Source organism: Staurois parvus, unplaced genomic scaffold (genome assembly GCF_062004578.1).
Source record: "Staurois parvus isolate SC_StPar_1 unplaced genomic scaffold, SC_StPar_1.0 ptg000321l, whole genome shotgun sequence".
Taxonomy (NCBI): Eukaryota; Metazoa; Chordata; class Amphibia; order Anura; family Ranidae; genus Staurois; species Staurois parvus.
Genome location: NW_028318117.1, coordinates 10,323,451 through 10,577,472, shown reverse-complemented (window position 1 = coordinate 10,577,472; position 254,022 = coordinate 10,323,451). Strand labels below are relative to the sequence as shown.

The 254,022-nt window shown below is 42.4% G+C and overlaps 3 protein-coding genes and 1 pseudogene across 3 annotated transcripts; 2 read left to right on the top strand and 2 right to left on the bottom strand.

The window, feature by feature from the left end:
* Positions 1 to 6,187: 6,187 nt before the first annotated feature.
* CIDEB (cell death inducing DFFA like effector b) lies at positions 6,188 to 27,469 on the bottom strand. The gene is made up of 5 exons (XM_089683796.1): positions 27,353 to 27,469; positions 27,065 to 27,209; positions 16,076 to 16,225; positions 14,276 to 14,463; positions 6,188 to 12,469 (listed from the first exon to the last, which is right to left on the bottom strand). The coding sequence occupies exons 1-5, from the start codon at positions 27,391 to 27,393 to the stop codon at positions 12,334 to 12,336; spliced, it is 660 nt and encodes a 219-aa protein (XP_089539922.1). The 5' UTR covers positions 27,394 to 27,469; the 3' UTR covers positions 6,188 to 12,333.
* A 27,003-nt stretch (positions 27,470 to 54,472) lies between these two features.
* On the top strand, positions 54,473 to 177,794 carry SLC13A5 (solute carrier family 13 member 5). The gene is made up of 13 exons (XM_089683795.1): positions 54,473 to 54,646; positions 68,398 to 68,773; positions 116,720 to 116,848; positions 144,207 to 144,343; positions 151,354 to 151,565; positions 156,108 to 156,276; positions 158,468 to 158,590; positions 163,258 to 163,473; positions 165,171 to 165,295; positions 168,381 to 168,496; positions 170,737 to 170,898; positions 172,117 to 172,254; positions 173,853 to 177,794. The coding sequence occupies exons 2-13, from the start codon at positions 68,669 to 68,671 to the stop codon at positions 173,979 to 173,981; spliced, it is 1,761 nt and encodes a 586-aa protein (XP_089539921.1). The 5' UTR covers positions 54,473 to 54,646; positions 68,398 to 68,668; the 3' UTR covers positions 173,982 to 177,794.
* Positions 94,597 to 95,196, bottom strand: LOC149457431 (phosphatidylethanolamine-binding protein 4 pseudogene; annotated as a pseudogene).
* Positions 177,795 to 227,869: 50,075 nt separating the features above from the next.
* MED31 (mediator complex subunit 31) lies at positions 227,870 to 253,173 on the top strand. Its single transcript, XM_089683794.1, has 4 exons — positions 227,870 to 228,027; positions 232,074 to 232,148; positions 233,244 to 233,340; positions 249,841 to 253,173. Exons 1-4 carry the CDS (start codon positions 228,003 to 228,005, stop codon positions 250,031 to 250,033), a joined length of 390 nt encoding a protein of 129 aa, XP_089539920.1. The 5' UTR covers positions 227,870 to 228,002; the 3' UTR covers positions 250,034 to 253,173.
* The last annotated feature ends 849 nt before the right edge of the window (positions 253,174 to 254,022 follow it).

Sequence of the window (254,022 nt, the reverse complement as noted above, 5' to 3'; positions counted from 1 at the left end):
GTAATAACTATTAAACCTTTTGTTCAAAATTAGTAACACAATCTCTAAAGAATGAAACATTTTCACTGGCACTTATGGATACATTACAGAGACCTCAATTTAAGGATTCAACTGATTCCTTTTGTGTACAAAATAATAATAATAATTCATACTAAATAATTTTGTTTCACCTACAGCTTCACACTTCAAGATAGGGAACCCACTTGTCATCTTTCACATGACTGTCATATGCCTTTAAGTGTTGTCTATATTTTGTCTCTGCTCCTCCCTTTCCTCTGGTTTATTGTTGTATAGATAGCCCACCCTTTTTCCCAGAAATGCATTTCAGCTTCTAGCCTCATGTCATGAAGCAGGTCACATTATGACCTTTTGACCTATCAGATGTTCATTGTAAGATTATCTCAGTTTATGGAATAAACTTCACAAGATCTACAAGATATCATCTCGATTGAGTCACTGACTGTGGTATCCAACTGAGATTGGAGTTATCGCTATCTCATCACAACTGTAAGTTACAGAGATCACACTTTCAATGCTTAAATTGGAGAGACAGAACACCACTACACTGCTCTATGCAGGAGGCTCTTCTTTTTATTATTATTAGAGCAATATACCACACTGCAGGCCTTTTAAATAAATAAAATGAGGAGGAAAGTGCTAAATGCAAAGTGCAGTAGCACAAGCAATCAGAATTATTTTACAGAAGGTAGACCATCCCAAGATTCTGATTGGTTGTTATGTGTACTGTACTTTGTACTCATGTTTCTTTAAGTGGCTGTAAAGGCTCAAGGCTTTTTTTTTTACCTTTGTGTATTCTATGCTTGAAGGTAAAAAACTGTGTGCAGCAGCCCCCCTTAATACTTATCTGAGCCCCATATCGATCCAGCAATGTGCATGAGAGAAGCGGCTGTCCTGGGTCTCTTCCTGCTTGTTGGCTGAGACAGCAGCAGGAGCTATTGGCTCCCACTACTGTCAATCACAGTCAGTGAGCCAATGAGGAGCAAGCAGGTGGCGGGGCCAGGCCATGTCTGTGTGTGTGTGAATGGACACACAGAGCAGTGGCTTGGGAGCAAGCCTGCTTGGGTGCCCCCTAGCAAGCTGCTTGTTATGGGGGGACTTGGCAGGAGGGAGGGGCCAGGAGCACCAGCAGGGGACCCGAGAAGTGGAGGATCAGGGCTGTTCTGTGCAAAACCATTGCAAAGAGCAGGTAAGTATGATATGTTTGTTATTTGAAAAAAAAAAAATCTGCCTTTACAATCACTTTAAGCAGGTATGAAAGTATATATAAACCCAAACACAAAATTCTAATATATTGCAACTTACTTTGACAGCTGTATCAATTTTATTTTTGTAGGCTTTTTTCCCCCTTTATTTTTACCCGGTGACCAGTAACACACTTCCTGTCTTAGGGAAGACCTCACCCACTCTGGATGTAGGAGCAATGGAGACACCTTTGGACAGCAGCATTGTTAATCTGTGGAGAGGGTAGTGTTAAATGCACCATCAAATTTATATCTACCTGACTAACAAATTCAAGCTGAACTTCAGCTAACATATTTGACTCAGTTACAGCAACATTTTTCCTTTTGGGATAAAGGTTTTACATAAACTAATAAAAGACGATTATTGTAAGCTCCCCTGTCAACGTTTATTGGTTTGTCTCAGACATATAACTGCCACTTTTGCTGGCCAGCTTGGTTTATAAGGCTAGGTTCACATGTATGCATTTTTAGTGCATTTGCAGATCTGCAGAAACGCAATACATTCTATTTAACCTTATGACTTATGGGTCCTGTTCACATTTAAGAGGTTTTCTGCAATGCGTTTTTGGAAAGGTGCAGGGGCTTTTTTTTTTTACAAGCAGCACAGTGCATTATTGGCACCATAGACTTCAATGGAATTGCATCAAAAACACACATACATTCCCTTGTTTACGTATTTTTGCCACATTTTCCTTCATGACAACACACACCTCCTCTTAGCATTATCAGCACTTAGCTGGCCATCAGACAAAACAAAAACACAAAATGCATTGAAAATACATTAAAATGATATTAAAGGTTTTAGTTTAAAAAAAAATAACAAAGATGTCATACTTACCTGCTCTGTGCAGGGGTTTGGCACAAATAAGCCCCTATCCTCTTCTTCTTAGGTCCCCCGCGGGTGCTCCTCCCCCTTGACCATTTCCCCCAATAGCAAGCCGCTTGCTATGAGGGCACTGGTGTGTGCTTGCTCCCAAGCCCGGTTCTATACATCCATAATAAGCATAGAGCTGCAGCTCAGCCCCGCTCCCCGCTCTCTCCCCATTGGCTCACTGGCTGTGATAGACAGCATAGACAGCAGTGGGAGCCAATGGCACTGAATATTCATGTTCACTACCAGCCCTAACAGGGTAATTGGTTTTTATGGTGCAGGTGGCTGCCCATCTGTATATTTATAATACAAGCACAATAAAAGTAAAAATCCACTCCAGCACTTATAATAATACAAAAATCTACAAAATATACCATAAATTAATAAATAATACAGTGCACAAATGAGTATATAAAGTCCCCAATACAATGTGAAGAGAAAGTGCTGTGTGCTGAAAAACACATTGGAACATTGGAAAGAATGCTGATTGAGTGTTTGACTATAAACATCAGATCTGCGTATGCGTGTTGGTAATAGTTAGCGACAGCTGAGGTCAAAACTCAAGGAAAAAAAAGGGAAGAGGATCCTCTTATGAGTGATAGAGAAGGAGGAGCCAAAGAACTAAAAAAAAGGCACCAAAGGAGGTGACGTAAACACAGAAGGAAAAAAGAGGGGGGATTTTGTGGCGGGGGAATTCAGACGCAGAACCATCTCAAGACAGATCGAGTGGGGAGATGGCAGAATTACCAGTTACAGGTGGACCAGTCATGTTGTATATCAAGAGAGTGGTTGGTAGTCAAGCCAGGGCTGCCAAAGCCACAGAAACCAGACATGTTTGTCTTCCAATGCTTCTGTTAGCTTTTCATTAATGAAAATTCTGGATTTCACTTCTTCAAAGTGGAGTATTGGAGAGTTTCAGGCACATGCTATGGTTTGCCTAGTTGCCATAAAGAACATCTCGATCAGTATCCCAGAGTTGCAGGTGATCTCTTGCAATGGTCTATCAAGGAGAGTTTCACTCTGGCTTCTCCGTGTGTTGACATGTGTGACTGGGTGGATCAAATTGCATTGCTCCAAAAATTAATGGAACACTCTTTAATCAGAGTATAGCATCAAGTCAATTAAACTCCTGGGATATTGATCTGGTCAGTAAAGTAGCAGAGGGGATTGTTAATCAGTTCCAGTTGCTTTGGTGTTAATGAAATTATCAACAGGTGCGCTAGTCGGACAACAATGAGATGACTCCCCAAAACAGGAATGGTTTTACAGGTGGAGGCCTCTGACATTTTATTCCCTACTCTTCTTTTCTGACTGTTTTTCTCTAGTTTTGCATTTGGCTAGAGTCAGTGTCACTACTGGTAGCATGAGGCCATACCTGGACCCTACAGAGGTTGCACAGGCAGTCTAACTCCTCCAGGGTTGCACATCAATACGTGCCATTGCCAGAAGGTTTGCTGTGTCTCCCAGCACAGTCTCAAGAGCATGGAGGAGATTCCAGAAGACAGCCAGTTACTCTATGAGAGCTGGACAGGGCCGTAGAAGGTCCTTAACCCATCGGCAGGACCGGTATCTGCTCCTTTGTGCAAGGAGGAACAGGATCAGAGCTGCCAGAGCCTTACAAAATGACCTCCAGCAGGCCACTGGTGTGAATGTCTATGACCAAACAAATAGAAACAGGCTTCATGAGGGTGGCCTGAGGGCCCAACATCCTCTAATGGGCCCTGTGCTAACTGCCCGGCACCATAGAGCCCGATCGGCATTTGCCATTGAACACCACAATTGGCAGGTTTGCCACTGGCCCCTGTGCTTTTCACAGATGAGTGCAGGTTCATCCTGAGCACATGTGACAGACTTGAAAGGGTCTGGAGAAGCCGTGGAGAATGTTATGCTGCCTGTAACAACGTTCAGCATGGTCGTTTTGGTGGTGGGTCAGTGATGGTTTAGGGAGGCATATCCATGGAGGGACACACAGACCTCTACAGGCTAGACAATAGCAACCTGACTGCCATTAGGTATCGGGATGAAATCCTTAGACCCATTGTCATACCCTACGCTGGTGCAATAGGTCCTGGGTTCCTCCTGATGCACGACAATGCCCGGCCTTATGTGGCGAGAGGATGCAGGCAGTTCCTGGAGGATGAAGGAATTGATATAATTGAATGGCCCCCCACGCTCGTCTGACTTAAATCCAATAGAACACCTCTGGGATATCATGTTTCGGTCCACCGATGTCACTAGGTTGCACCTCAGACTGTCCTGGAGCTCAGTGATGCCCTGGTCCAGATCTGGGAGGAAATACCCCAGGACACCATCCATCATCTCATTAGGACCATGCCCCGACGTTGTCAGGCATGCATACAAGCACGTGGGGACCATACAAACTACTGAGTACCATTTTGAGTTGCTGCATTGAAATTTCAGCAATATGCACTAGCCTGCTGCATAATATTCTCTTTGATTTTCGGGGTGTCTTTGAATTCAGTCCTCTGTAGGTTGATAATTTTCATTTCCATCAAACAATGGAGCATCCTTATGTTCCTAACACATTACCCAGTCTATATCAGTATAGATATCCAGCATGATATTTTTCCCCATTGAGATCTGATGTGTTTTCAAAGTGTTCCTTTATTTATTTGAGCAGTGTATATACCCTAGTCCACAAGTGAAGACCGTTGGGCAGGACCACCAATAAGAAATATTGTTCATGTGTTAGCAGATGGCAAAACTTCCACTGTCATTCTTTGAGGGCTCTGCATAGGTTATACTTTTTTTCTAATTTTTTTTGCAAATCAAACATTCTTCTTAATAGTAGCAGCTACTAATACATGGTTATCATTTATCACCTTTACCTATTCTTACTTTAATAATGTTGCTTTCTGCTGCTTTCACATCCCATATCCATAAGACATATTGATTACCTGATGATGTAAAATAACACTTAGCTTTCTGATAATACTTTTCATTCTCTATTTGTTATAATGTTGTAAAAGTCAAGAGGAGTGACACTGTGAGGCTGCCCATGAAGGGTCGAAGTTTGATCAGATCAAAGAATTAAATACATTTTTAAAAATAGTTGAACATGCACCTGTCCTATAGCAGCGCTCTTCTGTGTACACTGACAGCAAGGACGTTGACTCATGTATGGGCTGCCTAAGGACTGTAATAGCACTCTAGTGGAAACTGTGAGCCGAGGTTCTCACTATGGATTGCATGTGGATCGCACAGGAACTGCACCACATTCCTGTGCACTGCCCATGCGATCCTGTGCAGTGCGATTTGAGCCCATTCATTTTGAGTGGCTCAAATCGCACAGTATTTACACCAAAAAGTGTTGTTTATACACATGCGATCTGGTTCAGTCAAACGCATTGCGTTTGAGACCTGCTTTTGGGGTCACATTACTTTCAATTGACACCGACGACAGATCGCAGTGGGATTGTGATGCGGTAAATGCGCAGTGATTGCTGCATTTCCCACACTACATACTGTATGTGTGAACCAGGGCTTATTGTGCTTTTTACTGAAAGTTATTGCATTTGTTACTGCAAGAGCTATTGCTGCAAGTGGTGGTATGCCTGGTTACTGCAAATGTTGTATCTGTACTGCAAGAGTTCTGCACCTTTTGTCATCAGTGATCATACTAATGCTAATTACTGTGCTCTGCAAGCATCCTTGTTACTCTTTAACTTGCATACCAATAAAATACACCAAATGTTAACTCTTCATGCACTCTGTGTGTTGCTTCCTTACGTTGGGTACTCTGTCTCTGGCCCCATCCACAGGTTACTTTCTATGTCCATGGTAGAGGGACTATCCCTCACTTTTTGTGCCAGTGACTACTGTCACTCCAACAAGAAATGAATACAAAAAACAAATCACAAACCCATCTAGCGCACTACAGGTCCCAGCTTTCAAGTTCCAATGTCCAATAGACTGTGGGGATGGGGGGGAGCGAATTTCAGAATTAAAATTGCCAAAGGATCCTGCAGCTACCAATAGACCAGGGAAGATCCGAAATTAGCTTGAAGAAATGAATGTACAACAGCGAGGGATCTCCAACAGCAATACATGTCATTTTATTGAGCAATTAAAAAATAGTAGAAATGAATACAAAAAACAAATCACAAACCAATCTAGCGCACTACAGGTCCCAGCTTTCAAGTTCCAATGTCCAATAGACTGTGGGGATGGGGGGGGGGGCGAATTTCAGAATTAAAATTGCTAAAGGATCCTGCAGCTACCAATAGACCAGGGAAGATCCGAAATTAGCTTGAAGAAATGAATGTACAGCAGCGAGGGATCTCCAACAGCAATACATGTCATTTTATTGAGCAATTAAAAAATAGTACACTCAGGTACTTAACAAACAGCTCTGGTGCAGATCTCAACATAAAAGTAATTCTAAGTGTGTGTAGTAAAGGACCACTAAGAATACCTCAGTCGGCATATTGAGGGAGTGAGTTTGACAGCTGCGCAAGTACTATGTGACATAAAAAATTGCAGCATCCACCATTTTATTCACTAGGGTGTCTGCTTTAAAAAAAATTATAATGTTTGGGGGTTCACACTAATTTCCTAGCAAAAATAATGATTATTTTTCACGTGAAAAAAAAGTGTCAGAAAAGGCTTGGTCTTCAGGTGGTTAGAAGAGTGAGAGATGTGTGGCATAAACTTCTAATGCTGGGCATAAAATGCTTCCACCCCTCAAATTGACCCCTTTTTGGAAAGTAGACACCCCAAACTATTTGCTGAGAGGAATGTTGAGTCAATAGAAGAATGTCTTTTTTTTGGAAAATGACAAAGAAAAACATTTTATTTACACAAAATTGTCATTTAAATGATTTTTTGCTCACACAAGCCCTGGGTATATGTGGAATTACTCCCCAAAATACATTCTGCTTCCTCTCTCGAGTATGGGGGTACCACATGTGAGAGACTTTTTGGCAGTCTAGCCAAGTACGGGACCCCAAAATCCAATAAGCACCTTCAGGCTTCTAAAGGGCTTTATTTTCTCATTAAACTTCCTGACTACCTATCACAGTTTTGGAGGCCCTGAAATGCCAGGATAGCACCAACCCCCCAAATGACCCCTTTTTGGAAAGTAGACACCCCTGTCAGTGTTACATGGTCTGTTTCAAGTGTCTAACTGCTACTTTTGCTAGACAGCCTGGTCTCTTGAATAATAACAAACTTACTGGGGGGAAATGAAAAAGCCCAAATATACAAAACAAATAGAAGAAAACAAATACAGCCACCTCATCTTAGAATTGGTACATTTCTGCTTTTGGGTTTAGTACCACTTTAATAACTCTACTAAAATCTTTTGAAAAAAAAAGCACCCTAGATTATCCCTCGCTTTCTATGTCTTTCACAACCTATTCTCTGACAACAGTGAGGGAAATCCTATTCAGTGGGGATACCAGATCATACACTCGTGCACTAGTAGTGGGTACAGTATGCTGTAATATTTCTGAAGACTCAAATGTGGCCTCTGCCCCATCTTACCACTTTTTTTTTCTATATTTTTCAGTAAAATACTGGGGTTAAAATAGTGTAGTGCCTGCCGAACGTGACAGTGGGTAAAATTTCTGCCACGGTCACAAAGAAAAGTATCACAGCCATGGCATGTGTACACCCCTAGCCACTGCTGACCAGCTAAATGGGGAGCAGTTGAGGGGCAGTAAAAACGTTGCTCAACTGCATTGCTTTACCTCCCCCAACCACTAGTATAAACAAACCCTTCAGTGGGATTTATCACCTCCAGCCTATGTCCTCTATCTGCCCCCCCCCCCCCACTCATGATAAATATGTAGGCTTTTGCTGCATGTAGATCTTCTACTCACTCCATTTGAACTGATATGTTAAGCAATTCGGTTATCTGTTGCTTTGAGCTGGATTATACTTCTCCAGTACAACGCAGTACAGGTTTGGGGAACCATTTAGGCTGAACTAGTTTGCAGGACAGAGTCCTCACAACTGATTGTTGTGGTATAAGCAGGGCTGCTGTTAGAAACCACGGGGCCCCATACAGTCAACCTGACAGGGCCCCCTAAACCACAGGGCCCAGTGCAGCCAACCTGACAAGCCCTCCCCCCATTCCCACAAAAAAACACAGTTTACCATGCTTCAATCATGAATGAAAACAGTGATTGATTGGTAACAATCACTCATTGTGTTCATTCAGGAAAGGAAGGGGCTGGTAAATGTGACATTTTTATCAGACCGTTCCCCGCTCTCCATCCTGAAGAATCCTATTGTATAGCGAAACAAAAAGAAAGCGATCCAACCTTGCGCATTACCTCAGTAAAATGTGATTTTATTGAATTTTAAAATATACTCACAGAGAAGTATAACAAGCAGAGGTAATGCGCAAGGTTGGTGCGCTTTCTTTTTGTATCACTTTACAGTATTGGTCGGGCTTCCCCAGCCTTGTTTAGAGCCACGCAACCTTTGATGCTTTGGTGGTGAATTTCTCCAAGTTCCATGTCCATCTCTCCACCCTTGTTCTGGGTCATAGAGTGCAGGAGGTGTTGTTTTTTGGATCCTATTGTATGCAGCTGATGAGAATGAGAGGAGGGAAGGCGTAAACATTACAGTTGTGGGGGCAGCAGGGGGAAATGTATGGTGTACAGGGAGGGTGATGGGTGCAAAAGGGTGGGCCAGTTACTGTAACTGTTTCCCGTATGACCCTCTCTGCAGTAGCTGAGAGCTGGCTTCTTCCCTCTCCCTCTCACTGGCTTTCAGCTGCTGCAGAGAGAGCCGTACAGGGGATCGGTTCCAGTAATTGACCCCCGCCATGCCGATCACTCTCCCTGCACTTATCCAATTCACCCAGCTGCCTGGGCCCTTCTGCTGGCCTGGGCCCCATACAGGAGGACTGGTGGTACTCCCTTATCCACGGCCCTGGGTATAAGCAGTACCTAGTCTTATCTTGCTGGTCATTACAGCCCTTACAGGAATTTTCAACCTTTGGGGACGGGAAAACCATTAATGAAAATGTAACACCATATGTTTCATTATAAAAGAAATACTCTTTTACATTCCACATTACGAATAAAATGTTAATTACTACCAGCAATAACAGGTAAAAATAACAACATGAAACAAAAGTAAAATGAAAACTATTTGACAAGATAAATGATCACAACATTACAGTCAGATATTCATCTACAGTTGGTGCAGCATAGAGTTGAAAGGTCAGACAATTCCAGTTACTACTGCATCTCACCTTCCAAAATACACGTTACTTGTATAAATTAACATACATTAAAATGATACAATTAAAATATTAATGTGTAGAGCGAAAAGAAACATTTGTATATCACTGTATAACATATAGGCTCCATGCACACTGGGCGTATTAATAACAATGGTAGTGTAAGCTGTGTAAAGTCATGTTAAAAATGTTTTTTTTTAGCGTTTAGCTGCATTTTATCGCTTTTCTGTTTTTGGCATTTTTTTTACACACACAAAAAAATTTGCTAAACAAAAGTCCAAAAACGCGTTTGCCGCATTTATCCATCTTTTTCCACATTTTGCAGCATTAGAGCATTTTACAGCTAAAAAAACTCCTCCAGAAACCCACTAGTTCTGGGGGTTTTTCCCAGCCAAAAAATGCCCCTGCGAAAAGATGCTGATTAAAGCCTATGTGTGCATGGACACTTAGGATAACATACTGGGGAGTTTACTGGCTGTAGAAAAAAACCACCAAAAGCCAAAAACAGCAGCTGTAAAAACGTTCAGTGTGCATGAGGACTTACTCTTAAAATGCTTACATATATTATTTATTAAAATACAAGCTCATGGATCATACATGTGGGGGCCATCCACAGCTAGAAGAAAAGACAAGATATTCAAAATATCAAATCAGGTAGTTAAAGCGGACCTCGCATTGAAATGCAAGGTCTGCCTTTGGGGGTTGATTTACCAAATGCAAATTGCCTGTTCACTGTGCAAGGGAATTTGCTCCAAAGCTTAGTGAACGAAGCTTCCATCATCTAATCATGTACAAGCAAAAATTATGTTTTTTTTTTCCTTGCATGTGATTGGGTTGTATTTGCAAAATGACATTTCCCTGTATTTACTAAGCTCTTGGGAAAACTCCTTTGCATTGTACAACTTCCCTTACAAAGGGACCAGCCTATTTGCTTTTAGTAAATAAACCCCTATAAGCGGACCTCGCATTTAAAATTCTTTATTTAAAGCAGAACTCCAATTTAATATTTTTTTTGATTGGCTGCTCTTTTTTTCTAGGGCTGAATATTAAGCTCATACTCACCTGACCCGACAATCCTACATAAAAATGACGCTCCCCCATGGTCTAGTCGTGGACTGTTCCTGTTTGAGGCGCACGCATTGAGCATGCTGATGTCAGGAACAGTCCATTCACAGGACCTCTGGACTGTGGGAGAGGGCAAGAGCCGAAAGGACCGATTTTGTGTGGGAAGGATCGGCGGATCAGGTGACTATTTCTTCGGTGTCCTCTCCCCTAGAACAAAACAAGCATTTGACCCATGCAGTGCTGGCAAAAAACATTTTCCCCGAATTTCTGCTTTAAGATTTTTAGCAGAGTACAAAATACCATAAAGAAGAAACCAAAAAAAAAACAAATACATTTTTGGGGAAAAAACAGAGAGAAAACTTTCCACCCATAGAACAAGTATTCCAGGCAATACGAAGGTCTGACCTGTAAAGGGATTCTTTTTCACCTTTAGCCTGGTTCACATATATGCAAATTGGATGCGTTTTGAACTGCATCCAATTCGCATGACATGTGAACCTGCAGCCTCTTCAATGGAGCCGGTTCACACATGTGCGTGCTGGCCGAAGTGCACTTTCATAGAGAGTCCGGTACGATTTTGAGCCTTATTCAGCTGCAATTGCTGATGTCATACACTTTGACAATTTGCACCTGAACCACTGAACAAAGTCGTACCGGAGGGGGCTGAATTCGTGTTGTCAAAACTGGCCCACACATATGTGAACATAGGCTTATAGAATCCACAGTTTAGAGTTTCATTAAAAAAATTTAAAATAAAGTGAAAAAAGGGGACTAGATGAGGGAAGGGAGGGGAAACACGGTCAGACACTCAGTCACAGTGTCAACATCAAACGACCATCGAGGGCAAAAGGCCCTCAGAGGAGGGATTTGCATTCTCCAAGTCATATGTTGAAACTCCAGGAGTCAGGGGGCATGACTCAATTGAGTTAGGAGGGACCTCGTATTTTACTGCAAAGCCTGCTCTAACTAGGTTTCATATTTTGAATACCTTGTCCTTTAACTAAACGTGTCTTCTGGTTTCGGGTACCTGCTGTTAACAAGTGCAAAATGTACCTGTAAGGAAAAAAGGTTAAAGTTGTAGTTACCTCACCAATGTCATTTGCCCGTTGTGGCTAAGCAAGGATTGAATGATACTGGGGGATACAAAGCAGCCAAAACTACATGAGAAGTTGCTCTTGCATTGGAAAGTCTTATAAGATTTGTCCTGCTCTGCATTCCCCAGGAATGTCCCAGAAGGGTGGTGACTCTACACCCAGGGATTTGGAAGAGGGGGTTAAGGTAAGCAACAATGTACTTCTTTTTTTAGATTTTTACAGGTACCTTCTGCACCTACTAACAGTTGGTGATTTTGAAAAGAAGATGCCTGGACAGTATAAGTGGACCTTGCATTGTATAGCAATGTTTAATTTAAGCTGGTAAATTGTATAAAAGATATTAAGGCAGATACAACTTTAAACTAGGTTGAGGTCAGAATCAGGAATCAAATACAATTCTATCAACCCTGTAAAATTTCCTGAATCAATACGGATGGTTCCTATTTTTTCCAGTGTCTGAGCATGCTTGCTAACATATATAAACATACATATTTATACTCATTGATTTTGATGGATGGTACAACACTCATCCTATATTAGTGGCAAATCTGAGACACGTTTGAGAAAATTCCCAATAATAAAGCTGCTGATGGTCCATTTGTTGCTATTAATATTTATCTGTTCTTTTTAAATAAAAATGTTCATTGCATGTATGTATGTACAGCATATGTATGTGCTTGCCTTTGTACAAAGTAATATATTCTTGACAAGTATCTTCATTAAATACATCATTCATTCTTCTTTTCTTCCTTTATTTGCACAACTCTTACACTCTATGCAATGAGAGTGCATGCATTACGGACAGGAAAAGTGCATGTTGGGTTTTCAACCATCATATTCACAGATTCGGTTGGTCTGCCAATGATCTGAACCATCCAGCAGGCGTCTTAAAAATCCAGCAGTTGCAAGCAGCAAGCGCCCCACTCCTTGAAGAGCTTTTGATAGGACTTTTAAAAACTCTCTATAGAAGTAAACACATGTATCAGCTCTGTTATAAATACAGTATATTGTTACACTTATCAAACTCTATCATTAAATTACGTCCCCTAGAAAAAAACAGCTTTTGGATTGGGATTTCTCCATGTAACAACATAGGCCGTCTCTACCTAGCATTACCCTCTAGTAAGCAGCAGTAGGAACCACATTCCTTGATGCTTACATTACTTAGTGATCAGAAGTCTACATACTAAATTATACAGTAATTTCAAGTCATAAACATTTTTTAAAGGGTAAACCCATGATTCTGGTGCAACACAGCATTTTCAATTTTCTAAAGAGTATGTGTGTTTGTATCTAAGCATGTTGGATAGCAACTTTAGATTGTAAACTTCTGATGGTAGGGAATAATGTGAATGTATAGTATGAAAAGTGCTGCACATATTGTTGGTGCTATATTAATTTCTATAATAAATGACATAGTTGGCTAGGCTGAATAATGACACTTGTCCATCCAGTTCAATCTGAGTGTGTGTGTGTGTTTATGTCACTACCATTTTCTATAATATTTAAGATTTGCTAATCCTAAAAAATCTGATGACGTTGTGCATGGTAACCAATCAGCTTCTAACTTCAGCTTGTTCAATAACGTTTTGTAAATAAAACCTGAAAGCTAATTGGTTTCTATGCAGAGCTGCACCAGATTTTATACTCTCCAGTTTTAGTAAATAACCCCCATTGTGTTTGCCAAGAAACACATCTAAAAGTTTTTTTAATTTATGTAAACTCCCCACTGACACCACTAAATGTGGTCAAATGACTGCCATTTGAACATTTTGCAGTATTAGACCCAAAACTGAAAATTTGATATATTGCAGCATACTACTCCTTAGATGTTCTGACTGCAATAGTTTTCTGTTTTAGGCCTTTTACCCTCTATTTCACCTGGTGATCTGGCCAGTAACACACTTCCTGTATTAGAGTGCCTACACTCTGGATGAAGGTGCACATGGGGCACAGTAGACAGCAGCAATGTTAATCTGGGGGGGAGGGAAGTGTTAGACCTACTAGTATATATATATATATATATATATATATATATATATATATATATATATATATATATATAAATATATACACTAAAAAACTGAAGCCAAACTCCAGCTCACACTGCTGACACACAAGCAGTTACAGCTTTTTTCTTTTGGGATAAAGGTTTTACATAAATAAATAAAAGCTTGTTCTGAAAAACAAAAGACCTACTGGCCAGAGCACCAGATGAAAATAAAGAAAAGAAAGCCTAAAAAAGACAACTAATGCAGCCACCACATCTAAGAATTGGTAAGCTGCAATAGTATAAATGTTTACTTTTGAGTTTAATACTGCTTTAACTTATGTATAGTCTAAGTCATAGCTGAACAATTGGGTAACAGGCTTATTCATAATTTTCAGTCTATTAAAAATACAATGTAACATGATATCTGAATGGCAGAGAGAATCCTGTCATTAATCTGACTCTCCTTCATTCAGAGTTGATGTTTCATTGGGTGTAAACAATTTACGGGCTTTTCTCAGTGGATGGGAGGGGAGGAGGGGACAGGCCCCCTATAGTCCATCTTGAATGCAGCTCAGCCTGAAGACCCATAAGTACTATGGTTGCCAGAAGTTTAGCACCAGGAAGAAGACCCTTCAGCACCCTAAAGAAAAGATTTCTACATGAAGTAGTAGCCTGCACGATGTGGGACATCCTTCGTTACAGGTAAATTATTTGACTGCAGCTATTGGGGAAAAATAAATTTTGACTAAGCATCAAGGTACCCAGATCTCTCACCTGAGCACTTTCTTGGGTCCCAGACACTGGAAGTCACAGCTCATAGAGTACAATCCATAGAAGGTGGCCTTAACATTAAGACTACCAAACAGATCACGTGGGTTTAGCTTGTAGATATCAAATGTTATTCGTGCAATATCCCGGCTATTCTTTGGTTTCACCTGCTGCAGGGAATATGATAAGACACCCTGCAGAGAAAAAAAACGCAAGCTGAACATTACATCATATATGCAAACAAAGCAAAACTACGGAGAATATATACTACATAATATGTCTTTTAGGCTATGCTCACATAGGCATTGAAACTAAAAAGCTTCTGAAAAACCAGTTCTTTACACAAGGGTAAATGAGGCCTTAGGGTTCATTCACACCAGCAACCCATGCTGAACACAAATATATAGAAAGTGCAGTGCTAAAAGAAATATGCATGGTATATATATATATATATATATATATATATATATATATATATATATATGCTCAAAATTTTTTTTTTTTTAATATCAGTGTACAACAACAAAGTGTTAAAAACAATGAATAGATGAATAGTGACCGTTCGTGATAGGTGAACTATTCAGAAGTTGATAGTGACTTTTCCAATCCTGTGGTCTGGTGACAAATAGTAAAAATGCGCACTCACCAGATGCATATTTTCAATACGCCTGTGATGAATAAACCAGAGGTCCCCCTCATGGGATGGGATGGGATGGACAAGCTGAGCTGTTTAGCGGACTCTCCTTCCTCTGGGTGTAGAGCGGCCAGACTGTTACCTCCCTCTGGGAAATGGACAGGATGCTGGGCAGCCTACATCAGGGCATGTGTCAGCCTTCTTGCAGAGCCAGCAAGAAATAGCCCATAGTGTAGTAGTTTTAAAACTGGTATTTATTAATCCACGTGGTAAAATAACTTAGATATAAATAAAAGCAAGTAAAAACAATTACTGACCAAATGTGCAAATATGCAAATAGATGTCACGGCGTGCAGGCCCCTTTTAATGCTGAACACAAGACTGAAGTTGTGAATTAGGACGAAACAGTGCTGATGTGCAGATGCCGGTACATCAAATTTTTTTTTTCTTTGAACTTTATTGAAATGTCAAAATTCAATCTTTTGCTGTCAGTGTGTGGAAAGTGGTGGATTGCATCACACCAAGTGTTGCACTGCAAAATAGTACTGCATGGAATGCTGTGGCATAAACTGGCTTCAAGAAGAACAAGGCTTTATGCATTTTCTTGTCTTACATTGGGACTGCACTGAGCAGCTGGTGTGAATGAGCCCTTAGAATTAAAAATAAATGCTAGCTTATACTACTTCAGTTTAGTAGGTATAGCATTTAGTGCAGGAACCGTAACGCCCTACAATGGATCAGCTGTATCTAACTATAAAGTACTAGATATGTAGATTTCATTTTCATTGACTCTACAATTCTTGAACAGGTGGAAGCATAAAGCAGCTGTGAGACTGCTGTTAAACCAAATATTTTATAGTAATACTGGTGATCACATTATTTAACATTATAACTTCTACTTCCTACATTCTTTAGCATTTCGGAGACTATTGGGTTCTCCATTTATGTTCCCTCAATGTGTTATTTATTCTTTGATTTGTCACACGAGGAAGAGTCAGGTCCAACTCAGGTCCAACTACACAACTATAAAAACCTTGACCTGACTGGTTCTTTTTTGCTTAACTACTCTAACATTCTGCATTGCATTCTAGTGGTATTTCATCATTCATTGTTTTACAACCTGCAAAAGATACAAATTAGTATAAAGAGCACAGATTTAAATATACTGGCACCTTTTTTGGATTCCATTTTTGCCCCTGTTCCAAGACCATGATCACTGAACCATCTTCAAGTGTTTCAAAAAACTCATTGGCATCCAACATCGTCCCATCTTCCTCCAGAACTAAACTCACAATTCCTGTCAAGAAGAGAGCATCCATTGCCTGTACAGAAACAGAAACAGAACAAAGGGTTTTGAGGAAGCCTAAAGATACTCCAGAAATTGCTAGGGGTTCCTTGAGGTGTGGATGATTGACCTCCCATTTGATTGCCCTGCATAGTCCCATGGCCAACACCACTTGGCAGAGCCAGCTGCAGGACACCAATAATCATTTTAACTGTCTATAAGGTGGAATTCAGACCACCAATATAAGGGGCATTTTTCTCACTGATCCCAATGAATTGGGTTTAACAGGGTTTACTTGAGACCTAAAAACTATTTCAAAGGTTCCCCTGGGGTAACATTTTGAGAAGGGCTGCTTTATAGAAATAAAGCACAAGTTGCATAAATACCTAATACGTTTGACAAGTATGTTATAAACCATATCAGCCCATGGGCAGGCTGAGCAGAAGCTGCCGCAACAATCCTTCACAAGGATTACCAGATAGGTGGCCCTGTAGAAGAATATAGCTCCTTCGATATAACAGTTCAAAACAATATATTTTTTGTAACAAATACTGATCCTTATGCTGGCCGCACACATTGCAATTATTTTTGGTTTAATGTTAACTTCTTACATAACAGCACATGTGCTTGGATTTCTTTTTTTTTTCTAGAGACAACTGAATAAAACACACAGTACGTATTCTTTATCATGTACACATGACTAGGGTAACCCATATGTCTCCAAGTCCTTCTACATCTCAACATAGCTACCCATCCCAACTTATACTAAGCAAGAAATGACCAAAGACCTGATTTGGAGAAAATTGGCCAACCCACTGGTCAAACCAACTTTTCTGCAGATACCAACTTGTTACCACTTCCCAGATAATACCCCATTAACTGGGATTCAACAGAGGGCACCATACCTTACATGTGTCACTGCCATGAACTACTCCGAAATGTTAACGCCTCCAAAGACCCCTTTCACCACAGCTCGCAGGTGTGACACCTTACACCTGAGAGCCCTACCGCCAATGCAGAGCCCGCTGAACCCCATCCTGAATGGCAAAAAAACACAAATCCGTGTCCTCCGCATTCAAGCACCACAAAACGCCCAACCTTCTTATTAAGCTTGATCCGTGCCTTCTTCAGCCGATCAACAGACTGGGCAAAACATCACGACATACAACCAACAATCTTGGACCAAATTACCACCATGTCTGGGAAGGTAGTGCGCAGTTGGAGAAAATCATACTTAAATGTTCCAGATGAGAAGCCGCATGGAGCAAATCTTCAGGTTGTTACCACCCGCATGCAAAACCACTATGTCCAGGGCCCTGTCTAGCCAAGCGAAACAATGCAGTTCCGGCAGGACCCTGCACCAAAGGAAGCCCGAAACACCTATCCACCTAACCAAGGCCTCCAACCTAGAAAAACCAAACTGCCGCCCATTAGGCCAGACATCTGCCCTCTTAGCCCCCCAAAAAACAAAGGAGTGTCCCAAAATCCAAACAAGGCAAGCAGCACCATCTGAAAAAACAAAACAAGACAACAAGAAACAAATAGAAGAAAACAGGACACCTGGCAACACAGAGGACGGACAAAAACACGGAAACTGGAAAGAAAGAAAAGCATGTAAGACCAAGAGAGGACGCACATAAAGCCTAAAGTGGTCAGATTCTCACTGGCCAATATGCCTCAAAACCGAGTCCTCCAAACCCCACCTGGCAGCCTCGGTGGCCACCCTAATGTGGAAGGAGTGCGAAGAGTAGCTACCAACATCATGACCTGCAGCCAACAAGCAGCACAGAAAAATAGAGACAACCTGAAAGATGGACAAGGACAAACCATCCTGGTGCATAAGGAAAGAACCCTTGCACAAAAAACAGAAATATTCCTCAACAGCAGAAACAGGTCAAAGAGGAGAACCCCACACTTTGTAGAGGCGCAGATACGTACCCCTGCCCAGCTGATCAGTCTTGGAACTTCGAATGAAGATGACCACCAATGAAAGGGAACAGTCAACATCCTGCAACAATAGACCACCCTGCCCAACTTTGGAAGGACTGACCAACTCACTGATACGGAGAGCCTCATAGAACGCCAACACAAACTCCGTCCAAAGCAACAGGGCCTCATAACGAGAGAAGCAGGCCGTATGAACACGACACAACAACTCCTGCAATATACCGAAGGTAACAGGACGGCAACTATCCAACCTGTGGCAACCCCTCCGATAACCCCGCAGAGCCTGCCGGACCATGAAATCCTTAGTGAAGTCCTGCCCACCTGACAATTTGAACAAGAAAGCAAACCCCCACCAATTTCCGATTGATGGCCGACATTGACACACCCCGCTCAAAGTTCAAACAGATAAAGTACAAGAGAAGGGGGCAAAGAAACACAAGCTCTAAACCTACACCAACACACGACAGAAGGTCCCTCCATTCGTGCCACACCCTAGAATATGCAGACCAAGTAGACCCACTCAAAGAATTCCGAAGCAAACATTCAGTGACTCCAACACAATTTGCTGCAGCAGCCAAGGACGGGGAACTCCACATTGCTCCGCAGCCGGCACCAACTTCCGGAACCTGTCCAGCTGAAACCGAGACAAAGAATCAGCTAATGCTTTAGTAGTCCCAGGCAAATGAACAGCATACAAGACACATTCAACTTCAAATACCGCAAGACTAAGTGACGCAACAAACGTACAACAGGTGAAGAAGAAGCAGAAAGTGGGTTGATAACATGCACCACCCCCATATTATCACAGTGAAGACGGGCCTTATTATCTCTGATAAAATTCCCCCAGATTTTCACCGCAACCAATACCGAAAACAGTTAAAAAAGAACCAAGTTCCACAAGAAGCCAGCATCCCGCCACTCCCTAGGCCATCATTCTGCACTCCATCGGCCACCAAAAAAAGCCCCATAGCCCATAGAACCCACAGCATCCATAAAGAGCTCCAAATCAAAGTTACTGACAGGGCCCTGAAGCCAAAGGAAATGGCCACTGAAGGTGTCCAAAAACTGGTGCTACACCCGCAAATCTGCTCTATGTTCACCACTCAACGTGATGAAATGATGCAGAGAAGAGACCCCCGCAGTGGCAGCTGACTACCGACGGCTAAAAATCCAGCCTATAGGCAAAATGTGGCACACAAAGTTGAGCTTACCCAAGAGGGACTGTACTGCTGCAGTTGGATCTTGCGCTTACCGGCCACCAAGCAAATATCCGCCTTGAGGGCGAGCAGCTTGTTGTCAGGCAGGCGGCACTCCATGGTGAGTGAGTCAATCACAATTCCCAAAAACTAATCACCGCCGTCAGCCCTTCCATCTTATCCGCAGCCAATAGTATGTCAAAGCAGTCCACAACAAGCTGAATCATCGCCAGTAAGACACCACAAGTTGGACAAAGAGGGGGCTCCTGTGATGGCGCTGAGCTCCGGGAGACGAAGAGGGGCTGAAACGCTCCAGAGGCCGAGACCTCTGAGCGATCTGAAGAGGCGGCTCCCCCGAGGCCTCATTCTCTCCACTGAGTAAGGAGAGCACCTGCTTTTGCAGCCAGTCCGTGCCCCAAGAGGTGGCTGCCGACCGCAGCTGGCCCAAAAAGGAATCCATATCGCCCATGACAGAGGGAGGCAGGAAGATTCCTACTCATCCGCTGCTCCCAAGGATGTGCCACTCTTGGACTCCCCCTCGTAAACCCTCCCCCCCCAGCAGCTCCACCTACTCACAGCAACAACCAATCCGGTAAGTGACCACCTTTTTCTGACCAACTGTATTATTAACTCTGTCCTGCCTTGTATCCCCTGTCCCCCTTGTCATGTAGCCCTTCGCCTATTTTTTTTTTTTTTTGCTTTGGGCTTATCTATATATACATTCTATGTACATTCTAATCACAAACTGATACATTTCACACACCCTGCATGATAAAATTGAGCCAAAGAACAAGAAAATATCACCTTATAGAGATCAAGGTTTCATCTTATCTGAATGGAAATTCTCCCTAGGTTTCTCTCAGTACAAGTAAAAACCTTCTCAGCTTCTGAGTAATATTATCCCTACGCTAGAAACAACTACCAGCCACAGGTGGGAGTAAAGTAATTTAAAGCCATGTTTCTCAAATAATGGGACACGGCCCAAAAGTGGGACGCGACCAGGAGTGAACTGGGCCATGGGGCAAGTGCCCCCTAAGCCTCTCTAATTCCCCAATAAAATGTCCAGTGCCCTGACAACATAGCTTAATAAAAACTGCTGGCCGCACTAATAAATATGTTAAGACAGTCAGGACCGCAACATTGGCTGGCCTTAATATTTGTAGTATTGCGGCCAGCAGGTCCCATTAAGGTGGTATGCATGGTGCACTTGCAAAGTGGTCCCAATGCCCTCGCGCTCATTCCTCCTTCCTCCGCGGCAGCGCTAGGAGGAAGTGACATATAACTACACTCCCTTCCAGCCAGCCAGTCGCGCAGGAGAGAAGAAAAGTACCCCTGGACCCAGAGAATGACTCTGCTTGGTACTTTTCCTGGATTGTGGCTGGGTGATGGAGAGCACATTTTTAAAGGAAAGAAAACAGGAAAATGATGGTGATGGGGGGGCGGCTGAAAGTGTGCATGAAAGGGGAGGACTGAAGGAAACCATGAAAGGAGAGGGCATGAAAAGGGGGTCAAGATGGGTATTGAAGAGGGATGTGAAAGGGGCATAGGGAAAGAACATAAAAGTGGAAAGGAAGGGGAACATGAAAGGGTGGGCTAAAGCAGGGAATGGAAGGGGGGGGCGGGGTTGAAGGAGCCCATGAAATGGGGAGACCGAAAACCCTCACACAAATATTGAAATATTGCACAAACTATATTGTTTATTTAAAAAGTCACTGAAGACATTAATACTCTTAACTTAGTGTGCCTTTGAGAGAGTGAGAGGTAGAGGGGACATTGCTTAAAGTGGAGTTCCACCTGGAAGAAAAAATAAATAAAAGTCAGCAGCTACAAAAACTGTAGCTGCTGACTTTTAAAATACACCCACTTACCTGTCCCTCGGTCCAGCAGTGTCCTCACCATGGCAGGTTTCACCGGCTGTCTTCTCTCTCTGGCGCCGGCATCTTCAGTGTGGGAACCTGGCTGTGACACCTTACGGCTTCACAGCCGGGTGCCCACTGCGCATGTGCAAGAAGCGCTGCACTTTGTGAATGGCCCTGTAGTCTTCTGGGAACCCGTCACATGTCCCAGAAGAATACGGGGAGGGAGGGGGAGGACAACTTACACTTCTGATCGCCTAGGCAATCACAGTGGAAGTGGGAGTGAGCACCTGTTTAAAAAGTGCATATACAGGTGTACCTCGGTTTACAAATGCCTCGGTTAACGTAATTTTTGATTTACGAATGAAAATCCATTGAAAATAATGCCTCGGTTTACAAATTTTTTACAGATTTATTTTGCTATACGAAGTGCATGTTGGTTTTTAAATGCAATTGCTGACTTTTTTTCTCTTCACTATAGGTCACAGAATAAGCTGTCACTTTCCCCGGAGCTAAAGGATACTTTGTTTCTTTTATCTCTGGAAACAAACTAATAGGAAACTTTCTTTCTTTTAGCTGGAAAGTGACAGCTTATTCTCTGAGCTATAGTGAAGAAAAAAAAAAAGCCTGTAATTACATTTAAAAACTGGCACTGACCTATAGTGACAGCGACTTTTTAAAAACTTTTTTCTGACCTCCGGAATGGATTAATTGGTTTTCAATGCATTCCAATGGGAAACCGCATTTCGTTTGATGAATTTTTCACAATACGAAACGTCCCTGAGAACGCGTTAAATTCGTAAATCGAGGTACACCTGTACATTGTAGAATACTACACAAGTTGTTTTGTGGAATAAATAATAATGTTTCAGAAATTAATTTAATTTGGGTTGCAACGTAGCCTCCCTAGCGGTCTGATTATGTCCATATTTCTGTGCTCAAAGTGGTACATTTTTTTGCATGCAAATATGTATTTTTTTTATTGTAGGCCTATAATTTTTAGGAATAACTCACTGAAATCTGTCCGAACAAGAGTCTAGTAAACATCCCTGGTATGTTAAAATTTGAAACACGAAATCATAAATTATAATATAATATATAATCATAAAAAATATTAATATAATAATAATAATACATTTAATTGAATAATATAATCAAACCAAAAACACTGAAATTTGAAATAGAACGCCAAGTTCGCACATCACTGAGCAAAGTCGCAAAATCGTTTTCAGTGTCTGATGACGAATTTCCCCACGAATCATTATCACTCAATTCTGCAAGTAGTTCTAATTTACTATCGCTGTTCTCTAGCTGGTCTAAAACTGCTTTTGACCTAAAGGGACGCTTTTTGGATGTCATGGACGTTTTTCAGTTTCCAGGCAATAAGAACAGTAAAAATGCAGGCATAACACAGGACAAAGCAGTAGGGACAAAATGTATGTGAAATGGTTTGATACAGTAATGTTTTACTATGTGATTTTAGTGAATTTAGTGAATGTCACTTTTACAATTTTCAAATTTCCCGCCAGTTCCGTCCCTGTACGTCCTGACGTCGCAGGGAACGGAACCCAGAAGACAGATGCCGGCATCGGCCGGAGGAGATAGCCGGGGACACTGCAGGAGGGACATCGCGGGAGCACAGGACAAGGTAAGTGAAGAAGAGATCCCGGAGCAACGCTGCAAGGAATTCCCGAGTGTAGCTCGGGGTTACCGCTTGTGGTGCTGAAACTTTACCCCAAGCTACACTCGGGAATACCACCAAGGAGGTTAATGGCCAAGGACAAATGTGGGTCCTGTCTCGGTTCCACAGGTTGAGAACCACTGATTTAAAGAGTATCCAAACCAGTGGTTGTCAACCTTTGAGCTAAGGGACCCTCAAATGTCCTAAGGGTCCGCACACAATGTTCAGTATATGTAATGCTTGGGAGGACTGTCAGAAACTGCAGACCTAACAGAAGAATTAAAGTGTGGACATGCTGCAGAAGGCAATGCAAAACTGAGAGCATGTTACATGAGGCTATTAGCGATCAATGCTATTACCCTAATCAATGTTCCCACTACAGACTGCTGAGGTCCAAGGGCCAAACATCATATACCAGAGGGCCAGGTAGGAAGTAGGATGGGCACTAGGGATCTAAATGTAATGCCCCATAGAGCTACTGTTTTGCTAAATCTAGTTTTTAGCCTCACTGTAACCAGAGAGAGCAATATTTGCTTAGTTAGGTCTGCTCTTGGCTCTATAGATATGGGCTCAATTACTTTCCCCTGTCTCCCAGAGAATCCTGGGACATAGTGGGTGGGAGAATCCTGCCCCCCCCCCCCCCAGCCTGCATGTTAAAGTGGTTGTAAAGGCTCAAGGTTTTTTTCTTCATGCATTCTATGCATGAAGGTAAGAAAACCTTTTCTGTGCAGCATCCCCCCCAGCCCCCCTAATACTCACCTAAGCCCCCTCTCGATCCAGCAATGTGCACTGGAGTCTCGGCTATCATGGGACTCCTTCTCCTCATTAGCTGAGACAGGAGCTGCTGTCAATCAGAGTCAGTGAGGAAAAGAGAAGAGAGAGGGGGCAGGGCCGAGTTGCGGCTCCATGTGCGAATGGACACACAGAGTAGTGGCTGGGGAGTGTGCATGTTCGGGTGCCCCCATAGCAAGCTGCTTGCTGTTGGGACACCCCACTGGAGGGAGGGGCCAAGAGCATTGGCTGGGGATCTTTGTGCAAAACCACTGCACACAGCAGGTAAGCATGATATGTTAGTGTTTTTTTTTTTAATTTAAGCCTTTAGAATCACATTAATATCTCCTTCAGTCAATCCCTGGTCAATATGGCAGGTGACCAGTAGGGGGCTGACGGAGGTATAAATAAGCCAGAGTCAAAAGCAGAGGGAGCTCTTGTTCCTGGGGGGTAAGACCCAGTCTGAGGGCTGTGGCATCCTTGGGGAATCCGCGTGGAACTACCAGCATTTTGTGGGGTCCTAGCTACAGTCTGGCTGGGGGACCCCATCCTGTTCTCCTGGAGAATTCTCCAAAAGCCTCTTAAAAAGTCCAGGACACAGTCTGCTAGAGTACTGAAGTTGACTGAGAATTAAAAAATTATATGTGATTATAACAAATATCAAAAAAATTAATGAAAAAATTGGAATGTCAATTCTATGTGAATAAAATTAAAATTAATAAAAAAAAAAAAAAAATTAATAAAACATTAATAAAAAATATGGGAATGTCAATTATTTTCTTTGAATTTGAGATGGTGTTGTTATTCAATTTAGTTTATGTGATAAGTCTGTGTTGGCAGCTTAAACCTCTCCCTCTTGTCTCATCTCCTCTCTCCTCAGCTCAGCCTTCTCAATTGTGCTTTCTTCACTGGCTGCTTTGTTTATTCCTCCATATACGGAACATGCAGAGAAGGGAAAAGAAACATAGTGTCTTATCCGGAATATAAGTGATTTATTGCTCTTTGATCTCCCACTCACATTGTGTAAATGTAAATAACGCTTTGCATACAATGTATCCAGATCATGCTTCAGACAGCCTAGCTGATGTGTTTGTTCTCAGTAAATATACTCGCCGTTCCTCTGTGGATGCGTGATAACGTCACCGCCCCTCCCCTACGCGTTACGCTACAGGGACTCCTAGCTTCCTCTGGGGGATGTGGATGTGGAATCCACATCCCCCAGAGGAAGCTACGAGTCCCTGTAGCGTAACGCGTAGGGGAGGGGCGGTGACGTTATCACGCATCCACAGAGGAACGGCGAGTATATTTACTGAGAACAAACACATCAGCTAGGCTGTCTGAAGCATGATCTGGATACATTGTATGCAAAGCGTTATTTACATTTACACAATGTGAGTGGGAGATCAAAGAGCAATTAATCACTTATATCCCGGATAAGACACTATGTTTCTTTTCCCTTCTCTGCATGTTCCGTATATGGAGGAATAAACAAAGCAGCCAGTGAAGAAAGCACAATTGAGAAGGCTGAGCTGAGGAGAGAGGAGATGAGACAAGAGGGAGAGGTTTAAGCTGCCAACACAGACTTATCACATAAACTAAATTGAATAACAACACCATCTCAAATTCAAAGAAAATAATTGACATTCCCATATTTTTTATTAATGTTTTATTAATTTTTTTTTTTTTTTTATTAATTTTAATTTTATTCACATAGAATTGACATTCCAATTTTTTCATTAATTTTTTTGATATTTGTTATAATCACATATAATTTTTTAATTCACATTTATAAATTAATTTATGTTAATTGTATATTTAAGCACCATAGAAGTAAGTAATGATTGGATTATAGGTGGTATATTAAGAAATTCACACAATCAAAAAAGGCCAATCACAAAAGGTTGATAACATTGGAGCGCGGTACAGTATAAGAATTTATAGTTTATATTTATACACCTAGAGAGGGTGTAATTAGTGCCTAGCGATCTAATATTTAATAAATATTCACTTAAGCACACAATTAACACTAATAATAGAGTAAGTTAACTCCTGGTGGCTCACAAAAAACTATTTTATTGAAGTTGACTGAGCCTGCACATGGCTGCCTGGATATCAGGAAACAGTGAGTAGCAGCCTTTTGGATCTAAAGACTTTCCTTAGTATTCCTGGGAGAACATTAGCTACTACTCTATACATTCAGGGCTGCATTCCTGTTTTGAGATTCCTGTGTGTTGCTGTTAATCTATACTCTTCAACGGGGGTGCCTTCACCCCAAACTCTTAGTGGAGAGTTAGTGTCCTCATTTCCAAGTTTGCAGTTACTGGAGCATCCTTAGGCTCAACCTCACTCCACTGTGCAGCCTGCACAGCCTGTTTATAGACTCAAGTGTGTGGCAAATGTTGTTTGCCTGGCTGTTGTGTGCCTATCAGGGAATAGAACCTGGGAACCTGGGATCAAACTGCCAGACCAAACCCATCTGTGCACTACATAAACCCTTTTTAAAAGTGAAATTTGCTGTTCCCCATGTTCCTCTAATCTCAGACAGAAAGTTTCATCTTTTCATCTGTTCTTTATATTTCATGGGTTTTTTTAATCATACCCAGAGGTCCTACCACCAATGTCTATCCAAAGGCACCTCCTTTCATAAGGTGACAACTCAATTCACCTGCAGTGTTGTCACCTTTTCCTGTACATTCCCAAAGTTGGACTGCATGCAGCCATACCATTGGGGAGACTCACCGCTCTATTTATACTGTGACCATTGTCACTGGGAAAGAAAGAAGGGGAAACACAACATTTTCAGCTGGCTATAGACTAAGTCAAATTTCATTTTAAATGTTTTGTTTTAAGAGCGTTCGATTTTCTAATCATTAATAGGGTCTAATAGATGTTCCTTTTCAATCATAGTGACGAGAAATTTTAAAGGAATAGGATGGAAATTTTCTCAAATGAACATATTTCTAACATTGTCTGTGGTTTTCTTTCAGAAAATTGCATTCATTCGAAAATCAAATGTTAAAATCAAACAAAATGTTGAAGTACTTTTGAACAACATTCAAGTCAGCAAATGTACAGAGAATTTTCGTACAAATTTTCCTACAAACATTTGTTTACAAATCTTGTCCTCAGAGTAAAATATGAGGAGAAATCTTCAATTAGGGACATCTAAGAGGGAATTTCTCTCATTTTGGGAGATTTCCTCTAATCTCCTGTTATGTCTCTGGAACAGCAAATGTAGGGAAATATCTTTAATGATACCCAGAGAGCAAAAAAATCAAACATTACTGTATAAAAGTAGCACATTTCTGTTAGGAACTTCTATAAACACTGAGAATACGACTAAAGTCTTACACCCTGTTAGTGGCAGGATCAAATGAAAACAAAATCACTTATAAATCTTACTTTATCCTTTATCTCACTTATACCTTTGCTACAAGCTCTCGGAGTGTTCCAGCAGTAACCCCTTTACGCAAGCTGCGGTCATGGCTACAAACACGAAAGGGTCTCTGAGGTGGAGCAGACGCTGTTTTCACTCTTCTTGAAATCTCTGACCCCACAGAGGAGACAGACCTGTAAAAGAACCGACACACAAAGATAATGGTGATTGTTCACAAAGCACTACAGAATTTGTTAACAGTCAATGTCATATTTCCTTAAACAACACCATAAACATTAATACCACATAAAATCAGTAAAAGCTGAAAATCTCTTACTTGATTAAAGCTGTCGGACCAATATTTGAAATAAAATCCATGTCTTTCTCCTGACAACAGGCTGGTTGTTGGTTCTTCACAGTCCTGGTTTTTAGTTGGTTATATTGGACTATGAAACCTTCCAACAGACAAACATAGGGTAAAGTTCATCTGAATGGAACAGAGGATCAGACTAGGCATTGCGACACTTGGAACAGGAGCCTGGAGACGGAGTGATGTCACTCATATTCGTATATATAGATTACCATCATGATGAAGAAAAGAGAACAGAGATCATGCAGGCATACAGTCTTACAGAAGATAATCATAATAGTTCTGTGGACTTTGCTTGTTAGAGTCACAGGAATTTATAGCAGAAAGCAATTATTAAGAGATTGCCTTTTGTTACATTTTAATACCATGTGACGTGACCTGCATTTTTCTGAACCAGATCAACACAGGCCACTTCAAGGGCACACAGAAAATATTGGTTGCATTTTGTACAACTGCTGATACACTGCATTTTAACTCAACAAACTGCAACACATGTCTACACAGTATTGTGATGTAAATTATTGTTGCTAGAGAGTTACATTTAGCTTGGCTCATGGTAGTGAAATGAGCATGTCTGATTGGGTCAGGCTGGAGGGCTCTACAGGTCAGGTCTCTGTCACCTCCCCCTAGTTCTGGAGTCTTCCAGAAGATTCTAGAAGCTAGTGGGCAGAGGGGTGGAGAATAAGATCTGCATATTCATGGGAGTCTGACCAATCCTAGGTAGGAGGCCTGGCAGTGTGGCAGACAGGACCATAAATAAAATATGACAGAGCCTAGCCAGCAGAGGAGTCTGATGATCGGATGGAAGATGGAGTGTTGATGACTATGAGGCCTGGGAGGGGACCTGGAGAAGAGGGGCTCTGCCTTCAGGCTAAAGCTAAGGAGGAGTCGAAGAAAGGAGGAAAGTTTGACAGAGAGAACTGCACCACAAGTCCTATTCAGAGGGTACCCTGTTCAGTATGGAAACTAGCACAGCTACAAGGCCCGAACAAGCAGTCCTATGCAAAACCATAGGATACAGGGGACTGAGTGAGTACCTCTTCACCCCTAGGGCCTACAAGGGAGAGGGCTGCCAGATGCAATACCCAGCAAGTTCTTCCAGGGACAGTCCTAAGGACTTCTGGAATCCCTTGCTCTGGAATAGTCTTCAAGGCAGCCATGTGGGTGGGTAGCTTCCAGCTGGGGCCTGAAGAGTTTCATCCAAGAAGACCAAGCGCTCCTTAACCACTTGCCTACCAGGCACTTATACCCCCTTATTTACCAGGCCAATTTTCAGCTTTCAGCGCTGCCGCACTTTGATTGACAATTGCGCGGTCATGCAACATTGTGCCCATATGAAATTTTGATCATTTTTTTCTTACAAATAGAGCTTTCTTTTGGTGGTATTTAATCGCCACTGGGCGCTTTACTTTTTGCGCTATAAATAAAAAAATTGCAAAAAATTTGAAAAAAAAAAAGTTTCTTTGTTTCTATTATAAAATTTTTCAAACAGGTAATTTTTCTCCTTCACTGATGTGCGTTGATGAGGCAGCACTGATGGGCACTGATAGGCGGCACTGATGGGCACTGATAGGCAGCACTAAAGGGCACTGATAGGCAGTACTAATGAGGTGGCACGGATAGGCGGCACTAATATGCAGCACTGATAGGCGGCACTGATAGGTGACACTGATGATGGGTACTGATAGACGGCACTGACTGGCATCACTGCTGGGCACTGACTGGAGGCACTGACTGGCACAACCGCTGGGCACTGACTGGCAGCACTGCTGGGCTGCACTGGTGGGCAGCACTGGTGGGTGGGCACTGGTGGGCACAGGTGGGTGGGCACAGGTGGGTGGCACTGCTGGGCACAGGTAGGTGGCACTTCTGGGCACAGGTGTGTGACACTGCAGAGTGGCACAGGTGGGTGCACTGCTGGGCACAGGTGGGTGATCTGCTGGGCACAGGTGGGCGGAGCTAGTGGGCGCACTGCTGGGCACAGGTGGGCGGAACTTGCGGGTGGCACTGCTGGGCACCGATCATCAGGGCACTGACATCCTCGCTCTGACAACTGCCGGTTCTCGGCAGTACTTTCCTCACGATCTGACAGCGTGAGAAAAGTGCAGCCGAGAACCGGCACTTGCATTTCCCTGTGATCAGCGTGTCATTGGACACCGCTGATCACGTGGTAAAAGGCCGCTGTGATTGGCCTTTTACCACATCACGTGATCAGCTGTGTCCGTCATTCGGCTATCTGCGGTCGGCAACTAGTTAAAAGAGACTTTGTAACTGATCCGTTAAGAGACTGGTGCCTCTCCAGAAGCAGTAGTCCAGGATCCATCTTTAATTTTTTTGTACAGACATCAAGAAGTTTTCCTCAATGTTTGTGTTCTACTAGTCAAGTTGGGTATCCTATATACCCTTAGACCCTATCCAAGTTGTTTACCATAAATAAAACAACAATCCCTTGCACTGGTTACTGACTCTGAATGGAAGTTGGAAAATGCGTGTTGCCTGGCTGCACAGCTATAGGGAGACCCAACAACAATGTACATGAAAACGCATGTTAGGTGCACATCAACGTGAAGGATTTATGGGCTCGGGTGTTAGGCACCCTGAGGGAAGGCACGGCACACACAGAAGTTGAAATTGCAAAAAATGTATGATCAAAATGCTCCAACATACAGTAACAGTGTAACTCGCAGAAGGTTATGCAGTTCTTGTAGAAAGCGGTGCATAGAGGCCGGTGTTGCAGCAAGATCTGTCCCCCGTGAAGATCTGCCCCCCTTCACACAACTGCGCATGTGCCAGTTTGAGGCATAAGCAGACGATCGGCGATCTCGCTGTGTTACCCTGTTAACCCCTTTTATGCTGGATTGCAATTACACGAACCACTGAATCACATCCCTCGGATCACTGCTGCTGATGATCCTACTAGAACATGTCGCCAAGCTGCGGGGGGTTGTGACATGGCAAGTACAGTCACATGTGGGGGGATCAGTGACATGGGGGGGCCATAACATGTTTTGGTGGTGCAGTTACACGTGGGGGCCAGTCACATGGGGGTGGGGATTTGCGTCAAGGGAGGAAGATGTTCACGGGGGACTGAGCTTGCTGCTACGGGGGGGGGGTTTGCGTCAAGGGGGGGCCAGATCTGCACTTGAGGTTGCTGCTTGGGGGGGGTTGCTTGCGTCAATGGGGGACAGATCTTCACGGGGTACTTAACCTGGGGTGGGGGGGTAATGACAAGGGGGGCAGATCTTCACAGGGTACTGATCTTGGGGGGGGGTAATGACAAGGGGGGCAGATCTTCACGGGGGACAGATCTTGCTGCAACACCGGCAACACATGGCGCAGAGGTGGTGGCTGGAAGGCAGATACAGCAGAACTAGTAGCAGAAAGATTCTCTTTTAGAATCTCCCAGGACAGTCCCTATACTGTCCATCCTTCACTGGAACCTCTCCCTATGCTAGGCACACTCTCCCTGTTGAGCGGGTTCCTGTCCCTAGCCACACACAGAATGCACTGCCCTCACTAAAGATGGCAGCAAGGGTCACCCGGGTGGCAGTGCCCAATCGGACAGCAGTTCATCCAATAACATGTATGGAGGCCTAAAAGGAATGGGCATTCCTCCTGTCCTTCACTCTCCCTGCAGGGTGGTAGCAACAGTGCCACCTGTGTAGGGAGGTGGACCTACACCTGTTTACAAATGTGCATGTGTTTTCCATGTTTTGCGCTTAGTTTTATTTGCATTTTGGTGTGAATGGAAATGATGCCACACTGGTGAAACACTCTGAGGTGTCCTATCCGTCACTTCCGGAGTTTGGGTGTCGTCACACCTGGTTACGAATTACTGACTATTGTAACGCACGCCGGCTCTAGGGATTGCAGTGACAGAGTGGTTCCTAGTACAACAGGCTGTGTATATTGGTGCTGGTCTTCTAGGTACTTTAATATGTGAGTATTTTGAGTTTTACATTTTGGTGGATCCTTTTAATCTGGTGGCACAAGTATATGAGTGTGAGAAGAGGAGAGGAAGAAGCACAAGTGCATGAACAAATTATTGGTGTTGGGGCAGCCAATTTTGGACTTATAGTTGGACGTCATGCAACACTGTACATATATGAAATGTATGTCATTTTTTCACCACAAATGGAGCTTTCTTTCGGTGGTATTTAATCCCCTCTGCATTTCTTTAAATTTTTTGCTCTATAAACAAAAAAATACCGACAATTTTGAAAAAAAACAATATTTTTGACTTTTTGCTATAAAACATATCCAATAAAAAAATTTAAAAAACCAAATTTCTTCATAAATTTAGGCCAAAATGTATTCTGCTACATGTCTTTGCTAAATAAAATCCCAATAAGTGTAAATTAATTGGTTTATGTGAAAGTTATAGCATCTACAAATGGCGGTATAGATACTGGAATTTTTTTTTTAAATTATTATACTATTAATGTCGGCGATCAGCGACTGCAGTGCCGATTGTGGGACTGCAGCGGGCATTCTGACACTGGGTGGGAACTGACTAACTGCCACTGACTTCCCCAGTGACCCTAAAACAGTGATCAGTGCTAATAAAAAGCACTGACACTGTACTAATGACACTGGGCAGGAAGGGGTTAACATCTGGGGCGATCAAAGGGTTAACTGTGTGCTGCGTGTGTTTTACTGTGTGCTGTGCAGAAAGATACAAAAAAGCATGTCCATGCTGACAGGACAGAGACGTGTTGTTTACACAAAGATTTCTCCAGTCAGCTTTCCCCCACGATCGTCGATTGCCCAGTGATTGACAAGACTAGCCACCAAAAGCTGAGCAGGTAGGGTGGCACGCGCACGCGTGACCCTACCCAGGAATGCAAATCTCGTATATATATATACTTGATTTTGCGCAGCCCTGCCGCACTGTAGCAGTACTGGTTAAAGGGGCAGCTACACTTTTCTATATTTTTGTATTTTTCACTTTCATTTGTATGGGAATAGCTTAGAGTCAGGTGCCCTAAAGAGTTTCTTTGTTGGTATCTACACCGTCTGTGTGTGTTCCACCACGTCCTCTCTGAGACTTCCGCAAGTTCCAGAATAGTCCTTTTTCTCCTTACAGAGCTCTGGTAATGTATACCTCCCAACTTTTTGAGATGGACCTGAGGGACACCTATTAGCAAATGCATGTATGCATTGGACACACACCCCTGCCACGCCCCCTTAACCACTTGTCTACCGGGCACTTATACCCCCTTTCTGACCAGGCCAATTTTCAGCTTTCAGTGCTGTTGCACTTTGAATGACAATTGCACGGTCATGCAATACTGTACCCATATGAAATTTTTTGAAACAAAATTTCACACAAATAGAGCTTTCTTTTGGTGGTATTTAATCACTGTTGGGTGTTTTATTTTTTGTGCTGTAAACAAAAAAAGAGCAAAAAATCTGAAAAAAAAAGTTTTCTTTGTTTCTATTATAACATTTTGCAAACAGGTAATTTTTCAACTTCACTGATGTGCGTTGATGAGGCTGCACTGATAGGCAGCACTTATGGGCACTGCTAGGTGGCACTGATGAGGTGGCCGGGATAGGCAGCACTGATGGGCACTGATAGGTGGCACTGATGCTGCTGCACTGATATGCAACAATGATGGGCACTGATAGGCGACACTGCTGGGCACTGGTGGGTGGCACTGACTGCCGGCACTGACTGCCAGCACTGCTGGGCACTGACTGGCGGCACTGCTGGGCAGCACTGATGGGTGGCACTGGTGGGTGGCACTGCTGGGCACAGGTGGGTGGCACTACTAGGCACTGATGGTCACAGGTGGTTGGCACTGCTGGATACAGGTGGTGGCACTGCTGGGCACTGATGTGCAGAGGTGGGTGGCACTGCTGGGCACTTGTGGGTGGCACTGCTGGGCACAGGTGGGCGACACTGCTGGGCACAGGTGGGCGGCACTGGTGGGTCACACTGCTGGGCACTGATCATCAGGGCACTGATCATCAGTGCCCTGATGATCGGTGCCGATCCGTCCTCTGACAAGTACTCTGACAGTACTTTCCTCACACTGTCACGGCAACTGCATTTACCAGTGATCTGCTGTGTCATTGGACACAGCTAATCACGTGGTAAAAGGCTGCTGTGATTGGCCTTTTACCACATCTTGTGATCAGCTGTGTTCGTAGGATGCGCACCCCCCAGGGGTGCGCGGGAGCGAGCGTTCTTGGAGGACGTCATATGACGCCATCCCAGGACAGGACAACCGCATTGTAGCTGTCACTCGGCTATAGCGCAGTTGGCAATTGGTCAAAGAAGAATTAGACACAAAAAAAAGATTGGTTAAACCCACAAGTGCTTTTATGTTACCACTACTATTCCTCTATACTGGCTTTTGAAGTTTACAAATGCAACAATTTAGAAATTGAATTTGGTGCCCCATCATTAGTGTCAGTGTGGGTGGAATAGTGCCCCATCATTAGTGTCAGTGGGAGGAATAGTGCCCCATCATTGGTGTCAGTGGGAGAAATAGTGCCCCATCATTAGTGTTAGTGGGAGGAATAATTCCCCATCATTAGTGTCAGTGGGAGGAATAATTCCCCATCATTGGTGTCAGTGGGAGGAATAATTCCCCATCATTGGTGTCAGTGGGAGGGATAATTCCCCGTCATTGGTGTCAGTGGGAGGAAAAGTGCCCCATCATTAGTGTCAATGGTAGGAATAGTGACCCATCATTGGTGTCAGTGGGAGGAATAGTTCCCCCTTTATTGGTGTCAGTGGGAGGAATAGTGCCCCATCATTGATATCAGTGGGAGGAATAGTGCCTCATCATTGATGTGAGTGGGAGGAATAGTGCCTCATCATTGGTGTCAGTGGGAGGAAAAGTGCCCCCTCATTGATGTCAGTGGGAGGAAAAGTGCCCCCACCTGTGCAATGATGGGGCACTATTCCTCCTACACTAACACTAATGATGGGACACTATTTCCTCCCACTGACACCAATGATGAGGCACTATTCCTCCCACTCACATCAATGATGAGGCACTATTCCTCCCACTGACACCAATGATGCTTACATTGCTGTGCTCCAGCCCAGGCTCCCTCCCTCTCCCATTCACAGCCAGCATACCTGGCTACAGCAGCACCATCTGCTCTGCCCAAATAACGCCTGCAGGGCACAGACAGTTACTGATCAGCTGTCTTCCTTCTCCGGTCGCTCTCCTCCTCTTCACTGGCTCCGGCTGGTCCCTCACTCAATCTACTTCGAACTTCACGCTGCCGCTCAGCTCCTCCTCTCCAAGCTCCACCTCCTCGCTGGTGATTGGCCACCTGTGTGCCTTTCCTGAGCTACAGATCTGGCAGCCAGTCAAAGGAGAATTAGGCACAAAAAAAAGATTGGTTAAACCCACAAGTGCTTTTATTTTACCACTACTATTCCTTTATTCTGGCTTTTGAAGTTTACAAATGCAACAATTTAGAAATCGGATGAAAGGTTTATCACCGCGAAACACTTTTTGAAAGATAAATAGTGGATTTTATATACAACTATATAGATCAGACCAAGATGAGGGACAAATAAGGAGGAAAGAGGGACAGAGGGACTTTGTTCCAAATCAGGGACCGGTATGGTAATGTTTGGATATGTAGTCCCAGACAGTGCTGTATTTTGGTTTTGTGCTGCCCTAGGCAAGACTAAAATCAGGCACCCCCCGCATCTAAATTTGCCCACCTCTTCCTATTTAAGATCCACCCCTTCATCTGTAAACTCCACCCCTTCCTCTTTAGGCTCCACCTCTTTCTATTAGCGCGCCTCCCACTGACAACGATAGGGCGCTATTCCTCCCACTGACAACAACGATGGGGCACTGTTCCTCTCACTGATACCAACATTGGGGCACTATTCCTCTCACTGATACCAACATTGGGGCACTATTCCTCCCACTGACAACAACGGTGGGGCATTATTCCTCTTACTGACACCAACGTTGGGGCACTATTCCTTCCACTGACAACAACAATGGGGCACTATTTCTCCCACACTGACACCAATGATGGGGCACTATTCCTCCCACACTGACACCAATGATGGGGCACTATTCCTCCCACTGATACCAATGATGGGGCACTATTCATCCCACTGATACCAATGATGGGGCACTATTCCTTCTACTGATACCAATGATGGGGCACTATTCCTGCTGTGATATACCGGCCTCCTGGATCCATACCACGCTTCCTGGATGACTTCTCCTCCTGGCTACCCTTCTTCCTCTCCTCTGAGCTACCCACCATCATTCTTGGGGATTTCAACATCCCTGTCAACCTCGACAACCCGGACACAGCCCGTCTCCTCCACCTAACCTCCTCCTTTGCACTTGCACAGTGCATACAATCCACCACCCACTCCGACGGAAATATCCTGGACCTTGTCTTCTCCAACCGCTGCGCTCCCCACAACCTCACTAACACCCCCTTCCCTCTCTCTGACCACAACCTGATCACCTTCTCTATCTCCTCGTCCTCCAACGCCTACCCCTCCAAATGTCACACTACTACCAGCCGTAACCTCCGCAACCTTAACCCTGCCTCCCTCCACTCTGCAGCTGATCAACTCCACGACCGCATCCTCCCCCTGTCCTGCTCCGACTTGGCTTTGACCGCCTACAACAATGCGCTCTCAACAGCCCTTGACTCACTATCGCCTTTAACCACACGCAACATCAGACCCCGACTGCTCCAGCCCTGGCAGACTGATCACACCAAAACCCTCAAACGACACAGTCGTGCCCTGGAGCGACTGTGGCGCAAAACCAAATCCCAACAAGCCTTCACCCGCTACAAATCTGCCGACTCTTCTCTGCCTTCAACTCTCTACTCTCTCCACCCCCACCTCCACCCAGCACCTCACTCACTGCCCTTGAGATTGCCAATCACTTCAAAAACAAAATTGACACAATTCGCAAGGACATTGCCGCAACTCACACGCCCTCTCAACCCGTCCCCTCTCACACAGCTACCCCCTTATCCCCCCTCCCCCTCGACATAACCCGCAGGGACTTCGTCGCTGCTCAAACTCTCTCCAACCCCCTTCACCCTCACTCAGCTACCCCCTCATCACCCCTCTCCCACGGCCCCACCACTGCTCTGACCTCCTCTTCCACCCCACCCTACATTCCTCATACTGAAGCTCCCCCAACACTCCACATCTTTGACCTTACTACCATCGAGGAAGTCTCCAAGATCCTCTCTGATGCCCACCTCACCACCTGCCCCCTCGACCCTATCCCCTCACAACTCCTACGACCTTCCTCCTCCTCCATCCTACGCTCCCTCACCCACATCTTCAATCTCTCCCTCTCCTCAGGCACTTTCCCCTCCCCTCTGAAACATGCACACATCACCCCCATACTTAAAAAGCCCTCCCTGGACCCCAATGACCCGAACAACCTCAGACCCATCTCCCTGCTCCCATTTACATCTAAACTCCTCGAGCGCCTAGTCTACACCCGCCTATGCTCTCACCTCAACGACAACAACCTCCTCGATCCCCTACAGTCCGGCTTCCGTCCCCTACACTCCACCGAAACTGCCTTACTCAAACTCTCCAACGACCTGCTAACCGCCAAAGCTAATGGCCACTATTCAGTGCTCCTACTCCTTGACCTCTCTGCGGCCTTCGACACAGTCGACCACCCCCTTCTCCTCAAAAAACTACACTCCCTCGGCCTCAGAGATTCTGTTCTCTCCTGGCTCTCATCCTACCTGTCACAACGCTCCTTCAGCGTTACCTATAATGCTACCACCTCCCCCTCACTCCCCCTCTCTGTTGGGGTCCCTCAAGGCTCTGTCCTCGGGCCCCTTCTCTTCTCCATCTATACCTCCTCCCTTGGCCAACTCATACACTCTCACGGCTTCAACTACCACCTCTATGCCGACGACACACAAATCTATCTCTCAACCCCCCACCTCACCCCCTTGGTCTCAGCCTGAATCACACACCTACTGAGCGACATATCAGACTGGATGTCGCTCCACTTCCTTAAATTGAACCTCTCCAAAACCGAGTTTCTTGTCTTCCCCCCAGCCCGGACACCACCCCCCATTGATTTCTCCATCACATCCAACAACGCTACCATCAAACCCGCCCTGCAGGCCAGAGTACTGGGTGTCATTCTGGACTCCAACCTATCCTTCCAGCCCCAAGTCCAATCTTTAACAAACTCGTGCAGACTCCACCTCCGCAACATCGTCAAAATCCGCACGTTCCTAACCCCAGAAACCACTAAACAGCTCATCCACTCCCTCATCATATCACGACTCGACTACTGCAACTCCCTCCTCACTGGCCTGCCTCGCCGCTGGCTATCCCCTCTTCAGTCCATCCTGAACACGGCTGCCAGACTCATTCACCTTTCCAACCGCACTGTCTCCGCCACCCCCCTCTGCCAATCCCTCCACTGGCTTCCGATTGCGCAACGGATCAAATTCAAAATCCTAACGCTGACGTACAAAGCTGTCCACCATACTGCCCCGAACTACATCACTGACCTAATATCCAAGTACCGCCCAGCACGCACACTCCGCTCCTCACAAGACCTCCTTCTCTCTAGTTCCCTGGTCTCCTCCTCCCATGCCCGCCTCCAGGACTTCTCCAGGGTGTCACCCATCCTCTGGAACTCCCTGCCCCAACCCATCAGATTATCACCTACTCTCCTCTCCTTTAGGCGCACCCTGAAAACCCATCTCTTCAGGGAAGCCTACCCCACCCCCTGCTAACTTGCCGACCTCCTCCACTCTTCCTACCACTCCATCCCCCACAGCTATCTCCTCCTGTGCCACCACCCCCTCCCTCCTAGATTGTGAGCTCGAAAGAGCAGGGCCCTTGATCCCCTCATGTTTTGCATTGTATTGGTATTGTTCTGTCACATGTTCTGTCTCCCTTTTGTAATGTACAGCGCTGAGCGAACTATTGGCGCTTTATAAATACTGTATAATAATAATAATAATAATAATTCCTCCCACTGATACCAATGATGGGACACTATTCCTCCCACTGACACCAATGATGGGGCACTATTCTTCCCACTCATTGGTGTCATTGCCCCTTCATTGGTGGCAATACAAAGCAGCTTGCTTACACTGTAAAACACACACATAGCACACTGTAAAACAGCACACAGATAACCCTTTGATCGCCCCAACTATTAACCCCTTCCTGCCCAATGTCATTATTACAGTGTCCTTGCTTTTTTTTTTTTAGTAGTGATCACTGTATTAGTATCACTGGGGATGCCAGTGGCAGTTAGTCAGTTCCCCCTAGTGTCAGAATGCCTGCCGCAGTCCCGCTATAAATCGCTGATCACCGCCATTACTAGTAGAAAAAAAAATTCCAGTATATACACCGCCATTTGTAGACGCTATAACTTTCACGTAAACCAATTAATTTACACGTATTGGGATTTTTTTTTAGCAAACACATGTAGCAGAATACATTTTGGCCTAAATTTATTAATAAATTGTATTTTTTGATTTCTTTATTGGATATGTTTTATAGCAAAAAGTCAAAAATATTTTTTTTTGTTTATAGAGCAAAAAATTAAAAGAATTGCAGATGTAATCAAATACCACCAAAAGAAAGCACCGTTTGTGGGGAAAAAAAGGACATACATTTAATTTGAGTGCAGCATTGTGTGACCGCATATACTGTACTTTTCTACACACAGCGTACAGGCATACACACATAGACCGCACAACACAACTCAGACCCCTTAGAACAGATCCCCCAGCAAAGACCGACTCCCCCCCAGCACAAACAGATATCCCTCATTACAAAACCTTCAGTACACAAATAACCCCCCAGCATAGAACTTCTCAGTACTGACTGACTCTCCAGCACAGACGGACCCCCTCCATTACAAATCCCCCTGTGCAAAATCCCCCCCCCCGGCACAGACACCCCAGCACAGACAGATCCACCTTTACAAACCTTTCAGTACAAAAATACCCTCCCAGCACAACCCCCCCCCCCCCAATCCCCATTACAAATCCCTCAATATAAAAACACTTCCCCAGCACAGACATTTCACTACAGACTAACCCCCCAAAATTCCTACCCACCCATAGACCCCTCAGTATAGACACCCCCTCCCCAGAGTACACACCTCTCAGTACACACCCCATCCCCCTGGTACAGACACTGAGACTGGAACTGAATAAAAGGTAGCCCTGCTCAGGCTGCAGTGCCCCCTGTGACCACAAGGTGGTGAAAGAAACTTGTATATACACTGCTCAAAAAAATGAAAGGGACACTTTGAAAACACATCAGATCTCAATGGGGAAACATATCTTGCAGGATATCTATACTGATATGGACTGGGTAATGTGTTAGGAATGAAAGGATGCCCCATCGTTTGATGGAAATGAAAATTATCAACCTACAGAAGACTGAATTCAAAGACACCCCGAAAATCAAAATGAAAAGATGCAGCAGGCTAGTCCAATTTGCTGAAATTTCATTGCAGCAACTCAAAATGGTACTCAGTAGTTTGTATGGCCCCCACATGTTTGTATGCAAGCCTGACAATGTTGGGGCATGCTCCTAATGAGATGACGGATGGTGTCCTGTGGTATTTCCTCCCAGATCTGGACCAGGGAATCACTGAGCTCCTGGACAGTCTGAGGTGCAACCTGATGGCGGCGGATGGACCGAAACATGATATCCAAGAGTTGGTCTTTTGGATTTAGGTCAGGCAAGCGTGGGGTCATTCAATGGTATCAATTCCTTCATCCTCCAGGAACTGCCTGCATATTCTCACCACATGCAGCCGGGCATTGTCGTGCACCAGGAGAAACCCAGGAACCACTGCACCAGCGTAGGGTCTGACAATGGGTCCAAGGATTTCATCCCGATACTTAATAGCAGTCAGGGTGCCATTGTCTAGCCTGTAGATGTCTGTGTGTCCCTCCATGAATATGTCTCCCCAGACCATCACTCACCCACCACCAAAATGGTCATGCTAAACAATGTTACAGGCAACATAATGTTCTTCATGACTTCTCCAGACCCTTTCACATCTGTCACATGTGCTCAGGGTGAATCTGCTCTCATCAGTAAAAAGCACAGGGCACCAGTGGCAGACCTGCCAATTTTGGTGTTCAATGGCAAATGCCAATCGAGCTCTATGGTGCTGGGCAGTAAGCACAGAGCCCACTAGAGAACGTCAGGCCCTCAGGCAATCCTCATGAAGTCTGTTTTTGATTGTTTGGCCAGAAACATTCACACCAGTGGCCTTCTGGAGGTGATTTTGTAGGGCTCTGGTAGTGCTCATCCTGCTCCTCCTTGCACAAAGGAGCAGATACAGTACCAGTCCTGCTGATGGGTTAAGGACCTTCTACAGCCCTGTCCAGTTCTCCCAGAGTAACTGCCTGTCTCCTGGAATCTCCTCCATGGTCTTGAGACTGTGCTGGGCGACACAGCAAACCTTCTTGCAATGGCACGTATTGATGTGTCATCCTGGAAGAGTTGGACTGCCTGTGCAACCTCTGTAGGGTCCAGGTATTGCCTTATGCTACCAGTAGTGACACTGACCCTAGCCAAATGCAAAACTAGTGAAAAAAAGAAAAGATAGGGAAGTAGGGAAAAAAATGTCTGTGGCCTCCACCTTTAAAACTATTCCTGTTTTGGGGGTCATCTCATTGTTGCCCATCTAGTGCACCTGTTGTTAATTTCATTAACACCAAAGCAGCTGAAACTGATTAACAACTCCCTCTGCTACTTAACTGACCAGATCATTATCTCAGGAGTTTCATTGACTTGTTGCTATACTCTGATTAAAAAGTGTTCCTTTAATTTTTTTGAGCAGTATAGTATTCTGTGTAAGTACTGTATGGTGTAAGTATGGTTGGATCTAGGTCTTCTATCATTTTACCTGTGTATGGAATAGAAAGGTCTTGATTTATTAAAATCACTAAGGAAGGCAGTTCCATGTGATATAATGACAAGTTTAGCACTAGTTTATTTCTAAACAAAACTCACAGAACATATGGTTAGTGTAGGTATAGGTTTTCAAACTTAAATGTGTAAATCTAATGAAGATATTATTCTTGGGCCAAACATATACTGGATATATAGGCTAGGAGCGGAGCCACTTGCCATCCCTGCCAGAGCAGAATAAGGAAAGCATTTAAAACAAAAGAAACAAATGTGTACAGGCTCTCTAACATATATACAATTTGCATCACAGTTAAAATTCCAACATTTTAATTTATATTCTTCTAAAATACTGATTCTTAGATTCATAAAAATACGTAACATTCTGCCCATGCATGGCCTGTTAGTAATCATAAACCAATATATTTTACAATACATAAAATACTTCTGTCACAGCCAGTCATTGTGCTACCCTCCCTCATACCTGTAGTGCTCACCCCCGAAGGAACCCCTGGTATATTGCCAAGTATTGTAGAAGCAGCCAGGCACACAGCAAGAGTCACTCCAATTGGCTCAATGAACAGTCTAGGGTTATTTTTTGGGGTAACTTGGATACGGACAGAAAATTATATTGAATACTCCAAAACTATGTACATACAAGAGGACACTCTTCACTAGAGTTGAAAAAATATAACAAAATCCAGTATGAAAAATTAAAAGAAAAGTTTTCCCACAATTACACTGAAAAAGGCTGATTGAATGACTCTCTCAGAAGAGAAACTACTTAGCCCAGGCTTAGCCAACAGTATTTCACAAACCAGAGAGAGCTGGTTGGTATTTACCTCTCAGGAAAGGAACTACAGATCCCAGCAATCCCAACAGTGCAAAGTCTCATTGCTAGAGCCAAAACAGTTAAGCCAGGGATGAGACTCTATGAGAGCAGTCGCCACTTAGATCAACTACTGACTTCTTTAATAAGGAACAGTTCTCTGCTAACAGACGCACAATCCACAGATCAGTTCAATACTCACAAATGTCCTTTAGGTAATTGGATGTCTCTTTCCAGTATCACACAGATTATTGGTCAGTTGGTCTCTGCCCACACCCCCTTGGTATCAAATAAAGGGACTGACAGGACTTGTTAAGATGAAGCTCTCGTTTAACATCAACCAAGGAACATCTTAACGGACTTAAGAGCCAAGGCAACGTTTTTGCTTGGACATTGGACTCTGCTAAAACCAGAACTTTGCAATTATTCTGCCTTCTTAACTCCTTTCTTTTATTTCTCTGTTGCATTATCGTTCTATTTATATCTTTGTAACATCTCTGTCGGGCACCACGTTCATCACACAAGGGTATAAACTTCTGTCAAGGTGGTACCGGGCCCCAGTGCTGCTGAATAAATTTGACCCTCAAGTCTCCAAAATGTGCTGGAGATGCCTCAGAGAACTACATATTTTCTGGCAATGTCCTCTGCTATCTCAGTTTTGGACAGGAGTCAAGAATTTGGTCTCTCAGCTGACCTCTGTGGATCTGGGCATGAACCCCTTGGTTCTGGGAACCCTGATCTAAGGGGGGCTCTGATGTAGGGGGGAACACTGATGTAAGTGGATCTCTGCTCACCAAAGGACCCTTTACATCAGAGTCTGCAGAGCACCCCTTACATCTGAGTCCCCCTTACATAAAAATTCAGATTCAAAGACGGGGGGGGGGGGGAGTATTCAGGTCACAGACAGTTGATGGATGGTGAGCTCACCCAGGATGGATCTTCAACCAATCTGCATCTTTTATCTACCATGTAGATTCCTGCTACTGGGCTTCAAACTTCCCACCCACTCATCCCCTTTCTGAGGCACAGCACTGCCGGGATTGGAGTGTGGGTGGGCAGACACAGGAGGAGAGGAACAGGAGGAGGAGCAGATCCAGCTCTCTCCTCTCCTGTCTGTGCAGGAGTAGGAAGGGGGAACTGTACTGTGTCTGAGCAGTGTGAAAGGTGGTTGGAAACCTGGGCACATGATTCAAAACCTGGACTGTCCGGGTGAATCCTGAACAGGTGACAACCCTAGGCTTAAGTCAAGTTTTAATAGAACAAACATCTTACAGAATTGCTAGTACTCAGATACAGTGTTACAGGTGCTCAGTCTCTTTCAAAGGTGGAAACTCAATCCATCCTCAGAAAGTTCACTGGAACTAAGGACAAAGTCCTTACCAGCATGGGTACTCACAGCACTTTTGGGTTTCTTTTATGGTGCACTTTTAGGTCTCTCTTTTAGTGCACTTAGTTGTCCTCAGGCTTCACCCCCTCTCTCATCACTACTCCCTGGAAGGGGCAGCCACATTGCCTATCCACTGCTCACATTATGGTAGCTGCCATCTTTGCTTCCCATGCAGGACTCCCCCGCTTTTATGAACTACATGATATTTATATACCCTGTCCATGCCAAAATGGCTACCTATATCTTGCGAGAGCTCAGTGTCCAGTTGCAACACAGACTCCTTCAAGATAGTGTCTGGAACCCACAGCAGAGCTCGCATTAGCCCTAGACCAGTCTCAACTTAGAAAAGTTACACAGATACATTATGCACATATGGGGCAGCTAGTGGCAAGCATTGCTGCAGAATTCTCCTAAAGAATTACAGTGGGGTCCTACCACCTTGCTACAATAATGCTGCCCTAGGCACATCTAGATGGCATCTTTTATACGCCTTCTGCCTAAGTTGTCTGTAGAGACCCTGCCTTAAGCTGGAGTGTCTCTTGTCTCAATTTAGTGTTGCAGCTAGGCTGTAGTCAGCCTGAGCTCTAATTGTTATTGTTCTGTGCTCACTGGAATTCCATACATTTAGGATATTGTTTGTGTCTGTGTGCTACAGGGCGTATTTCTAGTAGACAGAACAAGAAGAAAGAATATTACAGAGTTATGAATATGTATGTCTCTCTGCCAAAATCACTGGGAAGTTTAGGACCAGTGATGCGTGGTGTGGAGGGATACAAATATTTGGTGTGACCTTGTGTAGCACCCTCCTACATAGGTGCTAGGATAAGATAATTATAGTTCTGGCTCACTGTGTTCAGTGGAGCTGCATTTTTGTTGTTTGTTATATTTATTTTGTCTCACTGCAATCAGTATGGCTGCAATTTCTGGGTTGGACAAATTTAGTTCTAGCTTACTGTAATCAGTACAGCTTCATGTGTTCATCAAGCGGAAGCTGACCAAGAGGACTTTACTATTTGGGGATCTAGTATGGTATCACTAGCAAAGGAGTCTTGAAGATATCGGAAGTAGGCAGCCAATTATCCAAGGACAATAGTGAGTATAGATGTGTGTGACAGATCTCCAAGACTATGTGCTGCTGCTATACCTCTTGCAATAGAGTCAGTCTATTTCAGTTCTACCTAAAGGGAATGTTATTATATCTGTATGGTCCTTCCGCGCTCTAGGTCCCCTATTAGTTTATACTAAAAAGCTGCTAGCACCTTACCATATACCTGATGGAAAATGACATGGCAGCACCAATAAATCAATTAATGTTATTATAGTGTTCCTGAAAAGCTCAGTCCAATATTTGCTGCAAGAAGGGTTCATTCTCACATTTCTAAGAGGAAGAATAGTGTCCTCAAGTTTGTTGCTAGAAGTTACTGGAGTATCCTACAGTTACCCACTACCTATCCAAGTTCAAGATTTCATTATAGCATCAAAAAGCATACCCCTAGACTGGTTAATGAGCCTGAAGAGTGAACGGAACAGTGTGTTTGGGTGCAGTGCAACTAGTGGAAAAAGAACCCAGGACTAGGGGCGGACGGACAACTCATGGGGCCCCCAGGCAATAGGGGATCATGGGGCCCCTGTGTCCTTGTCCAAACTCAAAAAGCCTATGAAAAAGGTACCAGGGGTATCTCATGGGGCCCCCTACTGACCCCAGGCCCTCGGGCAGTGTCCGAGTTTCCAAATGGTCAGTCCGCCCCTGCCCAGGACATTTGCACAGCAACTCCTACGGGGGTAGCACTACAGTTGTAAGAAGGTCCATGTCTGCTGGGCTGCTGCCAGGAGAGGAGGTAGAGATGGAAGTCTGTACCTCCCAGGCTTGCTGCCTGGGGAGGGCAGCTCCCAAAAGAGTTTGTTTTACCTTCCTGGAGTATCTGGGAAAGTAATGTCCTTCTATATATTGTCATTGGTACAAGCTGCTGCTGGTGGAGATAGCAGGGGGTCATGTCTACTTGCTCTAGAGGGTATTTGTGCTGCCTGAAGCTGCTCATCCGTCTGACAATACAGATTGCTGGTCTTAGCCTAAAAGACTATAGTCTGTTGTGACAATTGCTAGAGAAGTCCTTCATGAAAAGTTTACTGCAGATTAAACTTTAACTTCCTGTCCTCCAAACTGTCCCTTTTTCTGGTTTAAGAAATTGGAGGTATAAAACTGTAATGCGAGAAATAATATGACATGGCTCTGGACATGGTTTTGCCTGGACTAAAATACCCTTTTTTCTCATCTGACAAAAAGCTTTCTATGTTTCTTAATGTCTAAAAATAGAACCTGTGTGTGTTTGGTCAATTTAACAGCATCTTTGCTAGAAAATTAGCATTTTCCATGGAAGTTCAATGTAAAAGAGATGAAAGGTATTTTTGTAACTTTGATGTAAACCATCATTTACTCAATGACAAATTTACTTCCATATCCTTAATTTTTTTTTATAGTTTACTTTGTTTGGTTATCAAGATCACTTTATATATATCCAACAATTCACACATTCAAGAACAGGAAATCATCATGGTCATTCCTATTCCGTAGTGTTTTTGCTTGGTCCTTTTCACTTGGAAGAGTGTGAAGTATTTAAAGTGGTTGTAAACCTTGGACAAAGAATATCCTTCTATAGTGTGTACTTGTCTCAATCCAGAACACTGAGTGTCATTTCTGTCTTCTGCTTTGTTCCTCTGCTATCTGCATGAGTCACTTCTGACAAATTTTTCTGACACCAAGATAAAAAGGGTGATGGGGAGGGACCTCCGGTAGATTGACAGCCTCAGCTCTGTTCCTGTGAGCTGTGTGGAAGGGGTGTGTCCCTTCCCTCCAATCAGCTTTCAGAGCTCTCCTTACTGATGTAACTTTAGGTCCCCTCCCCCCGCTTTTCAGAGCTGAGAGATCCTGTGTAAATTCTGCACTTTGAATGGATGTAGGGGACAGGCTGCAGCAGATAAACAGGTACAACTTATGTAGGAGGATTTGTTCCATCTCTGTGTATCACCTGAGGCCAGTCACTTCACTGGGTATATGTAAACGTTTACAACCACAAGATAACTTGCCAGTATAGCAATATGAAAGTTGCCATTGCTGATTTGTTCTTGAAATTGCAAGCTACAGGACAGTCATTATCTTGTTTCACTAGTTACTTGCTTACCAGCCCTGAAGCAATATGCAGAAAGTGGTCCTGGGTTTTGGTCTCAGCAGTGTTAAATGAAGGAAGGATGATAGTCCCAAAACCTTTACCCTTAAGATACCTTTGTTTGAAATTGTCAATCCCGGCTGGTTGACTACAGCATGTGCCGTGCTGCATACAGTAGGAGATCTCAACTCACTTACAGTTATCAGCATAAAGCTGTACAAGCTATGATCCTAATACAGGCGTATCACTTTGGCCATCACCTCTAGTGGTCAAAATCTGGCCATGGGTATGGAAATGGCCAGAGAAGGCTTCCTAAACACCCCAGGTGAAGATAGCGGTGAACTTGAGGAAACAAACATTTTCTAAATACAAAAAACGTGTATTCTTAAGCTGGCCATACATTATATAATATTCTTGTTCAATTTCCTTTAGATTTACCTTCAAGTATGTAGTGCAAGGGCCTGCCTGATTGCATGCACATTGAAAGTAGGTTTGAAAAGGAAAGGAAAATTGTACAATAATAATTGTATAATGTATGACCAGCCTTACTTAAAGCGGAGTTCCACCCAAAAGTGGAAGCTCTGCTTATCTGACTCCCCAAGCCCCTGCCCCCACAGCTGCCACATTTGGCACCTTCTGGGGGGTAGGGGGTAACCCTAACCCCCTTTGTGCTGACTACCCACCTGCCCTTTAAGAGTTCTAAAAGGCAGGAGGCAGAGGCGGGCATTCGGGTCATGTGACCACTGTGATTGGCTGTCACAATGGTCACATGATCGAATCGCTCCCAATCGCAAGTATGCATCGGGGCTCCTAGAAGCTTACCCTAAATGTCCATGGACACTACTTTAGACTATTAGCATTTTTTAACTTCAGCGTTTAGGAGCAGAAAAAAAAACATTTTTTGTAGAGTTTTTTGGAGCATTTTTCCAGCAGAAAAAAACATTAAATGTACCTAAATACTGCTAAACACAACTAAAAAAAAATCCTAACAGTTTTTTTATAGCTTTTGTTTCCTCTACATGTACTGTAAAAACGCTTAAGCTTCTGAACACTACTGAAACACTACTAAAAACACTATTACCCGCATTTTTATCCAGCATTTTTTGAGCCTAAAAAAAAATGCTAGTGTGCATGGAGCCTAATACTGGGAGACTCCATAACAAACAGCACAATTGCAGCAGTTTCTGACACTCCTGACATAACATTTTAGTAAGCAAGCAATTCATTATTCAAACAAGTCTTGTGTATGGAGTGCCTTGGAGCTGTCTGTGTGGATCAGGAATGGTCACCAGGCACCCTCTTTAATGTGTTATTGTGTATAAAGCCTTTCATCATTGGCCTTTAGAACACTGTTGGCACAGCAGTTTGTTGGAATATTAGTCTGTGGAACCATGCCATTACAAACTTGTGAGCTTGTAGAATACCTCTGTTGATGATTGACTTTCCTATATACTGTACTAATAAATATATAGTAATGTGTGGAATTCAACCACTGCCCGTGTATACATTGATAAAAGTAATAATTTACAAACTTGTGTATTACTTGTCACCTGTGTAACTTGAGTTTTGCTTTTTCTGGTTTACTTGTCTAGCATTACTATTATATAGTTTATACTTTACTAGTATTGGGATAAAAATTACCTTTTAAGGTTTACTAGGTGATACATTACTGTCTATAATAATTCAGAATAGCAATATTATTATGTGATCAGTGAAAAAAATATGCACTGTCACTGTACTAATGACACTGGCTGGGAAGGGGTTAAACATCTAGGGTGATCAAGGGGTTAACTATGTGCCTAGCTATATATAATGTTTACTGTGTATGCTGTTTTCACTAGATAATGTGCTGGATTCTATTCCCTGCTTGCATGGAAACATAATCCAGCACATTGTCACTGACAGGACACAGCTCTGCCTTGTTTACGTAGGCAGAGATGTGTTCTGTCAGTCTCCTAGATGATTGGTGTTCCACTGGCAGGCAACCGCTGATTGGCTAACCGGCACGCCAGGTGGTCCTCTCTCAGGGGGCCGGTGAAGTACCAAGCTTTCAGCCTTCCAAGGTCCTCTGCCTGCAGATAAGCCCCTCTCCATCTGAGCCCCCTCACAGGCTCCTGCCTCCAGTCTCACATACTCTCTCTCTTCCACCCAAACTCCCACCACCACTCTCCTCCTGCTGAGCAGGCCCAGTTACTCTTAAAGGTTGTCCTGGCCCCTTGCCAAGCCTCCTGTTGGGGATTGGCCAGGATCTTCTAAGAGTACAAACCATTTACTCCTCAGATCCACCCACTGCTTCTAAACCTTTAGAGCAAGGGGAAATTCCAGAGGGCTGGTCTGCAGAGCCTCTCAGCTCTGACCCAATTTTGACACCTGCTAGCTATTACTCCTAGGCTGCTATTCAGACCTAGGTAACAATTGGAGTCTAGTTTCCGCTAGCCAAGTAGGAGGGTGCTACATTCACCCCTGCTTAAAACAGCCATGTCGACATTGGCTGGGGGACAATAAGAAAAAAATGGCTCCTAAGCCCGAAGGGGCATTCTATACAAAAAAAGGGTAGGGGGGAAAAGGGTACGAACTGGGAAGAGGGAATAATATTTACTGTAACGGAACCGACCCCAGACTGCGCTTGGGTACTTCCATTAGACTACCGCTTCCCTGTGCGAACACCGACAACAGACACCACAGCAGACCATACAAGACTAGATGACACCAATATTGAAATAATCCAGAAAGTATTTTAACACAGATACAAGATATATACACTCAAGGGAACAATCCCCCCTCCCTGCATAATGACACAGGGCGGTTCAATCTACATTTAGTAACAAGAGATGCACCAACAGACAGTCCCATCAGGAGGGAGGGCTGCTGGAGACACCCCCCCACCAAGCAAATACACATAAACACATACATCCCATAATAGTTTGCTCCAAAGCAAGACACACAATAGAACAATGGGATGCAACCACATGGCATTAGACTATTTATTTATTTATTACAGGTACTTATATAGTCACAACCCCCTGATGAAGATGCGTGACCTGCAGAGTAACGCGTAGGGGAGGGGCTACGACGCCACTATACACCCGTGGTTGGCGAGTATACTATGTGTGCGATGCACACAGTTGTCTGCAGTTGATTTTATACAAAGCGGTTTCTTATCTTATCTAATGTGAGTGCATTTGGGCACGCAATAAAGCATTTTAGTCCTTAAAAGGATAAGGCACTATGTCTGTACTTTTTTCTTACTGAGGAACATCTAAGGAGGAGATAAAGAGCAGCAGAAGGAGTGAAAGATCCTTGCGGGGATTGTGGCAAGGAGGATAAAAGCATTGGGAAGCAATTAAGGGATACCCACCACATACCCACCCATACCCAAAAAGCGAAGTAAGCCTGTTACAGGCTAAAAAGGAGGTGCGCGTATAACCTAATCACAATAAGAAGTCACTAGGAATTGCAATTACTTATTTTTGATCACTTTTTGGGATTTATCACTGTTATACCAATAGAGACTTTTTTTTATATTTTATTCACTTTCACAATTGTTTTTTTGGATCACATTATATTTTGGGACTATCACTATTAAGTTGGTACCAGAGACTTTATGATTTTTGTTATTATTACTTTTTAATTTTATTGATTTGTTTGTCATTTGCTCTAAATTATATATTCTGATAGTTGCAGAATTACTATATGAGTAATAATTGATAATAATTAGTGCGACATTTATTGAAAAATATATGTTTAGGTACTTATATAGCGCTGTCAATTTACACAGCGCTTTACATATATATTGTACATTCACATCAGTCCCTAACCCTCAAGGGGTGTACAATCTAAGGTCCCTAACTTCCATTCATACATACACATACTAGGGCCAATTTAGACAGGATCCAATTAGCTACCAGCATGTCTTTTTGGAGTGTGGGAAGAAACTGTGGTACCCAGAGGAAACCCACGCAGGCACAGGGAGAACATGCAAACTCCAGGCAAGTGGTGCCGTGGTTGGGATTTGAACCGACGACCCTAGTGCTGCCAGGTGGAAGTGCTAACCATTTAGCCACTCTACAACCCCCACCCCACCTATATATGTCTACACAATATTAGGACAGATCACCCTGTACCCTTAACAGGCACAGGGTGACTTACACATAATAGGGATATGGGGAGCTGAGACAGGGATCTCCCACCTCTCCAAAGTGAGCTGGGTTCCATGGTCCCCCCACCCAAAGTGACTCCCGTCACATTTACAAATAGCTATTTGTATAAAAATAAAATCTGTACACTCTGCATATTTACATATGGCACACAAAAAACTATAGGTATAGCCTGACTATAGCTAACTGCTGCAAATAGCAGAAAATAACAAAGTACCAAAGGAGCATATGTACAAATATACTTTACAATGTTATGGAGCACCTCCCCCTTGAGGGAAATCCTCCATGCATAAGGAAATCTTCCTTTTGGTCCTTGAAGCAGAGAGAGAGTCATCTGGAGAACCTACACAACAGTGGACATAAGACACAAAGAAAGACAAAATGCAGCCCTAACACTAACAACTAAATGGTAAGAAACTTCAGCATAACTTGGGTAGGAGCCCCTCCCAAAAACGGTATAAGGGCTAAGTGGTCTCCTGGGATACTTCCAGACCAGCCTATCTGGGGCAACAAAAGATAAAGTCCGGCTTAGTCTGTAGAGAACACAAGTAAGGCCCAACTAGCTTGGGAATCCTCTTCAATAACAATGTTTAGGGCTGGGCAGTTTAATGGTGGAGCCATCAGTCCTGTGGGTAGAGATGGAAAAAGTCACTTTAGGCCTTCCTGTCCTCACGACTACCACTCTGTTTTTGTAGATGGCCAGGCCTTTGCTCCCCTCCTCTTTAATTTCCAAGAATCGGCCCCAAGCAGCTGTGAGGTTGGGGCCCCTTAAAGGCTTAGGGACATGTAGTCCCAGACAGGATTGTCTTCCTATTCTTGCCTGGAGTCATCAATAGTGTCCATAATGCTCTGGGGAACATAGGGGTAGTCCCATCCCCACTCCAGAGCTACTCGCTTCAGTATAAATCTCTGGAATCTAGAGAACCGAGACTCCCTATTCCTGGATAGGGGTTAGGGGCCCTGTGAACAAACATTTAAAATCCCCAGTTCTTGGCTCTGGTCCTAGGCCAGGGAGTAATCAATTTGGGCCTTGGCTGAGGGAACATCTGAATGGGCTCAGTCCCTTGTGAAGGTCCAGCAGGTTCTGTGGTGTATGAGTTCCCTGACAGCCCTATCAAGAACTCATAGTCTTCAGTAGTATTCCCCCAATCCCACTGTTCCTCAGTATCTTCGGGAATCTTCGGAATCTTCCTCCACCTCTAGCGGCCCAAACTGTGCCAAAATTCTGGGGGATCCCCAGTCCAACTTCCCACCACTGACACTCTCTGCTGGCTCATCTGAGGTATGGCTGTCCTCACTAAATGGCTTGTTCTGGACGGATGGTGCAGGCCTGGAGGATCTCCGGAACATCAGCTGGCATGTGCTGGGCAGTGCTGGTGGGCACCGGCCCATCAGCGGCATCTCCAGGTGGCAGGTAGGTCACTGCAGGCCAGCCTCTGCTGATGAGGTCTGTTGAGTCGTGGTCCCAAGACTCTACCCCTTTATGAAATTTCAAACCGAGACATCCTCCATCCTTACATTTTTCCTGCTTCTGTGTGTAGGTTTTTTCCTGCAGTGTGTAGGTTGGCCTTATATGTGCATGGCACAAGATCACTGGGCAGCAGCCTGGTCAATGGCACCTCTCATCTGATCCGTGCTCTGATCAGGGTGGTTGGTCTCCTGCACTCAGGACATAACAGATACAGTTTCTCCATCCCCTCCGCGAGTCCCAGAGCAAAGCAGCTGCTATGCTCCAGACGTACCCTGGTGTCCACCAGGGTAACCTCCAGTATGAAGTTTCACAGACCCATAGGAAGTGCAGCCACCATCTTCCTCCTCTCACGCTCTCTCACAGCATGCTGGCTGTACTGGGCGAATATAAGGGCGTGCATCTGGGCATGCATCTGAGCAAGGCAATTCCCTTCCTCGTGAGTTCTTGGCACCAGCCAGATTGCCGAGTAGGAACTTTGCCACACTGGTGATAACCCCTGCCACTCCTGCCACTGAGCAGCTCTAAACAATCAACCCCGACACCATTGATTACAGAAGAGTCAACTAAATTTACCTGCCAACCTACACTACTCTAAGAGGGTGCTGCATAGATAAAACATGGGGAAATGTGCGTGTATTGCAGCCCATACATGCAATTTAGGTCTATTGGCAGATCAGACAAATGCTTAATTTGCAGCCCACATTCTTCTCATTAGCTTTTTAGCATTCTTCCACACAACCTCTCATCCGTAGACAGAAATCAGTACTTGAGCAGTTGCTTTGCAATTTTATTGAGGGGATTAAAACTTGGATGGGGTAAGGGGTGTATAGGATGTCCAAGGGAACCAAAATATGAGGACAACTTCCTGAACTATTCATAGTTTATTTTCTCTGACAGAGTCTCTGTTGGAATGCTAGCCAGCAGCTCCAATTGTACTATCCCAACCTTAGATTAAATCCTCTTCACGCAGCAATCTGGAGACTGTCTTCCTGAGCAGGGGATCTGGCTCCTGTTCCTTTAAATGAGTAACAGTCACTAGTAGGCGGCTAATCTGGTTTCCCACCAGAGTGCTCCTTCCCATATCCACCCAGGGGGGTGCAGCTGTACTCACTCAGATCCTTTCCTATACCACTTGCGGGATGGCTGCTACTGCCAGGCCTTTCAGCTGGGCTGCTCCTTCCCTGCCATACAGGTGGTCCTCTCTCTGAGGTCCAGTTAGTCTGGACATTTTACTCTTTTCCAGCTCTAGGCTCGCAGGCAGGCCCCATCCCACTAGGCCTCCTGGCAGCCTTCCTTCCTCTAGCTTCACATCTTTCTGCTTCTCACTCCTCTCCCACCACCACACTCCTGCTACTCAACAAACTCTTACACTTTTAGGGGAAGTTTCAGCCCCTTGCCAATCCTCCTGTTGAGGATTGGCTGAGGCCCCTCGAGAGTGTAGCCAGCCACTCCTCAGATCCACCCACTGTCTCCAATGCCCTCGTCCGAAAGGCTCAGAGCAAGGTGAAACTCCAGAAGGGCTGGCCTGCAGAGTATCTCAGTCCTGACCAGAATTTGACCCCTCTGACTATCTCAGATGAGCTGCTATCCAGCTCCTCACTAACCATTAGGGTCTAGCTCCCCTTAGCTAATCTAGGAGGGTGTGACACATGGAAAATATAGTAGTCAGCAAGAGATTACTTCTGACTGATTACTATGCATTACTGAAGAATGTTTAAAAACTCTCCTATGGTCTTTTCATCTTCCTGTAAGTCCTAGCTGTCTGATTTCTTCATCGTAGCAGTAGGGTGCCTATTATTTGTACAATTACTATTGCTATAGTACAATGGTAACTGTCGTGATGGATTTGTACATGGAGTTCTTATTTGCTTTTGGTAATCAGATTAAATTTTTATGCACCAAAGAAATGAAAACAGTAAGGAGAACATGTGGAATTAGGACAGTCCTTCTCTCCCTAGGACGTGCAACAATTCTACTCACCAACTTGGATGCCAAGACACGTAGGGATGTTCTGCTCTACAAAAGCCTTGCTGTGTTCATAAAAGTTAACTCTATCAGAGGTCCAAGACAGTTAACAACCAGTACAGATATTGTGAATCACACACATTCCACCCCTTTAGATTTCCTTCAGACCATTGAAAGCAGCTCATAATAAGAGCTTTCATGTAGAAGGGAATGAAGTGGAACTTAACAAAGCAACCAGATCTCTGGAGCCTTTCTCGGAAATGTGTCGGGGGAAGGCATTAAAAATCTGTCCAAGTACACAAGAAGGACAAAAAAGGAAGGAAGTGAGAGGCACCTAGTGCAACCCTAATATATCAGAGGCATCACCAAGCTCTTCACTCGTTCACTAACGGTGAGTTTATGCAATTCTTAGGTCACTGGTTCTAAACATTAATGTACAGCAATTGCATGTCAAGTACCCAAGCTGTATGTCAGTTTATTGAGGCTACCTGCAAAATTGACTGGGCTTTTACCATAATTATACCAAGCAAGTATTCCAAGAAAAGGGTAGCAACCCACAGCAACCAATTGGACCTCATCGAACCCCAATTAGATCAGATCTAATTAGATTAGATCTGTGGATTGGTTGCTGTTGGTTATTGCACTTTGTACAATGCTCTTTGAGCTACTGAAAAAAAGCTATACATTTCTGTTTATTACAAGTGTGATGAGTTTGTGTGTGTGTGTGTATGTAAATATATATATTTATTTATTTATTTTTTATTTATTTATTTTCCCCCCTCTTAAGTATTTTAAGCAATAGAAATATGTCTTTGAAATCTTGTTGTGGGCTGCAAAAACGTAAACCATATTTTTTTATTTACTATAGCGGGCAAAAGTACCTCCTGAGCTAAAGTCTAAATTCCTGTAGCTCTGGATTTAAGCCTTTTACTTTTACAGAGGTACTCTTAACATTGTTGAATTAATGGTCTCTATAGCTGCCCAAGCACTTCAGAGGGTGAGATTTGCAAACGCATTGGAACTGCACTCAGGTAACAAAACTTGTGCGTGATGCAGAGTGCTTGGTATACTCAGATGATCTTTGCAACTATATTGAAGTGCAGAGCTGGGTGGGCAGGAGATTAGGCAGACACTACTGGTGCCATTTATCTCAGTGGAGAACAATAGCAGTTGGGTTTTTTAACTTGTCTTTAATATTCCCTAACAGATGTCTTCTGCATGAAATTGTTGTTTTCAGCTACAGTTGTGTCCAAAATTATTCAACCCCCACTGAAATTGAGTGTTTTGGCCAGTTTGACATTGCTTTTGATCATTCAGTCATCTTGCTTACATTTACATTAAAGAGGCACTTGTAGGTCAGACAAATATAACATAACAGTTATAATGAAATAACCACAAATGTCTTTTCTGTGCTCACAGCATTATCAGTTTTATTCAACCCCCAAGTGACATTCAATCTTAGTACTTAGTACAGCATCCTTTTACAGTTATAACAGCTTTTAAACGTGAAGCATAGCTTGACACAAGTGTCTTGCAGCGATCTACGGGTATCTTCGCCCATTCTTCATGGGCAAAGGCCTCCAGTTCAGTCACATTCTTAGGCTTGCGCACTGCAACTGCTTTCTTTAAGTCCCACCAGAGGTTCTCAATCGGATTTAAGTCTGGTGACTGCGATGGCCACTCCAAAATGTTCCAGCCTTTCCTCTGCAACCATGCTCTAGTGGACTTGGAGGTATGCTTGGGATCATTGTCCTGTTGAAAGGTCCAACGTCTCCCAAGCCTCAGGTGTGTGACGGACTGCATCACGTTTCCATCCAATATCTCCTGGTACTGAAGAGAATTCATGGTACCTTGCACACGCTGAAGCTTCCCTGTACCTGCAGAAGCAAAACAGCCCCAAAGCATGATTGACCCTCCACCATGCTTCACAGTAGGCAAGGTGTTCTTTTCATCATAGGCCTTGTTCTTCCTCCTCCAAACATAGCGTTGATCCATGGGCCCAAACAGTTCTAATTTTGTTTCATCAGTCCACAGAACACTATCCCACAACTTTTGTGGTTTGTCCACATGGCTTTTGGCATACTGCAGTCGACTCTTCTTATTCTTTGGAGACAGCAAGGGGGTACGCCTGGGAGTTCTGGCACGGAGGCCTTCATTACGCAGTGTGCGTCTTATTGTCTGGGCTGAAACTTCTGTACCCACATCTGACAAATCTTTTCTCAGTTCCTCAGCAGTCACACGGGGACTTCTCTCCACTCTACGCTTCAGGTAGCGCACAGCAGTCGAAGTCAGCATCTTCTTTCTGCCACGACCAGGTAGCGTTTCAACAGTGCCCTTTGCCTTGAATTTGCGAATGATGCTTCCTAAGGTGTCTCTTGGTATGTTTAACATCTTTGCAATCTTCTTATAGCCATTGCCCTTCCTGTGAAGAGAAATCACCTCTTCTCTTGTCTTCCTGGACCATTCTCTTGCCTTCACCATGTTTGTAACCACACCAGTAAATGTCTAGAAGGAGCTGAGTATCACAGTCATTTTAAAGCTGCCTAATTGGTGCTTATTATGCTTGATTGCTGCTCGGTGACATCCACAGGTGTTTTCAATACCTGATGGAAAGCACCTGTATGAACCTCTGTTCTTCAGAGTGGTAGTCTTTAAGGGGTTGAATAATTGTGGCAATGAAGAAACCACATAAGAACCATTTACTACTGTATTACATAAACAATTGATGTCATTTTAGTTGCATTTGGGTAGTTACAACGTCCTTGTAGGATTTGATTCTGAATACAATTCCAAATGTACACTATAGTCCCTAAACCCCTTTACAGCATTGGGGGTTGAATAATTTTGGACACAACTGTATATCTGCAATTTTCATCTTGCTGGATGATGTTTCACATATTGTGTTATCTAGGGTTGTAAAATCTATATAGAAAAAAACTGTACAATGATACAGCAAGCAAGAGGTACTCTTTTTACTCGTGATTTTAATGCTGACACTTTGGGGGTTATTTACTAACACTAGAGTGCAAAATCTAGTGCAGCTCTGCATAGAAACCAATCAACTTCCAGGTTTTATTGCCAAAACTTATGTAGCACTACCCTCAAAAGGGCTGCTGGATTTGATTGGGTCCCTCTAAGCTTTGCGCAGCCAGGCAACACGCATTTTCCACCTTCAGACTCAGTAAACAATCCATGGACTTGTTTTTTTTTGTTTTATTAAGGGATTAAACTTTAATAGAGTAAAGTGGTTATGGGTTGCTCAGTTTGATTAAAGAAATAGCAGAATGAGGAGTTGAGGGCTCCATCTGGCCAAATGAGGCAGTCTATGGAAAGGATGGATGAAAATTCTTAGACAAGTTTGAGGAGATGTAGATGCAGTAGGTTGAGGCCAGGTTACTGAAAGTCCCAAATATGAAAAAGCAGAAGGCTCAACTGGGCTGGACCAGAAAACTGGAAAAGACACAGACTAGAGCTAATCAGCAGATGTAGAGACAGACTGGATTGCATTGGCTGGTGTAGTGTAGAGACAGCTGAACTTGAGGACAAGTTGGCCTGGATGTGCATCCAAAGGCTTTTAGGGACAGGCAAAGATAGGAGTAATCCAGAGGGCTTGACTTTTGAGGACTAAGAGTGAGAACAGGTTTTGCAAGCTTTTACATAAGGACAGGAGTCCTTATGGAGAGAGGGCCACCAAAGCCCAAAGAAAATATTTTTGCAATCCCTGGGTGCCCGGCCGTCTTAGTGTCATGTGCTTCTGAAAGTACTTTAAGCCTAAGGTAGAGGGGAATAAACAGATTTCATGGGGTAGAATGGGCAGAACACAAGACTGAGCTTTTAAAACAGAGCTCAAAGGGTTAGAGGAAACAGTCCCCATTACTTGTGCTGGAAGTAAGATATTGTTAAACTTAGAGAAAGTTTCCAAACAGGGCTCAAAGCTGCGATATAGTGGGTAGTGCGGCCTCTAGGAGGAAAAGATTCGGACTGTGACAATTGGCTTGTAAAGGATTCAATAAACTTGTCAATGTCTTCTGCCACAACAGAGTCATATAAAAGCAAATTGTTAAGTGAAGCAGAGTAAAATTTTGCAAAGATGTTATGATCAAGATCCAAATAGGACAGTAATAAAGGCAAGCAACTGGTATTGGCCACAAAAGAGTTACAAATAGGCAACTGGTCATTGATTTTAATGTAGTTCTGGAGGCAGGTCTGGAACCAGTGTAAGCCGTGTACCGGGGTGGGCTCCCCAGGATACAGTGTAGTCACGAACGAGGAAAGCAACCCCAACACCAGCTTTTGTCACAACAGAAGTTTACTTAGATGTGGCAAATAAACAAAACCACAAATGCTGGAATATACAATAAATTTACATACACCCAGCCCAAGGGCTGAGACCCTTGTGCTGCACAGCACTGCGCCTTCTGATGGATGAAGGTAGAAAGTGTAGTAATTTACCTACTGGCAGGCACAACTAAGCTGCAACACCTTGCCTGTTATTACCCTAAAAAAACAAGAATCGGTGTATGGGTGTATGGTATGGGCTAGCCTGCGGTGCAGCACAACAGCTTACAATCTTACACAAATCTACAGTATTCCCCCTCCCATAACTGGTCCTGTAGCACGTGCCTGAGTATTCCTTCTGAGAAAAACGCCAGTCTGGCTTGAGTTTGTAGGATTTTATCAGCTCTCCAATGTGAAATGTCACTTTAAGTTGTGGAATCCTTCCAATGATCAGTAACAACACTTGTGGCCTGACACAAACAGAGACCCTAACTATAGGCCTGTCTCAGTCCTATAGGCGCCAACACTGAAATGAGGTGCATGCATGATCTTGCAGACCCGGGTCTGCTTTTCACCCGCTGGTGACTCTGAACAGAACAAATGTCTCTCCACTAAGCATGTGATATCACAGTATATATATTGCTTAGTTCCTCAGCTTCCCATCAGCTTCCTGGCAGCAATCTTTCTTTCTTTGAACAGGGTTAGTGTCTTAAACACCATCAGCTTCACTCAACTGAATTTCCGATCACGGAGGGCTGTCCTCACATCTGGATAGCATTGGGTTCTCAGATCACACATCTCTCTCTCAAGCATGGCTGCTCTCCTCTCCTTTTCCTGTTCACTCTCCAAGTGTAAAACCCCACCCCTTCATGAATATAGAAATCTGTATGCAGTCTGAGGCTGTGCTAGAAAAAACAGTGACATCTTGTGGCTAAACTGCAGAATGTCAGTCAGAACGTTTTTAATTTACTTCAATCAGTGTTCAAACAATGAAAGCTGTTTCCCCATCTCACACCAGGACCTAATCTCCCCTGTAGCCCAACTTATGTGCAGGGTATGAAGTTTGTGCCAAGGATAACCCAAGATAAGGGGATAAGCAGAAAATGTTACCAAGTAGAAGCTGATTGTCTCCTTGTGAAATTCCCCAGTAGTCAGAGTAATAGGTACAGTGCACAAGGTGACCAGGCCCATAGTCAAGGGAGAGTTTAGAACAGCTAATTCTGAAAAGTGCTTGTGCACATTAGTCAAGGGAATCTGTAGACGGTGTGCTAGGTCACTATCAATGGAATTGCTAGCAGCACCAGAATCTATGAAAGTTAAAAGGTGATGAGAAAATGTGGCAGAACTAAGTTGCACAGGAACAAATAGTTTGTCAAGGGGGAAACTGGCACCATATAGTCTAGAAAAGGGCACCATACAGTCTAGAGAAGTAGACCCCAAGCTCACTAGACTCTTGGCATTTCCAGGCTTATTGGTGCAGCTGGCGACAAAATGGCCATGGTCGCCACAGTGTAAGCAGAATTCCTGGGATCTCCTTCTAGCCTTTTCTCCAGAAGATAGATGAGTAGTGCCAATGTGCATGGGCTCCTCATCCTGCAGAGGTAGAGAGGAACTCAGGAAGGTCTGATGAAGAAGTGGATAGCATACTACAAGGCAAAGAAACAAACCTCTCTGTGCGCCTTTGCTGTAAACACCTGTCTATATGGATGGTGGCTTGCATGATTTCCTTCAACGACTTTGGTTCAGGGTAGTGTACTATGGAGTCTTTATTGGAGCCTGATAATCCTAACCTGAACTGGCTTGTTAGAACTGGATCATTCCACCCTTAGGTTAGGTGCCCAGAAATCAGACCAGTGTTGTTTAGCAGTGTGTTTATCCTAACGTAGGTTAATCTCTGCTGAGTGGACACTCATCATAGAGTAAATCCAGGGCCTTGAAAAATGCTTCGACTGACCCTTGGCTTGGTCATCTGTGAGGAGACTAAAAGCCCAAGGGCTCGTTCACACTTGACTTTATTTCTAACTCTTGCCAAACGCCCCTATAGCGTTTGACAGGCGCTAGACAGGCGTTTTGGAAGCGTTTTTAACGCCCCTCATGCGCTCTCCAAGCGCCCTGTGCACATTTTTGAGGTGTTTGATAGGCGTTTGCCAAGCGTTAGAAACACACCACAAACGCCTATAATGAAGTTTAATGGTATTAACGCTCTGCAAATGCCTCGCAAAGGCCAAGCAAACTTCTGCTAGGTGTTTGAGGAGCATCACCATAGACTTGAATGGGAGGCTTCAACTCCTCCTGACTCGACATGAGGCATCAGTTTTGCCGCGACGCAACGCATCGCTAACACTTCAGTGTGAACAGCACTAAAACGCTTTACAAACGCCTGTCTGACGCCTGCTGACAAAGCTAGTGTGAACGTAGCCCAAGACTGGAGGTCCCCCTGCAACCATGTAATAGGTTAATCCACTATGCTTCAGAACCAGAAGGGTATGGTCTAAGCTTAACCGCTTCCCGACCGGCCACCCGCAATGTACTGCAGCACAGCTGCAGCTACAGGCAAAGTGACGTACCCGTACGTCGCTCTGGCTGTACTAACACAGGGGGCGTGCAGCGCTCCCCCTCGTGACTGCTGTGTCGAGCGGACACAGAGGAATGAAGATCCCGTTGAAGGGGACCTGATGATCGCATGATCACTATTTAAGCAAAGCTGTTATGAATCAATCTCATTCATAACATCTCTGCTTCTCTTCCTAGTGAGCTATGATTAGCCCACAGCTGTTCCATGATACATGGGGCCAATCACAGCACCCCATACCATGTGACCAGCTACAGCCAATCACAGATCACTATCTTGAGCTGTCAAAACTTAACTTAATGAGTTCGGTTCTGACAGCAAGCTTTGCATTGCAGGAGAAATTATCTTTATTTCTCTTGCAATGCAAAGTGCAAAAAAAATAAAAATTCCCTGATCACCTCCCTCCCCCCACACCGATCTTTTTGTGTGAAAAAACATAAATTTAATTTTGGTACAGCATTGCACGATCACGCAATTACCAGTTGAAATAGCTCAGTGCCGAACAGCAAAAAATGGCCTGGTCAGGATGGGGGGTAAATCCTCTGGAGGGCAAGTGGTTAAAGTGTAGCATACAACTATTTTTAAAGTTGGAAAATGAAAAAGAAGAAAAAACAGAAAACCTCAATATGCACAATCCTATAACTACAATTGACCCAGAGGATCATAATTAAATACATTCAGTGATTAAATGTACAGATCATACACAGAGTGAGGAGGGTGTGGAGGGGTTAATGTACAGGTCACATACAGTGGGAAGATAGAGATAAGAAATTAATGTGCAGGATAATGGAGGTGAAGAAGTTAACCACTTCCCACCTGGCCTATAGTAAAATGACAGCCGGGCGAGCCTCTTGTCCCTCCGGGAGGGCATCATATGACGTCCTTCCCAGATAGCGCTTTGCGTGTGCCTGCAGGGCCACACTGTGGTGAGATCTGTCACCGGCTGTGTACCTCAGACACAGGCGATGACAGATCTGTGTAACGGCCCTGTTGCAAGTTCCATGTGACCTGCTGTGACCAATAACAGCAAGCCACATGACAGTTGTATACAATGGATGGCTTCCTTTCATGCCATCCTTTGTATACAAGTGTATCTAGCTGTGAATGGTCACAGTAATCACATGCACAGGCTGGGACAATCACAGCTCATCTGTGTCATGTGATTAGCCATGGCCAATCACAGCTAACCACAAAAAAAACCTAAATGTATCGATTTTATTCAGTTAAATTCTTGCTTATAGCAAAGAAATTAATGATATAAGCAATCAAATTGTGAAAAAAAACCACTAAGCACTTCCCCAAAGTAGTACAATGTTACTATGGTAACATTATAGTACTTTGGTCATAGTTTAATATGAAAAAAAATCTTAAAAAAAGAACAAAATGTAATAAAAAAGAAAAAAATTAAAATAATTGAAAAATAATTATCATTTTTTTTTGTTTTGTACTGTCACCAGTCAGTGTCCCTGATCACTGCCACACCAGTTGTATGATGATGCTGTACTGCACTGCTGACAGTATGTAAAAAAAATAGTGAAAATAATTTATTTAATTTCTTCATTTTTCAAAAATTATGACAAAAAAATTACAACTTCAAAAAATTCACCATGCCTCTTATGAAATGCGCCAGACTGTCTACTTTGCAAAAACGGGTCATTTGGGGGATATCTGTACTGTTCTGACATTCTTGGACCTCAAGAAATTAGATTGGCTGTAAGTACTTCAGGATTGATCGATTTTCAGGTATATCCCATACTTTCCTACAGATTAAATAATAAATACTGATTTGGGTTATTTTCACCAAAGAAATGTAGCAGAATGCATCTTGGCCTAAATTTATGAAGAACAATTTTTTATTTGCAAACTTTTATGACAGAAACAAAAAAAAACATGTTTTCAGTCTTTTTTGTTATTTTAGCAAAAAATAAAAACCTCAGTGGTGATTAAATACCACCAAAAGAAAGCTCTAGTTGTGTGAACAAAATGATAACATTTTAGTTTGGGTATAGTGTTGCATGACCGCGCAATTGTCATTCAAAGTGCGAGAGCGCTGAAACCGGAAAGTTGGCCTGGGCAGGAAGGGGGTAAAAGCGTCCATTATTGAAGTTGTTAATATACAGATCACTTAGAGAAAGAATGGAGATGAGATTTACAGGAGAGGAGGGGCGTGAAATTTAAAAAGCACTCCAACAGTGAGTTAAAACCCCTAACTGCAAATCTTCTGTTAATACATTCATTCACCCCCTTTCATTGATAAATTCTCACTTTCTCTTTTTCCTTAAATGTAAGAGTAAGGGACAGGTTCTCAGATGTAAACACTATGATAACCAATCACACCAATCACATGGTACAGAGCCACTCAGATCAGTTCTGTGCATTGTGTCTGTGATCTAAGCTTTCATGGGCACACATAAAGAAATGTCCACCACTCTGTTATTCTGTACAGCAATAGTAAGTAGTTAAAGAGTATTTAAAGCCAAATTCTCCTTTTTTTCTGTTTAAGATAGAGTAAGCAAGGTTTTATTGCAGTCTCTGTCCCCACCGGTGTGCTTAATGCTCTCTATTTGTGCTGGTGACCATTGGCACTGGGAATGAAAATGGGATAATCTAGAATTTTAAGTTGTCACTGGAACAGGAATAGAGGAGTGATCTTCCAAGGAGGACATTTGTTACAGTGAGGGAAGATTTCATATGTTAAAGAGAGCTCTTAATACTTTGTATCTCAAAACAGCAAGAGAAGAGAATTTTCCCCAATGGGATGGGGTTTCATCATTCCATACACCAAAGTCTAAAAATTTAAATTGTCAATGGAACAGGAATAGAGGGAAAATTTAAATATATGAGAAAGATTCCAGGAAAGCTTTAGGCCACAGCAAATACATTTTGACTATAAAATAAACGGTAACCTTTATTACCAAACAGAACAATTGTTGACCATAAATAGAACAACATGTTTAGTCTTGAGAACTCAATCAGCAATATCTTAAACTACCCAAATTACAGCTTACCAACCATTGTCTACCCACAAATTGTGCGACATTACCCCACCTGCGTGGGAGCAGGTCATAAGAAACAAAAGAGACACTAAAAATGATCTAGAGGATTTTACTTTTGAGGTAGCTGCTAATGCCACCCAGTGACAGGATAAATATATACAGGTTAAAGGTTACACTCATTGGCCAGCTAATTTCCCACTAAAAGATTTATAACCGATCCAGCACTCAGACTGTAGGCAAGTGCTGGTTCCCCATCCATCCAGAAGGTGGCACTGTGCTATTATTACAGATGGTGTGGAGTCTGTTAGAGGAATTGTTCCCTTGTGGACTCCATCAGGGTCTCAGAGAAACCAGCTGACTAATTGGACGGTGCAAATTTGGAGACCTCAGGTGGCCTTCTTGACTGGTAACCTTATATATATATATATATAGGGTCTTTTGCATCCTAGAATTCTATTTGCTTTCCCCACTGCCTGGCCACATTGATTGTAAAATGAGCAAACAGTGTGGCTAGGCAGTGGGGAAAACAAATAGAATTCTAGGATGAATAACTAGAGGGGTCACCAGCAGGAGGAAGGAGGTCCTGATTCCCCTATAAAGATCTTAAGTTAGACCTCATTTAGAATACTGTGTCCGGTTCTGGAGACCTCACTTACAAAAAGGTATTGATAAGATAGAATGAGTCCAGAGACGGGTAACAAAAATGGTGAAAGGTCTGGGGGATAAAACATATCAAGAGCGACTTCAGGAACTTAATATGTAAAGTCTGGAGAAAAAAAGGGAAAGGGGGGACATGATTGAAACCTTTAAATACATCAAGGGAGTGAATGAGGTTCAGGAAGGCAGTATTTTCAACAGGAAACCAAAATCAAGAACACAGGAACACGACTTTAAAGTAACTGGAGGAAACTTCAAAACTTATCTCAGAAAGTATTATTTTACTGAAAGAGTAGTTGATGCTTGGAATAAACTTCCAGCAGAGGTAGTGAGCCAGTCAACAGTAAATAGCTTCAAGCATGCTTTGGACTAGCATAAATCTATTCTCAGACAAAATGAAAGTAAAAAAAAAATGGATGGACTCTTTGGACCATTTGGTCTTTTTCTGCTGTCACTTCTCAATGTTTCTATTTGCCTGGAGTGAGTGAGCCATACAGCACAACCCAGTGCACTGACAACCACCACCTCTCCAGCAGAAGCCATCCTACAGGTCCCAAGTCTAGTAATACTGTGAAATTACAATTGTATTGCCATATAATCAGTGCCTACAAGAACTGTCACCATTTATTACTGTTGGCCTATATATGCAAAATACCAGATAATTACAGCAATCAAGAACTGTGTGTGCTCTATGGGCAGCAGATGCTTGGCTGGATTTTGGAAACATTAGCCTGTATCCACATAGGAAATACAAAACCTTGCGATGTACTCTTGACTGAATTGAGGGGTCAGTACTATAATGAACCAGGGGGATGGCTAAATGGGGTTGGAACCTGCTATCCACACACGTCAGAATAAACAGGACCAGTCTGCACTGGGCTTTGGGGTTAGAACAGGCAAGTGGTCCACCCCTTGGGTAGCCCTGCTAAGATCTGTCCTCAGTGCATGCTCAGACCCTTTACAGTTGTCATTTATGTCACCAGCATTCCCACCTCTGGCTGTGGTGTCTGCCAGCCAGCAGCCAAATGGGGCCAGGGGTGAATCATTTGCTGGTGGCCTCTGACTTCATAGCAAACAGAGAGTCTTATACAGCTAGCTGTCACATTCATGACAGCTTTCCAGCCTAGAATGCCCCACTCTGAGTCTCTCTATATGCCAACTCAGAGTTGGTCTTAATTACCACCAGTTTTCTTGTCTATGAACTGAAGTTAATCCTTTTAGAATATGTTGCAGCTTTAGTGACAGATTCCAAAAGTGGCAGTAATAGGAATTACCTGAGTTTGGTGAACGTGTCAGAAAGCTCTGTAAAAACTGTTGCATTGTTTTAAAAGGACCATACCACCAAAAAGTGTTGTAACATCTTTATTGATTTCCCCCATTCCTCGAGTGATGGTTCACACTTAAGTTGGCCATACACTAAATCAGTAGGTTTTCATTTGAAATTGTTTGTTTTAAGAACATTTCTTCGATTTTCTAATCGTTAGTAGAACCAAATCAATGTTTTTCAACCGCAGTGACGAGAAAATTCGAAGGAGCAGGATCATAAATTGTTCTCAAATTAACAAATTTCTAACAGTGTATGTGGTTTTGGTTTTGTAAAGTCTGTTTGCTTCAAAATTGAATGTTAAAACAAATAAAATGTTGAAATATTTTTGTAATACTACATTCTTGCCGTCTAATATACGAAGAATGTTTGTATGAATGTTCGTACGATTCATACAAATGTCCAAAAATCTAATGTGTACAGTTTTAGGCCATAGATTTCACCTCTTTAGCAGTGTTCCTATATAGATTTCTGCTGGATTGAGGTCTGACTTACTTCCTATTTTTAACTTTCATGGGTACTTGTTATCGGTTTTTTAACATCTGTAAATGTTGCAACACTTTCTCATGTAATTATTCTCATGAAAGTGTTTAGTTGTGTGTTTATTTTTAGTGTAAAGGAATATTTTGCCTTTAATCCTGCACAGCACATCGGACGGGAAGCTGGGCACTAGTGGAAGGACCCAGAGACATTGTATAACAATTGTCACCAAGGTATGGAAAAACCTTAGATAGAGAAATTGGCATAGGGTGCAGCTTATGAGAGGAAATTAGGTAGATTTCACACTTCAAAAATAGACACCAAGTAAACCATTTTGTAAAATCATTTTGTTCTTGTGGATTATTTTTCTGTGACGCTCTCTCAGTATGATGTGCAATAAAAGTTTGAACTTATTGGCAGTAGTAATGATGAGAATACCAGACTGCAAATCATATTAAAGGAGAAGTACAGCTCTTTTGGCAGTACTTCTTCTGTGGATCACAGGATTGCAGTGCGTTCTGCACTCCTGTGACCGGTTTCAGCTGACAGAGTGCTGAATCCTGCTGTTGGCTGATGTCACTCAGCCAGTCCAGGCTTGGGAAAGATCCTGACTTTAAAGTTGGGATCCGCCCCAGAATCTGGAGCTGCACCTGGCTCAGTCCCTCAGTGATCCGCTGAGAGCCTGAGCCAGCAGCTCCCTCTCCCTTCACAGACCAGTACCCCAGTGAACGCACTGGGAGGGGCAGAGCAGACAACGCTGACTCTGCTCAGAGCTCCGGGGAAAACTCAGCGATCAGTGGGGGACAGATGCAGCTTCAGACTGATGCTGCATCCTCCTAGGTAGGTATAGTTGAGGGGAAAAAAACAATCCCACACTTCTCTTTTCAGTCGTTTGAATCCTGAGATGTGTCTGTCCTGGATTACATGGTCTTCTTGTTCATTTACTTGCAACCTTGAATCTGAATGCATAGCTGAAGTTTGAGTGTGACTTTTTTTTGCATAGTTACAGTGTTCATTGGTCCAGCTTGTGATGGTGACAGCTCAGTCAGTATGCTATGAACATGCTCTCAGCACACAACCTCAGGTTGCTGTAAATGCAATATTCTTACCACTGCACACACAGTACGTGTTACGTGGTCAGCAAGAAGTAAAAAAAAGTACCTATTACCTTAAAAAAAAAAGAAAAAAATAAGGCCAGCAATGTCTTTGATTTACTAAAGGCAAATAGACTATGCACTTTGCAAGTGTAGTCACACTCTGCATGAGTATTTGCTCCAGAACTTCGATAACGAGGTGAAGTTTATTTTGAAATAAATACCTAATCACATGCAAAGGAAAATTTAAAAAAAACAGCATTTTGCTTGAATATGATTGAATGATAGTAGTCAGCAGAGATTCCCCTCATTTACTAAGCTCTGGAGCAAATGCCCTTGCAAAGTGCTAATTTTATTTGTCTGTAAAATTAACCTCAATGGATGCCTCCATCTTACTTTTATGGCAGGTGCGATTTGATTGATTTACTCATCTTAGGTTTTTACCAACTTGCTAAAAGTGTATTTCCAAAATTCCCCAGTAGACAGCAGTAAAGTACACTCCTAAATGAATATAATGCCATGCTCTGTACTGCTGTGTTAATGTGTTTGGACAGCTCCCAGCATAACTTTAACTGTGAGTAACTTCTCTGACTCAAGCTAAGAGTAGGAAAGAGGTTAGCCTTAAAAATCAGACCAAAGAATCAGCAAGATAGTCAGCTCAGTAGTAGGCTGCTTTGAAATGGAAATGCACACAGCTAATGACATTCTTGGGATGTAACCTTCTTGTTCATCTCTTGTCAGGATACAGGCTGGCTGACAGCTCTACAGGATGACTTTCTCCTCCCATGTGATTGTCTACTAAGGGTGGACTGTGACCTTGCCTCAAAATGCAGCTTGAAATTTCAAAACACACCTTGATTACCTCCCACTATCTACCTCAGCACTATATCAATGAGAGGAAGCCTGGCAGGATCACACTTATCCATTGAGTGCTGTGAGGACAGAGCTTGCCTGGATCTCAGCCTTGCAGGAATCTGTTGAAGTCACTCCAGCTGTATAGAGAGCCTTCCATATGATGGCACCATGTGTGAGACAACTTCTGAACTGCAAGAGGTTTTTCATTCTGGTTTTCACTCCCTTGTTGCTGCTACCTTTACCGCTCATCATCCGTACAAAGGTAATGTAAGCTGAATATATATAATGGTTATTTATTCATTGTTGACTTGCTGGCTCTTTGCATGTATTCTGTATTGTAATCTTGATTTACATATCAACACTTATGTAATATTTTAGCAAGGGGAAAAAAACTTTCTCTATTCAGAAAGTCCCGTGATGCTTCGAATTCCTTCTTACAGAGCCAGCTTCAGAATGAACCTGCTGGTCTACAAGTTCATGAATAGTTACTGATTATGCATTGACAGGCCAGTATTTTCAGTGTAGCTGACTGTGTATGGGGTTTTAACCAATTGTAGATTGTGTAAGCTGCAGTTAACACAAATGGTTACAAACTGCCATTGTTATGTTGAGAAGTTGACTGAATTAACCAACAATCTGACCTGTGTGGTGGCAGCAGCTGGCACTTCCAGGCAATTGGAAAAGTTGAGAAACCTTATCTGGTTACTATTTTTCCCTTCTGTGATGTGCAGCAATGGAAACGTCTGCCTTCCATTGTATAATCACATTCACTCACCCAGTCAAGCCTATGAGTCAAGACCCATTTGACCAACAGACATGTTTGGTGGTCAGATCTTGCCTTCACAGGCAGATCTTTTGGCATCAAACTTATCAGCCTTGCTCTTTTTGAACCCTACCTTTCTGATCTCGTCTAATTGTTCATATACACATTACACTAAAGCGTTTTATTGATTAATAATTTCAGATGACCTATGTCTTTTACAGCACTGAGCTCTGAAACAAGGGTTCCAGATACCATAGACTAGTTTTTCAACTTGCGATATAGGGGGCCTTAAACCCTAGCCCAGGAGAATGTCACCAGCACACTGAGTATCACCAATATGGGGCCACAAGTTTTAATGAACAATCAAATAGTTACAGCAAGGCAACGTTTCGGAGTCTCGCCGGACCCGTTCATCAGGCATGTGATGCAGGTCCTGTGAGACTCCGAAACATTGCCTTGCTGTAACTCTGTGATCGTTCATTAAAACTTTTGGACCCATATTGGTGATCCTCGGTGTGCTAGTGACTCTGGTTCCAGCCGACGGTCGTTGCACCACCCACTTATACACACATTTGTAATGCAGGAACATGTGCGTTTGGATTGTATACTTGCACTCTTAACCCCTAGCCCTCGACATCACCAAGGAGCTGCTTATACCATTCAGAATATGTAATGTTACAGGAGATGATTAGACTGTAGACATACTACAGGTGTTGTGGAAACTGGAAATTCATTGCTGGAGACAAATACTGGGGATATGTTACTCAAGACTCGTATTACTGCCCCTTTGCTAACTAATGCTCCTATTCCCACTACTGGGATCTCAAAGGATTACACATCAAGTACCGAAGGGCCACATGTGACCTCCAAGATGTAGTAAAGAAAATTGCATAATGTATGGCCTGTCTGGTTGGGGATATTACTTCTGCTGTACTGCTGTATTCTGCTGACAGGGAGCCTTCCTTGCCAGCAGAATACAATGATCAGTTTTGCTGACTATAGCTGGTGGCACTAATCATTTGGGAAAATAGACTGACAATCAGCTAGCCCATACATGGATCCAACCACTGAATTGTGATCCATGTATGGCCCTCATTAAACCACTACTCAGCACAATCAGCTAAATTATCCACTTGAAGCACACAAATGTAAAGTCTTAACTGCAAGAATTGAGTAATTTTGTTTATCCAGGTTTGTTAAATGTGTCGAGAAAGGATGGTGATATTATAATTCCCAATTGCAGTTTTCTGTCACCTCTCCAAATCATCTGCTTTCAGTGCAGGTTTTTCAGCAATGATAATTTGGTTCCTTGTTTATAGGTGTGGTTTTTCATATATAGGTGTGAACATCTTTAGCAAATTATCTTTTTTGGCACAATAGTATTATCACCTCCAGTATTATGGTGATTACTTATCAAAATACAGTATTTATAGCCATGGTATTATAAATTTCACCTGGGGTTCAGATTAAAGCGACCCTGTCGCCATAGACTAAAATGTGTGACAGAAGAAGCTGTATACATATTTGCCCTGATGAACTGTCCAAAATTCGAGCCCTGGCCTATCAGTGCCCTCCCACCAGACATCCTTCAATCTGAAAATCTAAGGAGCTAGGCAGAAAATTGATGGCCATACATCAGCTGCATCCAATCGCATGAAGCCATTGTTCAGATTGTCTGATAGCCGTGGATGCCAGTTATCATAATACATTAGCCAAAGATTTGTCCATGTGTACTATATAGCATGGATGGGGGAATCGAAAGATCTTGCAGTGTATGGCCTGCATTCTTAAAGCGCATTGGGCTCCACTGCAATTAATTAGGGTGTTTTAGATAGTAGGTCCCCGTCCAAGACATTGTAAGCCAGAATTTGTGTGCCAACTCCCTTATGCCAACAACAAAAACCCTTATCTGAATCTAAAAGTAAAAGCACTGTCAACTGTTGGGCTATCATTGGACTATGGAGGAACAACATCACTATGATCAAGCCCTGCCTGTGCTCCCATCCTACTGTATGCTCCCTGTACACCTTTCTTCTCTAGTTCCCAATGTCTGAACACATGGTAAATTAGCAGCACTGTGCAATGAAATACAATCTTACTGACTCACCAGACATAAACTACTGTTCTTATGCAGTCATTGTTCGGCTGATCATTTCCATCCGTCTCGATCAATTTTGAAATTGAAGTTTAAAGTAGTTAGCACTAGTGCCTGGCAGCACTGGAGTGATTGGTTCAAATCCCAACCACGGCAGCACCTGCTTGGAGTTTGCATGTTCTCCTTGTGCCTGCGTGAGTTTCCTCTGGGTACTCCAGTTTCCCCCCAGACTCCAAAGACATGCTGGTAGGTTAATTGGCTCCTGTCTAAATTGGCCCTAGTATGTGTATGTATGAATGTGAGTTAGGGACCTTGGATTGTACACCCTTTGAGGGTTAGGGACTGATGTAAATGTACAATATATATGTAAAGCGCTGTGTACATTGATGGTGCTATAAAAGTACCTGAAATAAATAAAAATAAATACAGATAATTTCTTTCTTTATAGTGGCAGCACAGGCCACATGGAAAAGTGCATCAATTTGTCTTAGAGCATTACCATTACTAACGTAAAGGATACTAAACAAACAAAGTGAATGTCAGAACAAACACAAATCTGAACAAAGATAGCATAAACCAAGTGTGACTAAACCATATCAAAGGGGAGTGCAGAAAACACATGTTGCTCACTTGCATTCCGAGTTTAATGTGAGCTTGTTGGTATCAGTCTCCTGAAGTCACACTACAAATTAATAGAGTCCTCTCTAGCTGCATCCTAGTAATAGCATTACTGAGAGGTTTATTCAGTTACTTGCTACATATTCTGACATTTGAGAGACTTCTGCACCATCAAATTACACTGATCAGCACTGCTGGCTATAGTGGCAAAAATTTGGCAGGGTGGTTGTATAGAAGTTGACTGGTAGATTGACTTCTGTACAAGCACACTGCCCATACATACATGAAAATTTAGCTGGTCCCTGCTGAACCAGACAAATCTCAATCCATGTATGGATGGCCTAACTCCCAATTTAAACTGGTGACTTATATACAGAAGCTCATTGTTATCCTATTGGACACGCAAAAGCAATTCCTTATTATATGAATCCAATGGATAGAATACTGTATACTCACCCTTTGCTACCTAAGATGAGGGGTTTAGCTTAGGGGCTCTGGGCTTGGGTGTCCTCAACATCCCCATTCTCCCCTCCCTTCTTTTTCTTTCTTCCTTTTCACAACTCTGCTGCGGAGATGTTTTCATCTCTTCTCTTGCTTTTACCTCAATATGAAACACTTTATCTATCTAGATTTAGTAATCACTTGAACAATGCTTTGTCTGCTGCCGCACAACTTTTCAGCTGGTCAAGGATCATCTTTATGTCCCCGGCTTCCTGTTGTATCTATATACAAACGTGCAGCCTTGTTTCTGAATGGTCCTGTCTTCTTGGCAGCTATGTCCTTACTGATAAATATTGTATTGTCTGCATTTATCTGTTACTTCTCGTTATGACTTGCGATATTTCAGTGAAAATTACAGGGCCACCCACAGCTCTGATTTCCAACAATTCAACAGGAATCAGCTGAAGTTCAAGCCGTCATATTTAAGTGGAAAAAAAAACCCTAACCATAACTATTCTTGAAAATGTTTCCTGCCCAATTTTCCTACCTAAACTATGTAAAAAAGATCAGTGTACTTACCTATTTTCAATCTACTCCAGTCAGGTCTTCTGCAGCTCTGTGTACATTAGCACATGACAACGGCTGTGAATTTTGGGAGCTGTGATCTGGGCTTCAATGGCCCAGCATTGTAGGTGCTCTCTCATTTTCTTTGCAGTTGCTCACTGACATCATAGGGGATCCAGAGCTGGGGGACCAGAGTAGATTAAAAATAAGTAAGTACACACATTTTTTTTTCTACAGTTTAGGCAGGATAGGTAGGAGGAGGGGTAGGGAACATTGTTAGGAATAGTTAGAGTTTGGCTTTTTTTCCACTTTAGGTCTCATTTCATGTGTGAAGGGGATTATGGGAGCATTCAAACTTGATCTGAGTGCCTTTGTCATTTTTATGGGCTTTTTCCAGATGTTTTTGCTTGAGCGTATCTTATTTGAATTAATTTTGCCAATGAAAAGCTAGTAACTAGGAGAAAAAAAACCACACAATTATGCAAATTTTTGCTCTTTTTTTGGGTGTTCTGATTGAAGTCTGTTGGGGACAAAAAAACACTTGAAACTTGTAGCTTAAAAGAAAAATGTAGGTAGTTCAGCTAGTTGTGTTTAATATGCATTTAAAGTGGAACTTTAGTCAGAACAACTTGATAAAAAATAATGTTCTTTAGCGAGGAATATACTTTCCACATTAATAATTATGCTGCCAAAATTAGTGTGTGCTGTAAATTATCTCCAGCATTGTTCTTGTTGCTTCTTTTGCTGAATCCTGAGCAGCAGTAAATCTTTAAGCTGTCAGCAAATCAGTCTCCACAAATTTGGCACAGTGCCTAAAATTAGAGAGCAACAGAGCATGTGCAGAGCAGGGTGATACAGTGTATTACTGGATTTTAAACAGTATAGACACTTATTGTTACTGTTTTACATAGCTATACCTACAAAATGAGCCAACCTGAAGTGATCTAGCAGGACTTAATTTCCTGACTAAAGTTCCACTTTAAGTGTTTATCTCATATCTGACTTGAATTCCGTTTAAAATTGCTCAAGATAATTAAGTTGCCCAAATGTTTAACTGATCTTGTACATGAATCTAGTTACACGCAAGCCAATTTTAAGGAATTCAGAAAATTGGGTTTAATATTGCTTTAAGTCTTTGATTAGTAGATAAAATGACTTTTTTAGTCATGCTGCTAAGTTTGTTTTTCATTAGCTTTATTCAAGTGTTACTAAACCCACAACAGTGAAATCAATCTGTATATGCAGTAAAGCATGCTTGTTATACTCACTGTGGAATGTAGGGGGTTAATCCTTGGCATTGTGTAAAAAAGGATGTTTGATCCCATCTTCTTTGATCCTCTCCTTCTTCCACAGTCCCCATTTCATCTCCTAATAGATTAGAGCATTGGTGGCAAGCTGCGCATGCTCAGTTTAGTGTACATTGCTAGAGAGTTTTTTCTTTTTTCCTGGGAGGATCCATGTGATCAAAACAGGGCCAATCAGCACTGTCCAGATAGGACAGGGGTTCTGAAGCCTCATAGGACAGTCTGAGCAGAATGAAAACTCCTCCAACAAGCTTTAACCAGTGCTCTGCTGGACACTGATAGAAGTCTCAAGACTGCTATATACTGCTAATGAGAAAAGGTATTTAGCAGTTTATATTTACTAACATAATTGCATTTCCATGTTGTGTGTACTGTAGGAGACCAGATATAGTGAATGCAGGGAACTTTTAGTGCTGGAACCCTTTGAATAGTTCTTTATTCCTTTGTTTATTTTTCAAATTCTGAAGGAAGTAAGTCAACAAAAATATTATGGTTGTGAAAGATGTCATCCTTACCCAACAGAAACATATTGCCTGAATACTCCTAGGTCTCTTCATGCGTGGTGGAATCCACTTTGTTCAGCAGGGGATCTGTCCGCTGATCCCCTGCTGAGCAGAGCAGAGCGGGTGGATGTCAGGTCTGTGTTCACTCAATTTATGCAGAGTGCACACGGACATAGCCCGCTCTGTTCTATGGACAGACGGGTGTAAATGGACTGGCTGTCCATTTACACCCAACTGCCCTCCAATCCCCCCGATCCACCTCGACCGAGGTGAATGGATCCCCTTCCATTTTTTTTAGTGCATTGAAGTGGAGGTAGGTGTAAATGGACACAAGCCTTTTACATCAACCAGTCCATAGGAATACATGAACCATCCGATCAGGTCTACCTAGAAAACTGACAGCTGGACGTGATCGGATCGCCCGTGTGATAAGGGGCCTTACAGTTGTAACCAATTCCAATCATAAAATAATCATGTAATCTATTTTTATAAGAGTTCACCCCAAATCATAAGACAGTGAAATAATAGTCATAGTACTGTATGCTTCAATGATCATGAGATTGTTATGTCGAAATAGATATATACGTAAGTAGCAAGAAGAACTCAGATTTAGTGCTTTTCATGAGCTTCAATCCAGCCAGTGAAGTACATTTCAGGGTTTTTTGCCCACTTTTATTCAAAAGTAAAGTATTCAGGGGGTTTCAGTATCAAATAGAAATTTTCCAGGCTCCTGGCTATCCAGACAGCATAGTCCTTGAGCCTTTCTCCGCACAGATGCATCACATTATCTCATTCAGGCTTGTGTCAAACCACGTGCCCAACTTGGGGTTGCACAGGCTCCTGTTTAATTGCACAGGGGGAGATTTACTAAAACTGGTGCACACACAATCTGGCGCAGTTGTGCAAAGTAACCAATCAGTTTCCAGTTTTTATTGTCAAAGTTTAATTGAACAAGCTATACTGAGAAGCTGATTATTTACTATGCACAGCTGCACCAGATTCTGAGTGCACCAGTTTTTAGAAATCTCCTCTCTTAGGTGATACCTTGGTTCAAGCAGATTGCCTTTCTGTGAGGCCAGACAAGGCACTCTTCCAGCATCTGTTCATACACACTGCTCCTGCAACAACTTGTCTCCAGGGGAAAGAGCCCTGAAATGTATACAGCCTCTATACTAAAAGATACTAAAAGGGTTGTGCATGCTGCACAATCAGGATGCTGGTTTCCAGTAAAATGTGGACACGGGGTTAGAGGCTTCATTCCTCCCAGTCCCTACAAAGCCTCTGAACTCCAGAACCCAACCCAGCAGTACCAGTCCTGGAGAAAATGGCAAAACCCATTTTCTCCATTCAGAACAGACATCCTGGAGCCCAACAACCTGCATAAGTGAGAACCCTGATTAACATCTAACCCTTCTGACACCATGACATGGCACATCACTTTCACATGTGTTAATTAATCAATATAATGAGCTTCATTGATTGACCGTGTGCATGGTTGATAATAATAAATATATCAGGCTGAACAAAAATTTTGGCTTTATCTACTGTTACCAGACCCAGTGTTAGAACAAGGTAATTTACCATTCAAGGTAAAGATGCCAAACTGCATCGCCTCCTCATTTCTATATTTTTAGCATAAAAGTCAGAATGGTAATTCAAATGCATTAGTGTCCCTGCTTTATAGACCCCCTTTCCCCCATCTGTTTTTCTAAGATTATTAAACATTTTCCTGAAGTACCATTAAAAAAACATAATTTAGATTCTTGAACTCTGCAAATGGACATGCCCATATTATCTGCTCGTGTTCTATCAAGCTACAAAGTGTTTAGTCTAGGTTCAAGAGGTAAGACATGCATGACTATGACAGCACTGAGTGCTACACAATGACAGCTAATACGAATTTTAGCATGCTTGCAGATTGGTATAGATAGGACAATCCAAAATGTGTATAGAAGTAAAACACATCATTTAATGACATGATGAAAGTGCAGTACGGTTCTGAAACTTCAGACAAATGGAAGCAGATCTGTTATTGGTTGCCATGTACTCCTGAACACCTCTGCTCTTTTCTAAATGGACATATAACTCTTCTGTGAAATGTTCCAAATGCTGAGTGGACGTATGTTATTTTATGAATAGTTTGTCTTTAACAGGCTAGTTAACCTTTATCATGAGAGTATGACTTACAGTTGACTAAGTGAAGATTGGGTTTTGTCCTGTGCCACTAAAGCAATAACAGACATTTATGGAACAAGAGTGAAATCCAGGCTTTTCTCAGTGTACGAGAATTTGACCAGAGAAGGGCGCTGGAGTCAAATAATTGACAAGGCTGGTTAAAAGAATTACAACTGCGTCTGCAAAATCAATTTGTATCTGATGTGTGTTCAGAAAATAGGATTAGGTTGAGGAGTGGCGTGTGGCAAATATGGCCCCAGATTTCAACATGTAAACCTTGTTGAAAATGTCTTGCAGATGTTATAAACACAGCTCAGTATTGGTGCACTCAGAGTCATGCCCTTCATGCCATCATTGGCATATAAAAACTCACAGACATTCAGAGACCTTCTATTTGTTTTGTAATAGGAAGCTTAATTTTTTGTCCTAATTACCCCTCTAGTCTTGGGGATCATTACATCTCTGTGGAAGATTGACAGCTCTTAGCAATGATTTTTCCTATCACCAGAGACAGATTAAGGCAGAATAGGGCACTAGGAAAGATGGAAGCCTTGTACTGACCTGGTTTGCCCCTATAAACACCAATTACCTACATGTACATTCCCCTTTGTAAAATAGCAAGTAGGTGTGTAGTTTTAACCTATCTCCCTGATTTATTGCATGGAATGAAGATTGTAACTAGGCCACTTGGACATCCTCCAGACCCTGGGCTCCTTTCTAAGTTTCCATGTGGATGATCCATCTATGCTTATACATCTCTAAGATGTATCAGGAGATAATGCTTTAGGGGAAGTGATATAAAAACTTCCAGTGCTCCCTAGAAATAACACTGAGCCCTGAAAACTGTTGATGTGAGTAGACATTTCAGTAAGTCCCTACCTACTTATGGAGATCGTTTGTCAGTCCAACTTGTTCGTATGTCCAACAAAGATCAGTACTTGCAGACAATAGCTGCAAGCACTGAGTTCTGGTGGGGAGATTGCTGCCGGAACATTACATGTGTTGGAGCGGCGATTTGTTAGTTTTTTTGCGTACAGGCCGCTGGGTGTGTGTACTCGGCTTTAAATGACTGGACATGTTCACATCTTTAAAGTTCACAACTTGAACATTCATATGTAGGGGACTAACTGTATGTGCACTATTCGGAGAAAGGAACTAAAAAAAAGTGAACATTGTTGCAACTTTCAAAGGTAATGGAAATCAAAGAAAATAAAAGTAACTATTTGCAAACAAAGTTTTGTTATTGGACATCGGCCCTGCAGTTGCCAATTCAAGGAACTTGCATTGAGACCAAGATCAAAGGGAGAGAGATGCTGGAACCCAAGTTAGGTTCTGGGCAATGAAGGCCAATGAAGGAGGTTTGCAATAACCTGAGGCTAGTGTGAGACTAGTGAGTGAATCTCATACAACAGACCTATGGGACCTATGGGAGGAAGCAAGCATGAAATAGGGAATTCATCCATGAATACTTCTTGAGAAAGCAAAAAGGTGGTTGGCCTGAAGAAAGCACTAATACTAAAGTATGTTTTGGCTCTGGTTGATAATGTTTCTATGTCCTGGGTTTCTACTATTCCACTTTTAAGTGCATTATAAAGGTTTTTCTCATTTGAGTTTGCTTTACTATACAGAAGAGTGATGCCTGTATATTTGTTATGTGGATGATGTGATCAAAGGTATGACCTTGAATGCACAAACATTGGGTTATATTTATAATATCTGAGATTTTTTGCATTTTCTACAAGACATGCATGTTGAAAATCAGTGCCATATTTACCAAAAGCACACCTAAGTACATTACCTCCTATTTTCCAAACTTACATCAGATACATATTGATATCGCTGATGCAGTTTGCCCCACTACTTCTTTATACTCAACCATTTCTAGGCACATACTTGGTTCCTGCTCCAGTTTACAATGATTTAAGGCAAAGGGCACCAGATGCTTTTTTGTATTTTTTACAGTTTATTGAACATGTTAAAGTAGAGTTTCACCCTATTTTGCAACCATGACCACATTTGTTGCTGATCCCTGTGCCATTAGTTTTTGGATGTTGTAACTTTTTTGTTTAGTTTTAGTGCCTTTAAATGTAAGAAATCGCTCCACTTTCGTCCTACTTTGCTGCAGCTAGTTACATTATTTCCTTTCTCCCGTTGGCTCCTGGGATTCCAGTGTCATCAATTCCAGGAGTCAACAGGCATACTCCGCTTCTAGCATTGCGTTATTGCAAAACCAGAAATTACACAATGCTAGGCTGAGGTAGGCGCATGATTGATTGACAGGTTGCCATAACAACAGAGCGGGAATTTCCTCTGATACTGCCGTTGGAAACCTGCAATACACATAGTGTGCTGTGATTAATTTTCACTGCACATGCACAAGATCGGGAGGTGCATGCTGGGTAACCAGCTGCACCTAATCCGGGAACAAACTCCTAGCAGGCTTCAGATGCCCACACTCTGAATAGCCGCTTGCATGATCCAGGGAGTTCTGTAAGTAATGCTAGATTTTATATAAAAAAAAAAGATTACAAATATACAGTATATTGATTCAGAGTATAGTTGCAGCAACAATTGCAGGGGTGATTTTTTTTTTTGAATTTGCAAGATGACTGGAGCTTTGCTTTAACATTGGAGAGACAGTTTAATTAGGATATCAAAAAGAGGAGTACCCAGACAGTAGACAGTTCAAGTTATTTAAAGGATTTCTGTCTTCTCTAACATACTCACAAGCATGGAGGATGAGAATCTTAGAACAGCAGTTCTTATAAATTCTCTCGGTTAGGCTTCCTGGGATAGTAGTCCAATTGAGCTTTGTGAGCTGCCAATCTAAATATCAATGGATCCCAGTTCACTGTCTCCTAGACTTTTTTCAGGATTCCAGGCTTTCAAATATTTATCAAGAAGAACTCATGGTTTTAAATTAGCGATTGCTCTATCACAACCCACCAGACTCACAGTGACTGGTAGATAATATTGCTGCACAAAGCTTAGGGATGCTGGTCACCTTCACTGTACTGTTCTGGGTCCCTTTGCCATATGTGCTTGTATCACTTAGAAGACCATACCTAATAGACTTGGCAATTTAAATGAGACCTGCAAACAAATAAAATCCAATGCTATATATTTTTAAAGAAAAGAGTTATTTTAATGCATAAACCACAGCACAAAGTTCATAACCCCCACTGAACAATACATACTGTGCAAAACTAATCAATGGAAAATGATGTCATTCAGTTTTATGGACGCCAACAAAACAATTAAAGATCACAAATATTATTCTGGCAAAACCCACAAAAATTGTGGTAATAAACATTTTGGAAGTTGAGCAGTTAACTGTTTAGGTGTGATCCACTGACTTTTGTTTTTCTATTCAGTGACCAGTTGCAGAGGATTTTTTTTACTGCATCAGGCTACTAGCAATGGCCTATATTGTGTGATCTGACTGCAGATGAAAAATATCTGTAGATGAATCAGACCTGTCTTTCTAGTGTTTACATTTAATCAGAAAAAATACAAAGAAACAAAGTTTCTAAAACATTTTTTGATGGTAAAATTATTTTGACTTTTGTAAATTAACCACTTGCCCTCCTGAGGATTTCCCCCTTCCTGACCAGGCCATTTTTTGAGTTACGGCGTTGTGTTACTAGAACTGACAATTGCATGGTCATGCAACACTGCACCCAAAAGAAATTTACATATTTTGTTCCCACAAATCAAGTTTTCTTTCAGCGGTATTTAATCCCCTGTGCATTTTTTTTTTGCACTATAAAAACAAAGACCAACAATTTTGAGAAAAAAAACATTTTTGACTTTTTGCTATTACACATGTCCAGTAAAAAAATTTGATAAATCAAATTTCGTCATAAAGTTAGGCCAAAATGTATTCTACTAAATGTCTTTGCTAAAAAAAATCCCAATAAGTGTACATTAATTAGTTTACATGAAAGTAATAGTTTTTACAAATGGCATTCTGACACTGGGGGGAACTGACTTGGTGTCACTGACATCCCCGGTGACACTAATACAGTGATCAGTGCTAAAAAAAAGCAATGACACTGAACTAATGGCACTGGGCAGGAAGGGGTTAACATGAGGGGCGATCAAAGGGTTAACTGTGTGCTGTTTCACTATGTGCTGTGTCTGTGTGCTTCACTGTAAGGACACTGCTTTGCATGGCTGTGCTGCGCACAGCCATCCAAAGCAGTGTGCACGAGCTGACAGGGAGGCAGGGGCGGACTGACCATTCGAGCACTCGGGCACTGCCCGAGGGCCCGGGGTCAGTAGGGGGCCCCATGAAATGCCCCTGGTACCTTTTTATAGGCTTTTTTGGGTGTGCTTTGAGTGTGGGCAAGGACACAGGGGCCCCATGATCCCCTATTGCCCGGGGGCCCCATGAGTTGTCAGTCTGACCCTGCAGGGAGGAGAACTGTTTTGTTTACAAACAGTTCTCTTCCCCGTCGGAGATGCTCGGCAATCACCGGACGCCAGAGAGTAATCACCGGCCTGGACCCAGTGATTGACAGCCGTGGCCACGAATGGCGGTGCGGGTAGGGTGCGTGCACCCCCAACCCGGAAATGCAAAATCACGTATATATATACACGTGATTTTGCGCACTCGTGCTGCCCTGTAGCAGTATTTCTGCTATACAGCAGTCGGGAAGCGGTTAATATAAAAATAAACAAACAATAAAAAAAACGAGTGGTTTCCTTAAAGGATTAGTTCGCCTTATTATAAAATAATAAATGCACATGTTTTTGTAGGTATGCATTATTTTTTTACTTGGAGCCTATAAAGCATTGCACTACTGACTGTGGGTGCTATGCAGGACTCCTGCAGACTTATCAGTGTATCTGTCTGCTTGTATCTCGTACAAGCAAGCAGATACACACTGACAGGAAGACTCAATGAACTACCAGAGCGCTAAACGGCGACATGGTGCTTCATTGCGAACTACAAACTGACAGCCACAAAGGAAGTCGGTACATGTAGTTTCCCATTCACAGAACTCTGTGAAGGAATGCCACAGGATGTAACCTGGCATTGCAGTGCAGTGGGCACATGATACATCTTCCAACCATGTTCCCAAAGGTAAACGTATGTTCAATGTCTGGGTCTCTACACCCAACTTGTAGCCTGGGGCCACTGCAAAGAGTAGACTGTTCTTCTTACCCAAGTGCTTACTTTAAGCAAAGTCAAACTCTGTTTTAAAAAAATGTGTTCTTAAAATCTACGTTTAACTAAAAATAAAAACATAAAAATCATCAAATGGGACATACAGTTAGTATGATGTGCCTCTTGTGTTGATTCTTCTTTCAGTGGAGATCTTCCTCTGTCCTGCGGTTAGGGACGAATGTGTGGAAGTGAACTGTCTATGTCTTGGGACACACATACAGTATATCTGCAACTGAAGGTTGAACGATGTTGGGTGGGAATCAACCTGGAACAGGGCTAGCACTAGACCATGATGTAGTGAGTTATGGTGAGCAATACATTTTTTCATCTGATAAATAATTGGAGTTAGGCTTTACTTATTAGAGTACATAAACTGATATTTTCCAATACAGGTAAAAGCTATGCGGCCAAATCGCTTCTTTAATTTCTTGGGGATCTGAAAGCTGAGATGTGCCTGCTGGGTCAGTACCTCTCTGATAACCACTGGAGACATTACAAAGTCAAACAACTGGCACTTGTTTGTCTTGATGTTTTTAAAATAATTGAATTAGTGGAGAATATATCAGCCAGAATGAGATCCCAGGTAATGGCTGTAATTGGCAGACAGAAAAGTTGGGAAGATCTGGCTATTGTGGTTCCTATATATATATATATATATATATATATATATATATATATATATATATTCACAATAAATTAAATGATGCAACTGGCCATAATCTTCATACACAGAAATGTTAGTTTTGGGTGGAATGACCTATCAGAAAATTTTGTGGTTTGGTAAATCCTGTAAGAAGTGATATTTGATCACAGTTGTGTAAAGAAGATGTTGCTTAACTTCGTGTGATAGTTATTAAGAAAAGAATGACTCATCATTAAAATCACAAGATAATTATTAAGTAAACTACACAAAATGGGAAAAGTGAAAGAGTTCATCTATTAAGTTGGGGACTCTATGGCATCTCTTTTCTTCAGCAAATAAAACTGCAGTATAACATATGGCCATCTAACATTTTGCTGAGCATTTAGTCATTCCTTTTTACACTAAGCAGACCCAAGAGTCATAAGCACTAAGCAGACCCCGAGATCATATTTGGAGATCATTCCTTTTCCCAGCATACAGTGCCTTGAAAAGTATTCATACCCCTTGAAATTTTCCACATTTTGTCATGTTACAACCAAAAATGTAAATGTATTTTATTGGGATTTTATGTGATAGACCAACACAAAGTGGCACATAATTGTGAAGTGGAAGGAAAATGATAACACCACTGCATTGCTGACTGAAGGAAATTTTTCCAACAAGCTTGTTTGAAAGAAGTTGATCATTAGATCAGCTTAAGTGGAATGGGAATGGCCGTAGATGGATCAAAATTTGGCTGGTCCCTGCTTAACTGGTGAATTTCGATCCATCTATATCCTATCTATATCATTATTATGGCATGATGTTCCCCTATATGGATTTTCTCTTTTTTTGGGGAAAACAGCCTTCCAGAGTAAATGGTAACTTTGTAAATTGAGTGTAATTGTATGCTGATCTGATTTCCAAATTTCTCCTGTGTTTTATTGCAATTCTGTAAATAACACACGTTTTTGTCCCTGGGTAGCTATGCTCCTTTATTCCATTGTATCTATGGAGGAAGCCTTGGTTATCATCCAGGTTGGGCTTCAAACATGTCTGCCTTTGTTCATCTCAATTACATAGGGATATGGAGCTTAGTAGCTTACAGAATGAAGAGAACATTAGTTTATGATTCCATGCCAACTCACAGGAACTGACAAGAACACTGCATGTCCGGTAACTTGCTGAAAAAGTTCTCAGCTTTAACGAAAAACAGTTTATGGTAAATTTCATGGAACACCCTCTAATGTACATTACATGTACAGTGTTTTTTTTTTTGTTTAGTCAGAGGCTAGCTAGAAGCCTGGGTATGAGTCAACCTGGGAGTGAGTCAGTGAGGTTACTTCAGGTTAGGCTGGAGGGCTCTGCAAGTCAGTTCTCTGATACCTCCCCAGCCTAACCTGAAACTTGGATACATTTCTAGAAGCAGTGGGTGGGGGTGAGGAGGGGCTGATCTGTATATTTAGGGGAATCTGGCCAATCTCCAGCCAGGAAGTCTGGCATGGTGGCTAGGTCAGCCCTTAAATATGAGAGAGCCTGGTCAACAGGGGAGTCGAGAGGAAGATGGAGTTAGTAAATGCTGCTGGTGTGGAGCCTGAGATGGGGCCCCAGAGCAGGAGGGTCTGCTGGAAGCTGCAAAGAAGGACCTCCACTCTTCTACAGTCTACTGGGGAAAGACAGCCTGTCAATAGAGAAGAAGCCAGCCCAGCCATGAAATCAGCTTCAACCTTTAAAGCTAAAAGAACAGGACAGTATGAGTACATCTAGATCCCCTGTGCCAAAGAAGGGAGAGGGTTATCATGTGCAATACCCAACTAGTTCTCCCTGGAACTATATTCTCTGGGTGTCTCGGAAGCCCTCTCCCAGGGATACTCTCAAGACAGTCAGGTGGATGAGTAGATTTTCATCTGGGGTCTGAGGAGGTTAATTTAGGGGACCAAGTGCTCCCCTCCATGTGCTGATTTGTCAGAAGGGAAGTGCCACTTCTGAAGGAGTAAGGAGCCTAGAATCCACTTTGTGCTGTTGCTGGATTCTTGCAATTTATCCTAAGAAGTTTGTCCTCCAAGTTCCATTGGGCATCCCAAATACCCCTAGACCCCATCCAAGTTGTTAACCCCTAATAAAACAACAAAAAAAAACAAGCTCACGGACTGTTTACTGGCTTTCGATGAAAGTGTGGAAAATGCACGTTGCCTGGCTGTGCTGAGCTTAGAAGGACCCAAAAACTCAGCGACTTTCAAGAGGGTAGCGCTACATGCAGTATATTGCATTTTTGTTCTTGTGTTTAGTTATCCTTACATGTAGCTGCACAGAGTGCAGATGTGCTGACCAAGAACATACTGAAAGAAAGAGCAAAGTGCACTGATCAGTGTTCTGCTGCTCCTTTGTGATCCAATCAGCAAGCTGGAGGTGTGTTCTTAAAGAGGTAGTAATCCACACTTAAAAAAAATCTTTTCTCCTGCAAAGTAATGTCATAATGTGCTAGTATGCATTGCAATGAAGTTCTCCAGCGGTGCGCTGCCACCACTGCAGAGGCTTCCATCTTCACCCAGTCATTCTTCAGGATTCACAAGCTCCGTGCCGTGATGACGTCACTCCCGTGCATGCACACGGGAGTCCCGGGCCACAGCTCAGTACGGTGAAGGAACGGCACAACCATACAATTCCTTCAGAGCGCATGTGCCAGCTGTCAAAAGGAGCCAATATCTCCTAAATGTGCACCGATATTCATTTACCTACATGTAAGCTTTATTATATGAAACATAAATAAACAGAGCAAAAATAGATCTCTAAATCCAATCAAAAAAAAATATTATATAAAGTGCAAAATAAATATATCATAAACCATGAATTAATAGTGAATATCCCCAGTAGTATTAATATTAAACACCAAAAGTCCGTGCATAATAAAAATCAGAAGTTCCAAAAATTCTTCAAATACAAGGAAAACTTCCACCTTCCACCCGTGCAAACCAGCATCAAATGCACTCACCAGAACTTAGTGAGTGAGAAGCCTTTAGGGATTTTAACCACTTCCCGACCGGCCGTTGTATATAAACGGCCGGACGGTGGCACTGCAGGGTCGGGTGGCCGTCTATAAACGGCCTCCCCGCACCCTGCTTGTGCGCGCACCCTGGGAGCGCGCAGCACCGCGATCCGGTGCCCGCTGTGTCCTCCGGACACAGTGAAACACCGATCGTCGGACGAGACCTCTGTACGAGGTCCCGATCATGTGATCACTGATTGGCCAATCAGTGATCACATGCAAAGTAGTAAGCAAGATGTCACTTGTGACATCATTGCTTACTATGTGTGAAATCTGTGAATGATCACAGAGGTCACATGGTACAAGGCTATTCACAAAAGCCTTGTACCATGTGACAAGCTGTGACCAATCACAGCTCACTCTGTATTTCTCAATGAGTGCAAGAATGCACACAGAGAGAAAGAGAAATGATTGCTTTTACATCCTATATGGGTGTAAAAGCAATCAGTGTAAAAAAAAAAAAAAAAAATCTTTATCACCCCTCACAAGTAGTACAGTGTCACCATGGTGACACTGTACTGCTAGGGTGACAGTATGTAAAAAAAAAAAAAAAAATAATAATATAAAAAAATAAAATAAAAATGTAAAAAAAAATGTTTAAAAATTATAATTTTTGCTTATAAACTAATTTGGATTTTTTTTTTTTTACTAAAAAGATAACGTAATAAATTTTGGCAAAGATTTATGATGAAATATTATTTATTTGCAAAATTTTATAAAAAAAACACTTTTTAAAAAATGTTTTGGACATTTCATTTACATAGCAAAAAAAATACAAATCCCAGTGATGAATAAATACCACCAAAATAAAGCTTTATCTATCTAAAAAAAATGGTAAAAAATTCATTTGGGTACAGTGTTGCATGACCGCGCAATTGTCATTCAAAGTGTGATAGCGCTAAAAGCTGAAAATTGCCCTGGTCAGGAAGGGGGTAAAAGTGTCCGGTCTGGAAGTGGTTAAAGGGATCCTAAACCCTCTTTAGCATCCACTCCATAGAATTCTTTACCGTCCTAATAGGCTCCACCGTTCAACCAGGAGAAAAAATCTCAAATAGTGTAATATTGCCAAACAATAATAAAATTTGAAAGCAAAGATTAAGGCCACTCACATGTCAGCAACTTTTAAAAGGCACATTTATTGAGTACAATAGCCTCCAGATGGAACACGAGCATTTTACAGCCTCCTCTTTCAGGAATCTCACATCAGCCACAGGATAAAGCAGAGAATCCACAAAACAAACCAACACAGCTCCCAAAGATGGCCGCTGGAACGCACCACTCAGCGTGCGCTCCACTCACTGGAAGTGACGTCAGACGTACGGAGTATGGACCGGAAATGCGTCAACGCGTTTTGCCCCTCCCATCGGGCGTTCTCAAGACATCCATTTCCTGTCATCACTCCCTTAAATACCCGGAAGGAACCCGCCCCTCAGTTGCTATTGGTCAAACCACCTCCCAAGAAATACTAAACACCGCTCCTCCTATTGCTTGACGTGAAGTTTTGTAGGTAAGTACTTCTGTTGTAAAGGACTCTCACGTCAAGCAATAGGAGGAGCGGTGTTTAGTACTTCTTGGGAGGTGGTTTGACCAATCGCAACTGAGGGGCGGGTTCCTTCCGGGTATTTAAGGTAGAAATGGACGTCTTGAGAACGCCCGATGGGAGGGGCGAAACGCGTTGACGCATTTCCGGTCCATACTCCATATATCTGACGTCACTACAGGTGAGTGGTGCGCACGCTGAGCGGTGCGTTCCAGGGGCCATCTTTGGGAGCTGTGTTGGTTTGTTTTGTGGATTCTTTGCTTTATCCTGTGGCTGATGTGAGATTCCTGAAAGAGGAGGCTGTAAAATGCTCTTGTTCCATCTGGAGGCTATTGTACTCAATAAATGTGCCTTTTAAAAGTTGCTGACATGTGAGTGGTCTTAATCTTTGCTTTCAAATTTTATTGTTGTTTGGCAATATTACACTATTTGAGATTTTTTCTCCTGGTTGAATGGTGGAGCCTATTAGGACGGTGAAGAATTCTATGGAGTGGATGCTAAAGAGGGTTTAGGATCCCTTTAAAATCCCTAAAGGCTTCTCACTCACTAAGTTCTGGTGAGTACATTTGATGTTGGTTTGCACAGGTGGAAGATGGAAGTTTTCCGTGTATAAATATATCATAAACCATTAATTCATGGTTTATGATATATTTATTTTGCACTTTATATAATAATTTTTTTTGATTGGATTTAGAGATCTATTTTTGCGTGTTTATTTATGTTTCTTATTGTTTGTGTTTCTTCACATTTGCACAGCAGCAGTTTAGATTTTGTAGTTTTTTGGCGCAAGAATAATTTTTATATAAATTTTTTTTTTTGAAGCTTTTTTATATGATTACCTGTAGGTAAAAGTATGCAAAAGGAGTTTACTAAAACTTTAAATAAGCTGTGCTGCAGGTGCAGGTGTGATGGTGGTTGAGGACCTGGCTGTGCTGTCTGACAAGAGTGCTGCAATTGTAAGGCTGGCTGTAAAGAATAAGAACATTTTTGACAGGTAAAACTGTATGTCTGTAAGTATCTATTCCAACAGGGCATCAGCTCTTGTTTGAAGTTGCCTTTTAAAATAACTTTTACAATAGGATAGTAAATAAACATGGACTGAATGGGAGTTTTTATGTTGGATATACACCTGACTTGTATTATTATCTCTTTTATATGTAAAGGTCTATAAAGAGACCAAGCCCTGCAAAATTCCAGAGTTCTGTTCACTGGAAGTATTTCAAGCCACTAGTAAATAAACATGAGATTTCTGTGTAAAGCCAACCTCAATATCTTAGAATAAGGTCCCTGAAGGCGAAGCACATAGGCTCTCAATGTGACGCCCCCCACTGAATCTCAGCATACTCCACATCTTCTATTCAAATAAAGTGCAACTCACAAACTTTCACTGCCAAAAGCCACTGTGTCCTGAAATGGCCAAGAACCATCATTCCTGGCACAGTTAATCCACTATGCAAAGAGCTTCATTCTCTGCAAGGAAGAGGAGGAAATCAGGAGGGATGCATAACTGAAAGTTATGTACTTTCTGTGTTCTAGGAATAACCTACAATTATTTATATGAGTGCATTCAAAGTTAACTCTGGAAGGCAAAAATGTGAAATCTAGGACACATACAAAATTAACTGTCAATTCAAAATGTAAATTAGTTGGCTTAACTAAAATACATTTTAACTGTTTTAGATTTTTTTTTGTCTAATTTTGTTTTTTAGGACTGAACTCCAGAGGGATATAAACACACCAATTAATACAGTTATGTGTGTATTAGTTAGGAAATGAGTGGAGGGGGTTAACCTACAGTTGAGCTTTAATCCTTTTATTGAGCTGATCCAGCTTGGATCAAAGTAAATGAACATAAAATATGCAGCGCTAAAAATTGAATAATAAAATTGATAAAAAATTTACATAATATACGTGTGCAAATAAGCAACAAAACGTAGTGCTGAAACCAATGATGAAAAGCGATAACAGATATCCTGAAGAAAAAAGGTGCAAATAGTGACAATGGTGCCAGTCAGTCTATCCGGTGGTATTACAAAATAATATAAACAATCCGTGACATCTGTGGCTTAGATAGTGAATATTGATTGCACTGACCACATAGCGCAATTTATTGCGCATTGGAGTAAATAGGACCTACTCCTGGTCATCTGGATCTGGAGCGCTGCAACGTAAACGGTCACCAGGTCACCAGCATTCAGGTACTAGGTGTCCGAAGGTAGAAAGCTCATCACCAGGTATTCCGTCATCAGCCAACAGGAGAATGTTACCCACTCTCATGTGTCAGGAATCACCTTAGGGGGGGCTCGCAGAACAAACAAGCCCAAAAAAGAGGTATCCGATAGTGTAGTATTTTTTATTAAAGGATGTAGTATAAAAACAGGTAAACAACTTACATGAAATATCAAGATGGCCGCTGGTTGTTCATAAGGACCGTGCGGGCTAATGTCACTGTGTGGGGGCACCTCCCTTATTAACTTTACATATTTCATACCTCTCCAATGAACTCTTCTTACAGCCATTGAGAAACAGCCATATCACCATGGAGCTACATGAGCACTCGAAGGATGACTCTTCTGCCAAACAGTCAAAAGGAAAGAAGACTCAGGGTCATGGGACCATGAATTCAAGAAAAGGAATTTGGGCTTTAGGTTTATTTGTTTTTTTTTTTTCAATTGTAATGGGGGGAATGTTACCCTAAAGATGAGCTTTAATGATTTTTTGTTAAGCTGGATTGCAAGTATGATCTTTATTGCAAGAATACATTGGTCCAGTGTAAGTATACATATCTCATACCGCTGGGGAAGCTGACAATTACCGTAGTAATCAGTGCTATTACAGTGACAGCCGTGATTTTCCAGTTGCTTCCCTTCTACACTAACACATGGGGTCCCATTCACTTGGCACTGCTGCCATTTTTAGAACACCTTACTGTTTTTTAATGAATAGTGTTTTTCAAGTGTTTTTATTTTTCTCATTGTAAATGGGTAGAAGTGGGTGAGAGGGATTTTTGCCTAGAGATTTTTTTTTTCTGATGGAACATTGAAGAATCTTGATTGGAGATCAAGTAAGGTCAATATCAGCATATGTGTGTTGATATCACAGGGTTACCCCACTGTCCCCTGGATGGGATGGACATTTGATATGATACTTACAGTGAATGCCAACATCTGTGAGATTTGGGCATAACCATATTGCAAATTATTTCACCAACAGCAGAAGTAGGAGCAGAGTCAGAATCTGGCTCCTACAGATGGGCATTATTAGAGAGTGATTAATCTCCAACTACCAAACACTTCCAAATGTCAGGTCTAAAACACTATATTGAGCTTAACCAACATTCCCATTTTTGTTGGGCCAAGTATTGCATGCAACATTCAAGTTGGCCTTGATTTGCTGTACATTGCTCCTCAGAGTCCATACAGATTCTTTCTCTGGTAATGTGCAGAAAAAGATCCCACTCCTATGTGTAAGAGCCTTCGAATTTAGCTTCTATAACATAGACGTCTTCCAAATTGTTGGATCAGTTACCATATGGTTGGCACATGCAGAAAGCAATCCTGTCTCTGTCTAGCTCTCCTTCTTGGGTTTCCAGTGAAAAACCACCTGCAAAGTTATACACACTTTATTTACTAGAGAAAGAGAGTAAACTGGAAGAGAACCAGTATAGTATTAATTTTGCCAGCATGGCACCAGATCAAGTGCTGACAAAGAATAAATTCTCTTTGATCATTGACTTTAGCCCATTAAAAGGTTGTGCAACAGCTGAATGTAGAATCAAATAAGGATTAACCGTTTTATGTCAAATATACAATATAATGACACATATTCAGGGAAGGACAATGGGTTTATCATTCGTATACACTATATTGCCAAAAGTATTGGGACACCTGCCTTTATACGCACATGAACGTTCTTTAATGGCATCCCAGTTTTAGTCCGTAGTGTCAAATATTGAGTTGGCCCACCCTTTGCAGCAATAACAGCTTCAACTCTTCTGGGAAGGCTGTCCACAAGGTTTAGGAGTGTGTCTATGGGAATGTTTGACTACTCTTCTAGAAGCGCATTTGTGAGGTCAGGCACTGATGTCGGACGAGAAGGCCTGGCTCGCATCCTGCGCTATAATTCATCCCAAATGTGTTCTGTTGGGTTGAACTAAGGACTCTGTGCAGGTCAGTCAAGTTCCTCCACCCCAAACTTGCTCATCCATGTCTTTATGGCCCTTTGCTTTGTGCACTGGTGTGCAGTCACATTGGAACAGGAAGGGGCCATCCCCAAACTGTTCCCACAAAGTTGGGAGCATTAAATTGCCCAAAATATCTTGGTATGCTGACGTCTTAAGAGTTTTCTTTACTGGAACTAAGAGGCCAAGCCCAACCCCTGAAAAACAACCCCACACCATAATCTCCCCTCCACCAAACTTTACACTTGGCACAATGCAGTCAGGCAAGTACTGTTTTCCTGGCAACTGCCAAACCCAGACATGTCCATCAGATTGCCAAACAGAGAAGCGTGATTCAGAGAACACGTCTTCACTGCTCTAGAGTCCAGTGGTGGCGTGCTTTACACTACTGCATCCAATGCTTTGAATTGCAGTTGGTGATGTAAGGCTTGGATGCAGGTGCTCAGCCATAGAAACCCATTCCATGAAGTTCTCGGATGGACTTATTGCACAGGTGGCAACCTGCTTGAATTCACTGAGCTCCTGTGGGCGATCCATTCTTTCAGAAATGTTTGTAGAAGCAGTCTGCATGCCTAAGTGCTTGATTTTATACACCGAGGCCATGGAGGTGATTGGAACAGCTGAATCCAATGATTTAAAGGGGTGTCCCAATACTTTTGGCAATATGGTATATATATATATATATATATATATATATATATATGATGTTGAAAATATGTCCACACATCTTGGTTTTCCTTTGTGATTGGTATCCTTGTGCTTCTTATACATGGAACCTGATAAATGACAAAAACTTTCTTGACAGATTGATTGGAAATGTAAAGAAAATTTGTCTGGGCAGAAATATGGGAGCTGACTTGTTTTTAAAGCTTCAAGATATAGGACTGTCATCCTTGCTTTACTACTTTGTGACCTGGGCCAAATATGCAGATTAGGTGTTTTAACAATTCATTGGCTTCACGTATTTCTAAGCAGAGAAGCAAGAATCAAGGTGGCCACCCTGGAGATTTTACTGTGTCAGTTCAGCAGTGGCAGTTCAGTATTTCTATCTTGACAGTTTATATTTCTTTATTCTACAGTTACTGGTTATTGTAGATTAATAAAATGTTTCTATATAAATGTAAGCACAGATTGTGTAACTTCTGTCCAGACATGCCCAGTCATGATAGCCACGTTGATGGATGACATCATAGGCCAGCACCGACGTGCGGCTGCAAGGCAGGAGTCCATCGGTGGGTGCACTTATAAGGAGGGACTACCCAGGCTAGCCTCCAGGGAGTTCCAGTGAGGCGCTATTGGTCCCAACATGGTAAGCGATGAAGATATTAGACAGCCAATTGTTTTATTCTACTGTGTTTGATATAGAAGTTGAGGAGTAGAGGTCTATATTGTTTACTTTGGTGATTTGTATTTGCCATAGGCTTGCATATATACCATTTTTGAAGCCAGTGTCTATGGTGTTTCTCGATGTAGTGGGGACTGGATGGATGGACAGCTGTTTGGCTCTGTCCTTGTGCAGGATGCGTTTAGTCATGGGAAACTCATCTTAATTATAAGAGGTATGTTGTCAGTAATGTTTATTCCCCTAATAACAGTTGTTTTAGTCTATATGACCTTATATACAGTAACTTCCACCAATTCTCGATATATCTTCCTTTTTTTAAGGGATTGTATCTTGTTCAAAGGCAGCATAGATCCATATAACAACTAATATTCCCAGTAGGATATTCCCAACTATAAATAAGTGGACCTGACCATTGACTGTAATCCTTCAGGTACAATTGATGGTGTTATTACATTGGATAGTCTAACTTATTATGTCTATTTGGCATGCTCATACGTATATATTTGTTATAGAGCAAGTTTCACTGCGGTTGACCAGTCGTCGATCACTATATGTGTTCCAGTGCCCGCCCAAGGGGACTACCCATGTTGCGAACGCATGCTGAATGAAGGTGGAGTTATAATTGTAGAGATGTTTATTGTTCAATTTAACTGCTGTATGTGGAAAAATATGTTCTAATATACATTATACTGGTTGTTTATATAAAATGCTCTTTTTGTTTTCTAATATAGTAACCGCTGCTGTAGCCTCATGCGTCCTAAGGAAACTAAAGAGAAATGCGTTGACTCATGAGGACCCACCACCACATTGTTTGATGTAGATACTTTAATATCGACATTCTTACATATGTATGCTATTTTTGTGGTAGAGTGAGTCAGCAGTAGGAAGCCTTTGTACTGATATTGAGCAATTTTTGTAGACAATTTTTAATGTTGTTCTGGTGTTGTGAATACAATTTGTACTTTTACACAATATAATGTGTGGGTTCCCCTTTAATGCCAGTAAAGTCCTATATTGTGTGCGCTTCTGTGATATACATATAGATTGTCTTCTTAGAACTAGCAATAGTCATGACTAAAATTCATGATAGAATAAAACAGAATCTTAATCTAAAAAAGTCATAACACTCAAAAGCAGAGGCTTTGTTATATGCAGCCCCACATCTCTCTATACCTATTGGTGGAGACAAGCAATACGATTTCCTGAAGTAACTATGTTGCTAAACTGAAACTCTGAACAAAGCTGCACCTGCACAGAAGCTAGAAAATATTTACCTCTCCTGCAGCCCAAGTTGCTGAACCCTGATTTGTTGATGAGAAATTGTCCTCTGAAGTGTATTGAAACACCAACATGCCTTGGAGTGTCAATGTCCTGCATTCCCTGCAGCACTCATTGGTCCGCCTGCTGAACCCCAAGCCACTACTGTATCCTGCTGAGATGTGTGGGTTGGCAGGAGGAACAACTGAGCACAGCGGAGGATACAGGAGCTCGACACTAGAGAAACTGTCCATTTCTTGTTTTCTGAAGAGACCTTGGAAGATTTTTAAAGGCAAGTTCAATAGTATGAGCTACAGGAGAAATAAGCATTTACTTGCTTCTTTGCAAGTACAACTTTTATTCAGGGTTTGAGTAAAGTGACAGAATTGCTTTAACTTAGTACCCAATATACATTCAATAACACACCTCACAGTAATGGTCAGAGGAATTTATGGAATCCTATAAACGTGGATTCAAGGCCATGAACTGAGTCGTAGCCACAGGATCACCCAGCCTGGATCGATGAGCAAATGCAGCTACGTCCCAAGCGGCCAGAATTTTTTCACTGGGTAGGAGAAATGGAGAGACCTGAGGATGTTGCTTGTAGATTAGGAACTGGTATCTATGGAGTCCAGTATGACGCAGTGGTTTTGGACGATAATACTTTGATTGCACAATTCCAGTAACAACACCTTTTTGAAGATCTTCACCTGGGATATCTGTGACCAACCAGTGTCTCCAGAATCTGTGTATTGGCTTAGATCTTCTGGGTGCATCAGGATTCACCATAATTAAGGTGTACAGGTTTTCTGGCCTGGCATCAGGAAATTTAATAAGTGGTGCTCCCCAGACTTTGCTTAAGCTTTGGGAATACTCGTAGCAGGTGGGTATGTACACGCAGGATACATCTCCCATGTTTGGGTAGATTACATGGAGATTACCAGAACAAAAGTAAGCATCAACTCCAAAGAGACGAACAAAGTCACATGAAATAGGACGAGGTAACACAAAGGATGTCAATGATAAGAAAAACAAGATTGCAAACCACTTCTTTGCCATTTTAGCAAGAGCTCTGTGCAGCTTAACGATGTAAAGCAGTCTAAGTCGCTCCGATATTAGGTGTAAACTGGAACACATCTGGAACAGGAATAAAACTTTTTGGTGATGGATAAGTATCACCCCAACCCCTCGGATTGCAAAGTACAAAAAAACATGTTTGACCTGTTTCAAACCTTAGAGCAGGCATGCCAAACTAGTGTTTTATGGGTTCCATGTGTCCCTTTTGCTTCTTCCTTGTGGCCCTTATTGATTTAGGAATAAACATACAGAATGTGCCCCTAACTGTTCTCTCAGTTGATAAGTTACCCTTCTGTACATAATTTTGCTGCTAAATACATTAGGAAATGCTTAAAGGTCCCTCTTTTTCTAGAATAATATGTTGTAAGTTGCAATTTTTACTGTAATATTGAGGTACAAAGTGCAATAATATTTTTATGGAATTAGGTAGGTGCAGACCTCAGTAGAACTCATGCAGGGCTCAAAGCACACATGATGGGGGAGATTTACTAAACCTGGAGCACATAGAATCTGGTGCCGTTGTCCACAGCAACTGATTAGCTTCTAACTTCAGCTTGCTCAATTCAGCTTTGGAAATGAAACCTAGAAGCTGATTGGTTACTATGCACAACTGCACCAGATTCTGTGTGCTCCAGTTTTAGTAAATCCCCCTATGTGGCCACCTTGAAGATTTAGAAGTTTATTTACTAAAGGCAACTAGACTGTGCACTTTGCAAGGTGCAGTTGCACTCTGCAAGTGCAGTTGCTCCAGAGCTTAGTAAATGAGGTAAAGCTTCACTTTATAAAGAATACCCAATTACATGCAAAGACAATAAAATAAACAGCATTTTTGTTTACACCTGATTGGATGATGGAAGTCAGTAGAGCTTCTGCTCATTTACTATGCTCTGGTGGGCCCCACCTACATTTGTGTTATAGGTCAGATCACCAGGTGAAAACAGAGGGTAAAAAAGAAAACTATCTAGTTAAACCAAGGATTGGTAAGCTGCAATATGTTAAAGTGTAATTAAAGGCAAAACGTTTTTTAATTTGGGTACAGTAAAAGAAAGTGTATATCTCCTCTTAGTTTTTTTGCCATTTGTGTCCCATAGGGGTGATTTCCCTTCACTTCCTGTCTGAAAACAGGAAGTGAGAAAAAGTCCCTCCAAAGCGAGTAAATCCTAGCATGTGACCAAGGTCACCAGAAATAGTGTGCCCATTGGAAGATTTCCCCTCTTACTGTTTTAGTGTTAACCCAAAATTTGGAATTTTTGTTTACTTTCACTTTCGATGATGAGAGTAAACAGGACAAATAGAGAGGGTGAATCTCTCTAACAGGAACTTAGACAGCAATAAAGACTGACAGGGGTTCTAATCTCTCTCCACTCTATCCAAGACTACAAAAAGCTTTGCCTTTAGTTACACTTTAAATTTTTGGTTTTGGATTTAACTCCCCTTTAATAGGTACACACGAAAATTCTGTCATAGTTACAGTTATATAGTTATATTTCTGTAGTTGCAGCATGTTTACTGTAAGAGTTAAAACATGGGGAAATATGCATGTATTTCGCAGAGATGTACAAAATCAGTCTTTTTTGCCTTAACATTCACTACCTCTTAGAAACTTGATTAGTTTATATTGATTGTATGCTTGGTTTTATATATATATATATATATATATATATATATATATATATATATATATATAATTATTATTTTCTTTTAATTAATTATTCTTTTCCTTTTTTTTTGTTTACTTTATTATATATAAATATATATATGTATGCACAGACATCATTCATTTTCTTGGCATTTCCATCATATGTCTTTCTGTGTACAAAATGGCTTTATTTGCTACTTCTGTCATCATACATGTCTTTTGTCAAGTTTAAAAGAGAAATATTGTCTTAGAATAAAACATAGGTTCCTTTGTATGTGGCATGAGATTTTTGCCATTTCTGGAATTCTGTATGGGAAGATGGCTTCTGAAGGGCAAAGGTCATTCTTTGATAGCAGACACAGCAAATTATATGATGGATACATACAGTCTCTGAGGAACTGTCAGTGTATATTACAATTACGTTATGTGATGAATAGCATTTGTAATGTTACGCAGTTGTTGAACAGCCATTTTGTAGTTGTTAAAATGTATTTAACTTCATTCTTCAAGCCAGAAGTTACCCAGTCTTCTCATTATATACAAAATGCCTGTTTTGTAAATTCATCATTAAAACTTAGAGGTCTAGTCAGAAAACATTGGTATGGCTTTGCTGCTTAAAAAACCCACAGCTCTGCACATTTATTACACTGGCTTCAAGAGGTAGATAAACAATAAATATGACTAGAGGGCAGTTAAAAAGAACAGGAACAGAACCAGGCCACATGACCTGTCAGAATTCCATGACAGTCTGGGGTTTATTTACTAAAGCTGGAGAGTCCAAAATCAGACTCCCTTCTGCATAGAAACCAATCAGCTTCCAGGTTTCATTGCCAAAGCTTCATTGAACAAGCTGAGGTTAGAAGCTGATTGGTTTCTATGCAGAAGGGAGTCTGATTTTGGACTCTCCAGCTTTAGTAAATAAACCCCTCTGTGTCCAGGGTTGATCATTCACAAGGTAATCGCACCATGAATGATTACATGTGAGCGTCCACAAATAACTGCAGGAGCTGCCAGTTTCCCATTGCTTTCAATGGGACTTTTTCCTGCTGCTAATCACTGGAAACCCTTGTTGGGTTTCCTGTATCTAATCATTAGTGGTCCAGTTGTAAGTGTGAATGGAGCCTAAAAGATTAAAAAATAAATAAAACCTACAAAATTCCACTTCAGTCTAGAGATTTCCCCAGTAGTAATTTGTTCTGCTATTAGGTGTCCTTAGTCTAATGGCCAGCATCATTCAACCCATTTCTTCTGAGCCCAAGTAATCCTGGATCAGTGGTTTCCTATGTTTTCTGTTCTGACCATATTTCTGCATTGAAGTGGTTACCGCAAGCTTTGCTGAAGTGCATAGAAGTGAATGAAATGTCATTTTGTAACATTTCATTATATAGGCAGGTGCAGTTAACCTTCTCACCTGTGTGTGGCTATGTGTTATTATTAAATGGGAAGGGGAGTCTCATAAGGGAATTGGGACCTTAGGCCCCATTTACATCATAGCGTAAGGGGAACGAGTGTTCCTACTATATGATTTTGATGTTGCGCTTTTCATGCAATTCTGCATATTGCATAGGGCAACCTATTCATTTGAATGGGCTGCCCTATGACACGTTTGTCGACCAAAAATAAGCTCTTGTTCCTTTTCACGCAACAAGCTTCACACGATTTGTGAAGGCATGGTTTGCCGCAATTGCTGCATGATCCTGTCGTCCGACAATCACAGCAGAACTGCATTGCATTTGGGGTGCCATTGAAAGATAATGTCACCCAAACACACGCAGTGCGTTGAGCTGCGATTGCCATGCAATTTGGAATCTTGGGCAGAATTTCAGTGATTCTAACCACGATCCCAAATTGCAAGATGTGAATGGGGCCTTATAGATTCCATACAGTGCCTCAAGAGAAGAAGAAGACTGATTGCACACTGAACTCTTGAAAGACTTTGGCAGCCATTGTGGGCATGGGAATCTTTTAAATAAGGGAATGCCCATTTTTGAGGTAGAGAGCAAAGTGTAGGGAAAGGTTCCTGTGGAGTAGGGCTTAGGGCAGGCTCCTTGGTCATTGCTTACACTCCAGATATTTAGTACAGAGATGTGGAGCCGGTGGGAAGTACTACTTCAGCCTAAATACCTTTTCTTATAGAACAATATCCCTGCTAGCCAAGGCTGCCCTCTGGTACCGCAGTTGATGAATACAGTACTGTACATTTCTGCACCGCTCTTCATATAGTGTGCGTATCTTTATATCTGTGCCATAGACTGCTTGGTTCTGTTGTACAATAACGTTGGGCCCTGAAGTGTAGATAGTTTATTTAGTGTAGCTAGAGGTTTGCTAGAAGCCTGGGTGTGAGCCAGAGGGCTACTTCAGGGCAGGCTGGATGGCTCTACAGGTCAGCCCTCTGGTACCTCCCCCCTGCTCTAGAAGCTTCTAGAAGTCAGTAGGTAGAGGTGAGGAGGAGCTGATCTGCATATTTATGGGAGTCTGACCATTCCCAGACAGGCCTGGTAGTGTGGCAGACTGGCTCATAAATATGAGAGAACCTGGCCAGCAAGAGATGTCAGGTGGAAAATGGATGGTTGAGGTGCTGCTGTGTAGCCTGGGAGGGGCTCTGGAGAAAGGGGGAGTTTGCCTCCAGGCTGGAGGTTGGAGGAAGGGAGAAAGCTGAAAAAGGGAGCTCCACTGCCCTGCAGTCCACAAGGGAAGGACAGCCTGCAGAGTATGGGAAAGAACTGGCCCAGCCGAAGGCCTGAAAGCAGTTCTATCTACAGCTGCAGGATAAGGACAGTGTGAGTATCTTTACACCCCCAGGGCCTATAAGGGAGAAGTCTGCTAGATGCAAGTTCTTGGCAAGTCTTTAGGGAACAGTTTATAGCTTACCTGATCCATTGTCTTGGAATCAGATACTGTAGCCAGGTGGGCTGGTATTTTGTTCACAAGGGAGGCCCAGAGCTCCTATAAGTTGCCAATTTGCTGAAAATGCACTCGGGACATCAAATTCCTGGGAGGTGTTTACTTTGCTAAAGACTGTTGTGGTTCTGGCTGGAACACAGTGGAATATCTGTCAATTTTACAGTATGCTAGAAAAGGAAATTATGCTCATTTGTGTTATTCCTTAATCAACTTGGGCATCTCATAACCCCTTTTCCCTATCCAAGCTGAAATCCCTAATACAAAAAATCAAGCACATGGACTGTTTTTTTGTGTGTGTTGCCTGGTTGTGTAGGAAGTGAACCCAAAACCAGCATATCTCAAGGGGGTAGTGCTACAGTAACAAGGACTCATATAAAGGATACTATTGTGCTTTATACGAAGTGTGTGACTGGTTACTCCAAACTTGACGTACCTAACTTAGGCCCTGCCTAGAAGTAAACTTGAACAAAGGTAAACAGTGCCTTTTACTGTAAAAACACAAAGCACTGCCCTCACTTCTGCTACACAATGAATACCAGCCCACACCTGTTTTAGTGTGCCAACTGGTGTGAACGAGCCCTTAAAGGGTTAGTTCACCTTTACAAAAAACCTCCCTATGTAGGTAAGGGGTTTTTGTAGATAAAAAAAACTGTGCAGCTCTGACTGAAGTTGAATAATGCCCTTGTTATAAGTGTAAGCCAGAGCAGCCTGACTTGAAAACTCCCAGGATGTTGCTAAGTGAGGCCTAGTCATTACTGCTCACCTCCACCATCACAGGAGTGAGCTCTTTTTTTGATTCAAACCCTCTCACTTGGGCTTTCTCTCCCATGATGCAGTAGCTCTGAGCTAGCGTTTGAGAGCTCACTCCTGTGATGGAGAAGGTGAGCAGTATTAGCTAGGCCTCACTTAGCAACATCCTAGCAATGTCCTGTGAGTGTTCTAGTCAGGCTTTGGGAGGTACGTAAATTGCCTACACCTATACCTAGGGCATTATTCAATTTTGTTCTATCTACATACACCCATTATTTGCATAGGCAGCTTTTGGTAAAGGTGAACTAACTTTTTAAAAGTATACTGATGCAGCACGGATTTACTTCCATTTTCAGTCCATGTACTTTGTGTAGGTATAATATGGTCTGGGCTTGTCAGTCTACTGGGGTAGGATGGAGGCATTACCTGACAGTTGGCACAGGGGGCAGGAAGTATACTCCACTCTCAGAAAACTCTGATGTATCACACCCGCATTTGACTGCCCCTCTCTGCAGTCATAAATTCGAGTGGCAGCCTTTTAATTTAAATTTAAAGCAAAACCTGCGTTTCACCCATCTATAGTAAAGCAACAAGTTTGCTTTAACCTTCCCACCATCTCAGCAGCATAGCCTTACCTCTTCTTTGCTCGCCCACAACTGTTACAGAACATGTGACTCACTCCATGTGACAGCACTGGACCAATCAGTCCATAGACCATGGTAAATGACAACTCCAGGCACTTTTAGCCTATGCAGTACTTTATTTTTGTTGAAAAGGATGGGTGTGGGAGCCAAAAGATCAGTTTCTGTTGCTGGGAAAGGTGAACTTGTTTTTCCTACTTGGGCAAAGTGCTGGTTTAATCAAAAAGTGCAAAAGTGCTTATAAATAAATAAAAATAATAATAATTGTTAATGTGCCATGGATAATTAAATAAATAAAATAAAGCATGTGAAAAATTGATACAATCATATCATAATAGCAGATCCCTATATGTGCAATCCTTATGACAATGTGCACATCTTCCATTTGTAAACCTCAAGAAAAATCAATAATATAATATAAAAATGCAATAATATGAAAGATAATTCAAAAATAAATAAAATAAAATAAAAAGTCTATTGTGAGAAAACTGTCCCAATGTGCAATTGAATCTCCAGCCTGAACAGATATACTCTCCTTCGGTGTGAAGATAAGATCTTTGCAGTGATGTTGTAAACCTGTGTGACTGCAGGACTGTGAGGGATACTCCCTCCTTTGATCCACTCCTTAATCCTCTGCCTTTGTATTCCTAGTATGTCTCATGCAAAAAAAGAGATAAAAGATATGGTGTCCTATCCCAGGGGTAAAACAGCTTTAATGTGCTTCCATGTTGCACTCACATTTAATATAATACAATTGCGCTTTGTATATACAAGATCCCACAGCTTGCAGCTAAAACAGAGCAGAGGGTGTGTGTCCACACACCTTCAGTACTCGCCGTATCGTAGATAGAATGCGCGGTGGCGTCACTGCCCCTCCCCAACGCGCTGCGCTACAGGGCCTCATTTACATTTGTAATGCAGTCTGAAAAGCTATCCATGTTGCCTTGACAATGGTTGTGGGGCACCCGCATACAGCTAAATGGGTTGTGTTTGCATAGCAGTACTGCTCAGCAAAAACGACAGCAGGGACCATTTTTACCATGCTGTGACGCAGCATATGTACATCCCCCTCTGCTGCTCTTGCAGCTTAACCATTTGCCCTCCTGAGGATTTACCCCCCTTCTTGACCAGGCCATTGTTTGCGTTACGGCGCTGCGTTATTTTAACTGACAATTGCGCGGTCATGTAACACTGCACTCAAATGAAAATTACATCCTTTTTTTCCCACGAATTAAGCTTTCTTTTGGTGGTATTTGATCGCCTGTGTGTTTTTTATTTTTTGTGCTATAAAAAAAGCAATATTTTGACTTTTTGCTATTAAACATGTCCAGTAAAAAAATTTAAAAATTAAACTTTCGTCATAAATTTAGGCCAAAATGTATTCTGCTACATGTCTTTGCTAAAAAAAATTCCAATACATGTAAAATAATTGGTTTACATGAAAGTTATAGAGTTTACAAATGGTGGTATAGATAATGGAATTTATTTTTTTTACTAATAATGGCGGCGATCAGCGACTTATAGCGGGACTGCGGCGGGCATTCGGACCCTGGGGGGAACTGACTTGGTGTCACTGACATCCCCAGTGACACCAATACGGTGATCAGTGCTAAAAAAAGCACTGGCACTGTACTAATGGCACTGGGCAGGAAGGGGTTAACATGAAGGGCAATCAAAGGGTTAACTGTGTGCTGGGTGTGTTGGTGCTTCACTGTAAGCACAGAGCAGTGTGACCGAGCCGACAGGGAAGAGGACTGTTAGTAAACAAAGCAGCCCTCTTCCCTGTTGGAGATCCTCGGTAATCTCCAGGCACTGGTGGGTAATCACCACCCGGGACCCGGTGATTGACAGCCGTGGCCGTGAATGGCGGCGCAGGTAGGGAGGGCGCCCCCTACCTGGAAATGCAAAATCGCGTGTATATCTATATCTATATATATGATTCTGCTGCCCTGTAGCAGTATATCTGCTATAGGGTGGCAGGGATGTGGTTAAGGAGGAACAGTTAAGGGGCTTCATGGGTGTGGCAAATTTAACATGGCTTGCCAAATTTAACATTTAGTGCTGCCTGTTAAACTCACCCATTAAGGTCAATAGGGCCACGCTACAATTGCAAGCCAAACGCTTGGCTCATGATTGTGGCACAATGGGGTTGATTTACTAAAGACAAAAAGACTGTGCACTGTGTAAAGTGCAGTTGCTTCAGAGCTTAGTAAATGAGCAGAAGGTCTGCTGACTTCCATCAGTCAATCGTGTGAAAGCAAAAATGCTGAATTTTTTATTTTTCTTGCATGAAATTGAGTATTCTGTGCAAAGTGAAGCTTTATTTCGTTTACTAAATCTTGGACCAACTGCACTTGCAGAGTGCAACTGCACATACCAAAGGTCACAGTCTATTTGCCTTTAGTAAATCAAACCCAATGTTTCTATTCAAAATCTCAGTTCAGCTGTACTGTAGGCACGACAGCGAGAAGCCACTGCTGTGCTACCTAGGTTGGAAGGTGCAGTGTGGTATGGAAGGCAGTGAACACAGAGTCCTGATTGCCAGAAACAATGTATTGTACAAGAGTTCAACTTGTACAGACAGGCTCAGTGGGAAAGATCACCGCCCAGTGACACCTACAACTGTTCACGGTGAGAAAGTGACCTATAGACCCAAGGATGCTGACAGCGTCAGTCACAAATGGGGGAATGTAGCCTGGCCGGTCCAACCCTAAAGGGGAAGCTTCCTGTTGAGGTAGACATAGTCCCTATGCTCTCCCTACTCATCTGGAACCTTTCCCTAACACTCAGCACTATCTCTGGCAGACGGGGACCTATCCCTACTCTTGTCACTTGCAGAAAGTGTGCAAAACCCAGGGGTCAGAGTCTTAATTTGCCTGACCCAAGATGGCCACCGGGGTCACATGGGGCACAAGCATCCAACTGGATCCCTGGCCCAAATACCCGAGGGAACCATAGGGGTTGATTTACTAAAGGCAAATAGACTGCGCACTTTGCAAAGTGCAATTTCTCCAGAGCCTAATAAATGAAGTAAGGCTTTGCTTTGCAAAGAATACACCCATGTGTAAGAGGCTTTACAGTGTATCTATACCAAAACCTTAATTTTTTTGTTTTGCACAGAATGGGGAAGGATTATAACCTCTATGAGGTTTTACTGCTGTCCAGATCTCTATTCAGGAGGTTTGTTCTCATTCTGTGTTTGGAGGCAACTTTTTATCAGCCAAGGGAGTGAGGGAAAATCTTCAACAGATTTAGGTCTCATGTACACATGAATTCCCTTAGACGTTTAGCTCTCCTAGCAGCAGAAAAACACTAAATGCAGAAAAATGTGTGTAAACGCGGTACCGTGTTTACCCATGTTTAGATGGGTTTAGCACTTTGGCGTTTATTCATTTGATTGACCAGAGTAATTTCCATTGACATGAATAAATGGTCAAGTGCTAAACGCGGCTAGCATTTAATCGCATTTACACGTTTTTGCAGCGTTTAGCATTTTTGGCCAAAACGTTTCTCTTCTGAACAAGATTCTTCTGTGTGCAGGAGAGGAATGTTTAACTGTCCCTAAACTCTGCTGTTCCTAAACTCTGGTAAAAGCCTATGTGTATATGGACACATAGGGGTTGATTTACTAAAGGCAAATAGACTGTGCACTTTGCAAAGTGCAGCTGCACTCTGCAAGTGCAGTTGCTCCAGAGCTTAGTAAATGAGGCAAAGCTTCACTTTGCAAAGAGTACCCTTTTCCTTTAGTAAATCAACCCCATAGGCTTTATTGAGTTGAGTTCAGGGGCTTTGGCAAAAAAACACCAAAAGCTCCTAAACTCATATTTAGGAGCAGCAATGTACATGAGACCAGATAGACAACAATAAAAAGCTGGCAGAGTTTCAGGCATTACCTGACTCCTGTCTGTGTTGGTGTTAGAAAGCTTTCCCCTCCTTTCCTGCACTGGGGACAACCTTATACCAGACAAGAAGGTAAGCATTCTCATCAGTGGAGCTTCAAATGGCAGTAAAACCTGCCGGAAGTTCTAATCCTTCCCTACATTATACAAAACAAGAGGCTTTGGCTGTGGATACAATTTAATCACTGCAATGTCATAGACATTAGCACTGCACTAGATAGTGAAAGCAGCATTTTTATGCTGTGGATTTTACCATAAGAGATTATACAGTGCATCGAGAAAGTATTCACAGCGCTTAACTTTTGCCACATTTTGTTATGTTACAGCCAGGGGCGGACTGACCATTTGGAAACTCGGGCACTGCCCGGGGTCAGTAGGGGGCCCCATGAGATGCCCCTGGTACCTTTTTCATAGGCTTTTTTGAGCTTGGGCAAGGACACAGGGGCCCCATGATCCCCTATTGCCCGGGGGCCCCATGAGTTGTCAGTCCCTGGTTACGGCCTTATTCCAAAATGGATTAAGTTATTTTTTAACTCAATATTCCACAATAAATATCCCATAATGACAACGTGAAAGAAGTTTGTTTTGAAATCTTTGCAATTTATTAAAAATAAAAAAAGGAAAAAAAAAACACATGTACATAAGTATTCAGAGCTTTTGCTCAATACTTTGTTGAAGCACCTTTATCACCAATTACAGCCTCAAGTCATTTTAAGTATGATGCTACAAGCTTGGCACACCGATTTTTGGGCAGTTTCCCCCATTCTTCTTTGCAGTACCTCTCAAGCTCCATCAGGTTGGATGGGGAGCGTCGGTGCACAGCCATTTTCAGATCTCTCCAGAGATGTTCAATCGGGTTCAAGTCTGGGCTCTGGCTGGGCCACTCCAGGAGATTCACAGAGATTCACAGAGTTGGTCCGCAGCCACTCCTTTGCTTTGTGGGCTGTGTGCTTAGGGTCATTGTCCTGTTGAAAGATGAGCCTTCGCCCCAGTCTAAGGTCCAGAGCGCTCTGGAACAGGTTTTCATCAAGAATGTCTCTGTAGATTGCTGCATTCATTTTTCCTTTGATCCTGACTATTCTTCCAGTTCCTGCCGCTGAAAAACATTCCCACAGCATGATGCTGCCACCACCAAGCTTCACTGTAGGGATGATATTGGCCAGGTGGTGAGCGGTGCCTGGTTTCCTCCAGACATAACGCTTGGCATTCTGGCCAAAGAGTTCAATCTTTGTTTCATCAGACCAGAGAGTTTTGTTTCTCATGGTCTGAGAGTCCCTCAGGTGCCTTTTGGCAAAATTAAAATGGACTGCCATTTGCCTTTGACCTGATTGGTGGAGTGCTGCAGAGATAGTCGTTCTTCTGGATGGTTCTCCTCTCTTCACAAAGAAACACTGGAGCTCTTTCAAAGTGACCATCGGGTGCTTGGTTACCTCCCTGGCTAAGGCCCTTCTCCCTCGATCTCTCATTTTGTCTGGACGTCCTGCTCTAGGAAGATTCCTGGTGGTTCCAAACTTTTTCCATTTATGGATGATGGAGGCCACTGTGCTCATTGGGACCTTCAATGCTGCAGAAATTTTTCTGTACCCTTCCCCAGATCTGTGCCTTGATACAATCCTGTCTCGGAGGTCTACGGACAATTCCTTGGACTTCATGGCTTGGTTTGTGCTCTGACATTTACTGTTAACTGTGGGACCTTATATAGACAGGTTTATGTCTTTCCTAATCATGTCCAATCAACTGAATTTCCCACAGGTGGACTCCAATCAAGTTGTGGAAACATCTCAAGGATGATCGGTGGGAACAGGATGCACCATAGTTCAATTTTGAATGTCATGGCAAAGGCTGTGAATACTTGTGTACATGTGTTTTTTTTTATTTTTAATAAATTGCAAAGATTTCAAAACAAACTTCTTTCACATTGTCATTATTGGGTATTGTTTGTAGAATGTTGAGGAAAAAAATTAATTTAATCCATTTTGGAATAAGGCTGTAACATAACAAAATGTGGCAAAAGTTAAGCGTTGTGAATACTTTCTGGATGAACTGTACAGTTAGCAACAAATAACAATTCCACTAACATCAGCTAACGCAGCTTCTTTTTCACTAAGAAAGAGGTGTTAAGAAATATTCCCTGGAATGGTTGCTAGTGAGACGTTATATTTGTACTAACATTTAATATGTGTGTCTGAAAACAGAAAATGTCAGTTTGTCTGTAATGTGTTATTTATATAACCTTTAACAAGCCGGTACATATAATCCAGTATAGGGTTTGGAATTAATACAAAGTAGTCTATCCTAAGTGAGACCTGGGCAACATATGATGTTTAACCTCCCTGGAGGTATTCCGGAGTGTAGCTCGGGGTAAAGTTTCAGCACCACAAGCGGTAGCGCTGAGCAAACTGTTGGCGCTATATAAATACTGTATAATAATAATAATAACCCCGAGCTACACTCGGGAATACCCTGCAGCGTTGCTCCGGGATCTCTTCTTCACTTACCTTGTCCTGTGCTCCTGTGATGTCCCCCCTGCAGTGTCCCCGGCAATGTCCTCCGGCCAATGCCGGCATCTGTCTTCCGGGTTCCATTCCCTGTTACGTCAGGACGTACGGGGACGGAACTGGCTGGGAATTTAAAAATGTCAAAAAGTGACATTCACTAAATACACTAAAATTACACAGTATAACATTACTGTATCAAACCATTTCACATACATTTTGTTCCGAGTGCTTTGTCCTGCCTGCATTTTTACTGTTCTTTCTGCCTTGAAACTGAGAAATGTCCATAGCGTCCAAAAAGCGTCCCTTTAGGTCAAAAGCGGTTTTAGACCAGCTAGAGAAGAGCAATAGTAAATAAGAACTACTTGCAGAACTTAGTGATAACGATTCATGGGGAAATTCGTCATCAGACACTGAAAACGATTTTGAAACTTTGCTCAGTGATGTGCGAACTTGGCGCTATATTTCAAATTTCAGTGTTTTTGGTTTGATTATATTATTGAATTACATTTATTATTATATTATTATTTTTTATGATTATTTATTAAATTATAATTTATGATTTCATGTTTCAAATTTTATCATATCCGGGATGTTTACTAGACTCTTGTTTGGACAGATTTCAGAGTTATTACTAAAAATTACAGGCCTACAATAAAAAAACTACATATTTCCATGCAAAAAAATGTACCGCTTTGAGCACAGAAATACTGACATAATCAGACCGCTAGGGAGGTTACAGTCATCTCCCAACAGCTTACATGTAGCTTTTTTGCAATAAGTTTATAATAATCTGTAACGTTTATAATTGGACTCAGAGAGCAATGATGATGCACAAAGTGCAGTAACCCATAGAAATGTTTTGTGATTGGTTGGGCACCATCTTCTTTCCCCTTATTTGATGTTCAGTCTGTCACAGGACGACTTTATAAGGAGAGTTAACTAATGTGGAGCAGATGAAATGTTTGTTCTCTTTAGTCCCCTTGCACATAGGGGCGTTTACTTGCTGTGTGTCCCTCCTGGCGTTTAAGGGTGCCTGGGATGGACAGGTGCAACATCCAGCCCAGCTAACTGCAACTTGCCAAATTCTTTGTACAGAGTGGTACTCACATTAAGGGCCCTGTGTATTCAGTAATGAATGTCTGATTGGGCGGTGCCACCTCACCCTGAATGCGGGGGTACCTCTTCTCATGTACACGCTCATCAATGTCCAGGACCAGGTGGGGCAGCGTTCATGTGAAAGTCAACATTAAGGCAAACCCTGACTTAGGAATGAACCGTACACTGTGTGCAGCAATGTGATGTAGTTCCTCTGTAAAACATTCTGTCCCATGTTACAATACACCCTTGCTGATTAATGCTGCACTTAGGAGGGACACTGCTGAGCCTATGCCCTCTCCACCAGCCCAGCATGACTCTGCCACCTCACTCCCAGTAACAGAATAGGGTCCCACCATGTATTAGCGCGGAACCCATGCGTGCACACAAGTAACTCTTTCTTTTTCCTGTACTTTGCAGCTGGATACATGGGGTCTCAATACCATGGGTTTGGTCCCAGATACTTTTGGGGAACCGACCACTAGAGAGGGAGGCAGCAATGGCAACTATGGCAACACTGTAAATAGCACCTCCAGCTGGCTAGCAGACATCTCTGTGTATTATTTAATGCCTCTGTGCATCCTCCCAAAAGAATTGCCAGGTCCCTGCAAGAAACCAGCCTCTTTCCAGCCCACTCCTCCAGTAGGCTCCTTCACCTGGTTTTCAATCTTGGCTCAGCTTCTTCCTCGACCAAGCAGAAAAGCTACCAAGGACAAATTCTGACCTTCTTCCAGCTCTTAGCACACAGCACATGCTAGGACCCACACTACAGGCTACACACTTGTTAGGCTACAGGCCTGACAAATCATACAACTCAACAGCCCCTTCCCAAACTGAAGCCCCGGGGAAGGAGACTCTCATAAGGTCCACCTTAAATATTTGTTCTCTCCCCCAGTGCGTACCTCTGGCAATAAACTTACCTAGCGGTTGGCCAGAGGAGACACAACTATTTCTATCTCAACATTACTGTGACCTCTCACTCCAAAGGTACAGTAACACCTACTGGCAGAAGTGAGAAGCAAAAGCAACACTGAGCTGAGGGAGGAACCAAATGAAAACAAACTAGAAATCAACAGAGGCTGTCTACCACCCAGAAAGACTATATTTGGATAGTCAACTCTGCTTATGGCAGGGTGGCTACACTTCCTTAGATCCTCCAACAGTTATGTTATACAAAAGCTTGACTAGATTCAAACTGAGTGGGCTGTTATAGATAATACTTCTATTACATCTATTACATTTTTTTTTTTTACAGGAAACATAGTTGAAGGATGATATTGTCATAAAAGAGCTTTATACAATATAAACAAAGTAGAATTAAATTAAGGCATATCCAAACCCAATAAAAAAAAACTGATACCATTGCACTTTACCAGTCCTTAGATGTGGTGACTGCATACTTTCTTTTCTTTATTTTAACCTGGTACAGATAGCAGGGAGAAATGCTACCTGATTACAGTCCAGAGGCAGAGAATAGAGCACGTTATCAGCTCACAAGATCTCTGGCTGGATGAACAGCTATTCTTTTTTTACACTTGTTGAACAGAAGTAATGAAACACTTTCAATGGTCTATTTAACAGACCAAAAGGGAGCCAATAACAGGAAAGTATTGCTAGAGTTTACATATACTTTAAGTATTAATTGACTTATGTGAGATGATGCAAAACCTGTTTGTTTTCTGTGTCATTTGGCAGTGTTGTTCTGTTCCAGCCAGCAATACCACAATAGCAATAATTTATGTGCAGCCATCTGATTAAGGCATATGCTGTAGGCATGGGTGCAGCTAACATTTCATCATATAAGAAACTCTGAGGTTGATCAGCAACGTAGAAGAGGCTGTTCATAGCAAAGTAAATATGAAATGTTTGCTTTGAATACACAATCATGTGCAAGTGAAATTGAAAACAGGATTTTTGCTTGCACTTTATCCAATAAGCTAATTAAACAATTACTTGGCAAAGAAAACTTACTCTTTAAAGGTCTGTTCTTTAAATAAACCCCTTTTACATTATAGAAGAGCTTCATCATTTTGCTTATTTTTTTTGCTCTAAAAAAAGGAGAAATAAAACTAAAATAAATAAATACATAAGTAGCATTGCATTTTTATTGTTTAAAAAGGGTCGACAAATGGCACCAATTCAGGATTAGGAAGCAGATGGGATGGAACATTGTCTAGGAGAGCTGAAATAGTCAGTACACCATGCTTCTACAAAGAACCAGCAAACACAAATGCTCCTACGCTTGGGGATGGACTCGATGCAAGCTACAACCACATTAAGAATGTCCTGGAACATGCACACCTTGCTGCCTTCAATAGACCGGGGAAATCCAAATATATTAAATGAGGAAAGAACAAACAGAGGGCGCACAGGCCTAGTGCATTACCATAAAAAATGTTTAATAAGAAATAAAGTAGGTGTTGTACTCACAAACGACAATAAGGTCAAGGCACACCATAAAAGAACCCTGAGGAAGAGGCAAGTCCTCGAAACACATCAGCCTATTAGATGTCTACACTCCCTAATGCGGACTGTTACTCAGCGTGGTGTTGACTAAGCTGTTCTTTTATGATGTGCCTTGACCTTATTGTCATTTGTGAGTACAACACCTACTTTATTTCTTATTAAACATTTTTTTATGGTAATGCACTAGGCCTGTGCGCCCTCTGTTTGTTCTTTCCTCATTCACCATGCTTCTACGCATGAGTAAAAGTGACAGTGAATCTGAGATTAATTACACTGATGCTAATTTCTTTATTCTGGTCTGACTAGTTTTTTACTATTCATGTTGGCATCCAATGATTGGCTGTCTTATTATACAGCTTACTATGGGAAACCATATTTTAGGAAATTAGTGTCAGCACATTCTCTGTAAATGCATGCCCAAAGATGTATTCACCTGGAAATCTACAATCAAAAGATTGGCATCATTTTATTACTAACAATGGTAGAGGTGAATAGTATGAAATAAGGTTTTTTATCTGCTTTGGGAAGGGACATTTATCTATCAAAGCCTATAGGGCTCCATGCACACTACCAATTTTTAAAGCTCCTAGAAGCTGTTAGCATTTTTTATTTCAAGCTAAATAGTGTTAATCTATTGTTGAGCTTCAGCGTCTAGGAGCAGACAAAAAATAATTTTTTTGTAGACTTTTTTGAAGCGCTTTTCCAGCAGAAAAAAAATGCAAAACACTTCTAAACACTCCTAAACACTGCTAAATGCTATTAAAACGCTCTTAACAGGTTTTTTGTAGCTTTTTTTTTTCCTCTACATGTACTGCAAAAATGCTAATAAAACACTAATGCTCCTAAATGCTTCTGAATGCTACTAAAATTCTACTAAAAAAACGAGCCTATCAGGTGTGAAGTGTCAGACAGATTGGGAAGAATACTACCCTGAACCAATGACATCACTTCAGACTAGAACTCCTCAACACTACTATAACTCGGCCCCCATAGCCAGCTATTTAGACAGCAAGTTACCATATGCAAGCTTGCACACCCTCCCCTGCTGTCACAAACATGACAATGCCAGGCCTACTGATACGTCAAGACCTGTGAAATAGCTTTGTGGGAAGAGACAGGGTGCATGTGGAGTAACTGCACGGCAATCTAGGCTGTGCTGAGTTGAGACTTTCTGCAGCAACAGATATGTGATATGTAAAAGCTTATACTGTCTACTACCAGGTTTACTTTAAGGATGAGGGTCCCAAATCTGCCTATCAGGAGAAAGCCAGGGACCAGATGACCCTTCTTTTCACTAAGCAATTATAATTGTTTGCCCTATTATAGGTTATTATATATAGGATAGGGTCACCTTGGCCAACCAAAATCCATCCACTTCTGACTGTGACCACGCTGATACTGGGTTTTAGTGGCCACTGCAGTCATTAATTAAATAAAAATCCTAATGACAACCATGTAAGCAATAAATATACACAATAAATAATTGGAATTCAGAACAACTTGCAGTGCATCAGATTCTAACGTTGGATTTGGGAATGAGAAAGATTTCCACAAAGATGGTGTTTCATATCTTAATAGGAGATCAGAATGAACATCGTCTTCAAATTTCATCTGATTTTTTGAAGAATGTAAAGGTGTTTGATAGGGTTATTACCGATGTATTTCAAGTATTAAATTGCCACAGCTCATAGAAACACCATCAACAAGCAAAATATATGAACAAAGGGTCAATAACAATAATATTGAAGTGTATCTATAGGCAAAACCTTTTCTTCGTTTTTGATAAAGTGGGGAAGGATTAGACCCTTTGTCAAATTTTCATTGCTGCCTGTGTTCTTATTGAGAAGATAATTTCCTCTATTTGTACTGGTGACCACTGTGAAGGGAAACCAAAATTTCAGAGCTGTCCCCAGAATAAGAAGTAATGGGAAATCTTTCACTAGAGATGCCTGTTCCAAGGGCAACTGTCCAAGAGGGGAATTTCCCTCACTTTGGGACATTTTCTTTCATCTTCATGTGATTCTCAAAGAGAACACATATAGCTTCCTTCTTTTAGGGTCCGTTCATACTGGAACATGGTGAACCAAACTGCACTGGAACATCTTGCCCTTGTGAGGTGTGTGCAGGTGCAAATTAATTGTTAATGGCACGCCAAACACATCTTGCAAATGCAGTGCGTTTGCAGCCACCAAACCACATGGTATCGCAGCAGCATGCGGTTTGGTGCCACGTGATCTGAAAAAGTAGTGCTTGCACTACTTTTTCCATGTTCCAGTACATTTGGCAGCCTATTGAAATTAATGGGATATCAAAATCAGAATGCACAGGACTGCAAGAGACAGCATGGGAACGCATGTATTTAAGTGCGAACCGGCCCCTAGTTATATACAGGATATATTTGTATATAATTGTAAACATGATTTTGAAACCAAAGAAATCTTAGGTCAGTTTTATTAGTCACAGCATTGGTTTATTGCACAACAATGCTGCCCTACCCCTAATACCTGTATGTAATCTGAGCGGTTTATTTAATCTGTTTTGTTCGAAGTATGTTTGTTTATATGTATAAAAACACATCTGTTGTTGCCAAAGAATTAGGTATTAATTTAAAATGATATTGTAATAAAAAATTGCTACCAAGTATAAAGTGCAGACACTTTTCATTACTTTTTATGCCTTCAGTAGCCTGAATTCCCACTGCCATACCCAGTCCCCAAGCTATTGTGATAGGAAAAAGCTTCAACACTTTCTGGTAGTGATGGAGGTAGGCTGTTCCCTCATGCCTCTTCAAACATTCCTTGTATCCCATTACTATGACAAGGTGCCTCACTAGAATGTAGGAAGATGCATAAGGCAGGATAGGGCAGTCAAGCTTCTTTCTGCCGTACCATGAAATGCCAGAGCTCAATCAGAAAGGAGTGATAGGACTGCAGAATGCCACAGGAACGTTATACATGTTAGCAACTTTTACATACAAATTATTCTGGCCTTGGTCTGACAAAATAATCTCTTTCAAAGGAAAGCAATATTTGCCTACTTAAGACCATCATTGTAGTACATAAAGTGGGCCTCCCTACCTTTAAAAAGCAGGCTTCCCTGTAATGTTCTCTTAGTACACAATACTCATCACCCTGTTGCTGAATGAATTAAATCCCAACTATTCAAATATCATATTCATATTCAAATATCATACATTAAGCATCATTATATAATTATAGTCATGCTGCAATACTAGATCTCACCTGCTGGAGGCATTGCACTTCAACTCTGAATGTACAGCTGTCACAGCACAAAGGACACTGGGAACTGTAGTCTGTTAGGAACACTGTGCAGTGCAAGGGCATGGGCTGCAAATTATTAGGAACTACAACACCTAAATACCCCTTCATACAGAGGAAGAGAGGACAGAGTTTTCTCTATAACCTCTGTGACACTGTACATTGATTGGCAGCACATATTTGGTCATGGGAGTAATATTTTTTCCTTTTACAATTAGCTTGTCATATAGACAGGTTAAGAGCCCTAATCCACTATTTTTAAAAGCATAATAGTTAAAAGGGCATTTTTCTATCCACCTACCATGTATATGTGATTTTTAAAGGATAAAGGAAACCATATTGATGGAGGACTGAAACCCCTTCCTACAAAACAAACACATCAAATTACTGTATTAGCAATGATTCCACATGATTGGCTTGAATAATGTTCAACTCCCCGAGAGAGTATCAGAACATGCTATGCTATTAATAAACACATCAGTGGCAAGACCCCTTTGGAGTTGTAAAGCATTGCATCCTGACAAGTATACCTAAAGCATCCTGGTGATGGGCTGTTTCAAGTGTTTACTACCTTACACAGTATATATACTAAAACGGCGGGATTTAATAAGCACAGCAGCAGAGCACTATTCGTCTCTTTTTTTTAATTTTTTTTTATTTACACATTTGTTTTCATTTACATTATGGTTCCCGGGCTTGGAGAGGGGAAGCTTTCTTATACCCAAACCACTATGCACATGTTAACCATGCTTTTCATACAGAAAGAATATTCAGATGCAAAATTGTTCTAAATGTTATGTAATTGTGTTTTTCCTTTCAGAGGTAAAATTTAAATTTTCCAACCGGTGAATGTGCAGTATTCATTACACTCACACTAAATTAAAAAAATAATTTAAAAAGCAGTTTTCAAGTAGTTTTAGCAGTGACATGTTTTCATCAAGTGGTACTATGTTTATAGACAGACAGAAATTTACCATTGGTTCACTAAGATTGTCCCTGTTCTCCAGGATGCAGAATTGTCTTGCCATTGGCCAATTTTTACACAGCCATATATCCTAAGAGCTGACACTCTTAATTCCTTTAGGAATTGCATCTCTGAATCTCTGTATTTAGAATTGTTCTGGCTAACTAAATCTTACTGCTGACCAATTCCTATCAAACTGTCAGATACAATAGTGTGAAAATTGGCCAGCTGCACTCAGTCCTCCTTTCTATAGTGAGGATGCTGGGTAATTCAATTACCTCCATTAGTGGCTCTTCCGAGTCTACAGGAAATGGTTCAAAGTCTATGTAGTACATTATGGGTTGTTAAAAATTAGGTTGGGTGAGTTTGGGCAAAAATTGGCTTTTTGGCTGAATTCAAATGTCAGGGATTTTCCCATAGTTAATAGTCATGGCATTATGTAGTGCCCATTCTCCACTATGGAGTATGTCAGCACTGCAATGGAAAAGGGTTTTCTAAGCTGAGCTGCAGTGAAAGGTCCCAAAAGAAAAGGCACATATTGACAGCTTTTACTATTGACTATCAGTTATGAGTTAGCTCACTAGGTGTACACAGGTTCACTTTAAACTATATCTGAACACGAGTTCAAAGATTAATGTGCATGTGGAGTTAGAAGTGGTGCTACAAGCTATGATTGCCTACTTGGCAGATGAGAAACATGATGTCACTATTTATTTTGTTTCATAACAGAAATACGTAAATTGATGTTGTATGGGAAGTTCTAAAAAGTAACTGGATCCAGATTTTGAATTTTCCTTATTGTTTTTAAAATTTTGATTTGCTGTATCCCATAAACTGCAAGCATTAGAAAGGCGACATGAGCTACAGATTCACAAAATGAGTAATTTAGTTTATATTACATATTTTGTAAATAATTGCTTTTCATTGAGTCACTAAGACAAGGTGAAAGTACAATGGGTGCGATTTTAACACGGAGGAACCTCTGAATTAACTTCCTAGCTTAAGGAAACCTCTGCCAATAATTATTAGATCCACAGCCATTGGAACATTAGTGTGGTGCTCAGTGGAAGGAATAATCCTTATATCGGTGTTCAGAGGGAAGAATGCCCCCTTATAGAGAGTTATAAAGATCACTGGTGTCAATGGTAATGGCAGAAGTTACTTATTTTCAAGAAAGCCCTAACAAACCCTGGAGGATCTCTAGGGTTCCTTGAAACCCTGGTTGAGAAAGGCGGGACGAGTCAAAAATGTTTGCCATATTCACCCACTTGTGGCAAAAATAGATAAAACCAAGTAAGTAAAGAACTATGCACATGTTCTGTACTATGTGACATCTTTTTTATGCTCTGTTTGTCTGTCTTTTCATTTCAGGAAGCCAGCTGTGCCTATGCCATTATCCTCATGGCTGTGTTCTGGTGTACGGAGGTTATCCCCCTTGCAATCACTGCTTTGCTACCAGTTTTGCTCTTCCCAATGTTTGGAATTCTGGAATCAAAACAGGTAACATTAGATGTGTTCCTCTTGTTTCTCCAAGAATGCTACTGATTAGGTGATTAGGAGCTGCATTTCCACTCCTCTGTCATTTTTTGAATTATTTGTTTACATTGTTATCACTATAGCATTGCAATAGTGCTCATATCTATGACGTGTAATAAAAAATATGTGCAAACAAAGGGCAGTGATGTGGATTAACTGATGTGGATAATTTTCCGGTGGAAACTTTAGGAGGAATAAATTATTATTATTATTATTATACAGGATTTATATAGTGCCAACAGTTTGCTCAGCGCTTTACAATATAAAGGGAGACAATACAGCAACAATACAGTTCAATACAAGAGGGATAGGAGGGCCCTGCTCCTTGGAGCTTACAATCTAGGAGGCACGGGTTAGTGGTACAAAAGGTAATAACTGTGGGGATGGACTGGTAGGAAGGGTAGAAGATTCCATTATTAGCTGAGGGTAGGATAGGCTTCCCTGAAGAGATAGGTTTTCAGAGATCGCTTAAAAGTGAGCAGAGTAGGCGATAGTCTGATAAATTGGGGTAGAGAGTTCCAGAGGATGGGAGAAGCTCTGGAGAAGTCCTGGAGATGAGCATGGGAGGAGGAGACAAGGGAGCTAGAGAACAGGAGGTCTTGTGAGGAGAGGAGAGTACGGTTTGTGTGATATTTTGGAGACAAGATTGCTGATGTAATTTGGGACAGAGTTATAAATGGTTTTATATGTTATTTTTAATGTTTTGAATTTTATCTGTTGGGCAATGGGAAGCCAGTGGAGGGATTGGCAGAGAGGGGTGGCTGATACAGAACGGTTAGTAAGGTGGATAAGTCTGGCAGCAGCATTCATGATAGACTGAAGAGAGGATAGCCTGCGATGAGGTAGGCCAATGAGGAGGGAGTTACAATAGTCAAGGCGAGATATAACAAGGGAGTGAATAAGTTGCTTAGTGGTTTCCAAGGTTAAGAATGACTGTATCTTGGAGATGTTGCTGAGGTGAAGTCTACAAGATTTGGACAGCGATTGGATTTGGGGCTGAAAGGACAGATGGGAGTCTAGGGTTACACCTAGCACCCTGGCATGGGTGGAGGGACTGATGATTGTGTTATTGATTTTGATGGAGAAGTCAGGGGAGGGGGCACGGGCTGGAGGGAATACTAAGAGCTCAGTTTTGGAAGTGGAGTGACATCCATGCCGATATGTCACTTAGTAGGTTAGTAATGCGAGAGGAGACTGAAGGGGTAAGGTGAGGGGTAGAAAGATAGATTTGTGTGTCATCAGCATAGAGATGGTACTTAAAGCCGTGGGAGTTTATCAAGTGACCAAGGGAGGAGGTGTAGATGGAGAAGAGTAGGGGCCTAAGGACGGAACCTTGAGGGACCCCTACAGAAAGAGGGAGTGAAGAAGAGGAGCCAGAGTTATAAGTAACGCTGAAGGAGCGCTGCAATAGGTAGGAGGAGAACCAGGAGAGAGCAGAGTCTTGGAGGCCAAGAGAGTGGAGTTTTTTTTTGAGGAGGGTATGGTCAACCGTATCAAAAGCCACAGAGAGGTCGAATAGTAAGAGTACGGAGTAGTGGCCATTGGTTTTAGCAGTTAGTAGATCATTAGTGAGTTTTAGTAGGGCAGTTTCAGTGGAGTGTAGTGAGCGAAAGCCAGACTGTAAAGGGTCAAGAAGGTTGTTGTCAGTGAGGTAGCAGCTAAGCGTTCTAAGAGTTTAGAGGTAAATGGGAGCAGGGAGATGGGTATTAGGTTTTTCAGGTTGGTGGGATCCAGGGAGGGCTTTTTAAGTATGGGAGTGATGTGTGCATGCTTTAGAGGGGAGGGGAAGGCACCGTTAGAGAGGGAGAGATTGAAGATGTGAGTGAGGGAGCATAGGACGGAAGAAGAGGGTGACTGTAGTAGTTGTGAGGGGACAGGATCCAGGGGGCAGGTAGTGAGACAGGCTTCTGGGAAAACCTTTGGTGACCTCTTCGGTAGTAGCAAGGTCAAAAGAGGAAAGTGTTGAAGGAGGTTTAGTATAAGCTATGCTAAGTGAGATGGATGTCTGTGCAGTGGCGATGCCCCTACGAATTGCATCAATCTTGCTTTTGAAATGACTTTCAATCTTGTGAGCAGTGAGTGAGGTGCTGGGTGGAGGTGAAGGTGCAGAAAGTAGAGAGTTAAAAGTAGAGAAGAGACGCCGAGGACTGGATGATAAGCTATTGATGAGAGTGACAAAGTAGGCTTGTTTGGCAGCATGGAGGGAGGAATTGTATGTTAAGAAAGCAGATTTATATAGGGTGAATACTTGTTGAGATTTGGTTTTACGCCACAATCGCTCCAGCGCATGACTATGTCTGTTAGGAATGGACTGGCCAGCAATGGTGGGACTCACCTGCCTTTTGATCTGCAGTACCAGGGCTGGCCAGCGGGTGCTCCCAGCAATCAGAGACTCAACCTTTCAGCCAGCTAACACCTGGAACTGATGATGCTGGGGTATTTAAGGGATGGCCAGACCCACAGACTCTGCCTTGGTGTTGTGTTTGTCCTGGGCCCTGTATCTGTCCTGCATCCTGTTTCTGTCCCTCTGCCTGACCCTCTGTACTACGCTGCTTGTTACCTGTTTTGATCTCTGGCTTGTGACCCTGACCATCCCTCTGCCTGACCCTCTGTACTACGCTGCTTGCTACCTGCTGAACCTGGCCTGTGACCCCGACCATTCTCTGCTTGCTCCCCCTGTACCTACCTGCCCAATTGATATTGACCCGGCCTGCCTGGCGACGCTTGCTTGTATGTACTGTTATCTGTGGGTGGTTTGGTTTGGTTTGTTTGCACTGTATTATGTTTAGTATTGCACTGCGTTTATGTTTGTATGGTTAGTGTTAATAAATTGTATTGTTTATCACATATCTGAAGTCTGCGTTTCCCTGCATCAGTCACACACCTCTGGTCATACCTGGGAGCCCTGACATTACACCAAGGCCAATCCTGACCAGAAGTGGCTGCACAGGGAAGCCATCTTGGCTTGTTGATGGGAAGGATGGATCTTGATGAGGTTGAATATTTATATCTGCTAGTGTTTGATGACAGGGAGTATGCTTATCAAACTCTGAAGGAGTATACCCGGGATGAACTGCTAGAATGTATACGGCTCGCTCATGTTCTAGTAGATCAGGGCACAGAGTTCTCTGAGGTGCAGCCTTTGATTGAGGTTTGTGCTGAGTTGGTTTCATCTGGTTCCCCCGAATGCAGGGATGAATTTTTGCCACCATTTAGTGCAGACCAGGTAGAGTCCCTGGTGTGGTTATTAGAGGATGATGTGGGTTACTTTCTGGAGCGTTATTCCACATGTTCACCACAGACACTAAGAGATTGTATAAACGCAGTACAGTCATTGACCAGACAGGCTTTGTGTAAGCTCAGCTTTGTTCAACCCATACTGCAGACATGGACAGATTTGTTGCACCCAGCCTCAGTCAGCTTACAAAGACCCAGTCCTGCTTCTAATCTATTTCCTCAAAACTCTATTCCTGCATTCCCAACAGCTCCTCCTGCCCTGCTATCTACCGCATGTCAGTACCCTGTTCCCACTCGCTGCACCTATCCTGCCTTTAACCCTGTAAAAAAGCCCTCTGTAGCAACCGCTCCCTCTCCTGTTCCATCCTCCAGTTCTTCTCTGTCTCCAGCTGCTCCATTTGTTTGCAGACCTGCGTTTACTTGCAGTGCTCCAGTAGTTAAAACCAGAAAAAAGCGAAAATTCTTTCCAACCAATACCATCCTGCCAGTATCCAAACCGGTGAGCCTGCCTTCCGTGGTTCAGCCTGATGCCTCTACTCAGCCTGATGCCTCTACTCAGCCTGATGCCTCTACTCAGCCTGATGCCTCTACTCAGCCTGATGCCTCTCTTCAGCCTGATGCCGGTACGCAGCCTGATGCCTCTCTTCAGCCTGATGCCTGTATGCAGCCTGATGCCTCTCTTCAGCCTGATGCCTCTACTCGGCCTGAAGCCTCTACTCGGCCTGATGCCTCTACTCGGCCTGATGCCTCTACTCGGCCTGATGCCTCTACTCGGCCTGAAGCCTCTACTCGGCCTGATGCCTCTACTCGGCCTGATGCCTCTACTCGGCCTGAAGCCTCTACTCGGCCTGATGCCTCTACTCGGCCTGAAGCCTCTACTCGGCCTGATGCCTCTACTCGGCCTGAAGCCTCTACTCGGCCTGAAGCCTCTACTCGGCCTGAAGCCTCTACTCGGCCTGAAGCCTCTACTCGGCCGGACGCCGGCATTCAGCCTGATGCCTCTACCCAGCATGATGAACTGATCCAGCCTGACGATCCTATTAGGCCAGTTGACTCGATGCCCGCTGTTGATCCAGATGATCCGGTACCTGATCTGGTGCCCGCTGTCGAGCCAAATGACCTGATGCCTGGTGACCCAGTGCCCGCTGTCATACCGGGTGACCCGATGCCCGCTGTCGAGCCAGACAATCCGGTACCTGATGACCCGGTGCTCACTGTCGTGCCTGTTGACTCGGAGCCCACTGCCTTGCCAGATGACGCGGTGCCCGCTGTCGAGCCAAATGACCTGATGCCTGGTGACCCAGTGCCCGCTGTCCAGCCAGACGATCCAATGTCTGACCCAGTGCCAGCGGTCATCCCAGTTGACTCGGAGCCCACGGTTGTGCCTGGTGACTCGGTGCCCGCCGCCCCGCCTGGGGGCCTGAGACCTGTCGTTCCGCCTGGGGGTCCGGCGCCCGCCACTCCGCCTGAGGGTCCGAGACCTGTCTCTCCGCCTGGGGGTCCGGCGCCCGCCGCTCCGCTTGAGGGCCCGAGACCTGTCGCTCCGCCTGGGGGTCCGGCGCCCGCCGCTCCGCCTGAGGGCCCGAGACCTGTCGCTCCTCCTGGGGGTCCGGCGCCCGCCGCTCCGCCTGAGGGCCCGAGACCTGTCGCTCCTCCTGGGGGTCCGGCGCCCGCCGCTCCGCCTGAGGGCCCGAGACCTGTCGCTCCGCCTGGGGGTCCGGCGCCCGCCGCTCCGCCTGAGGGCCCGAGACCTGTCGCTCCATCTCGGGGTCCGGCGCCCGCCGCTCCGCCTGAGGGCCCGAGACCTGTCGCTCCGCCTGGGGGTCCGGCGCACGCAGCTCCGCCTGGGGGCACGATGCCTGTCGCCCCGCCTGGGGGCACGATGCCTGCTGCTCCGCCTGGGGGCCCGCTGCCTGCTGCTTCGCCTGGTAATCCGATGTGCCTCTGCCCGGAGTCCTGCCCGATGTGCCTCTGCCCGGAGTCCTGCCCGATGTGCCTCTGCCCGGAGTCCTGCCCGATGTGCCTCTGCCCGGAGTCCTGCCCGATGTGCCTCTGCCCGATGTGCCTCTGCCCGGAGTCCTGCCCGATGTACCTCTGCCCGGAGTCCTGCCCGATGTGCCTCTGCCCGATGTGCCTCTGCCCGATGTGCCTCTGCCCGATGTGCCTCTGCCCGGTGTGCCTCTGCCCGGTGTGCCTCTGCCCGATGTGCCTCTGCCCGGAGTCCAGCCCGGTGTGCCGCTGCCCGGAGTCCTGCCCGGTGTGCCAGTCTTTGATATCCCGCCAGTTACCAGACCCGGGCGGTGGAACATTTTGCCCAGCTAGGACTGTTTGGAGCGTCCTGAGGCCGCTCCTTGGGGGGGGGGGTACTGTTAGGAATGGACTGGCCAGCAATGGTGGGACTCACCTGCCTTTTGATCTGCAGTACCAGGGCTGGCCAGCGGGTGCTCCCAGCAATCAGAGACTCAACCTTTCAGCCAGCTAACACCTGGAACTGATGATGCTGGGGTATTTAAGGGATGGCCAGACCCACAGACTCTGCCTTGGTGTTGTGTTTGTCCTGGGCCCTGTATCTGTCCTGCATCCTGTTTCTGTCCCTCTGCCTGACCCTCTGTACTACGCTGCTTGTTACCTGTTTTGATCTCTGGCTTGTGACCCTGACCATCCCTCTGCCTGACCCTCTGTACTACGCTGCTTGCTACCTGCTGAACCTGGCCTGTGACCCCGACCATTCTCTGCTTGCTCCCCCTGTACCTACCTGCCCAATTGATATTGACCCGGCCTGCCTGACGACGCTTGCTTGTATGTACTGTTATCTGTGGGTGGTTTGGTTTGTTTGCACTGTATTATGTTTAGTATTGCACTGCGTTTATGTTTGTATGGTTAGTGTTAATAAATTGTATTGTTTATCACATATCTGAAGTCTGCGTTTCCCTGCATCAGTCACACACCTCTGGTCATACCTGGGAGCCCTGACAATGTCGTTTATTATTTCTGGTGTCGTCAGTCTGCCAAGGTTGTAACTAGAGATGAGCGAATCGAAGTATCCGAAGTGGAATTCGAGTCGAATATCGGAAAAATTTCGATTCGTGCCGAATCCGAAAAACAGCCTAATTCGGACGCGCGAATCGAAATTTTTCCGAAAATGGCGGCTGACATGTGCGGCGACGGAGCGGGGATGTCGGGGAAGGCGCGCAGACAAGGCGCGCAGACAAGGCCCCATAATGCATTCCTCAACGACATGTGATCGCATCAGCCAATCAGCAGCCAGCCAGCCAGCACTGTGTAATGGTCGAGGTATATATAGCGGCCATTTTGGAAATCTTCATTTGCCTGCAGTCATTGAACAGAGGCAGACCGCTCTGTACTAGGGACAGGGACAGAGTTAGGGCCACAGAAACGAGAATTGGGGACAGAGAGAAGTTACTTAGGGACAGAGAACCATTACTCAGGGACACAGTCTTGTTAATGAGGGCCACAGAATCGTTATTTAGGGACAAAGAAACGCTAGTTAGGGCCACAGAATTCATACTCAGGGACAGACAGAATTTTCACTCAGTGCCAGAGAATTGTTACTTAGGGCCACAGAAACGTTATTAGGGCCACAGAATTTTTACTCAGGGACAGACAGAATTGTTACTGAGTGCCAGAGAATTGTTACTCAGGGACAGACAGAATTGTTACTGAGTGCCAGAGAATTCTTACTCAGGGCCACAGAATTCATTCTCAGGGACAGACAGAATTGTTACTCAGGGACAGACAGAATTGTTACTGAGTGCCAGAGAATTGTTACTCAGGGACAGACAGAATTGTTACTGAGTGCCAGAGAATTGTTACTCAGGGACAGACAGAATTGTTACTGAGTGCCAGAGAATTGTTACTCAGGGACAGACAGAATTGTTACTGAGTGCCAGAGAATTGTTACTCGCACAGACACAAAATTGTTATTGCACAGACACAGAATTGTTACTCGCACAGACAGAATTGTTACTCAGGGCCACAGAATTCATACTCAGGGACAGACAGAATTGTTACTGAGTGCCAGAGAATTGTTACTCAGGGACAGACAGAATTGTTACTGAGTGCCAGAGAATTGTTACTCAGGGACAGACAGAATTGTTACTGAGTGCCAGAGAATTGTTACTCAGGGACAGACAGAATTGTTACTGAGTGCCAGAGAATTCTTACTCAGGGCCACAGAATTCATTCTCAGGGACAGACAGAATTGTTACTCAGGGACAGACAGAATTGTTACTGAGTGCCAGAGAATTGTTACTCAGGGACAGACAGAATTGTTACTGAGTGCCAGAGAATTGTTACTCAGGGACAGACAGAATTGTTACTGAGTGCCAGAGAATTGTTACTCAGGGACAGACAGAATTGTTACTGAGTGCCAGAGAATTGTTACTCGCACAGACACAAAATTGTTATTGCACAGACACAGAATTGTTACTCGCACAGACAGAATTGTTACTCAGGGCCACAGAATTCATACTCAGGGACAGACAGAATTGTTACTGAGTGCCAGAGAATTGTTACTCAGGGACAGACAGAATTGTTACTGAGTGCCAGAGAATTGTTACTCAGGGACAGACAGAATTGTTACTGAGTGCCAGAGAATTGTTACTCAGGGACAGACAGAATTGTTACTGAGTGCCAGAGAATTGTTACTCGCACAGACACAAAATTGTTACTTGCACAGACACAGAATTGTTACTCGCACAGACACAGAATTGTTACTCAGGGCCACAGAATTCATACTCAGGGACAGACAGAATTGTTACTGAGTGCCAGAGAATTGTTACTCAGGGACAGACAGAATTGTTACTGAGTGCCAGAGAATTGTTACTCAGGGACAGACAGAATTGTTACTGAGTGCCAGAGAATTGTTACTCGCACAGACACAAAATTGTTACTTGCACAGACACAGAATTGTTACTCGCACAGACACAGAATTATTACTCAGGGCCACAGAATTCATACTCAGGGACAGACAGAATTGTTACTGAGTGCCAGAGAATTGTTACTCAGGGACAGACAGAATTGTTACTGAGTGCCAGAGAATTGTTACTCAGGGACAGACAGAATTGTTACTGAGTGCCAGAGAATTGTTACTCGCACAGACACAAAATTGTTACTTGCACAGACACAGAATTGTTACTCGCACAGACACAGAATTGTTACTGAGTGCCAGAGAATTGTTACTCAGGGACAGACAGAATTGTTACTGAGTGCCAGAGAATTGTTACTCAGGGACAGACAGAATTGTTACTGAGTGCCAGAGAATTGTTACTCAGGGACAGACAGAATTGTTACTGAGTGCCAGAGAATTGTTACTCGCACAGACACAAAATTGTTACTTGCACAGACACAGAATTGTTACTCGCACAGACACAGAATTGTTACTCAGGGCCACAGAATTCATACTCAGGGACAGACAGAATTGTTACTGAGTGCCAGAGAATTGTTACTCAGGGACAGACAGAATTGTTACTGAGTGCCAGAGAATTGTTACTCAGGGACAGACAGAATTGTTACTGAGTGCCAGAGAATTGTTACTCGCACAGACACAAAATTGTTACTTGCACAGACACAGAATTGTTACTCGCACAGACACAGAATTGTTACTCAGGGCCACAGAATTCATACTCAGGGACAGACAGAATTGTTACTGAGTGCCAGAGAATTGTTACTTAGGGACAGACAGAATTGTTACTGAGTGCCAGAGAATTGTTACTCAGGGACAGACAGAATTGTTACTGAGTGCCAGAGAATTGTTACTCGCACAGACACAAAATTGTTACTTGCACAGACACAGAATTGTTACTCGCACAGACACAGAATTGTTACTCAGGGCCACAGAATTCATACTCAGGGACAGACAGAATTGTTACTGAGTGCCAGAGAATTGTTACTCAGGGACAGACAGAATTGTTACTGAGTGCCAGAGAATTGTTACTCAGGGACAGACAGAATTGTTACTGAGTGCCAGAGAATTGTTACTCGCACAGACACAAAATTGTTACTTGCACAGACACAGAATTGTTACTCGCACAGACACAGAATTGTTACTCGCACAGACACAGAATTGTTACTCAGGGCCACAGAATTCATACTCAGGGACAGACAGAATTGTTACTGAGTGCCAGAGAATTGTTACTCAGGGACACCTAATCGTTGAATTAAATAGTATGTCAGACAACATGCAGAGGAGTGGCAGAGGAGGCAATGTTTTAGGAGCGAGCAGACGTGGCAGCAGAGGAAGGGGTCGAGGCAGCAGTATTCGCAGCCAGAGGCCAGTGCTCCCGGTGTCATCCAGCGGTCGTGTCTCCACCGACAACCCTGCCGTCATTGATTGGTTGGCTCGGTCGTCTTCCTCTTCCCAGGTCACCTCTGACACCTACAGCCAACGGTCGGTGGGTACGTCAGACACAACCGTTAGTTGGCATGGCCCGGGAGCAAGCCCACTGAAATCACGTGTCCTCTACCTGCCCCTGTCCTTTGCTGTTCCCTCACCAAGCGAAGTATCGCATGCTGTGGGCTCAGCCCCACTGTACAGTGAGGAAGAGCTAACAGAGGGCGGTCAGGAACGGGGGGAGACATCGGCCTTTTCAGCAGCCAAGCGAACAAGTACTGGCGAGGAGAGTGGCTCGGTAGCCGGTCTAGAGACAGGTCTGTCTCCTGACCCAGACGCAGCCGAGGGGGCTAGTAGTGAGGCGGAGACCCTACTTGATGATGAGGAGGTTGATCGCACTTGGCAGCCTCGTCGTCATCAGGCAATTTCTTCCGCATCATCAGGAGAAGAGGGTGGCAGCTTGGCAGCGAGCAAAACAGTCGGTGGGTTGCCCAGGAGACAGCAGCAGGGTCGCATCAGTGTCAGTGGAGCCAAACGTCCACGGAGTAGAGCACCAGCTCCACTGCAGCCTACCACCACGGCCAGTAGTGGTGCCGGTGCGCACGGAGGAAGTAGCAGTCAGCCAGTGAAGAGTAGCGGGGGCAAAGTTTCCTACTCGGTGGTGTGGCAATTTTTCCTCAAGCCGCCCGAGGAAGTAAACGTAGCCGTATGTCGACTATGTGGCCAGAAATGCAAGCGTGGCCAGGGGGCCCATGTTGGGACTACAGCGTTGCGTCAGCATATGCAGCGTCACCATTCGGTGGCCTGGGAAAACCGTGATAAACATACGGCGGTTCTGCCTGCCCCAGCCCCCGCTCCATCACCCGCTCCGTTACTTGCTCCGTCACCCGACGTCGTCAATCGCCCTCTATCAGCCAGTCAAGGCTCCAACACCTCTGCTGAGGGGAGTTGTCGCTCGTTGGCATCTTCCGCTCGTTCAGATGCTCCTTCTCCTGCTACTCCTCTTCTCGGATTCCGTCAACAGTCTTTCTTGGAATCCGTATCCAAGAGACAACAGTTTGCGAGCACGCACCCGACGGTGCAAAAGCTGAACGTCCTCCTGTCCAAGTTGCTGGTGCTGCAGTCCCTCCCTTTCCAACTGGTGGACTCAGCACCTTTCCGAGAAATGATGGCTTGTGCCGCGCCGCGGTGGAGAGTGCCAAGCCGTCATTTCTTTGCCCAAAAGGCAGTGCCAGCCCTGCATTCACATGTAGAAGAGATGGTGGGCCAGTCTTTGAGCATGTCGGTCTCTGCCAAAGTGCACGGCAGCGCCGACGTGTGGAGCTGTAACTACGGTCAGGGACAGTACATGTCATTTACGGCCCACTGGGTGAACGTGGTGCCGGCACAGCCGCACCAGCAACTTGGACAGGTCACGACGCTTTTGCCTCCACGTTTGCACGTCCTTGGTCCAGCAAGCATGTCCGCCTCTACCACCTCTTTTTCCGCCGTGTCCTCAGCCGCCACCCCCGTGCCAAGTCCCATTACCCGACCGGCATATCACATGTGCAGGGCGCAACGGTGTCACGCTGTGCTGCACCTGGTATGCCTTGGCGAACGTAGTCACACAGGGGAGGAACTGCTGAGTGTAATGAACAGAGAAATCGACAGATGGCTGTCTCCGCGCAAACTAAAAATCGGAACCATGTTGACTGACAACGGAAAGAACATGGTGTCTGCTCTGCGTCAAGGAAGGTTGTGCCATGCGCCATGCATGGCTCACGTGTTCAATCTGGTTGTCAAGCGGTTCCTAAAATCCACCATCCCACTGCAAGACATCCTTAAAATGTCACGTAAACTGTGCATGCATTTCAGCCATTCCTACACCGCAAAGAACACCCTCATTGAGCTGCAGCGGCAGAACGGAATTCCACAGCATCGCCTGATCTGCGACGTTGCAACAAGGTGGAATTCAACCCTACACATGTTAGACCGCCTTTACGAGCAGCGAAAGGCCATCACCGATTTCCTGATGTTACAAGCGGATAAAGGTACTCCCCTGTGTAACTTAGATGTCAGCCATTGGCAGCTCATGCGTGACACCTGCCGCTTGCTCAGGCCCTTTGAGGAGGCCACGCTATTCGTGAGTCGGCAGGACTATGGGATGAACGACGTCATTCCTCTGTTGCACGTCCTGGAACAAATGCTGTTAACAATGGCTGGTCAGGGTGCGGTAGACGTGGCGCACAGATCTCAACGCCACATGACCCCTGTGGGGGCAGGACAGGAAGAAGAGGAGGAGGTAGAGGAGGACATTTGTGCTCAGGAATTATTGAGTGAAATGGGTGGTTTTTCCACTCAGCGGACAGGAGTGGAGGAGCAGGAGCATCTGGTAGAGGAGGAGGAGGAGGAGACAGAGGACCCAGACGCACCGTGGCAGTATGCTGTGGAGATGGAGGCAGGGAGTCCCTCGCATTCCTTGGCACAAATGGCCCATAGCATGCTCGGTTGCTTGCGTAGCGACAGCCGAATAATAACCATCAGACAGAGGGATGACTTTTGGCTGTCCACCTTGTTGGACCCTCGCTACCGGTCCAAAATGGTGGCCTTTTTCACACCTGCTGAGAGGGAGGCCAAAATTACGTACTATAAAAACCACCTATGTAGTCAGTTGGTCTCTGCCTTTGTGCGCCAACGTCCATCCTCAGACACTGTGGGCCCTGTGCGCTCGCGTTCCGCTGGCATGGCAGCAGGGGAGGGGTGGGGTGGTAGGAGCAGTGGCAGCTCCACCAGCAGCGGCTGCCTCAGTCTGCAGTCGATGATGAGTAGCTTTCTTCACCAGCGCAGTGAGGAAACTACTAACCAGCCGCAGCAGCAGCAGCAGCATCAGGTGGACCTGGAGCAGGAGCTCAAACAACAGGCTTGGGCCTACTTGGACAGCACCCTGCCAACCGAGGTAGACAATCCCCTTGACTACTGGGCAACGAAACTTGACCTTTGGCCCCAACTAGCTGAATTTGCCCTTGAAAGGCTGTCATGCCCGGCCAGTAGCGTGGCATCGGAGCGCGTGTTTAGTGCGGCAGGAGGTATTGTAACTCCGCGGAGGACACGACTGTCCACCCAAAGTGTGGAGAGACTCACGTTTGTGAAAATGAATCAGGCGTGGATTAGTCTGGATTTCAAACCACCAGTTCCTGACACAACTGACTAAATCCGCCATGAATCATGCCTCAAACATGTGCCACTTTCAGGTCTCCTCACACTGCTGGTGTGTTTAATTTTTTGACATAGGGTGCTGGCAGATTACGGGCCTCCTATAGCTGCTGCCAGGCCCCTAATCTGCCATAGGCCCCTATATACCGCCTCCTCATGCTGCTGCTAGGTCCAGAGTCTCTCATGGGTCCCTGTACGGCCTCCCATTGCTGCTGTCTCCATCGCCACACTCTGCTGCCATGTGCCACTTTCAGGTCTCTTCACACTGCTGGTGTGTTTAATTTTTTGACATAGGGTGCAGGCAGATTACGGGCCTCACATAGCTGCTGCCAGGCCCCTAATCTGCCATGGGCCCCTATATACCGCCTCCTCATGCTGCTGCCAAGTCCAGAGTCTCTCATGGGTCCCTGTACGGCCTCCCATTGCTGCTGTCTCCATCGCCACACTCTGCTGCCATGTGCCACTTTCAGGTCTCTTCACACTGCTGGTGTGTTAAATTTTTTGACATAGGGTGCAGGCAGATTACGGGCCTCACATAGCTGCTGCCAGGCCCCTAATCTGCCATGGGCCCCTATAAACCGCCTCCTCATGCTGCTGCCAAGTCTAGAGTCTCTCATGGGTCCCTGTACAGCCTCCCATTGCTGCTGTCTCCATCGCCACACTCTGCTGCCATGTGCCACTTTCAGGTCTCTTCACACTGCTGGTGTGTTTAATTTTTTGACATAGGGTGCAGGCAGATTACGGGCCTCACATAGCTGCTGCCAGGCCCCTAATCTGCCATGGGCCCCTATATACCGCCTCCTCATGCTGCTGCCAAGTCTAGAGTCTCTCATGGGTCCCTGTACGGCCTCCCATTGCTGCTGTCTCCATCGCCACACTCTGCTGCCATGTGCCACTTTCAGGTCTCTTCACACTGCTGGTGTGTTTAATTTTTTGACATAGGGTGCAGGCAGATTACGGGCCTCACATAGCTGCTGCCAGGCCCCTAATCTGCCATGGGCCCCTATATACCGCCTCCTCATGCTGCTGCCAAGTCCAGAGTCTCTCATGGGTCCCTGTACGGCCTCCCATTGCTGCTGTCTCCATCGCCACACTCTGCTGCCATGTGCCACTTTCAGGTCTCTTCACACTGCTGGTGTGTTTAATTTTTTGACATAGGGTGCAGGCAGATTACGGGCCTCACATAGCTGCTGCCAGGCCCCTAATCTGCCATGGGCCCCTATATACCGCCTCCTCATGCTGCTGCCAAGTCCAGAGTCTCTCATGGGTCCCTGTACGGCCTCCCATTGTTGCTGTCTCCATCGCCACACTCTGCTGCCATGTGCCACTTTCAGGTCTCTTCACACTGCTGGTGTGTTTAATTTTTTGACATAGGGTGCAGGCAGATTACGGGCCTCACATAGCTGCTGCCAGGCCCCTAATCTGCCATGGGCCCCTATATACCGCCTCCTCATGCTGCTGCCAAGTCCAGAGTCTCTCATGGGTCCCTGTACGGCCTCCCATTGCTGCTGTCTCCATCGCCACACTCTGCTGCCATGTGCCACTTTCAGGTCTCTTCACACTGCTGGTGTGTTAAATTTTTTGACATAGGGTGCAGGCAGATTACGGGCCTCACATAGCTGCTGCCAGGCCCCTAATCTGCCATGGGCCCCTATAAACCGCCTCCTCATGCTGCTGCCAAGTCTAGAGTCTCTCATGGGTCCCTGTACGGCCTCCCATTGCTGCTGTCTCCATCGCCACACTCTGCTGCCATGTGCCACTTTCAGGTCTCTTCACACTGCTGGTGTGTTTAATTTTTTGACATAGGGTGCTGCAAGATAACGGGCCTCACATAGCTGCTGCCAGGCCCCTAATCTGCCATGGGCCCCTATATACCGCCTCCTCATGCTGCTGCCAAGTCCAGAGTCTCTCATGGGTCCCTGTACGGCCTCCCATTGCTGCTGTCTCCATCGCCACACTCTGCTGCCATGTGCCACTTTCAGGTCTCTTCACACTGCTGGTGTGTTAAATTTTTTGACATAGGGTGCAGGCAGATTACGGGCCTCACATAGCTGCTGCCAGGCCCCTAATCTGCCATGGGCCCCTATAAACCGCCTCCTCATGCTGCTGCCAAGTCTAGAGTCTGTCATGGGTCCCTGTACGGCCTCCCATTGCTGCTGTCTCCATCGCCACACTCTGCCATGTGCCACTTTCAGGTCTCTTCACACTGCTGGTGTGTTTAATTTTTTGACATAGGGTGCAGGCAGATTACGGGCCTCACATAGCTGCTGCCAGGCCCCTAATCTGCCATGGGCCCCTATATACCGCCTCCTCATGCTGCTGCCAAGTCCAGAGTCTCTCATGGGTCCCTGTACGGCCTCCCATTGTTGCTGTCTCCATCGCCACACTCTGCTGCCATGTGCCACTTTCAGGTCTCTTCACACTGCTGGTGTGTTTAATTTTTTGACATAGGGTGCAGGCAGATTACGGGCCTCACATAGCTGCTGCCAGGCCCCTAATCTGCCATGGGCCCCTATATACCGCCTCCTCATGCTGCTGCCAAGTCCAGAGTCTCTCATGGGTCCCTGTACGGCCTCCCATTGCTGCTGTCTCCATCGCCACACTCTGCTGCCATGTGCCACTTTCAGGTCTCTTCACACTGCTGGTGTGTTAAATTTTTTGACATAGGGTGCAGGCAGATTACGGGCCTCACATAGCTGCTGCCAGGCCCCTAATCTGCCATGGGCCCCTATAAACCGCCTCCTCATGCTGCTGCCAAGTCTAGAGTCTCTCATGGGTCCCTGTACGGCCTCCCATTGCTGCTGTCTCCATCGCCACACTCTGCTGCCATGTGCCACTTTCAGGTCTCTTCACACTGCTGGTGTGTTTAATTTTTTGACATAGGGTGCTGCAAGATAACGGGCCTCACATAGCTGCTGCCAGGCCCCTAATCTGCCATGGGCCCCTATATACCGCCTCCTCATGCTGCTGCCAAGTCCAGAGTCTCTCATGGGTCCCTGTACGGCCTCCCATTGCTGCTGTCTCCATCGCCACACTCTGCTGCCATGTGCCACTTTCAGGTCTCTTCACACTGCTGGTGTGTTAAATTTTTTGACATAGGGTGCAGGCAGATTACGGGCCTCACATAGCTGCTGCCAGGCCCCTAATCTGCCATGGGCCCCTATAAACCGCCTCCTCATGCTGCTGCCAAGTCTAGAGTCTGTCATGGGTCCCTGTACGGCCTCCCATTGCTGCTGTCTCCATCGCCACACTCTGCCATGTGCCACTTTCAGGTCTCTTCACACTGCTGGTGTGTTTAATTTTTTGACATAGGGTGCAGGCAGATTACGGGCCTCACATAGCTGCTGCCAGGCCCCTAATCTGCCATGGGCCCCTATATACCGCCTCCTCATGCTGCTGCCAAGTCCAGAGTCTCTCATGGGTCCCTTTACGGCCTCCCATTGTTGCTGTCTCCATCGCCACACTCTGCTGCCATGTGCCACTTTCAGGTCTCTTCACACTGCTGGTGTGTTTAATTTTTTGACATAGGGTGCAGGCAGATTACGGGCCTCACATAGCTGCTGCCAGGCCCCTAATCTGCCATGGGCCCCTATATACCGCCTCCTCATGCTGCTGCCAAGTCCAGAGTCTCTCATGGGTCCCTGTACGGCCTCCCATTGCTGCTGTCTCCATCGCCACACTCTGCTGCCATGTGCCACTTTCAGGTCTCTTCACACTGCTGGTGTGTTAAATTTTTTGACATAGGGTGCAGGCAGATTACGGGCCTCACATAGCTGCTGCCAGGCCCCTAATCTGCCATGGGCCCCTATAAACCGCCTCCTCATGCTGCTGCCAAGTCTAGAGTCTGTCATGGGTCCCTGTACGGCCTCCCATTGCTGCTGTCTCCATCGCCACACTCTGCCATGTGCCACTTTCAGGTCTCTTCACACTGCTGGTGTGTTTAATTTTTTGACATAGGGTGCAGGCAGATTACGGGCCTCACATAGCTGCTGCCAGGCCCCTAATCTGCCATGGGCCCCTATATACCGCCTCCTCATGCTGCTGCCAAGTCCAGAGTCTCTCATGGGTCCCTGTACGGCCTCCCATTGCTGCTGTCTCCATCGCCACACTCTGCTGCCATGTGCCACTTTCAGGTCTCTTCACACTGCTGGTGTGTTTAATTTTTTGACATAGGGTGCAGGCAGATTACGGGCCTCACATAGCTGCTGCCAGGCCCCTAATCTGCCATGGGCCCCTATATACCGCCTCCTCATGCTGCTGCCAAGTCTAGAGTCTCTCATGGGTCCCTGTACGGCCTCCCATTGCTGCTGTCTCCATCGCCACACTCTGCTGCCATGTGCCACTTTCAGGTCTCTTCACACTGCTGGTGTGTTTAATTTTTTGACATAGGGTGCAGGCAGATTACGGGCCTCACATAGCTGCTGCCAGGCCCCTAATCTGCCATGGGCCCCTATATACCGCCTCCTCATGCTGCTGCCAAGTCTAGAGTCTCTCATGGGTCCCTGTACGGCCTCCCATTGCTGCTGTCTCCATCGCCACACTCTGCTGCCATGTGCCACTTTCAGGTCTCTTCACACTGCTGGTGTGTTTAATTTTTTGACATAGGGTGCAGGCAGATTACGGGCCTCACATAGCTGCTGCCAGGCCCCTAATCTGCCATGGGCCCCTATATACCGCCTCCTCATGCTGCTGCCAAGTCCAGAGTCTCTCATGGGTCCCTGTACGGCCTCCCATTGCTGCTGTCTCCATCGCCACACTCTGCTGCCATGTGCCACTTTCAGGTCTCTTCACACTGCTGGTGTGTTTAATTTTTTGACATAGGGTGCAGGCAGATTACGGGCCTCACATAGCTGCTGCCAGGCCCCTAATCTGCCATGGGCCCCTATATACCGCCTCCTCATGCTGCTGCCAAGTCCAGAGTCTCTCATGGGTCCCTGTACGGCCTCCCATTGTTGCTGTCTCCATCGCCACACTCTGCTGCCATGTGCCACTTTCAGGTCTCTTCACACTGCTGGTGTGTTTAATTTTTTGACATAGGGTGCAGGCAGATTACGGGCCTCACATAGCTGCTGCCAGGCCCCTAATCTGCCATGGGCCCCTATATACCGCCTCCTCATGCTGCTGCCAAGTCCAGAGTCTCTCATGGGTCCCTGTACGGCCTCCCATTGCTGCTGTCTCCATCGCCACACTCTGCTGCCATGTGCCACTTTCAGGTCTCTTCACACTGCTGGTGTGTTAAATTTTTTGACATAGGGTGCAGGCAGATTACGGGCCTCACATAGCTGCTGCCAGGCCCCTAATCTGCCATGGGCCCCTATAAACCGCCTCCTCATGCTGCTGCCAAGTCTAGAGTCTGTCATGGGTCCCTGTACGGCCTCCCATTGCTGCTGTCTCCATCGCCACACTCTGCCATGTGCCACTTTCAGGTCTCTTCACACTGCTGGTGTGTTTAATTTTTTGACATAGGGTGCAGGCAGATTACGGGCCTCACATAGCTGCTGCCAGGCCCCTAATCTGCCATGGGCCCCTATATACCGCCTCCTCATGCTGCTGCCAAGTCCAGAGTCTCTCATGGGTCCCTGTACGGCCTCCCATTGTTGCTGTCTCCATCGCCACACTCTGCTGCCATGTGCCACTTTCAGGTCTCTTCACACTGCTGGTGTGTTTAATTTTTTGACATAGGGTGCAGGCAGATTACGGGCCTCACATAGCTGCTGCCAGGCCCCTAATCTGCCATGGGCCCCTATATACCGCCTCCTCATGCTGCTGCCAAGTCCAGAGTCTCTCATGGGTCCCTGTACGGCCTCCCATTGCTGCTGTCTCCATCGCCACACTCTGCTGCCATGTGCCACTTTCAGGTCTCTTCACACTGCTGGTGTGTTTAATTTTTTGACATAGGGTGCTGCAAGATAACGGGCCTCACATAGCTGCTGCCAGGCCCCTAATCTGCCATGGGCCCCTATATACCGCCTCCTCATGCTGCTGCCAAGTCCAGAGTCTCTCATGGGTCCCTGTACGGCCTCCCATTGCTGCTGTCTCCATCGCCACACTCTGCTGCCATGTGCCACTTTCAGGTCTCTTCACACTGCTGGTGTGTTAAATTTTTTGACATAGGGTGCAGGCAGATTACGGGCCTCACATAGCTGCTGCCAGGCCCCTAATCTGCCATGGGCCCCTATAAACCGCCTCCTCATGCTGCTGCCAAGTCTAGAGTCTGTCATGGGTCCCTGTACGGCCTCCCATTGCTGCTGTCTCCATCGCCACACTCTGCCATGTGCCACTTTCAGGTCTCTTCACACTGCTGGTGTGTTTAATTTTTTGACATAGGGTGCAGGCAGATTACGGGCCTCACATAGCTGCTGCCAGGCCCCTAATCTGCCATGGGCCCCTATATACCGCCTCCTCATGCTGCTGCCAAGTCCAGAGTCTCTCATGGGTCCCTGTACGGCCTCCCATTGCTGCTGTCTCCATCGCCACACTCTGCTGCCATGTGCCACTTTCAGGTCTCTTCACACTGCTGGTGTGTTTAATTTTTTGACATAGGGTGCAGGCAGATTACGGGCCTCACATAGCTGCTGCCAGGCCCCTAATCTGCCATGGGCCCCTATATACCGCCTCCTCATGCTGCTGCCAAGTCCAGAGTCTCTCATGGGTCCCTGTACGGCCTCCCATTGCTGCTGTCTCCATCGCCACACTCTGCTGCCATGTGCCACTTTCAGGTCTCTTCACACTGCTGGTGTGTTTAATTTTTTGACATAGGGTGCAGGCAGATTACGGGCCTCACATAGCTGCTGCCAGGCCCCTAATCTGCCATGGGCCCCTATATACCACCTCCTCATGCTGCTGCCAAGTCCAGAGTCTCTCATGGGTCCCTGTACGGCCTCCCATTGCTGCTGTCTCCATCGCCACACTCTGCTGCCATGTGCCACTTTCAGGTCTCTTCACACTGCTGGTGTGTTTAATTTTTTGACATAGGGTGCAGGCAGATTACGGGCCTCACATAGCTGCTGCCAGGCCCCTAATCTGCCATGGGCCCCTATATACTGCCTCCTCATGCTGCTGCCAAGTCCAGAGTCTCTCATGGGTCCCTGTACGGCCTCCCATTGCTGCTGTCTCCATCGCCACACTCTGCTGCCATGTGCCACTTTCAGGTCTCTTCACACTGCTGGTGTGTTAAATTTTTTGACATAGGGTGCTGGCAGATTACGGGCCTCCCATTGCTGCTGCCAGACATGTAATCTGCCATGGGCCCCCGTACCGACTCCTCATGCTGTGACGTTGCAACAAGGTGTAATTCAACCCTACATATGTTAGACCGCCTTTACGAACAGCTAAAGGCCATCACAGATTTCCTGATGTTAAAAGCGGATAAAGGTACTCCCTGTGTAACTTAGATGTCAGCCATTGTCAGCTCATGTGTGACACCTGCGCTTGCTCAGGCCCTTTGAGGAGGCCACGCTATTCGTGAGTCGGCAGGACTATGGGATGAATGAGGTCAAATCGGCCATGGGCCCCCGTACCGCCTGTTCACGCTGATGCTGGTCCCACAGTGTGACCTGGGTCCCTGTACGGCCTCCCATTGCTTCCACTCTGCCATGTACCTCTTTGAAATCTCCTCACACTCCTGCGGTTGTCCATTTTGTCATAGGTTGCTGGCAGATTAGCGGCCTTCCATAGGTGCCGCCAGGCCCCATATCGACCATGGGCCCCCGTACCTCCTGGTCACGCTGCTGCTGAGCCCACAGTGTGACCTGGGTCCCTGTACGGCCTCCCATTGCTTCCACTCTGCCATGTGCCACTTTGAAATCTCCTCACACTCCTGCGGTTGTCCATTTTGTCATAGGTTGCTGGCAGATTACAGGCCTTCCATAGGTGCCACCAAGCCCCATATCGGCCATGGGCCCCCGTACCGCCTGGTCACGCTGCTGCTGGGCCCACAGTGTGACCTGGGTCCCTGTACCGCCTCCCATTGCTCCCACTCTGCCATGTGCCACTTTCAGGTCTCCTCACGCTCCTGCTGGTTTCCATTTTGTCATAGGTTGCTGTATGGCCTCCCATTGCTGCTGCCTCCACCGCCACACTGTGGCTCCAAACACTGGTTTTGGCCCCGTGACTGGCCAAAGGAGTGAAGTGTGCAGTGATTCTAAGATCGACGGCACTCATCTGCATGTCATACTGACAGACAGTATTATTTCTCTTCCCCAGCAGACTCCAAGGGCATTTAAATTAAAGGTACAGTGTTCTGCACTAATATTAAGTCTCTCTGAAGCCTAGAAACACCCTTTTTTAAGTTAAATTCACAGCGAATTTATTCGACTCGAATCGAATATTGTCCACGAATTCGCCGAATCAGTCGAATCGAATTTTTCATTTCTTCGCTCATCTCTAGTTGTAACGGTCGGGACCTAATGCTTCGTGTTGTTAGAGGAGCAAGTGAGTCTAGTGTGGATGAAAGCAAACTGTTGTAGACAGCAGTGGCCAGGTCAGGGCAGGACAGGGGAGAGATTCTGTCATAGAGTTGGTCAGTTGCAGAGTGGAAAGGAGCAGGGTTCAAGTTGTGAAGGTTTCTGCAGGTAATTTTTTGCTGCTTGGAGGGATAAGTGTTTGAAGATAGGGCACTGTGAAGGTGATGAGATTGCGATCAGAGAGAGGAAAGGGGGTGTTTGTGAGGTTGTAGGGAGTGCAAAAGATGGGAGAAAACAAGGTCTAATGTATTCCCACCAGAGTGAGTGGAGGACTGTATACATTGTGCTAATGCAAAAGATGAGGTTAGGTTGAAGAGTTGGGATGTAGCCGAGTTATTGACATTAATAGGGATGTTAAAATCTCCAAGAATGATAGTGGGTAGTTCTCTCTCTGTAGTATGATAGGGTGGCAGTATGCATTATTAGTGTTTATCTTTTAATAGAATAGTTATTTGTGAGCCACCAGGAGTTAACTTGCTCTATTATTAGTGTTAATTGTGTGCTTAAGTGAATATTTATTAAATATTGGATCGCCAGGCACTAATTACACCCTCTCTAGGTGTATGAAATTAAACTATGAATTCTTATACTGTACCGCGCTCCAATATTATCAACCTTTTGTGATTAACCTTTTTTGGTTGTGTGAATTTCTTAATATACCACCTATAATCCAATCATTACTTACTTCTATGGTGCTTAAATATACAATTAACATAAATTAATTTATAAATATGAATTAAAAAATTATATGTGATTATAACAAATATTAATAAAAAATTTATGAAAAATTGGAATGTCAATTCTATGTGAATAAAATAATAAAAAATTAATAAAACATTAAAAAAAAAAAAAAAAAGGGAATGTCAATTATTTTCTTTGAATTTGAGATGGTGTTGTTATTCAATTTAGTTAATGTGATAAGTCTGTGTTGGCAGCTTGAACCTCTCCCTCGTCTCCTCTCCTCTCTCCTCAGCTCAGCTTTCTCAATTGTGCTTTCTTCACTGGCTGCTTTGTTTATTCCTCCATATACGGAACATGCAGAGAAGGGAAAAGAAACATAGTGTCTTATCCGGGATATAAGTGATTTATTGCTCTTTGATCTCCCACTCACATTGTGTAAATGTAAATAACGCTTTGCATACAATGTATCAAGATCGTGCTTCAGACAGCCTGGCTGATGTGTTTGCTTGCAGTAAATATACTCGCTGTTCCTCTGTGGATGCGTGATAACGTCACCGCCCCTCCCCTAGGGGAGGGTCGGTGACGTTATCACGCATCCACAGAGGAACGGCGAGTATATTTACTGCAAGCAAACACATCAGCCAGGCTGTCTGAAGCACGATCTTGATACATTGTATGCAAAGCGTTATTTACATTTACACAATGTGAGTGGGAGATCAAAGAGCAATAAATCACTTATATCCCGGATAAGACACTATGTTTCTTTTCCCTTCTCTGCATGTTCCGTATATGGAGGAATAAACAAAGCAGCCAGTGAAGAAAGCACAATTGAGAAAGCTGAGCTGAGGAGAGGAGACGAGGGAGAGGTTCAAGCTGCCAACACAGACTTATCACATTAACTAAATTGAATAACAACACCATCTCAAATTCAAAGAAAATAATTGACATTCCCTTTTTTTTTTTTTTTTTTTAATGTTTTATTAATTTTTTATTATTTTATTCACATAGAATTGACATTCCAATTTTTCATAAATTTTTTATTAATATTTGTTATAATCACATATAATTTTTTAATTCATATTTATAAATTAATTTATGTTAATTGTATATTTAAGCACCATAGAAGTAAGTAATGATTGGATTATAGGTGGTATATTAAGAAATTCACACAACCAAAAAAGGTTAATCACAAAAGGTTGATAATATTGGAGCGTGGTACAGTATAAGAATTCAGTGTTTATCTTTTGATTTGCATCTGTTGCCAGGAGTGTAGGCAATCATTGGTTGTCAGTCTCAACCAAGATTCACCGATCTGTTCGTCTTGCTGACCATTATCACCAGGGCAGAAAGTGATGGTAAAACAAAACTTTTGTAGTTGTCACCAGAACAGGAGGTGAGGGGAAACCTTCCCCTGGAGGCCTATGTTGTGGAAGACAGGATTTACCCCAGTGTGGAGAAATTCCAATTCCTTTCCTATTGTATCTCTAGTACAGGAATTGAGGGAAAATCTCCAAATCAGGACAAAGACAGCATAAATAAATGACAGGGGTTTTAACCCTCTCTTAAAGTGTTTCTAAACCCAAAACAGTATAATCAGTCTGTATATGCAATAAAGCATGCTTGTTATACTCGCTGTGGAACCTAAGGGGTTAATCCTCTGCATTGTGTAAAAATGCTATTTAATCCTGACTTCTCTGATCCTCCCCTTCTTACACTGTCCCCCTCTTATCTCCTGATAAGGCATATTGTGTGGAGTCACTCTGCACATGCTCAGTTTAGTGTGTCTTGCTAGAGAGGTTGTTTTTTTTTTTTGGGAGAATGCATGTGATCAGCACAAGGCCAATCAGCGCTTTCCAGACAGAGGTCAGGGGTTTTGCATTCTCCTAGAGCAGAATGATAACTCCTCCTACAAGCTTTAACATGTGTTCTGCTGGACACTGATAGAAGTCACAAGACTGCTCTAACTTTGATGAGAAAAGGTTCTGTGTACTGTGGGAAACCAGATATAGTGAATGAAGAGTCCTGGGTTTAGTAACACTTTAGGCTGGCCATACACGGATCAAAATTCATCAGGCTTAGCAGGAACCAGCTGAATTTCCAACTGTGTGAGGTTGTCCCTGCTCGACAGAAGTCAATCGTTTGATCCTCCTCACTTATGTGGATGGACAAATACATTTTTTTATTTCAGCCTGGTGACTGGACAAAAAAAAGCTAACCGTGTATAGCCAGCATTACTCTATCCAAAAGTTTTAAAAATGCTTTCACTTTAGATTGAGGGAAAAAGTTGAACGTCTGATGTTACAGTTGGATAAATCTCTCCCCAGGTCAGTGTGCACACAGATAGGAACAGTTACTTTGTGTACATTATTCTTTGTACAGTACTTATGCTGTGGCTCTTATAGAAGGCAAACATCTAACTAAGATATGGCTAAGATATGTTTTATTTTAAAGCTGAACTCCAGGCAAAAAGCTAAATACACAAATGAAATGTATATATGGGAGCTGTTTTAAGCTGGATACACATTATAAGAAGATCAGAAGAAAAATTTTACATGAGGAATGATCGGTCGTTTATCTGATCATTAGTATAGTGCTTTCGACAGCCGATTCCAACTGTTCAGATGAAAAAAAAAAAAGGTGCAAGCTAGAAAATTTTTATTGTACATGAACACGTCTGATTTTTACTCAATGTGTACAGTAATCATATAGGAATAATTGAACAGAAAAAAAAATACATAATCAGAAGCATAGAACAACCCAGAAGAAGTGGCAATGAACAAAGAAATCCTACTTTTGACTTTGTTGTTCAAGAATTTTCGTACAAATTAATACCATTGTTGGTTACATTATGATACACACCTTCATGGAAAATCTGATGATCATTCATCCGATTTTCTCACAGTGTATACCCCACTATACAATGATTTTTGTCTTTGTGATCCTGAGATTTACACAGCTCTGCCACAGAGTAAATCTCTCTCTGTGGGAACATTAGACCTTATGTTTTGCTACTGTAGTCAAGTAACGTTTACAGGTCTTATCCCTCCCCCAACCTGACACTGGACAGTGAAAGGAGAAGCAGCAAACTGGTTAACTCATCTCCATGTCACTCGGTTCTCCCCTGTTCAGCATGTTACTTGCTAGCACAAAAGCACTGCAGCACAGTTGATTGGTTCACTTCAATATGTGATTTTTATTGCTTCTTGCCGAGTTTATGTCTATTATGGAATATGATGGAATTATGTTAAACCCCTTCCCAATGAGCATACACAGATATGCAGCTTCACAAAAGTGGGTCTTTATCTGTGGGGCAGAATTTATGCACTGATGTGTTTGTGCTGAGAGCTCTCTGCACAGCATGTTTCCAGCACAGAGACTGAGCTGTTGGTGACAGCTCTGTGACTTGTACTAATGATAGGGAACTGGGTCTTCCACTTATTGGCTATCAAAGTGATCAGTCAATGTACAGCTCCCCCCGTGTTGTTTTCTTGTTTTGAATGGAGAAAATAGTACATTGTATTTTTTTTCTCCTTGCTAAAAAAATTAAATAGCTAGATCAGGTTTTGATCTAGGTCAGTGTCAGGTTAGATTTAGGGTCAAAGGTCCTGGTGAATGTCAAAGATGGGGTCAGTGTATTTTGGGAGGGGTGTTAAGGGCTCTGTTACACAATTTTCAGTCTTTGAAGAGTTTGAATCACTCTTCAGAGATCATTTGACAGGTGGTGAGAAGGCGTTGTATCACTCCTTACTGCCTGCTTTAACCCCTAGATTGCAACACTAGCATGCTGCAATGCACCCGGTTGCACGGTGCTTGAAAGGTGGCCCCATTCACTTGAATGGGTTGCAAAAGTGACAGGGGGTATAATTGTGATAGGGGGTTTAATTCCTGCTGTGGAATGTGCACACGCCAGTTGCTGCATCTGTAGCTAAAGGGGGTAGCAATGGGGATTGTTAAAACCCCAGTCCAACTATGGAGTTTTACAAACCCCCATCCGCTAGTCTAAATGATCGCTTAAAAAAGCATTTTTTTTATTTAGTATCAGTAGGGTAGGGTTAAAAAACTGAAAATGCACACTTGCTATTGTTTCTGGGTCCTACTACTGGTACAAACATCAATTTATATACACATATGTGCTATCGCTGTGATCATAAGGAGCAGGGGAATTTATTTTAGGCTGTTCTTTGGTGGTAGGTTATGGTAATAACAGGAACTATACAACTGCATTTTTAAAAAAAAAATATTTTTTTTTACTATTTTGTGCCAGTTTTTCCTTGACATTGATAAAAAAAAAAAAATCAGGTGATATTCATTACCCTATACCACCAAATGAAAGCTCAGTTTGTCCTTAAAAAAAAAAACAAGGCATAACTCACCTGGATACACTAGTATCTAGTACTGGTAGTTGTGATTATATATATAGTTTTACTAACACATGTCAAAGTTGCAAAATTGTGTTCAGGCGTTAGGATTTGTTTTACTCCATCATGAAAAGGTTAAACACCTTGCTGGTGCCAGGTTGGAATTGGACCCCCTTTTGCCTTTAGAACTCTCTTGATTCTTCGTGGCATAGATTCAACAAGGTGTTGGAAACATTCCTCAGAGATTTTGGTCTATGTTGACATGATAGCATTACACAATTGCTACCGATTTGTCGGCTGCACTTCCATGATGCGAATCTCCCGTTCCACCACAAAGGTGCTCTATTGGGTTGAGATATGGTGACTGTGGAACATTGTCATGTTCAAGAAACCAGTTTAAGATGATTTGAGCTTTGTGACATGGTGCATTATCCTGCCCATCAGAATATGGATACACTGTAGTCATAAAGGGATGAACATGGTTAACAACAATACTCAGATAGGCCGTAGCGTTTTAACGATGCTCAGTTGGTACTAAGGGGCCTAAAGTGCGTGTGCGTATGTCATTTATGTACACAATGTGAATACAACCTAACCAAACAGTAAATAATGGGCGTTTTAAATGGAGGAAAGTTATGTAACAATATTTACAGATGAGGAAACCCACAATTCTTTCCAGTAACTTTAATCCACCCAATCCAACCATTACGCAGAAAATATTATGACACCTATCTAAAATCTAAAATTCTATCTGAATCTTAATTGTACTGTTTGTACGGCATTTAGACGTGCCAATGATGTCTAGTATGTAGTGAAGCTTTAGGGTCGTTATATGCAGACATAAAAGGGAAGGTCCACAGCAATGAGAAGCATAACATCGATTATTTGCATGTTCTGTTATTTTGACCTTTAGCTGCAGATTTTGGGAATGTTGTTTTAAATGAAAGTTCCCATAGCTGACACAGGTTGACTTTATCCATGTCTCTTGTCTCTTGTGTTTAATGTGATGTGACAACTTATTGATGGTGTTTTGCTAGGTGTGCATGCAGTACCTGAAGGACACCAACATGCTCTTTGTGGGAGGATTAATAGTAGCTGTTGCGGTGGAACACTGGAACCTGCACAAGAGGATAGCACTGAAGGTTCTGCTCATTGTTGGAGTTCGACCACCCTTGTAAGGCTTTTACAGTTATCAGGACTATTGCTACTGTTTTTTTTTTTTTTCATTTTATTATAGTATTTTAAGTGAAAAGCATAGATTCGGTTACAGCTGTAACAATATGGGGCAGATTCCCCAAGTAACATCATTACGGGTTCTCCAAACAAATATGCATTTTTAGCATAACAATCTTGAAGAGGCACCTGAAAAAAAGTTTACAAATGTTTTTTCAATATGCTAATGTTGCCTATGTATGTCACTATGTCAGTCTTGCCCACCCTACAGCTAGGCATTAAACAGTCTGCTAGAGATATATAGTACTTTTACCCTAAACTTCTTTTTTTAAGTGTAATATTCATTTATTGCTGGACAGTGTTTCATTCTTGAATTAAAAGAACATTCAACGCTGGAGCATTGTTGGGCTCTGGAACCTGAGTCCCAGGCGCTGAGTGTCCTGCCAAGTGTCCTGAGTCCCAGGCCTGGAGCTACTACCCCCTAAGAAGGTCATTGTATAGTCTGCGTGTGTCTTGTAGCTGCAAAGAAAGACAATATATAACAGATATACAGACATCCTTGTGTGCTGATCACCTCTAGTATTGACCAGAAACTGGATTAGAAGTTTCCTGTTTGCTTCCATAGGCCAAACAGCCAGTAGATAGACAGTCTCTGTACCTAAGCATGAGCAACACTCACAGTATTAGGGCAAATTCATACTATATGGAGAGCTACCACAGCGTTTTACCTGGATGCGCTAGGGGGCAGTGTTGTGTGCTATTCATCACATTGTTCTTTTTTGAGTGTATATAAGAGCTTTATTTGAAGTGTGCAAAATGTACACTTCATTCACTGCAATGTTGGGCGGTGCTCTGTGCTGCTCACTACAGTGCAGTGTTAGGCTGTGTTGTAGTGTGAATGGGACACATATGAAAACAATTGTTTCCTGTGGGTCCCTTCAGTGACAGACGTTTTACCATGTATATGCCTTTGTATGATTCAATTGCAGTATGTTGCGGCGAGTAAGCAGACTCGTGGATATAAGCACCCAGCTGACATGCATGGGACTGAGGAGGATACAGGTTTGCTTGTGAGCAGCAATATGGGGTGTGAACTTCTCCATCGTGCTTTACATAGACCCAAGAGTGTTTGTTTTTTTTGTCCAATCTGATTCCATTTGTTTTAGATGTACATTGTAGAAATGTGTACAGAGCATACACAGGAGAAGGAAAACATGGGGACCTTGAATAGCAATAACAAGTATATGATTCATCACGTACTGGAATTCATCTTGGCCATGTTATAAATGAACAACATTGTATGATATATCATCTTTCATGGGTGTGTAGATTTCAATCATATAGACTACATTGAAAGTGTCAGAGTAATAACAAGAATGTGCAGTGGTGTTCAGAACTAGGGTGTATCCCCTAAGGCAGTGATCTCTAAACTGCGGCCCGGGGGCCAGATGCGGCCCTTTTCTTGCTTTTATCTGGCCCTTGGGGCACAATTACATCCACTGATACCAACAATGAGACATAATTCCTTCCATTGACACCAATAAAGGGGCACAATTTGACCCAATGACACCAATGATCAGGCCCAATGACACCAATGATTGGGCACAATTCCTTCCAATAACACCAACAATAGGTCACAATTTCTCCCAATGACACCAATGATGGGGCACAATTCTTCCCACTGACACCAACAATGGTTTGCAATTCCTCCCAATGACCCCAATAATGGGTCTCTATTCCTCCCAATGACACTTATGATGGGCCAAAATTTCTCCCACTGACACCAAAGATGTGGCATTGTCTATTCCCAATGACATCAGGACTTTTTCTATTCCCAATAGCCAAAGTCTGGCCTCCCTAAAGTCTCAAGGACTCAACTTGCCCTTTGTTTAGAACGTTTGGAGACCCCTGCCCTAAGGAATCAATAGGGTTAGAAGGACTGGTTATAAAGAATTGTTATTAGATGGGGAAACATTAGCGGAAGTAGGTAAAGAGCTAAGAGAGAAGAGAATCGTAAGGGTATTTTTGTTAGCTGATGGGAATGTTAGAAGAATGTCTAAATATTTAACATTGTAAGAAGAGGAAAATTATAGATTAACCGGTATGAAATGTACTTGTGCTAGCTGCCCTCCTGTTCACAAGATCACTTTCAAATACTATTCCCAGGCCCTGTAAACTGGAGTAAATAATCTACTGTGACCGAGTTTAAAAATAACTTTATGTTCCCCTCCAAGTCTGTGGAGTAATTTGTGAATGACTATACTGTGCTTGCACAACTTTCATAGAAGATATGAAATATGCACAATATCAATGATGTATAATGTAGCACCCTCCTAGTTTAGCTAGGGGGAGCTAGACTCCAATGGTTAAACAGGACTAAGCAGCAGCCCAGGTGTAATAGCCAGAGAGGCTGAGAGGCTCTGCAGGCCAGCACTTCTGGAATTTCTTGTTCTAGGACTTTTGGAGGAAGGCTGTAGAGGCAGTGGATGGATCTGAGAAGTGACTGGCTGCACTCTTGAGGGGTTATAGCCAATCCCCAACAAAAGATTGGCAAGGGGCTGGACATCCTTAAAAGTGTTCAAGCCTTCTCAGTAACAAAAGAGTTGGTGGGAGAGTTTGAGTGGAAGAAGTGAGGCTGAGAGCAGGAGGCTGCAAGGAGGCCCAGTAGGATGGGGCCTACCTGCAGGCCTGGAGCTTGAGAGGAGGAAAACTCGGAGCTCACCAGCACCCTGAGAAAGGACAACCTGTAGGGCAGGGAAGGAACTGCCCAGCTGAAAGGCCTGGTAGCAGCCACCAACCCACAAGCGATACAGGAGAGGATCTGAATGAGTACACCTACACCCCCTGTTCAGGGACACCCCCAGATTGCTGGGTGAAGAGGAGAAGTTAATCTAGGGCCTGAGGTGGTACACTAAGGAGATGCTGGCTAGCTCTCCAACAGAGACTGTGCTGTCAAGAAGGCTTGTAAATAGTTTCAGGAAGTTGTCCTCAGTTCATCAGTACCCTTGGGCATCCTGTACACCCCTAACCATATCCCAGTTAAAACTTTCCTAAACAAAACAACAAAATCAAAGCTCAAGGACTGATTTCTGGCTCTGGATGAAAGCCTGTGTGAAGATGTGAGATGCCTGGCTGTGTAGGACTATAGGGGGACCCAAATCTTCTAGCGAACCCTAAGGGGGTAGTGCTACAATAAATACATATATGTACAAGGGGTGTTCAAGTCTTTTGAGTTTTATATAATAATAATATGATAAAAGAACAAATTTCAAGGAATGGAAACTGCATTTATTTTTCCCTGCTACATTTATACACTTATCCCAGCATTTAACTAATACCTGGAAAGTGTCAGCATAGAAAGATTTGTCAGTACGCCTGAACCATCCTAGGCCAACCTGCTTCACTTCACCATTAGTGCTGAAATGCTTACCTCTGAAGAACTCTTTTAGGGGTCCAAACAGGTGGAAACCACTTGGCGCGAGCTCCGGGCTGTAAGGGATATGTGGCAATACCTCCCAGTTGAGTTGCTGCGCATGTAGTGTGGTGAGCAGCATGAGCTTGTGCGTTGTCCTGGAGAAACAGGACACCCTTAATGATCAAACCAGGCCATTTTTTCCACAGACACTTATACACATCACTCAAAAGCTGGTCAAAAGTGGAAAGATGTCTTGGTACCCAGCGTGTGCTAACTTTTCAAAAATGCAAATGTCCATGAATGATTGTGTTCACCATTGCCACATTTTGATTAACGGTCTCTGGACTGGCCTGCAACATGTGCATCGCTTATCAGTAATATGCCACATTTGCCATTTACCACTGTGTGTAGTACTGTCACACTAGCATCATGTTTTATACCTGTAAAATTAAAAGTCCTGGCTTGACTTGAATGCACCTCATGTATGTAATATATATATATATATACTGTGTGTATATATATATATATATATATATATATACATACAGTTGTGTTTAAATTAATAGCAGTCAGACATCACTAACCTGATCAATCACTGTTTTTGGTAGAAATGATATTTCTACATGGCAAATAATTTACTAGCAGGTGTAGTAGAGTAATAGAAATCCAACAGACCCAACAGTCATGACATGCATGCTGCTGATTCTGTGTAATTGAATCACTAATTGAAAGGAGCATGTTCAAAAAAATAGCAGTGTGGAGTTCTGTTAGTGAGGTCATTTATTCTTTGAAAAACAGGTGGCAATTATTGCCCTTATTTAAGGAAGGAAGGCAGCAAATGTTGTACATGCTGGTTACAGTGCATTTCTCTCTGAAATTCTGAGGAAAATGGGTCGTTCCAGACATTGTTCAGAAGAACAGCGTACCTTGATTAAAAAGTTGATTGGAGAGGGGAAAACATATAAAGAAGTGCAGAAAATGATAGGCTGCTCAGCTAAAATGATCGCAAATGCTTTAAAATGGCAACCAAAACCTGAAAGATGTGGAAGAAAGCGAAAAACTACCATTCGAATGGATAGAAGAATAGCCAAAATGGCAAGGACTCAGCCAACAATCAGCTCCAGGAAGATCAAAGAAGGTCTAAAGTTACCTGTGAGTACTGTTACAATTAGAAGACGCCTATGTGATGCCAAGCTATCTGCAAGAAGCCCCCGCAAAGTCCCACTGTTGAAAAAAAGATGTGCTGAAGAGGTTACAATTTGCCAAAGAGTACATTGACTGGCCTAAAGAGAAATGGCGCAAAATTTTGTGGACTGATGAAAGTAAGATTGTTCTTTTTGGGTCTAGTGGCCAGAGACAGTTTGTCAGACGACCCCCAAACACTGAATTCAAGCCACAGTACACTGTGAAGACAGTGAAGCATGGTTGCCCAAGCATCATGATATGGGGATGTTTCTCATACTATGGTGTTGGGCCTATTTATCGCATACCAGGGATCATGGATCAGTTTGAATACATCAGAATACTTGAAGAGGTCATGCTGCCTTATGCTGAAGAGGAAATGCCCTTGAAATGGGTGTTCCAACAAGACAACGACCCCAAACACACCAGTAAACGTGCAACATCTTGGTTCCAGACCAACAAGATTGACGTTATGGAGTGGCCAGCCCAATCCCCGGATCTTAATCCAATAGAAAACTTGTGGGGTGACATCAAAAATGCAGTTTGTTTCTGAGGCAAAACCAAGAAATAGAGAAGAACTGTGGAATGTAGTCCAATCATCCTGGGCTGGAATACCTGTTCACAGGTGCCAGAAGTTGGTTGACTCCATGCAACACAGATGTACAGCAGTTCTCAGAAACAGTGCTTATACAACTAAATATTCATTAAGTGATTCAAAGGAAAGCAAAATCTTCAAACATTTTTCAGTTTATATAGTGAATGTTTGAGTTTGTAAAGAAGAATACAAACACTGCTATTTTTTTGAACAGTCTAATAATCACTTTTCTTCAATTTTTTTAGAGGAACAACACAAATTTGATATATTTTTCTTCATGTTTTGATTTGGAATAGAATGTGTAGTGTTCCCAATGCATTTGTGTGTATGGAAATAAAAGCTATTAGAAGGATTTTTAGCTTTATTCACTTTTTTCAACACACTGCTATTATTTTGAACACAACTGTACATACTATATTGCCAAAAGTATTGAGACGCCTGCCTTTAGACGCACATGAACTTTAATGGCATCCAAGTTGTAGTCCGTAAGGTTCAATATTGAGTTGGCCCACCCTTTGCAGCTATAATAGCTTCAACTCTTCTGGGAAGAGTAATGTGTCAATGGGAGTGTTTTACCATTCTTCCAGAAGCACATTTGTGAGGTCAGGCACTGATGTTGGACGAGAAGGTCTGGCTCACAGTCTCCTCTCTAATTCATCCCAAAGGTGTTCTATCAGGTTGAGGTCAGGAGTCAAGTTCCTCCACCCCAAACTCGCTCATCAATGTCTTTATGGACCTTGCTTTGTGCACTGTTGTGCAGTCATGTTGGAACAGGAAGGGATTATAACCAAACTGTTCCCACAAAGTTGGGAGCATGAAATTGCCCAAAATGTCATGGTATGCTGATACCTTACGAGTTCCCTTCACTGGAACTAAGGGGCAAAGCACACCCCCTGAAACACAACCCCACACCATAATCCCTCCTCCACTAAACGTTACACTTGGCACAAAGCAGTCAGGCAAGTACTGTTCTCCTGGCATCAGCCAAATCCAGACATGTCCATTCGATTGCCAGACAGAGAAGTATGATTTATCACTCCATAAAACATATCTCCACTGTTCTTGAATTCAGTGGCAGCATGCTTTATCCGACGCTTTGCTTTGCACTTGGTGATGTAAGGCTTGGATGCCGCTGCTCGGCCATGGAAACCTATTTCATGAAGATCTCTATGCACTGTTGTGCTAATCTGAAGGCTGCACGAAGTTTGGAGATCTTTAGCTATTGACAGACAGTTGGCGACTTCTGCTCATTCTGCGTTTCAGCAAGCCCCAACCCTGCTCTGTCATTCTATGTGGCCTACCACTTTGTGGTTGAGTTGCTGGTGTTCCCAGTTGCTTCCATTTTGTTATAATACTACTAACAATTGACGGTGGAATATTTAGTAGTATTGCACAGGTGGAAACCTTTCACGGTACCACGCTTAATTCACTGAGCTTTCATGAATGTTTGTAGAAGCAGTCTGCATACCTAGGTGCTTGATTTTATATACCTGTGGCCATAGAAGTGATTGAAACACCTGAATCCAATGATTTAGGTGATCTAGGTGCATATGCTTGTGCATATGTTTGAACAAAAAAACTCTGCTTGTGATTCATGAACTGATAATGTCCTCACAACAATTATGAATTCCACTTTCATAATTTGCTAAGCTACATTGTTTCTACAGAAGTTATGTAATATTTTACTAGAATGACATCTTAGCTGCAGATATAAATGCTTTCTGTTTTTAATTATTATATGTTATTATAGTTGTAGGTGACAGCTATTGTTCTTCCACTATGAAATTGATACATTTCTCACTGTCCATCTTACCACTAGGTTAATGTTGGGGTTCATGGGGGTCACGGCCTTCCTGTCAATGTGGATAAGCAATACTGCCACCACGGCCATGATGGTTCCTATTGTGCAGGCAGTCCTCAGTCAGCTCAATAACACTGAGCAAGAGCCTTCCATATTGGAATCAGATGGACAAACCAATCAAGCAATGCAATTGGATGAAAAGAATGCCATCCCTATGATAGAAATGCCAAGTAAGAACTATTTTTTTCTTTAAATTAATTATTGTTTTAGCAGAGGTGTTGATTTACTCCTAGGGAGAAGAAGAGCAAAACAATTTACTTGATCTTAAAGCTGAACTCCAGGCAGGTATTAATAAACACCAATGAATGCAGTTACGTATTTTGTAAAAACTCATTAAATGGACTTTGACTTGAGGTCAGCCTCCTGTTATCCACTGTACAGCAGCACTCAAACTGGGAGAGGGAGGGTCAATGAAAAACCCAATGTTAAATAGGCTTAAATAGTAAGAAGGGTACTGTCAAAGTTTACCGGTAAGTATTGTGCAGTCTGAAGTTCCCAGATTTTGTGAAAATTGGACAGCCTACGGTATTATACAGCGTGGCCACCAATTTCTCATATGACATGCACATGTTCATGCAAGACTTAAGCTCCTCAAAGGGGATATATACCTTTCTCCAGTCTGTTTTATGGTAATGAGTAAAAGGAATTCTCATTTAGTACAGCCAACCATATTTTTTATTCAGGGGGCCTCTGCCAAGTTTTTCTATTTGGGATTATCTGGAATAATATACAGTAAGTATTGAACATTTTCAACTCCCAAATGGCAGTTAGTAAAACTCTATGCATGTGTGTGTTGCGACACAAGTCTGGTGAGCGACACTGCAAAAAATGCAGACTTGCTGCATTTTTACACATTACCCAATATTGCACATTTATGGTATGAACAGGACACATAGAAAACATTTTTTTTATGTGCCTTGACCTTGAGCCTCTGTTGATCTATGCAGATCATTGCAACTCAACTGGCATTGCGTGAACAACCCTAGAAAAAATATTTGGTTCCTGGACAGGGTACAATTTAACATGCAACAAAATCTCAACTTAATTTTGTCCTCACAAGGTAAAACTGGACATATTCACTCTTAAACGTATATGAAAAGTCACTAAATAACCAGGACTACAAAATCCCAAAAATAAAGAATTATAATGTGTTCAGGTTCCCAGCACTTTGTGGGATTCACAAAGTAAAAAATATTTTCTTTAGTTTTCTATTGCATTACAGATGGGTTCATGTAGGCAGAGGAAATTGATTAAATAGGACATCTCCTTTAAATGTGTTCTCTTAAAATTACTAATTGACCTTCTCCAATTAAAAATTGACCCGAACTTTCATCTACAAGTCAACGTGATCTTTTTGCAGTGTGGACTTTTGAACTTTTGAACTACTGCTTGACAGCAGTTTAAATATCATGCACATATGCATTATCGGCGTCAAATATGGTATACCATTTTGTCAGCAAATCACAACTATCGGTTACATAGAAAAAAATGGGAACGTTTACATTATTAAACTTTCAACTAGTTGTTTGCATTACCATTAAATATCAATTTAAAAGGCCAGTTCACCCAAAATTGATAGTTCATTTTAAAAGCTGTGGATTAAAGCGTACCTAAACCCAAATCCTGAAATGTAATATATAACAGCTTACCCGTCCTTAGATGTGATGGCTGCATTAGATTTAATTTTGCAAGCTAAGAAGATTTTTCAGCAAGTATGGGAACCTTTGATCTTGCCATAGGTTCAGTGTCCTTGTCACCTTCTATGAGCTAAACAGAAAACAAAACAATCTTATCTTTGTTATGTAAACTGCTAATTCTATCATCCCAAATGTAATGGAAATTAATAAAGGCAGACAGGTTTGAAGTCCAGCCTAGGAGCCATCCATGGCTCCCGCCATAGAAACAGTAGAGTATCTCAATTACATTAGTAGAGTGAGTGAGCATAGCCATCCAGGGATAGGAAGTGTGTTATTTACAAGATCACCATTTTTGTTGTTGGGTTTACATACGCTTTAAAGGAGACCTGTACAGAGAGCATGACAGAAGCTGACATTGCTGAACTCCTTCTTAAAATGCTACTTACCTGGTTGTCTCTGGCTTTAGTGCTCTCTGTATCACCTACCTGGAACAAACAGGCAGCAACCAAACTTCAGAGCTAATATCAAATTCCTGGTTTGCATACTTATTCTAGACCAGTGATTTAGGAGAGTGTATCATTTGATCAGCATAGAAGCCAAGTACCTAGCGTTATATAAAAGGAGAAGTTGACAATGTCCACATAGTTTCTTTAGTATGGGTTTACTGTAAAGCTAAACTCCAGGCAAACAGCTAAATGCATAGTTGAAAAACATATATCGGCACTGTTTTACCTGTCAATTGATTTGTATTTCTGTGTATTTATTATTGATATTTACACAGCTTTGCCACACCTGATTTTTCTCTAGCTAATGAGTTCCTCTCTCTTTTCACTCCCTTAGTCTGAGCTCCACTATACAGGTCTACAAGGGGCTATTACCCAGTCAAATGTAGGTGCTTGCATTAAAAAAATACTTCATTTAAGTTTATGCAATATACAACCCCTGGCAAAAAGTATGGAATCACCATTCTTGCAAAATGTTCATTCAATTCTTTAATTGTGCAGAAAAAAAACTAATCACAGACATGCCTCAAAACTATTTTCATTTATTTTATATTTCAGGTACTTATATAGCACAGTCAATTTACACAGCGCTTTACATATATATTGTACATTTACATCAGTCCCTAACCCTCAAGGGGCGTACAATCTAAGGTCCCTAACTCACATTCATACATACACATACTAGGGACAATTTAGACAGGAGCCAATTCACCTACCAGCATGTCTTTGGAGTGTGGGAGGAAACTGGAGTACCCGGAGGAAACTCATGCAGGCACAGGGAGAACATGCAAACTCCAGGCAGGTGGTGCCATGGTTGGGATTTGAACTGACGACCCTAGTACTGCCAGGCGGAAGTGCTAACCATTTAGCCACTGTGCTGCCCCATTTAACATTCCAACCTTCTGGCTTTAAGAAACACATAAAAAAAGAAAAAAGAAAGAAAACTGTAGTCAGTTGCAACTGTTTTTGCAGATCATGCAGAGAAAAGAAATATGTAATCACTCAATTCTAAGGAGCATATTTTGGAATGATAAAAAAACCACTACAGCACAACACTAGTACTTTGTTGCACTACCTCTGGCTTTTATAACAGCTTGAATTCTCTGAGGCATGGATTTAACTATCGACAAACAGTATTCTTCATAAATCCAGCTCCAACCTTCTCTTATTGCCAGATCAGCTTTGCAGGTTGGAGCATTGTCATGGACCATTTTCATTCATTTTCACTATAGATTTTCAATTGGATTGAGGTCCAGACTATTTTTAGGCCATGCCATTGACATTTGCCATTGAAATTTTATGTCTTTCTTGAAGGAAAGTTTTCACGGCTTTTGCCCTATTGCAAGATGCATTATCATCCTGAAAAATTGTGTCAGCATCACCAAACATCCTTTCAGATGATGAAATAAGAAGAGTATCCAAAATCTCAATATAAACTTGTGCATTTATTGAAGATTTAATGACTGTCATCTCCCCCAAACCTTTACCTGACATGCTACCCCACATCATCAAGGATTGTGGAAATTTGCATGTTTTCTTCAGTCATCTTTATACATTTCATTGGAACGGCACTAAACAAAAGTTTCAGCATCATCACCCTGCCCAATGCAGATTTGTGATTCATCACTGAATATCAGTCCATGGTCGTTTTCTTTAGCCCACTGTAGCCTTGTTTTTTTCTGTTTAGGTGTTAATGATGGTTTTCATCTGTTTTTTCTGTATGTAAATCCTATTTCCTGAAGGCGATGTCTTACAGTTCGGTCACAGACATTGACTTTCTGCCCATTTGTTCCTCATTTGTTTTGTTGTGCATTTTCTGTTTCAAGGCATATTGCTTTAAGTTTTCTATCTTGACACGTTGATGTCTTCCTTGGTCTACTAATACACTTCTCTTTTACAACCTTCCCATTTGATTTGTACTTGGCCCAGATTTTAGACTCTGCAGACTGGGAACAACCAACGTCTTTTGCAACATTCTGTGATGATTTACCTTCTTGAAGAAGTTTTATAATCCTCTCCTTTGTGTCAACAGACATCTCTCCTGTTGGAGCCATAATTCATGTCAATCAGCTTGGTACAACAGCTCACCAAAGTGTGCAAGCACTCTTTTTTAACTGCAGACTAATTAGCAAATGTAATCAGATGCAGATATTTGTTTTAGTACATGGTGATTCCATAATATTTTCCTCAGAATTGAGTGATTCCATATTTTTTACTCTGCTTGATCAGTAAAACAGTTGCAATTGACTACAGTTTTCTTTCTTTCTTTTTTTTTTTTCTTTAGTGTTTCTTAAAGCCAGAAGGTTGGAATGTTAAATGAAAATAGCTTTGAGGCATGTCTGTGATTGTTTTTCTTTTACACAATTGATTGAACATTTTCCAAGAGTGGTGATTCCATAATTTTTGCCAGAGGTTGTAGAGTTGCAATTATTTGTATATTTTATATTGTCCAGGAGTTTAACATTTAAAGAGAACTTGATCTAAAGAAGTGTATAGGCTTCCATTAATATCCACTGAAACTGTCGTAATTCAATGGCTTCCATACTTATTCTATGTGTTTCAATTTTTCCAGTAGTGGCAAATGGTCACACACAGGAAATCTCCATAGAGGCTAAAGAGAAAAAGGAGAAGCATATTAACAAAGGCATGATGCTGTGCGTCTGCTATGCAGCCAGTATAGGAGGTACAGCAACATTAACAGGAACTGGGCCAAACCTTGTACTGAAAGGACAGTTTAGCTCGTAAGTACATAGATTTGTAAAGTACTGGAGTGGAAAAAAATAGATCTGTTTTCCTAAGAAATCAATCACTTTTCTACTTTCATGTTCTAACTTTAACACAATACGTCCCCTCTTTATTTTTCTGTAGTATGTGTAAGCTGTCGTTATAGACCACCATGCTGTGTATATATGTCACTATAACTGCAAAGTGACCACTGTTGGGTATTTATTGGACTATGTTCGGTATGAATGGTATGATGCATAAATGTTGCTCTAATTTAGTATATAAGAGGATGATGTCAGCTTGACAACCCAATCCTCTTTCAATCCTCTTTAGTAAGAAGGCCCCCAGAGAAAGGGTGCACACCCCATCATTGTGAGATGAGTGCTGCTTGTTGCTGCAGTAAACCACAAATAGAGAACTCCCATAATAGTATATGGCTCCACAAATGAAGCACACTGCAATACAGGGCAAAACATGTGTGATGCGTTCCTGAAAAAAGTCAGCTGCAATTTGAGTCAAACTAGGGTGTTGGTAGATCATTCAAAACTAATGGTCTACCTTAATGCAGCGCTTGCTAACATGCAACATCACATTCATTAATATGTGTGTTTTAACTAACTGCAAACAGTGAGATCCCAACTCTTACAATAAATAGCAAAATTTGAACAAATCAAATTAAGAAAATGATAAGTAAAGACATAAACATATAAACACAGATGAAACCACATATAAAAAAGATCAGTAGACATAAGACTAAATAAACAATTTGCATTTTTATCTGAAAATGTTGGCTTTACATTTTAAAACAGAGCTTTCCTATTTTTTTTCATAGATTCATTTGCCCAGATTTGGTCAGGTATATTGTAAAGAAAATTCTAATCCCGAGCCTATGCTACTTATTTGTGCAGTCCTGTACGTTTACTGCATCATAGACCCACCATATTTTGTAGCAGATGCCATTTGATAGCACTCGAAGGCTAAGAAATCTAAAGTATACAGCACAAAATAATGACTTAAAACAGAGGTACTTAAAAGAGAAGTTCAGGAATTGGAAAATCATACTCACCTACTGCAGGTGGATGCAGGCTAAGTCCAATGCTGCAGCATTCCCCCGCCACCTCTAATGCCAGCCAAAAACGGGTCGAAAATCATCTGCTTTTTTGGCCAAAAAAAAAATCGGCTGATTTTCTCACTGTTTGTGGGGTAATTGGTCAGCCATTTATCGGGTTTTTTGCACATTTTTTTTATCAGTCATATTGGAAAATTTGCAGCTGATTTTGATGATCGGCCGAGTTTCCCGGTGCCCAGCCACCTTAGAGCACCAGGGTAGCTGGGGGGCAGGAAAATCCCAATCCCCAGCCACTTGCTGGGAGTTCAGATTTTTAAAATACCTGCCTTCCAACAATCCCCTTTATTGTCCTCCTGGAGCAACTAAAAGCTTGGATCTCCTTCTCGTCTTCCCACCAGCATACAACTGCTGCAGCAGGAAAATCCAGGGGATCAGTTCTAGTAAACGCCTCCCCTGCTGCCTCTTCCATCCTTGTCTCTCCTTTTTTCTGCTGCCTGGTCCCTCCCCCAAGTGCTCCCCTTTCAACAGGGCTCCTAAAGAAAGTGTGAAAAATATTTAAAAAAATAAAAACTACTGACACCATCCACTGCCCTACTGACACCAGCCTCTTCCCTACCGACACTGTCCACTGGTCTACTGACACCATCCACTGCCCTGTTGACTGACACTGTCCATTTTCAAGGTAGGCTAAGTTTGTATTTTTACAGTGGCGTTTGTTTTATTTTCTTTTTCTACATTTTTCTTGCTATTTAGTTAGGCCTTGCTAGTTTTTTGGGGGTTTTTTAATGGCGCTGAATCCTGGTGATCTTTGATCTCTTTCATGTTGCTCAGGTAGATCTCCACCTCTCAAAGGTTGCCTACCCCTGCCATACATAGATCGAAATTCAGTTGGTCCATGCTGAATCGGCTGAATTTTGATCCATGTATGGCTGGCTTTAGCTTAGTGGATGAGCTAAAGCTAGGGTATAATTCAGTTTGGAAAGAATACCCGACCATGTGTAATGAAAATTTTAAAAATTAATGCGCCTGATTGGGTAAGTACACTAAGCTAAGCTACTGGCAAAGTTAGCCTAATGCTATTTATCATGCACATTATAACATTTGATCAGAATTCCTGAGCTGTTTTGCCTGTATTCCAGGATTTTTCCCAACAATGGTGATATAGTGAATTTTGCTTCTTGGTTTGGATTTGCTTTCCCTAACATGATTGTGATGTTGTGCATGGCTTGGATATGGCTCCAGTTATCCTTCATGGGAATGAAGTAAGTTATGTCTCTTATGATTACAATGTTCATTTGTAAACTAACACCAGTTTACTTTAAAATGGTCAATAAATTATATCAAGAAAACGTGCGAAATAGCATCAGAATCTGCGCTGGTTCAAATGAACAAAAGCTGCCAGCACTATATTCTGATACAAAGAATACAAAGCAAATAGATATAAAAAACTGCAGCGCTCACAACGTGAATAACAACTATATAAATATGTCAAAAAATGGAAAGAGCAAAGAAAACACTATGATATAAATGATTAAGTCCCAGTGCAAGAGAACATAGTGAAAAGTCTTTGAATGTGATAATGATCTTCAATCGCTCAGATAATTTTGTATATCCAGGTGCAGCCTTTATCACCCCACTCAGTGTGAAATGTCCTTAGGTGCAATCATGGATGGTCAATGCAAAGGTGATCAAACACCTTCAGTTGCAACATGTGTCACCCCACTCAGTGCTGAAGGGAGGCTTACCAGATATATTTGACCATTATGTTATAGAACGGTCAAATAAGGCATGTATGTGATCAAATGGCAATTGCTCCAACTTCCTCCACAGCCTCCAAACACAAATCAGGTAACATTCTTACACTCCACATGGATCATCGATGTCGAAAGTGTAATGGGCATATACATAGAACCAGGGGCTGACTGACAACTCATGGGGCCCCCGGGCAATAGGGGATCATGGGGCCCCTGTGTCCTTGCCCAAACTCAAAAAAGCCTATGAAAAAGGTACCAGGGGCATCTCATGGGGCCCCCTACTGACCCCGGGTCCTCGGGCAGTGCCCAAGTTTCCAAATGGTCAGTCCGCCCCTGCATAGAACAAAAGAGCTTTAGAATTTCCTGACCATTCACTTTGGTTTGTTGTTGTCAAATATCCTGATGTTGTAATACTGGTGGAGACATTGTTCGATGGAGTAACCGTTGAACCTGCAGCTCTCGAAGTAGTACTGCTATTAAATGGAGTGCTGGCAACTGGTCCAGAAAATGCAAATGCCCATTAGTAACATAATATCTCTTAATCTTGACAGCATTGTTCCTTATGGAGTATACAGATACAGCTTGTTAAAGATAATGTGACATTATGTTCCACTCCTACAGCTACTCTACCATTCACCTGCTTTCTGTACAGCACATCACACTTGTCTGACTGCAATCACTGAACTTCTTTTAACAAGGTTTATCTGTATACTCCATAAGGATCAATGGAACAAAGAGCGTTGCACTTTTTTATATCAATAAATTATATCAAGCAAGTAATAGTATGTAAGGGAAATTTAAAATAAGATATTAGTCCTGGACTGATTACAGGAAAATTGGGAGTATCATATTGTCAAGAATTGTTGCATGGCACAGTTATTTAGAGCAGGATTTTCTTAACAAAACTAAGTACTGAAAAAATATCTTGGTTGCCATCACTGAACCTCTTTTGAAAATGCTAGTGAGTCACTACCCAAGAACATGTATGCGGGTTTAGTTATATTCATATATTCTGACTTAAGTGTCAAAAATTTCCCACTGGATCTCTGTGCTCCTTCTCCCCATGGATGTAAAAATAAATATTTAGCAAGGGGATAAAAAATACCACTGTTAATGGCTCCTTCAAATGGGTGGGTCATGAAATGCTATATATGATGCATATTTTGCACTGCTAAATTCTATGACAACTGTAAGATGCGGGGGGGGGGGGGGGGTGATGCAGTCTAGTAACATCTACCCAAAACTTTGAAATTTGGTTGGATTAGCCTTGTAAATGGAGAATGTAGAGTACCAAGGTGTAACAATTTGGCCTAATATTTTTTTTGTACCTCATTTTATTTTAAAAGATATACAAATTATACACTTTTTTGTATCGTTAGCTTTATTTGTGTATTTTTTGTCAGAAAAAAAATGATTACAGTATGCATTCATGCCCTAGTATGCATAGTAAATGTTGGGCTGTCTAATATAAAGCCTGGGACTAAGTCTGCACTTGTTGACTGGTCCTGCAGATGCATGATCTAGACAGCATCACCTCTGTTATGAGAGTAAGAAGGTATGCGTCCCTAGTGAGTTATTTAAGTATGTAAGTAATAGTATGTCAATATCAAGGCTACATATAATTATGACCCTTGGCTGACCAATTTGCTTGGGCATGTAATCCTACTTTGTCATACCTGTTATGGTGAAAATTAACAAATTATAAATGCAGTGCATATGAATATCCTCTGCCCATATTTGTGACAGGAGGATTTCATCTTTGTATGCTGCAAATTAAAGGCCCTTGAAACTATCATAACATTGTTACACACGTTTATGGAGGATCTTTAAAAGCAGTACCTTTTGAGGTGCTAAGGCATCTTACAGTGGTTCCCACCTATTTGGGAGAGGGGCAGGACAAAAGAAGACTTAACAAGTCTGGAGACTATGAAGATTGAAGCATTGGTCCTATCAAGCATTGTGTTCTCTGTATTTTTCAACTATCATTGGACTGGTGCTTTAGCTGAATGAATTGAGCCTATAATCTCTTAAGTGTATATGCTGAGTTATGTTTAATCTTATTTTTATTAAAGTTTTAAAAAATCAATACAAATCGTGTGGAAATATCTTACACATTGTACACAGTATACGACAATAAAAAGAAGACATCATGGCCCAGAGTAGGTCATGGAACCTTAAAACCTGAGTATTGAGAAAATATGAAGTCTACATTCAGCAATGTACTCAAAACGCCAAATATCAATGTACAGATAGAACCTTTGGTATCTAACAGAAAAATTGTACCAAGGGTCAAATATCTCACAGTATATCTAGGAGTTTTAAACACGAGATAATAACAATACGTATACATGCTAGAAACAACCAGCGTGATCTTTAGTAGAGATGGCTCAGTGGCATATAAATAAATTGCAGAATTGTAAGGTATACATACAGTATATTGTATAAAATACGCAGAAATAAAAGAGCAGTTATCAAGGTAATCTTGAGTAAAGATAGACAAGAATAAAAGAAGAAGACAAAGTAGAGAGAGAAAAAATTAAAACACAACAAAACAAAACTAGTAAGTGATTAAATAAATAACTGAGGGGGTGGTGGAGGGGGAAACATCTCTCAGTATAAACTATAACCCTCACGCCCACATCTCCAAGGCGTAGACCATAGCATTGCCTCTGAAGGTCCCAAGTAACCAAAGAAGAGGTCAAAATGGGCACTAAACAGCTCTCAGCAGATATAGCCATAGGTATGTGGAAAAGGTGGATGAATACCTGAAGTGTTCAGATACTGTCCAAGTAATTGTAAAGGTTTCATGTTTAGCAGTGCCCCAAATTAGGCTTGCCGTGTGACAGATCCATCTCAGCAGCCTATTCTGTCAAAGGCAGGGTATTTGGTTTACACCAGCAACGGGCAATGATAATACATGCAGAGGTTAAGAAATGTCTAAATAAACTCTTTTTGTTTTGTTTATATGACCCAGGTAACATAGATAATAGAGTAATCTGAGGAATGTTTGAGATTCTGTCACTCACCAGTTTGAAATTGATTGCTAATATTTTGTTCCAGAAGGGATCGATCCAAGAGCATATGCTCCAAATATGTGTCATGGTACCTGGAGCTTTAAAGCACCTCTAACAAGTATCAGGAATAGTTTAGACAATATTATGTAGGACCATTGGACAATGGTACCATCTAGAGATGAGTTTATAATTCTGTTCCTGTGCCGTACAGGACACAGAGGTCCAGTGTGTAAATGTAAAGATCTTTTCCCAGTCCAAAGCCTCAGCAGAGATGTTTAATTTCACTTTGCACTTAGATTTAAAGCCAGGATTTTGGGGAAGCGATTCTCTCACTAAAAGTTGATACAATAAAAACAAAGAATGGTCGGGTCTATTGGTTTGGGAAAGAAGGGACTCAGAGCCTGTGTAAGGTCTGTTAAGTGTTTCCAGAGGGGGTGGGGTCCCTAGATAATGTTTCAACTGTAGATACTCAAGCCAGGCCCAGGAAGGGTTATGACAAGTTGGGATAACCTGTGTAAATATTGAGTTTTATATCAATTGAAAAATATGCTTTATTAATAATTTTGTTGTTTGTTTCAAACTAAATTGTCAATGTGACTTTTATCTCGGTAATCATTTTAGCAACAATTAAAAGTGAAAGGGTAAAAACAATAGTAGTGTTAAAGCAGCAATTTTGTACCATTGCTCTTATTGAAAGCCATGTATATGTACAGTACATACAGCACATAACTAGGGAAATTCAAAGTTGTTCAGTTAAACAGTCATTGAATAGACACAGCAGTAGTATAGCATGGTCTGTTCTGTTATATCCAATCAAAAGGCTTAATTCACTTGCTTTCTCTAACATTCTCTGTGGCTGCACTTAGCCTAACATACTGTAAGTATTAGGATTTTATTTCCTGCCTCTTCTGCAATTAATTTTTTTATTCTGTTCCCGTGCTGCCACTTTTTCTGAGCTGCTTTCTTTTCTGTTATTCAGTTTCCTTCTCTATTTCTTCTCTTCTCCTTCTTACAGGTAGATTTGGTGGACTGATCATGCAGATACAATAGGAAATTCAGGAAAGTGACTATAGGTGAAGATAAGGAGTTTATGTATTCTTCGGCAAATCGCTTTTATGGCTTCATTAAAGAGTAACCCCTTCAACCTTTCTTCATATTAAGCTTAAAGAAGACATGGGGCTGTGGAGCTAAAAGTTCAGAAAAAGAGCGAGCGGCTTATAACATCATCCGAGAAGAATATCGCAAGCTGGGGCCAGTTTCCTTTGCAGAGTTTAACGTGCTTCTTCTCTTCGCTGTGCTGGTCATCCTTTGGTTTACAAGAGATCCAGGTTTTGTTAAAGGTTGGGCCACCGTGCTCTTCAATAAGGACAATGTGGAGTAAGGTTTTTTTCATTTTTGTTTAGTTATATTTTCTAATTGCATATCAAATTTTTTTTGTAGTATGTTCCTTCTAATTAACCCAAGTTCCATCTTTTTCCCTATCCAGAATTTAAAATTAGACATAGTAGAACTGTCACCACGTTCTAAGCCAAGTTAGCACGAGTGAATAAGAACATTTTCTTTATAAAAATGATATTCTTAGCAAGGGGATATTATTGTAAGAACCAGAAGTTTAAATGGTTTCTTACCTAACATTGCCATCTTCATTTTAATTGGCTTTAGATACAAATGTAGCATCCAGGACCATCGTGCTAACGTACAGCGCTGAGCAAACCCTTTGGCGCTATATAAACACTGTATAATAATAATAATCTCCACATACAGTATTACACAATGACAAATTATGGACTCCAGTAATAGCAAAATATCCAGTGAAAATGTTTTGCATTCCTTCTAACTCATCTACAGATCGTTGATGTTCTGACATGAGACAGTTGCTAAGCAAACCTTGGAAAAATGTAATATCACTTGTAAATGCAAATATATATCTAGTGCAGTGGTTCTTAACCTGGGTTCGATTGAACCCCAGGGGTTCGGTGAGTCAGTCTCGCGGGTTTGGCGGAGGTGAAGACCCACACCCGACTCATATGATTCGTGCAGTAAATATTCATTATTATGTTTTTGTTTTTGTGTGAAAATCATGTTTTAATGGTTTTGTTCTTTGTTCTTAACGGTTTTGTTCATTTTGTGCACCTATGTATAAATATATACCTAAATATATACCTATGTTTTGAATTTTAAAAATCATATTTTATTTTTCCAATTAAGAAGGGTTCGGTGAATGCGCATATGAAACTGGTGGGGTTCAGTACCTCCAACAAGGTTAAGAACCACTGATCTAGTGCATTGTAAGGTGTTAAAATGTATAGAATCTTGTGCCATTCACAGCAAAGTGACAGTGCCTTTTCACAGAGCCCCCCAACTCACTAATACTTACCTTTCCAGTGTTCCTCCACCATTCTTTTCTCTTTCGCAGCCGGTGACAATATCTGGTGCTTCTGAGAATAGAAGAGCATGTCACAATGCTTAGGTCTTGCAGCCAATCATTTGGCCTGAGCACTATAACAAAACAGAGGCAGCAAAATTACTATTGCCCCTTGCATCTGAATTTGAGAATTTTAGTTCCTTTTTAATTTTAATTGCTTCTTTTGTGCCTCATTCGCACTGCAGTGCTTCCTGGAGGTGCAGTGCAGGGAGATACGGTAAAATGCAGATGTGTAGCATTTTACCTCCATGCACAGGAAGGCACCATATGTCACTGCAGAGCAGCACAAGGCACTGCACCGCTGTATGGTGATATGAGTGAAGTGTCAGTTTGTGCACTTCAAGTACAGAAAAAGGTATACAGTGTGAAGCTCTGAAATGTGCATCACACCACCCCCTCACTACTTATGGCATAATAAGGCATGAAAGATTGAAACTGTTTAAATCCCAATGAAAAGAGAGTGTCTGTTTCCTGAAATAGTACAATGTAATTTCCCAAAACATATTTGTTCAATTGGGTAAAATGGCTGTAATAGATTTAATTGTAGGCTGAGATCTTGTGAGATAACTATAATTTATAAATCACATTAGTATGAAACCCCATATATGTTTTGTTATGTATTCTTTGCTATCTGTTTTTCAATCTGCAGGTATGTAACTGATGCCACTGTGGCTATATTTGTAGCTGTCCTTCTGTTTGTTCTGCCAGCAAAAAGACCTAAACTTACCTGCTATAAGCAGAGTGACCGTTTTGATCTTGAAGATCCACAAGAAGGTAAGAATAAACAAACATATAAAACACTCCAACGTGTGACAAATCTTCAGGCCTCGTTCACACGAGAGACATGCAAGGATATCAGTTTTTCTGCATGCGTTCTGCAAGGGCACAACAAAATCAGTTGTTCTCTATGTGTCCTGTTCACACCACAACACTAGTATCATTTGCAGATGTTTTTTCTGCACAGGAATCTGCAACGTTTATGAAAACTGATCTCTCTGCAAGTGAAATCTGCGTGTCATTTTCCATTAGTTGTTCTGCATGTATGGTGTGAACCAGGGGCGGACTGACCATTTGGAAACTTGGGCACTGCCCGAGGGCCCGGGGTCAGTAGGGGGCCCCATGAGATGCCCCTGGTACCTTTTTTCATAGGCTTTTTTGAGTTGGGGCAAGGACACAGGGGCCCCATGATCCCCTATTGCCCGGGGGCCCCATGAGTTGTCAGTCTGCCCCTGGAGTGAACAAGGCCTCAATGTAATGCACCTGAAACACATATAGAAACATATGGGTGTAAATAGAGCCTAAGCTTATACTGTATCTATGTGGATGGTTCAAAGGCTGTTCATCTAATACCTTTAAGTATAACTAAAAGAAAACCTTTATTTTTTTCATTTTGGACAGAATAAGAGAAGGTGTAACTCATCTTATTTTTTTTCCATCTGCATCCCATTGTGAAGATTTCTGTTCACTTTCTGTCCCGTAGTCAAAACAGGAAGTGAAAGGAAATCCCTTCAAAATGTGGGAATCCTGCCATAGTCAACAGAATTAGTGTCCTCATTGGAAGATATTCCCCCCACTCCTGCTTTGGTGACAACCCACAATTAGGCATTTTTTTTTTACTTTCAGTGATAATGGTAAACAGGACAAATAAAGGGAGTGTATCTCCATGGATGAGGAGACATACAGCACTAAAACATGACAGGTGTTCTAATCCCTCTCTACTCTATCCAAAGTGTAAAAAAGAAAAGTTTTGCCTTTAGTTATACTTTAATATGTATAATTTTGCAACCTATGGTTTATCTTAACTAGACACACATAACATCAAAATATCCTGAATAAATTAGAACTTTGACAGGCTGTATATTTATTTTTGATGTCTGTGCCCCATCAAGGAGATTTTCCTGAACTTCCTTTTCCAAACACACAGTAGGACGTAAGAAGAGATCGCTGCAAAGCAAAGGGAAATTTGCTCATAGACAGTTGTGACCAAACTGGTTTTCCCATAGGAAGCTTTTCCATAACCTCCTCTTTCTGAGAAATTTTTAATTTACTATACCTGTCTACACTAGAGGAACTTGTCACCAGGACCAATAAGGAGAGTGAATGTCCGCAATAAAAAGCTTTTATAGGTTTTATCCCTTGCACATTTTATCCAAACAAAAAAGTGTTGGCATTAAACTTTAATTAGAATGTTAAAATAATGTGCCACTATAATTAGACATTTTTTAGTTTTGTTTTGCCCTTATACTTTAATTAGAATGTTAAAATAATGTGCCACTATAATTAGACATTTTTTTGTTTCGTTTTGCCCTGATACTTTAATTAGAATGTTAAAATAATGTGCCACTATGGTTAAACATTTTATTCTGTTTTATTAAGTCAAATCATCTGCAGTGCCTGGTTCCTCATCTGTCCTGTCCTGTTCAGTACACACAGAGTCTGCACATACAGCCTGTTATTCAGGGCACAGAGAGTAGAAACTGCCAGCTTGTGTTTTGCATGACTGCAGCTCCATAAGAGCACTTTGATTCACCAAAACACAGGCAGACAAGCAAACACCAACATCTACATTGGTCCAAGACAGCCTAGTTTTGTACCTGGCTTGTTCTGTTGTCAGCCTGTGTTTTTGTGAATAAAAGCCCTTTTCTCCAGCTGCAACCATTCACCACACAAGCTGGCAGTCCCATTTTCTTAATTCCCCTGAGTAGCAGCCTGCAGCCCCTCATTCTGTGTAAATAAGAGATGAGGAATCAGGGCACTGATACAGTAAAGGGATATACTGTCTGGCAGCTTATGAGGAAGGTGAGAGGGCTGTGCAGGCTTCAGTGTGAACTGCCTTTCATGCCACCTCTCCTCCTGAGCTGCCACTTAGAGCTCCATCTCTAGAAGGGCAATTAAACCATGGCAACATCTAATGTTTATGTAGTATTATGTTCAGCAGACTGTGTTCTTCTATTGTGACTTAGATGACGTTCAGAGCACATTTTATACCCAATTCATGCAAAACTCCTCGTAATACCAAGGGGTTCACATACTTTTTCTTGCAACTGTACAATAAATAAAACCCTCATATTACATTTACACAAAAATGTTGATGAGTCAAAATAAGCCTGTGCCATTATAGTCCAAAAAATGTGGGCACCAACATATTGTGAAAGAAAAAGCTGTCACTAAAAAGCCCAAAATGTGCAAATACAAGTGGTCAACCCACAGGCAACACACAGAGACATTTTTAAAGTTGAACATGTTTAAATGTTATTCAGTCACATAGTAAGAAAAGTTGGATACAGAGGGGTAGATTTACTAAAGACAAATAGGCTCATCACTTTGCAAGGGAAATTGCACTTTGTAGTGGAATTTTCCTTAAGCTTAGTGAATGTGGTCAAAAGAAACATTGCAAAGAATACCCAACAGTTTTTCCCTTGCACATGATTGGATAATGGAAGTCAGCAGAGCTCCACCTCATTTACTAACTAAGAGAAACATTCCCTTGCAAAGTGAATAGTCTATTTGCCTTTAGTAAATCAATCCCAAGAGTATACGATGTGATGGAGTCTTAAATGGTGAAAACAAAAGCTACTGACAAGTAATGAACTGACCATACCCTACTCCTGTCAGGCAGGCATGTCATGAAAATTACAGCAGCTAGTTGCCCTTAATTCTCAAGGAGACGTATTCCCACCTATAACAAGCCAAGAATGTAATATCCTGACTTATACACTAAACTGATATTGTGTTCTCAGATTGTTCTCTAGAATATTACATGGTCTATGGCCATGATTAGATATTGCAATATATCTAAGTTAGTGGTTTGTTGCCACAGTAGTGTCTGAACACTTGATCACTCTCCTTCTTTTTATAGAAGAGGAAGCATTTATGTCCACACCATTACTGACATGGAAGGTGGTTCATAAGAAGATGCCGTGGAGTATTGTTCTTCTTCTCGGGGGAGGCTTTGCATTGGCAAAAGGCAGTGACGTAAGATTATTATTGTTATTGAGAACACAGTGAACATTTAAACAGTTTCCAAGTATGCTAGAAGTTCTCATTGTTTTATATTTCAATATTATGTTCAATATAGTATGTACAATTTCTTGCCAAGATTAAGTGTGTTCTGGAGATTCTCCAAGGTTCCCTGTTGGTCTGAGGCAGTAAGAATGGACATGCTCCTTTAATTTTGTATGTATCTGCATAATCAGATTAAAATCAACTTTTAAAATGGAAAATATTCAACAGAGAGAGAATCTATAATGTTACTAAGAAAAAATTGTAGCTTTCATAGGAAAGCTTTTAGTTGGCTGAACATTCTGTCCCATTGTATGAACTGATGCCAAGAAAATGAAATAATAGAAAGAAAGAACATTGACTAGACCATGTTCTATAGTGAGTGAACAGCTACAACTTGAATTTTAAGAATCATTTTGAGTACGGTAAAATGTGTGTTGGTATTTTTGACAATGTTGTGTGTGAAATGGTGTTAGGTGTCAAATGAGTAAATTTCCCTGTGAGATCTCTGCACACATCTCCAAATAAGGAGGAAAGTAATGGTAATGCCTAGTATACACGATGAGAAAATCAGATGAAAAATATCACTTTCGAAGCGATTGTTTGATAATCTGATCATGTGAAATTATCCAAAGGGACAAGCACAAAAATGTTTCTGGTAAGGTAACAGAACGAACGATTTTCGTTTAATCAGTTTAGTATTTGTCTGTAAAGTATCGAGTGATAAAGACCACGCATGCTCATAAATGAAAGAATGCATTACAATGCAATACAATACATTACATTACATCACTTTCGAAGTTGTATTCTGTTTTACAAGAATTTTCTTAACTTTAGTAACCTCTGCATTTTTGATATGAGACTAGCATGTAAAAAAAAAAAAGGACGATCATTTGTCCGATATTCTCATCGTGTGCACCAGGCAGGCTTGACACATTTGCGTTACTGAATCTTAGGGCAGATAGGAAAAGTGCACCATTCTAACTTTTTGCTTCTGTTATCACCCATCAGGGTGATGCACCTTGCATAGGGAAACATCCTTATTTACCACCTCTCTTTAATCAGTTATCGTGCCTTACCTGCCCTTTCATGCATCTAGTATTTCTCTACCCTCTAGTGTTTGTTTTGTTTTAAGCCTAGTTTGTTTGGTGTTTTCTTTTTTTTCCCATCTATTGCCCTATCCTGTCCTCATTGTCTCTACCCTTTAGGCTGGATTCACATCTGTGCATTGAGGTAATGTGCATTATTTCACGTGTAAGGCATACTGACAGCCATTCAAGTGAATGGGCTATCTTAATGCCATGCAAATGCATGCATTAACATGTAAATGTTAATGATACAGAAGCATAACTAGACTCTTACTCTTTTCTATCACTTGGGCATTCCTCATTTGTGTCTCGTTCCTAATCCATCTAGAATAATTCCTTAATCATCTATTAGAGATCTTAACAATACTATAGCAGCTATGCTAGGTAAAGCCTACCTCATCTTCTCTTCTTTGAAGACCCCACAGGCACAAATATAATTTGGTTAATGGTGAGAACTCTCAGGCATTAAAGAGGTCCCCTGCTGCAATTCAAAAGAGAACAACACACAATGCCCTTTCTTCTCACAATTTGTTTGACTCCTCAGTGGCATTGTAGGCAAGAATTGATAAGAATGCATAAATGTCATCTATTCAGGAAGGTGATCAATTTGATGGAGCGATTCCCATTCTGAATCACTTGTCCGCTTCCAGATGAAACTTCTCATAAATTAAAAAGTAAATAATTTCCCCAAAAGACCAAATATATAAAAGTGCGTATTAATTAAACAATTCCTTTATTCATTTGTTGTGGTGGTAACTGTTGATTCTTGAATTTTTGGTCTTTGTGCATAAACTTGTCTGAAAAAAAACATTGCCTGCAGGAACAACTTTTTTCAAGCCAGTGCTAACAAAAATAACAGCTACTGCACATTCTAGTTTCTACGAATGTCAAATTACTTAACACACAAGGCTCTTTTTGAGTTGGTATAAAGTAAGATGAAGACCAGCACTGTTATGAAAAATCCAGCATGCCATGTCAACTAATCATAAATTATCATTTATGACATGACTATGGTGAAATGTGACTAGTTGCTATGAATGAATGCATGTTTGTACTGTGTTCAATATCATATATATACCATATATGTTCAATACCGTATCTGCTTCTGGTTCTTCTCTCCCAAAGGCATCTGGTCTTTCTTCATGGCTTGGTAGGCAGATGATATTTCTTCACAGCATCCCAGCTTGGGCCATCGTCATCATCCTGTCATTAATGATCGCTGTTTTTACAGAATGTGCCAGCAATGTTGCTACAGCAACTCTTTTCCTTCCAATCCTGGCCTCCACGGTAGGTTTAGTAAACCATGTTAAGCCTTTACCATTCATGTGATTCACGATGTTTACCTGTATATGTTTTTTTATGTGGGGGAAGAAGATGGACATTTTCATAAGTGAGGAGCCAATATCTTGAATCTAGCTAATATAGGACCCATAAGATTTAGATAGATGACTTAACATGGTAGCGATGGATTAATTGTACTTATGCCCTGGTTATTTTCAGTTAATGGAACTTCCACCATCTTAATTGGATCATACATAATGGTTACAGCACATTATTAAACTCTGAACATTCTCTTTTTCCGTCGGAAAAAAAAAAAAAGAACGTTCAGAGTTTTGGAGACATTTTTTGCTGAGGAGATAACTCTGCACTTGTGTGGGAGTAGCCTCTCTCTCATAACGCTGTCCTGGAAGATTCCTGGAAATTAAGTTAACAGGAGTGTAGGAGATTTGATCCAAATCAACCTTTAAAGGGACCGTTTTTTTGAACTGGGTCCAGAGATCAAGAGAAAAGAAGGAGGGCCCCCGGTGGTTCTAAAATGGTGAAGGACTTGGAGAGCGGAGGAACCCCAATTTGTTAATCATTATAAGCGCATTCAAATTTTCTTAAGGTGAGAGTTCTGTGAGCACTGAGGTGGCACAACCTGCATGTTGGCAGCACTCTAAGAGATGGTGATGGCTATATGAGCGCTTGAGAAATCCTATGGAATTGTTATGGAAGTTGATGTAAAACTTTATCCACTGTTACCGCTCTAATATCAATTGCACGGACTTGTTTTTTTGGACATTGTGTTTTATTCACTTTGTATGATTTATGCACATTTTTATGTACATTTGATGTTTTTCGGATATGATTGATGATTTGGTACTTATACTTTGCATTAGCAGCGCAGCATTAAGTTTATTTGTTTTTTCGTGTTTATGTTGTGGGAACACAGTTTTTGATGCTAGCAGCAGCTCTATATATCATTCAATATTTAGTCACATTGAAGTAGCGAAGGAGTATCTTTCACTTTATATAGTAAATTACATAGGCCTTCAAAATTCTTGTATCGCTTAATTTAGTATTCAAATTTAACATTTTGCCTCGAGAGGCCTTTAAAGTAAAATCTGATTATTAGGATTAACATTGACTGTTCAGATACACTGGTTCATACCATTTCTTAACAATATAGGTGGAAATACCGCATACTAAATTATTCACATGTTTATTTTTTCTGTATCCTAGGCAAAATCCATTTTGGTTAACCCACTGTATATAATGATTCCGTGTACACTAAGCACCTCCTTTGCTTTCATGTTACCTGTCGCCACACCCCCTAATGCTATTGTCTTCTCATATGGTCATCTCCATGTGTCTGATATGGTAAGTTTCTTTATACTATAGAGTCTTTTGTAACAAATTATACATATATATATATATGAATGCAGGTAAATTATTAGTATAAACTCATTTAAAATGTGGGGAAGAGTTAGAAAATTTGGGATGTTTTTATAATCATTTGTGTTCCTGTTGGAGGAGATCCATCTTTACTATTTGCTTTTGTGGTCATTGTCCCCATGACAGACAGTAAGGGGAAATCCAAAATTTTATGCTTGTCACTGGCACATGAGTAGATTGGGAGTCTTGGAAAGGGGCATCTGTTCCAGTGGCAATTGTCAGAGGTGGAATTTTCCATCATCTTGGAAAACAGTCATATCTTTGGGATTGAAATTGAAGGAAAGTATCCCCAGATGGGACACAAGCAACAACAGACATCCAAAAGACGTTCTAAGCCTTCCACCATCTACTGTATCCACTGTAATCATGTATTCTGTACATAGCATTGTATTTTTTTTTGTTGCGACTACTTCTGTTCTTCCCCTGTTATGAATCCAAAACAGGAATATCAATTCTTTTTGGAGTCTTCTTGCCTCTTATTTTTGTTGGGAGCAGACAAGAATCTATGTGTTAAGTACTCTAAAACACTGAAACAGGACATTCACATAGCTATTTCTTAAAAATTCAACTTTAACAAATTCAATACAGATGTTCAGTAATCTGGCTGTGTATTGACAAGAGAAAAAAAACTGCAGCTGACAAGCACTGGCTGCATGTAATACAAGCAGTTGGGTCAAAAAGATTACTGGCTGAATTAGCAGCTGAATTTGCATTTTGAATTGAAAAAAAATAATAATTAAAGGAAATGATACCTGAACAATTAGATGATCTCATATTTGGGCATTTGTGTTACATTTTGCATGGAATGGGGAAGGGTTACACACTGGGGTCTCTGACCCCACTGGGTAGATCCACTTTCTTTATTTGTCCTAGAAACTATTGTCACTGGAACTGAAAGTGTCACCGTATGTCGAAAGTGAACCCTTGCAGGACAACAGGTTCAATTTAACACTGTTCCCTACAGCAGTACAGTCTTTCCTTCCCTTTGCTCCCCAGTTGCTATGTTTGGTCAGTGGAAGCAAGGGGTAGAATACCTATGTAAGATCAAAGTCACAAATTGAAACCTACACAGATTAAGGAATCTTTCTCCACCCCATTGGTGCCTGAAAGGCCAATCACTAAGCACCAATGATATCATATGGGTGGAAGGGGAGTGAGTTACGTGCTGATCCATACCCTAGTATATGTTTGTGCAAAACTATTGGCACTATATAAATCCTGTATAATATCAATAATAATAATAATTTTTGTTTCATGCCGGCAGCCAAGTGGATCTATGAGATAGTAAAAAGACAGTGATTATAAACCATTGCAGGGGCCATTATTAAAAGTAAACCTGGAATGGACATAGCACAGATTCACTTGAAAATTTGCTCTAAATAACCTTAAAAATACAATATGCTGAAAGGAATGATGCTTTGCATTGTCATAGGACTTTTATTAGACTGGGGACTAGATTCAGTTTGTGGTATTTCATCATTCAACAACAATCATCTTAAGATAACCCTATTATTTATTTCTAGGTCAAAACAGGCATCATGATGAATATCATCGGTGTATTGTGTACCACAATTGCTATCAACAGCTGGGGCCGGGTCATGTTCAACCTGGACACTTTTCCAGCATGGGCTAATGCTACAGATGGAAATTGATGCAAAGACAATTCGTGCCAACGTACCTCTGCCATGAACACCTATCTTCCTGATCATGAACACAAAAGCTGTATGGAGCCTGGTTTGTCAAAGGGATCACTGGGTGAAACAGACTTCTAAAAGCTCTAAGATTACTTGCGGAACAAACAAAGGTGCAACACAAGAACTATTTTTGAAGGTTACATGAAGTAGGATTTCAACATCACCAGTTGTGTAAAAAACTAAAAAGTCCTATTCATTACATACTCATTGTAAATAGACGTAACTGTGGGCGGTTTCTAAGTAAATGTTCTTTTTTTTTTGTTGTCCGGTGGTCTGAAAGTTACACTGTTTAAAAAAAAAACAGCTAGATTAAGCTTTTTAAACAGAACATAATTTCTTACAGTTGGTGTCATCTGGTGGGGTAAAACAGTTAAAAGTAAATGCAAACAAGACTGGTTTCTTGGAGCCTGTTTATAAAGATGTGATAATTAAATGCTTCCAAATTTTTGTCTAATTTACCCCATTGGCTTTTTAAAATATAACATTTTCATGATGAATTTAATTAAAATAACTCTGTTAAGACAGGGTCCAAACTAAATGAAAACAACTCTGTTTCTTTTTCGGTAGCCTGTGTCTCCAAACTCCACCATGTTGCTCATCCTGGCTTCAGAAGGTAAGTGACACCTTCAGGTGTGTTGAATACCTGCTACCCCACCACATGCTATGATGCTGGCTAATACATACTTTATTGATATAGGGGACAGTGGGAGGGTCACATTGAGCAGTGGAGGAAGCAGGTATTTACACACCCAGAAGTGTTGGATGGGTTTAAAGACACAGGCTAACAGTTAGGTAAATATACATAATTTTTTTTACAGGGTAGGCTTTAGTTTGAACCTTTTATTGAAAAGATTAAATTCAGTTTTCACAAATATATCATACATTTCCCCTTTTCTCCAACCATTTACCAAATCTTTTTTAAGTTTTTTGTTTTTGCTCAGATTTTCTTGAAAAGGCTTGCACATTTTCTACTTACTCAAGAGGGCTTTTTCAGTAACTTACACCTATAGTGCATTAAGGTCTAATGGAGAAATGCAAATTAGTGCAGACTGAGCACGTATCCAAAAATCATCCATGCTAAGGTGGACTGGGTCATAGTTGAGGTGCTGCCATGGCTACTCAAAAATATAAATAGGCAATCTATGCAGAATCTTCCCTAGTCTGCCTCAGCTGATCTAAAAGCAAGGCTCAGATTTAGCACAGTCCTTGCCTGGGCTGTGGAATTATAAGTACATCTACATCCAAACTTTCTTAGGTTACACTAGAAGATGGTTAGAACCCCTGGCAAGTTTTTCACCGTGACCAAGGCACAACAGAAAATCTCTTCAAATTAAGGAGAAATCCCCTCTTAAGCATTTGTTACCAGATGTCCCCATTAAAAGTTGTTCCCTGTCCAACTGTACACTTTTGTATTTGTTATCTCTTTCACAATGACAATTGTCAGGTCACCAGGACAAATAAAGAGGATGAATCTCCCTAGTTGGGGCATATATGGCAGCAGCAACTTGGTAGGGGGTTTAATACTTCACCACTCCAGCTAAAAAAGTTTTGGCTGTACATATACCTTATTAATGTGCTAAATCACTAAAAAATAGCCCCTATTCATATTCCAAAAAGAAACTCATTGATGCAGTATTAGACTGCTTGTGTGGCAGGGATGGGAAACCAGTTTACTGTAGTGCTTGTACGGGTAGTACAGGGGAGGACATGTAGGGAATATTTCAAATGGGCATAAGTCACAATGCTAAACTGTGTAAACATAAAGTATATAATTGTATGATCAACTTATTTTGTAGATGTTTATGTATGCCAGATTACATCTCCTGTAAATGACTTGTTAATATAATTAACGTATATAAGTGATGGTTACAACAACCAACAAACTTTTTAAGAAACAATTTATTTAAATGATATGGCTATTTTCATTGTTACATTTTGTACAGTTAACTGCATATAGAATTCTCTCTAACAGGCATGCTGGAGGATTCACATCCACTTTTTCTATTTTTTAAAGAGTTGTTCAACCAAAAACAGATATTTTAGTTACTGTGGAAACTCTTGTATGACCCGCATGTTTTCTGTTCCTTCTAAAGCCTCTAGAATAGATCTCCATTCTGTAGTGCTATTCTGTTCATTAAGTCACAGTTTATCTATGGCAACAGGAGTCATACGCTTACTGCTGCTTTCTGTGTAATATAAGCAAAGGAAATGTACATAAAAGAGAGTGAATTTCTTTGCAATGGCAAACGGGCAGACCTGAGAACTCAAGTGCTAAATTATATTTTATCAAGTTTTTTGTTTTTCTGCAAAACTCTTGTCTTTCCTCTCCTCTTTATTGGGCAAGATATACTCTTAAAGTAAACTAGTCACATAGTCAGGCAAATTAAATGATGTAAGAAATGCCTAAGCATAGGTAACTTTTAAGGGTCTGTTCACACCATAAAGCTACAATGTTTTGCACATTCCCACATGTTTCTGCATGGCTTGTTTAGGGTAGCCTATTAATTTCAATGGGGGAATGGGCAAAAAGTACTGCAGGCATGGTTAATAAAATTGCAACACATAGTACCATGTGTTTTGATGGCTGTGAATGCACCCTCATTTGTTAGATGCATGGCGGTGCCATTAAGCACCTGTGTGTATCTGCACATGGTGGTGCGTTCTCACATCACAAGTGGTATGAACAAGCCTTAAGTCAAAACTTCCTAGAAAAAATATCTGTAGGTACAACCAGCTAAAAATGTATGCAAATAGTAATTTTTTCTGTAAAGGTCAGGCTTGGCCTTGCCCCTCCTACCTCTCAATTTGCCCAATTATTTAATGTGAGGAGTGTGATCTCAAAGATCAATAGGGATGCTCAGATGATGAAAAGCTCTGCTTGAGATTTATATGCATGTATCTTCCTTTATTTTATCATTGGCTTACCTCCAGTGATACAAGTAACTTCTTATTATATGTTTTTTTATCATTTGCTCGGCTTGAATTGGCCTGGTCTGCTATGAGGTTACTTTAGTCCACACACCTTCAATAAAAATAATATTCTGTTTAGATGGATAGTTCACAACAGTGTATATGTCCATTGTTCATCAGAATATAATTGAGACACTTAAAGGGAACTTGTCATCAGAACACATCAGAGATGCCTCAAGTGGAGGCATCTATTTTCCAGTCACTGGTCATTTATAATTATTTCTGGTGCAGTGGAAGACCTATCCAGCTTCACTATGAAGGAGATGAATGTTATGGAACTACATTGAAGTTTGGGTGACACAGAGGACCAACAGAATCACAAGCTTCTCAAAAAGGCATTTGGCTTTATGACATATGCCTTTTAAAAAGTAAACTGTAGATGACCGTTTTTGTTATCCATGCAGGGCAAAGTAAAAGGTTCACTTAGCTCTTTGCTTAGCATATTCCAACTTCCATGCACTCCAACTTGGAATAGACAGCTCAAATTGCCTAATTGGAGCTTACACAGAGCTATTGACTACTTTTTTGGCCTCTCGTGACAGCATTGAACCAACCATGGGGTACCAGCACATGAAAGAGGGGGAGTGGGTCATTTTCTCACTCATATCTAGAAGTGATGCTTAAAGGAGTGTCAAGGAGCAAAGGAGAGGCAAGTAAATACTGCTGGGGGTGGAGGTAGCTAAAGGAACCTTCTACTTTATCTATCACAGGAAAAGGTGATTTTAATTAATTTTCTTTGAAAAACATCCCATCAGAGATTTACCTACAGTGGGGCAAAAAAAGTATTTAGTCAGCCACAAATTGTGCAAGTTCTCCCACTTAAAAAGATGAGAGAGGCCTGTAATTGGCATCATAGGTAGACCTCAACTATGAGAGACAAAATGAGAAAAAAAATCCAGACAATCACATTGGCTGATTTGGAAGGAATTTATTTGCAAATTATGGTGGAAAATAAGTATTTGGACACCTACAAACAAGCAAGATTTCTGGCTCTCACAGACCTGTACCTTCTTCTTTAAGAGGCTCCTCTGTCCTGCACTCATTACCTGTATCAATGGCACCTGTTTGAACTTGTTATCAGTATAAAAGACACCTGTCCACAACCTCAAACAGTCACACTCCAAACTCCACTATGGTGAAGACCAAAGAGCTGTTGAAGGACACCAGAAACAAAATTGTAGACTTGCACCAGGCTGGGAAGACTGAATCTGCAATAGGCAAGCAGCTTGATGTGAACAAATCAACTGTGGGAGCAATAATTAGAAAATGGAAGACATACAAGACCACTGGTAATCTCCCTCGATCTGGGGCTCCACACAAGATCTCACCCCGTGGGGTCAAAATGATCACAAGAATGGTGAGAAAAAATCCCAGGACCACACAGGGGGACCTAGTGAATGACCTGCAAAGAGCTGGGACCAACGTAACAAAGGCTACCATCAGTAACACACTACGCCACCAGGGACTCAGATCCTGCAGTGCCAGATGTCGTGTCCCCCTGCTTAAGCCAGTACATGTCCGGGCCCGTCTGAAGTTTGCTAGAGAGCATTTGGATGATCCAGAAGAGGACTGGGAGAATGTCATATGGTCAGATGAAACCAAAATAGAACTGTTTGGTAGAAACACAACTTGTCATGTATGGAGGAGAGAGAATGCTGAGTTGCATCCAAAGAACAACATACCTACTGTGAAGCATGGGGGTGGCAACATTATGCTTTGGGGCTGTTTCTCCACAAAGGGACCAGGATGACTGATCCATGTACAGGACAGAATGAATGGGGTCATGTATCGTGAGATTTTGAGTGCAAACCTCCTTCCATCATCAAGGGCATTGAAGATGAAACGTGGCTGGGTCTTCTAACATGACAATGATCCCAAACATACTGCTCGGGCAATGAAGGAGTGGTTTCGTAAGAAGCATTTCAAGGTCTTGGAGTGGCCTAGCCAGTCTCCAGATCTCAACCCCATAGAAAACCTTTGGAGGGAGTTGAAAGTCCGTGTTGCCCAGCAACAGCCCCAAAACATCACTGCTCTAGAGGAGATCTGCATGGAGGAATGGGCCAACGTACCAGCAACAGTGTGTGCCAACCTTGTGAAGACTTACAGGAAACGTTTGACCTCTGTCATTGCCAACAAAGGATATATAACAAAGTATTGAGATGAACTTTTGATATTGACCAAATACTTATTTTCCACCATAATTTGCAAATAAATTCCTTCCAAATCAGCCAATGTGATTGTCTGGATTTTTTTTCTCATTTTGTCTCTCATAGTTGAGGTCTACCTATGATGCCAATTACAGGCCTCTCTCATCTTTTTAAGTGGGAGAACTTGCACAATTGGTGGCTGACTAAATACTTTTTTGCCCCACTGTATGAGGAGCTAACTTGTACCAGGAAACACCTGGTAGGAGACATAGGGGTAGATTTACTAAAGGCAAATAGGCTTCTCACTTTTCTAGGGAATTTTTCTCTTAGCTTAGGTGACGCTCCATTGGTGAAAGCTCCATTGATCTCCATCATCCAATCATGTACAAGCAAAAATACTTTTTTTTTTTTCTTGCACAAAAATGGTAGAATTTTCAAAGTGAATTTCAACCACATTCATTAAGCTAAGGCAACATTCCCTTGAGAAGCAAACAGCCTATTTGTTTGTCTAAATCAACCCCATGGGATTCTCTTACCAATTCATCTTTTATGTAGGAAGTGAAAGGGCTTGATGCACAGGTTACATTTCCTACCAGCACCTCCTTTTCTTGGTTAAAATTGAAAGAGTGACCTCAGCACACACCAAGGCTAGTATGGAGACACAGATGCACTTCATGTCACACAGATGTACTGCATGTCATTCATGTGGCATAGTCCGCCAGTATAGTGACCAGCCATCAAGTCTTCAAATATCTTGCAGTACTCTACAAGAGACTATATGAATAGCACATTAAATAATGCTGCTACTGAGCCATAGGGACTAGCTATCCTCATCCCCACATTTAAATAAGGTTTACAGCTTCCCTAAGCATAAACATATTGTCTATTATTATTGCACTTTGGATTGTTGGGTACTAGTTGACCAGCATACCTTATACTGTGATTAGGAGACACAAAGAAGTTGAAATACCATCCATATGTAATGTATTTATATAAAGCGATCAACTATGACGTTAATTCATATTATGCTTATTATTTTGAAGTCAGTGGAAGTCTATAGTCTATTCTGTTCATAGATATTTTAATTTATTTCTTATCATCTCATAACACTGGTTGGATGTCACTTTGAACAGTTACAAAATTGAATGTGCACCTGTCAGCCACAAATACATAATGCAAAGACCTAAATGATGTCTGTCAGGTGTCTTGGACTGACTAAAAGTTCTGACTCTGCATTTTGATCTTTTTTATTGACAAACTGAATGAAAATGTACAGCGGTTTGCATAAAATAATCAACCCATGGGCTTGCCTACATTTTGTAGTGTTACAGCTTTGAATAACATTGATTAGCATTAGTTCATACAATTTTCAACATTTTAAGGTCAAAGGTGTTTCATTTTAACAATCAATAAGTTATAAAAAAAAAAGAGACATTATCTGGTAGCACTTTTAAGCAATTTCAGCAGCTGAATTACAAAGTAATTACTTACTGATTATGCAGCTTCTATGTCTTAAAATTGGAAGTCCAAGCTAAATTCAACTAAGCTTAAACTTGTTCCCATCCCCCTCCTAACACTTATTATGCTTATACTTACCTATTCTTAGGGTGCTCCGATCCAGTCACGTGATCAGTTCCCAGGAGCCTGCTTCAGGAGAGGAAAGGGACAGCCAACCATGCATGCCCTATAGTAAGCCTATGGGTGACATCATCGGACAGGCATTCCATGCATTGTCGGCGATCTCTACTCTCCCCTGAAGCTGGCTGCTGGGGAAATCAGGTGACCAGACCAGAGTGCCCTGAGAATAGGTAAATATATGCATCTTTCTTCTACAGGGTAATTGGTATATGAGTTAGGAGGGGGTGGGAGCTATTGTAAGCTTAGTTAGCTCTAGAATTGAATTCCACTTTAATCATTGCTGTTCCTTTTTAAGCTGGAGCCATGATCACTGCCCCAAGTTTCCATTTTCAGGGTGGCTCCTTTCTCCTAGGAGCCACTCTTGCATATAGGGACTAGAGTTGTGTTACCCTATACTGTGTAAATCAATAGAAACACACATCCCCATAGTTTAGGATGGCAAAGCATTCCCCTGCTCCTCCCTCCTCCTCTTCCTCCCTTCTCCAAGCTAAGAGATTGACTCAAGACTGCACTGTCCTCTGATAACTCTTTGCTATGAACACTTGACGTTCATAGATGGATCAAGATGGGGCTTAGGTAAGTATTAGGGGGCTGAGGGGGAAGCTGCACACTGAAGATTTTTATCTTTAGGCATAGAATGCATGAAGGTAACAAACTTTCAGCTTTTAGGACCACTTTAAAGTGTATGTATAGCCAAATCTTTTTTTGCATGCTAAATTTAGAAAAGGGTTACAATCCCTGTACCATTGGGAAAATTCCCTTTAATTTCCTGTGATTGAGATGCAACACAAAGTTAGAAGAAATCTCAAAATTAGGGAATTCCCTTCTTAGAAAACTATCCCCTGGCCAGGTGTCTCCATTAGAAGATTTCCCTTCCCCTCTTGTCCTGGGGACAGCTCTAAAATGTTTAATTAATTCACTCTTTCTTGGTGACAGCAGGCCCTGGTACAAACAGAGGTAAATCTCCCCAATGGGGACACACACAGCAATAAAAAATTTGAAAGAGGATCTAACCCCTCCCCACTCTACCCCTAAAACTGCATTGCCTATACACTTTAGCTAAAACAAACCCCCAAAAAAATACATTTTCATTTCAGGTTGTAACATTGCAAATTGTGAAATGTCCAGAAGATGTTAGTACTTATGCAGATGGCTGTATGTGAAATCACTGGATCTCATCTGTAAAACTGTGTGTGGTGATGATGATTTTCTGTCCTGCTTTAATTTTTCAAGCAGGTTAGAAAATAAAGGGGAAAATCCAGCTGATTGTTTTGAGCAGCATTGTTACCTGTCCAATCCATTTGATAGGCAAGGTGCAGGGTACAGCTCAAGGGATATTCACACAAAGCTGATAAATTCTAGTGAGCACCTAGTGTGCTTGTGAACAGTACTGATATCCCGGGACACTTCCATGGTATGTCCCTATGTGGTACAACTTTTCATGAACTTTGTTTGTGTTAGAATTTCCAACTAATGAAGTGTGTAATGCATCACGGGAAAATGATATAAATAGCCACTCATCTGTTTTGTGGAAAGATTCCTGTAATTATTAAATATCTCATAAAATAAAATGATGTTGTGATGAATGTTTGAAATGTAGGAAATAAATGAATTTGTGGATTAGATTGGGTTCTGTGTATTCCTTCTTTACACCATGCAGACTGATCAACAGAAAAATACAGTATTTTCTGGCGTATAAGACTACTTTTTATACTTAAAAATATACCCCAAAAATTGGGGGTCGTCCTATACGCGGGGTATAAAATGTGAACCTTGAGTTTGTTTGGGTCAAGCTGGCTGGATGTGTGGTAATACTGTACATACAGTCGGGGCGGACTGACAACTCATGGGGCCCCAGGGCAATAGGGGATCATGCGGCCCCTGTGTCCTTGCCCAAACTCAAAAAAGCCTATGAAAAAGGTACCAGGGGCATCTCATGGGGCCCCCTACTGACCCCGGGCCCTCGGGTGGTGCACGAGCTTCCAAATGCTCAGTCCGCCCCTGCATACAGTATACTGTGCTGAGCCAAGCTGGCACAAAACAAATGTCCCTATGACAGATTAATCTGTCAGCCCGCTGGATGTGCGGTATATACAGTATACTGAGCCATGCTGTTTCAAAACGTACCGGTACGTCCCTACTGTAATCAGACCGCTGGATGCGTGTATATACGGTAGCTGCGGCTTCATACAGTATACACTGGGCCAATCACGGCGAGTGATGTATTCTACTAATGAATACAAAGCCTGCTCGGATTGGCTGAGTCAGAGAACTGGGCTGATGATGTCACAACCTCAGCCAATCTGAACAGGCTTTGTATTCATTAGAATACATCGCTCGCCGTGATTGGCCCAGCATATACTGTATGTAGCCTCAGCTACTGTACATACACACATCCAGCGGTCTGATTACCGTAGGGACGTACCGGTACGTTTTGAAACAGCTTGGCTCAGCGCGTTATACTGTATATACCGCATATCCAGCGGGCTGTATATATACTGTATGTAGCTGAAGCTACCGTATTACCGCACATCCAGCGGTAACCATCTGATTTGGAGTTTGATCCATATGATGACTGTCTTACAAATCTATCACAAGATGTCATTCATGAACTTATGATGAACATGAGGATTTTGAAGGATTTTTAGTACCGGTAAGTCATAACCATTTCAATTAAAAAATCTGATGTTTTTAAATGGTGTTGCCTCTTAACCTCCTCGGCGGTCTGATTATTTCCGATTTTTTTGTGCTGAAAGCGGTACCATTTTTTTGCATGGAAATATGTAGTTTTTTATTGTAGGCTGTAATTTTTAGGAATAACTCACTGAAATCTATACGAACAAGAGTCTAGTAAACATCCCGGGTAGGATACAATTTTAAACACGAAATCATAAATTATAATTTAATAATCATAAAAAATAATAATATAATAATAATAATAAATTTAATTCAATAATATAATCAAACCAAAAACACTGAAATTTAAAATACAGAGGCAAATTCGCACATCGCTGAGCAAAGTTGCAACATCGTTTTCAGTGTCTGATGACGAATTTCCCCACAAATCATTATCACTCAATTCTGCAAGTGGTTCTGATTTACTATCACTGTTCTCTAGCTGGTCTGAAACCGCTTTTGACGTAAAGGGACGCTTTTTGGACGCCATGGACTTTTCTAAGTTTCCAGGCAGAAAGAACAGTCAAAATTCAGGCAGGGCACAGGACAAAGCAGTAGGGACAAAATGTATGTGAAATGCATTGAAACAGCAATGTTTTACTATGTAATGATCATTTTAAAAAAAATGACTTTTTTTAAAATTTTAAATTTGCCGCCAGTTCCGGAGCCCGTTTGTCCCGACGTCACAGGGACCGGAACATGGAAGCCGAATGCCAGCATCGGCCGGAGGAGATGGCCGGGGACGCTGCAGGGGACACATCGTGGGAGCGAAGGACAAGGTAAGTGCTGCAGGGACTCCCTGAGCAACGCTGCATGGTAAGCCCGAGTGTAGCTCGGGGTTACCGCTCTTGGTACTGAAACTCTACCCCGAGCTACACTCGGGAATACCGCTAAGGAGGTTAAGGGGGGTAGTCTTATACGGCGAGTACAGCCCAAAACCTATGTTTTATACACCCAGTCGTCTTATACGCCGGAAAATACGGTGTATATATATATATATATATATATATATATATATATATGTATATATTTCTTTATTTACTTATTTTCTCCTAGGAAGGATTGTACCTAATTAATAAAAATATATGTACATTACATGTATATTTTATTTATCTATCTAGTATATTTTATATATATATTCAGTTGTATCTGTCCCTGACTCGTAAGCGACTTTTTCCATGAATTATTTTACAGGGTAGGTTGCCAGGTCTTTCCCCAACCCCTACCATGCAGGAGATCCCGCATGACCAGGGATGAAACTAGGACAATTTAGAGAGGAGCCAATTAACCTACCAGCATATCTTTGGAGTGTGGAAGGAAACCGGAGTACCCGGAGGAAACCCACGCGAACACAGGGAGAACATGCAAACTCCAGGTAGGAGGTGCCATGGTTGGGAATCGTATCCATGACCCAATTACTGCAAGGCAGAAGTGCTAACGACTAACCCCCTGTGCCGCCCGCATATACAGTCATGGCCGAAATTGTTGGCACCCTTGATATTTCTCCAGGAAATCATGTATTTCTCACGAAACGTATTGCATTAACACATGTTTTGCTATACACATGTTTATTCCCTTTGTGTGTATTGGGACAAAACAAAAAAAGGGAGGAAAGAAAGCAAATTCGACATAATGTCACACAAACCTCCAAAAATGGGCTGGACAAAAGTATTGGCACCCTTTCACAACTGCGGATAAATAAGAATGTTACAAGCATGTGATGCTCCTGTAAACTCACCTGGGGCAAGTAACAGGTGTGGGCAATATAGAAATCACACCTGAAAGCAGATAAAAAGGAGAGACGTTCACTTAACCTTTGCATTGTGTGTCTGTCTGTGCCACACTAAGCATGGACAACAGAAAGAGGAGACGAGAACTGTCTGAGGACCTGAGAACCAAAATTGTGGCAAAATATCAACAATCTCAAGGTTACAAGTCCATCTCCAGAGAACTAGATTTGCCTTTGTCCACAGTGCGCAACATTATCAAGAAGTTTGCAACCCATGGCACTGTAGCTAATCTCCCTGGTCGTGGACGGATGAGGAAAATTGATGAAAGATTGCAACGCAGAATAGTCCGGATGGTGGATAAGCAGCCCCAAACATGTTCCAAAGACATTCAAGCTGTCCTGCAGGCTCAGGGAGCATCAGTGTCAGCGCGAACTATCCGTCGACATTTAAATGAAATGAAACGCTATGGCAGGAGACCCAGGAGGACCCCACTGCTGACACAGAGACATAAAAAAGCAAGACTACAGTTTGCCAAAATGTACTTGAGTAAGCCAAAAGCCTTCTGGGAAAACGTCTTGTGGACAGATGAGACCAAGATAGAGCTTTTCGGTAAAGCACATCATTCTACTGTTTACCGAAAACGGAATGAGGCCTACAAAGAACAAAACACAGTACCTACGGTAAAATATGGTGGAGGTTCAATGATGTTTTGGGGTTGTTTTGCTGCCTCTGGCACTGGGTGCCTTGACTGTGTGCAAGGCATCATGAAATCTGAGGATTACCAAAGGATTTTGGGTCGCACTGTAGGGCCCAGTGTCAGAAAGCTGGGTTTGCGTCCAAGATCCTGGGTCTTCCAGCAGGACAATGACCCCAAACATAAGTCAAAAAGCACTCAGAAATGGATGGCAAAGAAGCGCTGGAGAGTTCTGAAGTGGCCAGCAATGAGCCCAGATCTAAATCCCATTGAACACCTGTGGAGAGATCTTAAAATTGCTGTTGGGAAAAGGTGTCCTTCCAATAAGAGAGACCTGGAGCTGTTTGCAAAGGAAGAGTGGTCCAAAATTCCGGGTGAGAGGTGTCAGAAGCTTATTGATGGTTATAGGAAGCGACTGATTTCAGTTATGTTTTCCAAAGGGTGTGCAACCAAATATTAAGTTAAGGGTGCCAATACTTTTGTCCAGCCCATTTTTGGGGTTTTGTGTGACATTATGTCATATTTGCTTTTCTGCCTCTGTTTTATATTTGTTCCAATACATACAAAGGGAATAAACATGTGTATAGCAAAACATGTGTTAATGCAATACCTTTTTTGTGTGAAATACTTGATTTTCAGGAAAAATATCAAGGGTGCCAACAATTTCGGCCATGACTGTATATATATATATACATATGTATATATAGACAGTAAAAATAGACAGCTAATCTGCAGGTTTACCACCCCCCTTAACCGCGGCTGTGATGTTTTGTGGCCATGGGAGAAACTATACAGTACAGTCGTGTTTGATGGGCAATACTGCCACCTAATCCAAACCATCTGAGTGAATGGGGCTGTATGTTTAACATGTTTAATGTATGATGCTGTGGGCTTTCAAATCGGGAAAACAGGCAGTAAGGTCCATGTCCCTACACTAGCCAAAACTAGGGAGTAAATAAGAAATCATATATATATGATTTTGAGTTAATACATAATTGAATAGGATTGTTTTTAGCGTCACGCTAAGGCTGGCCATACATCATACAATTCTCTTGTCTAATTTTTCTTTAGATTTACCAAAAACCATATAATAGGAGGTCAAACCTGAACAACACTTTCAATTGTATACAATTAGGCAGGCCCTTGCACTACGTAGTTGAAAGTAAATCTAAAGGAAATTGGGCAGAAAATGTATATAAAATTGTATAGTGTATGGCCAACCTAAAGTTTATATCCATCTTTAGTGACTGGGTTTAGGTGAACCTCAAAGCTAATTAAATGTGCTTTCTGACTGCGTCCTTGTTAGCGGTTCACTGATTGACAGGGGCACTATTCCTCCCACTGACACCAATGATGGGGCACTATTTCACCCACTGACACCAATGATGGGGCACTATTCCTCCCACTTATACCAATGATGGGACACTATTCCTCCCACTGATAACAATAATGGGGCACTATTCCCCCCACTGATACCAATGATGGGACACTATTCCTCCCACTGATACCAATGATGGGGCACTATTCCCCCCACTGACACCAATGATTGGGCATTATTCCTTCCACTGACACTAATGATGGGGCACTATTCCTCCCACTGATACCAATGATGGGGCACTATTCCTCCCACTGATAACAATGATGGGGCACTATTCCTCCCACTGATACCAATGATGGGGCACTATTCCTCCCACTGATACCAATGATGGGGCACTATTCCTCCCACTGATACCAATGATGGGGCACTATTCCTCCCACTGATACCAATGATGGGGCACTATTCCTCCCACACTGACACCAATAATTGGGCACTATTCCTTCCACTGACACTAATGATGGGGCACTATTCCTCCCACTGATACCAATGATGGGGCATTATTCCTCCCACTGATACCAATGATGGGGCACTATTCCTCCCACTGATACCAATGATGGGGCACTATTCCTCCCACACTGACACCAGTGATGAGGCACTATTCCTCCCACACTGACACCAATGATGGGGCACTATTCCTCCCACATTGACACCAATGATGGGGCACTATTCCTCCCACTGACACTAATGATAGGGCACTATTCTTCCCACACTGACACCAATAATGGGGCACTATTCCTTCCACTGACACCAATGATAGGGCACTATTCCTCCCACTGACACCTATGATGGGGCACTATTCCTTCCACTGACTCTAATGATGGGGCACTATTCCTCCCACACTGACACCAATGATGAGGCTCTATTCCTCCCACACTGACACCAATGATGGGGTACTATTCCTTCCACTGACACCAATGATGGGATACTATTCCTCCCACACTGACACCACTGATGGGCAATATTCCTCACACACTGACACCAATGATGGGGCACTATTTCTCCCACTAACACCAATAATGGGGGAACTATTCCTCCCACTGACACCAATGATGGGGCACTATTACTCTCACACTGGCACCAATGATGGGGCACTATTCCTCCCACTGACACCAATGATGGGGCACTATTACTCCCACTGACACCAATGACAGGGCACTATTCCTCCCACTCACACCAATGATGGGGCACTATTCCTCCCACACTGACACCAATGATGGGGCACTATTCCTCCCACACTGACACCAATGATGGGGCACTATTCCTCCCACACTAACACCAATGATGGGGCATTATTACTCATATGAGGTCCTCCCAGAATGAGAGAACCACCTTGCACCCGTCATTTTACTATATGGCAGGTGGAAAGTGGTTAATAAATATATATTTTTAAAAATATGTTTTTTTATATATATATTCTTCAGATTTTTTTTCCTCTTCCATTTTGGTTACCACAGTTTTACCAATAGAAGGCACTTTTTTGAGTTAATACATACTTGAATATGATTGTTTTTAGCGTCACGCTAAGGCTGGCCATACATCATACAATTATATTGTCTAATTTTCCTTTAGATTTACTAAAAACCATATAATAGGAGGTCAAACCTGAACAACACTTTCAATTGTATACAATTAGGCAGGCCCTTGCACTACGTAGTTGAAAGTAAATCTAAAGGAAATTGGGCAGAAATTGTATATATAATTGTATAGTGTATGGCCAACCTAAAGTTTATATCCATCATTAGTGATTGGGTTTAGGTGAACCTAAAGGCTAATTAAATGTGCTTTCTGACTGCGTCCTTGTTAGCAGTTCACTGATTGACAGGGGCACTATTCCTCCCACACTGACACCAATGATGGGACACTATTCCTCCCACTGAACCCAATGATGGGGCACTATTCCTTCAACTGACACCAATGATGGGGCACTATTCCTCCCACTGACACCAATGATGGGGCACTATTCCTCCCATTGACACCAATGATGGGGCACTATTCCACCCACTGACACAAATAATGGGGCACTATTCCTCCCACTAATACCAATGATGGGTCACTATTCCTCCCACTGACACCAATGATGGGGCACGATTCCTCCCACTGACACCAATGATGGGGCACTATTCCTCCCACACTGCCACCAATAATGGGACACTATTCCTCCCACACTGACACCAATGATGGGGCACTATTCCTCCCACTGACACCAATGATAGGGCACTATTCCTCCCACTGACACCAATTATGAGGCACTATTCCTCCCACACTGACACCAATGATGGGGCACTATTCCTTCCACTGATACCAATGATGGGGCACTATTCCTCCCACACTGACACCAATGATGGGGCACTATTCCTCCCACTGACACCAATGATGGGGCACTATTCCTCCCACATTGACACCAATGATTGGGCACTATTTCTCCCACTGACACTAATGATGGGGCACTATTCCTCCCACACTGACACCAATAATGGGGCACTATTCCTTCCACTGACACCAATGATAGGGCACTATTCCTCCCACTGACACCTATGATGGGGCACTATTCCTTCCACTGACACTAATTATGGGGCACTATTCCTCCCACACTGACACCAATGATGAGGCACTATTCCTTTCACTGATACCAATGATGGGGCACTATTCCTCCCACATTGACACCAATGATGGGGCACTATTCCTCCCACATTGACACCAATGATGGGGCACTATTCCTCCCACACTGACACCAATAATGTGGCACTATTCCTTCCACTGACACCAATGATAGGGCACTATTCCTTCCACTGACACCTATGATGGTGCACTATTCCTTCCACTGACTCTAATGATGGGGCACTATTCCTCCCACACTGACACCAATGATGAGGCTCTATTCCTCCCACACTGACACCAATGATGGGGTACTATTCCTTCCACTGACACCAATGATGGGATACTATTCCTCCCACACTGACACCACTGATGGGCACTATTCCTCACACACTGACATCAATGATGGGGCACTATTACTCTCACACTGACACCAATGATGGGGCACTATTACTCCCACTGACACCAATGACGGGGCACTATTCCTCCCACTCACACCAATGATGGGGCACTATTCCTCCCACACTGACACCAATGATGGGCACTATTCCTCCCACACTGACACCAGTGATGGGGGACACTATTCCTCCCACACTGACACCAATGATGGGGCACTATTCCTCCCACACTGACACCAGTGATGGGGGACACTATTCCTCCCTCACTGACACCAATGATGGGGCACTATTCCTCCCATACTGACACCAATAATTGGGCACTATTCCTTCCACTGACACTAATGATGGGGCACTATTCCTCCCACACTGACACCAATGATGAGACACTATTCCTCCCACACTGACACCAATGATGGGGCACTATTCCTTCCACTGATACCAATGATGGGGCACTATTCCTCCCACACTGACACCAATGATGGGGCACTATTCCTCCCACATTGACACCATTTTTTTTCCTCTTCCATCTGGGTTACCACAGTTTTACCAATAGAAGGCACTTTTTTGAGTTAATACATACTTGAATAGGATTGTTTTTAGCGTCACGCTAAGGCTGGCCATACATCATACAATTATATTGTCTAATTTTCCTTTGATTTACCAAAAACCATATAATAGGAGGTCAAACCTGAACAACACTTTCAATTGTATACAATTAGGCAGGCCCTTGCACTATGTAGTTGAAAGTAAATCTAAAGGAAATTGGGCAGAAAATGTATATAAAATTGTATAGTGTATGGCCAACCTAAAGTTTATATCCATCTTTAGTGATTGGGTTTAGGTGAACCTAAAGGCTAATTAAATGTGCTTTCTGACTGCGTCCTTGTTAGCGGTTCACTGATTGACAGGGGCACTATTCCTCCCACTGACACCAATGATGGGGCACTATTCCACCCACTGACACCAATGATGGGGCACTATTCCTCCCACTCACACCAATGATGGAGCACTATTCCTCCCACTGACACCAATGATGGGGCACTATTCCTCCCACTGACACCGATGATGGGGCACTATTCCTCCCACTGACACCAATGATGGGGCACTATTCCTCCCACTGACACCAATAATGGGGCACTATTCCTCCCACTGACACCAATGATGGGGCACTATTCCTCCCACTGACACCAATGATGGGGCACTATTCCTCCCACTGACACCAATGATGGGGCACTATTCCTCCCACACTGACACCAATAATGGGGCACTATTTCTTCCACACTGACACCAATGATGGGGAAATATTCCTTCCACTGACACCAATGATGGGGCACTATTCCTCCCACTGACACCAATGATGGGGCACTATCCCTCCCCCTGACACCAATGTTAGGGCACTATTCCTCCCACTGACACCAATGATGGGGCACTATTCCTCCCACTGAGACTAATGATGGGGCACTATTCCTCCCACACTGATACCAATGATGGGGCACTATTCCTCCCACTGACACTAATGATGGGACACTATTCCTCCCACACTGACACCAATGATGAGGCACTATTCCTCCCACACTGACACCAATGATGGGGCACTATTCCTTCCACTGACACCAATGATGGGGCACTATTCCTCCCACACTGACACCAATGATGGGGCACTATTCCTCCCACTGACACCAATGATGGGGCACTATTCCTCCCACATTGACACCAATGGTGGGGCACTATTCCTCCCACTGACACTAATGATGGGGCATTATTCCTCCCACACTGACACCAATGACGGGGCACTATCCCTTCCACTGACACCAATGATAGGGCACTATTCCTTCCACTGACACCTATCATGGGGCACTATTCCTCCCACTGACACTAATGATAGGGGCACTATTCCTCCCACACTGACACCAATGATGAGGCTCTATTCCTCACACACTGACACCAATGATGGGGCACTATTCTTCCCACTGACACCAATAATGGGGGAACTATTCCTCCCACTGACACCAATGATGGGGCACTATTACTCCCACACTGACACCAATGATGGGGCACTATTACTCCCACACTGACACCAATGATGGGGCACTATTCCTCCCACTGACACCAATGATGGGGCACTATTATTCCCACTGACACCAATGATGGGGCACTATTCCTCCCACTCACACCAATGAAGGGGCACTATTCCTTCCACGGACACCAATGATGGGGCACTATTACTCCCACTGACACCAATGATCGGGCACTATTCCTCCCACTCACACCAATGAAGGGGCACTTTTCCTTCCACTGACACCAATAATAAGGCAGTATTCCCCCCACTGACACTAATGATGGGGCACTATTCCACGCACACTGACACCAATGTTGGGGCACTATTCCTCCCACACTGACACCAATGTTGGGGCACTATTCCTCCCACACTGACACCAATGATGGAGCACTATTCCTTCCACTGACACCAATGATGGGGCACTATTCCTCCCACTGACACCAGTAATGGGTGAACTATTCCTCCCACTGACACCAATGATGGGGTACTATTCCTCCCACTGACACCAATTATGGGGCACTGTTCTTCCCACACTGACACCATTGATGGGGCACTATTCCTCCCACTGACACCAATGATGGGGCACTATTCCTTCCACACTGACACCAATGATGGGGCACTATTCCTCCCACACTGACACCAATGATGGGGCACTATTCCTCCCACTGACACCAATGATGGGGTACTATTCCTCCCACTGACACCAATGATGAGGTACTATTACTCCCACTGACACCAATGATGGGGCACTATTACTCCCACTGACACCAATGATGGGGCACTATTACTCCCACTGACACCAATGATGGGGCACTATTACTCCCACTGACACCAATGATGGGGCACTATTCCTTCCACACTGACACCAATGATGGGGCACTATTCCTCCCACACTGACACCAATGATGGGGCACTATTCCTCCCACTGACACCAATGATGGGGTACTATTCCTCCCACTGACACCAATGATGAGGTACTATTACTCCCACTGACACCAATGATGGGGCACTATTACTCCCACTGACACCAATGATGGGGCACTATTACTCCCACTGACACCAATGATGGGGCACTATTACTCCCACTGACACCAATGATGGGGCACTATTCCTTCCACACTGACACCAATGATGGGGCACGGGGCACTATTCCTCCCACACTGGCACCAATGTTGTGGCACTATTCCTCCCACACTGACACCAATGATGGGACACTATTCTTCCCACACTGACACAAATGATCGGGCACTAATCTTTCCACTGACATCAACAATAGGCACTATTTCTCCCACACTGACACCAATGATGGGGCACTATTCCTCCCACTGACACCAATGATGGGGTACTATTCCTCCCACTGACACCAATGATGGGGCACTATTCCTCCCACTGACACCAATGATGGGGCACTATTCCTCCCACTGACACCAATGATGGGGCACTATTCCTTTCCCTGACACCAATGATGGGACACTATTCCACCTACTGTGGGAGGAATAGTGTCCCACCATTGTTGTCAGTGGAAGGAATAGTGCCCCATCATTGGTGTCAGTGGGAGGAATAGTGTCCCACCGTTTTTGTCAGTGGAAAAAATAGTGCCCCATCATTGTTGTCAGTAGGTGGAGCTCTAATAGGAAGAGGTGGAGCCTAAAAAGGGAGAGGTGAATTTTACAGACAAAGGGGCGTACCTTAAAGAAGAAGGGGTGGGACACATTTAGATACGGGGGGGGCATTTTTAGTCTTGCCTATGGCAGTGTAAAACCAAAATACACCACTGACCTCATGGTATGTTGACTAGATTTTCAAAATGAAGTCCAGGTAACATCCTATTGCTTTTATTGGGGGTGGAGCGGGGGTTGGGAACATAACAGAATGCAAAGCACGCCACACTAAATGTTGGTTGTGACCACACTAACAGTGGGAGGGGCCTAAGAGGGTATGATATAATGACACCTAGGCCAAACTTTGCTCTGAGTCAAGAGTGCTGACCCAGGTGTGCATTGCAGGTCACCGTCACAAGCAATGGCAAGGCAACAAATAATCCACAACCCTACTGACAGCAAATGAAGTCTGCACAAGTCAGGAGAGGAAGGACTGGGGCCACCATATAGTATTGCCATGTGAGATCAGCAATAAAGCTGGCCACACCCCAAAATTGGGGACTAACATTAGGGACACACCCCATTTGTAATAGCCAGACGGGTAAAATACTGGTCAAGTGGAAACCTTTAGTTTCAGGTCACATTCTCAAAAAATAAGCAGCAAAAAGATATAGAAAACTTTATCACACATATATAAAGAAGATCTGGACTGGAGAAGCATGCCAATTAAAAGCAAGTAGAGAGCAAATGACTAGAGTGGTCTTTCTGCAGTTGATCTGTCCCCCATTACTGACTTACCATGTTTTAGTCTGCACCGTGCCTCTGTGTGGGGGCTACATGGGTGACAACAGTGAATGTCCCTTTTTTGGTTGTGAAGCTGTTGGAATACAGTGTTCATGTATTTTGTGCAACAACTACATCAGTACTCAGTAGAGATATATTCTTCAACCAGTAGATGGCAGTGTTTATAAGTTTTTAGCTGTGTCTATGGTATATTCTAGGTCTTTTCTCTGAATAAAGTTTCCTGTTTCCTTGTTGCGGTGAAGCAGAAATGCACATGTGGACTGTGCACTGTCTGCTCTGTAGGCCTATATACACAATTTCTGACAGATTACAGGCCAAGTCATAATCGACTACAGCAAAAAAGTGCAAGATACAGCAACAGAATAAGAAAAATGGCCAGTAAGGGCTCGTTTACACTTGACTTTATTTCTAACTCTTTCCAAACGCCTCTATAGCGTTTGTCAGGCGTTAGACAGGCATTTGGGAAGCGTTTTTAACGTTCCTCGAACGCTCTCCAAATGCCCTATGCACAGTTTTGAGGCCAAGCATTAAAACCGCACCACAGACGTCTATAATGAAGTTAAATGGTTTCAACGCTCTGCAACCGCCTCGCATCCGCCCTGCAAACGCCTGCCAGGTGTTTGAGGAGTGGAAGCATAGACTTGAATGGGAGGTTTACACTCCGCCTGACTCGACATGAGGCATCCGTTTTGCCTTGACGCAAATGTGACGCTAACGTTTCAGTGTGAACAGCACTGTATACTGCCATGTGCAGAATTTTCATAGGCATTTGAGAAGCGTTAAAAACGCTTCCCAAACACCTGCCTGACGCCTTCTGATATAGTTAGTGTGAACGTAGCCTTTGCTATAATAAGTAATTCTTTGCTATAAGCAAATTGTGTAAAAAAAATAAAAAATACTGACCGCTTCCCAAAAGAAGTACAATGTTACTATGGTAACATTATACTACTTTGGTCATAGTAAAATATGAAAAAAATATCTTAGAAAAAAGAGAAAAAAATTGTAATAAAACATTAAAAATAATATATATATATATATATATATATATATATAAAAGATATATAAATCAATCAATCAATCAATCAATAGATCAATTTTCAGATATACCCCATAGTTTGTGAACTCTATAACTTTCCTACAAACTAAATAATACATACTAATTTGGGTTATTTTCTCCAAAGAAATGTAGCAGAATACATCTTGGCCTAAATTTATGCAGAACAATTATTTATTTGCAAACTTTTATAACAGAAAAAAAGAAAAACGTGTTTTTTTTCAAAATTGTTGGTCTGTTTTTGTTAATTTAGCAAAAAATGAAAAACCCCAGCGGTGATTAAATACCACCAAAAGAAAGCTCTAGTTGTGTGAAGAAAATGATAAAATTTTAGTTTGGGTACAGTGTTGACCGCGCAATTGTCATTCAAAGTGTGAGAGCGCTGAAACCTGAAAATTGGCCTGGGCAGCAAGGGGGTAAAATGCCCGGTATGGAAGGGATTGGTTCATCACAGGATTCAAACTTATATCCAGTTCTTGGGGTGAAGCTAATAGACCCCTGATGTCTCCATAAAGAGGACCTTGTCACTACTATCACATCGGGGGCTTGTCAGTGCATACATACATCAATACATGCTTAGGACATATGTACATATCTAAACACCTATTACACGTCCCTACACACACCAGAAGTGGAAGAAACATTTTAGGGCTGTTATTTTAATTTATGGGTTGCCTATTAGCAATTTTGGATATCTTCATTAATTGCCTTTCGCAACCGTGCATAATTTACTAGGTTAGCTAATGCATACTAGAACTAACACTGCTAAATGTGGTCTGTATGTGCAAGTTTTGATAACCTCTGGTCATGAAAGGGATAAATAAAAACAAGAGGAAGCAATGAAAATGGAACTATACCAATTTTTTTATTGTATGTTTATGAAAGTATAAACCTTTCAATTGTCTTCATGTACTCTGATTAAACAGAGAGTCCTTTGGTGAAATCAATTGGCCAAAAGTGGAGATCTAGCGATCCTCTCTGCCATTCACTGACACACTTTTGACCAACAGATGTCAAGCCTGCCCACCACGACAAGGTAGACTCTCCTAGGGCAGGACCTACACTAAGCTACACTAAGCTACCCTACTCAATGCTAGTCATGGTTTTTCTAATGTTGGGTGTATGTTTGTAGCAGGCCTCATCCTATAATCTGTGTGTGCGATCTACTCTCTCCTCATTTGGTGGTCATCTCTCTAAAGTATGTAGCAGTCAGTTTATGTACATGTGGACGTCCTCTGTTAGTGTAGGTCAGTGTATGCCAGTCAATGTGTGTTGACCAATGTGTGTCTGTAAAGAAATGTCAGTCTTCACCTCGGCACATATCCATACTGCTTTGCAATCTGAAGTTCTTCTTCTCTTCTTTCAAAAAATCTTGGTCTTCCCGATTTGACAACGAAGGAGTCCATCATCCTGTCCATCTGTGCGTACAGCTTTAACTTGAAGATCTCTTCTTTCTTCTCTGGTGGAAATGGTTTGGAGATTTCCGGGTTGATTGATTTTATGCCTTTAGATGAAAAATGAAATAATGTTTAGTTTGACGCACAGAATATAACACTCAACATGTCAAGCCTAAAAATTGCAAAATAACAAACTTCAGTTCCCTAAATTTTCCCTAGGTGACATTTTAAAAGCCTCCACAGGTCATCAGTTTAAATTTAATGCGCTATTAAAGGCTATTTTTTTCAAATTAAAATAAAAAAGAGGTTATATTTATCTGCTTTGTGCAAGAATATTGCACAGAGCGGTCCTTTGCCTCATCTTTGGCAGCCCCATATTGACGCTGTGCACTCCTTCATTCGAGTGCCCCCTTAGCAAGCGGTGTACTATAGGGGCACTCAAGTGGGTGTGCTCCTGAGCCAGACTGTATGCATCTATAGACACACACACCGGTAAGCCATGCCCTCGCTTCCTTCTCACTGGAGTTTAATTGACAGCAGCAGGAGGCTAGGACTCCCACTGCTCTCAATGTCTCTTGTGAGAGTAGGAAGTCAAAGGAGTGGTGCTGCAGACGGGACACTGCTGGAGCGGTGAGAAAAGTCATCTAAATGTTTAGGGACAGAGAGGCAGAACAAATAGTGGGGAGCTTCATACCTTAATGCAGAGAATGCACTAAGGTCACAACCATATTGACTTTGGAACAACTTTAAATACATATTAACCACTTCCAGTCCAGACACTTTTACCCCCTTCCTGTCCAGGCCAATTTTCAGCTTTCAGCGCTATCACACTTTGAATGACAATTGCGCGGTCATGCAACACTGTACCCATATGAATATTTTAGCATTTTTTTGAGACGGATAAAACTTTATTTTGGTGGTATTTATTCACCATTGGGATTTTTTTTTTTTGCTATATAAATGAAAATGTCCAAAAATGTTGAAAAAAAGTGTTTTTCTTATAAAATTTTGCAAATAAATAATCTTTCTTCACAAATCTTGGCCAAAATGTATTCAGCTATGTTTTTAGTAAAACAAAATAACCCAAATTAGGTTATAACTAAAAATTATAATTAAAAAAAATTTTTTTTTACATTTTTATTTTTTTATATTATGTATGTTTTTTTTAACATACTGTCACCCTAGCAGTACAGTATCACCATAGTGACACTGTACTACTTGTGGGGGGGTGATGAAGATTTTTTTTTTACACTGATTGCTTTTACACCCATAAATCGCATACTAGCTCATTATGAAGGACTTACCTTAAAATGAAGCCGTCCAGCGGTGTGCTGTCATCACTGCAGAGGCTTCCATCTTCACCCTGTCTACCACTTTAACTCTGAGCGCCCCCTTAGCAAGGGCTACCCATGTGGGCACGCTCCCAAACAAGGCTGTGTGTGTCCATAGGCACACAGAGTGCTGGTAAGCCATGCCCCCAGCTCCCTCCTCATAGGAGTTTGACTGACACCAGCATGGACCTATGGCTCCCACTGCTCTCATAGTCTCCTATGAGATTTTTGTACATATTTATTTAATTATTTAACATTTTGACATGGCACTAGGGTCCCTTCTAGGCAGCTTCCATTTGGACCATAGTATTGATACTTTGGTCATGAACTTGTTTGGTGCTTTTTCTGCTGCAGGGACCGCACTGACTGACTGAGTTGTCAGTAATATACTTTATGAACCTTTTAAATTTGTAATTTATTTATTTTGGATAGTAGGAAATGTAAATTTGTCATTTAGACAAACAAAGTGATTTAGTCTCCCTAGCAGTGAAACAAAGAGCAGTAAAGCTTTGAAAGGGGTTCTAGCTACTTGCTACCCAATCTGAAACACAGAAAAATTATTTGGCTTTAGATACACTGTTTCTGACACCCACGCCCCAACCCCGCCCCCCCTTCCCCCCCTACACACACACACACACACACACACACACACACACACACACGCTGTCTCTAGTTCTGTTATACATCGAAATGTAAGTGTTTGTCCCTCTGTGTGATTATAGTTCCCATTTTCCAGGCCATTCCAGCTGGATTTGTTTGTTTCTTTTACCTCCCAGTAGTCCCTCTTTTGGAACCAAATCCATCTGTCCTGCGTTCCTCCATAGGTGCCCCTCTTTTTGGACAGATTTTTGTAGACCTGTATAATAAATGCAATACTTGAAGTAACATTAAACCTTCATTTTTAAAAAAAATAAAAATAACAAACATATTATACTTACCTGCTCTGTGCAACGGTCTTGCACAGAGCGGCCCCAGTCCTCCTCTTCCGGGTCCCCCGCTGGTTTGGGCTTAGAAAATACAGCCAGTTCCCAGAAGACCTCCTGCTCTCCTATTCCTATGTCACCTTCATCCATGCTCGCCTCCAGAACTTCTCCTGAGTTTCTCCCATCCTATGGAACTCTCTACCCCAATCTGTCCAGCTGTCTCCAAATCTATCCACCTTTAGATGATCCCTGAAAACCTTTCTCTTTAAAGAAGTCTATCCTGCTTCTACCTAGTAAACCGCCATTTATTTCCTCCATCAGCTCATCCCCCCCACAGCTATTACCTTTTGTATCACTCCACCCTTCCTCCTAGATTGTAAGCTCTAACGAGCCGGGCCCTCTGTTTCCTCTTGTACCAAATTGTATTGTAACTGTAATGTCACCTTCATTTTGTAAAGTGCTGTGCAAACTGTTGGCGCTATATAAATCCTGTATAATAATAATAAAGATGATGTGACCAATGAAGAGGGTGGTGAAGGACCTGGCATGCAGTGGCTTTGGGCAGAACAAAGCAAAATTTGCTGGGCGGGTGTAGAACAAAACGTTACACTCACTTTCCCTGCTGTCTAGTAGATGGACCCATAGATGAGCTAAGATGCATTTCACGTGATAAAAGTTAATTGAACAGCAGGAAGATTGAATGTGGCTTTTCATGTGACTTCAGGGGAGAGCAATTGAGAATGGTAAAGCCCAGTTATTTTTTTCCTGTTCCCCCATCAGGTGTAAAAAAATAAATAGCCTAAGCTGCAAAACTCATCTTCAACCTGAACACTTGCTGCAGGTCATTGACTTACCCCAGGCTCACACTTATGCAGATTTCAGTGCGTTATCCAGTTTGCAAAAACACACTACAGTCCATTTAACATGGCTTCCTATGGATCTAGTTCACATCTGTGCGTTTTGAGCTGGTGCTTTTTTTTTTCTTAAAGAGTCAGGGACATTTTTTTTTCCTGCAGTAGATTGTGTTTTGCGTGTAATAGACTTCATTGGACCCGCACCAAAAACACAAGTGTTGCGCTTTTTTTTTTTTTTTTTGCTAATAGGAAAGTATGACAGTTCTATTCATGTAGTGTGACTTTGATGTGACTTTGATGCTACTTGAGTGCCAGAGAGTTTAAAATTGCATCAAAGTCACAGCACATGAACAGAACTGTCATACTTTCCTATTGGCCAACAAAAATACCAAACATAAAAAAAACGCATCAAAAACACGTTTAAAAATGCAAAATGCACTGCAAAATGGGCCAAAAAGACATACCAACTGCAACCTGCATATATGTGAACCTAGCCTTAGAAAGTATAGAAACCATTGGATCAGCATGACAGTCAAATATCATTTACAGAATTCATTCAGCAATAGCAGCCTATGTATTTCTCTCATTACAGGATTCCTGGCATAAAGGCAGAGTCAACACTTACCTGTAAACTTGTAGAAGGCCTCTATGTCTTGTATAGATGTTTCGGGGAACCCCAACAGAGATTTCAAGAGCGGGTGTTCTCTATTGGTTCCTTCTTTCCATCTCTTCACTGGTCTCCCCTCCTCTGCAGATGATGAAGGATGTTGTGCCTTTCTCTTCATCATCATCCTTGGTGTCCTAATCACAATGCACAGGGTTTGTAACCGAGGGATGTAGGTGTATGTCCTGTCTGATGGTATGTTACAGTACTGACCCCCCAACCCCAAAATACAACTTTAAATCTTAAAACAACTTTATTTCTAGATATATTATCACTAAGTAACAGAAATCAAAGAACTGTAAAGGCAAACCCGATACAAACTGTCCCCTAACCCCCCCTCACAGCTGTAGCCAACTGCTCCCCCACCCCCAAACTCCCCAAAAACACCTAATCTAAACTTTTAAACAAATATCAATTCTATTAAATAAATACAATCAAAAAGAAATTGAAAATTGATAAAATTAAGCAAGCCTGTTCAGCGATCCGGGTCACTTCTGTCTTCAGACAACGATGCGAGCACCATCCAGCTCTGAAGGGAGAGTGAAGTGACAGTTGGAGCTGACCTGTGACAGTTGGAGCTGACCTGTGACAGTTGGAGCTGACCTCAGGTCACATGACCTCACCTCAGGTGCAGCCTGTTGCTATGGATCATTCTTCTTAGTGATCAGATGATTGGACCTAATAAATAAAAAAATATATACAGTACTTATATTGTATATTTTATGTATAGCTATATCTATCTACAGTATAACTTTTTTTTTCCTCCTAGATTTGGCTAGGGGAGTATACTATCTATCAATCTATATACTGTAATATATATATATATATATACACTTTTTTTTGTCTATTTTATTTCCCCCTAGGCTAGGGGAATATTATATATATATATATATATATATATATATATATATATATATATATATATATACACACACACACACACACACACACACACAGTATTTCCTGGCGTATAAGACTACTTTTATTTACTTATTTTCCCCTAGGTAGGATTGGACCTAATAAATAAAAATATATGTACAGTACATCTATTTTTCTATATACAGTACTCTATATATATATATATATATATATATATATATATATATATACACAGTATTTTCTGGCGTATAAGACTACTTTTTATACTTAAAAATATACCCTAAAAATTGGGGGTCGTCTTATACGCGGGGTATAAAATGTGAACCTTGAGTTTGGGTCAAGCTGGCTGGATGTGTGGTAATACTGTACATACAGTATACTGTGCTGAGCCAAGCTGGCTCAAAACAAATGTCCCTATGACAGATTAATCTGCCAGCCCGCTGGATGTGCGGTATATATAGTATACTGAGCCAAGCGGTTTCAAAACGTATCGGTACGTCCCTACTGTAATCAGACCGCTGGATGTGTGTATGTACGGTAGCTGTGGCTACATACAGTATACACTGGGCCAATCACGGCGAGTGATGTATTCTACTAATGAATACAAAGCCTGCTCGGATTGGCTGAGTCAGAGAGGTGAACTGATGATGTCACAACCTCAGCCATTCCGAGCAGGCTTTGTATTCATTAGTAGAATACATCACTCGCCGTGATTGGCCCAGCATATACTGTATGTAGCCTCAGCTACAGTACATACACACATCCAGAGGGCTGATTACCGTAGGGACGTACCGGTACGTTTTGAAACAGCTTGGCTCAGTATACTGTATATACTGCACATCCAGCGGGCTGACAGATTAATCTGTCATAGGGACATTTGTTTTGAGCCAGCTTGGCTCAGCACAGTATACTGTATGTACATTACTGCACAGCCAGCGGGCTGTATATCCATGTGATGACTGTCTTACAAATGTATCACAAGATGTCATTCATGAACTTATGATGTCAGAGGATGAACATGAGGATTTTTAAGGATTTTAAGTACTGGTAAGTCATAACCATTTCAGTTAAAAAATCTGATGTTTTTAAATGGTGTTGCCTCGGAAGGGGGGTAGTCTTATATGGCGAGTATAGCCCAAAACCTATGTTTTAACTGGAAAATTAGGGGGTCGTCTTTTACACCCAGTCGCCTTATACGCCGGGAAATACGGTACTCATTCAGGTGTAAGGTGTTTACATGCAGGATCGTGCTGGCAAAAAGTCCTGGAAATGATATTCCGTAACGACCTTCCATATACAGTACATGCATACAGGCACATAAACTCGCTTATGCATATACATGTGCAACCTCTTGCAGAAAGACATAGTCATTTACTAATGTTTGTATGCAGGATCTTGCTGGCAAAAAGATCCCGTAAAGACTTTTGTGGCACTCTCCCCCGAAGGGGCCACTGAGAAGATGTCCAGGTCTCCCCTGGAAATAAAAAAGGCTGCCTGTCACAGACACAATTCCCAGTTCACCGATAACACAGGCTTAGTCTAGGGAAGGGCTTTTTGTGGATTTTTTTTTCACAAACCTGAGGGTATTTAATGTGTTACCAAATCCAGGACCCTGCATTCACTATATCTGATCTCCCACAGTACACAGAACATGGAAATTATTTTAGTAATTATAAACTGCTAAATACCTTTTCTCATCAGCAGTTTTGTGACTTCCATCAGTGTACAGCAGAACACTGACTAAAGGTTGTAGAAGGGGTTTTCATTGTCCCATGATTGTCCGATGAAGCTGCAGGACCCCTGACCCTCTATTTGGACAGCTCTGCTTGGCCCTGTGCTAATCACATACACTCTCTCAAGATGAAAAAAAAAAATAGCATTACACACCACACTGAGCATGTGCAGTTTGCCCCAAGGCTCTGTTCTATTAGGAGATCGATTGGGGAGAGTAGAAAAAGGGGAGGATCGCCTCAGGTGATACACAGAGATGGAACTACTGCCCCAACATAATTTGTACCTGTTAATCTGCAGCCTTCTCTTCTCTACATCTGTTCAAAGTGCGAAATTTATACAGGGAAGGGCGCTGAAGTTTCACAAAGGAGCTGCTGAGAGCTGATGGGAGGGAAAAGACATACCCCCCCCCCCCCCTTCAACCAGCACACAGGAACAGAGCTGAGGATGTGAATTACAGGATGTGTGATTTAAAAAAGAGACCAGGACAGTGGATTACAGGCAAGTCCAGATAGCAACCTATGGGTTGCCAACCCATCATCCCAGTGTATCAGAGAACAGTGAGCTGGCTGGAGGAAGCAGGAGTTGCATAACCCGATGGTTCCTCTGTAGTGCCGACTCCTGTCCCAGATGGAATGATATCAGGTGCACTCCCCCTCTCATTCCTTCTAGCAGTCTGGAGAGCAATGCCAGCAGCAGCTGCAAGAGGAACAAGAAAAATCTTCAGGTCAGTGTATTACAAAACACAAACACTGGGCATCATTAGCATCTGTAAAAGGGTTACCATCTATAAGGCTGCTTTCACACTGATGTGCTGCGGTTTATCTGCACCACGGGTGCAGCCCAGTGCTACTGCAGCTTTCCTGTGGGTTAGCTGCACTGAGCCATAAACTTCTATTATTTCCTGTGGGTTTTGTGTGCTTTCTGAAAGTGCACCAAAACTCTTGAATGCAGGAGTTTTGGTGCTGTTTCAGAAAGTGCACCATGCTCACAAGATATAACAAAAGTCTATGATAAAGCACCATTTCATTGTGGCCAGTGACCGGTTACCAAATAAGTTAAGGGACCCATGCTTTTTGAAAGGTTGAGCACCTCTGCCCTATATATTTCTAAACGCGGCCTTTGCTCATGTGCAAAAGGCCTAAAAGTAACTTTACACAAAGTATTCAGAAGTGGACTTTAGCAGCTACTACATAAGTACATAACATAAAGAAAAGCAAAGTTATGGGGTGAAACAGGTATAGCACCTTCCTAGTTAGGTACTAGGTTAGGTAAATTTAGTTGTATAGCTCTCCTGTAATCAGTAGAGTTGCTTGTGATTGCTCTGGTCTGCTCTGAGTTTCACAGGCTGTGGGTTTTACTGCTTTCTCCTGCCTTCTGGATGGTTCTGGGAGATAGTGGGCTTTGAGATTCAAAATTACAGTGTGAATATTTATGTGGTCCAAGCCACTCCATGGGGGAGGATGCCCAGAAGGTGGATAGGGGGAGCATACATACCTTGAGGCCTGGAGCGGAGGGGTCTTGTCCAGCAGAAGGAGATCCTAGCCTGAAGGACTGCTGCCCTTCTGGGAAGTCAAGCTATGGTGCTTAATTTGCTCATTAAGGTCCAAGCTATACCAGCTGGAGGGCCTATTCTACTGAACTTTGTTGAAGCTGATCGAAGGATTTGTTTTTGGGGATCTGGTCTGAAGAGTTCATGGGGGATATGCCTGACAGATTTTGGAAGGCGTCATTTAAATATCCAAGGACGTTAGTGAGTACAGACTGGTGTGTAAGATCCCAGTGACTGTGTGCTGCTGCTATCCCTCTTGCATCAGAGTTGCTTGTGTTTAAAGGTGGACTTTTTTCTTTTGTCCCTGTGTAGCTCAGCATATTATCTGCTGTTGCTGCAAGGACTGTGCTAGGAAGCCTTTAGAAGGAGACAGGTGCCCTCAAGTTACTACTTAACATTGCTGGAGTATTCCATGGTTACCCTGCACCAAAGTATTCACTAAAGCATCAAAAAGAATTCCCCTCGATCAACGATGACGAACCTATGGCACGCCTGCCACAGCTGGCATGCAGAGCCCTCTCTGTGGGCATACAAGCTAAGTCGCCAGATCGCTGGCAGCCAAACCTCGGAAAGGAGCGCACACTGATTGGCCATTGCCAATGTGCATGCTCAGAAATGAGTTGCGACTCGTCCAGTGATGTCATCGTGCCTGAACAGCATTCCAGACCTCTCTTCTAGATCCTTCTATACACACAGCCGGCTTCAAGGCCCAGCAGAGTGATGGCACCAGTGGCACAGCAGTATCCATGAGGATTTCTCTTCCCCGGGTACAGCGCACCTTGTTGTTCCACACGACGTTGGACTATGCCTCTATCTGTTCACAAAAATGTGAGCTGCTCTCTTACGAACTTATATATAGCCATACTTTGAGAACATTTACAGTGTATTTTATATGGGTGGGGTTAGTAAATCATTCCTCTTTTTTTTTAATTTTGTGTTTTTCTAGACTGCAAGCCTTGAACACCAAAAAATGAGCACAGCAAAAAAAGCAAAACTGAAGACAGATAGTGGAAGATCATTCCAAGAGGCCTGGACAGAGTCATTTGGAGTGATTAAGCGCAATGGGAAAGAGTTATGTATTCTGTGTAGTGAAAGTCTTGTGTTTCGCAAATAAAGTGTTAGACTGCATTTTCACACCAACCACAAAAGTGTTGCCGAACTTGATGAAGTTGAAAGAAAAGAGTTTCTTGAAGGGAAATTGAGGAAATATCACTCCCAGTATCTTAGATTTTGCAACTATCTTTCTAAAACAAATCATCTGCCAGCTTTCAAATTAAACTGTGCATAGCAAAACATGGTAAGCCCCTCTTTGATGGGGATTTTGACAAAATGGCCATGTTGTCTGGGAGAAATTCCCTTTTTTCATGATTTCCCAAACAAGGCTAAAAATATGCAACGCATCTCTGAGATGCCACTTAGCAGAAATACTGTTAAACATCGAGTCCTGAGCATGGCAAGTGATGTTAGTCAGCAGCTCACCACTGACTTACAAACAGTAGCCTGTTACTCCATGTGGTTGGATGAAAGCGCAGATATAAATAATCATTCAAGGCTAGCAGTAATTTTGTGTTATGCTGTTGGTGACATCATGAGAGAAGAGCTGGTGAAACTGGTGTCTTTGCCTGGAAGAACACAAGGGATAAATATCTACAATGCTGTGATGGAGACTTTTTTGTCACAAGACATAGGACCAGAAAAAGTGGTTTCAGTTACTACTGATGGGGTACCTTGCATGGTGGGGGTAACATCTGGTTTCAAACAGTTCTTTGTTAAAGAAGCAAAACATCCAGTCATTCAGTTTTACTATATTATATATCAAGAAATTCTTTTTGCCAAAGAAAGCAGCAAAAAATTAGACAATATCCTCAACAATGTCACAAAAATGGTGAATTACATCATGGCTCGTGCTCTTAATATTTGATAGTTTCAAGCACTTCTTGATGAGGTTCAGGCACAGTATAATATTTTACTTATGTACAATAATGTCCAGTGGCTGAGCAGATGATGAGTCCTGGAGAGATTTGTAGCCTGCTTGGATGAAATTAGGCTATTTATGAATGAAAAGGGGCAGGAATATCCACAGCTCACTTGTATGGTCTGGCTTACCTCATGTTTTTTACAGAGTTTACATTACACTTCAATATACTGAACAAAAAGTTACACGATTTAGGGAAAACAGCAGAAAGGATGTTTTGTGATATCAAAAAAATTTAGAGAAAACTGCAGGTTTTTGAAAGAGACCTTGAAAGTGGGCAGCTGACATATTTTCTAAAAATGCATTTGGAAAATTCTACAACATTTATGGACAATCATTCAAGCCATCAGGAAATCTACAAGACATTTTCTAGGTTTGTAGCAGCTGCAAAGGAGAATTTTAGTAACAGATTTTTACAATTCCGTAAGACTTCTCTGCCAAATAATTTTAAGACAATGAAAGCACTTGAGATTGGATTGCATTTCGTACTTTGTTTGGGTCATATTATGCTTGTACACAGCTGTTTCAGCTTTGAATTATATCAACTCTGATACTAGAAACAGACTAACAGTGCTGCGTGTGTTGCTCTCAAACTAAAGAAGTATGAGCCAAGGTCTGACAAATTATCAGCATGCACACAACAGCAAAAATCACATTAATTGTGCAAAAGCATGCCAAATGCAAACTTTTACCTATAGAAGTGTTTGCAGTCCAAGACACTAGTTTAGGAGTTGTGTGTTAAGCAAGTTTAGTTTTCTTGTTTAACCAGCTGTTTAAGTACTACAAGTCCCATTGTGCCTCAGCCTCTGGGAGTCTTGCCTGTGGCTGTCAGAGTCTTGCAAGGCCTCATGGGCTTGAGGTCCTCAACACCTGGAGGGCCATAGTTTGGAGACCCCTGCCCTAGACTAATCACTGAGCCAGATGAATGACTGAGACTGCTAACACACTTACTGGGGAAAAAACCTTGGGACCAAAATAGTGGGTCCTTTAGGGGTGAGCACTACACAGGCCTGTGGCTAAGTCTAAAAAAATCAGGGGTATAACAAAAAAAATCCCATGGCCTCAGAGAAAAAAATTGAAAGGCCTTCCTTTAGTGGAAAGTGCCCAGCAATGACCCCTATTTACAAAATAATAACTGACGGGTCCGCCCCATCTGAAAGGGGCATAGGGCCAAAATATATATTTTTAATCTTTGTCACATTAGAAATATAACATTTTTTAATTACTTCAAAAGCTTTCTAGGTTCTGCTGAGAGCTGCTGATATGTACATTGGGAGCTGCACTTCTAGCACTCAGCTGCATTGGAACAGTATCTATGTTCCACACCAGTGCCGTTGTTGTTCCACCACCACCCCCTTTCTCTGCTATGCCATTCATGACACAGCTGCAACACAGTTTATCCCCTCTCCAGTTTATCATGAGTGGTGCCATATCTCACCAACTGCTCAGTGTCTGCCCCACTGCTAATCTCTCCACTGGCTTCCGCTCAGCCAAAAAATGAACATACAAAGCCATCCACAACTCTTGCCCAGCCACATCAATAACTTCATCTCAAGATTTCATCCAAACTGTCCTCTTCACCCTTCCCAGGAGCCTCTTGTTCTCTAGCCCATTCATCATCTCCTCCCATGCTCACCTCCAGGACTTCATCAGAGCCTTTCCTAACCACTGGAAGTCCCTTCCTCAAGCTTTCCAGCTATCTTCTACTTTGAAAGTGAAAGGAGCTTCTTCTCTGACATCAGCCAACACTAAGCTTTGATTGGTAAAGCAGAGCGCAATCAATGCAAAGGAAATTAGCCTTCACTTTTGTACCCCTGAGCCAGTAACCACAAGAATCTTTCGTTGTGAGGCTAAACTGATAAACTGAATAAAGTAAGTGAACATGAACATTTTTTAAACCCTTTTTTGAGATGAACCAGACTCTCCTTATCCTCAGGCTCCACAGTAATTGCATGAACTGTATGGCTATAATTATGCACTTGACAAGTACATATGCTTCGCTGACTGTTATGAACTACCTATCTTCTACTCTTAAAAGATACATTTTTTACTAGCAAGGATTTCTTTATTGAAACATATGAACATGTTACTATAACAGTTAGGACTTAAAAATATGTTAAGAGGAAACTGCATCTACCCAGTAGGTTTAAAATTTTAATTGTCAGTGGTAACCAATGGAGACAGACCTTTATGTCATTCATTGACCCATTAGACATAGCTGATTTTTCTAAAACATAGTGACATAACTCAGGGATTGAAATTTCCACTCGCCTGCTTGCCAGTGGCGAGTGGAAATTATGGTGGGGGCGAGTGTGTCCCCCAGTGCCGTCTTGCTGAGCAGGCTCGGAGCTCAGGCTGGATCTGTCATTGGCACTGGGAGCCGTCAGACTGCTCAATAGCTGAGCGCAGTGAAAGCAACGCAAGTAGTGTGTGCTGTGCTCTCTGCCTCCCCCTAGAGTGCAGTACCCGGCTCTGTGAGTGAACAACGAAGTACTGCAACTTTTTATGGGGTGTGTGTACGTGTACATGTGTGTGTGTTTGTGTGTGTCTGTGTATGCATGTACAATTGTACATGTGTCTGTGTGTATGTACATGTGAGTATCTGTACATGTGTCTGCGTGTATGTACATGTATGTGTGTGTGTGTACATGTATCTGTGTGTGTGTACATGTGTCTGTGTGTGTGCATGTACATGTGTGTGTTTGTGTGTATGTATGTACATGTGTCTGTGTATGTATGTACATGTGTCTGTGTAAGTGTATTTCTGTGTATGTACATGTATCTGTGTGTATGCGTGTCTGTTCGTGCCTGTGTGTGTATACATGTGTCTGTATGTGTATGTGTGTACATGTGTCTCTGTGCGTGTGTGTACATGTTTCTGTGTGTATGTACATGTCTGTGTGTGTGTACAGGTGTCTCTGTGTGTGTTTGTGGTGGCGAGTAACTCTAAGGCCTGGCTAGTAGCTCAGGACTTGAAATTTTAAGCCCTGACATAACTGAATAACATGAGTGACACTATTTATTTTTATTTTGTTTTACTGCATATACCTTACTTTGCCAGCGTGACTGAATTACTGTTTGCTTTTATTAGTTTTCAAGGTAGAGCATAGCATGTCTTGTGATTATGTAAATTTTTGTTTTTGTGTTATGTTGCATTCACCTCAATCCTACTCTGTTCTAATTAGATGTGTCAGCAAATATGCTGTATGTTTGTTCTCATTCACTTAGTAAACTTCATCAGATTTAGTCTAGACTTGCTAATTAGTAAGTGCTGCATTTGATAAATTTAATACAGACAGCACCTAGTAGCAGAGGAAGCAACAAGCAATTTGTTGCACAAATACAAAATACACTCTTCTTTCCATTTAAGGGCTTATTAACTTGGGCGCAGAGCCCTGTACAGTGGGATAAGCCTTGTGTCTACCTTTTTGCATTAGCATGGAGCTTCATGCAGGCAGCCTATATATCTGTAAAAGCCCCAGTTTAGGTTGTTTGGAACGATACTTACATTTAATTCAAATATCTGCCTCTTTCATTCTTAGATCACTTACCATTCATGAAAACTACACTATATTGCCAAAAGTATTGGGACACCCCTCCAAATCCATGGATTCAGGTGTTCCAATCACCTCCATGACCTCAGTGAATTCAAGTGTGGTACCGTGATAGGTTGCCAACTGTGCAATAAGTCCATCCGTGACATTTCCTTACTACTAAATATTCCACAGTCAACTGTTAGTGGAATTATAACAAAGTGGAACCAACTGGGAACAACAGAAACTCAGCCATGAAGTGGTAGGCCCCGTAAAATGACAGAGTGGGGTCAGCACATGCTCAAGTGCACAGTGCGCAGAAGTCGCCAACTGTCTGCAGAGTCAATAGTTAAAGACCTCCAATAGTTAAAGGCCTTTTCGTCTGACATCAGTGCTTGACCTCACAAATGCGCTTCTGGAAGAATGGTCAAACATTCCCATAGACACACTCCTAAACCTTGTGGACAGCCTTCCCAGAAGAGTTGAAGCTGTTATAGCTGCAAAGGGTGGGCCAACTCAATATTGAACCCTATGGACTAAGACTGGGATGCCATTAAAGATCATGTGCTGTACAGGCAGGCGTCCCAATACTTTTGGCAATATAGTGTATAATACAGCTTTTATGAATGGAGGAGGGGGGCAGATAGGGTGAGCATAGTCAGTACTCTGGATGAGTGCTTGTGACAGGTCTATTAACTCACTTCACATCAGAAGATTACACCTGTGGAGTATAGGAGGATGGCAGAGGACAGTGGCCACCAGCACAAGGGACACTTTGGATTCAATGTAAGTAGCATATATTATGCTGATTTAAAAACAAAGTGTTGCCTAACCTTTACCTAACCTTCAATCTTGCTAGTACAAAAAGATAAGCAAATGGCTATTCACCATGTACAGAGCTCTGTGCCCATATGAATGAACCCTAGCACTGGTCATACACCAGAATTTCATTTGAAAAATGGCATTGAAATTCTGATAAATCGTTCCTTAGAGCATTAAAGTTTGCAATCATTGAATGAACTAAAGACATGTTACTTCAATAGAATCCCAGACGTATAAAACAAATGTAGTCTCTTCCTGAAACATGTGCTTTACAGTATGCACAATTATTACAAACAAAATCAAATTTTCAGTCAGCAGTCAGAATTTTAGTAGTTTAAAAAATTTTTCCATCTTTACCCAATACTATATTTTACTATATTTACTATACTTACTCAGTCACTGACTTTAATACGGTTGTAAAGGCTCAAGGTTTTTCACCTTCATGCATTCTATCCAGCCTCCTCTAATATTCACCTTAGCCCCCTCTAGATGTGCACTTGAGTATCGGCTATCCCAGGACTCCCTATTCTCATTGGCTGAGACAGCAGAAGGAGAAGAGAGAGGGGCGGGGTTGAGTAGCAGCTCCATGTGTGAATGGACACAAGGAGCAGGGGCTGGGGAGTGCTCATGTTCGGGTGTCCCCATAGCAAGCTACTTGCTGTCTGAGAACCCAACAGGAGGGAGGGACCAGGAGCACCATGGGGAACCCGAGAAGAGGAGGATCTGGGCTGCACTGTGCAAAACCACTGCACACAGCATGTAAGTATAGACATGTTTGTTATTAGAGAAAAAAAAAGCCTTTAGAATCATTTTAATTTGCTATTAAAGCCCAAGTGCTGAGGGAGAGGGGTCTCTCTCAGGTGGGGATTTCTACCATGCTTTGGGTTTACAAACTATTTTCCCATAAGGTTAACCACCACACTGAAAAGGCATACCTCAGATGGTGTGAGTGTCTTGGCTTTATCTTTTAAACCTATTTAAACATATTGTGCTAAGGACCATTAAACGACAGAACTCGGCTCTAGCGATTCTGTTCCATTGTTCCCTAGCCATTCACTCCTTGGTCCGTACCTTTATCTAGGAGGATACCTGCATTGCTTCCCAAGCTGGGTCTCCTCTCCACTTGCTCTGTAGGTCTGTAAGCCAGTTCTCTCAGTTCTTCAAATACCTATTTTTGACCCAGTGTTGTAGATCTCCCTCATGCCTCAAGCTGATAATAAATCTGCTACAAGAATCTCAGCACTTGCAGTCTTCTTTCCTGCCTATGATTGTGACCTCTTTCCACATTTTTGAGAACACTGTGACCCTTTACTTGTACCAAGCTCCTTTTTATCCTAAGGAGATTGATTGTGTTTTACATACATTGAGTGCTGAGGGCTGTTAGATCATCTCTCTCCACAACAGCATCCTCCAGAAAGACTGACTCTGTAATTTTCAAGACCTCTCTAGAGGAGCTCTGGGCATCCAGCTCAATCATATTTATTTATTTATTTCAGGTACTTATATAGCACTGTCAATTTATGCAGCACTTTACATATATATATATATATTGTACATTCACATCAATCCCTAACCCTGAAGGGGTGTACAATTTAAGGTCCCTAACTTATATTCAGACATACACATACTAGGGACAATTTAAACAGGATCCAATGAACCTACCAGCATGTCTTTGGAGTGTGGGAGGAAACCAGAGTACATGCAGGAAACCCACACAGGCACAGGGAGAACATGCAAACTCCAGGCAGGTGGAGCCGTGGCTGGGATTCGAACCAGCAACCCTAGTACTGCCAGGCAGAAGTGCTAACCATTTAGCCACTGTGCCACCCTGATATCCCAATAGATTTACCAGATTACTTGTTAGAACATTTCTCTGAAGCAAAGCGTCCCCATTTTTTCTTTTACGGCTCATTCTACCAGGGTGGTATATGTTTCTTGAGCCTTTCAACATCACAATTTGGTCTCCTAGATTACCTGTTCCCATTTATGATCACTGAAGCAACAGGCTTGGGAGGGATGAAAAGAAAGGAAAATTTACCTAAGTGTCCCTTTTATTCACCTAAAACCAATTCAAATTTTGCTTGGGAGATAGGACACATAAGGACAGATGGACGACTGTTCTTTAACACCAAGCAGCGGCCCGCCTCTCCAGCAGTCTACCACGCCCTTAAGAACACTTCTCCAATAAACAGTGTTCTAGCTCCCTGATCAGACTCTGGGGAGCTGGGGAGAGCAGTGGTCTGACTCTAATACATGCTGCCAGCACACAGTATATTAACTTTTGCAGCAGCAGTACTTCAGTTAAAAAAGGAAAAAAGAGATTTGCATTTATTGAATGCCTGACTGTGTTACAGTATATAATGAAGAAGGTTTAATTGGGCTTTAAGTAAGAAAGCAATATTATTGCCTGGCAATTGTGTTAAAGTTAGAAAAAACACTGGGAACTGTAGATACTCCATCACCTTTTATAACCTTACATGCAAAACTTGGCATCATATCCAACAAAATGTGTGTGGTTGTGGAAGAATTCCCATAACTTTCGGATAAATTAAAGGCCTTTCCAGCTAAGTACACACCAGAGGTTAGAGACAGCACCACTTATATCATATGCTACATTATTTTTGGTTTACCCTCTGAGCGATATAAGAACATCAAATCACCATCTACACGTACAAATTATACATTCCATCAGTGGAAAATAAACGTTCACCTTACTGAGCTTTTCAAGAGCAATTGCAATTTCAAAAAGAATGCTGTGAAGACAAAAATGTATATTCAGGTCAGACTTATCACCACTTACAAAATGAGGTCACATGATGAACATTTCAGCAATACTCTATTCCATATGGTTTTATGAAAGGACAAATTAAAAAAGTTATGTGATTACAAATAAAACAGACTAGGCTAAACAAATATTGCCAAGAATCAAGAGGAATGTGTATTCTTCCTTGAATCTTGGTGAGGTTTGTGTATTTCTACCAGATCTTTGTAGCCATCTGGCATGAAACTGTCTCTGTGACAGAGCCTCCTGTAATAAAGACCAATCGCTGACACTCTCTTTTTTTTTTTAGAATAATTGGTCTTGTATCCTGCCTGTTTTTTTCAGCAGACAACCTGTAGTGGGTGGATGCTGGGTCTTTCCTACAGCTCTGCTGTTTACCAAGGCTATGTGTAGCACAGTGATGTCCATGCTACCTTTAATAGTTAATATCTGGGTTTGCCAAGGCACCTTTGGGTATACAAACTGGATTTATTTCCTTTGTAGCTATTGTGGAATATATTTAAATGAATCCTTTGGTGCCCAGAGTTCAGCTTTAATTAATGATTAGTAACATATGTTTTAAATTATTTCATTAACACAAACAAGTAGAAATTAGTTTTCATAAAATCAATTAGAGACATTTATGATTGATAAATGGAAATCTTAGTGCCACATTCCTAAATTAGTATCAAACCAAAAATCATAAAATGGGACTTAGGCACAACATTTTACATAAAAACACAAATTTTTAAATACGATTTAAACATATACAAAAGTTTCCATTTCTTACAAAGTCCTATGAAAACAATAAAATACTCCACTGATTTGACATAGTAGTGTATCATTTTAAAAGCTGCTGATTTTTTTATGGTCCAATGCATTTCTTGCACTTTGTCCACTTCTTCAGGAGTCGTCAGTATGCTTTTACATAAAAAACAATCTATATAGAAACAATCATAATTATTAAAAACAATGATTTATTATTTCTCACATTCCATTGTAAATCTTCAATTGGGTGAAATTCCCAGAGCACACGCAGGAGTGAGGGAATGTCTAAGGTCCCTAATGGTTCAGGATGTTGCAATGGGGACTTCATGTGCCCTATCGTATGCTAACCTTTATCTTGGAGGTTGGGAGAGCCAGCTATTTGCCAGGGATGACTTATCAATGTACCTGTGCCACATTTTATTGGCAGAGGTACACCGATGACAACCTCATGATATGGAACAGCTCAGTTAAAAGATCTAAACCGGTTCTTGAAGCAATTGAATAATAACACTTTCAACCTTTCCTTCATGCACTGAGTGGCAAAATGTATTACTTTCCTTGATTTAAATATTACCATTGAGGATGATGGAAAAATTTCTACCTCTCTGTTCAGGAAAGAAGCAACAGGCAACACTATTTTGAGGGCAGACAGTGCACAATCTAGGGCGCTGGTACGTAGCATCCCTTGTGTGCAATATCCTTAAATGCAATTTCTTGAATATACAAGATTTTGAAAGGGAAGCCAAGGCTTTAAGAGATTGTTTATTGGCAAGAGGCTAAAGTAAAAGATGTCTTAAAAAAGCCTATCAGACACTTGTGAACGCCTGCGGTCCAAGCTGTTGATCAAACGTAATAAGATAAAGATTCATCTATGGATACTGAATTATTCATAACTACATATACTTATCACCATCACAAAATTAGGAGAGTTCTCTCTAAGCTTTTTTGCAAATTCCAAGTGGGCTTTCATGTGTTTTGCACTGAGGAGAGGCTTCTGTCTAGCCACTCTGCCATGAAGCCCAGATTGGTGGAGGGATGCAGTGACGGTTGTCCTTCTGGAACTTTGTCCCATCTCCACACAGGAGCTCTGGAGCTCAATCAGAGTGACCATCTGGTTCTTGGTCACCTCTCTTACTAAGGCCCTTCTCCCCCGATTGCTCAGTTTGGTCAGGTGACCAACTCTTGGAGGAGCCCTAGTTGTGCCATATTTCTTGCATTTGAGAATTGGAGGTCACTGTACTCTTGAGATCCTTCAGTGCAGCAGATTTTTTTGTAGCCTTCTCCAGATCTGGCCTTGCAATAATCCTGTCTTTGAGCTCTGCAAGCAGTTCTTTTGATCTCATGGCTTCTGCTCTGATACAGCATGCAGTGTGCCTTTCCAAATCATGTCCAATCATTTTAATTTACCACGGGTGGATTCCAATCAAGGTGTATAAACATCTCAGCAACGATCAATGTAAACGGGAGGCACTGGAGCTACATTTCAAATTTAGTTTCAAAGGTTCTGAATACTTACGCCAATGTGATATTTCAGTTTTTTATATTTAATAAATTCACAAACATTTCTAAAATTCTGTTTTTACTTTGTCATTATGGGGTACTGAGTGTAGATTAATGAGAAAAAATGTATTTAAACAACTATAGTATCAGGCTGCAACATGAAATTAAAAACAGTGAAGGGGATCTGAATACTTTCTAAATGCACTTTACATTTTAATTGTATCTTTGTTCAGATTGAAGATAAGTATTGAAATAAAAGTTGCTTCTTATGTTATCCTGTAAAATAGATCTACATTATGTAGTAGTTTTAGTGCCTGGTCACACTGGTGCGATTTCAGGTGGGATTTGCAAACTGAAATCGCATCTAATGAATGTGAATATCAGTGTCTTGCGATTGCTGCAGCGTGATTTCTAAAGTAGTTCTTGTATTACTCTTTCTGCAGTTTTGTTGTGATTTCATATACATAGAAGATAATAGAAATTGCAAGAAATTGTTGAAAATCTTCACAAGTAGCAATAAAGTCTTCAGAAATCACACCTGAAATTGTTCTGAAATTGCACACAAATCGCACAATTGTAAATCGCAGCAGTGTGACTGGTGACTTACCTGACAAATATAATTTTTTTTTTTTAGATTTTGTTAAATGTCCAAGTGAAACATAACCTAGTAAACAAAGGAAATGGATAAAAGGATGGCAATGTATACTCAAAGTTATAAAGGCAGCCAATGTAACAATAAAAAATGTATAGTGAACATACTGTCTCAGCTCTGTAATGTTGGAATTTGTGCTCTCTATGCCAGATTACCCACAAAAAACATAGCTGACAATTTCTACTTTTTTTTTTTTTTAACTCTGGCAGCTCAACAAAAGCTTTTTGAGTAGACCTTATAAAGAATAGTTATATCAATCCCAAAAAAAGAGAAGGTAAATTATGGGCTACAAGAATATGGAGAACCATAATTTACCATACTTTGAGCTCATGATTAAAAGCATAATTTTCTTTCTTGTCTCTACGTGTATGATAGGAGACTATTGTATAGCTCCAAACATCTGAAGTGTGATCTTCATGGCGAAACTAATGTGTGTTTTCCTGCTACAGAATGCTCAATGATTGTATTTATTTGATACTGAGTCACCAAAACACCTAACAATACAAAATGTTTGACTACTTAAAGGATAAGTTCACTTTTTTTAAAAAAATAATAAATGCACATTTTTTGCAGGGAAAAAAATGTGCATTTACAATTTTGTTTTTGTTGTAGGAGCCTGGAAAGCAATGCACCTGCGATCAGCAGATCACTGGTTCCATGCAGGCCTCCTGCAGACTGTCAGTGTATCTGTGTGCTTGTACATTGTATTGGCAGGTAGTTTCACACTGACAGGAAAAATCATTGAACTACCATAGCGCTCAACAATGCCTTGGTAGCTCATTGAAAAATACATGCCCACAGCCGCAAAGGCTGTCGGTTCTTGTAGTGTTCCCATTCATAGAACTCTGTGAATGAATGATGTGGCCAGGTGGGTGGAGCCCTGCATGGACATTTTTTTATGGGGAATCTTTTCCAGGGAGGAAAAGATTCCCCACTGCTGTGAAAACGGGGGTATGGGGGAGTGTGGGGGCTGGTTCAACAGTAACATGTTACATGTTAAACACTGAATATGGATATAACATGTAACATGTTATGAAAGGTGAACTTATCCTTTAACATTTCATGTATGCACTAACAGTGTATATAAAGCCAAAACTTTTCAGGAAGAGTTAAAAACCTATTGGGTTATTTTTCCTGCTTGTGTACCATTGAGATTTCCCTTCACTTTCTGTTCTAGACACGCGATCAAAAATGGGAGGAAATCTCTCTAAACTATTGGATTTTCCTATCAGTTTCTATGTCCACTTGCCACACTGTCAGAGTAAATCTACTGTGACAGGGCAGCAGCTGCAGGCTCAGCAATGTAAATAAATGTGGGTCTGGGGCATGCGTGCGCGTGCTCGCTGTTGGCCTGCGGTGTGGTTGGACACAGCAAGATTTTGTCATCAGGTCCTGGACTGTGACTTATGGCCAGGATCTCCTGATCAGCTGTGTCCAATCACAGCACAGAGCCTTGTGTTTAGAAACACACGGCTATGTACACACAGCATCGATATGGCTGTTTTGTCTCCCTGCAAAGCAGGGAGACAAAACAGCCAGATCTCTTAGTAAAAGCAGCACATATTACACACATTACACTTGTTAGGCACTTTGATTGCCCCTAGATGTTAACCCCTTCCCAGCCAGTGTCATTAGTACAGTGACAGTGTACAGTATTAGCACTGATCACTGTATTAGTGTCACTATTGATGTCAGTGTCAGTTAGTCTGTTAATGTACCTTCTAGCCAGAATCAGCTAGTGCCAGATTGCCTTCCACACTATCACAGTCCCACTATAAGTCTGATTACCGCCATTACCAATATAGCATCATAGCTGCATAAATTCCAGTATACAGTTAAGTCCATATATATTTGGACACAAGCACAATTTTAGTTTTTTTTCAGGTTTTACCAAAACATATTCAAGCTATAGTTATATAATGGATATGGGCAGAAAGTGCCACTCTCGGGTTTAATTTGAGGGTATGTACATCCAAATTGGAGGAAGGGTTTAGGAATTACAGGTGATAATTCTGCACTTCTCTACGAATAGCCAAGAGCCCGTGCAAGAACCCTGTTCCCAGGAGGCCGTGCTATCAATGGGATTGCTTTGCTTTGAACTTTGCTTTGAACATTTACTACAGCCTATCTGTTATCTTCACTGAGTTACCATTACTCACAACTGTATATTGGCCCCACCATTGCTAGCAGAAGACAATGGCTACTATCACATCAGGAACTTTAAACATCTCAGGATTGCTATTTCTAGTTAAAGGGACTTCTTCACATCTAAGCCATCGTTATTCAAATTAGGGTGGGTACTATGGGTACTATACCCATTTATGGCAGCACATTGCTGTCTCCCCAGATCTCAACTACGGGGCGTCAGTCTGCAGCATTCCCAGCTCTCAGGGAGGAGGACCAGCACAAAGGTTTCCTAGATCACTGCAGGAAGAATTCTGACAACAGTTGTGTACTACAAAACAAGACATACTTGAAAAGCATGGTTGTATGAGGAGTATATTACTGTGACCGCTGAGCTGTTATCTGTGGATCAGGAAAGGAAATACACATCAAGGAGGACTACAAGACCCAGCTGAACCTCCATAAGTCCATAAGCATGATTGACTCTTATATAACATTAAGAGTCTATGTGAGTCAGTGGGTAAGTGGGACCAGTGGTGTAGAGTACCAAGAATTCTGCACTTTATTAAGAAGAATGGCACATTTGTACACTGAGAGTCTGTTTTTACAGAATAATGTTCATCTGGAATTCATGTTGTGGTATTTGGCGCGTTATTTGGATTTTTTATGGATGTGGTGCACAATAAGAATACTTATGTTTTAAATAAAGTATTTTAATTTGTTTATATTGTAAAGCACATCAGAATGTGACTCATATGTGTATGACTATAATGATTCAATTATGATTTAACAGGCAGCGCTTCCTTGTAATAATATCATGGGTCAAAACCCTATGTAGAATCAGCAGCTAGACACATTGAAAAGCATATTGCTTCATTAGTAATAAGAGAAGGAATTAGTTTTGCACACAAGGGTGTAATCCTAGTGCAGGTTATTAGTTGTTATATACACACCACCTGTACTATATGTAAATACAGTATATAATGAGGAGGTGCTTGGCTTTAGCATCAGGTGTCATGAACATGAAAGGAGTAGAGCCTCGTTTTAAGAGGACATGAACATTTTTTCTATACATTGCCTGATACAATTCTAGTCCAAAAACTTAAAACAGAAGATGGCATCACTCTGGAATGCCAGCAATGAGTAGTGTGTTTCTGGTATGAATGAAAGACTAAATCACATCCGTAGTGGTCAGAGAATGCCCCACTATTAGGTGACTGAATCATTTCTACCATTCAGGATGTGCAGCCATGCAGAGGAGACTGGGATTATATACCAACTTCCTTGCTGTCAGCAACTAACCTGTTTCCTACCATTTATCTGGGGCCCTGGAGCCTAGTCTGGAGGTTACTGTCTGGTATCATCATTTCACCCTGTCTATGTGGACGTCTATATACTGTATTGTATATATTCAAACCAGGGGCGGACTGACAATTAATGGGGCTCCCGGGCAATGGGGCCCCTGTGTCCTCGCCCACACTCAAACCACACCCAAAAAAGCCTATGAAAGGTACCAGGGGCATCTTATGGGGCCCACTAATGACCCCAAATGGTCAGTCCGCCCCTGATTCAAACACACACTGTAGATATAAGCTTTCACTTCAAAAGGTTTTATTCTGCAAAGTGAGGGGATGATGGATTCCTGCCTGGGATGATGTATAGGTAGAAAGACAAACTCCAGCTGAAATGTTTCTCCTTAAACTGGCCACACACCAGTGGAATTTCATCTGAATGTTCATACAAAACAAAAAAAAAAAGATTCATACAAAAATTCTAAAAATTGTTAATCAAACCATTTGATTTTGAAATCGAATCAACCAATTTTGTCCAGGTCTGCTACTTGCATATTAAACAGGTTGCTTTTGTGATAGGAAGATAAAAAGTAACCGAATGCCTGAACTCCTGCGCTGGACAGTGGACCCCACAATGTCTGCATCCCCACATGGAATATAGAAGGAATGCAAGCTTTGCTGCTCTCAACGGACCAGGGAAATCCAAAAAGAACTGTATATGAAGAAACAAAAAGAGGGCGCACGGGCCTAGTGAATTACCTTTAAAAACAGATTTATTGATAAAAAGTGAAATACTCACAAAGGAATAAAATCAAATGAAGGGAATGTCACAAGAAATGCAGCATGGTCCAATCACCCTGAAGGATGTCTGGTGAGGGACTGTAGAGCTCTAGGTGGCTGCTTACTGACGCGTTTCAAGGCTGTGCCTCTTCCTCAGAGTTCAAATACCCCTAATAAAACCTAAAAAACAACCTGGCTGTGCAGGACTATAGAGGGACCCAAGTCTATAGAGGGACCCATTGTTGGTGTCATTGGGAGGAATAGTGCCCCATCATTGGTGTCAGTAGGAGGAATAGTGCCCCATCATTAGTGTCAGTGGAAGGAACAGTGCCTGTCAATGATGTCAGTGAGAGGAATAGCACCTCATCATTGATTTCAGTGGGAGGAATAGTGCTCCATTGTTGGCATCAGTGGCAGGAACTATGCCCCACTGTTGCTGAATAGTGCCCCAAGGGCAGGATAAAAGAAAGCAAAGGGCCACAGGGACACCACTGATATAGATAGTTGTTTCTACAAAATCTATCATCAAGGTTCAATATACTGTATTTGAACAATTTAAATAATAATTTATTGTTGTGAAGGGAAATCTCCGCAATGGGACACAGATGGCAAAAAAAATAAATCTGACACAGGTTATAACCCTCCTTTGTTCGATCCAAAATGAAAAAAAAATGTTTGCGTATAGTTCTACTTTAAGGATAAGTACTAAGTGTATAGGTATTGGAAAATTCTGTAGAAGTCCGAAAACATTCCCATTGGAACCAGAAAACTGGATATGGCTCTGTGGTGTCAAGTTATACCTTTAAATTAACTACTGATAATTTTAAAAGATAGTTTCTGAAACTAATGTTGCAGTGTTGTAACCCTTGACCACAAAGAATCATTGCCAAGTCTTGGGAAACTGAATCATAAAAGTATAAATTAAGAATATTCAGAACTAATGGAAAGTCCAGAAGTCTCCTAAAATCATCATCAATCCTTACCAGTACCTGAACATTGTCAACAACATCTGACCAATGACCAAAGACCGCATGACTTTTTGTATAATAAATATAGCACTACCCCCTTAGGAGTTGCAAATATTTCAGGTCCCCCTATAGTCCTGCACAGCCAGGCAACACGCATCTTCACACAAGCTTGCATCCAGTTCAGAGATCAGCCCTTGAGCTTGTTTTTTTTGTAGGGGATTTGAACTGGGATAGGATTACAGGTGTACAGGATGCCCAAGGGAACTGATAAACTGAGGACAACTTCATGAAACTATTTACAAGCCTCCACACATAGCACAGTCTCTGTTGGAGAGCTAGCCAGCATCTCCTAATGTACTACCCCAGACCCTAGATGAACTCTTCCTTCACCCAGCAATCTGAAGGTATCACTGAACAGGGGATCTGGTGCCTGTTTCTTTTAGATATGGACAGTCCTAGATAGGTGGAAAATCTGCTTTCCCACCAGAGTGCTCCTTCCCCTATCCACCCATGGGGCGCAGGGGTACTCACTCAGATCCTCTCCTGTACCGCTGATGGTTCAGTGGCTGCTACCAGGCCTTTTAGCTGGGTCGCTTCTTCTCCTGCAGAGGTGGTCCTCGCTCTGGGGGCCAGTGAAGCTGTGAGATTCCTTCCTTTCCAGCTCCACTGCCTGTAGGTGGGTCCCCTCTCCATCTGGGCATCCTCCCAGGCTCCTGCTTTCAGCCTCACATCTTCCGCACTGTCTTCCATGCAAACTCTCCTCTCCTTCTCCTCCCCCCTGGGTTGTCCTGGCCCCTTGCCAATCCTCCTGTTGCGGATTGGCCAGGATCCCTCAACAGTACAGGCCAGCTACTCCTTAGATCCACCTTCTACCTCTAGACCTTCCTCCAGAGCTCCAGAGTAGGGGGAAATTCAGAAGGCTGGCCTGCAGAGCCTCTCAGTCCTGACCACAATTTGACCTCCTGACTATTGCACCCAGGCTTCTACTCAGCAGTCCTCTCTAACAATCAGGACTAGTTAACTAGGCGGGCTCTACATAAATATTACGGTAGTCATCCAATAAATGAAGATAGTTTTAGCATACATTTGATGTCTGTGTCTGATCTCCCATACTGCGTTATATGTCTTTGAATTAAGTCTCACTGAATAACTAATGACAGGTAGCTGTACCTGTACTTCCAAAGAAACCCACAACAGCTCAGATTCATGTTCCACTCTGTGGTTCATTTCCTCCATAGATTTAATCTCATTCACCTCACATACCCATTCCGTCACAGATGGCGTGCCAGTTTCACTCCAATATCTTGCTATGATGGTGTGGGCAGCAGAAAGCATAGAGCGTAAAAGGATCTTCTTAATTAATTGAATTGATGCAGGTAGAATCAATAGGAGAGTGACATGTGGATTGGGCCTAAGAGATGTATGCATAATTGTATAAGAGTCAGCTTGTGTAAACTTGCTTCAAAATGTGGCATTGGACACGCTTTTTTAAAGCACTCTGAATGTCAACCACTAAAAAAAATAGTAAGCCAGCAGTCCTGTTTACACATTGTGTTTGCTTTGCTTCAAAAAAATATACTCTATGTCACCTTCTTGGTGCTTCAAAGAGTCTCTAAGGCCTCCTTAGAAGTCTATGACAAAGCTCGCAAACAGCACCAGCAGCTTTTGAGGGGCTTTTATTCAGCGTTAGTTTGGCTTTGTTTTGGAGGTATTGAAGGAATGAAATATTCCAGGATGTACTGGGAAACCAACAAACCAGAAAGATGTCATCAGCAGTCACTTCCAGTTCATATGTATATATCATAGACAGAAGAGAGAGGACTGAGCGGCAGAGGATCAGCAGGGCTGGTGCAGGAGAAACTAGCAATGTCAAACATGGTGCACAGCATGGGAGCAATATAGCGTGAGAGGGGACCAGAGAGAGAGGAGGATCAGCAAACCAGAAGATCAGCAGAGCAAGCCCTTACTACTGAGTGTAACCTTTAGTGGGGTCACAGGGTCAGGAAGTGAGGGCAAGTCTCCCTCCAGTGGGGTCACAGAAACAGGAAGTCTCCCTCCGGTGAGGTCACAGGGTCAGGAAATGAGGGCAAGTCTCCCTCCAGTGGGGTCACAGAAACAGGAAGTCTCCCTCTAGTGAGGTCACACAAAAAGAAAGTCTCCCTCCAGTGGGGTCACAGAAACAGGAAGTCTCCCTCCAGTGGGGGTCACAGAAATAGGAAGTCTCATTTCAGCAGGTTAACAGAAATAGGAAGTCACACTTCAGTGGGGGTCACAAAAACAGGAAGTCTCCCTCCAGTGGTGTCACAGAAAGAGGAAGTCTCCCTCCAGTGGTGTCACAGAAACAGGAAGTCTCCCAACAGTGGTGAAACAAGGTCAGGAAGTAAGGGTATGCCTCCCTCCAGTGGTGTAACAGGGTCAGGAAGTAAGGGTAAATTTCCCTCCAGGGGAGTTACAGAAACAGGAAGTCTCCCTCCAGTGGTGTCATGTTCAGGAAGTAAGGGTATGCCTGCCTCCAGTGGAGTTACAGAAACAGGAAGTCTCCCTCCAGTGGTGTCACAAGGTCAGGAAGTGAGGGGAAGACTCCCTCTAGTTGTGTTTCATGGTAACAGAACATTTCCCTCCAGTGTAGTCACAGGGGCAGGAAATAAGAGGAAGCCTCCCTCCAGTAGAGGCACAGAAACAGGAAGTCTCCCTCCAAACGGGTCACTAAAGAATGTTCTAGGTAGCAGCAGTTGTGGTAACTAAACATTGTTCAGCATGGGTTGGCATGTATGGAGGCACGGTATAAATTGGCAGGGTCAGCTTGATTTGTAGTTCTACAGTAGCTGGAGAGGCAGCAGTTCTATGCTATATCAGCTATACATTTTAAAGCAGTTCTCAACATTTTACCCCACAGGAACCCCTAAACTAATTTTCAGGGCTCATGTTAACTCTTACTAAGGTAATTGGGAGTCACTGGGAAAAATGTCCACCTTACGGTGGTGGTCAGTAGGAACAATGTCCTCCAACCTCCAATTTTCTGAGATTGTGGATTTGGGGTTTTCATGAGCTGTAAGCCATAATCATCATAATTATGACAAATCACGGCTTGAACTATCTTGCTTTACATGTAATGAGTCTATCTCATATGTTAGTTTCACCTTTTAAGTTGCATTACTAAAATAAATGAACTTTTGCACGATATTCTAATTTTTCGAGTTTCACCTGTATGTACAGTTGTGTCCAAAATTATTCAACCCCCACTGAAATTGAGTGTTTTGGCCAGTTTGACATTGCTTTTGATCATTCAGTCATCTTGCTTACATTTACATTAAAGAGGCACTTGTAGGTCAGACAAATATAACATAACAGTTATAATGAAATAACCACAAATGTCTTTTCTGTGCTCACAGCATTATCAGTTTTATTCAACCCCCAAGTGACATTCAATCTTAGTACTTAGTACAGCATCCTTTTACAGTTATAACAGCTTTTAAACGTGAAGCATAGCTTGACACAAGTGTCTTGCAGCGATCTACGGGTATCTTCGCCCATTCTTCATGGGCAAAGGCCTCCAGTTCAGTCACATTCTTAGGCTTGCGCACTGCAACTGCTTTCTTTAAGTCCCACCAGAGGTTCTCAATCGGATTTAAGTCTGGTGACTGCGATGGCCACTCCAAAATGTTCCAGCCTTTCCTCTGCAACCATGCTCTAGTGGACTTGGAGGTATGCTTGGGATCATTGTCCTGTTGAAAGGTCCAACGTCTCCCAAGCCTCAGGTGTGTGACGGACTGCATCACGTTTCCATCCAATATCTCCTGGTACTGAAGAGAATTCATGGTACCTTGCACACGCTGAAGCTTCCCTGTACCTGCAGAAGCAAAACAGCCCCAAAGCATGATTGACCCTCCACCATGCTTCACAGTAGGCAAGGTGTTCTTTTCATCATAGGCCTTGTTCTTCCTCCTCCAAACATAGCGTTGATCCATGGGCCCAAACAGTTCTAATTTTGTTTCATCAGTCCACAGAACACTATCCCACAACTTTTGTGGTTTGTCCACATGGCTTTTGGCATACTGCAGTCGACTCTTCTTATTCTTTGGAGACAGCAAGGGGGTACGCCTGGGAGTTCTGGCACGGAGGCCTTCATTACGCAGTGTGCGTCTTATTGTCTGGGCTGAAACTTCTGTACCCACATCTGACAAATCTTTTCTCAGTTCCTCAGCAGTCACACGGGGACTTCTCTCCACTCTACGCTTCAGGTAGCGCACAGCAGTCGAAGTCAGCATCTTCTTTCTGCCACGACCAGGTAGCGTTTCAACAGTGCCCTTTGCCTTGAATTTGCGAATGATGCTTCCTAAGGTGTCTCTTGGTATGTTTAACATCTTTGCAATCTTCTTATAGCCATTGCCCTTCCTGTGAAGAGAAATCACCTCTTCTCTTGTCTTCCTGGACCATTCTCTTGCCTTCACCATGTTTGTAACCACACCAGTAAATGTCTAGAAGGAGCTGAGTATCACAGTCATTTTAAAGCTGCCTAATTGGTGCTTATTATGCTTGATTGCTGCTCGGTGACATCCACAGGTGTTTTCAATACCTGATGGAAAGCACCTGTATGAACCTCTGTTCTTCAGAGTGGTAGTCTTTAAGGGGTTGAATAATTGTGGCAATGAAGAAACCACATAAGAACCATTTACTACTGTATTACATAAACAATTGATGTCATTTTAGTTGCATTTGGGTAGTTACAACGTCCTTGTAGGATTTGATTCTGAATACAATTCCAAATGTACACTATAGTCCCTAAACCCCTTTACAGCATTGGGGGTTGAATAATTTTGGACACAACTGTATGTACAAACGTAAAAACACACATCGGTGCGCCTACGCTTGGAAAAGTCAATTGCTATACTCATGTTACATATTGACACGCACGCCGGAGAGTGAGTAATATTTCTAGCACCAGACCTTCCCCATAAAACCAAACTGATGACCTGCAGGGGACTTTTGAAGCATCAGCTACAGAAAATATAGCGTACTGAAGTTTGTCGCCATTTCACAGGCGCACACAAATTTAAAGTTTGACATATTGATCTATTTACTCGGAGAAACCTCATCTTTTTATACTTTATAAAAAATTTTGGTAATTTATTGTGGTTTTGATTCCTAAAAGTTTACTAAAATGTTGCGTTTCCTAGACCTTTATGGTAATATCATGTGACATAAAAAATTGTAACTACCACTATTTTATTCTCTTGGGTGTCAGCTTTCAGAAAATATATATTGTTTGGGGGGTTTTCAGGCCTAAAACGATTTTTTTAAATTTGTGCAAAAAACGGCTCTGGCAGCTAAAGGGTTAAAGTTGATTAAAGAAAAAAAAAAAAACTGTGGAGGTCACACGTTTCCTGTCTAGAGTGGAGCTCCAATCTGAAACCAGATATCTTTAGAAAACCAGATGGAACAGGAAACATGTGACCTCCACTTCCTCTAGTTGTGTCTGTTGGTTGTTTTTTACATTAAAGTTCATTTAAACAAAGAACGTTGTAGTGGAGGTCACATGTTTCCTGTCAGAGTGCAGCTTCAATCTGCAGCCATTGGTTGTTACATTAAAGTTTATTTAAAAAAAAGTGGAATGGAGGTCATGTGTTTCCTGTTGAAGTAAAGCTCCAGTCAGACGATTGTAGTTGAAGGAGCTTCGACTGGAGACGCCGTTGGTAGTCATACGGTGTTAGGAAGCTCACAGAGCCGCCATGGCTGCCGTGCCGATGGAGAGCGGTAAGTGTGCGCTGAGTCCCTGTCTATAGACACCCCGGGTAGGAGGGCTGTCCTCTGCTCGTAGTACAGAGACCTTCCTACAGGTTATGTGTGTGGCCGTCCTCGCCGACTCCTAGCGCAGCGGGTTCCTCCATTACAGACTTCCTGTCTTCCCGGGGGGTGAGCAGAGGCTCAGACTGATCTCTTCTACCGGCCCTCCAGGTATCGGATCAGGATGGGCGCAGCCAGGGCATCGGATGTGTCATGGAGGAAAGGCATAGGCCCCCAAACCATTCTGTGTGTTCATTACAGGCAGGGCCGTCCCTAGCCAGGTGTGGGGGGTGCGTGCTGCACCTGGTGACACCTATTGCATGGGGTGACACCAGAATCGCTCCATGAAAAGGTACGTTTTAAAGCGAGCCGACGATCCTCGCCAAATGGATCGGATTGGGGAGCATAATGGATCAGACTCTGATCCATTATGCTCAAGCTGCAGATCTGATCCATCCTGTGGGGATCGTCGGCTACCTTTTTGGTGGAGATTGTGGAGACATCAGTTAACCCTGTATAGGTTGCACGTCGATCCTGTAGGATGGATTGGACGTGCGGATTGGGGAGGTTAACGGATCGGACTCTGATCCATTATGCTCAATCCGCAGATCTGATCCATCCTGTGGGGATCGTCAGAGGGGGTGTCCCCAAGTGTTCCGGCACCGGGTGACACCAACCCTAGGGACGCCCCTGATTACAGGTTTTACATTGAAGTCTGCAGAACATTCCAGCTGCGGTCAGTGTGGTGTGTGCTGTCCTGTACAGGCCTTGCATTGTGTACCGCCAGCTCCAGGTCTGTGCGGAGTACCGCCTTACTGTCACAGGGCCAGGGGAAGGAAACGATGGACATCCACCCTGCATTGTAGGTAGAGGAGGTGGGAGTGTGACCGAGGCCAGGAGCACCTGAGAGGGGAAGATTTGTGGGACTGCTCACCCCGCTGGAGGGAGCCATAAGGTGAGTATTACACCCTATTCCTCCACCCCTAGGTACAAACCTGGATTATCCTTGCAGTGGGGAGTTGAAAGATTGGACCGTTGAGAATAGTGGGAGCTAAACACGGGTTGGACCGTTGAGAAGAGTCGGAGCCGAACGCGGGTTGGACCGTTGAGAGCAGCAGGAGCAAAAGAGAATACTTTAGATCAGGCATGTCCAAAGTCCGGCCCGCGGGCCATTTACGGCCCGGGGTCGGTTTAATACGGCCCTCCAACAGCCCTCCCTGCTCTGTGTAATGTGGCCCTCCCACGGCCCTCCCTTCTATGGCAGTCTTCTGCTTGAGAGCAGAGGGCAGTGTGTATGCCTGACTGCGGCGCGTTCTCCCTGGTCTGTGTAAATGCGGCTGTCGCACGGCCCTCCCTTCTGTGGCAGACAGTCTTCTGCTTGAGAGCAGTGCGCATGCGTGACTGCGCCGCGCTGGGAGCGACAGAGGGCGGTGACGTCAGGGCCGGGCTTCCAGCGTGAAGTGTGTTTCTCTTCCCCTCCCGGCTGCCGAGCAGAGACTTCAGCTCCAGCTACCTTTTTCACCCTTCACATTAGTGCAGGTAAGTTTTTTTTAAATTTATTTTCAATACATTGTGAAAACTCAGCTGTCAGTTGATCTTAATGTTATGAAATGAAAAGTATGTTGTTTGCAATTAACTTGGCATAAAATAATTTATTTGCATTTAATTGTAATGGTTCAAAGAATGTTCGGAAAAATGTTCGGCCCTCCACCATGTTCACTTCATCCAATCTGGCCCTCTTTGAAAAAAGTTTGGACACCCTGCTTTAGATAGATGTGTGATAAACACAATATACTGTATGGAGAGGGGAAAAAAAATGATATACACTCTCCATATACATTATTTGATACCCACAGTTGATTCAGAGGAAGGCAAAAAACTTTGATAAAGCATGATCTAAATTGCTCCAGCTGGGAAAAAAATTCCTTCCTGATCCCATAAGAAGTAATCGGATATTCCCTGTATCAACTTTACGTATAAATATTCGTATTCCGGTATACGCTGCTTAAAAAAATTAAAGGAACACTTTGAAAACACATCAGATCTCAATGGGCAAAAATCTCATGCTGGATATCTATACTGATATAGACTGGGTAATGTGTTAGGAACATAAGGAAGCCCCATCGTTTGATGGAAATGAAAATTATCAACCTACAGAGGTCTGAATTCAGACACCCTGAAAATCAAACTGAAAAAATGATGCAGCAGGCTAGTCCATTTTGCTGACATTTCATTGCAGCAACTCAAAATGATATTCAGTAGTTTGGCCCCCACTTGCTTGTATGCAAGCCTTACAATGTCAGAACATGCTTTTAATGAGCTGACGGATGGTGTCCTGGGGTATTTCCTCCCAGATCTGGACCAGGGCATCACTGATCTCCTGGACAGTCTGAGGTGCAACCTGGCGGTGTTGGATGGACCGAAACATGATATCCCAGAGTTGTTCTATTGGATTTAGGTCAGGTGAGTGTGGGGGCCATTCAGTGGTATCAATTCCCTCATCCTCCAGGAACTGCCTGCATACTCTTGTCATATGAGGCCGGGCATTGTCGTGCACCAGGAGGAATCCATGACCCACTGCACCAGCGTAGGGTCTGACAATGGGTCCAAGGATTTCACCCCAATACCTAATGGTAGTCAGGGTGCTATTGTCTAGCCTGTAGAGGTCTGTGCATCCCTCCATGGATATGCCTCCCCAGACCATCACTGCCCCCCACCCCCCACCAAAAACAGTCATGCTGAATGATGTTAAAGACAGCATAACGTTCTCCACGACTTCTTCAGACCCTTTCACGTCTGTCACATGTGCTCAGGGTGAACCTGCTCTCATCTGTGAAAAGCACAGGGCGCCAGTGGTGGACCTGCCAATTCTGGTGTTCAATGGCAAATGCCAATCGAACTCTATGGTGCCGGGCAGTGAGCACAGAGCCCACTATGTTGGACCCTCAGGCCACCCTCATGCAGTCTTTCTGATTTTTTGGTCAGATATTCACACCAGTGGCCTGCTGGAGGTCATTTTGTAGGGCTCTGGCAGTGCTCATCCTTTTCCTTCTTGCACAAAGGAGCAGATACCGGTCCTGCTGATGAGTTAAGGACTTTCTGTGGGCCTGTCCACCTCTCCTAGAGTGACTGCCTGTCTCCTGGAATCTCCTCCATGCTCTTGAGACTGTGCTGGGAGACACACCGAACCTTCAGGCAATGGCATGTATTGATATACCATCCTGGAGGAGTTGGACTGCCTGTGTAACCTCCTTAGGGCCCAGGCATCGCCTCATGCTACCAGTCTTGACACTGACCCTAGCCAAATGCAAAACTAGTGGAAACCAGTCAGAAAAGAGGAGTAGGGAAAAAATGTCAGTGGCCTCCACCTGTAAAACCATTCCTGTTTTTGTGGTCGTCTCATTGTTGGCAATTTAGTGCACCTGTTGTTAATTTCATTAACGCCAAAGGAGCTGAAACTGATTAAGAACTCCCTCTGCTACTTAACTGACCAGACCAATATCTCAGGAGATGTAATTGACTTGATGCTATACTCTGATTCCAAAGTGTTCCTTTAATTTTTTTTAGCAGTGTGTTTTGTGTGTCTAGGAATAAAACAATCTACTGAGCTGGCCAGAATCAGTGAGTTGTGAGAGCGTCTAGTCCACAGTCCACATTTTTACAGCTCTTACTATGAAGAAACCTTTCCCTATTTGGGGGTTAAAACTCTTTTCCTTCAGACGTAAAGAATGCCCCCTTGGCCTCAGTGATAACCTTAAAATGAATAACTCTACACTGAGTTCACTATAAGGATCACTTATGTTTTTTACATGTTCATCATATCCTCCCTTAATCTCCTCTTCTCAAGAGGGAATAAATTCAGTTCCTCATAGCTGCGCTCCTCCAGTCCTCTTATCAGTTTTGGTCTTCTGCACTTTCTTCAGTTATTCAATGTTTTGTTTTGGGTTTAATACCGCTTGAAATTAGTATCAAACATATGTAAGTAATACTGACATTTCCTTTATATTTTCTTTCAGATGAGCAAGCCCGATATCGGTTCCAGTTGGAACTGGAGTTTGTTCAGTGCCTGGCAAATCCTAATTACCTTAACTGTAAGTATATTATGGAAATGGTTTCTTAGTTGGGTCTATTTTGTTAATCTACAAATCATAAAGCTGTGAAGAAATTAAAACCTAATTGCATTCAAGATATGACCCCCACCCATCCTGCAAGGTTTATTGTTCTTGCCTGGTGAAGCAGGTCCCTTGCTGGTGTTGTTTGTTGGTACGGGGGACCATAAGGATGATCACTCACCGATCCCCTTGAGGATGTCACTTCTCTTCTGGATATTGAGAGGAGACTGCTGCTGGACAGCCAATAGGAATTGTCCACGTCACGCAAGCCGTGACATGGACTTCCCAAGAAGGACACTGCCAGAAGGAAACAAAAGAAAAGGCTTTGGATTGTAGTGCCATATGACTGTGGCTTTAGGTAACTATAAAAGGCATTTAGTTACGGTTTTTATCCAGAGATCAGTTATAGGTGAGTGGTAGAAGGGCTATCTTGACCCCGGAGATGGGCTTTAAGTTAGTGCAGAATGTATTATCCTGTAACGGCTAAATTTTTTAGTATGCCAAAATTAGATCAGTAAAAGCCAAGTTCTGCTTGGTTGTCTTGTATTAGTGCAATTTTTTCTTTGTCATTTTTAATGACTTTTTGTGTGCAAAATGCCATTGCAGCCTTTTGAAAATGCTAGTTGTCTGACAGTTAAATGGCTTTTTTATGTTCTGAGTCACTGAACCGTGCATGGTTTTATAGCCAAACATAAATTTTTTAATTGTAGACCGCTTGTAAGGGTTAGACCCTCTGTCAGGTTATTATTGTCTGTGTTTCGGTTATGGAAAATTTGCCATTTGTTCTTCTGGGGGACCACTGAAGTTTGGGAAATTTAAAATCTACATTTTTTTATATTGTCACTTGATAAAGGGGCACTGGGAATATCTTTCAGAGGGTAAATCTACGAGTGGGGACTCTTTTTCATGAGTCTTTATCTGCTTTGGGCAGGTTCACACCATGACACAGTATGCCACCCTGAACAGGTATTGCTCCTATATCTTTTGTACACTGCTGATTTTGCTATTTTGTTTATGAAGTTCTATTCCATACTGAATGTATGATCATGTTATTGATTGTATCCTTCTCTTTAGTCCTAGCACAGAGGGGATTCTTCAAGGACAAGTCATTTGTTAATTATCTGAAATACCTTCTTTATTGGAAGGATCCTGAATATGCAAAATATTTAAAGTAAGTGTAAAATCCTTATTAGTACTTTTATAATTTTGTATGTGTAGTTACTTTATTTTGCATTATTTGTGTTGATGAAATTGTCAGTAGCAAAGTGAGATAGCATGGATAAAAAGATGGCTCATGTCTGTCACAACCAAGGCTGCTATTGCCTGATTACTGAAAGTTGTGCATTTTCCAGGGTAGAATACATTCTGTTGTGTCACCCACTGGGATGTCCCTGCACCAGATCTAGAGTTATGCAGTGTCAGTTAATTGGAAAGGAGCAGACTAAAACAGATGGGTCAATCTCACTCAGCCTTAAGAGGGCTATGCATGTCTCGAATTCAGGTGATTGTTGCTGAATTGACCAAATTTGAGCCACAGGGGGACCCTGTTGGCATCATCCAGCTTGACCAAAGTCAATTTAAAGGATGGTTTACCTTTCGGAGAGATAGGGTAAAAAGGAAAGGTGGTGATGTCTGTCTCTATTTGAGAAGTGATCACAGAGCGAGTGTGAAAGAGGACCTAGTTGATGGAGAGTGGGAGGAGGCTGAAGCATTATGGGTGGAACTGCACATGGGGGTGCGTACTACAAAGGTAATCATTGAGGTTTGTTATAGGCCTCCCAGTCTTAATGAGGAGGTGGAGACTCAGCTCCTTGCACAGATCGAAAGGGATGCAAGGGCTAGTACAGTGATAATGGGTGATTGTAACTACCCGGAAATTGACTGGAGTAATGGTACTGCAGGAACAGTTAAAAGGGCAAAAATATATAAACCTACTACAAGACAATTTTATGGTACAGTTCATAGAGGCCCCAACTAGGAATGATGCTCTGCTGGACCTGGTAATCTCAAACCAGGCAGAGCTTATTACGAATGTCCATATAAAAGAGCATCTGGGTAGTAGTGACAATAACATGATTTCATTTGTTAGCTGTAAACAACAAGCACATACGGGAAAAATAAAAATGCTCAACTTTGAGAGCTAATTTTCCAAGACTTAGATTGCGAGGGAATATTGGCATCGATAAACACAACACAGAAATGGGAGTTCTTCCAAAAGACCGTGAACACACTGCAAAATATATTCCCATGGGCAACAACTTTAAAGGGCTAAAAATCAAACCTATGTGGCTTACGGCCAAAGTTTAAAAAAAAAAAAAAAAAAGCTATAGATAATAAAAGAGCTTTTATTAAATATAAAAATGAAGGAACACTATCATCATTTAAACATTACAAAGAATATAACAAAATATGTAAAAAGGAAATAAAGGCTGCAAACATTGAAAACGAACGACAAATTGCAAAAGATAGGACAAACCCCCAAAAAGTCTTCAAATAGTAGTAAAATGGTTCGGTCCAAGCATGTAGGCCCTTTACAAAATAATCTAGAGTGGGTGACTGAGGACAAAGAGAAGGCAAATTTATTAAATACCTTCTTCTGCTCTCAGGAGTGTGAAAATGTTTTAAATAACTACTTGTCCAGGGACTAAATCGGGGCCCCAATATACGTGTCTCTTATGACAATCTACTTGTCCTGAAAAAAAATAATTTTTTTTCAACCAAAACCGTATATAAATCGGAGGTGATTTTAGGAATGTCTCTGGCTTTTAAAAACAAAAGGGGCTTTATTGCGACTTAAACTTGTAATATTTTTAACATTGTGTTGTTTATCATCTCCTCCTCCCCTCCGTCTGTCTCCAGCACCACACCCGGGGACTAGTAGGGAGGGGAGCGACCTTGCAGTGTAATGAGCACTGATTGGCTGCTCGTCAGGAAAGGGGGGGGGGGGGTCAGGGCTTATACTTTATCCCTTTCACTCCCAGAGTTGTTTTTGCGTTTTCGCTGCAGAGCCATTTTTGCGTTTTTTGCACACATTTTAAATCATTTTAGGCCTGAAGATTACATAAAACCCCCAAACATTTTATATGTTCTGAAAGCAGAGACCCTAGAGAATAATATAATGGTAGTTCCAATTTTTTTATGTTACATGATTATACCGCAATATTTTATTAAAAAATATAAGTTAATTAATAATGTTAATTTTAGGGCACAAAAAAGCAATAAATTACCCTATTTTTTTGTAAAATATAAAAGATGAGGTTGCAGCGAGTAAATAGATATCCAACTTGTCAAACCTTAAAATTGTGTGTGCTCGTGAAATGGCAACAAACTTCAGTACCCTATATTTTCTATAGGTTGACACTTTTGAATCTCCTTATAGGTCACCAGTATAGTGTACAGAGGAGGTCTGGTACTAGAATTATCACTCTTATCCTTGCGTGCGCAGCGATATGTAACGTGTATCGCAATCGACGGTTTCATGCGTAGGCGCCCTAGCGTGTGCTTTTACGTTTGTGCGTGCGTATATGTGGGGGCCTTAATATTTTTTTGGGGGGGATGATATGTGCTTGGGTGTAACTTAAATTTTTTATTTTTGGTGACAGGTTCTCTGAGACATCCAAGATCTATAAGACCCTACATGTCACCCTTCTGCTCTACTGAATGTAATGTGGTACACATTGCACCATATTACATTCTTTCCCGGGGATTGTATTGCAGTCTATCATCGGGGACCTGGAAGTGATGTAACTTCCGGGTCAGCACAAGAAGGGGAGGAGAAGTTGACCTGTCCGCTCTTCTCCCTCCCCTCTAGCCGATGGCGAACCAGGCCTGCAGATGGGCAAGCGGAGCCCAGGAAGCCTCACGCCAGGGGAGCGGAGAGGCTGGCACTGTGGAAAAGCAATCGGCGGCAGCGCTGCCACCGATTGCTGCACCTGACAGGTGAGCCCGCTGCTTGCCCACAGCAGGGCTAAAGGAGGGAAAAAACAACCTGCCCGGTGCCCGGAACTACTTATCTCAGGCGTCAGGTGATAGGAATCCAACATCCCTGAGCTAGGTGTATACAAAGGAGCATGGGGGAGCTCTTTTCCATAATGGGCATGATATTGATACAGCCCTAGATGATCCACATTGGCTCACAATTGATATGATCCAGAAATATTTAAACAGAATAAAGGTGAATAAAGCACCTGGACCGGATGGCATACACCCACGGGTTCTTAAAGAATTGAGCTCGGTCATTTTAAGGCCATTGTTTCTGATTTTTAGGGACTCTTTACTGACTGACATAGTACTACTGGATTGGCTTTAAGCTAATGTGGTGTCTATATTTAAAAAGGGGTCAAAATCTTTACCAAGTAATTATAGACCTCTTAGTTTAAGCAACAGACAGCATGGATTAATGAAAGACAGAAGTTGTCAAACAAATCTGATTTCTTTTTATGAGCAGGTGACCAAAACCTTGGATAGAGAGGTGGACGTGGTATACTTCCCACATTGCTAATGTGTAAGGTAAAGTCTACAGGCTTGGAAAAACCAGTATGTAGATGGATAGAAAACTGGCTAAAATATTGTATTCAGAGAGTAGTGGTTAATGATTCATACTCTGAATGGTCTAGGGTTGTCAGTGGTGTACCCCAAGGTTCAGTGTTGGGACCCTTACTTTTTATTATATTTATAAACAATATAAGGTCTGGGATTAAAAATACAATTTCAGCCTTTGCAGATGACACCAAGCTGTGCAGTGGACTAATGTCCTTACAGGATGTCTGCAATTTACAAGCCAACCTCAATGCACTGTTTAATTGGGCAACTATGTGGCAGATGAGGTTTAATGTTGATAAATGTAAGGTTATGCATGCATCATACATACTAGGGGGAGTACAACTGGAATCAATGGTGGAGAAGTATCTGGGAGTTCTGATAGCTTAATAATGGCATGCAATGCCAAAGTGTGGTTTGTAAAGTGAGCAAAATCCTCTCGTATTAAAAGAGGTGTACACTGCAGAGAGATACTATTTTACCCCTGAACAAACCATTAGTAATACCTCATCTGAAATATGCAGTTCAGTTTTGGGCACCAATTCACAAAAAGAACATTGTGAAAAAGACAATTCACAAAAAGAACAAAATGCAGAGAAGGGCAACCAAACTGATAGGAGGCATGGAGGAGATGAGGAAAGATTAGAGAAACTGAATTTATTCTCTCTTGAGAAGAGGAGATTAAGGGGGATATGATCAACATGTATAAATACATCAGTGGTTCATATAGTGAACTCTGTGTAGACCTATTCACCCTGAGGTCATCACAGAGGACAAGGGGGCACTCTTTACATCTGGAGGAAAAGAAATTCAATCTCCAAACATGGAAAGGTTTCTTCAGTGAGAGCTGTGAAAATGTGGAATAGACTCCCTCAAGAGTTGGTTCTGAACAACTCAGTGGATTGCTTTAAAAAAAAAAGGCCTGTATTCTTTCTTGAATACACAAAATATAACTGGATACTAACATTTTATTGGTAAAGTTGATCCAGGGAATATCCGATTGCCTCTTGGTGGATCTGGAAGGAATTTTTCCCCTGCAGGAGCAATTTGGATCATGCTTTGCTGGTTTTTTTGCCTTCCTCTGGATCAACTGTGGGTGTAGAACTTTTTTTTTTTTTCTTTTTTCATGGTTGAACTGGATGGACTTTTGTCTTTTTTCAGCCAGACTAACTATGTAACCTTTACCAAAAAGCACACTATAAAAATTTAGTAATTGATATGTGGCACTTCCTAAAGACTCAGTATATCAACTGTGTATACATAAATTCTAAATAAAATTCATATAGCAAACATCCGTGAACAGTATAATCCCAAACGCATGAATAAAAAGTCTATTGCTAATTATTGTGATGAAATCTAAAAGTCCCAATCCAATATTTTGTGATATCAGTGTTTAAAAGATAATTTCACCTTTTTAGTAAAAAAAAATAAAAATAAATAAATGCACATTTTATTTTATTTTTTTCAGGTAAAAAAAAATGTGCATTTATTATTTTTGTCTGCAGGAGCTTGTAAACCATTGCACCAGCAATCAGCGATCAGAAAATCGGTGGTGCCATGCAGGTCTCCTGCAGATCTGTCAATATATCTGCTTTCCCATACAGGATGTATGAGCAAGCAGATATACTGACAGGAAGAATGAATGAACTACCACAGCGCCATGGTAGATCATTGAGGACTGCAAGCCGACAGCTGCTAAGGCTGTCACGGCTTGTAGTTTCTTGTTCATAGAGGACAGTGAATGAGTGACACAGCTGGGCGGGCTTTGCCCTGCACAGCCACGTTTTGTTTTTTTTTTTGACCGCTAGGCGTAAAATATAACATTTTTACGAAAGGTGAAATAATCCTTTAACATGTCTTCCTCCACTCAGTGCTCTATTGAATATACATTATACATCGGCATGCAACGTTGATACCATCATCTTTTTTCCAATGTGCGCTCCTCTGAATATAGGCCCAAAAAAAACATTATTAGGTTTAAATAGGCGTTTTCCTGTCAGGGGGTATAAGTATTGTATCCGCTCCCACCCGCGATCCAACTCTTCTGTGGCGTCAAGGAGGAGCTGGCTGTTGGACGCTGCAGGAGAGTTGGGTCGCGGCTGCACAGTAATTTATTCTTAGAGGAGCTTTTACCATTTATTTGATGTAAGTGCAATACTTTTAATAAATGCTGGAGTTTTGAAATACTACACTATCAGAGGCCATTTTATGTTTCTGTGAGCGCATTGACAGCAGAGGAGGGAGAGGCTGGGAGCCTCTTGCAGAGATGTGCACCAGGTGTCCTATTGAGAAAAAGGTAAAGGGATCCATGTTGCATGCCGGTGTATAATGTATATCCAATAGAGCACTGACTGGAGGAAGATATACGTTAACACTGATATCACAAAATATTGCATTGGAACTTTTAAATTTCATCACTGGAATTTGTAATAGACATTTTATTCATGTGTTTAGATTATACTGTTATTCGTGGATGTTTGTATGCAGAAATAAAAAAAAAAAAAAGCAATTAACATAGTTGATATATTGAGTCTTAAGAGTCAGATATAGGGAGCACTGCATATCAATGACTAAATATTTATTTATTTGTGGGAATGCATTATGATGTTAGCACCACCCTAGATATGTTTACTCATTGTTTGATATATTCTGTCACATTTTAAGTGTTTTTTGTGGGGGGGAGTTTCAAGTGTAGTTTATTAAAATGTTGAAACACACACACACACACACACACACACACCACACCACACACTCTCTCTCTCTCTCTCTCTAGCTTTTTTCCATACACACAAATGCATTGGGAACACTACACATTCTATTCCAAATCAAAACATGAAGAAAAATAGATCAAATTTGTGTTGTTCCTCTAAAACAATTGAAGAAAAGTGAATATTAGACTGTTCAAAAAAATAGCAGTGTTTGTATTCTTCTTTACAAACTCAAACATTCACTATATAAACTGAAAAATGTTTGAATATTTTGCTTTCCTTTGAATCACTTAATGAATATTTAGTTGTATAAGCACGGTTTCTGAGAACTGCTGTACATCTGTGTTGCATGGAGTCAACCAACCTCTGGCACCTGTGAACAGGTATTCCAGTCCAGGATGATTGGACTACATTCCACAGTTCTTCTGTATTTCTTGGTTTTGCCTCAGAAACTGCATTTTTGATGTCACCCCACAAGTTTTCTATTGGATTAAGATCCGGGGATTGGGCTGGCCACTCCGTAACGTCAATCTTGTTGGTCTGGAACCAAGATGTTGCACGTTTACTGGTGTGTTTGGGGTCGTTGTCTTGTTGGAACACCCATTTCAAGGGCATTTCCTCTTCAGCATAAGGCAGCATGACCTCTTCAAGTATTCTGATGTATTCAAACTGATCCATGATCCCTGGTATGCAATAAATAGGCCCAACACCGTAGTATGAGAAACATCCTCATATCATGATGCTTGCGTAACCATGCTTCACTGTCTTCACAGTGTACTGTGGCTTGATTCAGTGTTTGGGGGTCATCTGACAAACTGCCTCCGGCCACTAGACCCAAAAAGAGCAATCTTACTTTCATCAGTCTACAAAATGTTGCGCCATTTCTCTTTAGGCCAGTCAATGTGCTCTTTGGCAAATTGTAACCTCTTCAGCACGTCTTTTTTTTTTCAACAGTGGGACTTTGCGGGGGTTTCTTGCAGATAGCTTGGCTTCACATAGGCGTCTTCTAATTGTAACAGTACTCACAGGTAACTTTACACCTTCTTTGATCTTCCTGGAGCTGATTGTTGGCTGAGTCCTTGCCATTTTGGCTATTCTTCGATCCATTCGAATGGTAGTTTTTCACTTTCTTCCACGTCTTTCAGGTTTTGGTTGCCATTTTAAAGCATTTGCGATCATTAGCTGAGCAGCCTATCATTTTCTGCACTTCTTTATATGTTTTCCCCTCTCCGATCAACTTTTTATTCAAGGTACGCTGTTCTTCTGAACAATGTCTGGAACGACCCATTTTCCTCAGAATTTCAGAGAGAAATGCACTGTAACCAGCATGTACAACATTTGCGGTCTTCCTTCCTTAAATAAGGGCAATAATTGCCACCTGTTTTTCAAAGAATGAATGACCTCACTAATAGAACTCCACACTGCTATTATTTTGAACATGCCCCTTTCAATTAGTGATTCAATTACACAGAATCAGCAGCATGCATGTCATGACTATTGGGTCTGCTGGATTTGTATTACTCTACTACACCTGCTAGTAAATTATTTGCCATGTAGAAATATCATTTCTACCAAAAACAGTGATTGATCAGGTTAGTGATGTCTGACTGCTATTAATTTGAACACAACTGTATGTATGTATGTGTGTGTGTATATATACAAAAGCACACTATGCTGTGCCATATGAGTATAGCATTCTAAAGTGCTAAACCTACCCTCCAGCCACGGCTCACTTTCTGTTTAAAAGATAAGTTCACCTTTTAGTAAAAAATAATAAATGCCCATTTTTATTTTTTTTTTGCAGGTTAAAAATGTGCATTTATTATTTTTGTCTGCAGTAGCCTGTAAAGTATTGCACCAATGATCAGCAGATTGCTGGTGCCATGCATGTCTCCTGCAGACCTCTCAGTTTATCTGCTAGCCCATAAGGGATGTACAAGCAAGCAGATATACTTACGAGAGAAATGAATGAACTACCATGGCACTCCACAGCGCCATGGTAGTTCTTTTACAAAGAGCTTTATTGAATATTAAGCAAAGATAAACAGACATTCGGAGCATAGATTCAATGACCAACAATTATAAATTGTATTAAATGAAGGGAAGCTGGTTCAAGGCATGCATCGATAAAGGCATAAGCTGAAAAGTTTACATAGGTGCCCTGTAGGAAAGGATGTGGGAAGGGGATGGAAGGGAACGGTTAACAAACCTTTGTGGGTCAATGATAATGTAAACTCTAAAGGGAAGTTTTGCTACATCAGCATTATTGAAAACGGGAGAGGCACGAGAAGAGGCCTCTCCAAAAAATAGTACATGTTCATAACCTAGAGTTTATAAAGAAATCTAGATTGCATAAATAGTATTGCGGATGTAGCGCATAAAACAGCAAGCACAATCCATAAAATATGTTTAAAGACAGATTGAACAGGAGGGTAGGAAAAGACAAACAGTAGAGAGACACGGACAACACAAACAACAACAGAAAAAAGAAAAAAAAAGGGGGGGAGGGAGGGGCTCCAAGGGGATCACAGCAAAATCCATCCTCATATCGACAGAAGGGACTGGTCGAATCTCGAGGGTTGAGCTATATCCAGCCAGGGACGCCATATCTGCAGAAATTTTGTATGGGTATCCAACAATATGGCCGTCAGTTTTTCATTAACCATTATGAAGTTCATCCGGTTTTTGACAGCCTCAAAACTAAGGACAGGAGTCTTCCAAGCCCTCGCAATTGTCAATTTAGTTGCCATAAATAAGTGTGATGCCAGCTGCCGATCAGAACGGAGAAGGCCCTCCAGTGGTTTAAATAGAAGCGCTTCATACAGGTTACGCTTAATGACTGTGTGAAGGATAGTGCGGAGGAGAGCATACACCCTAATCCATAATCTACTTACTTTAGGGCAAGTCCACCAGATGTGAGCCATGGTGCCCAATTGTTGGCATCCCCGAAAACAGACCGGGGAATATGTAGGGATAAAACTAGCTAGACGAGCAGGCGTATAATACCATCGGTATAGAATTTTGTAGGCATTCTCAAGGATAATGACATTCCTAGAACATTTAGATAATGTTTGGGTCATGTTCTGCCAGTCCTGTTGATCCAAGGTCCCCCTAATTCAGACTGCCAACGCTGATGATAGGAACGAACCGGAGGGGTTCTATAATGGCAGAATAAATCAAGGAAATCAAACCCGGAGCATGAGATCTATGTCTGCACTGGCTTTCAAAGGGGGACAGACGATAAGGTCCCGGATGCGTACGTATTAGCGTATTAATAAAGTGACGAAGTTGAAGATAACCAAAATGTTCTCGGAGAGGGATGTTATAAGAAGAGCGCAGAGTTTCAAAGGTAATTATTCTAGTGGGAGATAGGAGTGAGTGAACATCTTAAAAGCCATGCGCCTGCCACCAGGCAAACTGTCTAGGATTATCCCTACCCGGAGGGAATAATGGGTTATGCAATAGACGTAACAGTGGCAGGTGAGGAGAGATCAGGCCACCGGAATATTTGATAGAATCCCAAAGACGTAGTGAAAGCGTCAGTGTTGGGCTAAGGGTAGATGGACGTTGAGAAATAGGAAGCCATGGCAAGGAGGAGAGCGGTATCGGGTGAGAGTCCATCATATCTACAACAGCCCACAGGGGGAAGTGGTGAGATGCATGAACATGAACTAAGGGGGCAATGTTAGCCGCCAAATAGTAAGACTGGAGATTTGGAACAGATAACCTGCCCGCACTCCGTCGCGCGAATAAGATATGTTTGCTAATTCTGGGTCGAGAGGAGCTCCAAATAAAGGACAGGAGTTTTCGCTGATGGATACGCAATACATGCGAAGGTACTGGAACTGGCAAAACACGGAATAGGTCATACGGATTGCATTAATTCTGCCGAACCATGAAAGCGGGAAATGAGACCAAGAGGACAATAGCTCAGTCAACTCATGAAAGACAGTGGGAAAGTTGGCCTGATACAGTCCATCATATGTTGGGGTAAGCTTAATTCCTAGATATGGTAAGGCCGAAAGCCAGGCGCCATGGTAGTTCATTGAGGACTACAACCCGACAGCTGCCAAGGCTATCGGGAATTGTAGTCTCTCATTCACCGCCCACCCGGCTGCATTTTTAAAAAATTTGACAACAAGTGGTGGGACGGGAGAGATCCCTGCTAGCTGTCAGTGCGGGGAGTGGGCTGGTCTGATCGTAACATGTTGCATCCTGAATATGGGTGTAACCTGTTACAAAAGGTTAACTTAGTGTTAATTGCTACATGCTTTAAAGGATATCTTAAAATCCGGGGATGGCTTTGTCTCACGGTATTGTAGGGACGGAGTGGTCATTGGGACCAGCACCTCCTAGTTTCACATGATGCAGTGTGTACTCTCTCCTGTGACATATTGTGAGTTCTGGCTGTGACAGGAGAGAGTAAACCCTACACGCTTAAGAGCAGGGTGGCGTTCCTTTGTGGAGTAGAGGGTGCTGGTCCTGATGGCTGTTTCATCCCTACAATAACTGGGTGGAATATCACAGGCTGCAAATTTTAAGGTTTCTTTTTAGATGCAGTTTTGGACTACATTCTTTCAATTCACTGAATACCCTTTTTTTTTTTTTTTTTTTTTTACAGCCTCTTGATTTGAAATGTATTAGTGATTTTTGGTACAAAACTTGAAATGTATTTCTTGATTTCTGGTACAAAACTAGAAATGATTCAGTGGACATTTCATCATAACCAGCTAGTGAAACTGTGATGCCTTCTTCACAGAGTACATTACGATCAGTTCAGTTCCCAGAAATAAAGAAAAGCTAACAAACTGCAAGACTTCATGTCCGTGTTCCTGGCACAATGCTAGTGAGAGCATCTGATGTCATGATGTGGGTGGACTGAACCAGATTTCACAGCTTAACTGTTTCAGAGTAGCTTTCCATTGGAACAAATCTTACTCTTCACCTGTAATGCTACCACCAAGTAGTAGAATCCTAAGGCTGGTTTTGACATATGTTCTTTAAAATGGTTAGGACTAAAAGGGCAAAAGAATGAAAATGTTTAAAAAAAAGTTTAATTTTATTTAGGGATATAGTAATATTATGTAGTCTTCTGTCAAACCACTTTGATTTCTATGGAAAGAAGCCATTCTCATTGCAGCAGTGACTCCCCTCTGATCAGAGGTTTCATCTGGAGAATGGGAGCTACATGACAAGTTCCCACTGGTGTGCTATCTTTTTAGTTTACGTTGACAGCAGTTTTTAAAAACACTCCTGGCTGCTATAACCAGGAGAGTGTTTCCACTTGTTAAGCCGACTGTTGCTGCCTAATCACTTCCACACATTCTGGAAGGCAGCTCCTTGACCATGACATGTGCTTGATTATCTTCAGTGGAGTGCAGGAAATTAGAGGTCTAATAGACCCCTGGTGTCTCATTAAAGAGAAGCTGTCATTCCATATATGCTATCACGTAGGGGGCTGTTTATCTCCCTTTTTGATGGGAATAAAGCTTAGTAACAAGTTTTTAAAAATGAACACCCCAAAAACATTTTTTAAAAACACCCTGGTCTTGTGTATATGCACATACAAATGTAAATATGCATGAAGGGGACGATTGCAATGCAAATGGGTATCTCCATGCACTCCGGAGTGAAAGCAATAACTCTTGGGTCAGCATTCACAGTTATTTCTAAATTGATGGCCCTCAAAGGCGCCTAACCCTTTCGCTGCCAGAGCCATTTTTTGCACACGTTTAAAAAAATCATTTTAGGCCTGAAAATTACACAAAACCCCCAAAGAGAATAAAATAGTGGTAGTTCCAAATTTTTATGTCACACAATATTACCGCAAAGTCTAGGAAATGCAGAATTTCAATAATTCACTAAAGTAAATTTTAGGGCAAAGAAGCGCAATATATTTAATTTGTTTGGTAAAATATAAAAGATGAGGTTGCCCCGAGTAAATAGATACCCAACATGCCAAACGTTAAATTTGTGTGCACCTATGAAATGGCGACAAACTTCAGTACCCTATATTTTCTATAGCCCCTACAGGTCATCAGTTTAGCTTTACGGAGGTCTTAAGCTAGTGTTGCTCACTCCGGCATACATGGTGATATGTAACCTGTGTATCACAATCAATGTTTTCATACGTAGGCACCTTGACTTGTGTGTTTTACATTCAAACTTGTGTATATGTAAGGACCTCCAAACTTTTTCGGGGGGGGGGGGGGCTGTAGAGGGATGTTATGTGCTTGGGTGTAACTTTATTTTTTTTTTTTTTTTTTGCAATTTAAAAATTTTACTTAGTGTTACTAAACCCAGGACCCTGCATCCACTATATCCGGTCTCCCACAGTACACACAACATGCAATTATTTTAGCAAATATAAACTGCTAAATACCTTTTCTCATCAGCAGTTAGACTAGTCTTGTGTCTTCAGCAGAGCACTGGTTAAAGCTTGTAGAAGGAGTTTTGTTTCTGCTCTAGGAGAATGCAAAACCCCTGACCTCTGTCCGGACAGTGCTGAATGGCCCTGTGCTGATCACATGCACTCTCCCAAGGAAGAAAAAAAAAAAAAACCTCTCTAGCAATACACACCAACCTGAGCATGTGCAGAAGGACTATGGGTTCTCCGTCTCATCAGCGTGGACATTTGAACAAGAGGAGGGGCAGATAAGTCAGGATCAAACAGCCTTTTTACACAATGCAGAGTATTCAGTCCTAGCTCCACAGTGACTATAACAAACATGCATTACTGCATATACAGACTGATTTTACTGTTTTGGGTTTAGTAACACGTTATCTTTTTTTTTTTTTTCATCACATAGGGGACACAAAGTCTGGGGGCTGTGGAAGCAATCGGGCTGTCCGAATGCTTTCACCTGACCGGCTGGATTGTGTATAATACAACCCCCCCCCCCCCTTCGCTCATGGTTAGATTTGGGTGAAGAAGCGTGTCGTGCACAATTTTTAAGGCTCGCTACCTATTTATTCGATGCAACATCCTCTTATATTTTACCAAAACAATGTGTGATATATTGTGTTAGTGTATACTAAAATAAACTTCAGTGCTTTTTTGTTTTTTTCTTTGACAAACACCTTTCACTAATATCTTGTGACATAAGAAATTGCAGCTACCACAAATATTTACTCTCCAGAGTCTCTTTCAGAAAATATAATACATCTGTCACTGAAAGGCTTAAACGTAAACCTTCATTGAGGGAAATATATAGAATGCCATAGTTCTCCTTCTGAACATGGTAGTTGCCTGGCTGTCTCTGGCTTCACTATGGCCTCATTGACCTAAAACAAGCGTACAGCAAGTGATGTCAGTTCGTCAAAATTCCAGGCCTGCAGTCTTGTTTCATGTCAGACTAAAAGTAGAAGGAAAGGCTATACAATAACCTGTTAAATGTTGATTCCCCTTTCCTCTGATCTTCACTGCATATACTTTCTAATAAATTGTTTTCTGAATACTTTAAGGTTTTTCTGTGTGGTCACGTTACTGCAGCTCATTCCTGTCTGTGCTGCTGGTTGGTGTTAACTTCCTCCTGGTCATCAAAGCTCAGACCTATGGCTGCCAGCAGGATAACATCAGTTATATAGTGATATGTTAGTAGTGCACTGTCACTTTTTTTAAATAAAAAAAATAAGTGATCCAATCAAACAAGTGCACCATTACTGATATGATAAATATTAGATGTTATCCGCCTAATCAAAAACACAAGTAGTGCTATGTGCAGATATTTCACCTATAGCCTATTATACACTGCTCACAAAAACTAAAGGAACACTTTTTGAGTATAGCATCAAGCCAAACTCCTGGAATATTGATCTGGTCAGTTTATTAGCAGAGGGGTTGTTAATCCATTTCAGTTGCTTTGGTGTTAATGAAATTAACAGGTGCACTAGATGGGCAACAATGAGAAGACCCCCCAAAACAGGAATGGCTTTTCAGGTGGAGGTCACTGACATTTTCCCTGCTCATCTTTTCTGACTTTTTTTCACTAGTTTTGCATTTGGCTAGGGTCAGTGTCACTCCTGGTAGTGTGAGGTGATACCTGGACCCTACATAAGGTCCTTAACCCATCAGCAGGACTGGTATTTGCTCCTTTGGAGGAGGAACGGGTCGAGCACTACCAGAGCCCTACAAAATGGCCTCCGCAGGCCACTGATGAATATCTCTGACCAAACAATCAGAAACAGACTTTATGAGGGTGGCCTGAGGGCCTGACATCCTCTGCTGGGCTCTGCTCACTGCCCAGCTGATTGGCATTTGCCATTGAACACCAGAATTGGCAGGTCTGCCACTGGCGCCCTGTGCTTTTCACAGATGAGAGCAGGTTCACCCTGAGCACACGTGACAGACATGAAAGGGACTGGAGAAGTCATGCTGCCTGTAACATTGTTTAGCATGACCATTTTGGTGGTGGGTGAGTGGTCTGGGGAGGCATATCCATGGAGGGACACACAGACCTCTATAGGCTAGACAATGGCACCCTGACTGCCATTAGGTATCCAGGATGAAATCCTTGGATCCATTGTCAGACCCTACGCTGATGCAGTGGGTCCTGGGTTTCTCCTGGTGCAGGACAATGCCCGGCCTCATGTGGTGAGATTATGCAGGCAGTTCCTGGAGGATGAAGGGACTGATACTATTGAATAGTCACCACACTCGCTTGACCTAAATCCAATAGAACACCTCTGGGATATCATGTTTCGCTCCATCCGACGCCAGGTTGCACCTCAGACTGTCCAGGAGCTCAGTGATTCCCTGGTCCAGATCTGGGAGGAGAGGAAATACCCCAGGACACCATCCATTGTCTCATTAGGAGCATGCCCTGAAGTTGTCATGCATACATACAAGCACATGGGGGCCATACAAACTACTGAGGACCATTCTGAGTTGCTGCAATGAAATTTCAACAAAATGAACTAGCCTGCTGCATAATTTTTTCACTTTGATTTTCGGGGTGTCTTTGAATTCAGTCCTCTGATGGAAATTGAAAATTATTAACCTACAAACGATGGGGCATTGTTACATTCCTAACACATTACCCAGTACATATCAGTATAGATATCCAGCATGAGATTTTTTCCCCATTGAGATCTGATGTGTTTTCAAAGTGTTCCTTTAATTTTTTTTTGAGCAGTGTATATACTCAAATCAACCAAAATAATTTCTCACAATCTAAAAACGAGTCCTTCAGATTAAAGTTCATATGTTAATGCATTTACTGTAAACAATTCAATATCTCTTCCGTGACACATATCTTGCAATAACATGCTGAGGTTTTCGTGCTCCAATCCCCAGTGCTGTCTTCCACCAATAGGTACAGTACTTGCTCACCTTCAGTTGTGGACCTAAAATCAAGTAGGTCACGTTTATACTTTATCTATGTGACTACGCTTTCAGCTTTAGCAGCTTCTTCCCGCTTGGTGTCCCTGTAAGAGACTGGTCCTTGCTGTTTTCCATGCGGTGTGGCCTGGTGAAGTGTGTGACCTGTCACACATCATAGGAGAACACACTGCACACTGACATGGGAGTTCAGTCACTTCAGAGCCTCTGTCCATGTGCACATAGCACTACTTGTGTTTTTGATTAGGAGGATAGCATATAGTATTTAGCACATTAGTAGTGGTGCACTTTGATTGGATCTCTTTTTTTTTTTATTTTTATATTATTTAAAGGGACAGCACATCACCATTTGCAATTCTAGTGTGTGAGTATAATATTAGAGTGGGAACAGCAGTCTCGTACCTTTTTTATATTATATTTCTATTTTACTTAATTTTATTTTTTTTTTATTGCTGTTGCAGTTTATTTTGTAATTAATATTAGAAAGTCCTGTATAGCAGAGCACGAGGTATGCACACATAATTGCAGCTATATGGGATTCATCAAAGATGTTGGCCCTCTGCAGTGCACACATTGCTGGAACTTTGCAGTCACATAACTGCATAGAAAACCTATAAAAAAGAAAATGTATTCCAAAAGTGGTTTTTCTTTTTTTGTGTGCAGAGGGGATCAAAGCAAAGGTAAAGCATAACTTAGCAGGTTATTGTATAGCCTTTCCTTCTAGTTTAAAGCATCAAAGTCACTGGATCACAATGTGTGCATGAAAGTGCTGTCTGAACATATGTACAGGATAGGTGAGTACAGAGGCATGACCTCATCTGTGTGCTGCTGCTTCACTGTCCAATCACAGGCCAGGTGAGGTCCTAGCCCAGGCTGTGTTGCTTAACTGCATTTCAGTCAACAGAGGGGTCCAGGATGTTGCAGAAATGTGTTGATTACAAATTCTTTGACAGCAAAACCAGTTTCCATACAGTAGAAGTATTACAGCAGTGCCTTTAGCTGTCTGCCTAGAGTTCAGCTTTAAATTCAATAAACATGTACAATAGTTCTGCTGCTGATTATACTCTGTTTTGGTTTCCTGCAGGTATCCGCAATGCTTGTATATGCTGGAGTTGCTACAGTATGAACATTTCCGCAAAGAGCTAGTGAATGCCCAGTGTGCTAAGTTTATTGACGAACAGCAAATATTGCACTGGCAACACTATTCCCGTAAGCGTACGAGACTTCAGCAAGCTCTGGCAGAGCAGCAACCACAGAACAACACCATTGGAAAGTGACACACCTACATAAGCTGTATTTACAACCCATATCCAAAATGTGCTGTTACAGAATGTAAATACCGGTGTCCATGAACTTTGCATCACTTTGTTTCCTGTGATTCTGTCAATATTCCTGTAAAGTTCTGTTTAGTGTGTGATGTCATTAGTGAAGATTGGTCAGATACTGTTTTGTGTATTATAATGCTTCTTTGTAGCACAAGATTCCATTACCTGCACATCATGAGTGATATGAAATATATGCCCTGAAAGGTTTTGGTAGAATATTGGTTGATCTTGTTCTGCCCTTTTTCATATTCTAAATTGATACTTCCAAATCAAAAATGTTAGATTTGGGTAGATGCTGGCAGCGTAACTTTCTCACCAGCTGTCTATACATCTTTGGTGTTCAAGTTTTAACATTGCTTAGCAGTCCTGTACTTTACAACATTTTGTGTTATGTAGAATAAGCATCAAATCCATCAAGGTGGAAGATGGGCTGCACCTCAAAATGATCTGTGCTTATGGGATGTGAGGATTCTACTGAACAGATTGCCACAGTGGGGTTGATTTACTAAAGGCAATAGACTGCAGTTGCGCCAAAGCTTCGTAAATGAGGTGAAATGTCACTTTGCAAGTACCCAATCACGTGCAAAGGAAGAAAAAAAAACAACGCAATTTTACTCTTAAAAGATTGGATGATGGATGTCAACAGAGCTTCCCCCTCTTTTACTAAGCTCTGGAGCAACTGCACTTGTGAAGAGCACAGTCAAACCCAGTGAGTCATTCTGCACACTGAAAAATGTGTTTTGTGTGGACAGACACAGTCTCCCACATTTTAGGTCTGTTATCTTGTACACCATACAGACAAGCATACGCTTAGTCTTGTGGGAGAAAGATGTTGTAAATGGCTTATGACAGAATACGTAGGGCATACATGAACAGATCACACAAATTACTAAAACCAGCATGGGTTGCAGGGAAGAAAATCTCTCGATTCCCCCGTCAAAACAGTCAGAGTTGATGGGGGAATTTTTTCTGCAGAGCTATTGTGTTCTCCTGGCGGTGGGAGCCATCCCTGCTGGGAGAACACAGTGATTACTGCAATCAATTATAATAGCTGCTAGCAATAATCACATGTAAAATCCCAATGTAGCAATGTTGACTGATCAATCAACTTGGGCACATTCAGACTGCCCAGACATGGTTTGAACAGTCTATGGCCGACTTAGGGTATGTGGATGCTCCTTGTGTTTTTTTTATTTATTTTTTTTAAATAGACAACGTGGTATATTTAAGTTGCAAACCATTGTGAATACTTTGCGAAAGCTAACAATATGTTTTGCAGTGATTAACTGCTTCCTGTCAGTCCTATAGCAGAAATACTGCTACAGGACGGCACTGTTGTGCAAAATCATGTGTATATATACACGTGATTGTGCATTCCTGGGTAGGGGGCGCGCGCTCCTTAACCGCGGCTATCAAACACCAGGTCCTGGTGATTTCTGATGGGGAAGAGAACTGTTTTGTTTACTAATAGTTCTCCTCTGTCAGCTTGTGCACACGGCTTTGGATGGCTGTGCACACCGACACGACCCCCTATGTAAAACACTCCCAGCACACAGTTAACCCTTTGATTGCCCCGTATGTTAACCCCTTCCTGCCCAGTGCCATTAGTACAGTGCCGGTGCTTTTTTTTTTTTAGCGCTGATCATTGTATTGGTGTCACTGGGAATGTCAGTGACACCAAGTCAGTTCCCCCCAGTGGCAAAGACATGCATCAGAATAAATTTTGGCCTAAATTAATGACGAAATTTGATTTTTTTTTCAATTTATTTTACTGGACTTGTTTAATAGCATTAAGGAAAAAATAGTGTTTTTTTTCTCAAAATTGTCTGTCTTTTTTATATATAGCACAAAAAATAAAAAACCGCACAGGCGATCAAATACCACTGACAGCTCAATTTGTGAGAGAAAAAGGACGTAAATTTAATTTGGGTGCAGTGTTGCATGACCGTGCAATTGTCAGTTAACGTAACACAGCACCGTAACAAAAAAATGGCTTGTTCAGGAACGGGGGTAAATCCTCAGGAGGGCAAGTGGTTAAAATAGTTTAAAAGATCCACAGCAAGGAAAAAAAAACAATAGTGTCAAAAAACCATGGAAAAGATAAATTTTTTTTCAAGAGATATTTTAATGGCTTACTTCCTCTTTAGTAACCTATAATGTCCAAATTTAGGGTGTAACATGGTGCAAAGCTCCCTCTCCATGACAGTGTTCATGGGTTCTCCTCCCCTGCAGCCGCTTTCACTTTTACATTTTGTGTGGCACAGCTACGTCCTATTCATTCACAGAGATCTGTAAATGAATGAACTACAAGTCCTGTGTTCCGCTGTGGCAGATGGGCTTGTAGTTCTTAATGGAATGTGAAAGCCGTAATCCGCACACTCTATTGACACTTCCTCCAGCTCTAACTAAAAGCCTATGCACAAGTGCAGGCAGAGAGCTGGATGATGAGATTGCAGGAGCATAACATTGCACCCGCAATACAGGGATTGTGGCTACAATACTTTGCAGGCTCGTGTGGAAAAAAGAATTCACTTTTTTTTCATGTAAAAATATGTACATTTGCTTTAAGGTGAACTTGGGCGTTAATCTAAACCCATATCCTAAACCGTAGCCTTCAGTTTTTGGTGAGAGGATGGATTTGAGGTAGAAAGGGGAGGAGCTTACATCTCAAGGTACCTTTTTAGAGGTTGGGTTAAGATTCATGTTGGAATAATAGTATCAGCTCAGGTGTTAAAGGCTATAACTAATGAAAGGAGAAAAAAAAAAAGATACCAAAGTACTCCGCAGTCCTGTAATTGCATAAAAACAGAAGACAGTGGTGTACTTTGGTGCCTTCTGCTGTTTTTCTCGTTTACCAGATCAGCATATATACAGTACTGTATAATGGAAATTAAAACAGCAGTAGATACTAAAGTACTCGACTGGCTTCTATTTTTATATAATTGTAGGACACAGCCATTGGACACACTTCTTATACAAAAAATGAACCACATCCACAGTGTATATAAAGGGGTTGGGGATGCAAGGGTAACTTTTACCTGTTGTTTGATAAAAATAATGTATTTTCTCAATAAACCTGTGTGTTTACAAAATCTCTTCATTTCTTTAGAGTATTTCTACTTTTCCTGAGAGAAACATGGAAGCTGCCAATTTTGTTCTACTGATCTAATTCACTGCATTCTATCTGAGTAACTGACCTGCAACAAGTGTAGAGATCCGGAAAGTCAGAACCTCCTATCTGCGTACTTGTTCTGGAAACTACTGAAGCCAGAATAACAACCAGGTGCCTAGCATGTGCAGACTGAGTCAGCAATGGCAGGCTTTGTGTTTCCTTAAAGCATTATTATATCTGAAAGCAAATATTTATTATAATGCAGCTTACCAATTTTAAAATGTGATGCCTGCATTAGTTTTCTTTTTGTAGACTATTTTCACCTGATGATGTGGCCAGTGAAGCCAGCCATAGATAGAATCTTGGCCAGTTCAGCAGGGACCGTCTGAGATTCGATCCATGTTTGGGCAGGTTGGTTGTACGGAAGTTATTCCATCGATCGACTCCAGTACAACTTCAGTACAACCAACCTGTCCGACTTTTTTTTATATCCGCTAGCAGTGATCACTGTGTTCTGTGGGCAAGTAGGGCTCCCTGCCGGCAGAACACAATAGTGCTATGGGAGGGATTCCCAGATTAAAACTGATGGGGGAAATCTAGCAATTTCTTTTCTTAGATTGTAAGCTCGAAAGAGCAGGGCCCTCGATCCCCTCATGTTTTGCATTGTATTGGTATTGTTCTGTCACGTGTTCTGTCCCCCTCTGTAATGTACAGCGCTGAGCGAACCATTGGCGCTTTATAACTACTGTATAATAATAATAATACTTCCACCCACGGTGGTAGAAAAGATAGTTGCATAATATATGAGCTGTTTTTAGGTTGTTTTTTA

Coding starts and splice junctions, on each gene's coding strand:
- CIDEB (XM_089683796.1), bottom strand. CDS start 27,393: ATGGATTTTATTTCAAATATTGGTCCGACAGCTTTAATCAA. Junction 16,226..27,064: donor TCCGAGAGCTTGTAGCAAAG/GTATAAGTGAGA, acceptor GTTTCTGTACAG/GCAATGGATGCTCTCTTCTT. Junction 12,470..14,275: donor GGACCCAAGAAAGTGCTCAG/GTGAGAGATCTG, acceptor TTACTTCTATAG/AGAGTTTTTAAAAGTCCTAT.
- SLC13A5 (XM_089683795.1), top strand. CDS start 68,669: ATGATGGCACCATGTGTGAGACAACTTCTGAACTGCAAGAGGTTTTTC. Junction 68,774..116,719: donor CGCTCATCATCCGTACAAAG/GTAATGTAAGCT, acceptor TTTTCATTTCAG/GAAGCCAGCTGTGCCTATGC. Junction 170,899..172,116: donor TTCCAATCCTGGCCTCCACG/GTAGGTTTAGTA, acceptor TCTGTATCCTAG/GCAAAATCCATTTTGGTTAA.
- MED31 (XM_089683794.1), top strand. CDS start 228,003: ATGGCTGCCGTGCCGATGGAGAGCG. Junction 232,149..233,243: donor AAATCCTAATTACCTTAACT/GTAAGTATATTA, acceptor CCTTCTCTTTAG/TCCTAGCACAGAGGGGATTC. Junction 233,341..249,840: donor GAATATGCAAAATATTTAAA/GTAAGTGTAAAA, acceptor GGTTTCCTGCAG/GTATCCGCAATGCTTGTATA.